At 35.2% G+C, this 288,358-nt stretch overlaps 16 protein-coding genes, 1 long non-coding RNA gene, 1 other non-coding gene and 2 pseudogenes across 27 annotated transcripts; 11 read left to right on the top strand and 9 right to left on the bottom strand.

The window, feature by feature from the left end:
- The first annotated feature begins 7,601 nt into the window (after window positions 1-7,601).
- On the top strand, window positions 7,602-10,984 carry LOC142620629 (uncharacterized). The gene is made up of 2 exons (XM_075793969.1): window positions 7,602-7,608; window positions 7,716-10,984. The coding sequence occupies exons 1-2, from the start codon at window positions 7,602-7,604 to the stop codon at window positions 10,982-10,984; spliced, it is 3,276 nt and encodes a 1,091-aa protein (XP_075650084.1).
- Window positions 10,985-23,346: 12,362 nt separating this feature from the next.
- LOC142618618 (hypothetical protein At1g04090-like) lies at window positions 23,347-27,789 on the bottom strand. Its single transcript, XM_075791563.1, has 2 exons — window positions 27,395-27,789; window positions 23,347-25,273 (listed from the first exon to the last, which is right to left on the bottom strand). The coding sequence occupies exons 1-2, from the start codon at window positions 27,600-27,602 to the stop codon at window positions 23,667-23,669; spliced, it is 1,815 nt and encodes a 604-aa protein (XP_075647678.1). The 5' UTR covers window positions 27,603-27,789; the 3' UTR covers window positions 23,347-23,666.
- Window positions 27,790-41,158: 13,369 nt separating this feature from the next.
- Window positions 41,159-44,113, top strand: LOC142619526 (uncharacterized). The gene is made up of 4 exons (XM_075792655.1): window positions 41,159-41,401; window positions 42,134-43,037; window positions 43,418-43,590; window positions 43,710-44,113. The coding sequence occupies exons 2-4, from the start codon at window positions 42,189-42,191 to the stop codon at window positions 43,834-43,836; spliced, it is 1,149 nt and encodes a 382-aa protein (XP_075648770.1). The 5' UTR covers window positions 41,159-41,401; window positions 42,134-42,188; the 3' UTR covers window positions 43,837-44,113.
- Window positions 44,114-44,763: 650 nt separating this feature from the next.
- On the bottom strand, window positions 44,764-55,831 carry LOC142619524 (nuclear transport factor 2). 2 transcript variants are annotated; one of them, XM_075792653.1, is made up of 9 exons: window positions 55,480-55,831; window positions 55,227-55,361; window positions 49,362-49,674; window positions 48,441-48,724; window positions 47,633-47,819; window positions 46,983-47,104; window positions 46,840-46,905; window positions 46,275-46,356; window positions 44,764-45,373 (listed from the first exon to the last, which is right to left on the bottom strand). In XM_075792653.1, the coding sequence occupies exons 1-9, from the start codon at window positions 55,516-55,518 to the stop codon at window positions 45,228-45,230; spliced, it is 1,374 nt and encodes a 457-aa protein (XP_075648768.1). In that variant the 5' UTR covers window positions 55,519-55,831; the 3' UTR covers window positions 44,764-45,227. The 2 variants fall into 2 exon arrangements, with proteins under 2 accessions (XP_075648768.1, XP_075648769.1); XM_075792654.1 differs by having other exon boundaries at window positions 46,281-46,356; window positions 55,480-55,829.
- A 1,569-nt stretch (window positions 55,832-57,400) lies between these two features.
- Window positions 57,401-73,427, bottom strand: LOC142619523 (pre-mRNA-processing factor 39-1). Of its 4 annotated transcripts, none has more exons than XM_075792649.1 (14): window positions 73,313-73,427; window positions 70,210-70,729; window positions 68,404-68,513; window positions 65,116-65,345; window positions 64,319-64,486; window positions 63,336-63,705; window positions 62,698-62,841; window positions 61,759-61,911; window positions 61,559-61,675; window positions 60,975-61,055; window positions 60,726-60,875; window positions 59,522-59,821; window positions 58,756-58,872; window positions 57,401-57,942 (listed from the first exon to the last, which is right to left on the bottom strand). In XM_075792649.1, the coding sequence occupies exons 2-14, from the start codon at window positions 70,685-70,687 to the stop codon at window positions 57,805-57,807; spliced, it is 2,556 nt and encodes an 851-aa protein (XP_075648764.1). In that variant the 5' UTR covers window positions 70,688-70,729; window positions 73,313-73,427; the 3' UTR covers window positions 57,401-57,804. The 4 variants fall into 4 exon arrangements, with proteins under 4 accessions (XP_075648764.1, XP_075648766.1, XP_075648765.1 ...); XM_075792651.1 differs by having other exon boundaries at window positions 57,401-57,939; XM_075792650.1 differs by having other exon boundaries at window positions 58,756-58,869.
- An 8,316-nt stretch (window positions 73,428-81,743) lies between these two features.
- LOC142621340 (uncharacterized) lies at window positions 81,744-85,205 on the bottom strand. The gene is made up of 5 exons (XM_075794659.1): window positions 85,086-85,205; window positions 84,639-84,752; window positions 83,736-83,831; window positions 83,070-83,162; window positions 81,744-82,223 (listed from the first exon to the last, which is right to left on the bottom strand). Coding segments are annotated over exons 1-5 (564 nt in total). The 5' UTR covers window positions 85,087-85,205; the 3' UTR covers window positions 81,744-81,963.
- A 12,551-nt stretch (window positions 85,206-97,756) lies between these two features.
- Window positions 97,757-99,848, bottom strand: LOC142619448 (plasmodesmata-located protein 1). Of its 3 annotated transcripts, none has more exons than XM_075792543.1 (3): window positions 98,938-99,848; window positions 98,137-98,288; window positions 97,757-98,045 (listed from the first exon to the last, which is right to left on the bottom strand). In XM_075792543.1, exons 1-2 carry the CDS (start codon window positions 99,698-99,700, stop codon window positions 98,155-98,157), a joined length of 897 nt encoding a protein of 298 aa, XP_075648658.1. In that variant the 5' UTR covers window positions 99,701-99,848; the 3' UTR covers window positions 97,757-98,045; window positions 98,137-98,154. The 3 variants fall into 3 exon arrangements, with proteins under 3 accessions (XP_075648658.1, XP_075648659.1, XP_075648660.1); XM_075792544.1 differs by having other exon boundaries at window positions 98,141-98,288; XM_075792545.1 differs by having other exon boundaries at window positions 98,172-98,288.
- On the top strand, window positions 98,956-174,745 carry LOC142619449 (large ribosomal subunit protein uL14x/uL14z/uL14y). The gene is made up of 5 exons (XM_075792546.1): window positions 98,956-98,964; window positions 172,725-172,763; window positions 172,873-173,157; window positions 174,219-174,260; window positions 174,449-174,745. The coding sequence occupies exons 2-5, from the start codon at window positions 172,751-172,753 to the stop codon at window positions 174,529-174,531; spliced, it is 423 nt and encodes a 140-aa protein (XP_075648661.1). The 5' UTR covers window positions 98,956-98,964; window positions 172,725-172,750; the 3' UTR covers window positions 174,532-174,745.
- Window positions 105,460-113,101, top strand: LOC142621077 (homeobox-leucine zipper protein ROC2-like). 2 transcript variants are annotated; one of them, XM_075794390.1, is made up of 9 exons: window positions 105,460-105,643; window positions 108,714-108,911; window positions 109,023-109,379; window positions 110,293-110,406; window positions 110,518-110,730; window positions 110,881-111,058; window positions 111,813-112,060; window positions 112,165-112,275; window positions 112,364-113,101. In XM_075794390.1, exons 2-9 carry the CDS (start codon window positions 108,855-108,857, stop codon window positions 112,688-112,690), a joined length of 1,605 nt encoding a protein of 534 aa, XP_075650505.1. In that variant the 5' UTR covers window positions 105,460-105,643; window positions 108,714-108,854; the 3' UTR covers window positions 112,691-113,101. The 2 variants fall into 2 exon arrangements, with proteins under 2 accessions (XP_075650505.1, XP_075650506.1); XM_075794391.1 differs by lacking the exon at window positions 105,460-105,643 and having other exon boundaries at window positions 108,720-108,911; window positions 112,364-112,707; window positions 112,801-113,027.
- Window positions 117,044-128,946, bottom strand: LOC142619817 (uncharacterized). The gene is made up of 3 exons (XR_012841580.1): window positions 128,745-128,946; window positions 117,358-117,476; window positions 117,044-117,244 (listed from the first exon to the last, which is right to left on the bottom strand). It is a non-coding gene; the product is annotated as an uncharacterized LOC142619817 (long non-coding RNA).
- LOC142619205 (putative inactive histone-lysine N-methyltransferase SUVR2) lies at window positions 133,813-149,272 on the top strand. 2 transcript variants are annotated; one of them, XM_075792276.1, is made up of 12 exons: window positions 133,813-133,998; window positions 134,588-134,642; window positions 136,375-136,609; window positions 136,705-136,740; window positions 136,840-137,377; window positions 140,898-141,136; window positions 141,341-142,171; window positions 142,390-142,652; window positions 144,078-144,144; window positions 144,257-144,307; window positions 144,925-145,021; window positions 148,736-149,272. In XM_075792276.1, the coding sequence occupies exons 3-12, from the start codon at window positions 136,427-136,429 to the stop codon at window positions 148,762-148,764; spliced, it is 2,334 nt and encodes a 777-aa protein (XP_075648391.1). In that variant the 5' UTR covers window positions 133,813-133,998; window positions 134,588-134,642; window positions 136,375-136,426; the 3' UTR covers window positions 148,765-149,272. The 2 variants fall into 2 exon arrangements, with proteins under 2 accessions (XP_075648391.1, XP_075648390.1); XM_075792275.1 differs by having other exon boundaries at window positions 140,898-142,171.
- On the bottom strand, window positions 151,109-154,359 carry LOC142619206 (uncharacterized). Its single transcript, XM_075792277.1, has 3 exons — window positions 153,404-154,359; window positions 152,773-153,022; window positions 151,109-151,562 (listed from the first exon to the last, which is right to left on the bottom strand). Exons 1-3 carry the CDS (start codon window positions 154,177-154,179, stop codon window positions 151,374-151,376), a joined length of 1,215 nt encoding a protein of 404 aa, XP_075648392.1. The 5' UTR covers window positions 154,180-154,359; the 3' UTR covers window positions 151,109-151,373.
- LOC142621422 (small nucleolar RNA snoR137) lies at window positions 173,330-173,477 on the top strand. The gene has a single exon (XR_012841801.1). It is a non-coding gene; the product is annotated as a small nucleolar RNA snoR137 (small nucleolar RNA).
- Window positions 174,746-180,251: 5,506 nt separating the features above from the next.
- On the top strand, window positions 180,252-190,861 carry LOC142618436 (uncharacterized). Its single transcript, XM_075791376.1, has 10 exons — window positions 180,252-180,571; window positions 181,305-181,403; window positions 181,492-181,961; window positions 183,131-183,332; window positions 185,757-185,927; window positions 186,865-186,965; window positions 187,741-187,809; window positions 187,917-187,957; window positions 189,359-189,458; window positions 189,537-190,861. Exons 1-9 carry the CDS (start codon window positions 180,404-180,406, stop codon window positions 189,439-189,441), a joined length of 1,404 nt encoding a protein of 467 aa, XP_075647491.1. The 5' UTR covers window positions 180,252-180,403; the 3' UTR covers window positions 189,442-189,458; window positions 189,537-190,861.
- A 2,769-nt stretch (window positions 190,862-193,630) lies between these two features.
- LOC142618878 (acid phosphatase 1-like) lies at window positions 193,631-196,883 on the top strand. Its single transcript, XM_075791916.1, has 3 exons — window positions 193,631-194,148; window positions 195,630-195,839; window positions 196,458-196,883. Exons 1-3 carry the CDS (start codon window positions 193,763-193,765, stop codon window positions 196,633-196,635), a joined length of 774 nt encoding a protein of 257 aa, XP_075648031.1. The 5' UTR covers window positions 193,631-193,762; the 3' UTR covers window positions 196,636-196,883.
- Window positions 196,884-222,308: 25,425 nt separating this feature from the next.
- Window positions 222,309-235,439, top strand: LOC142619546 (protein PHOSPHATE STARVATION RESPONSE 1-like). Of its 2 annotated transcripts, none has more exons than XM_075792674.1 (9): window positions 222,309-222,699; window positions 227,075-227,153; window positions 228,334-228,967; window positions 229,070-229,280; window positions 229,365-229,441; window positions 229,557-229,596; window positions 230,979-231,033; window positions 233,804-233,873; window positions 234,673-235,439. In XM_075792674.1, exons 3-9 carry the CDS (start codon window positions 228,341-228,343, stop codon window positions 235,033-235,035), a joined length of 1,443 nt encoding a protein of 480 aa, XP_075648789.1. In that variant the 5' UTR covers window positions 222,309-222,699; window positions 227,075-227,153; window positions 228,334-228,340; the 3' UTR covers window positions 235,036-235,439. The 2 variants fall into 2 exon arrangements, with proteins under 2 accessions (XP_075648789.1, XP_075648790.1); XM_075792675.1 differs by lacking the exon at window positions 234,673-235,439 and adding an exon at window positions 234,219-234,521.
- A 7,567-nt stretch (window positions 235,440-243,006) lies between these two features.
- Window positions 243,007-248,981, top strand: LOC142619611 (cellulose synthase A catalytic subunit 4 [UDP-forming]). The gene is made up of 12 exons (XM_075792768.1): window positions 243,007-243,119; window positions 243,220-243,418; window positions 243,529-243,644; window positions 244,267-244,324; window positions 244,423-244,573; window positions 245,117-245,729; window positions 245,833-245,970; window positions 246,122-246,247; window positions 246,341-246,553; window positions 246,670-247,179; window positions 247,447-247,797; window positions 248,163-248,981. The coding sequence occupies exons 1-12, from the start codon at window positions 243,039-243,041 to the stop codon at window positions 248,742-248,744; spliced, it is 3,138 nt and encodes a 1,045-aa protein (XP_075648883.1). The 5' UTR covers window positions 243,007-243,038; the 3' UTR covers window positions 248,745-248,981.
- A 17,203-nt stretch (window positions 248,982-266,184) lies between these two features.
- LOC142620628 (uncharacterized) lies at window positions 266,185-267,925 on the top strand. Its single transcript, XM_075793968.1, has 2 exons — window positions 266,185-266,266; window positions 266,808-267,925. The coding sequence occupies exons 1-2, from the start codon at window positions 266,185-266,187 to the stop codon at window positions 267,923-267,925; spliced, it is 1,200 nt and encodes a 399-aa protein (XP_075650083.1).
- Window positions 267,926-269,914: 1,989 nt separating this feature from the next.
- Window positions 269,915-273,365, bottom strand: LOC142620627 (uncharacterized; annotated as a pseudogene).
- Window positions 273,366-274,434: 1,069 nt separating this feature from the next.
- Window positions 274,435-278,638, bottom strand: LOC142619086 (uncharacterized; annotated as a pseudogene).
- Window positions 278,639-288,358: the final 9,720 nt, after the last annotated feature.

Below are 288,358 nucleotides of genomic sequence, written 5' to 3'. Positions count from 1 at the left end.
TGATTTGCATTGAGATTTTTCTTTTTATGATCTTTTGCTTCAAAACAAGCTATGAACCTGAAATGTATCCTAGTTCCATATATTCAAATGTACAAAGTATACTCAAAACACTAGTACACCATTACCAAACCAATTGATATGGGGTCCCCCTGTCGCAAGCCTCTCGTGGGGGTGATATGACCACGGGGCTCGCCATTGATCCTGACGAAATATGTGACAGAGGTAACACAAAGCATCATAAGGTTTACCCATTTAGTATGAAAACCCATTTTTAACATTATATCATGAAGGCAACCCCATTCGACTCTATCAAAAGCTTTACTCATATCAAGCTTTAAAGCCATCTCCCCAACCCGCCCCTTTCATTTTTTATTTAGGTGGTGCATAGTCTCGAAAGCTACTAAAACATTATCAGTAATAAGCCGGGTAGACATAAACGCACTTTGGTTTTCACTAATGATTTCAGGAAGGAAGTGTTTAAGCCTATTTGCAATAACTTTGGAAGCTAATCTGGAGATGACATTGCTTAGGCTTATGGGTCTATATTCTATTATCTTGCTGGGATTTTTCACCTTCGGGATGAGTACAATATGAGTGTCATTAAACTTAGGAGGCATGATTCCCGAATTTAAAAAATCAAGTATAGCTTTTGTAACACACTCACCCGACAGAGACCAAAAATGTTGGTAGAAGAGTGGTGGCATACCATCTGGGCCCGGAGATTTCTTTGGGTGCATTTGCTTCAGTGCTTTGTGTATCTCATCTGCTTGAAAAGGCTGACAAAGGTACTCATTCATTTGAGCAGTGACCACAGGTCGAATAGCTGCAGTTATTGGAGCAGTGTCTGTAGGACCGTTGAACCGAAAAATGGTGTTGAAGTAGTCTAGAACAACCCTTTCCACAGCTTGAGCATCCTCCTGCCATACCCTATTTGGGTCTGTAATGCCTCGGATGAGGTTGCTGTCCTTACGGTTTGAAGCTTTTTGGTGAAAAAAAGAGGTGTTTCGATCGCCGTCAGTGATCCACAAGTGCCTGGACCTCTGGTGCCACATTGTGTTTTCAGCATCAAGCCAGCAATTCAAAGCTTTGCGGGTCATTTCAATCTTTTCGTGGTTAGGGCGGGGATGTTGTTCTAGAGATTGTAGTTCCTTTTCCAACCTTGCAATCTGCCTTCCGACGTGCCCAAACTCAGTTTTATTCCATGCAGATAGCCGGGCTCTACAACTATCAAGGCAGTTGCTAATTGGGGCACCATTTGGATTGTATAGTCCTTCCATCCATGCTTCTTCCACTATTTCAGTACAACGTGGGTCACGAAGCCACATTGCTTCAAAGCGGAAAGGTGGTCGAGGACATTTGAGCCAAGTCTTAGAGGGTGGCAAATGTACGACAATCATGGAGTGGTCTGAGGTGGACATTGAAAGGTGTTGAACTGATGCTTCGGGGAATTTTGATTTCCATGTAGCGGTGGCAAGTGCCATGTGCAAGCGTATGCAAATGCGGCCCTCAGTAGGATGGTTCCGTGACCATGTGAATGGAGATCCATGGTAGCCCAGGTCCAAGAAACCACAGTGTGAGATTGCCATGCGGAAACGGTCCATTTGCCTAGCAGGTCGAAGGCGTCCTCCGGCCTTTTCCGCTTAACTGAGAATTTCATTGTAGTCACCCAAACACAGCCAAGGTAGAGTGTTCGATCGTCTAAGGGATTCAAGAAGAGTCCATGTCTCTTCGCGCTTGTTGGTATCGGGGTGGCCATAGAAACCAGTTAGCCTCCACGTTATACCTGTTATATCACAGACTATATGGGCATCAATAAACCAGCGTGAAAAATTTTTTACATAAACCTGAGTGCCGGGTTTCCATAAGAGTGCCAAGCCTCCACTTGAACCATCACTAGAGACTATCAATCCTTGGTTATATTCCCAATTTCGTTTTATGTTATTCAGCTATTCAGTAGAGAGTTTTGTCTCCATTAAGAAGACACAGATGGGAGCTTGTTTTTTCCATGCTCTCTTGAGAGCATTCACTGTACAGGGGTTCCCAAGCCCCCGACAGTTCCAGCTTAATATACTCATTGTGTTCGGCGGTGCTGCCAAGCAGCCACCGCCGATCCTAGGTTGTCTGCCATGAGTTTGCCCAGGGTACGTGCCTCCTCATTTAGCAGCTTTTGCTTTTTATCGTCAAAAGAGTCTTCCATGGGCACCTCCTCAGAGGATTTTCTTTTAAAGCCTGAACTTTGGTCGTAGGTCCCACTAGTGTCCATTATGTGTCGAGGTGGCCCAAGCCGACGCCAAGAACTTTGTTTTGGGCCCACAGGGTCAAGGTTTGTGGTTGTTATGGAGTTGTTGGAATTTTTGCGTGGTGCATGGATATCATGGTCAGTTATGGGAGGCATGGTGTCAGTCACGTGGGTCACTTTGGCTGCGTCGGTTTCCTTTTTGGTGGTGACTGATTTTGGGGGGCATGGTGATGGGGATGGTTGAGAATATGTGGCTGGGGTGTCGGCTAGCTGTATATGTGGGGTTGGTTGGTGGGAGTTTTGAAAAGAGTGCAAAGCATGGTCAGTTATGGGGAGGGTGGGAGTCACGTGAGGTACTATGGCATCACTGGTGTTCTTTATTGTGTTGGTTGACTTTGGGAGATATGGTGATGGAGGCGTTGGAGTATTTGTGGCTGGGATGGTGTCTAGCTGTGTAGGTAAAGTTTGTTTGTTTGAATTTTGAAAAGAGTTTAAAGCATGATCAATTTCCGTAATATGCGTACGGAAGAGAATTGGGTCAGAAAGAATTTCCTTATTTGTGGGCATGTTTTCGAGATACGTTGCTAAGATCACGGGGTCATTATTTTTGGAGAGAGAAGAAGGATTTTCTGGCAGGTTATGGGCTCTTTCCATCGCCGGTGAGGGGCAGTAGTGGGGGATGGTGTTGGGCGATGTGTGGACGGCGATGCCGTGGGCTGTGGAGTTTTGGTGTAGATGACCAAAGTTTATTGGGGGTTTGCCGTGGTGGCTCGCAACCATGGTCCATACTATTGGGACTCTTTCGTCAATGTCTCGCCGCTGTCCGTCCATAACCGGCAATCCTTCTCATCGTGATTCATGAGCCCACATCAGTAGCAAAAAACCGGCATGCGCTCATATTGGAACGAGACCCATAGAGGTCCAGTTGCACCCATGTCCACGAATCGACCACGGCAGAGGGGTTGTTCAATATTTAGCGCAACTCAGACCCGCACACAGCGACCGTGACATTTGCCGGTAGGCGAGGCGTCTACTTGTTCAACCTTGCCGAGCGAGCTTCCAATAATCTCAGCGTTTGCTCTATTCATGCGACTGAGTGGAAGGTTGTGGATTTGGACCCAAAAGGAGGCAGTGTCGAATTTTACGTCGTCCACGGACTCAGAATTGCCTGGTTTGTACAGTCCAATCAGATACTTATCGAAGGACCAAGGTCCCTGAGAAAGAATCTTTTTCGCGTCGGCCTCGTCGGAAAAAAGGATAAGAACAGTATTGGAAGTGAGGTCACGAACCTCAAAATTCTGTATAGATCGCCACATAGTCTTCAGTGTACGGGACAACGCTTCTATGTTGACACGGCGTTTTGTGAAGAGCTTGGCCACCAGTACTCTGTTATTGTTCTCCACTTCAGGGGCCAAGGGGAGTGTTTGAGTTTCACGTGTATTGAGGGAGAGGCGGGCCCACTTACCAGTGAGGTCATCCATTGTTACAGAGAAGCAGAGAGGCGTGTGAGAGGAAGAGGGGAGGGAGAGATAGTGATGAGAAGAGGTGCAAGGTCACTGGGTTTCACCGTCGTGGGAAAAAGGTGGCCTACGCTAAGATAGGCAACATGTTTTCACCACCGCTAGACTCACGCATGGGAGCCCACGAGGAAAAAAATCTTTCGTTAGACCAAAATAAATTAAATTGAAGAAGTTTTTATGTATTATTATCTTAATAAGTTATTTTTTACATTTTTTGTTTTTAAATTTAGATTACTTATATTTTAGCCCAAGAGGTAAGCCTAGCTAGTTGGCTTTAATATATATATATATATATATATATATATATTTATCATCACTATTACTATTAGTCATATCAAATTTTTTCATCTGCTACTTAACAATATGGACTATGTTAAAATAATTCCAAATGATCGGGAAATAAATTAACTTATTTGAAACGTTATAACTCATTTTAACACGGAAGGCAAACGTTAGAAACCAAAATATAAATTAAACCAAAATATTTGTAACTCCAAGACTGCCTTCAATCATAGAATGAATAAGTAGTAAAGCTGTAAAGGTCCATAATTTGAACCCCACCCATTGTTTTCTAGCCAAAAGTCGTATGAAAAATCGATAGGGCTTAGTTATGCGCCTTACCTTAGTGGGGCACCTATGCTGTTTTATTAGCAGAAAGCAAATTAAAGTTGAAAGATTAATAAGAGTTCCTTTGTCTATTCCTTTAAAGTTTCAACCTAAGTTGCGACATTACAAGTCTACCCTACATTTACGGAGACGACTTTTTTTTACGGAGACGACTTGACCTACAGTAAAGTCATGCACGTGAATTGGGTCAATGAATGTGCTCAAATTAGACGCTAAAGAAAAAGTTCACTTTTTTCTTTCTTGGAAGGATACATTTAGTTGCGGAGTTAATTCATGAACAAGGTGCCAATCCCGCTTGACACTTGTTTTCTTCGATTCTTCAGCACGTGGAAAAAAAAAAAAAAAAAAAAAAAGGAGTCTCATTGGCTTGACTAGGGTTTTTATTTATTTATTCATTTATTTTTTTATATAGGACACTGGCTTGGGTTAAAGTAGTGTTTTTGGTTTTTACTAATTCACAAGCTTTATATATGGATTTTGTCACTGTAAATTAAGTTTTCCTGTTACATTTTCTTTAGTTTAGGCCGTGGATCTACTGGTGCAACTGGATATGGAAAACTGGTTATGGTGCTTAATTATACCAAGTCCCATTCTCTATCTATTAATAAATGTGAGATATAAGACTCAAAAGAAAAGAAAAACGGACAACTAGGTTAAGCCTAGCTCAAATTGGAATAGTATTAGCTTGACTGTAAGTTCCCAGGTTGCTTCTAAGTATTGGTAGCTGTGTTTACAGCTTTCTTATTTTGTTTTGTTTTGGCTTTTTTGTCAATTTTTTTTACAACTAGTTTATAAATCCTCATACTTAACCCCACCAAACCCACCCCACGGGCTCAGAGTAGTGAGTATTAGGAAGATAAATACATTGGGGAGCTTCCTTAAATAATTAATATAACATATAAAGACACACTTTAACCTAATAGACATTCATATAACATATAGAGACACAATTTAACCCAAAAGGTTTAAGCTCGGCCAATGGATATATGCTCAATTATGTTATATTAACTACTCATTCTTCTTATTATTATTCAATGTAGGACTTCACCAACACATGTATACCCCGCAATCTTCCCCTCACGTGTGAGTTTCTACCTCTCAGCGGGCTTCAAGACCTCTCCATGGATCATGAACAAGTCCTACTCACTCCCCTTTGCCTAATGGGCTTTTTCCTTCACTAGGGCATCATTCATGGGCTTCCATATGTCAACCTCTCACATCTTTTATCCTCCATAGAAACCTCGCACCTCATCATTGTCTAGCACCATTGGCAATATTACTCCTTTTTTGGCATTTTCTAAGTTCATTTTTGTGGGCTTTTATGGGCTTACTTGTTGCAATATATAGTCCCCGCTCCAACTACAAAAAAGACCCACCCTGCTCTATTTGTGAAAGGGTTTCAAGTATACACACCCCATTCCCGCTACAACTGCAGAAGGTTTGCCCCCACATCACCATGGCCTCTAATACCACTTGTTGGGGAAATAAACACCTTAGGGAACTTCTTTGAATAATTAAGATAACATATAGAAACACACTTTAACCCAAAAGGCTTAAGCCCAATGGATATGTGCTCAATTATGTTTATTAACTACTCATTCTTCTCATCATAATTCAATGAGAGACTTTACTTACACATGTATACCCAATAGTGAGCCCATGGAAATCCCCCTAGGCCAGCTTTCTTGTTTTTCAGATATAAATACTATATTTTACATCCTTCGGACATTAATTAGTTTAAGTCTCCATTATACATATATATAGCTTCAACACTGCACATGGGAAATTTCTGTTCATTTTTTCTTCCTAAGTAACTTCTTCCTTTGAGATAGATTTGATGCTACGATGATGAAGATTGTGTTTTAAAATAAAGGAAACGTATCAACTCGTTTATCAGAGTCAGCCTTGAAATTTAATTAGCATTGCTTTTAGAAGGTAAATAATAGCTAAACAAATTAAAGTTTGAAAAAAAATATATAATCATATGCTTTTTAAAAATGAACATAAAATACTATATATTGTGGTTATATATATATATATACACACACACACACACACATTAATAGGTAAAGTTGGGAGAAAATCTGATTAGATTTCAAATTGAATTCTAATTGTTGTCTAATTTTGCGCCTCGTGTCCTATCTATATATTTTTTTTTAATTTATAGGTGAGATAATGTTGTACAAAAAATGAAAAGCCTAATATTAATAAACCATAAAAAAGAACCCCAATAAAAAAGAGTAAACTCATGTATATATCTAAAAAATAAAATAAGATAAAATAATAAAGAAGAAAGAAAGAGTAAAACTTATGTATATATCTATGACTTAAACAAGGTATAATTTGAATCCATATATGTGTAATTGTGTTGTCTTTAATTGTACTATGCATATGCACAGATTATACATTTGATATTATAATTATAGGTGGATTCCAATTAACTCAACCGCTAAAATTTTTTGTTGTTAAATCAAAGATTTATTAAGTATGAAAATCGGTTTGTACCAAAGTATTAATATGGGGTGAATATTATTAATATCTTAACATAATAATAAAGAACAATTATTATGGGGTGAATATTATAAGTTGAATATAATAATAATAATAATAATAAATAGTCTAACATTGATGTGGATCTCTTTGATCTTTACAAGATGAAATCCATGAGGTAAATTTAATTAGAATTATTCAATCTATTAGTGAAAAGATGTGGGTGTATTACGCAGTGTTAGTGTGTGCAAATGGGTTTTGCCTAACAAAAAAGCTCATGAGTATAAGTTACATGCATTGTTAAAGTCTTTTGATGTGAAATGAGTAAGATTGGAAATCCTATCAAACAAAAGGAAAGCCGATCCCTATTGAGTATTGACAGAGGGTGCACGGCGGATGCCGCGTCAATTAATGTTGTATGCTAAGAGAAATCTCGCATGCTACTAGTTGGGTCCACCAAATCCTATTTGTTACCCACTTTTTCTTTTTTCCTTTTTTTGGTAAAGGATAAGGTACTGAATATCACTGCATAAGAGCTGCCCACGGTCTATAAAAGCCCTGCGCAATCATTTCCTTGCTAACCAAGCACTCGTAAACATAGAACATACAAAACACTATGGGACTAGCATTATCTTACTGCATGTTCTTGAGCTCAATTTTCCTCTTCTCACTTTTTCATCTCAGTTCTGAGTCTTCATCTTCTATTCGCCCATTGTGCCACACTGATGAGAGGTCTGCCTTGTTGCAATTCAAGGAAAGCTTTATTGCCAACCCCTCCACCTGTTTGGTTCCTTATGCTTATGCTTATCCTTATAAGGTAGCATAATGGACGCTTCAAGGAGAGAATAACAGTTGTTGCTCATGGGAAGGGGTTGACTGCAATGAGGGCAGTGGTCACGTGATTGGCCTTAACCTCAGCAACAGTTGCCTCTATGGTTCCATCAACTCTAGCAGCAGCCTTTTCCGCCTTGTTCACCTTCAAGTGCTTGACCTCAACTACAATCGCTTCAATTACTCTCACATACCATCTACTATAGGAAATCTTTCCATGCTAACACATCTCAACCTCTTTTATTCCTTCTTTGTTGGTCAAATTCCATCAGAAATTTCACTACTAAACAAGTTGTCTATCCTCGATTTGTCTTATAATTATTTTTCTTACTATTCACCTTTGCCAGGTTTGGAACTCAAAAGACCCAATCTAAAAAGCCTGATTCAAAATCTAACCAACCTAGAGAAACTTCATCTCTATATGGTAGACATATCTTGTCCCGTTCCAAATCAGCTGGCAAATATGACCTCCTTAACTTCTCGTGCTCTCGGTTATTGTGGGTTGGTTGGGGAATTTCCAATAGGCATTTTGCAACTACCTAACCTACAATTTCTTGAGTTATCTAGTAACTCGGATCTTGTAGGTTATTTTCCTGAGTCACATTTGAGCAGTCACCTTAAGTATTTGCGCATGGGGAGAACAAGATTTTCTGGTGAGATACCTGCCTCAATTGGAAACCTTGTTTCCTTGGAATATTTGGATTTCACATATTGTAACCTCTCAGGGTTGGTTCCCCCTTCACTAGGTAACCTTTCCATGCTCACTTATCTAGACCTTTCAGGAAATCATTTTAAGGGGCAATTACCTTCTTCCTTCTCAAACCTCACCAAATTGAATTCTCTTATTCTCATTTCTTGTGGATTGATTGGGGAATTTCCAATAGGCATTCTGCAGCTACCAAACCTACAATTTCTTGAGTTATTCAATAACTCAGATCTTGTAGGTTATTTTCCTGAGTCGTATTTGAGCAGTCACCTTAAGTATTTGGGCGTTAGGAGAACAAGATTTTCTGGTGAGATACCTGCCTCTATTGGAAACCTTGTTTCCTTGGAATATTTGGATTTCACAGATTGTATCCTGTCAGGGTTGGTTCCCCTTTCACTAGGTAACCTTTCCATGCTCACTTATCTAGACCTTTCAGGAAATCATTTTAAGGGGCAATTACCTTCTTCCTTCTCAAACCTCACCAAACTGAATTCTCATATTCTCATTTCTTGTGGATTGATTGGGGAATTTCCAATAGGCATTCTGCAGCTACCAAACCTACAAGTTCTTGAGTTATTCAATAACTCAGATCTTGTAGGTTATTTTCCTGAGTCGCATTTGAGCAGTCACCTTAAGTATTTGGGCGTTGGGAGCACAAGATTTCCTGGTGAGATACCTGCCTCTATTGGAAACCTTGTTTCCTTGGAATATTTGGATTTCACAAATTGTAACCTGTCAGGGTTGGTTCCCCGTTCACTAGATAATATTTCCATGCTCACTAATCTATACCTTACAGGAAATCATTTTTTGGGACAATTGCCTTTTTCCTTCTTAAACCTCACCAAACTGACTCATCTTGAAATTTTATCTTTTAACATGAGCAGTTCAAGCTGGTCTTGGCTCAGTGAGCTCAACAAAATTACTTATTTGTTCCTTAGGGGAAACAATTTGACAGGAGACATCCCACACTTTCTTGCCAATTTCACCCAACTTACCTATTTGGAATTGAGCTCTAATTTGTTCACTGGTAGCATGCCTTTTTGGGTTATGAATTTAACCAAATTAAATAATCTAGATCTTTCAGAGAATTTGTTGCAAGGTTCTATTCCAAGCTCTATCTCTCAACTTGAAAATCTTCAATATCTTGATTTTTTTTCAAATATTTTGAGTGGCATAGTGGAGCTAGACATGTTACTTGGGTTGAAAAAATTATCCGCACTATGTGTTTCATTCAACAAGTTATCATTTCTACTCCCCAAAATAAGTTCCAATGCTACCCTTCAAAAGTTCATCACCCTGGGGTTGGCTTCATGCAATCTTACTGAGTTCCCAGACTTCTTAAAAAATCAAGATAGACTACAATATTTAGACCTAGCCTTCAATAATATTCATGGCCAAATACCCCAATGGTTTTGGAAAACAAGTACAAAAACAATAGAGTACTTGGATCTCTCTCACAACTTTCTAACCAACTCAAACCCAAGTCATTGTGTTCTCCCTTGGCTTCGTTTACTCGTTTTAAACATTAGCTCAAATAAACTCCAAGGATCACTCCCAATTCTACCATCCTCCATCTCCTTCTATTCAATCTCAATGAATGAGCTTTCAGGAGAAATCCCACCATTGATTTGCAATTTGAATTTCCTTGAAGTTCTTGATTTGTCAGAGAACAACTTAAGTGGCAAAGTTCCAAAATGTTTCGAAAACTTCAGCAATTCTCTCATGATATTGAACTTGAGAAGAAACAACTTGCATGGCACAATTCCTCACACATGGACAAGTGGGAATAAAATAAGGATGATTAACTTGGGTGAAAACAAGTTGAGTGGGCAAGTACCAAAATCAATAGTCAACTGTGCAATGCTAGAGATTCTTGATCTTGGAAACAATCTGATCAATGATACTTTCCCCTTTTGGTTTGGAAACCTACCAAAGTTGAAGGTTCTCATTCTGCGCTCTAATGGATTCCATGGTGTGATAATGAGTCCAGAATTCAATCTTGCATTTCCTAAGTTACGTGTCTTTGACGTTTCTTGCAATAGTCTTACCGGTACTTTGCCTTCCGAATTCTTCCAAACTTGGAATGCCATGAAAATTGATGGAAAAGGCCACTTATCTTACATGCAAGTGCAGACACGTAGTTTTGCTAGGGGATTTCCTGATCATTATGACTATTCAATGACAGTGACAAATAAGGGCTTGACAATGAACTATTACAAAATTATAGAAGTCTACACAATCATAGATTTCTCAAAATATAGATTTGAGGGAGAGATTCCAGAATCCATTGCAACTCTCAAAGGGCTTCATACGCTAAATTTATCCAACAACATATTCACTGGTCATATACCATCATCCATGGGAAACTTAGTGCAACTTGAGTCAATGGATCTTTCTCAAAACAAGCTTTCAGGAGAAATCCCTCAACAACTAACACAACTCACTTTCCTTGCATCATTCAACGTGTCTTACAAATTATTCACTGGATCTATACCACAAGGAAACCAATTTAACACATTTCCAACTAGTTCCTTTGAAGGGAATTCAGGTTGTGTGGAAGCCCATTATTGAGAAAATGTGAATGATCATTGCCTTCAACCTCCAATGAGAATCAAGGCTATGGATCTTCAATTGAAATTGATTGGAAATATGTTGTGATTGGGTATGGAAGCGGTTTCTTAGTTGGAATTGTTATTGGCCACATAATGACCACTAAGAAACCTGATTGGTTTAGGAACACTTTTGGAACAAGACAATATAGAAGGCAAAGACAAATGAGGAGGGGATACCGGAACTAAAATTTCTATGTTTGCTTCTCGCACTACTATATTTTGTTTTTCTTTTTTTATTTTATGTTTTTTTCTCATTTGTGTAAGTGGGATGGGCTGGGGCATGAGGCAAAAGGAAGTACTATTAAATACTAATTGGATGTTAAAAAAATAATAATAAAAAAACCTCAAGTGATTAAGTACTATTATATATGAATAAGACACCCAAATGCTCCTTAATATATTGTACGATGGTAGTCTATTTATTGTTGATCAGACCATTGTGTCTCAATGACTATGCAATGGACCAAGCTTACCATATTGCAATTTGCAACAACTATTCACAAAATAATATACAAAGATGAATAATGTGAGCCCCTCAACCTATGCAACAAACCTTCTCAAATGGCCGTTTTCGGTCTCCCCATGTGACCAATTAGGGTTACGTTTTGCCAACTATGAGACCATCCTAGATAGAGAATAAAAGTCGCCATTAGGTATAGATCCTGGAACAACTCTTGACCCCTAGAAAAATGTCTAATTTTATCAATTTAAGAGTCTGAAATTAGGGTACATACTTAGGAAGGTGCTAGGCACCCGAGTCCATTCAATCAAATGGATAAACTGTTGGGGTTTATGCCCTAAAATCCAATTTATTGGCATGTTATAAATAATTAAATTATTTAATCATATGAGACTATTTATTAATGAACTAATGTGACATTATCTTAGTCTATGAGATGCATAATATGTGATTTATGTGAAAAGTCACAAAAGATATAAATCACAAGTTCTTTGTAAACTCAGAATTTTAGTTCGTAGTCGGTGATGAAATTAGGCATTTCATCTGCGAAGACTATAACATATCAACTAAAATGATTTGTCTTGATCATGGAAGTGGAGACTTCTAGTTGGTATGTTGATATGTTTTAAGAGTTAAGACATATTGAACTAGACCACTGTGAGTTTATTATTCTCCTAACGACTGTCAAATGAATAATAAGTTCACGACTTCTATTTACATCAACTCTAAATCCTGAGAGAATAATGGACCTGATCATGAGATGTAGGTTGCTTTGATATATCAGGAGTGAGATCTAAAGTCACGATCAAAATCTCAATATGTTGGGCAACCACATTTAGTGTTGATGAAACATCTATTCTCAAGATGGAATTCATAGTCTCTTAACGGAGACACAAAATATTCCTTTGAGATAAGTTTAATGGGTTTGGCTAAAATATTCCTGTAGTAAAGAGTTACTAAAGTATTTATTTATGGAATTGGATTTCATAAGTATATGATGAATAACTTAAAGGATTAAATCGGGTACTCAAGGATTAATAAGTAGTAATCTTCAAAGTGGCAGTCTACATTCATGACTTTGTATTACTACGAATATTTTATGAAAGGGTTGCATGTACAATAAAGTCTTGGGATATAATTTATAGATAAGGCCTAGAGTGAAACTATATTTATATAGTGGTATTAAATTTAGTTAATGGTAACTTTGAACTTGTCAAGAGTTGACAAAAAAGCGCCCAATGTCCATTGGAGCTAGTATCTTATTGGTCCCTTTTAATCCTACTCCAAGCCACACACAAGAGCCCAATTGGAATAGGCTAAACGGCTAGCCCAATTAGATAATCAGTTATATATAAGGAGAGAAACATACAGAATTTTAAAAAGGTTTTCATAAGTCTTTTTCATAAGTGTTTTCATACAATGAATAAAATGGTTTGTATGTGAGTGTTGGACACTCTCCTATTCTCTCCTTGAAAATTGATTGAGAGACCACACATCTTGGGCATTAAGTGGAATTGGAGTGAAGATTAAAAGTGTTCCCAAGTGCTTCTGATCTTCGGTTTTGAATTTCACCGCACCAAGGTACGCTTTCTTGTTCTTAAATTCTGAAACTTACATAGTACATGTTATCAATTGCGAATGAAGTAGATCCGTTTTTTTTTTTCCGCTGCTCATGTTTTGTATGAGATATAAATACGTATTTTCCGTGTTTTTTCCAACAATAACCCCCATTTTGTACCTCCTAAATATATTCTAGTAAGGTTTCTCTATAGTTGGATCTATTTTAAGCATGCAAATTAGACAAAGATCAAAGCAACATGCATGGACATAATCAAAACATACATGATGGGTGGGAATCCTGTCTATAGGATTTAGCCTAAGCATTTGCTTCTAACATATCTTATATAGAGAGAAATAATTACATCCTCATTAGAGTAAAAAGAAAACAAAGATTTTAGGGTTTTTGTGAATCACTATTGTGGGTTCAACTTCCTAGACACGGGATTGCTGCCAAGGAGTACACCTTTGCCAAATGGACAATAGGCAAAGAGTTGGGAGTCAGCACTTGCTATAGGTATAGGAACCAACTTTAACCTCTTACAAAGGTCTACATACCAAATATTAGGTTTAAAGTTAAGGAACGTCTTGAGAAGGTGTTACAACAACTAATAAACGAGCTACACAAGCTACTAGATATTATGAAAACTGCCCATAAAAGAGCAGAGAGATCGGGGGCTTGTAAGTGGTATACGGAGGAGGTGAAAGGGACTTTTAAATTCTCACGAACTTCTCCCCATGCCAATGCCCTTAACCTGATCCAGGTATCCTTGGATTATTCCAGCCTTTCACCGATAGAAGATTTATCATCACGATGATAAGGTTGACACTTTAGTCCATATTTATTTGTTATTATTTTCTTTGGCTAAATTCATTTTAGTGGCCAAAGGGATTAGTAATTTGACTTTTAAATCTATAGTGATTGTGGTTCAAGATCAACGGTAACAAATCGAGTGAGAAAAGACCCAATTGAAAGGAAGCCCCAGGTGGAAGTACAAGATCCGAAAGAGTTCAAGAATAAAAACCTCAGATCTATCCTCATTTTCTCTTCATTTAATTTCAATTCTCATTCGCTTGCTTTCGTTCTCAATAATTCAAAAAAATAGTCAACCAAATTCATTTGGCCCATGGCAAACCTCTATTAGTATTTCTGCTAGACTATATTTAGATAGGAATTTAATTATTAAAAGAGTCCTAAATCCAAATCATGCATTTATCTCATTATTTAAAATGACATATGATAGGCTAAAAATGTATTGACCCCTTATGATAAATTAACCAATTAATTAGTCAAGTTAATTAATTAATTCAATTAACATGCAATACGCATGATAGCACAAACAAATCACTAACTAAGTTAAATGCAATGGAAAATAAAGTTGACAAGGTGATTTGTTTACAAATGGGGAAAACCTCCAAGGCAAAAATCCCACCGGATGATTTTAAGGTCACCACTCTTGAGAATCTACTATTATCATAACAAACGGTTACAAGTAAAGGAATCCCGATACCTTATACCAACTTACAATTGAACCCTTACCCCAATCCACAATTGGACTTAGTGACAATCTCTCATTTTCAATGCATGGCTCCCAATACGTGACTAATCAATCGATACACGGATCTAAGTACATGACTAACCACCAACTTGAGAAGGATTTTAGCTGTAAAGTTCTTCAGTTCTTCAACACGATGAAGATCACGAAGCTCCTCGATTACAAAACCTTACAGCGTACTGTTTTTGGGAAGTTCTACTCAGGATTTGAGGGTTCAAGTGTTGCAGCAAGTGCATGCTAGTCCTTTAGGAGGTCATTATGGCTATTTGAAGTCCTTCCAAAGGCTCAAGAAGGATTATTTACTATGAGGGACTTAAAGCAGTTTGTTAGGGAGTGTGATGCTTGCCAAAGGTTGAAGAGTGATACCTGCTTCCCTGCTAGTTTGTTGCAACCCTTGGCTGTTCCTGATAGGCCTTAGCTAGACATTAGTATGTATTTTGTGGAAGGATTACCCAAGTCTCAACAGAAGTCAGTGGTTTTTGTGGTGGTGGACAGGGTCACTAAGTATGTCCATTTCATTCCATTGGCTCACCCTTACACTGCTGCTAAAGTTGCTCATTTGTTCATGCAGTTTGTATTCAAGTTACATGGTATGCCTTCTACAATTGTTAGTGACAGGGATCCAGTGTTTACTTCCAAATTCTAGTCTGAATTGATGAAATTGCAAGGGACTAATCTAGCTATGTCGTCTTCATATCACCCTCAATTTGATGGGCAGACTGAAGTGGTGAATAAGAGTCTAGAGCACTATCTGAGGGCCTTCACTACTGACAGACCTCACTCTTGGGTGGATTGGCTACCCTTAGCTGAGTTTTGGTTCAATACTAACTTCCACACTTCCATTAAGCTCACTCCATTTGAGGCATTTTATGGCTATCCCTCTCCTAAGGTTGTGAATATGTTCCAGGATTACAAGGGTGGCAGCTATTGATTCATACTTGCAGGATAGGCAGCAGCTCTTTTCATTGCTTAAGCACAATTTGAATACTGCTCAAGAGAGAATGAAGTGGTTTGCTGACAAAACGAGAGTGGACAAGTCCTTTAAGGTGAGGAATTGGGTTTATCTTAGGCTTCAACCATACAAGCAATCCTCAGTTCAGTCTAGGAAGTTTGGGAAACTTGCTCCTCGCTTTTATGGGCCATTCCAGGTTGTGCAGAAGGTGGGAGAGGTTTCTTATAAGCTTGATCTACCTGCAGAGTCACAAATCCACCATGTGTTTCATGTATCCAATCTTAAGGCTAAATTGGGTGCTCATGTGGTTCCTAGACCTGCCTTGCCTATTGTGAATGAAGATCAGATCCTTGCCCCTGAGCTTGTGATTGTTTTGGACTCTAGAACTCATCAATTAAGGAGAAGGCTCATCACTCTGGTTTAGGTGCAATGGCAGGGTGAGAGTAAGGAAGATGCTACCTAGGAGAGTTTATTTGAATTGCAATAGAAGTTTCCACACCTTGTGGGCAAGGTGCTTTGAAGGAGAGGGCATTGTTAGGAGGGTCTAATGGTATGTGTGCGTGTGATGCTGATGGGCAGTGCGTGTGGTGTTGATAAGGCATCCATGAGTTGCTACATGGGGTGGTGCTGCAGGGTGTGCTTAGGCTGCTGATGTGGGGGGGCGTAAACTGCTGATAGGGCATTTGTGCACAATTGATGAGGAGTGCGTATGCCAATGCAGCCTAGGTGTGTATATAACTATGCTTTAGATAATGATTGTATTGATTAGCTGGCATTGTATACATTGTATACTTGTATTGTAGGTTAGATACACATGTATTACTTGTAGTGGTGAAGTGTTTACCTCATGCTTATGTGGCATATGTGTGTTAGTGGATGTAGTTAGTTAGTTAGAGAGAATGGCTATCAAGGTAGTTACACAGCTAGCATTCAGTTAGTTACTGAGGCTATTAGACTAGAGAAATGGGAAGGAAAGTGTATGAACTGTTTTTTTGTTAATTCCATAATTCCTTTCTCTGTTCCTTCTAATTCTCTCTCTGTTCTTCCCTGTCCCTGTTCTTGGAGGTTGGTTGTCCTCGAATTCAATTATCAAAATTTCCCAATTCCTAGCAGAGTTTTTGAGTTGTGCACTATAAAGCCCAAAATAAACAAGTAAACCAATCATGTCTTAATTTTATTACTTTTTACCCTAAAAAAAAAAATTTAAATTGGTTTGGGTCACAGGTTAGCTAAGTCGGATTGGGTTGTTGAATCCCAACCCGTTTTTCCAAGTCTATGTACGCTTATTGTCTCATAAACTCAGTTTTTAGGATTCTTTCATATTTATTTAGATTCACATATCTTTTAACTTATTCAAACGACTCTTTATCTAAAACAAAATAAAACGCAACAAATTAATATTAAACAAATCAAGATCTATTTCACCTGCATAAATTCTAAAATTTACTCAAGATTAATAAAAAACAAAATAGAGCATGTTCATAATTATCCAATCCGAAGGAAGAGTCATAGGGAAGACTTATATCGTTTGAAGATCACAAACTTGCTATTCTTGAACCGTCCCCCAATGCCTACACAACATGAATAGATTGAGATTGCAAAGGGAAACTAAAGCATGCAATAGAACTTGGATGATAAAAAAATAACCAAAATTAAACTTTCAAACTAAAGGAATGGCTTAACAAGAAGCTCCATCTCTTTTTCACTCGAAAGCTTTCTTAAGCACTTGATTGCTCTCGATTTTGAGTGTTTCATATTAAGGACTCTTATCAATAGACAAGGCAACTAGTGAGAGTAAAGAAATTTTTAGAAGCTTTCATACTTACTATTGGTTTATGATAATGAATCTATTCAACAACATATTGTAAAACACAGATTTATACTTACATGTCTGACATTGGTTAGTGTGTGTATATATACATATATATAATTAATTAAAATATTAAAAAAAAAACAAAAAAACACAAACAAAAAAGGGAAAACAAAAGAAAGAAGACTTATCTCAAAGCAAAGAAGAAACTCTTGAAGTTCGATTGGTCCCCTCGCTCTTTGAGCAGTTATTCTCTCAAACAGAGCATAATCATGTCAGGGAACTTTTAGAATTAAATATCAACAACCTCACAAAATGACAAAAATAAAACTTTCAAACTAAAGGAATGGTTTAAAAAGAAGCTCCATCTCTTTTTCACTCAAAAGCTCTCTTGAGCACTCAATTGCTCTTTTTTTTTTTTTAAGTGTTTGACACTGTTAGGAATCCAGTGGTTCCTAACGGAGATGAATAGGAATTATAAGAGAATTGATGAAAATTGTAGGAAAATTGACTTAATTCGAGGTAGTCACCATCCATAGAGAAAGAGAGATTAAGAGAGAGAGGGAGAGAGAGATGCACTAATGCACTAAGCAATTAGTTTATTCATCCATGATGGAAATGTGACTACAAGTAGGTATTTATAGAACAATAAAACTATTCTATTGGCCCACATGACCTTATCTTAATGGTCCTATTATTCCCCATGTGCATTAATAATTCTAACATGTGCTAAATGTGATTCACATGCTTAGAATTGTAACTAACTAACTAACTAAATCTACAACAGTTATTATCAATGTACTTATAGCATTCCTAACACGTACTAATGAAAATGACCTACTCTTATCAGTAGACAAGGCAATAACTAGTGAGAGTAAAGAGATTTTTAGAAACTCCATACTATTGGAAATAGTAAGCCAACAGGTGCCTCTTGTCTTTCCATAAATTTTTGTGCCTATTATCGTTCCATCAGGAGTGGTGGCAGCAAGTGAAGCTCAAGGGGTTCAAATAAATCCCCTAAGCTGGCATAAAAAAAACAAGAATTATGTATAGTAATTTTAAAATAATTTATTTTGATAATTTAAAATAAAATTTTGAACCCTCAAACCAAAATATTTTTAATGCTCAATTGAAATTAGCTTAAATATGATCCTCTTGACAATATTTTAACTTTTTTAAATAGGAAATGTTACACTAAAAAGCAATTAAACAATTAGACATGGCTGATTCTAAAAAATAAAAAATAAAAAAATAAAATAGACAAGGGGCATGGGACAAAGGAATGATTGAGTGAAGATAAATACAAATATTAACACACACAAAAAATCTCAATATAATTATAAAGACCAATAGTTGTCAAAGTTGTGTTGAATTGGTAAGTAAAATAATTGTAATGAGTAAAGACATAAACTAATAGATAAAAGCATTTAAGCAATAATATTTAAAGTTCACTTATAACAACAATAATTAATATGTTTATTGTATTTAGAAACAATAGATAATTTCTAAAATTTAATCTTAGCAACAGAAATTAATATGTTTATTGTATTAATAAACAATATATCAAATAAACTTATAGTTTATCTTTTGTTCTCTTTCTAGCACTATAGACAAATTTGTAATAAAAAAATCACATAAATTGCAAAATTTATCTCTTACTCAAGATTCATCTTCTTAGTTCTTACTAACCCCCCTAGAAAAAAATCCTAGAGCTACGTTCCATAACATTTATGTCTTCCACATTCTAGAATTTTCTATTATAAATTGAAAAGTCATTAGAGTAAAGACAACTCCTGTAATTTCACTTAGTTGGAAACTCTATAAAAAGGAGGTAAAGATATGGTGTGAATGTAATGCAAAAATTTACTTGAGTGTAACTTAAATCTCACCTCATAAATTCATGTTAATTGGTTATTTTTATTATCTAATTCATAAACTCATGATTTGTATATTTTAAAATTAAAAATACTTGAAATTTATTTTTTTTAATGATAAATGTTGTTGATCTCCTGTCATCTTGATGTTGCTACTAGTTTTGAAACTGAATTATGGGCTCTTAAAGAGATGGATTAACTCTGTGTTTAAGGATTCTGTAGTTTCTAGGATTTCGGATTTTGCAATAATTTCATAACGTTAGCCTCTTGTTAAACTTATAATCATGCGATCTTACTGCATGACCATCATGTGTTTTGCCCAGTCATAAATCAAGTAATAATAACTAAGTGGTGAGGAATTTGCTTGAGCAGTGTCGAGCATTGTTTAAATTTTTTTTTTTTTTTTTAGTCTAACTTTTCTTGTTTTATTATTAGCTTCTCTAAATTTGATTGTGATCTTCTTATTTAGGCAATCCGAAGAATTGGTTGTGTTTGTGTAACTCGATTCTGATGGACTTAATGGTCAAGGACTTGTACTTGTTAGCATGACTGTATGAGTCTACAATATTCTACATATACACCTTGATGAAAGATCCTCCTCTTTGCACCATGGTTTCCAATCACAATAGGTTTACATCAAAGTTTAACTTTAAAGTTTACGCCATAAGGGAATTGAATCATAGGGTTTCCTCAACAACAACGACGACGACGACAACAAGAAGAAAAAACCCATAAAATTATCAATCCACATAGGCTTAATAACAAATATAATTCAATAGAATTATGGGCTATTCGACGTGGGCTAACCGTGGTATGGAAATTGGGCTATAGGAAAATCATCTTAGCATCTGACACTGAATTATGTGTGATGTTAGTATGTCTTACTAGCTATGTAAATTATGTGTGATGTTATAATTTTTTTTTTTTTAAGAAATAATGCTTGCTTAATTAGTTCGAATATAATAAATAAATAAAAATTTAAGTCTATCCTACCTAGGTGATGCTTGAGAATTTAAGAAAACAAGGATTAATCCATTGTCTTTTATATATCTATAAGATAAATTATAAATTACACTCCTAAAGTTTAGAGTTGTTTGAATTTTACTCCCTAACGTTTCAAAATTTTAATTTTACATCCTGAAGTTTCATTCCGTTAACAATTTATTTACAGTAAGTTTTTGCCATTAAGTGACACATGTGCATGCTGATATATTTTATTTTTGTCAAATCAGCGCTAAACAGTACTGTTTTAGTGAAGACCAAGAGCAGACTTGGCATTATCCAAACAATACCGTTTTGCCCAATGTTAAAACACAAAACTCCAATCCTAAACAACACCATTTCAGCCAAATTCTAAAATCAAAATAACTTGTATCAGCAACTTCCAAATTGCAGAGCAGGAAATCGATGTGAATCCATCCTCCTGAAAACTACCGGCTCATCATGAACCCATTAGCCAGGCAGCAGCCAAGGCCACAACCACTGATATGGAGAGCAACGTTAGAAAAGCCTGAAGAAGGAAGATTATGGAAAGAGGATAGACTGTTTAATAATGACTTTAAAAAAAATTAGATCTAATCAGTAAAATTGATTAAATAATTAAAGAAAAGTGAACACCGAATGAAGAACTGCTCCACTAGAATGAATACAGCTTCAATTTCACCTCATTCTTTTCACCACTTGGTCCACTTCCACTTCCAATTTTCTAATCCATAATAATAATAATAATAAAATATCACAATTAATTTTACAAAACAAAAACACGATATATACAGTAATTGGGAGTGGTAGGCTTAGGCTAGCATACCATTAAATCCATCCAACAGTGTTTTGGTTTTGTGAATTTGAATTCTATTACAGCACTTGCAAATTAGCGCTGTTAGTTTGGATTGATGGATAGATAAAGATAAACGGTCATATCCCTGATCCTCTTTCCATAATCTTCCATCTCCGAGCTTCTCTATTGTTGCTCGCCATATTTGTGGCCATTTTTGGGCTAGCTGATGGGTTCACGTCATGATGAGCCGGTAGTTTTCAGGCGGATGGGTTCACAAATGATTTTGATTTTAGAATTTGGCTGAAACGGTATAGTTTAGGATTTGAGTTTTGTGTTTTTACACTGCAAAACGGTACTGTTTGGATAGTGCTAGGTCTGCTCTTGGTCTCCACTAAAACGGTACTGTTCGTTAATGATTTGGCAAGAATAAAACATGGGAGCATGCATATGTCTCGCTTAATGGCAAAAACTAATCATGAGGTGTAAATTGCTAATAGAACCAAACTTCAGGGTATAAAATCAAATTTCTAAAACGTCGGATATAAAATCTAAACAGCACAAAACTTCAGGTGTGTAATTTGCACTTTACCTTATCTATATTATGTTTTGTCTTATGCATTTAGTACTTTTTTTGGTATTTAAAAAGATCATGTGATTTTTTTTTTTTTTTTTTTTTTGAGAAACAAGAGGTGATGTGATTTGGTTGCATTGGCATTGGCATGAGACTTTTGATGAAGTGGTATGGTTACGATTTAATTGTTAATTGTTAAATGTATGATGAAGGAAATAATTTCTCTATTTTAGCCAACAAATCACTTTTTTCACTTTTACCTGCATTTGGATTTCACTTTTTCCGCCAACATTTAGCTTATTTTGTGTAGGAGCCCACATCACTATTTGTTTTTTTTTTTTTTTTTTTTTTTTGGGCTCTTTGATTTAAGGCTGCCCATGTTTAGAGCATCTCCACCAACTTAACCATATTTTACTATTGCGAGAGTAAATAATTACTTTTTCATTTTCTCTACATACTTTTATAAATTTACTTTCTAACAAACTCTCTATCATTTTCCTATCCTATTTAAATATTATTTCTTCATTTTTTTAATATTTTTTATTTATTCTCATCAACTATATTGATAAAAGATAGAAAGAAGTGGAGAGAGGAAAGAGAAAATATTAGTTTTTTAGTTCATCTTTATGAATTTTCAAGCCAAAATTTTTTTTTTACTCATCTATAGTAACCTTCGGATAAAGAGTGATCGTAGATGAACAAAAAAAAATTTCCTAATTTGCAGATACTGCTAGACCTGGTTTCTAAGGCTTCACTCTATACTTTGCCTATGATTTTGATTTTAGCTCTTTTATTGGAGATGCTCTTAGCTCTCTTTTTTATTTTTGCTTTTTTGTTCAGGTCCCAAGCCAATTATGTCATCGAACGATAATATTTTTGTTTCTTGCTTAATATATCTTTATATCTCCTTTAAAATAAATTATAATACTTTTAGCCCCCAAAAAAAAAACAATCAACTTGTTTTATTTAGCTTTTAGCTTTTATCTATAATACTCTCAACAAAAAAGCTAAATAAGTAGTTTCAAAATGACACTTTAATTGCTCACTTTCAAAACACACCCTACATGTTATTCTCTATTTTACAATATTTCTCTTTAAATCAATCTATTTTCAACGCACATAGTAACAAGCCACCAACCCAGCTCATATCAAACCTCGACCCCAAGCCGCAGCCACAAACCACTATCTCGCACTGACTCAGCAAATCGCCCTACTATAACTAACTTCTTAATTTTTTTATTAGCATATTTGTGGAGGAGACTCAATTCAACAAGATTCAAATATAATTAAGGATGAGGTTGAGCAAAATTGAGAAATGTCAATCAAGCAAATTTGTAATGAAGTGTAATTAAAAAGATCTTTGTTCTTCTTCATTCTCATTGTAGTTGTTTAGCCAATAGAACTACTTTCAGTTGCACCACTCATACACACGGATCTTCTTATGTTACATTTATGTTTGCAATTTGTTGAAGTTGAGTTAGATGCACAAGTAGTGGTTTCATTGATCTCTAACACAACTGAAACCAGTGGTGGGATCTCTACTCTTGTTGAAGATTGCAGGTGATGCTGCTCTAGTTAGGAGGGGAGTGAATTTGCAACAGGATTTTGTGGTTTTTGATCATCCCCCTGTGATGCTAGGCCTTCTAGCTCCTACTTTCTATAAACGAACTCTAGTTTAATATATATATAAGATTCATAGAGCGAAAATTATAAGCACAAAGAATCTTTAATGTTCAAAATTCAAATACTTGGAAGAAAATACGCTTTTCATATTCAAAAATGTACTAAATTGATTAAACATACTTTCCGTACTATATTTGTAAAAATTTTAAAAAATAATAATAATCAAAATTTAACTTAACATTGATATTCCTATCGCGCTCTTTTGCTTAAATTGGAGGACTTAGCAAGCCTATCTAAACACATAATACAAGAACGACAAATATACATAAGAGTTACAACAAGACCAGCCCTCAAACAATATTCATTATTCACTATGCGTGTATATTTTTTATATCAACATAACCCTGCAGGAGACGTGGGACAACAATCCATCAACCTGGCTGTGTGACAAATTTGGCTGACTAGCTTCTTTCATCTCCCACCCAATTGTTCTTCTCCTTGGGCCCAGTAGGACCTTCCTCTCCAGATAACTCAATAGGTAACTTATCAAATATATTCTCTACTGAATATCTGAGCATCACAGGCAAAAAATTAATTAGCTTATCCAGCTCAGTTCTTGAATCGTACACAATAGTTGGACCCCATTCTCTCATAAACTGCAACCAAAAAGGCTCTGTAATAACCTCATCTCCAAGATACTCTGCTGCAACAAGTTCATAATGGATGCTTGAATCCACATACAAATTACTCCGAGCACAATCATTCCTCACTCCAATCCCAAGCTTTGCAGACCCCTGGAGATACATCCCGGGATGAGGGTAACTTGCATGTCCACTCTTTGATGAGTAAACAACAGCTTTATTTCCCTCTATGTACTCTAAGTCATAAGCTTCCACCCATTGACCACCACTATGCTGTGAAAAATATATACCCCAAAGCTCACCGGTGAAGTTGCATATACGAAGTGTGTAATGCTCCCAATCACCCACATGCTGCCCAATCTTGCTAAGAGCAATATTCAATAATCCAACTTTCAGTGTGGCAGGGCCATTGAAGGGGCAGAAAACCCACATTGCAATGTCAGTAAAAGTACCACCTAGAGCTGGCTTCGCATGAACAAAAAGTTTTGCACTTTCTAAGTTCCCATGTTTGACAATCTCTCCGCGATCATCACTCGGCAAGTCAATCCAAAATTCCCCATCATTCGTTCCCCCACTTGGCAAATTTGAGCCATTTGCATCAATATCCTCACCATATAGAATGCCAGCTTTGAACAATTGTGCTCCATTCTTGAAAAACCATGCAACAGAAGATGGCAAGAAGATCTCTTCAGGATGAAAGAAAACAGCGGGTCCATAGTGGTGGATAAGTGCATGAATCTGATCAAGATTTGGCATTGCAGGTAGGGTAGGATTTAAATTCTTCAAGCATGCAATAGGCATATCTTCTCCAGGAATCCAGTAGCTACTGCAGAAATATGTCCCCACAGGAACTCCTTTCCCCAGCATGCCCCGGTGATGGGGTCTAGTACTCCAAACTCGGAACGGCAAGTTTGGAGATTTGAACCCGACATCAAGTATGAGGCGGTAAATTTCACATTCATCTGTTAGGTCACTTCTGACACATCTCACTTCATCCAATTCAGGCTTCTCTGGCTTGTTGGTAACCAAATAGCCCAGGGGCTTGTAACCCTCAGGTGGTTGAGGCAGCCAAATATAACCACAGTCACCATACTTTTCATCACCCCCATCATTAGGACTCCACACTAATGTATAATCAAGAGGCACTTGAAGAGCTGGAGGCTTAATAGGGTCACAAGTATGAAGATTTTCTGGTGAATAAATAGGTACTTCCCTAGCCACAAGAACAAAACCTCGTAAAGGCAGGTTGTTAGGTTGGCAATAGTGACCAAGGCAATAGAATCCATCTGGTATTCCCACTGGTTTGTAAAACGTAACACCTTTCTTCTTGTCTTGTGATAGGTTGTAGCCCCAAATGAACTCGAACTTTGTGATCTTGATAACTTGTGTTTCTCCAAGACTTATTCTTCCAGAAGCAAAACTTTCACCTGAGAAGGCAATCATACAATTAAGTAATTTATATGAAGAAGCTGAATTCTCATTCTACAAAGAGGAAAAAAATGCATAATAACCTTTAGACGTGAAATCAATATATATGTGTCTGTGTGTGTGTGTGTGTGAAACATTGCCTATAAAGCACAATAGATACAAAAGAGACCCCCCTGTCCTAGCATGACGTTTTTCCCCCTTCTTTGGAGTCACTTTAACATGAGAAGTACAAAAGAAAATATAGTACAATACAAGCAGAAAGAATAGTCATTAAACCATTAATTTTAAATACTGGAGCTCTGAGGTTAGAAATCTATACACAGGAAAATGCAAAACCAAGATTATCTAGATTCTTAAAAAGTCACCCGTCTCTACAAGCTTTGACAAACCAAAAACACCCTCCAAGGAACTTTAAACAGAACTTAAAATGGAAAAATATAAGAGTACTTTAAAAAAAAAAAAAATTTAAATATATATATATATATGAGCACACTAAATAAACTTGACTTTACATCTATGAAGCACGGGTGCGGCGTTTGGGCCGCCGCACCCGGGTCGGACGCGGCCGGACGCGGCGACGCGCAGGCGACGCCGCTGCCTGCGCGTCCGTGCCGCGTCCGGCAATAAAAAATCAATTTTTTCGGCGCGATTCGCGCCGATTCGCGCCGATACGGCGCCGATTCGGGCCGACGCGTGCGAAATTGGGCCGATTCGCGCCGATTCGGCCCGAATCGGTCCGTATCGGTTGAAATCGGTCCGGCCGATACCGGCCGATACAGGCGAAATCGGCCGATATTGGCCGAAATCTGCCGATATCGGCCGAAATATGCCGATACCGGCCGAAATTCAAAAAAAAAAAAAACAACAACAGGTGCTTATGGCTGAAAAAAAAAAAAAAAAAAAAAAAAGAAGAGGTGCAAACGCACCGTTTGGAAAAAAAACCAAGACCCAACCCTCTCCCTCTTCATTTTTCTTAAGCCTCTCTCCCACTCTCTACCTTCACTCTTGAACTAGGCTCTCTCCTATTCTCTCTATTCTAGTTATTATTTACCATTGTTCTTAAATTTGGTATATATTTATATAATGTAAAAAATGTATGTTTAGCAATATATTAAAAATATAAATAAAAATATTTTTAATAATTTTTTAATCGCCGCACCCCGCCGCACCCGCACCCTACTTTTTCAAAAATTGCCGAGTCCCGCACCCGCTCCCGCACCCGCACCCGAATCCCGAAACGCACCCGTGCTTCATAGCTTTACATGACCTCTATCAGAAGTAATAATCATATTACCAAGTTGTCCCTGCTAAGAATTTAGAATCACCCGCTGTTCCAAAAGTACAAATTGTAAGAGCAGAAGGAATTTATCACTACTTTCACACCCTTGGTCTTGTCATCTCATTTCATAGAAGCATACAACTAATCGGATGCTCAACTTTGCATATCTTTCCACAAAGTACACACTTCAACAGCAACAATTGAAGTCACAATAATGGTAGTCTATGTGCGTAGAATATTGAGCAAATCAAATGGCATTTACTTTCTTGTTTCTTTTCCCTCACAACAAAGTAGCCTACCGACAAAACAATACGAACCACCTTACCAAAGAAAAGGAATACAGACAGCTGGAAATTGAACAATGAATAAGGGCCCCTTTAGCACAAATGTAATATTTTTGTCATAGTAAGGAGAAAGGTAAAGCTACACAATCAATCTCAAATTGAAACAATCATTAAACTGTCCACTAGAAATCAAAGAAATTTGACATATTTGATAAGTTCAAGCTCTTTTTGCAGTACAAATCTGATTGACCACACAAATAACACACTAACATTGACAAAAACAAAAACAACAATAACCAGAACAAACAAACATAACAAAAAAAAAGCACTTTAACCAATAATCCATCCCTACAAGCCATAATTCAACAATTCAGAAACACCCATTAACCAGAAAAACAAAATCTCAATCCAAACACTATCTTCAGCAACAAAACCCACATACCCATCAAACAAAAATACATAATTTACAAAAGAAAACCAAAAAAAAATTCAGAACCCACATTTTATATTGAGAAAACAAACAAACAAATAAATAAATAAAATTCAAAAGCCTTTACCTTCAGGCCATTGAGGAATGGGAGCTGGCAGTGAATAGGGTTGGGGCTGAAAAGGCTGAGAGAAATCGGCGGGTGTGTTCCAATAAAAGCATTTGCACCCAAACATAATCGCAAAAAGCTCTCTCACATACAATAAAATGGCTTTCAAAGCTTTGATCTTCGAGGCGTCTAAAACAGAGAATATATTTGTTTTGAACCTCCTCAGCATATCCCAAAAACTCCTACGAGATTGGAGGGTTCACGTAGTATGACCCTCTTACACAATTATCTGGTTTTTGATAGTGATAGAGAGAGCGCAATCTCTGTTGTCTGTGTTGAAACTCAGACTATTTTGAGGGTGGTGGAGTAGTATTTGTCGAAAGGGGTAGACATGGAAATGGAATGGAACATTTGGAAAGAAAAGGTTGGTTTTTTAAGGTAACTGAATTCAAAAATATATATTTATTAAAAAAAAATGTCCTATTTGTGGGTGGTGGGTCCCTATGCAATTTTTAATGTATTTATATATAAATGGCCATGTGGGTGCAGCAATCAAATGGGTTGGGTAGCCTTTTTTCATGCTTTTGTCAGTAAGTGGCCAAGGCTCGGAGGGACATGGAGAGCAGGGCCCCTCGAGTTTGAAATTTTAGTTCATGTTGTCTACCCAAAAATAAAAGCTTCAGAGATATTTTCATCCAAGCCTAAACATAAGGTTTGACAAAAGTATTTATATATATTTTTAGAGTAATGCAACATTTATAATATTTTTTACAATAAAAATTTTATATGACAGGTTGTTATTAGTTGTTATTGTTAGGTAATCTGTAGTGGGCTTAAATTAGAATCAGTAATAACTTGGCACTTAGAATTTGTTAAAATTGTTGTAAAAAAGTTATGGAGGTAGAAGATCTCATTGTTTTAATCATGTCACTTTTTTAATGAGTCATGTGACTTATTTAAATAATACACACAGATAACCTTACTAATCATCATGTTATATTGTTATGGATTAATTGGAGGAGATAGTTTCAAATTGATCCAAATCTAAAATTTGTCCATCCTTTTCGGGATAAATTTGTAGCCAGTAACCACAACACTGACTAAAAAAATTAACATGGTCATGGTTACATATTTTAAAAATCTAACCGGTGAATTACATGTTTTTTATGTTCTTAACACACATATCAAATTTCATATCAATCGGATATTATTTACTATTTGATCCATAAACTTGTTTTTTATGCATAATCTTAGACTACAAAATTTTGAAATTTAAACATTTGATTGATTGCATAGTTATTAATCTTTGATCTTCTGTAAATTTTGCAAACAAGGAGGATATAAAAAGAAAATATGAACCAATAGTCATATTTGAAGGAAAAATTCTGGTTTTGCATCTCATGCAAAACACACAGCGGAAGCGACGAACTAGGATCTATTTCATTCATGATTGATAACGTGCACAATGTAAATTTCAGAATTTAAGAACAAGATGGCGTACCTTAGTGTGGGGAAATTCAAAACAAAGATTAGAAGCACTTGGGAACACTTTTAATCTTCACTCCAATTCCACTTTACGCCCAAGATGTGTGGTCTCTCAATCAGTTTTTCAAAGGGAGAATGAAAGTGTGTCTCACACTCTCTCACACACGTTCCTTTTTCTTTTCTAAACTCTTCTAATAAAAATTCTACTATGTTTCTCCTTTATAACTAAGCGATTATCTAATTGGGTTGGCTATTGGGCCTTTCAATTGAGGCTTAGTGTGTGGCTTGGAGTGGGACCAAAAGGGACCGATAAGACACTAGCTCCAATGGCACTGGGCTTTTCCGTCAACTCTTGACAAGTCAAAGTTACCATTAATTATATTTAATACCACTATATAAATATAATTGCACTCTAGGCCTTATTAATAAATTATATCCCAAAACTTTATTATACACGTAACCCCTTCATAAAATATTCGTAGTAACACAAAGTCATAAATGTAGGCTGCACTTTGTAAATTGCTACATCTTATCCTTGAGTACCCGGTTTAATTCTTTAAAGTTATTCATTATATATTTATGAAATCCAATTTCATAAATATATACTTTAGTAATTTCTTACTAAAGTGGTTAGGCCTAACTCTCGAATAAATCCTTGAACCATTAAACTTATCTCAAGGAATATTTTATATCTCTATCAGAGGACTATGAATTCCATCTTGAGAATATATGTTCCATCAACACTAAATATGGCTGCAACATACTGAGGTTTTGACCGTTATTTCGAATCTCCATACGATATATCAAGCAACCCTGCACTTCATGATCAGTCCGTATTCTCTCGGGATTAAGAGTTCATGCAAATAGAAGTCGTGAGATTTATTATTCATTTAACGGTCGTTAGAAGAATAATAAATCTAAGCAATCTGTTGATATGTTTTAACTCTTAAAACATATCAACATATCAACTAGAAGCTTCCACTTTCCATGATCAAGACAAATCATCTTAGTTGACACGTTATAGTCTTCGTAGATGAAATGCCCAATTTCATCACCGACTACGAACTATTAATTACATTACAAAGAACTTGTGATTTACATCTTCTGTGACTTTTCACATAAATCACATACAATGCATCTCATGGACTATATGATAATGTCCCATATTCACGTAACCACTATTTTAGATAATAATAAAATAACTTTATCAAATACAATATTAAGTCATACATCATGTCATACATAATGTCATACATAATATCATACATAGCATCATATAATAGGATTTAAGGGCACTAATCCTAACAATCTCCCACTTGCCCTAAAGACTATTGTGCATTAATCTAACTCCCATTCCCTCCAAATGTGACTCGAAAGTCCTTTGAGGTAAGGCTTTGGTAAAAGGATCTGCTAGATTATTTGCACTTTCAATCTTTGCTACCACAACATCTCCACGAGCAACAATATCTCGAATGATGTGGTACTTCCTCTCAATGTGCTTTCCTTTCTTGTGATTTCTTGGATCTTTGGATTGTGCAACCGCTCCACTATTGTCGCAAAACAATGTGATGGGAACTTGCTCCATTCTCACTACACCAAGATCGAAAGGAATTTCTTAAGCCCAAACGGCCTCCTTCTTTCACAAGCAGCACCATACTCGGCTTCCATGGTGGAGTCCGCAATACAAGATTGCTTGACACTCCTCCAACATATGGCTCCACCTCCCAAGGTGAAAACACATCTGAAGTGGATTTTCTCGAAATCTAGATGCGGCGAAAGTCGAATCGGAATAGCCAATGGGAATCAAATCCTCACTATGGTAAACAAGCATATAATCTCTCGTTCTCCTAAGATACTTGAGAATATGCTTTACGAAACTGCCAATGTTTTGGTCCTGGATTTGATTGATATCGGTAACCAGCATACCAACTGAATAACAAATATCTGGTCTAGTACAAAGCATGGCATACATAAGACTTCCCACTGCAGAAGCATAAGGAACTTGTCTCATCATATTTTCTTCCTCTTGAGTCTTAGGCCTTTGGTCATCAGACAGAGGAACTCCATGTCTAAAAGGAAGCAATCCTTTCTTGGAGTTTTGCATGCTAAACCGTTCTAAAATCTTATCTATATATCCAGCTTGTGATAAGCCTAACATCTTATTCTTGCGATCTCGCCAAAGCTTGACCCCTAGAATAAAGTTAGCCTCACCCAAGTCCTTCATATCAAATTGGCTTGACAACCAAACTTTAAGCGATGACATTACCCCTACATCATTCCCAAATGAGTAGAATATCATCAACATAAAGCACTAGGAACATTACTACTTTGTCTCGATGTCTTTTGTACACACATGGTTCATCAAGATTTTGTTCAAAACCAAATGACTTGATTGCTTGATCAAATCTGATGTTCCATGACCTAGATGCTTGTTTAAGTCCATAAATGGACCTATTCAACTTGCATACCATATGCTCTTGGTTCTTTGCTATGAAACCTTCGGTTGCAACATGTATATTTCTTCTTCAAGATTGCCATTAAGAAATGCGGTCTTGACATCCATTTGCCAAATCTCATAATCATAATGAGCAGCAATGGATAAGAGAATTACGATAGATTTAAGCATGGCTACTGGCGAAAAAGTTTCATCATAATCAATACCTTCTTTTTGTGTATACCCTTTCGCCACTAGTCTTGCTTTAAAGGTTTCAACCTTTCCATCTATCCCTCTCTTTCTCTTGTAAACCCATTTGCAACCAACAGGTTTAATGCCGTTAGGCGCCTTTTACAAGATCCCATACATGATTTGAATTCATAGAATCCAATTCAGATTTCATAGCTTGGACCCAATGATGTGCATCTATATCATTCATTGCTTCATCATAAGTGTAAGGATCCGATTCAACCTCTTTCGAGATAGCCTCATAAGTTTCTCCCAAACCTATGAATCTTATAGGAGGCCGAACAATTCTCCCACTACGACGCGGCACTTTTGTGTACTAGACATCTCATAAGTAGTATCTTGTGGTGTATCTAATACGGCTACATCATCCCTAGTCTCCTCCATTGGTGGTTCCACTTCCGGTTCATTCCTTTATGCCAAGACAACTCTACGTCTAGGAGTAAAATTATTCATATAGTCATTTTCCAAGAATTTGGCATTTGTGCTAACAAACACTTTATTATCCTTATGACTATAAAATAAACCTCCAGCATTTCCTTTTGGATACCCTACAAAAAATACCACTTCGTATTTTTAGACTAACTTGTCGACTTTCCTTTCAACACATGTCTTGGACAACCCCAAATGTGGAGATGTCTCATACTAGGCTTACGCCCATTCCACAACTCTACAGGTGTTTTAGGAATAGACTTCGAAGGGACTAAATTCGGAAGATACATTGCAAGTATTAAGGCATATTCCCAAAAAGAAATTGGTAGAGTCGAATAACTCAACATGGACCTAACCATATCTAAAAGAGTCCTATTCCTTCTTTCTGCTACACCATTTTGTTGTGGAGTTCAGGTGCGGTCAACTGGGATATAATCCCATTTTCGAGTCAAGTAATCCTTAAAATCACCAAGAAGGTATTCGCCACCTCGATCGAATCGAATGGCCTTTATGTGCTTACCCAATTGATTTTCAACTTCAGCCTTAAACTCTTTGAACTTTTCAAAGGCTTCGGACTAGGGTTTCATTAGGTACACATAACCAAATCTAGAGTAGTCATCGGTAAAAGTAATGAAATACTCATAGCCACCTCTTGCTTGGATTGACATAGGACCACGTACATCGAATGTACTAGTTCTAGCAAATCTAGTGCTCTTCTACCTTTTTGCATTAAAAGGTCGTTTGGTCATCTTTCCTTCCAAACAAGATTCACAATGGAAAACCATCAAAGTCCATGGGCTGTAAAAGTCCATCTTTGATTAGTCTTTGAATCCTACTTGAATTAATATGACCTAAACGCAAGTGCCATAGATATGCATCACTAGTAGAAGGAAACTTTCTCTTTAATGATTTCACATGAGAGTTACTATCTAATTTCAATTGTATAATTCATGCTTATCGGGAGTTAAAATATAAAGACCATCCACAATATTGCCAGGAACGATAAACACTTTATCCTTCTTTATTACAACATTGTCTTTCGGGATAACACAATATCCACATTTACCTAAGTAAGTTGCAGAAATTAAATTCCTACGAACATTAGGTACATATAAACGATCTTCTAATATTAAAACTCTAGACTTAAAACACAAATTAAACACTCCAACAGCTTCAACCGGAATCTTGCTCCCATCGGCCAAAGTAAGAAATAGTTCTCCCTCATTCAACTTTCGAGTCTCCTGGAACCCCTGCAAAGAATTCCAGATATGATTAGTACACACTGAATCCACACACCGAGTCTGTTGGATTCTGTACCAAACATATTTCAAGAAGAAATGAACTTTTCATACCTTTATTCTTGGCGGCCTTGAATGTTGGACAATTCCTCTTCCAATGTCCTTTCTCACCACAATGGAAACACTTTCCTTTGGTTTTCTTTCCTTTGTTGGCAACCCCTAAGGCAATTTGTTTACCATCTTTCTTAGTGAAGTCTTTCTTCTTCTTCTTACCCTTGCCTTTCGACTTAGGTTGAGAAGTAGAAGCTTCACCCACATTAGCTTCAACACTAGAAGTACCAAGAATGCCTTCCGCCGCCACTAACTCATTCATTAATTCGGACAAAGAATAAATCTTTTTGTTCATATTATAATTAGTCTGAATTCCTTGAATGATTCTAGTAGTGATTTGGAGTATCATATCCACTTGGGATTCTCCATCAATGTCGGCACCTAAAATTTCTAATGTGTTCAGATTAGCAATCATCCTAAGACAATGCTCCCTCACGAACTTCCTTGCGGCCATTTTGGTATTATAAATTTGCCTCATGGTTTCTTGCCTTGCGAACGGCCTTGCTCACCAAACATCTCCTTCGGACTATGCATTATGTCGAAGCAAGTTTTACATCCCTGCATTTGATGCCGTAGAACATTTGAGATAGATGCTAGGATGTAGCACTTGGCCATCTCATTAGATTTCTGCCAACGATCATATGTTGTTTTCCTCGAAGGAGCATCTAATGAAGGAAAGTTAGGACATGGTTGAGTAAGCACATACTTGTGCTCTTCGGCCGGTAAGAACAATGTCCAAATTTCTTTTCCGGTCAACATAGTTGGATCCAGAGTCAGTTTGTTTTGGTTAAGAATAGAAACAAGTGGGCTAAATGATGCCATGACAAAATCGAAAATAATAAACATGAATATAATAATTAAATTGGACATTATCAATTTTGCATAAAAACATATAATATGGAACCTTAATAAAACCATAAAATAATATATGCAACGACAACCCAATCTCATATTCAATGTCCCTCAGCATAGAGTGAACATAAAATATTATGATTGATTGAGAACTATTCTCATTATTAGCACTATCATGATAACTCTTATCAAATACTAATAATATGCCGTTTTATATTTAGCCTCTAAGTAATAATAGTAAGAACTCAGCATAGAGGATACTAAAATACTTAGTCTAGTGTATACCATTGTCTAGAATCATGTGTAACCACATCTCATCCCTTTAACAGGCTTATTTTTTAGTACCATGATAAAACACCCTCCGCATGGAATGCAAAGCTCGAAGCTAAGACAAGGTGTTTATCAAACCACTATAAACCAAGAAATTCAATCTTGTAGGGCTATGAAATAAATACTCTCCGCATGGAATGCTAAGCTCGAGGCAAAGACAAAGTATATGTTTCACACTACTGAGCGACGATGGAGGCCGTGAGATCCAACCCTTGAATCTCTCTCCCACTAGATATTTTAAAATAAAGGTTTTTAAGATCAAGAACTATAATAATGCTAGACACGTTAAAAAAAAAAATAATCCTAATCTCATTAGGAATAAATTTCATAACCCTAGCATTAATATATATAAATATATAACGTAATAAAAATCTTTATTATATATAAAAATTTATATTATATTATATATATAATATAATATACAAATTAATATATATAATATATAATTATTACTTTATATATATATATATATTAAAACTTACTGATGGTGGACCCTTACGTTAATGCATGCAAAATGACCAAAACAACTATTATATATATATATAATATAACTGACTCTTACTTTAATGCATGCAAGTGGACCAAATCAACTATTATACATATAAAAGTTGCTGATGGTCAGAACGTACGAATAAGGATTCAATTTTCCAAATGTAAGTTTATATGCGGATTCAATTTTCCAAATGTAGGCAATCCGTACCGCTTGGAAGTTAACATCTTTAAAACCGCTATTCAAAAACCGCTATTCAAATTGTTTAACCCGTACCAATTGGAAGACACAGCACAAAAAACAATCTTACTTGCATCCGTGCACTCTTAGAACAATATATCACATATATTTATCAATGCACACAAGATTTATGGAACAATGTTTTTATGCAGAAATATGAAAACGCAAAGATAACAGTTTTCTTAAAATTCTAAAATTAAATCACACGCTATCATATTCATGATATGAAAAACCTGGTACTGATACCAATTGAAGGAAAAAATATGGTTTTGCATCTCATGCAAAACACACAGAGGAAGCGACGAACTAGGATCTAATTCATTCATGATTGATAACGTGCGCGAATGTAAATTTCAGAATTTAAGAACAAGATGCGTCTAGTGGTGGGGAAATTCAAAACAAAGATTAGAAGCACTTGGGAACACTTTTAATCTTCACTCCAATTCCCACTTTACGCCCAGATGTGTGGTCTCTCAATCGTTTTTCAAAGGGAGAATGAAAGTGTGTCTCGCACTCTCTCACACACCGTTCCTTTTTCTTTTCTAAACTCTTCTAATAAAAATTCTGTATGTTTCTCCCTTTATAACTAACTGATTATCTAATTGGGTTGGCCTATTGGGCCTTTCCAATTGGGCTTTAGTGTGTGGCTTGGAGTGGGGACCAAAAGGGGGATAAGACATAGCTCCAATGGGCCTTGGGCTTTTCCGTCAACTCTTGACAAGTCCAAAGTTACCATTAATTATATTTAATACCACTATATAAATATAATTGCACTCTAGGCCTTATTAATAAATTATATCCCAAAACTTTATTATACACGTAACCCCTTCATAAAATATTCGTAGTAACACAAAGTCATAAATGTAGGCTAGCTTTGTAAATTACTACATCTTATCCTTGAGTACCCGGTTTAATTCTTTAAAGTTATTCATTATATATTTATGAAATCCAATTTCATAAATATATACTTTAGTAATTTCTTACTAAAGTGGTTAGGCCTAACTCTCTGAATAACTGAAACCATTAAACTTATCTCAAGGGAATATTTTATATCTACATCAAGAAGCATGAATTCCATCTTGAGAATATATGTTCCATCAACGCTAAATATGTCTGCCCAACATGCTGAGGTTTTGGCCAGATTATTTCGAATCTACACTACGTATATCAAAGCAACCTACACTTCATGATCAGTCCATTATTCTCTCGGGATTAAGAGTTCATGCAAATAGAAGTCGTGAGATTTATTATTCATTTGAAGGTCGTTAGAAGAATAATAAATCTCACAAGGCATCTTGTTCAATATGTTTTAACTCTTAAAACATATCAACATATCAACTAGAAGCTTCCACTTCCATGATCAAGACAAATCATCTTAGTTGACACGTTATAGTCTTCGTAGATGAAATGCCCAATTTCATCACCGACTACGAACTATTAATTCTGAGTTTACAGAAGACATGATTTACGTATCTTCTGTGACTTTTCACATAAATCACATACAATGCATCTCATGGACTATATGATAATGTCCCATATTCACGTAACCACTATTTTAGATAATAATAAAATAACTTTATCAAATACAATATTAAGTCATACATCATGTCATACATAATGTCATACATAATATCATACATAGCATCATATAATAGGATTTAAGGGCACTAATCCTAACAATATTCACATCCAATAAAAAAATATTCAATAGAGTAGTACTTAAACTTTGTCATTCTTTTTGGGTACTAAATAAATACTAGCCAAACTACGTCAAATTAATATTGTTTTTCAAATTAAAAATGGGAAAGAAACCAAAATAAAATGAGAAGTTCTTCTTTCACCTTCATCTTTCAACTTCATTTTTACAATAAATTACCAAAAGAAAAATAGTACCTCTCAATCATTTTCAAAATAATGTGTTACCTATCTTTCTTTTTTTTTGATGGGATGTGTTACCTATCTTAAAAGAGGCTTACATGCACCTTAAAATTCAACAATTCATTGTCTAACATCGCAGGGTTTACCTTCTTATTTAAATTTTTTTCCAAATTATTAAATTTTTTTCCCCTAAAGAGGGGATACTTATATAAACAATCAAAAATTAGTAGAAAATTAATTTGTGAAAGTAGAAAAACAGAGGAGCTGATAGCAAAGAGAGGAGTGGCTAGGAGTAGGGAGAACTAAAGAGAAAAGAGGGATGTAGGGTTTATAAGTCAAAGGAAAATAAAAACCAAGTTGGTCTCCAATGGACTGAAGCCCAACGGCTACTGAAACCCAACAAAAACTTTTTATTTTTTGGATTCTTCAATGCAAAGAGTAACCGACTTCATGGCATCTTGAAGTAATGGATCTTCCTTATCATCATACTTTGCTTTCGAAAGGAAAAGCCTTTTCATGGTGGAGCATAGCCGCCCAGGCAAAGAAGCTGGTACTGCGGATGCATGAAAAGAACCACTCTTGGTAGGGGTGTGCGCGATTCAGTCGGCTCGGTTTTTTCTCAAATTTGTTACCAAACCAATAGGGATCGGTTTTGTAATAATTAAAAATGATGCATACCAATTAGGGTCGGTTTTTTGACCTATAGCGGTGCAGTTTGATTGGCTCAGTTTAATCGGTTTGGTTGGTTTGAAACATTAAAAATTCTATTTTTTTTTATAAAAAAATTTGTTCAACCTATAAAAAAATCTATTCAACAGAAACTTTATAAAAAAAATATGTTCACCCAAATAGTAATGATCCAAATTGGCTCACATGAACAATTTGTACACCCCAAACCTGTGCAAAAATCTGTACAAAAAATCTATGCAAACAGTAATGATCCAAATTGGCTCACATAAACAATCTGTGCAAAAACCTATTCACTCAAAACCTACAATAATGATCCAAATTTCATCATTTAATTCACATAAACAATCTGGGCAAATTTTTTTACACAACAAACCGTCCAAATAGTAACAATGTAACACTCCAAAGTCTAAAGACTCCAAACAAGTGCTGAAAAACAAGGGGGCCTAAAGTAAGTTACTTAAGACATATTAAAGTAAGTTAGTTATAACCCTAAGACATATTAATTTATTAGAGATAGTAAGACATATTAGATTATAGCATTTTTTATTTTTTATTTTAATATTTTTTGGGGGGGCTAAGCATTAGACTATATATAATATAATAGCCTTTCCACTATTAACGTCTTATATAAAAATCACCACCTTAACTTAATCAAACCAACTTCATAAAAAAAATTCATAAAACCCAATTAAGATAATCATTCATGCTTTCCCAAACAAATGAAAAGGAAAAAACGCGAAGACAAAACCCAATTCAACAGGAATACTTTAACATCCACTTGTTTAAAATTATAGCAACCCCCACCAGAAATACAAAGTAATTTGCAGTTTTTATATCGGAGAGAGGGTTGCTGGTGGCTTATCGTTGGTTTGCCGTGACTGGTGAGCAAGCGTCTACTAGCTACTGCAGAGGCCAGCGGAGCCGAGCGGCAACAGCTAGAGCTCAAGCAAGGCTTCACTGCGTCAGGTGAGAGGCGAGAGCGAGAGAGAGAGTTAAAGGGCTCTGAGAGACAAAAGAATGAATTTATACTAGGATAGAATCTGAAAACCTAGCATAAAACGGCATCGTTTTGCTTTTTTTTTTTTTTTTTAATAACGCCCATACGACGACGTTTTATTAAAAAAAATTAAAATGAGAACTTGTAAAACGACGCCATATCCAAACTTGGGGAGAAGTGGAGAACGATATACTGGTTTCGATTCGGTTCGGTTCGGCATGTATCGGTTTCGGATTTCCAGCTCTGGTGATTGCACCACACCGGCATCGAAACTCCCTTCGCGCTCTGATCATCGGCATTGGCTTTGTCGATCGGTTGCAGTGGCAGTGTAGGACGATCGACGCCGGTCAGTTGGATCGGTGCTGGTGACTTTCTGCTCACCCATGTTGGTGAGAAGAGTTTGCATTTTTCTTGCAAAAGTTTTTGAGAAAAAAGAGAAGTTTCACCATAATAGAGCAAATGATAGTGGCATGCTACTCTGCAATATTTTCACTACACAACAATTATCAAGTGATAAGCTAAATTTGTTTATTGCTTTTGTGAAAGGAAAATGAAAATGTTAAACCTACAAATTATTTTACAAACTCCTGATGTATTGAGTGGTTATTGGTAATTAAGAAATTGATGTTATTAATGAACCAAGATGAGAACTAATAAGAATTTGTCACAAATGTTATAAAATAGTTTATGATCATAGCTCTTTATTATCAGATTAAGACACAAATCAGTTTTTGGTATAGTCGGGGATAGAACTCCAGATCTTTTATACAATCATCAGAGACTTTACCAGCTGAGCTAACTGGAACTCACATCTCAAGATATCATTTAATATGACATATTAGCATAAAATGATCTATCTAGAAACGAAAGTGTTTGAAACAAACTTATTCACACCAACGTGATCTATCTAGAAGCATTGCGAAAGGTTAAAATAAAGTCTAAAATGTAAAATCATGTGATTCCTTGGCATTGGAGAACAAAAAATACCATCAGTAAAGAAATTAAATACTAAATGATAAAATTATTAGCGTAACATACAAATTATTTTAGTAGTTTTGACAAGACACCATAGTCACCACCTTTTCTATAATTTCTGAAGATGCTAAAATTAGTCGTCAGTCAATAACCTCATCTACTAACTGGACGAGGCAATGATTCTTACAAAAAAGAAGGAAAATACAACGGAGTGACGTCAGCCAAAAATCCTCCGACGATTCTATCAGAAAGCTTCTTGGTGTAGTTTTTGTACGCTGAGAGGATAAAGGAAACGATTGTAGTTATTTTAGTGTGCGTACCTTTCTCTTGGCTTAGAGCACTTGCAGCAGTGGAGCTAAATAGCTATATAGCTATTTTAGCTCTACCAAAACATCAAAAAGAAGCATGCAGATAGATGTGCACTGTTCATGAGAGCTAAAAAAAAATTAATTTTTTATTTTGCGTTCACGTTACTTTTTATTGTGGTGTTTTTATTGTAGTGAGATGTATTATTTTATGGTAGTAGATATATTATTTTATTGTGATGTTTATATTATTTTATTGTGTTGAAAGCTAAAATAGATTCACTGCTGCAGCATGTATGTAGGTAAAATAGATAAAATAACTTTTGGTATAGTTAAATTACTAAATTTTTAGCTATTCATGGTAATTAATTAACTCAGAATTGCTTTTCTGACAGTTATAGTCCATCGAAGCCATTTACTTCTTTGTAATATATACAGTTATGCCGAAATCCTCTACGACTATAAAAGCTAAGCCATCTCGTAATTGTACTCTGATTATATAATATATTATAAATCTAACTTAAAACACTATAAGTATATATATATTCTAATAAATATTACTATTTATTCAAAAAAAAAATTGAATTACGCCGTTAATTCCTTTGGCGGCACTTAGAACTAAATATCCTGCTAGTCAAATTACTTCTTCTTTCTTTTCTTTTTTTAACTCATCTCAAGTATGGTGCTAGGAGAAAACGTGTGAGCTACAATGATTATAGGATAGACATTATCGAATCTGTCCTTATTCACTCCCACCGTCTCACACACACACAAATACAAATATAAAAACTCTAAACAATTGTGAAGATTAGTCCAATCTTACCTCAACACTTGCCACCGGTACGATTCTCAAAGAACATGCACCAAAACCAAACAAGCAACATATGCTCAGATTTTTAAACGTGTCTAGAAGAGAAGGACTCAGGGTCAAACTGTCAAAGTCTTATGGAGCGTGGTCCCACGCGCCACAGCTTTGTATGCAGATACAGGCTGTTAAGGTCCTTATAGTATGGTCTCCCTCGTGGACCTTTTATTAAAGAAAGAAAACAAAACTGATATTTTTCTCTTTGCCTAGCTTCATTGCTCTTTCTCCACCATTCAAATCTCTATCTCCTGAATTTTCTTGAGGACCAAACAAAAGTTAACGTGTGATGTTGGAAGCATCACATTGCCTTCCTTTCTCTTTATATATAAATATATAAAGGGCCCTGTAAAGGACTCATTGGTTCAGTTTCTAAAATCTATGTTCTTTTCTTGTCCACTTTTTTGGTCATTGGAAGTACTCTGAGATCATTGCTTTACTCTCTTACTACGTCTCAAAAGAGGTACGTTTTCTTTCTGTTTCAGCCTCCTTTCCATTTTTCCTGCAATTTTTGGAGCTTGTTATGATATGAGATATGCACTCTGCTTCTCCAACTATGTTACAAGAATAATGTTACATCGATAAACTACTATTTAATTCGTGAATTGTGTTCCTTTCCTCTCCTTCACGATGCCATACTTCATCGAGGATGACTCTCTATATGCTATTGTTCTTTTCTTTTCCTTCAAGAATTGTTTTCCTGTGTTCTCTTTGGACTGATGTGTTCTTATTGTAATTTAAGAACTGTTTTAATTGTGTGTGTGGTTCACGTAAGCTTAATTGATAATTGTTAAGAATCTAAATTAATAGTAAAGAGTAAAAATTATTGTCAAATTAGGAATAATCATGTTTTTTTAATAATAAAGAGTAATCATCATTATAAAATGAATATTTTAAATTCAAATCCTATTATAATTAATGCATATACATATACTAATACAATTTAGTACTATTTTAAGGTAAACAGTTGGTGGTACCATGTAATTTTAATGTGATATTAGTTAAAACCAAATACATAAAATGGCACTCGTATCCTTGTGAACACTTATTTATTATTGAAAAAAAGGGCAAATTTATTAATTGCTCTTGCTAAATTAATAAGATAACTATACTAATCATTCTATTCCTTTTGCCTTGTCCCCATTTACGTTTTCCTTTATGACAGTCTCAACCTCTTCTTTTCTTCTCTCCACAGGTCTTAATATCCAAGAAAAAAGCCTACCACTAAAGCTTTATATTGACAAAGAAAAATGCTGCTAAGAAGCTCTTCAACACCAGTTCTTGGATCCCTCCTGCCATCCTTCTCAGACAGTCCCAGCCACAACAACTGCAATCACCATGAAACCAATACCGTCATCATCAAGCACCCACCACCTACAATTCACCAAAACCACAACAAGTTCGCACTCCACCAAACTGGCTCTCTCAACCTCTCCTCATTCTCATGCAACTCCTCTCCAATCTCTCCCTCCATTGCTGACCTCGACCGGAACAAAGGCTTTCAAAGAGCTCAGTCTGATGGGAACTTGGAAGGACTAGCCTATGTTTCTGGCAGCACCAAAGAAGACCAATACATTGAAACAAACCTACACAAGAAGTTTTCAGTGAGACCCAAGTGCACCATGTTGCAAACTATACAATCTTTCTCATTTTATAATTCGAAAGGTGAATATGAAGATGAAGAAGATGAAGAAAAGAGTGATATAGAGGATGATGATGAAGAAGAGAGGATCATGGCTATGAGAGCACAAACTCTAAGTTTGGAGATCAAAACGAACAGCATGATTTTGACTGAAGAGGTGAATGTTAAGGATCAAATTTGGAATACGGGTTTTGGAGATGAAAAGGAGCTTCTTGATCAAGGGATGTTTCTTGCAAGAGGGATTGGCATTTGTGATGCCAGTGGTGGTGGCGGTAATGGTGGTCGAGGACGTCGTTGTGGCGGTGGAGATTTCAACTCAGGAGAGGACAACCAAGGTGGCGGTGGAGATTTCAACGGAGAGGACAACCAAGGAGTTGAAGAGTATTATAAGAGGATGGTGAAGAAAAATCCTGGCAACCCTTTGTTTCTGAGAAATTATGCTAAATTTTTGTACAAGGTTAGTTTTGTTCTCTCTTTATTTACCCATTAGTTTCTTTTCTTGTTGATTAAAACCGATGCTAAGATTTGTGCTTTTCTTAAATCACACCAATATAGTTACTCTGATGAAATTTTTGTCATAATGATTTAACATTTTGCTTCCATTGGACATACTGCTTTTCTTGACATTTGTAATGATAAGGCATATCAATATATAAGACATATTGCAATGATGGACAACTAGATACTGAAGAAGCAATTATCATATCACAAGCTAGAAGAACCTTTTTAGAAGCTAAAGCTAAATTTTGACAAGGGAATGACAAAATTTATAAACGATACTCTGCTTCACTGGGGCATTGTTACTTGTTAGCAATGCTTAACACATTATTTTGACAGTCAAAGGGGGACCTTCAGTGCGCCGAAGAGTACTACTCTCGTGCTATCCTAGCAGATCCAAAGGATGGTGAAATTTTATCACAGTATGCTAAGCTAATATGGGAGCTACATCATGACCAAGACAGGGCTTTAAGCTACTTTGAACGAGCAGTTCAAGCTTCTCCTGAAGATAGGTATGTGTACTCCATTGAATACAAAAATTTACATACTTCAGGATGCTATTTTAATTTTCTAGTGCAAGTACTTGGTATGCACTATGCCACACTGTATAATCTGTGATTCTTGGTTTCAGCCACGTTCAAGCAGCATATGCTAGCTTCCTCTGGGATACAGAGGAATATGAAGAATGTGACGTGCCAAAAGATGTTGAAGCCATGCCATCACATTTTCATGGAGCCGTGGCTTCTGCGAGTGCTTAAATTGTGGATCAAAGCACGTGGACTGATAAAGCATCAAGACGTTGAAGCCATATCATTGGTTGACAGGAGGAGATGGGTTTTCCAGGATGATCTTGCCAGTGGCTTGTATATCAAATGAAGGTGTTGGGTAGCTATAGTTGGAACACGATGCAAACTATACGGTGCTAATGTTTAGCCATGCCAATGTTTTGCCCCAAAAACACTTATCAGGAAGGAAACTACCAAATGAACGAAAAATACAATGAATATAAATATTATCCAGAATTCTTCGTTGTCATGATTTAAAGTTTATGCATGAACAAAAAAATCTAAATAATACCTGGGTTACTTTCTCCATTATATCATCTTCTGGAAAACAAAAGATAGAGGTCCCTCACCACAAACAAGGTTTCTCTCCAAACTTATTTGAAGAGAAATCCTTCAAACTCTTCATATATATTTTTATTAAGTTTGAATTTTAAAAATATAACCATTAAATTGCATATTCATTATATTCTTTACATGCATATCAAATTTCATTCAAATCAAATGTTATTTACAACGCATTCGATAAACTTATACTTTATACATAATTTTAGATCACAAAAACTTGAAATTTAAATATTTAATTGATAACATAACAATTGATCTTTGATATTTTTGAAATTTTGCAAGCATAAAAACATATAATAAGAACATGCAATGAAAAAGTTAGATTTTTCAAATTCACTCACTATAAAGATATATAATGAGTTCGAAAATTCTCTCCAAACTAGTTTAGGGAAAAACCTTTTTCCCTTGCCAATGTCCCATACGAGCAGAAGCAGCAGCTTCTTTTTGGGAATTCCTGGACAACGACTTGGAGCACAAAATTCTTGAATTTAAGGTCAATCATGGAACCAACCAAAATTGCTGTACCAGCTGATTAGAAGATCATGACAATCAACAAGAGGAAACAAGATTGATATCAGATTGTTCACTCTTATAAACAACAAAGATGATATTTTGATATAAGAGAATCTAGAAGGGTAAAGTATGATTTCTAAGATCAGAAAGTCAATCATTAAGCACTTGTTTTCCTGAAAGCATGGGACATATAATGCCAAAAAAATTCCCACTTGAATTGCATGATAAAACCCAATCAAGGGGAAAAACAACATAGCTATTCCCACACAAGAAACAACACAAGCAAGTCTCTCACCACTGCCATTCATGTAAAATTGCACACCTCAAAAAAGTACAACATATTTTCCTGAAACCATCAGAAGGAAAATGTTTTCTCGGCAAAACTTATGAGCCTAAATAGCTCAAATCACCCATCAGATCAGACTAGTAGCTTTGACCCACGGATAGTTCTGCCCTCAGAAAACTTCTGCCCATCATTAGATGCTTATCGCCTAAGGCTTTTCATCTCATCGTGAACCACGCTGATAAAAATCATTGCCTCTTATTCTGTTGTCACCACCATCCAGATAGCTTCCCCTGCCCAGACTCCGTGAACCAAAACGCCCCCTTGGAGCCTCTGTTTGGTAACTGCCTCTTCCTCTTCCCCCCCGTCCTGGTTATGGCAATTCAAAATAGATGTTAATATACACAAATTCAACGTCATTTCAATTACACTACAACAAAACAGACGAATAACAATTGGCTACTCCAAGAACACCATGCCACAAGGAAAATGACTGCTATAAAAGCACGAAAGTTGAATTAGCTTCAACCATATGTAAGATCTAATTTGGCCCATAAATTTCTTAAGTATCAATGAATCCTGGACATCAACTGTAAGGAAAATAATTTATTACAGTAAGAATTTGATCCTAGTAGACTAGTAGACAGCAGATATTGCCTATTCTGGAATGAGGTGTTTGTTACTAAGATAACCATGACTTGTTATCATTGCTACCACATTGCAGAAGCTAATAACCACTACTTCATCACCATTGTGTCAAAAATGCCAATGTACCGCCATAAAAATTTCCATGTCCCTCTCCTTTCTAGTCTCTTGGTTTTTGGAACACTTATTTTGTACAAAAATATTTTCGCGCATCATGTAACAACTATATATAAAAATATAATCCGTCTTTTCTATGAAAAATAATTCTGACAGTTGCTCTTTATATTCCAAAAAGATTTTTTTGGTAAGAATCCGTGTGGCCCATATAGTCTAATCGGTTAAGAATCCAAAGCCAACCCCAAAAAAATTTGGGAATAAAGCACATTTATCCTTATTATTCAAAAGATTTTATTTTATATAAGTTGATTTATTTTAAAGATATAATTTCAGCCAAACTGACATAAAAGCAGTTTGCAATTCAACATTTGAAACTACATAAAGCATGAGATCAAAGAACAAATAATCCATAAGAAATACATTTGTTGGAGTACAATTTTTAAGACATCTCCAACTACGCCTGATTTTTTGATAATACGAATTAGAGGAATAGATAAAAGGCACATACTTCCACCTCGAGAAATGCCACTGCTGTTTGGTCTCCTTTCCTCAATGTAGACTTGCCTTCCAGCCAACTGTATCGGAGATGCCTACAAAGAGAAACAAATTTAGGCCCAGATAGCAGTATTTTATAGAATTGACATTTAAAATATAATTCATTGCAAAATTTTTAAAATACAAATCATTGCAAAATTTCAATAGATTATTGAAGATAAAAAAATTACAACACATAAGACAGGCTGGTTCTTTCAGGCACTATAAAATATAAAGAAAAAATGGAATAAAATATTACAACTTTCAGGTAATAATAATCAAAATCCCAATTTACTGTTCTATTCACATTGCATGGAAATAATAATAATAACAAATTCTGCAAGTATTAAAAACCTAATTTATTTAGTTTTCCATAAGCTTCAATAGATAAGATGCCTGATATGCATCCATGTTATATTTAAGTTGTAACACAAAATATCAATAAAATATTACCAAATACTTTGGATATTCACTACAATACCTTGAAGACTTTTTCAAATATATTTAAAGATTAAAAAAAGAGAGAGAGAAATACAAACCTTGAGTGCATTTTGAACACCAATAAGGTCCTCGAACTCAACAAAGGCATAGCAAACTCCAACTTCCTGTATAAATCAATTGCTATTTTAGCTGCTCACAAGGTCACATACAACGAAGTCACTATCAAGAAAGAAAATCCCACCTTGCGTAACCTAATAAAGACACCATCAGGTATAATTTTGCCAAAGTCCTTGAATTCCTGCTCAATTTCTTCTTCAGTAATCGTAGGAGGCAAGTTTCTCACGTAAACAGATTTTGGTTCATCTGGAAGGAAGATGAAGAATCAACTTAATGCTTCAGAAATGAAAATGCTCAAACATATCAACTTATTTACATGAGATAACCTTCCAAGTCTGAAATTCAAGTACAAGTGTACTCTCATAAATGGAATCCTCAAAATTTCACGTGAAATATTGGCACATCACACAACAACTATTGGAATTTGAACCAATCAAATGGTCCCCAAATAACATATATATAACTTTTTTATAAGTAAATTATTATTTGGACAGGAGGACCCAGCCCATATGTCCAACTAAATATTACTTAAACAAATATTTTTTTTTTTGATAAATCAATAGTTGGGGGTGATGGGAGTTGAACACTAGATGTCTCTATTGGGAATACTAGGAGATGCCAATTGAGCTAATTAAATGATACATTGTAGAATGCAATAACAGGGGAAGGACAAACACTACAGAGTACAGAGCCCAAGACCAGCAATAAAGTTAATGCTATAATGTCATCAAAAAATAAATGATAAATTTTAATAACATGTATCAAGAACTAGACCTTCTTCCATTGTCAGACCCTCCTCCACTGCCTCTGCCGCATATTCAGGCACATATGACAATGCAGAGTTTGACTGCTGAGCAGCAGGCTGTGGTGTATGATTCCACTCTGAAGCAGTAGGGAAACTTCTGTTTAAAGATGGCTGGCCGGCTGCTGATGATGCAGGCTGCCCTCTAGAAACTCGCAGCTAGCAAGTTCCAACCATTAAAAACGCAACACGTAATATATAAGTTAATTAAACCGACAGAAACTAATAAATTCCAAATTTCGATTAATGATGGATCTGGTTTTAGTAAAGGTATATATATACAAAAACACATACACACACAAACAAACAAAATACCTACAAACAAAATACATATCAATATGGGTTCCACTCCTCCCATGCACAAATCTGAATCAATGGAAAACACCCAATTCTTCTCGTGTTAACTCCCATGCATGGTCCCATTGATGCTTTTTATTTATTTTAAATTTGCATATATCTTCTCCAACCCCAGTTTCTCTCTGACACAGATGCTTTTTACTAATGAATCCATCCCCAATTGATTAATGAACAAAATGTCTTTTGATCATGTCAGGTATATGAAGAACATTCAAACATGTGCAAACCAAACTCGCATAAACCTTCAATAAAGGAAAAGTAGCAAATCCAAAGGCACGTGCAGGAAACAAACACATCCTGAGACATAATGGCAAAACAACAATTCAGCAGTACATTTGAAATAGAAAACAGAGTGGCACAGGTGTAAACCACCACCCACCATCCACCACACACACACTCCAGAGTAACAAAACAGGTACATACAATAGAAGCATAAGTTTTCTTCAGTGGCTCTCCCACAGGCTCCTCCACAGCTACAGCTGGGGCTTCATGCACAGTGTTTACCACACTTTGAAGTGAAGCAGATGTCTCCTCTGCAGGAGTTTCATCCACCACAATTTCAGTTTCATGATCCTCTTGCAGCTGTTGCTCTGGGAGACTATATTGATGTTGTTGCTCTGGGAGACTATACTTATCAACTGGATCTTCTTCTATATGGATTGAATCAACATAATCCCGGGCCTCTTCCTCCAAAACATAGTCAGAAACTGCAATACCACTGGGTTAAAATAATCCCCCAAAAAAATAGACATGGAAAAAAATAAATACAAAAATGCAACATTTCTCCTACTAAACAATCTAGAACAGCCACAAGTTGATGATTTCAGGGAAAAAGGAACAAGAAAATTACTCCAAGTTTATAAACAACTTTATTTTTTCAACCAAGAATTTATGAAAATATCTACGTTACATGACAAGAAGGAAATAAATGCACACAGTTCACCAAATAAACTATGCTTCCCCAACTAGCAATATTACTGATGACTTGATAATGCACCTTAAATAAGTAAAGGCAAAAAGAATCATGATGGTATAAATAACCCCAACACTTACATGGGACCAAACACAAATTGATCCTTTTTCGTTCACAATAACTGTGACATGCCAAGTCAATTTCCATAGTCTAAGACTGGGAAAAGTTTGGATGAGTTCAAACACCCAAGAATAGGAAACTAGAAACTTGTTGGCTAATTTAAATGGACATCTACACTGTACAATGAGTCCAATACGCATATAATTGTTTAAACTCATTGTAGAGCAATGCAAATTGCATATGAAACCTACTGGGCTCAAATTTCATATATCTAGTAATTAACAATTCTTATAGCAAAGCAGCTGCATTACCTGGCGGCTCTGGAAGAGGGCTAGAAGCATTCAGTTGTGTATCAAACTGGCGTTCTGATGGAATAGGTGCTTGATGTTGATAGATAATTTCATCATCTTCATTGAACTGGAAAATATCATTAAGAACAAAGTAACCTTTCTCTTGAGGAGCAAGAAAAAAGGTCTGAACAAATTTCCTCCGTCCACTAAATTCCCTTGCTCTAACCAATCCTGAAACCATTACCAGAACACCTCGATTCCAAGAATCAATGGAATTTAATGTCTTGACCTCAATTGAAGTGAAACTCAATGACATGATAAGCGTATGAATTTCCTGCAGAGGGGGGAAAATTATAAATTAACATGAAAAAGAAACAAAAAATAAAATAAAATAAGAAATGTATCAAGTCACAATGCAAAAACAGTTGGCAACAGAAAAATTTAAGGAAAGTCTGATTGCATCTGAAAAGATCAACCACCAAAATATATTATAGATCATATTTTCACTAGATATAGAATAATCCAAGAAAATTGCAATTTGGTGACATGTAGATTAAAAACAACTGATGAGCATTTCATATCTTTTGCTGATGACACCATTTTATTTTGTGATGCTTCTTGGGAACACTTGCTATACGTCAAAAGATGGATCTGATTTGTTTTGAAGCTGTCGGTAGCATGGATGCATTAGCAAGTATTATTTGTCACAGAGTGGATAGTTTAACAACAAAATATTTGGGAATGCCTTTGGGTGCTCCGTTGAAGGAAACTTCAATTGGAATCCCATTTTGGAAAAGATGGAATGGAAACTCTCTGGTTGGAAGATACTTTACTTATCAAAGGAAGGTAGACTCACTTGGTTGAAGAGTACTCTGTCAATTCTTCCAAGATAATACTTAACTCTTTTGACCATCTTGAAATCTGTGGCAGATAAACTTGAAATAATTAAGAGGAATTTGTTGTGGGGGACTTCAGAGGAGGAGTTTAAATGCTCCTTGGTGGCAACTGGCAAGATAAGGTTTGTTCACTTATTGAGGTTGGTGGCTTGGGGGACAGGAGGATTGTGTGTTTTAATCAAGCATTACTAGGGAAATGGTTATGGAGGTTTGGGCATGAAGCATGTCATTTATGGCAACAAATATTGGGAAGACAATATGGGGGCCCAAGTACCAAAGTAGGGGGCTCATGGGGTGTGGATTATTGTGTAGTATAAGAGCAGGGCCAGGATATAATGACCTCGCCTCGATTTTGTAAATATTTTCTGCTTTGAATCCTAGACCCTCAAGGTTTTGTTCTCCTCCCAAAGCACACAGCAGTGGGAGAAAAAGCCTCTAAACATTGAAGAGAGATCACCCCTTATAAGCACATCTGGGATAGATTCTCTTTCCATGTGGCTTTTGAAGTTGGAGTGGGTAATCGTATTCAATTTTGGCATGATCAGTAAGCTGGGGATATTCCTCTTAAACTTCTTTACCCTATTCTCTTTGCGTGCTCAGCAGATAAGGAAGCTTTTATATCTAATGGTTTGGATCCCTATGTGGTGTGGGGATTGCACCCTTCAAGAGGCCCTCCCGGAACTTTATAGCTTTAGACATAATAAGGAGTCCTCCATAGCAGAAGTCATGCATTTTCCTAACCAATGCTGCATTGGGACATACAATTTTCTAGAGCTATACAAGATTGGGAGTTGCAACCTTTGACTGCTTTTATCAACCTTATATATTCAATGCCACTTAAGGTGAGGGATATCACATCACAAACTTTGTTGGAAGTCAGCACAAAGTAAGGGTTTTAAGGTGTGTGAGTACCATTTCACCCTTTCCTCAACTCCTGGCATTCTTTTTCTGTGGAAGCCTGTGTGGCACTCAAAGATCCCTCCTAGGGTAGCTTTCTTTTCTTGGACTGCATCCTTAGGAAAGATTTTGACTATTGACAACTTATGGAATAGAGGTGATACAGCTGTGGATTGGCACTTTATGTGCAAAAGGAGTGGAGAGTCGGTAGAATATCTTTTACTTCGTTGTCCCATAGCTTTTGAGCTATGGACAATGGTGTGGAATTTCTTTGGTCTCTATGGGTTATGCCACAGAGCGTCACTGATTTATTCTCAACTTGGCAAGGTCCTTTTGGTAAACATTGAAATATAGTTTTCTGGAGGGTTGGTGTCTTTGGCAGGAACGGAATGTGAGATGCTCTGAGGGAAATGAACAGTCTATCCACAAGATTAAATCTCTTCTTCTTCACTCTTTTCTGGATTGGAGTATTGCCTTTAATCTTTTCCCTATTCAAATTTTTTAGATTTTTACACCTTTGTAATTTGAGAGATTGATGTATTGTGACTCAAGTACACCACCAGTGTACCTGGAATTTCTCTTTTTTGATTAATAAACTTTTGTTACTTATAATAATAAGGTGGATGGGGATAATAGGAGTTGGAACTTGAGGTTTCATAGAGATTTTCAAGATTGGGAACTTGAGGCAGCCTTCTCTTTTCTTCATCATATTTATTCTCTCGGGGGATGTGTTTCCGATTGGGGTCCATTGGATCATGCCAGGGTCTGTTGCAAGCTTATTGTTTGGTTGGAGGAATTGGTTCGGGAAGCATGGCTCTGATGTTTGGAGTTTGGTAGTTGATACTGGGTTGTTTGATGTGAACTGTTTGAAAGGAGCGGAACTGTAGTTTGTTTGAGGACACTAAAGTCTCTTAGGATCAATTAAAAAGAGTGTGTCACCGCACTGCTTTTGATTGGTCCAGATTTTGGCGTTCAACTAATTTCTTACCCATTCTTGAGTTTCTAGCTTCGCTTAGACTATCCATAATACTTTTGTATTTTGTATTTTTGCTCCTTTGTGTTCATCATCATGAACTCAAAAGTTCTTCTCTCTAATTAATAAAAGTGCATTACTTACCTATCAAAACAATATAAAGAAGAGAGGAGACAAGGGGCATCAGGCCAATCAAGAAGTTCCACTTTGCACCTCTTGTCACACCAAATAACTGTACCAAAGAACAGATACACAACAAAGATTGGGAAATGTAGCATAATGAAGGGGTTGACTAATTAGGGGAATCCTCAGAAAATAGGTTGTACAATTTTTATCAAGTATAAAGTAGCAATTTGTATCAAGAATAATGTAGCAATTTGGGAAAATACATGCAAAGACAACCTTCCTCTTAAATCTGATAATTTTGAGAAAATGGAATACAATGATGAACTGCAATGTATAGATAAATTTCCTAAGAATGAGACAAGATTTTAAGGTTATATCATCCACAAGTTTCCTAGTCGAATTTCGGACTATATTGTGGGACATGAGGGTGAGATACAAGAAAATGAGCTTACAAGGTCCTGGTTTGATTTATTTATCCTCATTCCCCTAAAATGATTATTTCACAATCACAATTTTTTTTAAGTAACTTAATTGTTCAAGGAAAGTGGTTCTGGCAAATACCTCAAAGCTGGGTTGTATGAAGTAATCTCATTTCTGGAAACTAAAATCCCCAAAAGATGGGCATTCCAAAATAAGCACTTTCTTACCAATTATAATCATAGTTGTCAAAACATGAATGTGAATCGATTTTTTTTTCTATATCATGTATCGTAAGATACACAAACACCTAATGAAATTTATAAAAATAAAGATAAATTTATAGATATACATATAAAAATATACATTCACTATAAATTTAAAATATATTCAACTAATGACTAAATTAATTATTACTCAAGTTAAATATTTAATAAAGCAAACTAAATAAATCAAATTAACATGCGTTTGTAACATATAAATTCATTTTTTATTAAACTCAAAAGTGGCATGAGCCAAAATAATAATTTATTTTCATCATATTTATCATCGTACCTAATCAACTCCATCTAAGTTAATGTTAACATGTTATCATAATTTCATTATTTTGCGAAATTATTGTGCATTTACCTATCAAAAAGAAAAGGAATATCACGCATTTTTTAACAGCTGAGACATTTCATAAACCACACCTTTGATTTTGGTAATGTTTGAATCAGGAATGAATTGATTAGGATTGAATAAATTTATTTAGAATGATTCCAACGTTAATTATGAAAACTTATTCTAGCATGAACGTCAAAGAACTTCAGTAATGTTTCCCAATCTGTACACTTAGGGTCTGTTTGAATACCACTTATTTTGCTGAAACTGAAAACTTATTGCTGAAAGTATTGTAAATAAAGGTAAAAATTAGTTGAAATAGTACAGTGGGACCTATAAATAATGCCAAAAAGTGCAATGAGACCCATGAATAGTAACAAAAATAAGTTGAATAGTGAAATAATTTATAATTTTAATCCACATCCAAACACACACTTAATCATAAAAGTATTTCTCTCTCCCCCATCTAGATTGCACTGTTTGACACATTTGTTTTCAAAATTAAACTACTTGGATGTATTAGCCACATAATTCAAACCTACAGTACCACCCAACTTTTTTTTAAATAAGTTTTCGCTTAAGGGAAGGGGGAAAAGGAGATTCGAATTAGTGACCTCAGTTTAATGAGGAGTAATCCACAACCAACTGGGCTACCCCTTGGGGTATAGAATTCCACTCGACTTATACAAGAACTGAAGAGAATGAATTGACCTGTAGTACTATAGTTTATGTAAATTAATGAACGCTAAGAACTTCTTGGTGAAAATCTTGCTTCAAATGCAATGATTGGGGGATGTCATTTACTTCCAATGTTGATTTGTTGGACCTAATGAGAGTCCATGAGTGATTCTTTAAGGGATCTTGCATTTGAGCAATCCTTCATTCTAATAATTATTCTCTTAATTATCAAAAAGAAGAAAAAAAAAGCGAAGATTCTCAAGTGCCTTTTGTGCCCATTAATGCTACATGTCATCTCAAAACCATCCCACCCAAAAAAAATAATATCAACATAGCCTTTCTGATCAAAAGAAGTGTCGAAAAGTCAAGATGTAAATATGTCATTTTGTGCTCCTCTCCAGAACCACATGCCAATTTTTAATTATACACATGAACAAGAAAAAAAAATCTGGAATTAAAACAGTCTATGTAAAGCCAAATAGAAGAGAAATCTATGATTTGCACAGATCTTCTACCACCAAAAATTTGGCACTTCTGAACATGACACTCATATCAACCCATTTCAGGCTTGTTTGGATGCAGATAAAAAGAATACACCCTAAATACCAAAACAAGTGTAGAAATTACAGGAGTGTAAATTGTTCTTATCAATATTCCAAAAACTTATAACATTTGTTATATGTATTAACTTTTTTTCCAACCATGGATCTCAGGCATGTAAACCAATACGTCTGATTTTGTAAATTCTAAAAGATAATCCTAGTGACCTTGTCCACAACCATAGAAGAAAGCCCATCAAGTTATCTTGTCTAGTAGTAGAAATTGTTATCGGTGACCCTGAATCCCTCCCCCACATTCACATCACATGATTATGCAATACAAAAAGAATCTAAATTAACCACCACACAACAAAAGTAGAAAAAGAAATACGCACCAACTTTTTACCATAAAAAGAAAATCAGAATATCAACCTACCAGCCCATAACATGATTAATCACAGCTATAAGCATTTATTTACCTTCCTTTTTTTTCATTCATTTTGATTCAATCCTAATTAAAACCAAGAATCCAAGCTTCATAGTAATGATTCCATTAAAAACACATACAAACACAAACCCAAGTGAGAATACTTTTACCAAGTCCGATTTACACATTTCCTCAAACAAAATGAAAAAAATAAAAATAAAAACCCACAAGAATCAATCAAACCACAACTAGAATGCACAGAAATAAAATCGAGCATGCAAAGAAGGAACGTATATATTATAGTAAATAGTTAGAGAAAGATTAGTTTACTAGGATTTCAGAGGCTTTCTGGGTAGAATCTCCATCGATCCGAACCATGATGCTGTCAGCGGAGTAGAACTGGTGAACAAGTTCAGGCTGTTGCTTAAGAATCTGATAGTACTGTGTCACAAAGTACGACCCCACCTGTATATACATGTAATACACAAAAACCATTAAAATGCACACAACCTTAAACAAAAACAAGACACACACAACCACATATAAATATATATATATATATATATATATATAATATAAACACCTGAGCTGCAGTGACAGGGCCTTGATATGAAGAGGCCATTTTCCACAGTCACTTTGTAGATTACAAACCCTAATCTACAAACAACTAGGGTTTTGGATGAAACTGTAGCTTTTTTTTTTTGTGAGCCCAAGAAAACACAGTTCAAAGAAATAACCAGTGCGTGGAGATTTTTTTCAGATAATATAAAATAAAGAAGATTAAATTATGTTAGAGAGAGAGAGAGAGGTTTTAGAGAGAGAAAGATGAGCGAAAAAGAGAAATGAGAAGACTTGTTTGGATTGAAGATAGATCTGCCAAGAGGAAGAGAGAGAGAGAAAGAGAGCTTTGTCTGTCTGCTAAACTGGTTTGCTTTGTCTGCCTTTTTGTTTCGCTGCTTTTATACTATGTTGCCGGGGAATACAATAGGAAACCACAGCCGTCGGATTAGGATAGTGGCACTCTTTAGAAAGACCTGCCCAAATCACGACCGTCCAAATACATAATCAAAGAAAGATGGCATCAACGGCTGTGACTTTTCTTAAAAGAAGAAAAAAACAAATGGGTATCATTTTTTTTTTTTTTTTCTTGGGGATATGAGATAATAGAATAAACGGCTGAGATTTGATCTTGAAGGTGGTCAAGTAAGGCACAGCATGCCGGTACTTAAACTAGGATGTTTTTTGGCGAAGTGGCTAGCGGGAATTGGTGGGCAAGATTTTGTTCTGACTTTAGAAGTTGAAATCAGGAAACTGTGGTGTGTGCTTTACCAAATACAAGTAGAAATCTCTTCTTCTTTTTTTGCATTGGCAGAGTAACTGAGACTGAGACTGAGACACATACATTGTTTTTGCTAAGCAGAGAAGGGAATGAGAGAAAAGTCCACTTTGGTGTCTTGATTTGGACAAGAGAGTACTAGAGAGTGACAATTTGCATATAATAAATATTAAAAAACAAAAAAAAGTAAAATTTTGGTTCAAAAGTGTATTAATATATATTATATTAAAAAAAATATTAACAAGCACCGTAATTAGTCATTGTTAAGTGTAAAAAAAAAAACAAGAAAATTCAAAAAAAAAAAAAAAACACCAAATAGTACCTACAAAACTGAATAAATGACATAAACGGCAACAACAACAAAAAAAAAAAAGACATCTTGTATATGGGTATCAAAAAGGGAAATGTCAAATGAAGTTTACATTGTAAATATGATGGGGTGCTATTCATCACTCATCCTTGGACTTAATGGAGACAGCAAATTATTCACAAGAGTAGCAATTGTCCAGAGAGTGCATGCTCAGGTGCTATTCAGAGCACTGGTTGATTTTGCTATTAAAAGAATTAATTAAGATAAGAATAACGAATGACACTGCCTGCCAATTTGGGGCGTCATATTTGCAGAGTCCGGAAATGGATAATGTCAACATCTTCATCACCTTTTTTTGTTTCTCAACTTAACTAATTTTATGCCACAAGTTCAGTATTTTTTTTTACCTCCTTTTTTATCAGATAAGTTAAAGATTTTTTTTCTTTTTTTGGGAAACAAATTTACTACTTATTTAAATGTATATAAAATAGTGGCCTTGTTATTGTTGAATTTGTCGGATATTTTCGTCACATTTTAGGTACAAAAATTTAAGTCACATTGTACGTAGAAAAATGAGTTTGCCATCATTTTTAGAGCATTGAAATTCTCTAAACACAAACTTAGCGTCTTAGGTTAAGGCAGTGTGTAGACAAACCGTGGCGGTCGATCAACTTGGCTCCTGTGACAGCCTAACAGGGAATGTCTAGGTTAAGAGAGCTTAAAAGAAATGCGCGGTCCAGCCATCAGAGCCATCAGAGCTACTATAGGCTCATAGGAGTACCATTTATAGCAGTCATAAACTCAAACTTTCTGTCTATTCATTGCAACGAGAAAGAGCAGAACCCAGGCTGGCCAAAATTATATAACATGGGTTTAGGCTCAACCCATAGCTAATTGGCTTGTACATATTATTAGGTGTTATGTTCAAATAGCAAACGTGATAACTTTCAAGCCCAACTAATTTTGACAATCTCTACAATAGGGCCATTTATAGACCCAACGTGGAAAATTGCACAACACATGCACAAAAATTCTACTAAAATACATGAAAATATCGAAAAAAAATAAACTTAGTAAAACCTAAAATTACAATTGCCGGTATCACAACTAAAACAGAGTCTCCTCTCCCCTCTTCTAGCTAGCTACACCATACCCATGTCTAAAAAACCCGAGGTACGGGTCAGGTCTGTATAAATAGAGACCAAGAAGTTAAAAAGAATAGATTACACATGGCAAAACAGTGCATTAATTGTCTCGCCAAATCAGTAGTAACTCCCATAATAGCCCTGAGGAACTGAAGCAGGTTGCTGGGGTTGCACTTGGGCCTGGGCTTGGGCTTGGGCTGGGGCCATTGCCACAGCTGCCGTAGGTTGCGCATAACTTTGTTGTGGGAAGGCCTGCTAAAATTATAAACAAGGTTTATCAGCTCTAGATATAAGTTATAACAGGGCACTCAAAGAAAAACACTTTTCATAGTCCCAAAAAGTGCATAACCATACTAGGAGTTCTAAAGTACACAAAGGCTTTACAGTCTATGTATTAACATACTGCAAACTACATACAGAGGTCATGCAATTCACGAGTACGAAGATATCAATCATTTTAAAAACTGAAGTCCCTTTGTCAAATGCATAAAAAAATAACAAAATAAAAAAAACACAAATAAATCAGGCCATGTGTTTATGTGGTACCACATAAATCTAACTGAAATGTGCTGAAGTTTTCGGTCTTCTTTCTTTCCTTTCTTGATTTTCTAAGTGTAATAGAGGTAAAAAGAATCCTGGAAAACAACAAGTATACAAGACAATTTTAAATAGTTATGCTGCCCTCAACAATGGTAAAATGAACCAACCAACAAAATAGTGGTTGCCACCATTAGGCGGCTACAGATTGTAGGCAAAAACCAGTCCGAAGGATAAACCCCAATTGTACTTTTATGGGCAACAATAGACTCCATATTTTTCTTGAATAGGAGTTCTTAAAAAAAAAAATACAAAAAACAGTTCCAGCATGCCTAGTATAAACTGTTAAATTACTGATTATTCCAAAAGCTTAAGCTATTAAAATATAGTAAATTTAATCATTTAACCACACAATTCTAACAAAAAACCATTCCAAAGGGAGGGGGGGGGGGGAACAAATGTTTTTTAGAAAAAAAGTCAAAATTCAAAACAAAACCAATTCCAATATAATATCAAATGTTTTTTAGGTACCTGGGCTGGATATGTTGTAGGATAAGCCCCATAAGCAGCAGTTTGTGGCACTGACGTTGGCATTTGAGGATTTGTGTAATTGCTTCCATAACCACTATATGCACTGTATGCAGCCTGCTGCAATATTTAAAGGCTCATTTTTAGCAGTAATAAATGTAGGTCTTTCAAGAAGATTTAGACTAGCTGAAACAAACTTGCATATGCACATGCAAACCCACACAGAATTTTGGAGAACTACTAAACAATATTACCAAATTTAATCTAGAATCAGGAAGCAATTCTCACAATTGTAAATTATCTCGGGTTATCCTGAAAGAACTAATTCCACAGTTCACATAGCAGTCTCTGGTACATTAAGACATTCTGAACTACCAAAAATCTTGATGCACTCAGGACATTGAAACAACAGTTTAACACAATGGCTATTTTTTATCAAAGACGACATCAATTCTTTAAGATATTTGAGTACAATGGCGATGAGTTTACAGGAGTTTTAATACGGTATTGCACTGCCTAGAAAAGCACAAAGGAAATAACATCTTTTCCTGATCTAAATACACTGCCCACTTCATATATTGGTTAGCAAACCTCGTAACCAACAAAACCCATCAATGAGAAAACCAGAACTAACCATGAAATAGAAATCCTTGTAATGTTAGGACACTAACAAACTATTAAAATACTTTACTCAGCGGGACCCATGATAAACAAGTATAAAGCATACAAATACATGCAAATAAGATATTATTAAGAAATAACAATCTACCTGTTGTGTATAGCCAGGGGCCCACTGTTGTCCCTGTGCTTGTGTAACTGGTGGCCAAGTTTGAGGCTGTACACCATAACCAGCTGTCCACTGGTTTTGTGCACTTGGATATGCCCCCATCAAGGACTGTGCAGGTGAAGGAACAGAATAGGACTTAGCTATCTTGGCTTTATCTGATGCTAGATAATCCTCTGCGTGGCGCTTTTTCAGTTCTGAGGTGCTCCTATGGGGTAAGAAAAGCTTGGCATGCCGATCCTCAGCCTTCTTGATAGATTGTACATCTCCAAAGACATTCAGAAACTGAAAATTCCATTTGAGCACATGAGATTTTGGAACCAAATATCATTCTTAGAACTGAGCATCTGCTATGTTTAAAGATATTCAACTTAGATGCATACTAATTCCTAAACTGCACATTTATATTGAAATATGACAATAATAAGCAATATATGGATAAATTCCATTACAAGAAGAAGAAGACAATTACTCAACAGAACAAGATAATGTGATGGACTGAAAATCGGAGAGGCTTATGCCAGAAGAAGACACAATACCATTCAACCCAAACCCAACCTACTACCCAATCAATAACTCAGTATGCAAGGAAAAAATAAGATCTCCCCCATCAAAAGTTAAATAGAAATAAAAGATTCAACAAAAACGTAGAACTGCTTGTCGAAATTCCAGACAACTGGAAAAGAATTTTTGTAGCTTCAAACAAGGAAAAAAACTGCTTCAAAAATAAATATTAAAAAACCTTCAACAACAACAACAAAAAAAATGCATTTCAAGCTTTTGTTTTGCTCATAGCAACTGTCAAATCTTAATCTTACAAATTCTCAAACAGGATTTGCACCATTATTAGCAAAGAGTTTTCAGTGGTTAATTCAAAGATACTTCTTGAATCTTCATTTTTTTTACCAAGATTGGTAAGTTACAATGCAACCAATGGGCCTGCAATCAATAACTTCACCCTCAATTCTATTCCTTTTAGGGAGAAGAGGTGCCATTAGAGCTAGAGCTTAATTCAACCTCCCCTTTGCCGTTCAAGTTTAAGTTTCTTATAAGAAAAAAGGATGCTGAAAATTTACCAATCAAGATCTTCAATGGCAAAACAAACAAAATCCCCTTTTCCTGTTTTCAACTCAACAAGTCATGTCTATGAATCAATAAACTACATTTGTCTTACTGCTAACCAATATACCTCCAAAAAAATGCAAGAGAGCTCTTCCCTATCAGCCGCGCTAGCAACATTGGGGCTCTCCAGGTCAGGAACTATGAACTTAACAACCAATGAATCTAAATAATCAATTTGCTTTGGTAGGGACTGAATTGCCTCAAAATGTATTAAAGCCTGCAAGCATCATGGAAGAACATATTAGAAAAGAGAACATTATTGAGATATTATTTAAAAAACAAAATGCGGCTGCAAGGATATATACAAGAGAGAGACCTCAAGAAGTGGTTTTGACAACTGCACATGCTCAAGGGCTTGGACTAGAATTTCCCTAGCTTTCTCTGCATTACCAGAAACCTACCAATATATTTGAAAGAAACAAGTGACATCAGCTATAACATATAGATTTCAACATAAAATCTATGACCAAAAATATACTTCAACAAAGAACTAAGGGGAGAAATGAAAGGATGAATATAAAAATTGGTTTCTGGGGACTAAGAAATTTAGTTCATTAGAACTCCATGTTATAAGAAAACATGTCTGTCTTGTTTTCATGTATAATATGGCAAAGTGAATGAACAATCAAAATCTAAATAGGCAAAAACAATATAAATAAGATTAGTTGAATTGAAAGACTAAAATATCTAGTCCATGTAATTTCATACTAAAGTTGAAACCCCAAAAAATATCTTTTGATTAAACTTTTAAAATTTTAAGCAGTAAGACAGGAATAAAAATAAAACATAACAAAAAAAGATGAGAAAAAGGGATGTATATCATAGTTAACCATTAATCAAAGCATTATATCTGTAAGCTAACACAACACAAACATGCAAGATCATGTTGCCCAAACCTACCATGTATACAAACCGAGAATATTGTGCATACAGCATTGGTAATGTTTGTGAATGTTCTTTTCCTTTTTCAATGGCAATTGCCTGCTCATACAAGGAGTAGGCATCTTCAAGATTTCCCTGCAATAAAAAAAAGTAATTAGGAAAAGAGTACATAATTATCAGAAATTTGAACCTTAAACAGCTTTTGCAGACCAACACACCAGCCGATGTTCCATATTTGCATGCCTAATAATTGCTTCAATGAGTCCAGGTGAGATTTCAGTATGTACAAGTTGATAGGCACCTCGAGCACCAGGAATATCCCCATTTTGCTCTTTAAACCGAGCAGCAAAAAGGTGAATCTCGGCTTGTCTCTGTTACATATTTGGTGACAAACAAATAAATCATGGATAAGGAAATTAAATATAAAAAAAAAAGGAATAAGACAATAATGGTAATTGTTATATCACATGGCTCAACACTTGCATCAGAAGATCAGAATGCATGCCAATGTAAGATTCATTTGAGAATAACATTAACAACTCAAAATATCATGTTTTAAATACTAAAATGAGCAGAAAAAACCAGGGAAACAAATAAAAAGATAGGATCATTTCTTGAAGGGCTAAAAACAGTATCTGATTAAAAGGGAAATCCAACCTATAATCCATTCATTAAAATAACAAATAAGGGAAAAAGAACACAGAAGGATAAAAAGTGGCAGAAGGGAAAAGTGATGGGAGGGGGAATCCCCTTTTTGGAAGGAGGTAGAAAGGGAGAGGGGTAGGTTTAACCCATCTAGGAACACCAAATCCAATTTACCCAAAAGAGGTTGATTGGAGGAGGAAGTTGGTTTCTTAACAAAAAATTTGAAACATATTTTCCACCATTTTTTAAACCATTTAAAGAATGGCATTACACTAGATTTTAATATCAATACTCTCTTTCCCTCCCTACTAATAACAACAAGGGGGAGCTGGGAAGTAAATTCCATACTTCTCACTCTTATCATCAAGGCTTCTCAGAAAAAGGATGATAATAGAGGACAGCCATAAAAATCTCATGTCCCATCAATTATATTCAGGCCTGCTGCTGCCCTTTACCTCTTTATTTCTAGGCTAACTTCCCAATGAAAAATATTCATATCAGGAATTTCCTACCTTGACAAAGACTTGGGTTGCACGAGCAAGCGCGTTATTTGAGAGATCCAAACTTCCACTAGCTTCCATGCATAAAATATAGCGTATCCAGTACTCAGGATAATTGGCACATGCGATCAGGCATCTTTCATATAACTTGACCACCTGATTCACATTTTTAAAAGAAATGGCATCACCTCATACAATCATATTCACCTTAAATTAATTAAAAAGGTAATACAAATCACAAAGGAGAAGGAGATATGCATAAGAAATACTCCGTTAGCGGAACAGAGAGGCCCCTCAAATACGAAAGGAGGGACCCTCCTTGCCTGACAGACAGATGGTTAGGAAGATAAGAAGACACCTGCATGCATAACATTGGAACTTTAAAACAGATATAATTTACTAACACATCATCAACCTGGAACGTCCACTGACAAATGAGGGTTTGAAGTACTTAGCCTTAAAGAAACCAAATCGAAGGTCCATGCTTAGTCTCAGTTCAATTTCCCGTTTAAAAAGTTGCTTCATCCAACGGTTTAGCCAATAAAGAATATGGGGCAGCAGATATTACTTAACTGTGAGTCAAAGTGTAACAAGGAGGGCAACTAAAAACTACAAACCAGAGAAACTGAAAAGAAGCAAACTCAAAATACCTTGTTAAAGTCACCTTCCCTTTCCATAAAATCCAAATAGGCATGCCAATTTTCAAGCTCTGCAACATTGAGGGGCCGCACATGAAAGTAGGGCCTCCTAATAGCTGTTTCAAAACCAATGATCTTAGAATCGAACTCTTTAGCTTTCCTATACATCTCTTCTCTAATGGCGATATACTTCTGCAACTCCTCTGCTTCTGTTAAGCCAGCACTTACAGGTTTAGGAGATTGTTCCACTGCATCAGGATGAACCTCTCCCTCATTTAACTGGACACTAGCCTCCGAAGGTGCACTTGCTGCTGCTGCTGCTGCAGCCTCCTCAGCAGTCCTTAATTCAGACAAAGGCCGACTTCCAGCTAACTCCTTGAAGCTGTAGCACCATTGGCACAAGGGACGTAAATAAAACTTCAAAGGGGAAATTACTTATTAAAAAAATAAAACTTCAAAAAGGAATCTATTATCCAAACAACAGAGAAGAGGAGCACTAAACCATATGTCAATAAATAAGGCATGCAGAAGCACAAAGAGATATTGCAATATATGACCAGGGACACAAATTTCACAGCAACTAAAAACAAATTTGAAATCTTGAGGAAAACAGGGACTCTTTGAAGCAGTTCAAAATTAAAGCATATAAGCTGAAGATCAAAACCAGTGAAGTACAAATTATAGTCACAAATCCAAGGATATCAAGTTTGGCACCAAAATGTTCTTTCAAAAGCGAATAAAAATAAGCTAAATTCTCGTAGAACACAATTAGGGAGAGAGAAAGACACTGATCTCTCCAACCACAAAAAGATTTCCAAACCCCACTACAGACACATTCAGCCACCCAAATATTCTCCAATGCAATACTGGACAAAAGCAAGACATTTGTGGGAAACATAGAGCAGGAAACATAGAGCAAACTTGAGAAACTCAAGCCCAAAACAAAAGACTGAAAGGTAAACAAATAAACATATGGGCAATGTACAAGGAATTACCTGTTAAAATACCGATCCAATTGTTGATTTGGATACTCCAAAATCCTGGTGTAAATCAAAGCAAGGCGGCCCCACTCCTGCTGCAAGTATTCGTATTCAATATATTTATCCCAAAGGGTGAAAGACAGATAATCCGTTCCAACATAAGCTAATCCTCGCTCAAAAAGCCTGAAATACCATAAAAATAGAAGGTTTTGTTATCCTTTATGTATAAACATCAACTCAGGTAATGCAAGAATATCCACTAATGGGTGACTGGCACTAATGTCATGGAGAAGAAACAATTCACTGTTAACAGCATATCACTTCCAAACGCTGCATTTACCTTCCTCAAAAAAAACCATACTATGTCCGTGAAATGGAGCAGTGATAGAGGCCATCTTAGCCCTTAAACTGACGAGATCTTCCCAGCAGCAATTTGCATATTGATGCACCTCAGAGTGTCAAAGTTAAAGATAGCTAAAATTCAAAGATAACTACATGACTATGACACAGGCTTTGGGAAAAAAAGGGGTATAATGAGGCAAAGAAATTGAATAAGATCCTAACAAATTTCAAACAACTACCCCATATAGTAGCATCAAATCAAGGGTTTGCACATCAGAAAAAAGAAATAATAATTTTTCTGAAGTGCATCCCATCAAACCGTTCGCCATAAATGTGAAGAACCACTGTAGCAGGCATATGGAAATAATGTTAGCAACAAGAAATCACTATAGCCTTGTGACTGAGGGAACCATGCAATCATGACCTCCCAACACTGTCTAACAAAAAGGAGCTAAATCAACATCCATTACCTTCGGATGGTGTCCGGATCTTGATATGCGCCAATGGCAAATATGCAATAATGCAACCAAATGTCCACCGAATAGGTCACTCCTTGAACCGCCCGTTCATAAACTTCCACAACTTTATCAATAGAGCCTAGATGAGCCTCATGGTCAGCATACTTTTTCCAATAACCATAACACAAAGGAAATTCTGCCAAAAAAGCATCATAAACTTTTCGGATTTTCAATATGTTCTCCTGCATGAGGGGCATAGACGAATCATTAGTTTCACTAGGGCCAGCTTTTCAAAGTGTAGTGACAAAAAAATAGAAAATAGATATTAACACCAGTTACATAATCAAAGGGTAGGAATGTAGAAAGCAAACATATGAGAAGCCATGTCTCTATACCATCCACAAGGCACCTATACAGTTCCATAATTATTGCCACCACTATATTACTTATTTTTATTTATTTTCTGTTGTTTTCTTTTTGATAATTCACTTGTTACAACAAGTGAGGCGAGGGGGGATTCAAACCTCGGTTCTCCTCATCAAGGAGACTAGGCAATGCCATTGAGCTACAAGGCTCTTGGCATTATTTTTTATCTTCTTAGTTGTACTTTGCCTATTTGGTTTGGGTCAACGATCTATAATACTCTAGGAGTAATTTTAGTTCCTTGTGGATTAAGGTTTTTGAGTACCATATAAAGGCATAGATGGCATATGGTTATTTTTTATTGGTAAGTTACACATGCACCTAATGGATGTTGAAACCCTAACATCACCCTCCACCTAGAACTTATAAGCAAGGGAGGAGGTGTCAGTTGAGCTAGCACTCATTGGCAGATAAATGGCTTTTATCAACTTTGAATAAAATTTCTAAGTTCTTCAGAGGCTAATCACCATTAAAGTGATTATTTGGAAGCCCAACCCCCTCAAAGCAATCATTCACAAAAGCAAATCCAAGTTTTGCAAGATTGAAACAATTTCAAATAAGACTGGCAGGGCAGCAACTTATCCATAGTCTCCCCAATAAAAATCACTCAACCTCCCCTTTGCAAGCATAATAAAGTTACTACAGCATAACCTGATTCTTATGATCTTGTATATAAAAGCTATTTTCTTTTTCTTTTTTTCTATCAAATGTATTTTTCCTTTATTTTATTTTATAAGTAAAAAAAAATTGATAAGTATGTATTTTTCCTTTATCCCATTCATAGTTTTGCTTGTATAATCATAGGCAAGAGGGGGGGTGCCCCCGAACTCCCTAAAATGTATCTAATTGATCTTTAAGGTTGTCTACTTTCCTATACATGCCCCCCAAACACCCCCCACCACCACCACCAACCAATGGAAAACAAAATGGGAAAATCAAAACACAGGAAGTGTCTTGCATTCAACCTAATTTGTGGGGCTTGCACTTTATATTCTAAGTTATGTATTAAAATCATAATACAGAACATATATAAGAACATATATGAAAATCCCAGCGTTTTGCGTTTTGGCCTTTTTTTTTTTTTTTAGAAGCGTGTTTCAAATTTCCAATGAATCCCGTGCACTGTTCATAGGACCCACAAACCTCTTTTTTCAGCAAAACTTTCATTAAAAATGAGACCCAAAGCACTATTCACACATTTAAAAATTATTTTGCTACAATGTTTTCAGTTTTTAGAAAAATAAACAGTATCCAAACAGACCCTAAGACTTTAGTTTCTTTAAATATATTGAAATTAATAGATTCTTTAAATATTTTTGATAATCAAAAACTGTGTATTTAATGAGTGGATTTTTTTATTGTGAATTTTGTTACCAATAAAAGCTTTCTTTCAGTTACTTACAACAAGTGAGGGGCAATTTAAACCTATGTGATTGTTTATTGTAAATTATGATGTCATATTACTATATATACACATTTTCCTACAACTTAGAAAATGGAAATGAAATATGCTTTAAAATATAAATGCTTAGTCAACCTTACTTTTACAAATTTACTAAACCTAACCCAAATCCTGGCTCCACCACTTGTGCTAGATCCTATGGATTTGTATTTTTTAAAGCTATCATTTATAATTAAAAAAAATTGGTAAGTTGTAAAAAATTATTAGTAAAAGAAGAAACCCCAGTAAATGGGGTGCTTAACAGTTTCTATTCTTGAGAATTAAAAATACAATTAATCAAGAAACACTAAAAAAATTAGTTTGGACTATGATGGAACTTGTCACAAACTTATAGCTTTTATCTGCAAAAGTGTCATTCCCTTTCACATGCCATGTAAATGGAGAGAGATCAATGAAACAATTATTATATGACATATATATTACAAAGATTTGTCATTGGGAGGTAGACAAATTAATATGGGTCCCTTCTAAAACTCAAGGTTTCCAAGTGAAAAGACATTACAAGTTTTTGAGAGGACGAGGAATTAATTTTCCTTGGAGAGCATTTGGAATGCTAGTGTGGCTTCTTCGGAATCAAGGGATAATTATTATGGACTGGTGCTTTATGAGTAAATGACAAGGAGAGAGTGCGGTTCATCTCTTCCTTCAGTGGTGTAGTGGCTCAAGAACTAAGGTCATTGGTTTTTTGCTTGTTTGGTGTTTCTTGGATAATGCCTTACTTCGTGATGGAGCTTCTCTCATGTTTGAAAGGACACTTTGCTAAGAGAAGTAATGGGAAGATTTGGAAAAAAGCTCCTGTATGCTTGATGTGGTATCGTTAGAGGGAAAGAAGTGATCGTTGCTTTGAAGGGAAAAAATAAAACTTGATTAATTTATAGTTCTTATTTTTGAAGACCCTTAAGGACTGGGCTTCAACCTCTACCACATTTTTAACTATGGACTTTCTAGGTTTCTTGGATTCATTGAACTTTCATTAGTCATCTTTGTATTTGTTTGTACATGTCTTTGGGGGGGGGGGGGGGGGCAAAACAGAGGGGGGACAAAACGTAATAACATACAAGTACATTAATATACAAGGGTGTTTCAGAAAGTAATAATTTACATAACTACATGCATATATATATACACACACACACAAAGATGCATGTACATGACATAATGTGTATCTCAGGTGACATGTTATTAGATACGTAGATTAATCAACAAGAAGAAGTACATGTATCATGTCAGACAGATTCAACATGTGCCTTTCAAATTGCACAACATCTTGCAAAACTAACATGTAAATTTGACAAGAACATGCTGATTTGTTGATAAGCTTCCTCACAGTAAAATAAAAAATATAAAAAAGCAAACGGAGGATGCCAAAATTAACGGAATAATTCATCATACGTTTGAAATTAATGCTGAAATACCTGAGCCACCTTCTCAGTCTCTTCAATCAGGGAAGTCCAAGCATTAAAATCTAATGAATTAGCCCTCACAATGTTCCACAGTCTATCTTCTTCAGCAGACATAGCCGGTACTACAAATAAAAAGGAAAAGGATTTGAAACAATCAAGATGTTATTCACCTAGACCTGCTTATAGAAGTGTGCAACAATAAGAAGAATAAAACTAGCAAAGGGAAGGGACACATCAAAAAGAGCGTCAGATGTCAAAACATTGACAGATGGGAGTGGAGTACAAAATTTTCAACATGTTTATGTATTAGTCCAATTTGTGTATTTGAGGTAAATAGTAAGTATTTAGGGGTTGTTTGGATTGAGTGGAAACTGAGTTATATAACTCAGTTTCCATCACCCAAAAAACGAGGGACCCACAAAAAAAAGTTTGTTTGGGAAAATTTTTTAGTGTTGTTTCCATCACTCAAAACTCAAAAAAATGAGTTTTGACTGATGAAAACTGAAAACAATAATATCTAGGAAATCTTCAGTACATAGTAAATTAGAGCAAAGGGAAGGGACGCATCAAAAATTACATATGGGAGTGGTACAAAATTACATAGTAAGTCCCAAACACGCACTATATTATCTCCAAAAAATTTCATGTTCCTTACAATTCAAGCACTTAAAATACTTCCCCTAATATATCTAACCCCAAAGGATAGCACAATCAGATAAAGACTGCTTCATGAAGAGGAGTGACTAGTTTGAATCTCTCATTCCTCCTCCCATTAGGGCCAATCTTGTCCAAAAAAGAATCTACAATCTCTCTTTATTTGTGCTTCTTAAGTATCTATGAACAGTGAATTAACAATTAAGAATGTCATGTACCAGCTTTTCAAGTATGAAATATATATATAGATACCAAATTAAGAATGCCATATACAAATGCAAATCAACACCTATGATGCTATACAACCAACACTTGGATTATACTGAATTTAAACCTATGGTCCACTACAACCAACACCTGGATTTATATATATATATATATATATATATATATATATATATATTACCGACTAATAATATTAAATATGAATAAAAGCTTGGACAAAAGAGTCAAACAATCAAAGTGCTTCTCATTGGCAGATGCACAAAAACAGGCTGAAAATAACCCTATCAAAGAGGATAATTTCCACTTTCATGTAATCCAGCTTGATATGCAATTAAAGATAAAAAAGATCATTGAGAGGATATCAGATGGAATTCTTATGAACTTTTTCAAGATAAACATAGCTGGTGCACAAAGCTCCCACTTTTACAAGGCTTGGACAGGCCAATGATAGTAAGCCTTAACCCAAATTCTTTTTAGAGGGTTTATTGTTTTTATTTTTATTTTTTTAACAAAAAACTAAACCAACCTGAGCTGTTCCCAATTATGAACGTACGTGTATGTACGAATGTATAAATATCTTAGGCGGTTACTGAATAAAGGTTTCAACTCTATGTAGACCTGCCTGCATTAGCTAATTTAGAACTAACAAGGAAAAGATTAAATTAAATAAAGTGCCTCTGTCCATTGAAAAAGAAAATGCTATTTCAATTAAATAAGATTTTATAAATAGTTTCTATGAATTTGCAGGAATCAGTTTCCTCTAGCAAATCAACAACCCTTTACTGATTCTCAAATTATGTACCGAGTATTATGTGCTCATGAGTTAACATGAAGATAACGCTATGCAATATACAATCTTAAAACACCCAAATAAAAAAATCACAACCTCCTTGCCCATATCATATTAAGATAACAAAAATTGCAGAGAAAAAAACATACCAAAACCATCAAACTGTTGCTCATCAGCAACTCTCCCCACATTCTCTGAAGCAGTTCCATTCTCCACTGCCAGATATCCAGCTTCAACAACACTTCCATTCACAGAAGAATTATTACCAGCTGATTGTGAAAGCTCTGTTGCTGCATTTTCCAGACCAGTAGCTTTCTCACTAGTATTAGCAACTCCAACATCGGGTTTAGTCTCAAATGTTGTATCGACTTGAGCTTCTTGCATGACCAGATTAGGTTCCGTACTGTTTATATTCCCATCTCCTGAATCAGATCCACCAGGAACAGTAGAATTTGCATCAGCTGGGGCAGCAGAAGCAGCAAAACCTCCAGTAGCCTCAGAGGGGGAAGCACCAGTGTCAGGAGCAACATTTGAGCTGGCCTCAACATAGCCCATGGAAGTTTGGCTCCCAGATGTATAACCCATCACTGCAGATGTTTCAGATAGTACTGTTTCACTGTCTCCCATACTCGATGAACAGATTATTATTCGGTGGTACAAGCTTCAAGACTTCAAAAAGAAAGAAACAATACAATTATAAATTATTGAAAAAATAAGGAAAATTATGCATGACATCAGAGCAATACACATTCTAATGCACCCCTAATGCATGTTGTTGCTTCAATTCTTTACAAACAAAACAATTTCTGTGACAATCCAAAAAAATATTTGCCAACCACTAAACAAATTCAAAAAGATTGATTTAGCAAAGTATGAGAAGGATGTTGGGGGAGGCGGGCAGGCGATGGGCAAACATGTTTGGTTTATGTAATATGTAAAGTGGCAAACCAAACAAAGTAGCTCAAGGTGGAGTTCTTAAGTCACTTTTTCAAACCCGTTTGCTAAGCCAAGAGAACCAAGCTTGAGCTAGAATTTTAGGCTTGTTCAAAAAACAAGCAGAGCCCAAGAAATGTTTTGCGCATTTTGAAGAGCATGCAGGTACAATAGACTATTATAAAACAAGTGACTTAGGTGAAAAAAAATTGAAAACATCATTATATAGGGTGGTGAATTAAAAGTATTAAACTGCTGAAACTATCACCCACTAATATTCTTGATAAATGTTATTCTTAATTTCAAAGGAAAGGCGGCCTATGAAGCACGGGTGCGTTTCAGGATTCAGGTGCTGGTGCGGGAGCGGGTGTGGGACTCGGCAATTTTTGAAAAAGTAGGGTGCGGGTGCGGCGGAATGCGGCGATTAAAAAATTATTAAAAATATTTTTATTTATATATTTAATATATTGCTAAACATACTTTTTTCATATTATATAAATATATACCAAATTTAAGAGCAATAGTAAATAATAACTAGAATATAGAGAATGGGAGAGAGCCTAGCTGAAGAGTGAAGGCAGAGAGGCGCAAGAAAAATGAAGAGGGAGAGGGCTGGGTCTTGGTTTTTTTCCAAACGGTGCGTTTGCACACTTTTTTTTTTTTTTCCGGCCAAGTTAAATGGTTACGTACCTTTAGTTTTTTTTTTGAATTTCAGCCGGTATCGGTTTGTGCCCGATACGGACCGATTCGGGCCGAATCGGCCCGATTTCGCTTGCGTCGGCCTAAATCGGCGCCGTATCGGCGCGAATTGCGCCGAAAAAATTATTTTTTTAATGCCCCACGCGGCACGGATTCGCAGGCAGCGGCGTCGCCTGCGCGTCCCCGCGTCGGACGCGGGTGCGGCGGCCCAAAGGCCGCACCCGTGCTTCCCAGAAGGCGGCCAAGTATAAAACAGTGAATGAAAGCAATGGTTGTTGGTAGAAAATGAACATGGGCATGTTTATTATTGCCATTTTTCACTGTCTGATTTAAAGCTCAAGTATTATTGTAAAGTGGGAAGCCAAGCAACTTAGCCTGACAGTATTGAGTGTTCTATAATTTTCTTCACACTAGGACAACTCTGTCGACATATAAGGGATATATGAGGACAATGACCCATTAAATCTAAGTAACAATGGTGTGGTAGCATCAAAGGGACCAAAGGAGGTGGCAGTGGTAACACATTTAAAACGTAAAACTAGTAATCCACTGGTTGCCATGGGTGTGGTAAGAATCACTCATAGTGAAATTGACTAATTGTAGTGGCATTTGTTCACATTAAAGAGAAGCAAAGCAGTGTTAGTGGCAGCAGCAACAACCAAGCAGAGGTAAAGGAGCAGTGGTAGGGATGGTGTTATCGCTTCAGACAGTTCATAAAGTTTTTTTTTTTTTCTTTTTAATTAATAAAATTCACGCACATGAGGCCGACCCCAAAAATTTTCGGACTAAGGCTTCGTTGTTGTTGTAAAATACACATGTACCCAATGAGTTTTGAACCCATGACCTCACCCTCCACCTTGCACTTAAAAAGAGAGGAGGTGCCAGTTGAGCAAGAGCTCATTGGCATCACACAGTCTACTTTTAAGTTCTCAGAAATTTTAAATTATAGTTACAATTTATTCTAATTCAATCTAGCAGGCTCAGACACTTCATTTGGGGTTCCATACCCGTGTCGTAATCATATAATCTTGTTGTAACCCCCATGTCATGTTATAATTTTTCAAAAATTTCTCACGTCATACAACATGACACCCGTTTCCGTATCCATGTCCTTGCTTCCTAGAATTCAATTTTTTTGCAAATATGGTGTACTAAACAAGACCCATTTAACAGTGAAATCTGCTTTCTAATCTACCTTAAACTAGAGCAAAAACCTAACCTAACGAAAGTCTAGCCCAAATAAATAACCCAACCATCGAAAAGTCATGTGCTTGCTTGTTCTTCAGCATTTCACGCACAGAAACTACTAAACCTCTTCCAAGTTCAAAATCAGTCTAATTAACAAAGCCAAAGCAATAATTACAATCTCAAATTACAACTGAAAAATTACTCAAAAGCGTGAATACTGTGAACTAAAACCCCAACAACAAATTGTACCAAACAAAAACCAAAGCAACACAAAACTAGCACCAACAGGAAAACCCAATAAGAACAAGTGGTTCAGATCCATACACAGAATCAGAGAACTAGGTTTTCAGCTTTCACAGAGATAATCGAAAAACCATGAAGCTATCTAGGGTTTCGAAAATGCGAGACACTGAAACGAAAGTACGTGCGTACCTGAGGAAACAGAAAAACGGCGTCGTATTTCGGAGAGTTCGTGGGTGGGATTTGGGTTTGTAGGAGGTTTTGTAAATAGTTAGTGTGTGTGTATTTGCAGTAGTAGCGGATGTGGATGGAAGATTTTTATATCCGTGGGGGGCGTTGGGTTTGGTTATTGGATCTGGGCCGTTCGTTTCACTGTTCACTTTACTCGTGGCATTGTGTGTGACTCCATTCGTGGCTTATGGCTGTTGCTACAGCACTTGACATGTGACTCAATATGATAAATTTTGGCTTAAAAAAAAATTAGCATTGTAATATATTTTCAAAATTTAACCTTAGGATCTTACTTATTTCAAATTTCGTATCAATCGAATATTATTAACTATTCAATCCATAAATTTATTTTTTATGCATAGTTGTAGATCACAAAAACATTAAATTTAAACATTTGATTGATTACATAGTTATTAATCTTTGGTCTTCTAAAAATTTTACAAGTATAGAGGATATAAGAAAAAAATGTAATTTAAATATGAATTTTCAAAATTCGTATCTAATAAAAAGATATTAATAAGTTGAGTTAAACTTTGTCCATATAAAATACAAATTTTTCTTTTTAACACTTGGTAGGATTTGAAATTTATGATGTTCCCTACATGATGAACCAAAAGCTTCTTTTTAAAGCATACAAGATTCAAATTCATGCATTTTATTTTATGACAAATAATTTTATCAGTTGAGTTAACCATGAGCTATAACGCACAATTTATAGTAATAATTTGTTGTATTGTTGTGAAATTGTTATTTCTACAATATTACTCTTTTTTACTTATGTCGCTTTTGGAGTTGGGTGAATTTTGGTGAAGTCTAGCATTAACACTATGATTGTATATTTTATTCTAGTAGATTTGACAAACCTAGACTTGCTTCCAAGGAAAAGTATCAAGGGTGATGGACTTTTGGACTTTTAATCTTTCCTACTCTTATCATTTTAAACAACAAGCAACGAACATTCATTTCATGAGTACCAAACACTAGACTTTTATTTATATTTATTATAAAAAAATGATAGAGTTTACAACCCTTAAGAATACATAATTTTGACTATAGTGAGCAATGTTATTAAACCCGGTCCAGCCCAGCGAGTTGGACCGATAACCTAATGACCCGACGCATAGATCAAGCCAAGTGATCTATTGGATCGAAATAGTGCATAACTTGGTCAAAACCAATGTAACCCAGTGGGTTTTAAGCAACCCATGTGACCCAGGTGGATTTTATTAACCCGACTGAGTTTGTGAATTGTGTAAAATTACCTTAATTAATAGGTCTACTTTATTGACTATTTTATTATTTAAATGTGTGATAATATAGTAATTTAAACAAGAGTTTGAGATTTTCCTTTTTATTTATTTAATATACATAATTTTAAAACAAGTAACAATATTTTATTTAGCAAAGACTTTGTTACAATCTTATGACATTCGTTTATCTTCCTTGTGAATTTCATAGAATTTCTAATGATATTGCTTATAAAACATTGATTTTTTGAATTATAATAGAAAATTTAATTTAGGCATATACCTCTTTTTTTATATTCAGATTATGATTTTTCAAACTTAATTTTATATATATTTAATTTAAAAAAAAAATTGTTTGATCCTATGGTTCGACCAATAACCCACTGGTTGAACCAGTGACTCAGCTCATAGACCGAGTCAACGTTTAGTCCGGGTTTAATAACTATGATAATGAGTACCAAACACACACACACACACAAAAAAGCATATCTGTCATGGTATTTTCCTCATTTTTTTTTTCATTAAAAGTATACAAATCATCATGTTATACTATGTTTTCGAACATTTTTTTTTTAAGAGAGTTTCAACCTATGACGTTCGCTCCTAATAATAACTCTTTATTATCAGATCAAGAAACCAATCAATTTTTGGTGTAGGCAAGGATTGAACCCCAGATCTCTTATACAACCATCAGAGACTTTACCAGCTGAGCTAACTGGAACCTACTATATTTTCGAACATTGGTAAACTCAATTATTGACGTATAGAAAGTATGAGAATTTGTTTAGGAGTACCCAATAGAAAAATACGATAATGGTTAATTAGAAGCATTAAAGAGACATGCATTATAGTTTATTTCACACGTTGGGGTCAGCTTATATTGTGGATAATATATATTCTGAAGTTTTTTCCAATAAAAAAAACACGGTTTATTTTCCAATTTTTTTTTCAAAAACAATGGCATTTAAGATTATGTTATAAAAGTTAGACTAAATTGACCGGTCATACTAGGTCAACCATGAATCCACCACCAATTTGGATTTAGGGCATGTTTGGATTGAGGAGGGAGGAGGAGTGGAGGGGAGCGATGTAAAGTTAGCTGAAAATAAACTAATTTTAGACAAATTCTACTATGCTCTACTCTCTCTTCTTCCTCCTCAATCCAAACGGACCATTAAACCTTATAAAACTGAAAAATATAAACAAAAAAATGGCTTAAAAAATGTTTAAACTACGGTGAGACTAATTAGTCCAACACTCGCATGAAAAATTATTCCAACTATCCATCTCGTTGTTGATTTCACTAATCCTTGATAGATATGACCTGCCAAATCCGGGGCCAACCCTAAACATTTTAGGGCCTAAGGTGACAATTAAAATAGAGTCTTTCTATATTTATGTATTAATCAAATTAATATTTATTTAATATTTTTAAATTATAACCTATTTTTATTGCATTTTGAGATGCAAATTGACTAATTAAATTTTTGTATTCAAGTACTTCTAAGTTTTAACATCTCATTTTCAATCGATAATATAACTAATTCACTTAATCTTTTTTGGGACATTGTCGATTATAGATATGATTTTATTAATTTTAATTTTGAAAAACTTATTTTCGCAGAAGCAACTGTAACAGGTATTTTTAGTAAAATTCTATAAGCAATGCATGTATTTGGAAATGAATCTAACATTTTTATATAATTTGGTATGTCAACTGTTCAAATCTTATCTCCATTAAACTAATTGTTTTATCTGCTATATATAAGAAATAATCAATTCTAAAAGATTCTCAACAAATCATGTTGTCTCATAATGAGCATTATGGGTGAAATTGTTCATTTGAGACTCAATTAATTTTTCTTCCTTATTTCTTTAAATTTTGTTCATATCCAGATGCATATTTCTAGTAGACATTTATAATTTAACTATATTTACAAATAAATAAAACACTATCTATAATATATTTATAATAACTGGAATAAAAAATGATTTTCAAGTATAGAGCAATAGAACCTGATATATAAAAAGTACTAATATAGCTTTACCGAAAAATGATAAGTATCTAGCAATCTCAACTTGCATAAATAAAGACATATTTATTATATTATTCAACGAATTAACACTAATAGAAATTATATATATTTATTCTAATTTACAACCTATGTTTTAAAAACTAGACTGGACCGATCGATCTGACCTGTTGAACCGAGAACCAGAGGCCAGTCTAGTTTGAGAAAATGCCTAAAACCGGTCAAAAACTGGTAAAAATCGGGAACCAAAGGCAAATTTGGTTTTGCCTCCGGTTCGGTTTTTAAAACCATAGTTACAACTTACATGTTTTTGTTTTTTGGATTGAATTTCTTTTTATTTTATTTTTTGCTTGCTTTATGCGACAATAGTATATATACTATAGTACTACTATTCTACTAATACACAGTAAAAGTTAAACGGATCCAATGACAAAACATAATATAAAAAAACTAAAAACGCAAGATTTAAAAATTAAAGTAAAAAACACCAAAACTTCACAAGCCCATAAGTAAAGTAAGCTCACAGCACAACCACAACCCACAAAAGTCTACCACGATGAAACAAAAATAAAAAGCACGCATGAAGATTCACAGTGCACTGAGGAAAACTGAAAAATCAGATTTTAAAGAGGGAAAGAGTGAAACAAATTATACCTCAGGCCAGGTCCTTGGTGAGATCCAAGGAGAGAGAGAGAGAGAGAAAGAGAGAGCAATGGTGGGTAAATTTTAGGGATTTGAGATTTTTTATTTTTGATTGTTTTGTGTGTAATATTTTTAGACTGGATTTGTATTTTATCTAGTTGAATTTTGGTTTGTCAAGAGGTTAATGATGTTATTTTTGGGATAATTGATTTTGTTTAAACCATATAATTTTCTTCTTTGTTCTTTGGTCAAAACGATGTAGTAGTATTTTTGGGGTTTCATTGGAAATCAAAATTTTTTTTCCTGCTACCCCCTTCTTTTCCAAAATTTTGGCGCCCCCTTCCACTTGGGACCTTAGGCAATGGTCTAATTGGTCTAGTGGAAGGACCAACCCCCAAATCTAGGGGTGTGCATTCAATCCACCAATCTGCCAAAATCAACCTAACCCAACCCAACTCGCTGGGTTGGGTCGATTTTTAGGGGTGAGTGGATTGGGTTAGGTTATGAAATTTTTTTTAATAGTGGGTTGAATTGGGTCATGACAATCACAATCCGCCTAACCTGACCCGACTCACCTATATATTTAAAATTTTAATTATATATATAACTATATTGTATATTTAATAATTTTTTACCCTATTCACCTTTTTCTATATAAAACTCAATTACTTCGCAAACTCTAACAATCTTATTTCTCTCTCTACCGCCTCCCATTCCCACTCTCTCACTCCACTCTTATTTGTTTATAACTAAGTTGGGATACTAGTTCATTTATATTTTGTTTATCAACTCAGTTAGATATATTTGTTTATAATTGAGTTAGAATACTAGTTTATGTATATTTTGTTTATCAACTCAGGTGGCAAGTAAGATATATTTTTTTGCTCAATTTAATAATAATAGTAATATTAATAAAAATTGTTCAACCCATGGGTTTAACCCCACTCAACCCGATCCATGTGGATTGGGTTGGTTAGGTTGGATTTTTTTTACCCACCGTGGTGGGTTGGGTCAAAAAATTCCCTTAACCCGATCCAACCCAACCTAACTCAACCCATGCACACTCCTACCCAAATCTTTCACTAGCAACATTCGAGTATGTCATGAAGGAGATAGTGGCGACAAATGCGTTGTTGAGCACCAATGCACGCCTTCAAATCTCTCTCTCTCTCTCTCTCTCTCTCTCTCTCTCTCTCTCTCTCTCTCTCTCTCTCTCTCTCTCTCTCATTTATGTAATGTTGTTGTCACATTACTCCCTATGTTGAATTTTATTCCAAATCTATTTATAGACTCATACAAAGTAACATTTGTTTTGTACCAGCTCAAATATTGGGGTCGTGTTAAGGTATTATGAGCAAAAACTATGTTTTAGCACAAAAATGAATTTAAGTTGAGTTGTAAACAAGTTTTGGTTTTTCTTTCCTCCCTAAAATCAAAGCTAATCATGTACATTCCAAAATTTATTGGATCATTTCTAAAAAAATTATTTTTATCTTGAGAATAATTAGGAGATTGGCATATGAAATAATTTAATTATTGTTTTTTTTTTCTTTCTATAAACCTTTTTTATTGGGTATTGAGGTGACACGAATTACCTAGTTCTTATATTTATTTTATGAAGAGTATTTGTCACGACCTAAGAAAGTGCTTGTCACATTTGCACCTATACCTCAAAAGAATTAGTCGTGTTACAATTAGGGCTCCCATAATTAATTATATAATCTAGTTCAACCCAGTAAACAATATGATGTGAGATTAAACACGCACCTGCACAACAAAGTTGTCCAATTCACAAGGGGAGCTTGATGCATTTGGGGGCTTAAAAGAAAATTGAGTATCTTGTTTTAGATGCAAAATTACTACTAATTAACATGAACCACATATAATTTTTTCTTATTTTAGAAATTTTATAGACACAACAAATTTGGCAATACTTTCCATACTTGTTGATGTGGCAAATTGATAGTGATAAGTAAAAGAGTGATGTTAATAGTGAACCTATATGAGAATTAGTAAAAGTTTGCTAACTCAACTATTGTGAAAAATGTTATGATTTTTTTTTGTGTATTGCTCTCTTTTCTTTTCTTTTTTGAAAAGTGCAACATTCACAATATTTTTCACAACAAATGCTAGGTATTAAGTTACTTCTTGTTTTCTATTTGAACCCACCACTATAATTATTTTTTGCCATCATTAACAAGTTATAAAAACCTGCTACTTAGGATTTATTATAAAAGTATTGTAGAAAATATTGTAGACGTAACATTTCTCTATTTTTTTTGTTTTGTTTTTTTTTTCATTTGATAAAAAATTATTATTTTATTTATTGGTAATAAATAGGAATGGCAACAGGTTGGGTTTGGAGAGGGTTTTTGGATACCCGAACCTAACCCGCGGGTCTTCCCCGTTAAACGGGTCTTTTTTTTAGCCCCAAACCCGGCCCGTCGGGCTTTAAAAAAAAAAATCCCTTTCAAACACATATTCACAAACATAGATTCACAAATTCACAAACACAAACTCAAATTTGAGAGAGGACATGAACCAAAAAAAAAAAAAACCCAAAAACATTGTTCCACAAAGGCTCTATCTCCGATCTCGGACTCCTACTCGGCATCTCTCTATCTTAGACCACCGAGATCTCTGACGATCGGCAATGCTTGGTTGTGGCTGGGCTTGTCGGTGAGGTGCTTGAGTGCTGGGCTTATCAGTGGACACTAGAGTCGCTTGAGTGCTACGGCGCTAGTGAGATTGTGAGTGAGTGTGCAAGAGTGGTGCGCTGAAGTGTGGTGACTGAGGCGTGAAGGGTTGAGGGTGTGAGGTAAGGGGCTGAGGACTGATGGGAATGAGAGGCGGCTGTGACTTAGGGACTTAGGGTTTGCAAATTACAAGGATATATATATATATATATATATATATATATATATATATATATATATATATATATATATATATATAAGGGGGGGTTTAAGTAATTTCACATACCGAGTATTATCCGGGCTGAGTTTCGGATTTTTTATGAAATCCGGACCCGACCTAGACCCGTTTCGGGTTTTTAAAAAAAAATCCATACCCAACCCTATTCTTTATCGGGCTGGGTAAAATCCGGCCCATTAGGCTTGAGCTGGGCCGAATATTTGCGGGTCAGATTTAAATTGCCATCCCTAGTAATAAATAACTATATTGATTAAAAATTGGGGGCCTTTTTTTAACTTTGAGCCTTAAGCGACCGAATCAGCTGCATCTAGCATTCAACCGGCATTGTCAATCCAATCAACATAATCTAGGGCATCACAATCCCCTTCATTTAAGTTTCCTACTATTTTGCTATGGCTTACATTATGCAATAGTGCCATTGAGCCACATGGGTAAACGCTAGTCACATTTATGTTATATCCCAAAAGAACTAGTCAAGTTACCATCAAGACTCCTTATAATCAACTATATAGTATAGTTTGACCTAATAAACACCTAATATGAGATTTGGCACATGCACATACAACATACCTATCCAATCTAATAAGTATAACTCAAGGTATCATATTATATGGATTTATAAATATACAAACACATTAGAATCAAAATATTCCATTCCAATGACCGATGTGAAGCAACCCTAGCCTTAAAAAGGGATGGTAAAGTTCTTGCTTTTTACTAATGTTTTTCATTTTAAAAAAATTGTAATTTATTATATATTACTATTTTCTATTTGCCTAATTTAGTTATTTTTATTTTAATTAATTTATATCATTATGGTTTGATCTCCAATAAATTTCAAGTCTAACCTCAAAACCTTGAACAATTTCATTTTCTAGTTTTTTTTTTTAAAAAAAATTGGTATGGTCTTTAAAGTATCGATTAAGATTTTAGCATAGAGGGATCATGTTAGGAATGATTGCTAAATATATAAGAATTTGGGGCTATTTCAAAATTAGGAAAACTCTGGATGCCACTTTTATATTTTGCTAAAACTCGTTTATAAATGTATGAATTTGGAGATTCCCAATATTGTGGTACCATCCTTGCTTAGAGGAATTAACAACTATTAAAGATAGACAATTTTTTTTTTTGGTTTTTCACAGTGTTCCTCAAAGTTTTCAACCAGAGATTAATCACTGTTCGCGCCAGGTGGGCCCACAAAGGGATAAAGCGCTGGCTCAAGAAATTTTCTTCAAAATGCAGGTAGCAAGACTCGAATTAGGGATTACACCCAGTCGAGCCTAGTACAAACACCTTGAGACAGAAAGCCCAACCAACTCGGCCAACCCCCTGGGTTACAGACAAACAATTCATTATATATAAAAAAATGATAGATAATTTATAATTACAACAATATGCATGGTGAGTACTGAGTACTTCGAGTTTGAGAGAGAGAGAGAGAGAGAGATTTGGCCCTTTTTTTAAGGTATATTGCTCTGTCGTGTATGACTATATGTATCTTGGAAAATAAATTATAAGCAATCGAGAAAAATAGGATTCAAGGTGCGAGTACAATTCAAAAAGAAGTTTCTCAATACTTATATGTTCTCAAAAGCCTTATAGGGTTACTTATACATTACACATGAAAAGTTGAAGACCCAACATCATGAAGGGAACAACTAACAAGCCATTTGGCCTATTCAAAACATGAACTTTAAAATGCATAATACAAAAAGCAAAAGTACAAGCATAATGCAATGCATTTGGTAGAAATTTATTTTGCATTGAGGCTTGATTTTCCTTCTCTATTACGGGGCTTCTGTTTTTGGACTACAGGTTCATGAAGTTTCCTTTGCTTAGGACCACTCTTGTCATCTGATACTCCACGGGAGACTTTTTTGGTGTTTAGAGGCCTTGCTGCCTTAACCTGATTATGCACAGCCTTAGTTTGGGCTTGCATCTTCTTTTTTATACTATAATCCGAAGATCTTTTTTCCATTAATTTGTTCCGACTTCCAATCATCCCATCGTTGTCTTCAAAAAGGGAAAAAAAGAAAAAGCATACTATCAAATTTGGCATGAAAAAAGCTATAAATGAAAGTGATATGGTTTATTGTGATTAGTGCAATATAGAGTCATGGACCAAGGTGAAACTGATGTTGCCATATCAATTGTTCAGGAAATTTTGTGTAAATGTTATATATGTAGCATTACCCTTCTTATATTAGACATTTATATGCATGTTCAAAAGCTCCAAAAAAAAAAACTCAAATTTGCTTCTTCTTCTTTTTTTTTTTTTTGGGGTAGAAAACTCAATTTTGCATTATACATTATTAGCTTCGTTAAAAACATGATGATGAAGTTAATATTAAAATCAATCAAATAAAAGGGAGGATATAAGATATAGGAAGCATTTAAAAAAAAAAAAAATACAAGATAGAGATTCTACTCTAGCCTAATTTAATTATATATGTATGAAACTTACTCCTAGTGACTTGAACCCTATCCCTTGCACCCCACACATACAAGTTAGCACTTATACTTGTAAAATGATCATCGCATCAAAGGTGTGCAGTAGTATATAAAAAACAAATTTTAACTAGCAAAAAAAAAATGGGAAAGGTTTGGGTAAGTTTTAAACTTTAAATTTTATACTAGATCTCTTATATACAAAGTTTTATAATTTTATGAGGTTACTGTTTTATTAATTTAGCCTTCTTTTTTGCTGAATTACTATTTTAGCCTTAGTTATATATATTTTTTTCTATTGGATAGACAATCTCTTATAAGATTATTTGATCATTCAAAACATGACACCAACATTTTAGAATCCATGCACAACCTATACTCATGCAAATGCAATAAAACAAATCTGATTACCCGGACTGGATAGGATAGCTCGTGGGCGTGGAACTGAATTAGCTCTATTCTGTTCGCCACTCTTATCAACTTGTTTGTCGTTCTTCCCTGTTCCTGAGAAGTAATTTATTTATATGACAAATTAAATAGGGTAATATCTATATGACAAAGTTTAACTATAAAATTAGTTGCAGCTTAAAACTACAACTTTGCTCAATAAAATAAACATTACTTTATATTTTGAAAATCTAACGGTTAAATTGCATATTTTTTATGCTCTTAATTCATATGTCAAATTTTGTATCAATTTGATATTATTTACTATATGATCTATAAGTTTATATTTTATGCATAATTTTAAATTGCAAAAACTTGCAATTTAAACAATTTATTGATGACATAACTATTGATCTTTAATTTTCTAAAAAGTTTGCAAGTATAGAGGACATAAAAAGAAGATATAATCTAATAGTGAATTTGTGAAAATTCACATCCAATAAAAATATATTGAGTAATTTGTGAAAATTCACAACAATTTTGAAGCTAAACTTTGTCCATATATATATATATATATATATGCATGAAACACACATTACCTACTCCTCTCTTTTTATTAAGGTATCTAGAAAAGAAACTGAAAACAACAATCAATTGTAAAAAAAAAAAATTACAGACTGAAAACTTTACCTTCGGACATAGAAATCAATTGTGCTGGGAAGTTTGGGACACGAGCCTTTGTGACTCCAGCAATAGATGAAGGGGAATCAATCCGATTCTCCTTTGCTGCAAAAATATAATTTGATCAAGGATTAAATTACTATGTGACCAATTTAAGCTTCATTGCCTGTAGCTATGACAATATTCTTATAAGCATTTTATTGTGTGTGTGTTTTATTTTTAAATTCAATATATAGTTGAGGGAAGAGGGATTTAAATTGGGAATATCTCATTTAAACATAAAATAATATAAAATAAACAATATTTTTATTTAAACACTAGAATGTGCCAAACCAATTGAGAATAATAATTAAGTGATAAAATACCATATCCTATTCCCTTAAATTTTTGAGACAATTAATTGATAATAATTTTATCATATTACATTAAAATGAAATTATCAATTTCAATATTATACCGTGTTTTTTCAAGAACAATTTGTATCATCAAACCTTTTAAACCAAACAAAAATTATTACTTCTTTTTCCTTTTTGGATTAGTGGAAAAGCTTGGCCAATCAAAGATATATATATATATATATATATATATATATATATATATTTTGCATATCCTTCCAATAAATATTTTATTCATATAAATTATAGGTATATCCTGTAATCCTATTCAAAATGAATATGTCTAGATTTTCCGTCACACAATAAATATAAATTCTCTGGAAATAGATAGGCAGACAAAAAGCTCAATTGTATGTCCAATAAAAAATGAATCCATGACATTCGTATCAATACTTACAATATTAACATAAATAATAAGTACATAGTCTTGTAATTATGTGACATCACTAGCTCTTCTTTATAAAAAGAGATTAAACCCCATCTTCAGTATTAGAACTGTCAAATACATAATATATACCTTGTATGGACAGGGAATCCATAAGACTTAAAAACAGCATTGATCCACTATCATGATTTCTGGGAGGAAACTGATCATCTTGTTCATTTATCCTCACCTTCATAGTTGGATACACTTCAAAATCCAAAAGCAAATTACTTGTGAAGGTTAGACACCAAAAGACAAAAAGCTATAGACAAAAAATAAATCCCGAAAATGCAAAGAACAGAAACCCACATGCAAATATTCACTTTGGGGTCATATATTACACTTCAAAATCAAAAGGCAACGATAGGTAATGGAAGATTAATTTTCATAAGACAGAATGAGACTTTTGTATTCGAATTCTAAAATCAACTAGTAATTAAATAAACATATTATTAATTGTAAGAGAGAAGAAGATAGATATAAGTATAGAACAAACGCTAATAATGGAAGAAGCATAGATAGGTATAAGATGGAGCTCACTTGTGTTTGTGTGGTTTCTTCTTGAAACAAAATACAAATGAACAACGAATTAGATGCACGTATATATGTATGTATAGTTGAGGAACAGAGTTAAAGAGTTGAACCGAAGCAACGACCGCGTGGGACTGAAAAGTGCCATGCTTTGGCATTTTCCATTTCTTGACTTGAAAACCAAGAAGACAGGATTCTCTAGCTGAAACTTGTCAGTGAGGGCCCCTTTGGATGTTGGATCTCTACCGTTGATGAATGATATAATAAAAGATGGTTTGATTTAAGAGACCAGTAAAGGATTTTAAACATCTTTGTTTAGATTAATTTTCATGAAACCTATGCAGTAAATCTGACAGTAATGTTTTTCCGGTGGTTAAATTTAACCAAAGACTTAGGTTATGTTTGGTAACAATTTTTGTTTTTTATTTTGAAAAACTTTTTTGTGGGAATATAAAGAAAAGAAAAACAATTTTCTTATATTTTTGAAATAAAACAAGTGTTTGGTTAGTTAAAATTAAAAAAATAATTTTTTGAAAAAAAAAAAGAAAATATTAAAATATGCTGTTACTAGGATTTGAACTCTAATACTAACTCATTAAATGAGGCAGATTCATTAAATCAAATACATGTATTCATTAGAAAACTTGAAACTGAAAACAGCTTTTTGCATGTTTTCAGTTTCCTTCACAAATTAAGTTTTGAAAACAGTTTTTTGTTTTTGTCTATTTTGATATGCCAAACAAGTTTTTTAGTTTCAAAAATAGAAAATTATTTTTGAAAACAAAAAATATGGAGAAAAAATAATTACCAAACATACTCTTACCTTCTTCTTTTTTTTAAAGTGTTACTAGTTCTAATTTTAACCCATCATTTAAATCATTTTTTTGCTTGTCACTTTAGATTTATTGTAAAAATATTGTATACCGGTGGTTGAATTTAACCAAAAACTTACCATTTTTTTAAAGTGTTACTAGTTCTAATTTTAACCCATCATTTAAATCATTTTTTTGCTTGTCACTTTAGATTTATTGTAAAAATATTATATACTGGTGGTTGAATTTAACCAAAAACTTACCATTTTTTTAAAGTGTTACTAGTTCTAATTTGAGCCCATCATCGAATCATTTTTTTTCTTGTCACTTAAGATTTATTGTGAAAATGTTGTATATATAGTATTTTCATTTTATTTATGAATAGCCAAACACTTTAGTTGGCCCCTGTTTCTTTCTTTTTTCTTGAACTTTTTTTTTTTAACTCAATAGTTACAACAAATGGGAAAGAATATGAACCATGAATGTCTCTGTATGGATCAAAAATCGAGAACCCTGGTTAATGGATTGGACTTTTATTCGAAACAATAAATTTGTAAAAGATGGATTTTTGGACCAACAGTTGAGTTTGAACAAAGTTTCAATGTAGAGAATTGAAAAGGCACAAAACAAGCCAAATTTATATAAGATGTGATAATTTCTTATTTATTATGCCTTTCTCGTAATGTCCAAGGAACGTTTGTTCTAAGATGGGAATACAAGACAAAGCTCTACTCAATAATACAAAGAGTCTCTCTCTCTCTCTCATATTAGATCCTTGCACATAAAGGATCTTTTCCTATTTATAGCACTAGTGCTTCAATCCTTAATGTCCACCTGTAGAGTGGATGATCTCTCAAGCAAGATACTTGTCCCATCTTTTTTCTCCTCTCATTTTGAGGTTGTGCTAAGCAGGTAACAGGCTATTGAGACACTGTTTATGTGTCATTCAGTCATTAATGCGGCATGATTGGTTTGTGCAGTGCATTTAATGTGGAGAGGATGGTGACTTCTTTAGGAGGTTTCTTCCAACTCTTGTTTGGATTAGTTACTGTTATTTTCCTTCGCCAATATCCTTGGCATAGTTCAACAGTTCTCCGTCCTCATCAGTTCATTCTTTTCTTGGTTCCTTTCTCAGAACAATTCCTTCTTCAAACTATTTGAGCCCGGTACTCCATATGAATAATTAGTTGGGCCTTCTGAGACTCCAGCCTATGTCCAACCTTCTTACCTCACCTTGGCCCACACAAATTCCATTGAAAATATCAAGAGGTCCCAACGAATTGAGCTATAAGGCTCATGACCATCATCGCTTACATAGTTTTTAATTATTAAAAATAACCATTTTTGGCCTAATAAAAGGAAATGTACCAAAAACATTTTTCCTTTTTTATTTCATGATCCCTTAGTTGGAAAAATGAAGTCAGCTTTCTTTTTTAATTTGTTCTCACTTTTTATCTAATAATACATAAGCAGGATGTCATTGATTGGATTTTTGATTTGGAGGTTTATTTTAATTGTTAGAAGATTCATAAAGAAGAAAAAACAATATATTTGTCTAATAAGTTAAAGTGCTCGTTTGGATAATGCTGAAACTGCGTTTGCATTTGATTTTTTTTAGAAGCGTGTTTTTGTGACTTTTATGCTTTTCCAGTGGGTCACGTTCATTATTCATGGGACCCATAAACCTCTTTTTTTAACAAAATTTTCGTTAAAAATGAGTCCCACAACATTATTCACACATTTAAAAATTATTTTGCTACATTGTTTTCAGTTTTCAGCAAAATAAGCAGTATCCAAATACACTCAAAGAGTAATGCAATCAAAGAGCAGGATGACATGAAAATAATTGATTTTTCAAAACTTTATATGAAAAAGAAAAAAGTAATTGATTTTTTTATATTTATCATAGTAATGATATTAAAACTTTCATAAAATAATTCATTAACAAATACTTTAAGTACATCCGTCATCCGTTAATCAGATCTAAAATTATTTCATAGTTATTTATGTTAAAAACAAGAAGTAACAGCTAGTTTAGTTATAATGCTCTTCACCACAATTGATAAAGTTTAAGTACACTAAATTGATAATTCAAAAAAATTTAGACTATATTTAATTTATATAAATTTTTAGTTTTTTATAATATAATTTAAGTGCATTTATTATTTAACTGAGTTAGTTTTCCTTATGCAACCCAAAAAAAAAAAAAAAAAAAAAAAAAAAAAACTAGTGAGTTTTAAGTTTTTCCCAAAGCGTGTTGGACTCGGAGAAGGGCTCTACGCCTCTTCCCCTTATAAACCCAAAACCCTCCCGAGGCTTGAGTTGTATTCCGTGCCTTCTTCATCCATCAACTCGATCTTTTCAAGTTTCCATGGCTTCCCAACCACGAAAAGGCGGAGTCTCCTTGCGAGAGAGTCGAGTCCCCATGAAGAACAAACCCAACGTCGACAGCAGCATAATCTCGAAGCTGAGAGAGTCCACCATCGTCTCCATGGTGTCGTCGCGAGGCAGAGAGGTCGCCACCGACGCCGTGCTCGTAACGAAGAAGCTCATGAAAAGCACTGGCAAGGCGGCGTGGATCGCCGGAACCACCATCCTCATCCTCGTCGTGCCTCTCTTGATCGTGACAGACCGCGAACAACGGCTCAACGAACTCCAACTCCAGGAAGCTAGCCTCCTTGGCGTCCCACACCCATGAGAGCTCTTATTCTTCAAGGATTCTGTAGTTTCTAGGATTTCGGATTTTACAATAAGTTCATAAGTTAGCCTCTCGTTAAACTTATAATCATGCGACCTTACTGCATGACCATGTGTTTTGCCTAGTTATAAATCAAGTAATAATAAGTTATGTTTGGTACGATAGTCTAAACAACAAATTTTTATCATTTAAATAATATTATATATATTTTTATTTATATGTATTTTTACAAAATAACAATAACATTATTAAAAATCTCTTACTAAATAGACCTTAAATATGTAGGAGTTTGCTAGAGTACCTGAGCATTGTTTTTTTTTTTTTTGGTTCAGTTCAAACTTTTCTTTGTCTTATTGGCTTCTCTAAATTTGATTGTGATCTTCTTATTTAGGGAATTTGAAGAATTGGTTGCGGTTGTGTAACACGGTTCTGATGGCCTTAATGGTGAAGGACTTGTTAGTATGAGTGAATGAGTCTACTACGTACATATATACTTTGATGATAGATCCTCCTCCTTGCACCATGGTTTCCAAACTTTCCAATCACAATATATAGGTTTACATCAAAGCTTTTTGTGTGTGTGTGTGTGGAAATTACATCAAAGTTTACGCCATAAGGGAATTGAATTATAGGGTTCCTCAAAAAAAAAAAAAAAAAAATCAACAGGATTATGGGCTATTCGACGTGGGCTAACCATGGTCTAGAAATTGGGCCATATGAATATCATCTCAGAATCAGACACCGAATTGGCAATAAAATTACAAACTAAAAGGGAGGATCCTGCCGGGTCTCTCTACTCTAGTTTATGATTGTAGGGTTCTCCTGTGGATGGTGAGGCTAGCAAAGAAGGGCAGGGAGCCTGGGACAAAAACCTTGGCTATATATATATATATATATATATATATATATGACTTTAAGCGCATTGGGACTATGCTAGTATGCCCTACTAGCTATATAAATTATGTGTGATATTATGATTGTTTTTTAAAAGAAACAATGCTTGCTTAGTTTTAATATAATAAATAAATAAATAAAACTTTTAAGTCTATTTTACTTATGTGATGCTTGAAAATTTAAATTCAAGGAAACAAGGATTGTTAATTGTTAGTCCATTGTCTTTTATTTATCTATATTTTTTTTATGCATTTAGTATTTTTTTTTTTAGTATTTAAAATTGGTTGCATTGGCATTGGCATTGGCATGATACTTTTAATGAAGTGGGATGGTTACCATTTAATTGTTAAATGCATGATGAAGGGATGAGATTCCAAGGTTAATGAAAAAGAGCTATTATAATAGCATTCATATCTGGTTGGGAATAATTTCTCTATCAAGTCACTTTTTACACTTTGGCGTGCATTTGGATTCCACTTCTCTGACCAGTATTTGGCTTATTTTGTGAAATAATTCTTACGTATTTTCGAAGCGCAGAAAATGATGTTTTTTTCTCTCACATTTATAGTAAGGTCTATCATGAATGTAAGAAGAGGAAACATAATTTCTTTGTACTACGAGACTATCTAAGAATTTTTTTATTTTATTTTGTGTACTGTTTGCAGAGCCTGCCACATCACTATTTTTTTTTCTTTGATTTAAACCAATTCATGTTTAGAGCAGCTCCAACAGCTTAGCCATATTTTAGTACTGCTTGGAGAGTAAAAAATTACTTTCGCCATGTCTACATACTTTTTTAAATTCAATTTCCAATGGACTCTCTAATATCTATCATTTTTCTATCTCATTTATATACTATTTCTTCATTCCTTTGTAAATATCTTTTATTCATTCCTATCAACTATATTGATAAAAGATACTAAGAAGTGGAGAGAGGAAAGAGAAAATATTAGGGTATGTTTGGTAACTGTTTTTTTTTTTTTTCTGTTTCTAAAAACAATTTCTAATTTTAAGACTAAAAAAATTGTTTGACAACTCAAAATGGATAGAAAACAAAAATTGTTCTCAAAACTTAATTTGTGAATGAAACTGAAAACATGCAAAAGATTATTTTCAGTTTCTAATTTTCAAAAGTCAATGAAAACATGTATTTAATTTAATGAATTTATCTCATTTGATGAGTTAGCATTAGAGTTCAAATTCTAATAACAACATATTTTGGTATTTTGTATTTTTTTTCTTCAAAAAATTATTTTTTTAATTTCAACTAACCAAACATGTTTTTTATTTCAAAAATATAAGAAAATTGTTTTTTTTTTTTTTATATTCTCAAAAACAAATTTTTGAAAATAGAAAATAAAAACTATTACCAAACATAACCTTAGTTTTTTAATTCATCTTTACAAATTTTTTAAGCCAACAAATTGTTCTGCTCATCTACAGTAACTTCCAGATAAAGAGAGTGACTGTAGACGAGAAAAAACAATTTTCCTAATTTGCAAATACTGCTGGACCTGGTTTTTAAGGTTTCACTCTCTAATTTGCCTATGATTTTGGTTTTAGCTCTTTTATTGAAGATGCTCTTAGCTCTTTTTTTTTTTGTGTCGTTTTATTCGGGTCCCAAGCCAATTAAGTCATTGAATGGTAATATTTTTGTTTCTTGCTTAATATATCTTTATATCTCTTTTAACTTTTTGTCTATGATGCTTTCGGCAAAAAAAAAAAAAAAAAAAAAACTTGTTTTATTTAGGTTTTAGCTTTTATCTAGAGTACTTTTAACAAAAAACTAAATAAGTGATACTCAAATGATACTTTAATTGCTCACTTCCAAAACATGTTATTATCTATTTTGCAATATGTCATATTGAAATACTATTTTCTACACACAGCAACAAGCCACCAACCCATCTCATATCAAACCTCGACCCCAAGCGGTCGCCACAAACGATCATCTCGCTCTGACTCTCATCATACTATAACTAACTTCTTAATTTTTAATTAGCATATTTATGGAGGAGACTCGATTTAACAAGATTCAAATGTAATTAAGGATGAGATTTCTCAAAAATAAAAAAATAAAAACCTAAGGATGAAGATGGGCAAAATTGAGATGTCAATATAATTAGCAAATTTGTAATGAAGTGTAATTAAAAAATCATTGATATTCTTCATGCTCATGGTGGTTGTTTAGCCAATAGAACTCCTTTCAGCTGCACCACTCATAAACACGGATCTTCTTATAAAAGAAGGTTGACGTTTAGATAGTCTTTTTTTGAGCCCTCTAACATTGTTTTAAATCCACTTGAGGTTGATGCAAAGGGCGTGATTTGTCCACACTATTTTTCTAACGATGTCAATTTAGTTAGTGTTAATTGTTCCTTCGAGGGAAAGGGAAAAAAGATATGGAAAATTGAGTGGGTGAAGGAAACTAGGGACAAAAACAACATTGACACTAGTGCATTATATTACTATGTTAGCATAAAAAGAAAAGGCACCAGTGCATTAAGCAAGGTTTTATGGCTTGTGAGTTGTGAATGGTGGCGGCCCACTATGTCCTAACATATTCGATGCTTTGACCTATCCAACAATATTATGACACATCCAACTACACACTTGATTTTATAACACGTTTAAGTGTCGCCTTATGATTGGTGCACTTAAATTTTTTTTTTTCTAGCAAGTACCCATAGTGCTCCCATGTGCAAATGCTGAAATCCGATCACAAGTTGATACCCAAAAATGTTATGAAATTAGATGTGAGCTTAGGTTTGTCTGCAAGATTTGCTTCCTTCATAAAAAATTATAGAACCACAACTAATTGCACAACTATTTTCACAATTATCCAGTGTGATTAATTGTGAGTGATGAAAAAAGAAAAAGAGTGATCCGTGTGAGAGTGATAGGTAACAATAATCTAATAAAACAACTCCAGGAAGCTAGCCTCCTCGGCGTCCCACACCCACACCCATGAGAGAGAGAGATAGAGAGAGAGAGCTCTTATTCTTCAAGGATTCTGTAGCTCCTAGGATCTTGGATTTTACAATAATTTCGTAAGTTAGCCTCTCGTTAAACTTATAATCATGCGATCTTACTGCATGACCATGTTTTGCCCAGTTATATATTAAGTAATAATACAAGTGTTTGGTACTATTTTTTTTAAATAAAATTTTTTAGTGTTTAAACAATATTATATGTATTTTTACGTATTTTTTATTGACACGGATTTCTATAAAACAATAATCTACAAAACAACAATACGTTATTAGAAATCTCTTACTAAATAGACCTTAAATAAGTTGGGAGGAATTTGTTATAGCAGTTGAGCATTGTTTAATTTTTTTTTTTTGGTTCAGTTCAAACTTTTCTTTGTCTTATTGGCTTCTCTAAATTCGATTGTGATCTTCTTATTTAGGCAATTTGAAGAATTGGTTGTGGTTGTGTAACACGATTCTGATGGCCTCAATTGTGAAGGACTTGTTAGTATGAGTGTATGAGTCTACTACGTACATATATACCTTGATGATAGATCCTCACCCTTTTTTCTTTTTTTGCAGGAATAGATCCTCACACTTGCACCATGGTTTCCAAACTTTCCAATCACAATATATAGGTAATAGGCTTACATCAAAGTTTTTTTTTTTGTTGAGGAAATTACATGAAAGTTTACGCCATAAGGGAATTGAATTATAGGGTTCCTCAACAAAAAAAAAATCAACAGGATTATGGGCTATTCGACGTGGGCTAACCATGGTATAGAAATTGGGCCATATGAATATCATCTTAGAATCAGACACTGAATTAGCAATAAAATTACAAACTAAAAGGGAGGATCCTGCTAGGTCTCTCTACTCTAGTTTATGATTGTAGGGTTCTCCTGTGAATGGTGAGGCTAGCAAAGAAGGGCAGGGAGCCAGGGACATAAACCTCGGCTTAATATATATATATATATATACAGGAATGGTGAGGCTAGCAAAGAAGGGCAGGGAGCCAGGGACATAAACCTCGGCTTAATATATATATATATATATATATATATATATATATGTATGTATGTATGTATGTATGCATGCATGACTTTTAGGGCATTGGGTTATGCTAATATGCCCTACTAGCTATGTAAATTAAGTGTGATATTATAATTGTTTTTTAAAAGAAAAAATGCTTGCTTAGTTTTAATATAATAAATAAATAAATAAAACTTTAAGTCTATTTTACTTATGTGATGCTTGAAAATTTAAATTCAAGGAAACAAGAATTGTAAATTTTTAGTCCATTGTCTTTTTTTTATCTTTATTATGTTTTTTTTAATGCATTTAGTATTTTTTTTAGTATTTAAAATTGGTTGCATTGGCATTGGCATTGGCATGATACTTTTAATGAAGTGGGATGGTTACCATTTAATTGTTGAATGCATGATGAAGGGATGAGATTCTAATGTTAACGAAAAAGAGCTATAATAATAGCATTCATATATGGTAGGGAATAATTTCTCTATCAAGTCACTTTTTACACTTTGGCGTGCATTTGGATTCCACTTCTCTGACCAGTATTTGGCTTATTTTGTGGAGTAATTCTTAAGTATTTTCAGAGCACAGAAAATGACGCTTCTTTCTCTCACATTTATAATAGGGTTTATCGTGAATGTGAGAAGAGGAAACACAATTTCTTCATACTACGAGAATATTTAAGAATTTTTTATTTTGTGTAATGTTTGCAGAGCCTACCACATCACTATTTGTTTTGTTTTTCTTTGATTTAAGCTAATTCATGTTTAGAGTAGCTCCAACAGCTTATCCATATTTTAGTACTGGTTGGAGAGTAAAAATTTACTTTCGCCTTGTCTACATACTTTTTTAAAAACAATTTTCAATAGACTCTCTAATATCTATCATTTTTCTATATTATTTAAATATTATTTCTTTATTTCTTTTTAAATCTTTTTTATTCATTCTCATCAACTATATTGATAAAAGATACTAAGAAGTGGAGAGAGGAAAGAAAAAAATATTAGTTTTTTAATTCATCTTTACACAAATTTTAAGCCAACAAATTGTTCTGCTCATCTACAGTAACTTCCAGATAAAGAGAGTGACTATAGATGAGCAAAAACAATTTTCCTAATTTGCCTATGATTTTGGTTTAGCTCTTTTATAGAAGATGCTCTTAGCTCTTCATTTTTTTTTTTTTTTTTGGCCTTTTTATTCGGGTCCCAAGCCAATTAAGTCATTGAACGGTAATATTTTTGTTTCTTGCTTAATACTATTTTCTACACACATAGCAACAAACCACCAACCCATCTCATATCAAACCTCGACCCCACGTGGTCGCCACAAACCACCATCTCACTTTGACTCTCGTCATACTATGAGTGGGTTTGGATTGGGCTGAAACGCCCAGCGTTTGCTTTTCAGCCCCTTCCTTCTTCTTATTTTTATTTTTATTTTTCCTTCTCTGGGATGCGCACCGTTCACTGTTCATTAGTTATGAACAGTGATTTTAGGCCAATGAACAGTGATTTTTACACATTAAAAAATTATTTTGCTACAGTGTTTTCCAGTTTTCAGTTTTCAGTTTTAGCTGTATCCAAACAGACCCTATAACTGAATTCTTAATTTTTAATTAGCATATTTATGGAGGAGACTCAATTCAACAAGATTCAAATGTAATTATGGATGAGATTTCTCAAAAAAAAAAAACAAAAAAACCTAAGGATGAGGATGGGCAAAATTGAGATGTCAATATAATTAGCAAATTGTAATGGAAGTGTAATTAAAAAATCATTGTTCTTCTTCATGCTCATGGTAGTTGTTTAGCCAATAGAACTCCTCTAACATTGTTTTAAATCCACTTGAGGTTGATGCAAAGGGTGTGATTTGTCCACACTATTTTTCTAACGATGTCAATTTAGTTAGTGGTAATTGTTCCTTCGAGGGAAAGTGAAAAAAGATTTGGAAAATTGAGTGGGTGAAGGAAACTAGGGACAAAAACAATATTGACACTAGTGCATTATATTACAATGTTAGCATAAAAAGAAAAGGCACCAGTGCATTAAGCAAGGCTTTATGGCTTGTGAGTTGTAAATGGTGGTGGCCCATTATGTTCTAACATATTTGATGCTTTGAGCTATCCAATAATGTTAGGACACATTCAACTACACACTTGATTTTATAACACGTTTAAGTGTCACCGTATGATTGGCACACTTAATTTTTTTTTTCAGCAAGTACCCATAGTGCTCTCATGTGTAAATGCTGAAATCCAATCACAAGTTGACACCCAAAAATGTTATGAAATTAGATGTGAGCTTAGGTTTGTTTGTAGGATTTGCTTCTTCCTTCATCAAAAATTATAGAACCACAACCAATTGCACATCTATATTCACAACTATCCGATGTGATTAATTGTGAGTGATGAAAAAAGAAAAAGAGTGATCCGTGTGAGAGTGATAGGTAACAATAATCTAATACATAAAATAGTTGTGAAATTGAAGGTGGAATTGTTTGTGGTCTTAGAATAACTCTTACTTTGTGACTTTAGCCACCGTGTGAACATATTTTTTCTTGATTATGACTTTCTAGAATGCAATCCATGCACATCATATTCATATGAGCTACCCATTACATAAAACCACGTCTGCATGACCACGGGTAGAGAGCCAAGAGCCCAAGGCTCTGGCCTTAAAAGAAAAAGGGGAAAAAAAAGACACCTTAAAACATCAAGTACGTAATATAATTTAATCATAAAGTAATAAAAAAATTGTAAGTACTTATTGTAGCCAATGTGCAAACAAAGTGGTTCTAAAGTAGTAGTGATTAAGATGTTTTCTTGTTCTTGTTTTGAAAAAAATGCAAAATATCTCGATGATTGATACAAAGTTGTTCTTTAATGGGAGAAGAAAGAAGATGGCCGTTTCATCACGAAACTGTCTATTTTCTACTTCTCAAAATGTTACCCTGATAACACACGAGAAAAAATAACATAAAGAGATTTATCTTATGGCCCATTTCTCATTGCTTAATTGTGAAGAAATGAATGAGGTAACAATCTTGATGAGAACATCTGACTCTCCAATCAAAAAATGCCAACCAAGAATGGGAAAGACATGAATATTTAATGTTTTTATATATCTGGCAGATATTTTAGTTGAACACACAAGAAAATTCTTAAAATATTTTGCGGAACTTCGGCTTTGGGCTCAAAATTGACTATATTGATCTTAATGGATAAGGTCACACATGAAACCATGGACCCCAAATCTACATGACAGGCAACCAGTACTTGGATACAAAATCCTAAAAGAAGAAAAAATAAAATCAGAAATAAAGGAGCAAGCAATGTGTGCTGGAATGTGTGGAGTGGTTAGTCACTAAAAAAATCATGACTTTCTTAGTGAAAGCTGCTCCATTCTATGGTTAATCACCAAGCAATGTGTGCTGGAAATTGGAATGCGTGGCGCCCAAAGGAACAAACAAACCACTCAGAAAATACTAAAATTACTATTTATTTTATTTTATAATAAATAATAATAAAGTGGCCTAACAATAAATATGATTACTATCAATCAGATCAATAACATAATGGTTGTATAAGATATTTGAGGTTCAATCCCCGTCTATACCAAAAACTGATTAGTGTCTTAGTCTGATGATGAAGTGCTATCATCATAAGCGGACGCCATAAATTAAAACTGTCTTAAAAAAATACATAACGGTAATAGATACATATCTGAATTACTTTTTGATTGATATTATATCAAATCAACACCTTAATAAAATATATATATATATATATATATATATATATATATATGAATTAGTTGTTTTATGTTTAAAAGTCGGTCCAACATTTTTCTATACTTAGCTAGAATTAAACAAGAATAGAAACAATTTAACAGAAACAAAAAGAATTAAACAAGTATCCAATATGTTTCGTTTAGCAAAAAAAAAAAAAAAAAAAGTATCCAATATGTTTCTTTTTGCAGGCTCAAATATAAAAATATTAGAAATTCACTAGTTATTTCGGAACTTCCAAAACAGTGGCTCTACTTACCAGAAGCCTGCAGCCAAAATACATGCACAAGAAGTAATTCTTTAGTTTTTTTTTTTTTGATAAATTTGATAGTTACAAGGGAAAGAATTTAAATCCTAAACGTCTCATTTTGAAACAATAGAAGACGCTAGTTAAGCAAAATACTCTGATTCAAAAGTTTGAAGTTTCATTATGAGGTTATACATGCATAGTTGACTAGTTGAGAGGTAACTAAAACTGCAAGCAGGGAAGTAAATATTGTTATTCACCTTTACTATGGCTATAAATCTTTGTACATCATAAAGAAAATGCAAGTCCGAAACTAAAGTTAGTAATATGTATATGCAATGTGGGGGACAGATATCTTTTCTCTTCACTTCACATTCCCCAAAACTCTCTCTAACTTTACTTTCTCTCCTCTCATATCATATCATGTCAAAACTAAAGCTAACGTCAAAAAAATTAGACCCACCACCCGGTCCACCCTTCTTATAAAGCATTGCAAACTTCAACAACCCTTCTCATCTCCTCAACGATCTGCACAAATGGGCATAATTCTCAATTATTTGGTAATATGCATACTGTGATAAGATATAAAGCTTAAAAAGATTTAGGAATGCTAACATACATACTAGCAATCAAACTCTCAGCCTCCATGCTTACCACCTTTTCTCTTCAACACCGACTTAAGACACATCAAACAAACAATAACAAAGCCAAAGGCCGCCAAACCTCCAACTGCAATGGCTATTGTCTTCTGTGTGTGTTGTTTTCCAGTTCCTACACAAACCAAACGTCACATGTACAATAGGCTTGGCTCTATATGCAACAACCATACGAGTGATTGGGACCCACCTATCCCAATCACTCATAAAGACCAATTTCTCTCTCTTTCCACATATAATCAATTGGTTTTTAATTTTTACAATTAAAAAAAAAAAAAAAAACACCCAGGCCCTCCCTTAAATCATGTTTGCCCATATTTTATGCACCCTGCACCCCTTCGAAGACGTGGAGGACCCCTTGTCACTCATTAGATGATTGTTAAGACTTAAAGAGTATGAGCAATGACATACACAATGTTGTTCATAATTTTCACTAGATTCATCACTAATATTATTTTTATCATTCAACAATTACATTATTATTTTTATTATTCACATTTAATTTTTTTCATTCACCAATTACAATAGCTAATATGAAGCCATTATTAAATAAATTGTGACAATAGGTCCATCACAAATAAAAGTTTTGTGTAATTGGACCTATTGTATTAGTATTTATGCAATTGAATCAATTCTTTAAAAAAAAACAGGTGGGTTTTATTTTGTTCAGCGTCTCTCTCTCTCTCTGAAGTGACTTTTCTGGATTCCAAACTGGGCATAAAACATGAATTTATGATATCAAATATGTGTATCTCTAACTTTACCTGATGATGAATCTACGCGGGGGACACCATATGGATAATAGCTATAGCTAATATAGCACTTGTGGAGATACTCTTGTCCAGAGATAGAGTCACCACAATCAGCTTTGACTCTCTCCAAAGCTGTCTTCACACAATCCCCACAATCATCACTGCCCAAATCACCCTCACACTGCCCCAACACATATACTGACTCATAGCTCCCTGTGTAAAACAAACCCCCATCACCACTACCACCACTCTTAACCCCACTCTCCACCATACCAAACGCTGTGTCCCTCTTCTGCTCAAACCCTGATTGACTTGCTTGAGTTGATCCACACGTCTTGTACAACAACTCAGTATTAGGCACTTGTTTGAACCCAACAACCTCATAACGCAAGTAACATCCACTGAGTTGGATTCTAGCTGCTACAGCTTTGCCACAGAGCTTGTCAGCCCTACTTATGATTGTGTTCACACAGCTGTAGCAGTTAGGGAGAGTGAGGTCCCCTCTGCATTGATACAGACCCATCATGGCATTTTGGCCGTCACCACTGGTGGTTGTGTAGAAAGTTTTCTGTGAAGCTTGTGAAACTAGAGAAGACAATAGGGTTTTGAGGTTTTGTGAGTAAATTGGGTCTGGGAAATTTTGTTTAGCACAGCCCTTGTACACCAAGTTTGTGTCATCTGCAGCAATTATGACATTGGGGAAGAACAAAAAAATTGTGATAAATGAAAGCAGAGAAAGATAAAAGAGAAAGAAAGGTTTTTTGTGCAAACCCATTTGGAAAAGTTCGAAACTTGTTTCTAAACCATGGGTGCTTAATTTGTGAAAGGGTTTAGAATAGGAGCTTCCAGAGATGGGTTTTGGTTGAAATCAAGCAAAGAGCAATTCAAAGTTTTTGCAATATAGAGAGGTTGTGGGGACTTGGTTGTCCTTCCTTGGTGGGGTTTGGAAACTTTTTGGGGAGGTTTTGTTTGGGTAGTTTTTCTCTTTTCAGTGCCTTTAAATGTTTTGTTTGCTAGCTCCAACTTAGCAGTTGCATTAATATTAATTGGGAGAAGATCATTCATGATATTTGATGAGTAGTTAAAGAAATAATTATTTTATTGTCAATATATTGAAAGTAAGAAAATTTAGAGTTTAAAATGTTAACTATACTCTGTACTCTATACTCAGATTATGATAGTGTGTGTTTGTTGATAAAGGGAGTATGATCTGATTTTATTCTGTTGCAGAGTTGGACCAAGAAGTACAGGGAGTGTTTTGACCAAGAATTCAAAGGTGGGTCTGAATGGTTTCAAGGGTTGGGTACTGTCTTGCTGTCCAATTAACCTCTTTTCACAATTTTTTATTATTATTTTATTTGTTTTCACAACTTTGTTGAGAAGCTGCAGGGCAGCAAAACAGTAAAAGTAAGCTCAAAATTATAAATTGAGAAAAAATTTGCAGACACTCGTTTTTTTTTTTTTTTTTTTTTTGACATATGCAGACACTCGTATTAATTAAAGGGAAATGTTAACCAGCACCGCATGGTCCTGGTTAACGTTTCCTCTTTTGTGTTTAACTTAAAAAAATAAAATAAAAATTGTCAAAAAAATTATTAAAAGAGATAAAAAAATTACTAAAAATTAAAAAATTGTCAAAAATTAAAAAAGTTACACAATAAATTATTTAAAATGTGTTGTTAACGGGCACCGTAAAATGCCCGTTAACACAATCCTTAATTAAAAGTTGAATAATTTGGGACATTGAAATGAAAGCTTTCTGAAATCTTCTCCTCCCCCAGGTAAAATCCTGAAAAGTGACAGCCATCCTTGCATGGGCAAGTCTGAACGGATTGAAAAAAAGAGAACTTGTTAATTATTAAAAATATAAACAATTTTTTTTTAAAGTAACTTTCCAATCACCTAGCTTTGTTTTCTTATAGCAACCAATCATACCAATGCCAGCAATGAAAACAAATAAAGTGTTTCTTAAGATGGGTAGACAAAGGCCTTAGTCATTAAGTGGTACTGGTCATTGGGAAATCTGGGTTTGGAACTTTGAATCCCTCTCTATAAGCACTTTCTTTTTTATACACTTTTTAATAAGTGGGAGAAAAGCAGCCAGAAATGTTAATAACAAGTCACTGACAAAAACAGAAATCTCTTTAAAATGGGGTAAAGCATAAAAAGTGATATGGTGGTGATCTTGAGTCTTGACAGTCAATTATTTTGTGGTTGCCATGTAGAATTGGGTGATAAAGGGAATAATAATGCTCCCAATAATGCGACTCGTATCACAGGTTCAACTTGTCCTAAAACAAAAAGCTCTTAAAAGATTTTTTTTTTTTTTTCTTCTTCTTTTGGTGGGAGGGGGAGGAGGGTCATTTGCATAAGAGTCATAATTCATTAGTTTTATATGTAAATTAATTGTACATTTGGCATTAATAAAATTTTGAGCAGTTTAGGAAATGTTTTCATTCTAATCTCTTACACTCTTTCAAACCAAGAATCACAATTTGAAATTAGGCGAAAAACCCATTTTAGTCCTTACATTTTCACGCGATTCCCATTTTGGTCCCTAACTTTTTTTTCTACTGATTTTAGTTCTTATTCTGGAAAATGCGTCTTGTTTTTGTTCCTGACGTTACATCAGAGACAAAAATTGCACAGCTGGCAAATGGAATAAATTAAAAATATTAAAATAATACCCACAAATGCCACATCATTTTTTTAAAACAAAAAATTAATTTATAAATTTTAACAAAATGGAAAAATGAAAGAATTGAAATAAAAATAAAAACCAAAAAAGTAAGAAAATTCAAAAACCCACAACAAGAACAAGAACAAGAACAAACCCAGAAAACCCAAAGAATACAAACCCAGAAAATTAAACTCTGAGCACCCAAAATTTTCAAAACCCAAAGAATACAAACCTAGAAAATTAACACAAACCCATAAATTTTTATTTTTATTTATCTCTCTCTCTCTCTCTCTCTCTCTCTCTCTCTCTCTCTCTCTCTCTCTCTCTCTCTCTCTCTCTCTCTCTCTCTCTCTCTCTCATCGATACCTAAATTGATGTTCCAGAGCTTAGCCACGTCATTTACGACGATGAGATCGAAATCGAAGTAGATGATTCGGCGAACAGCGGAAGGAACCAGATCCGCTAGGTAGATCCGAGCGTAGTTGAGAGGTTGATCGAGAGCACGTAGAATGGAGTAGGAGATCTTGCCTTTGACTAAGTTGGAGTCGAAGAGGTAGAGGTGGAAACTTAGGTATGGAAATGTTGAAGTGATGATGTGGCGGAGGTTGTTGTTATGGTTGTATAGGCGAGAGGTGATGAAGTGGAAGACGATGTTTTCCAGACAGGAGGCATGTTTGAGGACGGAGAATACTCCAGCGACGGAGCCACGTAGGTAGGTCTTGTCTAGCGTCATTGCGATGTGGATCATCGACGGGTTGTCCAGCAAGGGAGGCCTCCGACGAATATAGCGATGGCAGTGAGAAAGAGTAGTAGATGAAAGAGCAGCGACATGGTTGAATTTGATGATAAAGAAGTGTGTTAGATCTGTGTGTTTAGAATTTAGCTACCGTTTTTTTTTTTCTTATTTTCTTACTTTTGTGTTCTTCAATCAGATTAACAAATAATTGAATGAGATCAAACGATTCTAAAATCCATTAGATGTTTTTGGGTTTTGAATTTTCTGGGTTTTTGTTTTTGTTCTTGTTCTTCTTCTGGGTTTTGGATTTTCTTACTTTTTTGGGTTTTTATATTTATTTCAGTTTTTTCCTTTTTTTTATTTAGTTAAAAATTATAAATTAATTTTTTATTTTTAAAAAATGACATGGCATTTGTGGGCATTATTTTAATATTTTAAATTTATTCTGTTTGTTAGCTTTGCAATTTTCGTCTCTAATGTAGCGTCAGGGATAAAAATGAGACGCGTTTTCCAAGATAGGAACTAAAATCGATGGAAAAAAAGTTAGAGATTAAAGTGGGAATCGCATAAAAATGTAGAGACGAAAATGAGTTTTTTGCCTTGAAATTATTACATTTTACTGTGTAGTCTATATTTGTCTGGTTGGGAACAACTTATCTAGCTTTTTACTGAAAACTTTTTATTGAAAATATGTTAATGTATACTTATACCTTGATAAAATTTTAAAAAGTGAGAAAATGCCAAAAAAAGTAAAGTTTAAAAAGGTTGTACATAAAAGTTAAGAGCTAAAAGTTAAGTTTATAAGTTGATGCCAAACAGCTAGCTCATAGAAGCATTCAGGTTTGCTCTTTGCTGAACTTGTAGTCTATGTTCAGAGATTTCCCTGGTGCAACAAAATTTCTGGTTAAATTGTGGCTTCCCTGGTCCACTAATTGATTTCTCCAAACCAAATCTTACAGATTGGTTATATAGACGTTCGTGTTGTAACTCCACATTCCCGAAACCCTCTTTCTCTTGGAGTACTTTGTTCACTTTTGTCATTTGAATCTTTGGTTAAAGCATATAACAATTTTGATTTCCAGCAGCTTAATCCCAATCCTCCGCTTCATTTATTAGAGGTTAAGAATGGAGCACTTGAATACTGCCTTGTCATTTCACCAAAGCGCTTGGGTCTACTAGGGGTGTAACAGGAGTCAGTTGGGTCAAGTAAGTTGTGATTGGTTTAAAGTTCAAACTCAACACTGATACAGAGCAAATTTAGGATTTTTTGTTTGGGGGCTAAATTGGGGTACTAATATATTAGATTAGAGTTAAAACAAACTATCGCACGCATATGTAAACACACCTGTATAAATTTTAATATTTTAATACTAGAGTATGTCATCATTTATACAAAAATATGAACTTTAACATATGTATATTCAAGAGATAATTTTGTAGGATAATTTATCATATTTTAAACTCCAATGAATATATAAAAGTTATCTAGTTTGATTGATATTAGACATGTACAGAAAATGAAATTGAGAAAACAAAAACTACATTGTTTCTATAACTACTAGACCATTGACGAATTCTATTTTTTAAGAGCATTATTGACTAACTCAAATATTTAGGGAGTTAACTCTTATTTTTGTAGTTAAATCTTAAAAGTTTTTAATAACTATACATAAAATTAAAAAAAAAAAAATTGCTATAGCTCCACCACTGCTCCAATGAATCCTCCATGAGCAACCCAGGCAGACGGCTAAGGGAGCATCATCAAGAACCATTGTGGCAAATTGATGAGCCATTGGTACCAGCATCCTAGCTAAACTATGGGCATTAGGGATGGGATCTCACTTTGTTTACAATTACTAGTACAACTTTGTTACTCAGAAGTAGAATTGTATGCTAAATTAGTTATGGGATTTCTTACTCAAAATCCTAGCCACTCAGGCTCCTTTCCAACATTTATTGATGTTTGCAGGGTTCTCCTCAAATAGGTTTCCTCAAACAAGGGTGAAGCATTGCTTTGGCTAGGAGGGCAGCGAAGTAACTAGAAGATTTTGTTCTTTTTCACTTTCGTCCTATTGATGTTTTGTCGTTTATATTTTTTAAATCAGGATGCCATGGTAATGGCCTAATGGGCACGCAAGATAGGCTAATATATGCAAGAGTAATGCTAGGGAACAGGACCCAACCCTACTCATACCCCAAATTCACACTCTAGTAACGTGTTAACTTCGAATTAGAATTCAACACTTTTATATGAGTCTATTACATTTATTTAAAAAATACCAAAATCCAATTAAGAGTTGACATATAAATATAGCGTGAATTTGGGTGTGAAAAATGGTGTGTCTCTAACATTACTCTATTACTATACAATTGTCTTTTTGTATTTTTAACGATGATTTTCTTTTTGGTATTGACGGTAATTGAACCCAAGCGTTGGAATTGAAAAAGTCTTTGGCTAATCCCCAACAGGTATTTTTGCCCAAGGGGTCTCATGCTCATTGGCTAATCTCCAGCACAATTGAGTTGGATGCATTGAGTGTTGTACATCCCAACAAGCAGATAGAACACATATACCGTAAAGCCAACCGGTATGCTGATGCGTCGAACTCTAGTACTTCTTTTGCTGTATTATGAAACCACATGGGAAAAGCCTTTTGACATTTTACAAAACTTCTATATATTGTAACAGACTTGTTAGTTTTAGGTTTATTTTTTTTTGGTTAAACCACCCGGTACCTAGAACCACAGGGGCTCCGACTAAATCCGAATTCGAGCCGGGTAGGACCACAAGGGCGGCAAAGCTCTCCCAACCGAGTTTTAACGCAGCTGCATGCCCAAGGCTCGAACACGAGACCTTGGTTAAGCTAGGACAACCCCTTACCAGTTGACCAACGCGCTCGGTGGTTAGTTTCAGGTTTATGCTATTATATATTGTTTACCTAATATAAAATCAAAATTTCAATTTTCCCTTTCCCTAGGCATTCAGCCAAAAAATAAAAATAAAAATCCCCTCCTCCTAGGCTATGTATATATATTAGAGAACACATCACGTGAGTATCACGTGAAACCCAGTAGTCCCAAAACTATATATATAGGCGAGGAGTGGAGAAGGAGAAACGTAAGTAAGAAGAAGAAAACTGAAAGGGCACTCGGCGGGAAGTAAAACCCACTCTCTACTCTCTACTCTTTACTACAATCAGAAGAAGATAAACAGACCAAACCCCATTTCTCTCCAAAAACCCATTTCACTCTCACTTTAGACACTGTTTGTTTTGTCAGAAAATCTCAGATTGAGCAGTTCAGTGAGTACGCAATTTTCTTTTATACCTCTTCTATATCTTCTTTTTATTTTTTTTATTTTTTTTTTTTACAAATTTCCATATATCTCTGTGTATTTCTATATTGTTCACTTTTTTCTTTGAAATTAATTGTACCCACTTCTTTGCAGTAGTTTCTGATCGAGTTCTTGCATCTCTGAATTTTTGTTTGTATTCAAGATAGACTCTAGTCAATGCTTTAGTTTGATTTTTAGGTTAGGGTTTTCATACTGGGCCTTCTTGTTCTCAATTTATGCTTTAATTCTTTTTTTTTTCCAAGAATTCTGGTTCTACTCCTTGCTTTAAGTATCAGTATTAGGTTTGATTTTAATTTTAATTTTAATAAAAAAAAATCCCAATGTTTATCAAAACTGCTACTATGCCTTGCTTTGAGTATTGGGTTAGATTTTTTTATTTTGTTAATTTGTTTTTCTATGATTAAACTTTGTTGGTTTATTTTGCTCTCAAGGAATTGGGGCAATGGATGTTAATAAATTACTTGTCATGAAAACAACTTCTCCTGATTAATGGGTTAGGGACTTAGGGTGTAAACAAGGGTTTTAATTCTAAGAAAAGATTCTTGAAGATTTGTGTTTCCTAAACGTGCGTGCGTGTTTTGAGTGTTTGCACGCATGTTTATGTCTCTTTGCACAAATTTATTTTAATTTTTGTGAATTAGTTTCAATTGTTGATGATTTACTGTGAAGCAAATGCTTTGTAGTTAGGAAATATTTGAATACCCTAACCATGGGATGCAACCTTGGAATTATGGACACAGACACAACGATACAAGCAATTTCTAAAAAATTGTAACATGACACGGTGGGTATGACACTAGCACGACACAGGTAGAACACCCCAAATGAAGTGTCTATGCTTCCTAGGATGCAACACAATTAAGGACAACCCTTCTTAGAAGTGAAGAAGATCTTTCTCTGCTTTCCGGTTTGCAATAAAGCTCACTTTGATGTTCTGTTCTTGGATTCAACACCTCTCAATTTAAAATTTTCCGCTTTTTCTCTTTTTGCATTGTTTCTCCATAATATTGAAGAAATCTGCACGGACATTTAGTTTGAAGTGCTATACTAATTGGTATAATAAGTTAATTTTCCTGTTTGGTGTAGCTGCCTATATTTACAAATTATTTTTCTTTATACCATAAGAAGAAATTGAATGGTTTGAGGTAATTTAGACTCCCTAACAATGAAAAATATATTTTTATCTTGACCAAAGCTCATACCAATGTTTCCTTTTACATATTTCAAGAAGTATCATATGGGCTTCCGTTATTTACTTCCCACAGCCCACATTGCCAGTGTCATAAACCACAAAATTACATATCATTATTATCATGATTTTTAGTGCAAATTACATTGATATCATTTCATAAAGCATCATTGAATGTTTATAAGGTTGTTCTATTTAGATCTTTCTCAATTTGGAATGAGATTACAGTTTAGTGTAAAAATTGTTTTCCATCCATGTATCAAGTCCGTACCTTGTAGTTTTAAAGTGACCCTGTTCTTTTTTCGTACTGCTCTACCAGAAAATTTTGGCCCATCTATGCCCCCTAAGTTTTCAATTCATAAAAGCTTACTTCAAGGAAGTAGTTAAATGCAACATTTGGTGGTGGAGATCTAATAATCTATGATGGAAGCAGAAGGGTACAATAAGTGCTCAATTGGAAATTTCCTTCTTTATATGAATGGCGGGTACATTCATCAACAGGTGTAAGCTGTTTACAATTTGATGGAACTTATAATATGCATAAGCTGAATGGAAAATACATACATCTCCAGGCCCTAGAAGTCAGGATAAGTTTTAGGTAGATTGTATTGAGATCCAAACTCTCTCCAATCATTTGAATACTATTCACAGGAAATTTTTCTTTCCCAAAATGATCAAAATAATTAACACTGCCCCCAAAGTAATTCAAAACAGAGGGTGAGAGGGTCAATTATTGAAAGTTGGGAATAGCAATTCTTCTTCTTCTTCTTCTTCTTCTTCTTCTTCTTCTTCTTCAATGACATCTACCCCCAAATGATAAAAAATAATTAACACTACCCCCAAAATAATTCAAAAAAGAGGGTGGGGTGTCAATTATTTTTATCACTTGGACGTGGAGTGTCATTACTTGAAAGTTGGGTATATCAAGTTTAATTTCACTATACCCTCAGGTGTATCAGTGTAACTTTCCCTTATCATTTTTGCTCAAGATTGACAAAAATCTGGTGAGATCTACCATTCTTTAGCTATGATAGGAAGGATAACAGTTTTATTTTTCTCTCCTATCATTGTATCTGTATATTCTTTTTCCATCACATGAATGGTTCAGCTTAATTTCAATGCATTAACCATAATGATACTGTTGTTGCAATATAAGATAGTGAATTGTGATTTTCTTCCATTAAGCTTAATTTTCTCAATGCTACAAATTGAGTTCCATAAAGAAAAATCTCAATGCTTCACATGTCCTGTATCAAACAACAGTTGCTCCTATAAGTAATTTGCGGCATTGTGTTTGAGTTTTCCAAAGCCTAGACTTTAATCACCTGGTTAATCCAACCAAATTTCAGATTGATGTTCCTCAAAAAGTAACCAAATCCTTGTATGGTTTACATATTAGAGGACTATAAACACAATGCTTGTGTTGATTCTTCTATTATAAGAATCAACATTACAACTGCTACAGATCTGATCTCTAAGAAATTGGTCTTTGATTGGGTTTGAGGTAGTACCATCACTAACATATTACTTGGTTGTTGAATTAGGTGTTCTGAAAGATGAATTACTTTTCTTTTCTTTTTTGACAAAGAAAGATGAATTACCTTCATTTATTTGTTTTGGTAGCTCTTGCTGTGGAGTTGCATATACTCTATCATAAGACAAAGAATTAATTCCAAGATAGATGGACCAAAAGTTAGGGTCTATGCAGACCTCAATTGCCAATATAGGAACTTTTACTTTCATAGTTTTATTATTAATAGTTATAATAAAAAGTAGCTTTTATGATTAATGTGGTATTATAGCTAATTATTATATTCATTGTTTACAGTTCATTGTTGACAAAGAGCTGCAGGGGGATCAAAGTTCGGGGGAGGAGGTTGAGTCAGAAAACTGGTTACACAAGACATATTTTTCAGAGCATGAAAAATTTAATAGTCGAAGCCATAATTACAGGAAACTACATACTAGAATGGAAGATTCTGACCAATGCTCCGGAACTAAGGCTGCAGACAACACCAGAGAACTAGTCTGAGCAAACCACATTTAACTTTTCTTTTTAATTACAGCCCATTTGTCTAGCTTACTGTGCTTGGTATGCCATAGTAATAGTAACATGTAAGTTCTACTTATGTGCCAGGATCTTGGACTATCTTCCCTTGACATTTCTTCAGAGCCTGCTAAACTTCCTACATCTAAGCTTCTGCATCCAGTTCAAGCACCCATGGCTAATCATACGGACAGTAATTCTGTGGAGAGTAAGTTCCTAAAACTGCAAGAGGCAAATAACATCTCCAAGGCAGCTTACAAGGAAATCATGGCTATGGCTTTAGAAGCAAACACTTGGGTTGTTGGTACTCCAGCATTAGGTGCAATTGAGGAATTCCAACAGATGTTTAAGACTTTGCCTCCACCCGGAATGAGAGTCGAATGTTCGGTTGAGACTGCAATTGTTCCAATTGCCCCTGAGAACTTGATTTCTGTCTTGATGGATGTGGTGAGATTTCCTAACACTAGCATTGAAATACTTGGAGCTGGACTTTTGTCATGAATGTTCTTGTTATTTTTTTCTGACTTGCATACTTTTTTTTAGGCCTCTTAGCCATGCTAGAGACATCCTTAGAAATCTGAACTAGCAAATTCTGTGTTGGTCTATCCAATGCACCATCTTTATGTTTTAAAAAGATAGTTTTACTGAAGAAAGAAAGGGTTAAGGATCACTTATATTTCTTGTCTGTAATGCATGGTTTCTAGACACTCAACAGCTTGTTGATGAGAGGTACTGCAGATGGAAAGCAAATAATGAACTGTTATATCTTTGTTTTTGTGTGATTGATGGACATGGCCATCTGCATTTAAGGAACTGCATGAATTATGCTGGTAAAGGTGATCAGGCAATCAGAAAGGGAAATTAAAGAGGGTCTGTATTATCTGCAGTATAAGATACTCTAATAAGTGGCCTCTTAATTCAGATGCAGTATGTCAGTCAAATCTTACATAATTGAGTAAAATAGAAAAACCATAACTGAGTTTTGTACTGCTATGGTGAGGTCTAGCTTGTAACTTGCACTGTTCATATATGACCTGAATTATTACTGCCTATAGCATGGCAGAATGGGATAACCTATTATTCTACCTGTTTATGATTTATCCAAGGAAGAGTCTACTCAATGTTTTCAAAGTTCCTATGAAGTTTAACTCCTAATAGACTGAAAAGATTATCCCAATGAAATGATCTGTGAAATTCTCAATATACTACATGAAAGCATATATGAGCATGTACTGCCATTTTACTTTATATTTGGTTAGGGAGAATGAACATGCGCTAAAGGATTGAATTTGTTCATCTTTCTTCTTTTCCCCCTATATATGTTTCATTTTTGCTGCCTTTTTTTTTTCCCTATTTTAAGGATAGATGGGGTTCAACTTTGTCCCGCATTGCCCATTTTGGATCTAGCCATTTGCCAACTGGTGTTTTGCAGCAGTTGAGTCGTGCTGATGAAACAATCACGAAGATAGTAATGGTAAGATTTTGGGGGTTCTCATTTGGAGATTACCATGCTTGATCAACTTTTCGTTTCCTTACCTGTTATAGGTCAATTATACCCTACTAGTACTAATTATCCTTTTTGTAGGTGAATGCCGAATTTCAATTGCCCACACCACTCGTGCCAACAAGGAAATTCTGTTTCCTGAGATGCCTAAGAAAGATCGTGGAAGATATATGGGCCATTGTTGATGTATCAAATGATTATTTCCACCATGGACCGTCAGATTCTAAATTGGAAGTAAAGTGTCAGCGAAGGCCATCTGGGGTGATAATCAGGAGGCATGACGAGTACTCTGAGGTTAGTGTAAAGGCAAACGATCCACAAAAAATTATGTTTATTAAAAACTTCATTTAAGAGGATATAGAAGGATTCTTATTACTGCATTGATTATTTTTAATATTCTAAATGATTTGTTTTCTCAAATTCTGGGTCTCTATCCTAGTGCAGGTTATATGGCTTGAGAATGTGGAAGTGAATGAGCACCAAGTCCAAGAAAATATATACTCATCAATAGTTAACTCGAACCTTGCATTCTGTGCAAAGCGCTGTGTTAGGACATTGTTGCAGAAGTTAAAGCGAAATAATAGTAGATTTCTCAATCTTAGGATGCCAGTGGACCAGCAAGGTATGACATTTATAATTTATCCATCCATAACCTTTACATGTTAGTGCCATATTTAATAACTAGCCGAGGATAGTGTAAGTAGTAAAATTGGTTATGCTATCCAATAATGGCGTCACCAATATAACTTGTATGCTGATTTTTTAAAACCTATCCACTCATGACTCAAGATACGTTTGGAGATTAATGCCTTTCTACAGGCCAAATCCACCCAATCCATTCAATGGGATGGTGTCCTTTGCTGTGCCAATTCTCATTATGCATGAGAAACCTGACTTTCCCACAAGTTTTAGTTTTATGTGAGTGAAATGATTAAATCTAATGATATGCACATCTGGTCATATGTTTCCTCTTACTGTTAATGTAATGTTCATTGTCATTTCAATCAAAACTTTGAGCTTTTTAACTCACTGTTCATTTTTTACTGGCAGTTTTGGTTTAAAAGTTAAATAACTACAGAGGTGATTATGTGATGAAAGTTATGGAATTCCCATACCATGGCTGTGATGTTTACTTTTTTTTTTCCCCTATGTCGTCTTCATTTACAACATAAAAGCTAGAGCTTGGAATCGTCATTATAAAAGTTAGTATCATAAATGATTCTCAAATTTTGTGAGGTTGATAAATGTTTGAAGGTCAATATATCTAATGCATGTTGAGATACTATATAACAGGGTTGGATGCTTTTTTATGTTCCACAAATTTTATGATTTAACGAGAACATGAAGAACTTATAATATTATTGTGAGTTTTGCAGCTCGTGCATATCTGCTGAATTTAACCGAGTATATGGAGAAGAATTTTTTGGAATGCATTAATGAGGCTCCTAACAGAAGGAAATGGGATATTCTATCTGATGGAGAAGTAAGGGTTTTGAAGGATGTGACCATGAATCATGTTGAAACACAGGGCTCAAGTAATTACATCGCCTTGACTAGCTTCCGTATTCAAGCAAAACCATTCTTGGTTGTTCAATTTCTTCTCAAAAATAATATCAAATTACAGGTTGACTGCTGTCAAAACAACTCTGCCAAGTTACTCTGTTAGTGTGTCAATTTGCTAATCTATCAACATAGACTGCTTAGTGCTTACATATTGGTTTGTTGCAGTGGCCAAGCCTTCTGGAAGAGCCTGAAGAAGTGATTAAGCTTGCCTCAGAAGATTACAATAACTGCATCACGTTACATAAGAATGTAGATTTACACAATGATTTCACAAAGGTGATAATTGTTCATGTGATTTCACTGATTTACTTGTCGGTGGGTGCATGATCTTTTGCTTATATGAAATGTTGTTTTGATGTGACAGAATCATGACTATTTGTTACAAGAGGCTTCATGGGATGAATTTTGTTACTTCATCATATCATCACCAATGACCCAAGCAGCTACTGATGCACTTTTTGTTGGAGGATGTATATATGATCACTTAAAGCCTTCAGGGTTTGCCATATTGCCTGATGGATCTGCGGGCCTACAATCTGATTCATGCTTAGTAACCATTGCCATGCAACAAGAGCTTGCTGTCCTGGAATCTGGTCAAGCCATTCAATCCATGAACTTTATCATCAATGACATCGTTGAAGAGATTTATGAAGCAATGCCTACTAGACTGCTATCGAGTAGAATCACTTAATGCTTTAGATACACTACGTAAGAGATTAGTTGAAATCAAAATTACTTTGGTCATGACTCGACTGAATCTTTTTTACCGTCTTGCAATTCACATGTACCATCAAATTGCAGGGTCTCAATTACTGATGGTCTTGCTATTACGTGGTCATTTTCTTGTGAAAATATAGGAGTACTCATATTGTGATCAAGGGGGAGAAGCATCAAGTTAAAATTTGAAATTGACTAATCTTGGAAGCTATAATGGTTCTTGTATAGTCTACGATTTGTTCTGTGCACGCTTCCAAAACCTCATTTGTTCAGCATAGAATTTCAATTCATTAGACATGAAGTTTGTATGATACTGGCTATTCAGTTTTGACATGATTGACATGTTACTATGAATCTTATAGAGGATCGAAATTTAGTTCCCAGTTATCCATGTACCTGCGGCTTGCGATTAAGAAGATTAAACAGGAATTGACATCTAATAGGTTTTTTATTTTATGTCACACCTCCATGGAGTCGAACCCGTATTCTTCCCATTGGGGAAAGGCGGAAAAGTATCATCTGAATCAAACGGTTCAGTACATTTGAGAGTTACCTGTGGCCTTTAGCTGCCTCTCTAGTAGGGGAGTAACTTCTGAAAACTTTAGTTTTATTGAATTATGGGGCAAATTCAATGACTATTGTACTTCATAGAGGTTATGTAAGGTACAAAATGCAGCAGCTTGCATGGGACCTTTGAAAAAGAGAGAAAAAGAACTATTCATGTAGTTAAATATTTTGCAGCTATTTTTCTTGGTGACTGTCGTTTACTTTGGCTGCCTTCCTTTACAAAGAAGAATGTATTCCAAATTTTAAACCAAATTAGTCATGAAAATGAAGAGCGGTTGCAGGTCATTGTTTGCCCTTTGGGACGGTAACCTATTATAATTAGCGAGGTCGGCCCAAGCCCCAGGTTGAAAACAACGTCAAATTGTGATTTGCATAATGTCCAATTCATACTTTCATAGCGAGTGCCATAAGGCCCATAACTTAAAATGGAGTAACGTTGTAATGAGTACTGACAATAGTGAATGGTTTGCATCTAAGAGAAGGATTGGCAGTTTTGGCAAGAGTGAATGGTTTGTTTGCATCTTCTTTCTTCTTCTTCTTTTTTAATTATTATTTTTTGTATGAGAATAAACGAAAGCTGCATTTAGAGGTTCAAACATGATGGTTTACATTGTGGGTAAAAACTATGGATACTCCTTAAGTCGTACACTCGTCCCTTCTTGGCTGCGCAACAGAAGCTAACTTATATGAGCACCAAAAAATTACAATTTGATCTAATTCATACTGGAGAGAACTCATAGTCATAGGTGTGTCACTCAGCTAGCACCATTTCACATCGTCCATGAGTAGACTCCCAATGCAGAACTTAAAGAGTAAGACAGGGGAATCAACCTCGAGCATAATCTGGCTGGCGAAGACCAAGTTCTTTAGCGTATTAATTGTAAGGCTCTCTCACCATAGCCACACTTGTATAGCATCTCCACCCTAATGGGGCGGAGGCACACATCATGCCCCCCCCCCCCCCCCCCAAGCTTTTGAAACCCCTATATAATACTATATAAAAACAAGCTGGTCCTGACAAATGTATCAGTTGGCCCCTCTAAAAAAATTCACATATCTAGTCTAATGTTAGTTTTAGTGGTTTCCCCTTTGAAATATGTTCTAGTTGTATTATCAATCTGAGGCAATTATCTCTCAAAACTACATAGAATGACACACTAGCACAAGTGATAAAAAATATTTGATACCATAAGTATGTCTCAATTTTATTGGCTGACAATTGGATGTATCCAAAGCACGGAACTATTAGGATTAAAGAAGATATATAGAAGTAATGAAAATAGTTAGCTAAGTGGGGTTGTCTAGCAAATTATTGCATATAAAATTACTAAAACAAAGTAAAAGTATTAGTTATCTTTCAGTCATTAGCCTTTAGTTCAACAATTGACTAGAGCAATTGTCATGTGTTTATTTTGTTGTGGGTCTTATGCATCATACAATGTTAATTTCTTTATAGCATTCATTTTGAAATATGACAATTTTTAAAATTACAATATTTTAGTTTCTTAAGCGAATTTCACCCAACAAAACACATTGTACTCAAAACAATACACACACACACACACACACACACAAAGTTGTCCAAATGCTATTTTTTTTTAAGTAAACAAAAGTGTATTATGTTTGTGCATGTTCAAATGTGAAAGTCGCTAAAAGTTTATTGTTTAATTGTTTTGCTTAAACTACTGATTTTTTTTTTTTTGGTGGCATTCTTAATCTTTAAGTTTCATTTCCTTATTTCTTTTAACTCTATCTATCCCACACATACATAGACATAAATATATGAGTTATGACTAATGTACAAGCATGTAATTCCACCCCCAAGTTAAAAATTTTGGCTACGCCCCTAAAGTCCTCCATAAATATAATCTTCTCACAAACTAAACTAGTATTGCCACTGCCACCACATCACCGTTAGAGCCACAAATTAACACCACCTGCTCTGCCTTTCAATCATAGACCCCCTTAATTATTAGCAACAGATCCTGAAGAATATCTTAGGGTGAGGAATTGAAGCTTTACACTATATTTTTTTCAACCAACTCCGAGAATAAGAGATTCAGATTCAGTGACCTTTAACAGATCGGACCCAACAGAACAGGCATCCCATACTTCACGACCAGAAGGGCAACTACACAGTACACACTACTTTCTCCATAGTCGCATGTGTAAAAAGGAAATCTCTTTTTTTTTTTCGGTGATTAAACAAGACTGTTTTTGTTACCAAGACCCCTTGACATTCTCGCCACACAAACCTTTTTTTTATAGCACATTTATCAATTTTAGTATCTGTTTGGATACTGCTCATTTTGCTGAAACTGAAAACTTATTGCTAAAAGTACTGTATATAAAGGTAAAAATTAGTTGAAATAGAACAATAGGATCCATAAATAGTACCAAAGAGTGTAGTGGGGTCCATGAACAGTAGCAAAAATAAGCTAAATAATGAAATAATTTTCAATTTTAAGTGGTATCTAAACGGAGGCTTAGTTAACTCAATAACTCAACTAGGAAATTTTTTTACCGTAACACAACCCATACTTGTCTTTTTATATGTTATGCATTTCTTTTAGAATAGTGATAGTCACACATTCCTTGTTACATATTCACAATACAAACACTGCCACATGATTGAAATGGTTTTTCTAAAACACGATCTCAAAAGAGAATGTGTATGTGGTGTGTGATAAGATTTTTACATTATTATGTCTTCAAACAAATCCCCTAAAAAGAATCCAAAAAAAAAAAAGAATTGGTCAATTGCCTGGCACATTATAAAAGTTGTACTAATGACTCCCTAAAAAAAGTTTTTAACAAATGCATTCTCTCAAGTAATTAGTTCCATTGGATTTTTTTCCCCTTCTATTCACTTATGATTTAGGAGTAGTAAAACGTTTGATTTTTAAATATATAACATATAGAACAGAACTGTATAAATCATTTTTATTTACTTAAGAGTGTGTTTGTTTGAAGGTGAAATAAGGTGGATGAAAATTTTTGGAGAGAAGATGGGAAGAAAAACTTTTTAAAATATGTCTGGTTAGGTGGAAAATAAATAGTGAGGTCTAGATGTTTTCTCTCCAGCTTACCAAAATGTTTTCTCTCCAAAATAGAGAGAAAACTGAATGGAGATAAAAAAAATTTCTTAATTGACAAAAATGCCCATATGCATGTGCACATGGGCTTCTTCAAGTTGCTTTTATTTTTTATTTTTATCTTCTTCCCTGGTTAGTAACACGTTGCCCCTTTTTTCTTTGTTTTGTTTTTTGTGTTGTGTTTTGTTTTTTTGTTTTTTTTTTCCTTCTGGGCAACGTTGCCTTTTCTCTTTTTTTATTTTGTTTTTCTTCTTCTGGGCAGTAATGTTGCTTTTTTTTCTATTCTTTTTTTTTTTCTTTTGATTTTCTAGGGTCTAGGCATGATTTTTTGTTTTTTAACTAGAAGTGATTTTTTTTGGGACATGATTTGTATTTTTTTAATAAATTTGAGTGATTGCTTTTTGTGGTTATTTGTCACTTTTTTGTTTTAATTGGGCATCATTCTTTAACAAAGGTATATGAGTAAATTTATTCAAACTCATTTTTTCATCCCTCCACTTTTACACTTTCAACTAAATAAAAAGGAAAGAAAATGAAATCTTTTCTATTTTTCCACTTTTCCATCCTCTCACCATTTTCTATCCTCCCATTTTTCCATTCTTCCAACCAAACGGACCTTAAGTTGTCATTTGCTTGTCAATATTTATTTGAGACTCAAAAATTAAGTTTACTATACTATATCAATACTTTTATGGATGATAGTTTTCGAAGAAAGAATATAAGGGATTTAACCAAAAATAAATAAAATAAGTTACATGTCTATATTTATAGCATTTGTCTATATTTCCAACTTACCATAGAATGGAGTCGTATCTGATGATGAAAAGATCTGTTGAATGTAGAGTGGTCTTATTTTCCTTGGCCACCTAACAATGACATACTAAAGTTACAAATTCTTTCATTCTAGTTTATGAATAATACATTGAATTTCATGTATATAATGAAATTTAAACTAGTTTTTTAGAGTTCAAAGATGTACCAAATACATGTAGTCATCCTATCCCCATGACATCATTACATTGTTGAGTCCACATCCCTCAGTGTAAACTCCATATTATTGTAAGTAGGATTGTAGTGGTCTAAATTTTCCTTGAAATACTGTGGTTAGAATGTAACATTAGGTCAAATGTTTGAACTTTGATCCACCAAAGACTAGAATGTTTCATAAATTTTTAGTCAAATGCTTTGTAACCATGTATCTTTTGAGTTTGGTTCCTTTGTTGTGCAATGCATTTTATGAAATTTTGGCTGCAACCTTACTAGCTAGGGATATGCTCAGTGAGATTCTTCGTAAACTGAACCTTCTTTTCTTTGATTTTATTTATTACTTGTAAAACCAAGTGATGTGATTATTGCTTTGTTTTTGTGATAAATGTTGGCATCCATCGATGCTGAAACATGCACACATGTATTGCCTAATATCGCAGTTAATTAACAGCAAGTTCCCTTCAATCAAGCACCTCCCCTTGTGGTTAATATTTAAGTTTAAGATTCAATTGGGGTTTCTGTACAGATGATCATGTGATCACATTTCTTGCTTATAGGGAAAAAAAAAATTTGTCAAAGAGTTTTTGTGCTTAAGTGAGTCATGGTTTTCAATACTTCCCACGACTTGAAACTCATTCTAGCATATGAGAATTTAGCCAATGTTACATTGGCTTCTGGTGGACCTGAAGATTTTAAGAGCATCATGGATGTAATTAAAGCTGCATCAGGTAAAGCTTAGTAACATTTTGAGATTTCTATCAAATAACAACCGATAAGGAATATGTGACCATTACAAAGGGCAAAAGGAACATTATGAATTTATGATGGTAGGTGATGGTATCGATCATACAATCTTCTTAATACGTATTATCTACATTTGGTAGTTAACGAGTACTAACACATTTTTGAAAAATAAGGTACCAATTTTTTTTTTTTAAAATAATTGATGATGCCAAAAATCGTCAATGAGCCACACGGTCCTCCCGTGCTCCCGATAGAAGACCTGCACAACACAAAAGCTGAAGACCTTAAGAGGAGTACCGGTGTGGTACCGGCCAAATACCCTCTGACGGTCAAGTTAGAGAAAATCTATTATTCGCAACTCTAAAGTGCTAGAGCTAAGGTGAATTATGCGTACCTTGTTTTGTGAGGGTTTTGGGGTATTTATAGTAGCGTAAGGCTGAAATTCATGCCTTGGTCAAGAAGTTCTTTCCTTCTAGGAGAGTAACTCATGGATTTTGCGTATCTCTTAGAGTTCTTTACCTTATAAGAGTCTTCTTAATTAGGGTTAGGCGTGTAGCGTAAGAACTCTCCTTATACACGTATGCGTGGAGTTATGGATGGAGGTTTTATTGACCTCTTCAGCTTATTCCCGTCAGCCTACAGCATCGTCCCTTTTCAGGGTCGTCAGCTTATAATTAAAGTGGTCAGCTTTGTTATGAAGCTATAGACTTCGAGATGCAATCCCTTGCGACAAGCAAGCCTAACGACATCATTGGGCTCGACGCCAGACTCATCGGAGATTCATGTATCCCCTTCAGCTTACTAGCTTCAGCTTGTTGTCGTCAGCTTACTAGCTTCAGCTTACTACCTTTAGCTTACTGTCGTCACCTTACTCTCTTCAGCTTACTGTCGTCACCTTACTCTCCTCAGCTTACTGTCGTCACCTTACTCTCTTCAGCTTACTACCTTCAGCTTACTGTCTTCAGCTTACTGTCGTCAACTTACTGTCGTTAGCTTACTACCTTCAGCTTACTACCTTTAGCTTACTACATTTAGCTTACTGTCTTCAGCTTACTGTCGTCAGCTTACTTTCTTCAGTTTACTGTCATCAGCTTACTCCCTTCAGCTTACTCCCTTCAGCTTACTCTCTTCAGCTTACTACCTTCAGCTTACTACTTTCAGCTTACTGTTGTAAGCTTATTGTGCCCAAGATGCAGCTGTCAGGCATGAGGTGAAGCTGTAGACTTTGCAAGAAGCTGGTTTCATATGAGTGAAGCTGACGGCCTCATTATATCCATCGCTCTTTGTTTTGTCATGGGCTAATTACAAAATTATCCTTATCAGCTGCCCCCTACTCCATGGCCTCGTTAGCTTTAGCTGACAGGTTGTGGAGTTAACATCATCGAAAGGTCATTCATGCGTGGTGCCTCGAGCTGCCTTCTTTAAATGCTAAAACATGTGGCACGGACTGATTGGTTCCGTGTTTGGACGAGCATGTCGCTTCGTCTTCCGTGCCCTCTTTGCCCATATACATCTCACTTCCTCTCTCATTTCCAACTTTTCATCCTTTGCTGATTTCAAGAGAGAGAGACCGTCACCTTTTGAATTTATTACGTTCGTCACTCTTAGTTATATGTGTTGCTTTATATTTGATGTTTATGTCTTTCCCCTGCACTTTTATGCCATGGTACTTAGTGAAATAAGGCGAAGCCATCTACTTAGGTTATCCTTAGGCTCGTCTTTTCGACTGTTTTCAACCCGTTATTTTGGGTACTAGTCATGGATCCGTCAGCTTACGGATAACGACGTCAGCTTTCTTTTAGTTGAGTACCTGTCCACTTTATGGTTTTATTCATTTTTGTGGGCTTTGTAATGAACTCGTCCACTTAGTGGATGTTATATTGAACCCGTCAACTATTGTGGACTTTAGCAAACTCATCCATTTTTGGATTTAATGATAAGGCCGTCCATTTTGTGGACTTGGTGACAAATTCGTCCACTTTGTGGACCTTAGCAGTAGACTCGTCCAGTTTATGGACTTAACAATAAGGTCGTCCACTTTGTGGACTTTGTGATAAACATGTCCACTTTGTGGACTTAGTAATAAGTCCGTCCACTTTGTGGACGTAGCTGTCGACTCGTCCACTCTGTGGACTTAGTAATAAATCCGTCCACTCTGTGGACTTAGTAATAAATCCATCCACTTTGTGGACTTAGTAATAAGTCCGTCCACTTTGTGGACGTAGCTGTAGACTCGTCCACTCTGTGGACTTAGTAATAAATCCGTCCACTTTGTGGACGTAGTTGTCGACTCGTCCACTCTGTGGACTTAGTAATAAATCCGTCCACTTTGTAGACGTAGCTGTAGACTCGTCCACTTTGTGGACTTAGTAATAAGTCCGTCCACTTTGTGGACGTAGCTGTATACTCATCCACTCTGTGGACTTAGTAATAAGTCCGTCCACTTTGTGGACGTAGCTGTAGACTCCTCCACTTTGTGGACTTAATAATAAGTATGTCCACTTTGTGGACGTAGCTGTAAACTCGTCCACTATGTGGACTTAGTAATAAATCCGTCCACTTTGTGGACGTAGCTCTCGACTCATCCACTCTGTGGACTTAGTAATAAATCCATCCACTTTGTGGACGTCGCTGTCGACTCGTCCACTTTGTGGACTTAGTAATAAATCCGTCCACTTTGTGGACGTAGCTGTACACTCGTCCACTTTGTGGACTGAGTAATAAGTCCGTCCACTTTGTGGACGTAGCTGTCGATTCGTCCACTCAGTGGACTTAGTAATAAATCCGTCCACAAACTCTGTGGGCTTAGTAATAAGTCCATCCACTTTGTGGACGTAGCTATAGACTCGTCCACTCTGTGGACTTAGTAATAGACTTGTCCACTTTGTGGACTTAATAATAAGTTCGTCCACTTTGTGGACTTAGCGGTAGACTCGTCCACTTAACAAATACACCAGTCGTTTATGAATAAACTCCTCTTATTATGATGAATGCATATATAAGTAGAAAATTGTTCCAAAAAGAATAAACTTCAGCCCTTTGGGCTTAAATGTATTGTAGTCAAAAGTAAATTAAGATAAACGACTAAAAGAAATGAACTGGGAATGAGGAGTAGAGTTCTTCATGCTGTCTTCTACTAGTAGTACTTCCTGAGATGCTCAACATCCCATGGGTGGCGCAGCTTCTACCCGTTAAGTGTCTCTAAGTGGTAGGTGCCCTTCCCTAGCCATGACGTTATTCTGTAGGGTCCTTCCTAGTTTGGGCCGAGCTTTCTTTGTGCGGGGTTTCTGGCGGCACCCATCACTTTCCTCAAGACAAGGTCTCCAACTTTAAAGTCCCGGTGTTTGACTCGGGAGTTGTCAAGAAGTATATCTTCGAGTCTTTCAACGAGCTCCGTTATTGTTCGATGTTCTATGCTTATGGCCTGGAGGTGGTCATTCTTTTCCATCATGGCTACGTAGCACTTACGTGCAGCCACTTGATCTCCTCACAATTCCTCTACTCCATAGTCAATAGGGAATTTGATCATCAAATGATAGGTTGAGGTTATAGCCTTCCACGAATTGAGGGTAGGCCGTCCTATGATGGCGTTGTAAGCGGAAGAGCAATCGACCACGAGGAATGTTACATTCTTAGTGATCTGCTGGGGGTAGTCGCCTACGATTATAGCCAAAGTGACGACTCCAATGGGGAATACCCTCGTCCCTCTAAAGCCAACGAGCGGAGCGTTAATTGGAACTAGCTGCTCCCTACCAATCCCCATTTGCTGGAGTGTGGGATAGTAGAGGATGTCAGCCGAGCTGCCGTTGTCAATCAGAACCCGGTGCATGTTATAGTCTCCTGCTTGTATGCTAACGACGAGTGCATCGTCATGTGGGTGGTGAAGATGTCGTGCATCTTCTTCTGAGAATCCGATGAGGGGGTTATCGATCCATGCCATCTTGGGTACGAAACTCGTCAGCTAGACGTTCTGAACCATCTTGAGGTAAGTTTTACGGACCTTTTTCGATGACCCAACTATCACGGTGCCTCCTACGATCATTCTTATATCTCCTATGGGCGGTTTGGGGCGCTCGTTCTCCCATCGAGGAGCCTGTTCGTGTTGTGGGTCCGTTTTTTCCTTACTGATGAACCTTTGTAGCCCTCCTTGCCTAATAAGAGCTTTTATTTTTTGCTTCAAGTCATAGCAGTCAGCTGTGTCGTGGCCGTGGTCATGATGAAAACGGCAATATTTGTCCATTGACCTCTTGTTAGGATCCCCTTTCAGCTTGCCGGGAAAATTCAGGGCTCCTTCATCCTTGATTTGCATCAACACTTGGTCAATTGGGGCAGTCAGCGGGGTGAAGCTTGTGAATTTTCTCGCGGGTGATTTGGAGCGTTGGTCCTCTTGTCGTTCTCTAATTCTAGCCATCTTGTTCCCTCTGTCTGATCTTGCATCTTCCTGTCTTTCCCTTTTTTTGGGCTTTTCTTCTCGGGCCAGTAATGCATCTTCCGCGTTCATGTACTTGGTCGCCCTGTAAAGCACATCTGACATGGTCTTCGGGTCGTTCTTATATAGGGAAAATACAAACTTACCGTTCCGCAGCCCATTGGTGAAAGTCGCCACGAGTATCTTGTCGTCTGCTTCATCGATCGAGAGGGCCTCCTTGTTAAAGTGAGTTATGTAAGACCTCAGCGTCTCGTCTTCTCCCAGCTTAATGTTCATCAGGCATGCGATAGATTTCTTATTCCTGTGCCCCCCCGATGAAGTGCGAGGCAATTGGGTGCTTAACTCTTTGAAGGTACCAATGGAGTTGGGTGTCAGCCTACTGAACCAGATCCTTGCGAGTCCCTTCAGCGTGGTAAGGAAGACTCTACACATGATCGCGTCTGGCACCCCTTGAAGGTGCATCCGGGTCTTGAAAGACTCCAAGTGATCTAAGGGATCCTTGGACTCGTCGTAGCTTTCTACCTGCGGCATGCGAAACTTTTGTGGAAGGGGGAATGAACTAACGGACTCTATGAATGGCGAGTCGATTCGCTGGACCAGGTCATCAAGATCGCTGGACACCCGTCCTCTGAGGGCGTTCATCATGCAGTTCATCTCCTCCTTCATTATCTACATCTTAGTGACTATGTGAGGTGGGACGGTATCAGTGACAGATGGTCGGTTCGTGTCCTGTCGTTCCAGCCTGCTTAGGGCGTTGCTACCTTCTGACCCTTCCTGGTTCCTTCTCTCCTCGCTAGTTCCTTCTTGATCTTCCTCCTAGGTGTTAGCGCTCGTGTTCCTTTGGCGCAATTGTTCTTCCAAATCCTGGTTCTGTTTGATGAGGCGTTCCATAGCGGCGGCCAGAGTTTGGACTTGTCTCTCGAGCGCCGTCGTGCGTGGTTTATCTCCTTGAACGTTGTTGGTGGTCGTCATCGAGCGAGTACCATGCAACTCTTTGTCCGGGAAGCGATATCACGGCTTTACAAGTCGTTAAAGTTCCCACAGACAGCGCCAACTGATGATGCCGAAAATCGTCAGTGAGCCACACGGTCCTCTCGTGCTCTCGATAGAAGACCTGTACAACACAAAAGCTGAAGAACTTAAGAGGAGTACCGGTGTGGTACCGGCCAAATACCCTCTGACGGTCAAGTTAGAGAAAATCTCTTATTTGCAACTCTAAAGTGCTAGAGCTGAAGTAAATTATGCGTACCTTACTTTGTGAGGGTTTTGGGGTATTTATAGTAGCGTAGGGTCGAAATTCATGCCTTGGTCAAGAAGTTCTTTCCTTCTAGGAGAGTAACTTGTGGATTTTGCGTATCTCTTAGAGTTTTTCCTTATCGGAGTCTTCTTAATTAGGGTTAGGCGTGTAGCGCAAGAACTCTCCTTATACACGAATGCGTGGAGATCAAGTAAAGTTATGGATAGAGATTTAATTAACCTCTTCAGCTTATTCCCGTCAGCCTACAGCATCGTCCCTTTTCAGGGTCGTCAGCTTATAATTAAAGTCATCAGCTCTGTTATGAAGCTATAGACTACGAGATGCAGTCCCTCGCGACAAGCCAGCCCAACAGAATCATTAGGCTCGACGCCAGACTTATCGGAGATTCATGTATCCCCTTCAGCTTACTAGCTTCAGCTTGCTGTCGTCAGCTTACTAGCTTCAGCTTACTACCTTCAGCTTACTACCTTCAGCTTACTGTCGTCAGCTTACTGTCGTCAGCTTACTCTCTTCAGCTTACTGTCGTCAGCTTATTACCTTCAGCTTACTACCTTCAGCTTACTGTCTTCAGCTTACTGTCTTCAGCTTACTCTCTTCAGCTTACTGTTTTCAGCTTACTCTCTTCAGCTTACTACTTTCAGCTTACTACCTTCAGCTTACTTTTTTCAGCTTACTGTCGTCAGCTTACTGTCGTCAGCTTACTTTCTTCAGCTTACTACCTTCAGCTTACTGTCTTCAACTTACTCTCTTTAGCTTACTACCTTTAGCTTACTACTTTCAGTTTACTGTCGTAAGCTTATTGTGCCCAAGATGCAGCAGTCAGGCATGAGGTGAAGCTGTAGACTTTGCAAGAAGGTGGTTTCATATGAGTGAAGCTGACGACCTTATTATATCCATCGCTCTTTGTTTTGTCATGGGCTAGTTACAAAATTATCCTTATCAGCTGGAAATGAATGACCACCTCTAGGCCATAAGCATAGAACGTCGAACAATAATGGAGCCCGTTGAAAGACTCGAAGATATACTTCTTGACAACTGCCGAGTCAAACATCGGGACTTCAAAGTTGGAGACCTCATCTTGAGGAAAGTGATAGGCGCCGCCAGAGACCCCGCACAAGGAAAGCTCGACCCAAACTAGGAAGGACCCTACAGAATAACGTCATGGCTAGGGGAGGGCACCTACCACTTAGAGACACTTAATGCGCAGAAGCTGCGCCACCCATGGGATGCCGAGCATCTGAGGAAGTACTACCAATAGAAGACAGCATGAAGAACGCTACTCCTCATTCCTAGTTCATTTCTTTTAGTCGTTTATCTTAGTTTACTTTTGACTACAATACATTTAAAGCTCAAAGGGCTGAAGTTTATTCTTTTTGGAACAATTTTCTACTTATATATGCATTCATCATAATAAGGAGTTTATTTAGAAACGACTGGTGTATTTATTAAGTGGACGAGTCTACCGCTAAGTCCACAAAGTGGATGACCTTATTATTAAGTCCACAAAGTGGACAAGTCTATTACTAAGTCCACAGAGTGGACGAGGCTACAGCTATGTCCACAAAGTGGACGGACTTATTACTAAGTCCACAAAGTGGACGAGTATACAGTTACGTCCACAAACTAGACAGATTTATTACTAAGTCCACAGAGTGGACGAGTCGATAGCTACATCCACAAAGTGGACGGATTTATTACTTAGTCCACAGAGTGAACGAGTCTACAGCTACGTCTACAAAGTGGACGGACTTATTACTAAGTCCACAAAGTGGACGAGACTACAGCTACGTCCACAAAGTGGACGGATTTATTACTAAGTCCACAGTGGACGAGTCGACGACGACGTCCACAAAGTGGACGGATTTATTACTAAGTCCACAGAGTGGACGAGTTGAGAGCTACGTCCACAAAGTGGACGGATTTATTACTAAGTCCACAGAGTGGACGAGTCTACAACTACGTCCACAAAGTGGACAGACTTATTACTAAATCCACATAGTGGAGAAGTCTACAGCTACGTCCACAAAGTGGACGGATTTATTACTAAGTCCACAGAGTGGACGAGTCTACAGCTATGTCCACAAAGTGGACGGACTTATTACTAAATCCACATAGTGGAGGAGTCTACAGCTACGTCCACAAAATGGACGGATTTATTACTAAGTCCACAGAGTGGATAAGTATACAGCTACGTCCACAAAGTGGACGGACTTATTACTAAGTCCACAAAGTGGACGAGTCTACAGCTACGTCCACAAAGTGGACGGATTTATTACTAAGTCCACAAAGTGGACGAGTCTACAGCTACGTCCACAAAGTGGATGGATTTATTACTAAGTCCACAGAGTGGACGAGTCTAAAGTGGACGGATTTATTGCTAAGTCCACAGAGTGGACGAGTCGACAGCTACGTCCACAAAGTGGACGGACTTATTACTAAGTCCACAAAGTGGACGATTCTACAGCTACGTCCACAAAGTGGACATATTTATTAATAAGTCCATAGAGTGGACGAGTCTACAGTTACGTCCACAAAGTGGACGGACTTATTACTAAGTCCACGAAGTGGACGAGTCAACAGCTACGTCCACAAAGTGGACGAATTTATTACTAAGTCCACAGAGTGGACGAGTCGAGAGCTACATCCACAAAGTGGACAGATTTATTACTAAGTCCACAGAGTGGACAAGTCTACAGCTACATCCACAATGTGGACGGACTTAGTAATGGATTTATTACTAAGTCCACAGAGTGGACGAATTTATTACTAAATCCACAGAGTGGACGAGAATACAGCTACGTCCACAAGGTGGACGGACTTATTACTAAGTCCACAAAGTGGACAAGTCTACAGCTACGTCCACAAAGTGGACTGATTTATTACTAAGTCCACAGAGTGGATGAATCAACAACTATATTCACAAAGTGGACGAATTTATTACTAAGTCCACAAAGTTGACATGTTTATCACAAAGTCCACAAAGTGGAGGACCTTATTGTTAAGTCCATAAAGTGGACGAGTCTACTGCTAAGGTCCACAAAGTGTACAAATTTGTCACCAAGTCCACAAAATAGACGGCCTTATCATTAAATCAAAAAATGGATGAGTTTGCTAAAGTTCACAAAAGTTGACGGGTTCAGTATAACGTCCACTAAGTGGACGAGTTCATTACAAAACCCACAAAAATGAATAAAACCATAAAGTGGACAAGTACTTAACTAAAAGAAAGCTGACGTCGTTATTCTTAAGCTGACAGATCCATGACTAGTACCCAAAATAACGGGTTGAAAACAGTCGAAAAGACGAGCCTAAGGATAACCTAAGTAGATGGCTTCGCCTTATTTCACTAAGCACCATGGCATAAAAGTGCAAGGGAAAGACATATACATCAAATATAAAGCAACACATATAACTAAGAGTGACGAACGTAATAAATTCGAAAGGTGACGGTCTTTCTCTCTCAAAATCAACAAAGGATGAAAAGTTGGAAATGAGAGAGGAAGTGAGATGTATATGGGCAAAGAGGGCACGGAAGACGAAGCGATATGCTCGTCCAAACACGGAACCAATCAGTCCGTGCCATGTGTTTTAGCATTTAAAGAAGGCGGCTCGAGGCACCACCCGTGAATGACCTTTCGACGATGTTAACTCCACAACCCGTCAGCTAAAGCTGACAAGGCCATGGAGTTGGGGCAGCTGATAAGGATAATTTTTTAATTAGCCCATGACGAAACAAAGAGCGATGGATATAATAAGGTTGTCAGCTTCACTCATATGAACTACTATAAATACCCCAAAACCCTCACAAAGCAAGGTACGCATAATTCATCTCAGCTCTAGCACTTTAGAGTTGCGAATAAGAGATTTTCTCTAACTTAACCGTCAGAAGGTATTTGGCCGGTACCACACTGATACTCTTCTTAAGGTCTTCAGCTTTTGTGTTGTGCAGGTCTTCTATCGGGAGCACGGCAGGACCATGTAAATCACTGACGATTTTTGGCATCATTAATAATTAAATGGAGTTATACAAAATTATCTATGATCTAGACATACTAAATGATGAGCATAATAAATTATAGCTCAAATCATTCATTCTAACTTTAGAATTAAATCCTCAAAGTTAGGCATGTCCCATACTGTTCTCTGTTTTATTCCAGCAGCATATGCCTCATTTGTAAAATACAAATGGGCCATCTAAACACATCCAATTCTCATGAAATTTTACAGAGCAACACCTCTGGATGTTTAGTAAAAACCGTATCCATTTAGGAGTTAAAGCATAAAACCAGGATTTACTAAAAATCTTACAAGACAACATGTTCAAATCTATCCTGACAGAATTTCATGCAACTTAGAAATTACACCATTATTTTTATATTGATCCAAATGCTGTGAGACCACTTCCATTACAACCATATATGTCTTAAAATTCATAAGAACTACTCCTAGCATCCTAATTCATTGTATAAAATTTAATACATAATTTACCATGTATAAACACAGAATCTGTCACAGTGACAGCTTTGAAAAGTTTTTCTTGTAAAATTATAACATGATTGCAAATAGTCTTATTATCATATGGGGATTTTTATACACTCATTAGAAATGTTACAAAACACTTATATATAGTCATTTAACCATTTATAGCAAAATTACATACAACAAAAATTCCAGCAGTAACATCAAAAGTACTCATCCTAATTTTTCTTACTTCCTTAATCATATACAATCATCAATTAGTAAAAACCCTAGTCTACCATCAACAAATCAGTTTCAAAGCTTCTTAAAACACTAAATATATATAGACTTAAAAGTTCATGATTTCCTAATCTTATAAACCACAAATTTCAGCTTCTAACAATCATATTAGAAAACATATAAGTGAAACTAAAGCATGTCATTCCACCATTAAAATACCCATAATAAGATGAGGTTTTTATTTACTTACCCACAACTTTGAAGCTGAAATCTTGAGGCTTATCTTTTAATTTCTTCCTTAGAGTTAAATTTATTGTTTCGGTGAGATAGGGAGAGCTATTGGTGAGAAGTAGGGGATGCCATGTGAGAACAAGAGAAGAAGAAGGAGATAAGACCAAAGAAAGAAGATGAGCTGAAAAAAGAGTAAAGAAAGAAGAACAAAGTCTTCTGGTACAGCCAAGAAAAGACAAGGGAAATGTCTTGGGTGGGGCACGTGTGATGATAAGGGAAAGAAAAGGTTGACTCACTTTTCAACTTTTGGTATTAACACTTTTCACCCTCCATAATTTTATATTCTAGAAAGGCCAAAACTATAAAATAACTTTGCATATTAACCCTTACCTTAAACACTTAATTAAACATCAACAACTATATATCTAATAACTTAACCACTTAAAATAGTTTTGTACATACTTAATATATATTTATAATACAAATAGCCATTCACTTAATTATAATCTTTACAAATTTTATTCAAAGGTATTATAAAATAATATGTTTGTTAAATACTCTTATATTAATTTTAGAAAGTAAGGGATTCAAATAATAATTAACCATTTAAACACATACGTTAATTATAAAATTGGGTCGGGGTGTTACACTTGTCAATTAAATGAGTTAACGTGTCGAGTTGGGTCAACCTGTTTAATAAATAGGCCATGTTCGGATTGAGGATTCCTAACAAGTTTACTAAACAGGTCGGGTTTGGGTCAACTCATTTAGCCGAATACTCATGGCTTGACACGACATGAACTCAACCTGTGAACACGAATTGCCACCCCATATATATATTGTAAGGACACGTTTTGGTGCCACAGCCTAAATGATATAGACAATGGTCCAAAGAGCCCAAAACAATGAATTTGTTAGAGTGAGCGTGATATTGAACATTCAATGAGTTAGACGATGACCTAATTAATGTCAGAACAAACAATTCAAACAGTTTAGAGAAGGAAAAAGGTTCATCGGTTTAGTCCGAGGAAGGTATGTTCTTATATATATGTTTTTCTTGGACTTATACAAATGTTCAAGTTCTTCCTTACACAGTGTTATTTTTTCTCTTTCAATCTCAGATGCCCCTTCTTGTCATGGGGTTCTTCCCTTTTATATGTCTTTCTCTTCTTTCATCCCAGCCTTCCATGTGGAAATTAGATTACTAATCTTCTTGATACTTGTCCCATCTGCACCTTCCTAAAATCTCTGTGGGTAGCAGTAAGGCTGGAAACTACTGTTCAAGTATCACTTCTACGTTAATGCGGTCAGGAGGTTAGATACAGAGTATTCAATGCGGTGGTAGCAGCTTTATGCCCAGATCTTTCTCATCTCTATGGTGACTCACCTCTCATTAAAGCTTATCCTCCCAAGTATGGTTGCCCACTGCTTATGGCTTGATGATTGGTCAGACTTCAAAACTCTAATATACCATCTGAGGAGAAGTATCTCCTCGGACAACATCACTTGTTTACTGTGACTTGACCTCTTCTTTGATTTAACAGTCTACTTGTGTTTGTTAACATTTATCTGTCCTCGAGTGAGGCCCACGACCCAATATCCTTATATGGGCCCTTCACCCCCCCTCACACACACACGCGCGTACACACACACACACATATATATTATAGATTCTAATATAGAAAAAAAATGTATATCCTTAATTTCTCTATTAAAAATTTCTAAATTTATATATATATATATATATATATATATATATAATATAATATAATGAGATAATTTGACTTTTGACCTCTTAATATTGGGTTATTTAAATTTGGGAGGCTTTTAAACTCTATTCTCTATATTTAAAACCTCTATTAGAACTTTTCATATCATATTTCCTTTAAATGGTAGAATAGATAATTCCATAGTTTTATGTACAAATACAATATCAAGGACAAAGTTTAGTTACAAATTTGGTTAATTTCCACTAAAAATATTAACATTGTTATATACTTTAAAAATATAATTGTTGAATTGTGTGTGTGTTTTTTTTATGTTCTTGACACAAATGTCAAATTTCGTGCCAATTGAATTTTATTTACTTTTCAATCAATAAACTTATTGGTTATGCATTGTTTTAAACTAAAACTTGAAATTTAAACATTCGATTAATGACTTAGCTATTAATCTTTAATCTTCAAATTTTTTGCAAGCGTGAGATAATAAAAAGAAAATATAATCCAATGATGGATTTAAAACTCACATCTAATAAAAGACATTGGCTACAACAAAATTTGTAACTAAACTTTGTCTCAATATAAATAGTTACTTATAATTACTATAAGGACACATATTGCTTGGATAGCCCAAAGGTGAAAATGACTAAGGTTCAAAGAGCCCAAAACAATGAATTTGTAGAGAGTGAGCTAGAAACTGAACTCCAAGGTGTTGAGCAGTAATCACAGTAGGCTAAATGATAACTGAAAGAGTGAATAAACAGTTTAATGCAAAGAAAATCCTCTTTGGCAAAGTTTGAGGATGGTAGTTCTTTCATATTTCTCTCAGACTTAAACACTATTATAGTTTCTATGTATACATCGATTTTTTCTCTCTAGATTATCCGATCCCCCTCTGTAGTGGGGTTTCTCTCCTTTATATTCCCTTATTTTACTTCATCTTAGTCCTCCACGTGTAGATCAAATTGTTAGTGTTGATCCATCTCCCACCAACACATTCCTGAAGTCTTTGTAGGTAGCTGTAAGGCTACATGGTTCTGCTCAGGTATCACCTTTACATTAATGTGGTCAGAGAGTTAGCTGCAAAGCATTCAATGCAGTGGTAATAGCTTTCTCTTAGATATTTCCCAACTTTCCTTTATCTTATTCCCTTCTAATGCTTATCATTGCCAGCATGATCGTTTGGTGTGTTGTTCTTAATGAAAAGTCGGACTTTTGATCCCTACTCTGCTTAGCTGAGGAGGTATTTCTCATCGGACTATGCTCCTAATCCTTTATGATTAGACTTCTTTCATAACTTACTAATTTGTACATCCTCGTCAATATCCACCTGTCCTCGGACGACTTAATATCCTCAAACACGGACTACGACCCAATATCCTTTATTGGACCCTTTATCCCTACAATTACCATAATTAATTCTTTAAAAATTATAATTATTAAATTTCATATTTAAACTAAAAATAATAGAGAGAGAAAAATTATTTCATTAAGTGAAACTCGACAATTTTATCTTCGGGCTCACTAAAATTCAATCCTCCAAAATGGTGATAAAATTTGGGGGGGGGGGGGGTGGGGAGAAGGGGACTGAAGGAGTTGCCAATCTACCTTCAATCCTCCCCATGTTCCATTTTAAGTTACACTTTTGGCTTTATTATTTTTACCTCAATATTGGTTTTTATTTTTCTTATAAGATAAGAAAGAGAATTATCTACTAGAGATATGAGAGAAAATATATACAATTTACATTTTTTGTCCTCTCATTTTTATTTTCAACCGAATAAAAGAGTTTTTTACACTCTACTTTTGCACCCTTCTAACCAAACAAAATGAGGGAAAACTAATATTTTTTCTATTATCTTACTTTTCCATCTCTAACCAAACGACCCTTAACTAAACTATGTCTAAAGAAAGTTATTATAAGTTTTGGGGCCAATAGTCAAAAGTCTTGTATTTCAATTGGCATATCTAATGTTCAAATCTTTTCACTATTAGAGCACGCACATCAATGAGTGTATAATAGAAAAATTTTGCTCAAAAACTACCCACATTAGTCCATCTACAACACTATATATTTACATTTTTGTTACAGTAACTGTGTATACACAACTACTATACCTTTGTATTTTAATTTCTTAGTATTTTTTCTCTCACCTCTCCCATTAGATTCTCTCTCTCTTCTCTGAATCTACTCCTTCTATATCTCCTCTTGATTAAAAGCAACATGCTCAGCAAATTCATCAAATCCATCCTAAATTCAGGCCCTAAACTCATTAAACACATATATAAGTCCATATGAATCGTCAAATCCAGATTGCGAAGAAGAAGAAGCAGAGCAACAACGAAAAAGAAGAAGTAGAGCAACGTTTATGACTGAGACAGATGTGAGAGGCGAGAGAGGTTTGGGATGAGAGGAGAGAGAGACTAAATGAAAATAATAATAAAAAAGAATAAAATTTAGTATATAATAGTTAATCTAATATGAGTGTTTTGAAAAGTAATTACGTAAAATAGAAAAAATGAGTTTTTATGTTAAAATAGACTTTTTTTTTTTTTGCACAAACTAATACAAATGTTCTTACTTATTGAGTTATCAAAAGTTTCAAAGGCCGATAATTTTACCGAGAACAATAGTTTTAAGAAGTTTTTTTTCTTAATTATTGACATATGTCGCTTTTATTTAGCATTTGTCTCTCAAAAACGTTCCACATTTGGAATTGTAAAAGTAAAGAATGGTAAAAAAAATAACATTGTGTTATAGTAGTAAGAGGCTACTGTAGCAAGATTGTAATCTTAAGTATTATTATTTTATTGTGTTTCTAAATTTTTATTAATAAAAAGAAGAGAGATGATTTTGTGTTGTATATTTTATTGTGTAGATATATATTATTTTAATGTGTTGTATAAGAAAAATAAGAGTTAGGATGTTGAACGTGTTGTAAAATTATATGATATAATAAATAAAGTAGTTATTGTGAGGTAAAATGAAATTTTTTGAAAAAACCGATGGAATGCTCTAAATATTCATTAAAAAAAAATAAAACGAAAAGTAATAATATATACCCTTAAAGAAGGACATGTAACGGTTCTCAACAGGATTCCCGAAGGGACTGTTCCCCCGCACTCACTCGAAGCCCGTCAACTCTAATTCCGATGGACCACTCTCGCACAACGAGCGTGCAGATAACGCGCCTCCATGCAACACGGACAATCCGAAATTTTCAAAAAATTGAACCATCATTAACCCGCTCTTCCTCCAACATCTCCTATCAGTGCTCAACACTCGCTTCCTAGGCGCGTGAAAAAACATTCTGATTCTCCCCCTGGACTCAATTAAAATAAAATAATCTCCCAATGGGGCTCCTCAGCTTGAGTCCTCGAGTGTGAGTGTGAGTGTGTGTGTGTATGACTCTGTAGTCTCTCTATTTTCTCACTTTCGCTCGCTCGCTCGCTCTCTCCAAAATCAAAAAAATTTCCTCTTTTCTGGTGCCCTAATGTCACTGCACAACAAAAACCCTTTTCAGAAACTCTCACTCTCTCCCTAAAATGCTGGTAAACTTTTTTTGCTTCCAAAATATTTCACATTTTTTTTCAATTTCTTTCACACAAGAAATTTAAGGTTTTCTAATTTTTTTTTTCTTTCCAAAAATGCTTCCAATTTTTTTTGAATTTTGAAAATGTGTGTTGTTTGTTTCCGTACAATTTGGTTCTTTCTAGGTTTTCCTTGCATCTTTAGCTGTTTTTGCTTTTTTTGTTTGAAAACGTTTGTGTTTGTTTCCATACAATCGGTCTTGTTTGGTCCTTTTTCAAGGTTTTCTTGCTGACTGCATTTCTGTCTCTGTTTGGTTGCTGAGAAAATGTACCCAAAGAACACAAATTTGTTACACTTGTTGTTTCTAAAGCTTCATTGTCTCTCTCTCTCTCTCTCTCTCTCTCTCTCTGTGGGTTTTAGGGTAATTTTTTTTTTTTTGGTGGTGAAAACGTTTGTGTTTATTTCCGTACGATCATGTTGTTTGGTTGCTGAGAAAATGTTCCAAATGAAAACAAAATTGTTACTCTAGTTTTCGTTATTTTTTCACAAGAATGTATTACACTTGTTGTTTTTAAGCGTAATTAATTTTTTTCTCTTTGTGGGTTTTAGGGTAATTTTCAGGTGGTGATGGCTTGAGATCAAACTTGGAGAGGATTTGGGTTTGGTAAGAATATTCTTAATTTGATATAGTTCTTTTTGCATGTTACTCTTTTTGAGTGTGTTTGTGTGAATAATCTTCCAAAAGCGATGTTTGTTAATTTATTACCCCAAATTAAGTGCTTTTTGCACCTTTGTAATCGTGATTTTATGAATTACGTACCCACATTAAGCTAACTTTTTAGTTAATTAATTTTATGGTGAGGTTTAGAAGCTGTGATAATGATCAACCATCATCTTTTTTTTTTTTTTTTTTTTTTTGTGGCTAAAATATTGTTTTCGTTCCTGAAGTTTGAATGAATTTTGTTTTTTGTCCCAAAATTTAAAAGGTCTGTTTCTCGTTCTTAAACTATTGAAAATGTTTCACTCTCTGTCTTAAAACTATAAAAAGTATATTTTTTTTGTTGCTATTTTTGCCCCTAAATTATTGAAAAAGGCTCTTTACAAAGTTTAGGGATGGAAAAAGAAAACTTTATGCCAACTTTAGGGACAAAAAAAATATTTTAGCTTTTTTTATTTGTTTATTTATTAGTATTATAATTCAATTGTTTTAAAAGTTGGGGAGGGGGGGAATCGAGCCTTGGTTTTTCCCATACAGGAGACCAAGCAATGCCACAGAGGTACAAGGCTCTTGGCTGATAAGAGCAATCATCATGGATCAAATGCCGTAGGTTTCAGATGTATTGTATCTATTAAAAAAGAAGTAGGTCAATTTTGATTTAGTTTTGGAGATTGGGTGTGCTATTTCAACTTAAAGAGAAGCTGAATGGGAGAGAATTGTGTTGTCAGTTGAAGGTGTGAGATAAAGAAGTATTGTATGTTATGGATTGTGTTTCAAGTATTTATTTCTAATTTTAAATGTGAAATTAGTAGTGTTTTCTTCCTTTCTTTAGTTAGCTAATGCAACTAATTTCTAGTGAATTAAGCGGGAGTTTTATAGTTGCTGTGGAGTATGAAAGTGATGAAAGGTCATATATGCAGAAAGACTTTGAAGTGATACGAAATTCATATTCATCAAGTTTGGAATAGTCAAATCTCTCTGTTGCGTGGTGGTTTCCTTAAAAGCATTGGGAAATGACAAGTGCACCGTGTACATGCAGCATTTATTTGCTGTGAACAAATTGAGAAATACACATTGATGTTCGGTTTTTGTTACCTTGGAAAGCCATTGCAAAACAAACTAAGAAATATAAATTGATATTTTGCTAAGACAGACCCCAATCAACTATAAATTGATATTTGGTGTTTTCCAACTTGAAAAGATATTTTTCCTGAGTTGATATCTGGTGATTGATCCCATTTTAAGAATGTTATCTTGACGCTTTTTTGATAAGTAAGAATGTTATCTTTGGCTGGAACATGTAGAATGGGAAAATAAGATGATTTTTAATAAATACCATTTTTGGGTCTTGACATGTCTCAAGGATGATACAATTTAGGGTCAATATTAAATCTTCTTCTCTAAAGGGGCAAAATATACCATATTTTCTTTCAGTTGGTACTCTTTCCTTTTTTGTGTGTGTGTTGTATTCTTTTTTCTCTATGGTTATTTCCTTGTGTCACTTTCAGTATCTTGATAAGTGTTTAAAACAGAGTTTCTGTTTTCTTCTCCATTATAGCAATTTAATTTAACTTTTACCAATAGCCCAAAAAAAAAAAAAAAACTTTTGAATAATTTTTGGACTTGTTTTTAGGATGCTTTTTCCCCCCCCCATACTCATATACTTTGGAAAATTTAGGTGTATTTGGCATTTGTCTATCTCTGGTATAATAGCTGGTGGATGATCATCAATGGCACCAAATCCAAAAGTTGCAGCAGCCTTTCGTGCTATGAAGGATATTGGTGTTAAAGAAGATAAAGTTAAACCAGTATTAAAAAAACTTCTAAAATTGTATGATAAAAACTGGCAACTTATTGAAGAAGAAAATTATAGAGTTCTTGCAGATGCTGTATTTGAAGAGGATGAAAATGAGGTACAATTCTCACTTAGAATTTAGTTGGATCTGTTTTAACCTTATTTTCCTTTCTCTCACATGTATGCTTATCTAACATTGATCCTATCAATCAGGCTGTGGAGAAGAGGAAGATATGTAACGATGCTGATGTATGTAACGAATTTTTATTCCTTGCAATGATGTTTTTTTTGGGTTGTCTACTCATTTTTTTGCTCATATCTGCTAACCTGCCTACTTCCCTTTAACAGGAGGATGATTTGGAGGAAGAAACTCAGGTGCATGATGAACCTGAACGTCCTCTAAAGAGGTTGCGCTTAAGAAGCCAAAGTCAGGTTTCACCTCCAGTGAATGCCAGCAACCATAGTGCGGGTACAAGTTCGTTAAAAAGGCCTAAAGTGGAGGAGGATGAACTACCCAAAACTTGTTTGCAGCAGCAGCCTCAACCAATCTCACCCCGTCAACCAATCTCACCCCGTCAACCAATCTCGCCCCATCAACCAATCTCACCTCATCATCAACCAATCTCACCACAACGTGGTATTATTAACAAGGGCAAGCAACCTCTCATACCTCAAGTTGCTTCTCTAGGGAAAAGACCTATGTCTGAGAGAGCATCTCATGCTGTGCGCATTAAAGAGCCAACTGTCGAGCCTGGCATTGTTCTTTTGCCCAAGCAGAAGGTTCCTGATATTCATGCATTGATAACGCCAAAAGATGAGCCCTTTACTGATGATACATATAATGATGTGTCACGCTATGAGGTTCCTATTGCAGTGATCCATCCAGGTGCATCTCCATTCCCCTCGATGAATATTTCTTGTTTTTTTCTTGCCATTTTGTTAGAATGAGTATGACATCTCAGTGGCAATGTTTTTAACTGTGAGAATATATAATGACATTGTGTCTTATCTTATGCATCCCTATAGATAGTTGGAAACTGGAGCTGTAAATTTGATGACATTATAGATTGGTGTTATATACTTAATGGCTTAGTTGCATTACAGCGAGCCTACAATGAGTAGCCTCAAATTGAATGCTTTGATTCCACTGCAGCAATTTTTTCCATAGATGTGTGGCTAATGTGATTAGACGCATGAACACATTAATGCAGTAAATTTGTATGAGCTATATATGCAAACTTTCTAGCCATATCTTGAGTTTGCATTTATATAAGCTTATAAGCTTTCTTAAAGCCTCGATATTATGCCTAGCTACAACTGCACTTTTACACTATTTTTTAAGCCAAATAAGCCAATGAACAATTTAGCTATGCCAAACGGACTTGCCAAAGTTATTGAAAAAGTGGGGAAAATGGGATAGTTCTTTATATATATTCAAATTACCATAATTAAGACTTAACAGAGGCAGCTGCATATGTCATTTGTGTTCGTTGATTTTGATGCATATATGCATGCTCTTTTCTCTTTGTTTGGTTGTTGTTGTTGTTCCCTCCCCCATAGGCTAACGTAGCTTATGTGTATTGAATCTTATGATACATTTTAGTGTTTGGACTATTTTAAACTTGAGGGTCCGTTTGGATACAGCTGAAAACTGAAAATACTGTAGCAAAATAATTTTTAAATGTGTGAATAGTACAGCGGGTCCCATTTTAAATATAAAAAACTGAAAAGTGCTGGCACTGTTCATGAACAGTACAGCACAGTGATAAATAGTGCTCTTGTCGCACGTTGAAACCTGTGCAGGAAGAAAAAAAAAAGAAAAAGAAAAGTGGCTGGAAACGCTGAACGCTAGACGCGTTCAGCTATCCAAACCAAGCCTGAATGTATCCATTATTTGTATCATGTTTTCTTTCTAGTGTCTATATGTTCAAATGTTCTTTGAACATAAGGAGATTAGATATTAGTATTACAATAAGCTATGGCTCAACTGGCACTTCTTTCACGTATAATAGTGGTATGGAGGGTGAGATTGTGGGTTCAAGACCCATAAAAAAATTGTTTAGCTCAAATGGCACCTCCTCCTCTTATAAGAGCAAGGTGGAGTGTGAGATAAGATTTATGGATACCACTGGGTTTAATTACTATTTACTTAATACCTTGGTTGAGTTGCACTCATATCTCAACTTGAGGTTCTCAGCAAGGTATTGATCCTCCCATAATGAGTTTCTACTTGGTTTATATAGATAGTTTTTATGATTATATGTATCTGTTTGTGTATTTAATTGATAGTAGGCTCTGCTTTCATCATCCACAGTTTTGAACATATTGTTTAGTAGGTTCCACTTCCATCATCCACACTTCCTGAAAATTTTGTTTTACAAAATCAGAGGGCTTAGCCTGCCGATATTGATTTGTGACAACTCTGGGCGACTTCTTCCGAAGTTTCGCTTGTAGGTTTTTTGGGTCTGTTTATGTGCGAATTTGATTGACATAACATGAATTAGGCGTGAAGTTTGTTACAGAATAAAACACAACTTTACCTAAGAAGATAGTGACAGAAAACTTCACCCCCTCTGCCCCTTTCCCACGTTCTGCATGATTTATTTTTATCCTTTTGTTCCTGGATCTTCATTAAACCCCTCATGAGTGGTCTATATTGGTGACATCTCATTTCTGAAAAAGATACTTAAGTTGATGGGATCTTACTTTAAGCTGTTCATAATTTCTTATTATCCTTTATGTTTTGTTGCAACCTTCGCTATTTTATTGTTACATTTCAAAAATTAAATTCAAGAAGCTTTATGTTATTTTTTATTCAATACTGCTACCTTATTTTTTCCATTATTATTGGTCACTCTTCTCCATTAAGATAGTTTTCTACCCTGTAGATTTGGGCTACACAAGCTTCTACAACTAGAATTAGAGAAGCCTGCCATTATCGATTTGTGACAATACTCAGCCACTTCTACCAAAGTTTGGTTTTTAGTGTTTTTTGGTCTGTATGTGTGAATTTGTTTGGCGTATCATGAATTAGGCATGAAGTTTGATACAGAATCAAACACATGATTTCAGCCTAAGAAGATAGTGATAGCAAAATCCACCCTCCCCCTTCCCATGTTTCTGCGTGATCTATATTTCTCTTTTTGTTCCTAAGGCCTTCATTAAAAACCCCTTATGAGTGGTCTATATTGGTGACATCTTATACTGAAAAAGGAAATTACGTTTATGGGATCTGACTTTAAGCTGTTCATCATTTCTTATTAAAATTTTATGTTTTGTGGCAACTTTTGCTATTTTATTGTACATTTTAAAAAAATTTGATGGAAAGCTTTTTGTCATTTTTTATTCAGTATACAAACTTATTTTTCTCAATTATTATTGGTCAACCTTCTCTATTTGGATAGTTTATTACCCTGTAGGTCTGGGCCACTTGAGCTTCTACAACTAAGTTAATCTGATTTGATTAATGGGCTTTACATATGGTGGTGACATAATGATTTTTGGACAAACATGCATGCATGCTTTCATTCTATGTATAAAAAGTGACAATATTGGTCTAGTTAGGTAATCAAAGTGATGCTGCAACCATAGCATGCATGGTTAGATAATAAATATCCCATTTGGAAGGTTATGATTAAGTGAAACCTAAAAATAAGTGCCTATGGAGCTAAATGGGTTATGAGTATTTTATTTTACGTTTTTTTGGTTATTCTAGAGTCAAGGATACTTTAGTACTTTTGAAATTATTAGCTATGGGCCATGGTTGTGGGCCTTGGATTTTATTTATTAATATTTTTGGGTCTTTATGTGTGGGCTTAGTTTACTGGTCGAAGTAGAAGTCTTGATTGCTATTAGGAGAAGTTAAGATTTAGGGGGCTATACGAGTGTCTTATTTTATTCGAATAAGAAGTTGATCAATAAAGTATGGTTTTTTGAGTATTAAGACAAGTAGGACTTATTTTATTTTTTCTCCCTTTTTTTTTCTCTTCTTGATGTACTGTTCATGTGCACTATTCACATGTACTGTTCATGTTCTCTATACACACATACTGTTTACAGACCATGTAGGAATTCAATTTTTCAGTTTCTTCTTACTTTTGTTTAACCCTAAATCACATATATGTTTTTCCCCATGAAATCCTTCTTTTATGTAATTAACCCTAGATCCATAAATCCTCTTTAACCTTAACCCACCACAAGCATACTAGACAAAGTCTTATTAGATTTATCATGCTTTGGTTTGCTTCTAATGGTTGGATCAATAATAATCTGGGTAATATGAACTGTGTATGAGACATGTAAATGACTGCTAAGCATTGAAATAAAAGGCTTGGTGCTGTTGGATGTATTCTGTTGGATATTAAAAGTGCAATTCATACTCTACTAACAGGTTGTTTTTCTTACAGATCCATCGAGCAAGGTAGGTGCTTCAGTTGGGAATGATACAGTTGAAAAACATGGTGGTCCAGAAATTCCAGCATCCCACTGCTTAAATGAAGGAAATTCTAGCGTCCCAGGTAAGGTGGGTTCTTCAGTTGATGGTATTCTAGCTACATCCAGTGAGAGGGAAACCAACTGCAAGCTTTCAACCGTCCCGGAGGAATCTCCTGCTAATTTGGAGATTGGCTCCTCGCCCACAGGAGAGGTAAAAATTTCTCTGAGCTGCAACTCCACTCTTGGAAGACCAGATTTCCATTTGCCTAGTCGAGATGAGGTTATAAAACTGATGGAGGATAAATGTTTGCGGACATATAAAATCATTGACCCAAATTTTTCTGTCGTGAATCTGTTGAACGATATGTGTGCGTGCTTCTTGCAATTGGCAACTGATTCCACTGATGAATCGCAGGAAGGATCACTAAATATAATTCCAACTCTGGATGTATTGAAGAAATCTTCTGTGCGGGATTCTTTGGGGATTGGAGGCAATGAACAAAGTTTGTGCACTCCATCTTTTACTCCAAATGGATCAGCCAATGTTCAATGCTCTGCTGCAGTGTCTCCCCCAAGAGTTGCATCATCTTCGAATGGACCTGGTAGCAACATACAAGCCAGTAAGAAGATTAATGTGAATGGTGGTGCTGAAAGTGAAAGTGAAAAGGAATCTGAAAACCATGAATTAACAAATTCGTGTAGTTTGGTGGTTGTCCCACAATTTCAAATAACTCCTAGTGATGTAAGGTCTATCTATGATGCTAATGACCTAACAAAAGGAGAAGAAAGGGTCAAAATTTCATGGGTCAATGAAATCAACAATGACTGTCTACCAGCCTTTATGTATATACCTCAAAACCTTGTTTTCGAGAATGCTCATGTCAACTTCACACTCTCTCATATCAGAGATGAGGATTGTTGTATGGCTTGTTTGGGTGATTGCCTTTCCTTATCCACACCTTGTCCCTGTGCAAATGAAACTGGAGGCCAGTTTGCATACACAAAAGAAGGCCTTCTTAGGGAAGAATTCTTGGAAGAGTGCATCTCCATGACTCGTGACCCGCAAAGACAACAGCACTTGTATTGTAGAGAATGCCCAATTCGAAGACTGAGGAATGATGACTGTTTAGAACCATGCAAAGGTCACTTAAGGAGGAAATTTATCAATGAATGCTGGAGCAAATGTGGCTGCAGTAGAAACTGTGGAAATCGAGTGGTTCAGCGTGGCATTACATGCAAGTTGCAGGTGGAGAATTGTGGCTTAGTTTTTCCACTAGAATTTGAAGTTACACTGTTATTTTTCTATGCTAATGTAATAATCATTTGTATTTGTATGATCTTTGTGTAGATATGTGTATCTCATTATTCTTAATCTTTGCTCTTGGAATGCCCTATAATTGCTCATGGAATACCACCTCATTCTTTAATATGCAGCTTCCATGATTATTTCTTTCTGTATTTCAGGTGTTTTGCACTTCTGAAGGTAAAGGGTGGGGTCTCCGAACACTACAGGACCTTCCAAAAGGTGCATTTGTGTGTGAGTATGTCGGAGAAATACTAACCAACACTGAGTTGTTTGAGAGGAACACTGAGAGTAAGAAAAGTGGGAAACATACCTACTCAGTGCTATTAGATGCAGACTGGGGTTCAGGGGTTCTAAAGAATGAAGAAGCTCTCTGTTTGGATGCAACATATTTTGGCAATGTTGCTAGATTCATTAACCATAGGTATATGCTTAAACCTCAACCACACTGTGGCCTCTCTCTATCTATTTGTCTATATTCTGTTTATTTTTTTGTTAATACTAAACTTTACATACTTCATTTAATTAGTTCAGTGAAGGTGCTGCTATGAATGTACCCATGAATTTGGAACCTGGCTTGTCCGTACTTGTTTTGAAATATTAAATAAGAATCCTTATTTATTATTTTTGTGGTACTCTATTATTCACAATCAGAAAAGATGCAGTAGACAAGCTCCCTTCTCCCATCAGAAGAGCATGAATATTGAATTTTTTTATTTAAATGAATTAGAATTCCTCAAATACTTATTTCCTTGCACCAAGATATTGCCAGAACTTTCTGTAGATAAAATGCAATATGATATATATATATATATATATATATATATTTATAGTGTTCAGCACTTAATGATAATTTATATTAATATACCGGATATTATAGTATGGCATAATAAAAGCAGTCTGTGCTGATGCACTGGTAACACAGAAGAGGACCTGGCTGTCCCCTGGAAAAGTGAGTGGACCTGAGAGTTTTTGAGGGTGTCTCCTGAGTTCTAGGATTCTTACATTAAGAAGACTATTTGACCATGACATAGAGCTGACAGTTGAAGATTTCCATCTGAAAATGGCTCTGTTTGAACCATCACAGGAAGCATAGTAGCTGAAGGGACTAATTAAAATGCTCCTTCTTTCCTCCCTAGGCAGCATAGTGAAATCTTGTGCAGTAGACATATTAATGATCAATGGATAGCAGAATTTTTTTTTTTTGATTGAATGATGTACGACCTGATGCAAGGCAGCATATGAGAAGACTGCATGCTATCCTGTCCACTTTTTGTGTGTGTGTGTGTGTGAGTGAACTATCTTGTCTACTTTATTAAAATAAATTAATAGTTATCCTTTCTAGAGCTGTTAACTTGTTGGCAAGGGTGGTCACTAATTCAGCATATAGAAATTTGGAGGGTGGTTCCCCACTTTTTAATGAGGTGTCTTTAGACATAAAGGAATGCTCGCTGCTTTGAGGGGGATATGAGAGGACTATTCTGGATCTGAAACTGTTTTTCAAATCTTTGTATGAGTGGATGCTAGCTATAGGCGAATCTCCCTTTTCCGCTCTTAAATTTTCTTGATCATTGTACTTTAAGAACTTTATTTTAATGTACAAATAGTATACTCTGTGTCCTTGGCTATGAGTTTTTATTTAATAAACATTGTTACTTATCAAAAATAAATAAATACTGTTACTTGTCAGAAAATATTCTTATTTATCCAAAAAAAAGAATTCATGCTATCTTTTTGAAATTGATGGTGGCAAATTGTGGCTTGTTCCTTTACTAGCTAGAAAAATGTTTTACCAGGTTATAAAATTCATTTTCAGAATATCTGATCATTTTGTTCTCCGTTTCACTAGGTGTTGGGATGCAAACTTGATTGAGATCCCTGTTAAAGTGGAGACCCCAGATCTTACCTACTACCATGTATGGAATCTCTGAACTTTTATTTGCATCTAATGTGATGCCCTTGCTTGGCGATAGGAGACTCAATTTTGTATTGTAGCAAGTCTAATGGAGTATTTTTTTTCTTGTGTAGCTTGCTTTCTTCACAACAAGAATGGTTGCTGCATTGGAAGAGCTCACTTGGGTGAGTAGGTTTTTGATCAATACAATATTGCTCATGTCTACATGATATGCTTTTACTTATTAAAAAATATAACACGACTTGGTTTAGATTTTTATAGCACATGCTCTTTTATATTGCCACTAAATGAAGGACATCGGCATAGTATTTCAGTTTTAAGAGCTCATGGTTGAAATAAAATTATGTTTCATGCATGTACAAGATGTGTCATAGCACATACATTGCCACCAAATGGACATTGACATAGTATCTTGGTTTTAAGAGCTCACAATTGAAACAAAATTATGTTTTATGTATGGTATGAGATGTGTTTTTTCATGTTCCTCTTACTGTTTGGGTTTAGGTTAGAAAAGCAACCTAACAATGTCTACAAGCCTTTGACTTTTTATGTTTTGGTGCATGTGCTTGCATACATTAGTTTGACATTCAGTCATGCAACATGGTCCAGGTTTTCTCTTTGGATATGTAGCTTCAGTGGTATTGTTCTATCTGGTGATTTGAACTAATTTCATACTAGTATAAATAATAAACCAACCTTGAGCTTATCTTATGTATGCAATAAATCCATGGGTAATCCTTATTTGCCCTCTATTAAGTTGCTATACACGATGTGTCTGCAGGATTATAGCATTTACCTTGACGACGACGGTCAACCTGTCAAAGCATTCCAATGCCTATGTGGTAGCAAGCACTGCATTAACATGAAGCGTTCAATTAGTAAGCATATTTCATCAATTTTCTGATACAAGCTGTTTGTTTATCCTTCTTTTTGGAAACATCTACTTATTGACAGTTGTTTTTTTCTTCTTAATGATTTCACACACTTGTAGTAGCTTTAGTTCATTGCTTGTGATTCTAAGATACTCTGTATGTTTCTGCAATGTTATTATATCCAATAGTGTTGCCTTTTATTTTTCTTAAGCGTTTGCTAGGATTTACAATGAAGTATTGGATGTTAAGCCTCAGAAATAACCTAGCCAAAAAAAATAAAGTTAGTTTCAGTGATTCACTAAATAGCATTTGTGTTGATTAGGATCTTGGTTGAGAATCACTGATTAAAAAATAAAAAAGGATCTTGGTTGAGAGTCAGTACTCCCCAACATATATATGCCTTTATTATTAAATTATTATTGGATAGGAAATGTGGAAGCTATGGTTTTAGTCAGAGAGAGAATGGTGAACCTCGTTTGCTCTTGTGCAGTGCTTTTTTTTTTTTTTTCTTTTTTTTAACTCTCTGTCTCTCTCTGTCTCTCTCTCTCTCTCTCATGATGGGTTTTAAGTTTGTTTCTTTTTAAGAAAATATAACCATTTTATTTTTGGATTGCAAAGGGTGAAGAGGGCTAGTATTTTCTTGTGAAATGCGTATGCGTATTCTGAATATAAATTCTACCATATTGAGTTCTACCATAGATACTGTTGGCACATTATGGTTTTGGCCCTTATAGAGTATTCTTATAAGTAGCTTACTACTCTGGAAAATGTGATTGGTGGTCTTTTGGCTTCAATGTTCAGTGTTTTTTTTTTTCACCTATCACCAAAAAAAAAAGTGTTTATTTTTCCCTATACTTTTTCAGCTCCTTTCGTCCATTTCCTTTTTAAATTTCCCTTTACTATGCCCGTGCAATGCATGGGTTCATAAAACAACCCTGAATGTGACATCATTAGTAGTCCACCGGCGACCACACGATACTGTTTGACTGAGCTTGGAGATTGTGGGCAACAGTTCTTTGATCTCATGGGAGTTTTTTTTGGCATGCTCAAAGTGATTTGAAACTTTGAAGGGTCATCTGGTATCAAAGCCCATACATCTAGGCTTGTGTGTAGTTGAGGAGTTGTATTCCTAGTCTGCATGTTCAAACAGCCAAAGCCACATCCAAGCAGGTCCTGGTTGGCCCAAATTAGTGTAAGACAGCCCAGGTCCTTGATTCAATTATTTGCTGAAACTTTATTTTAGTGAGCCATAGTAATATTAGAGACAACCCACATTTGATGGTCTTTTAGACCCATATATTTTCTCTAATTGGTTACATGCAACGGACTAATTCTTTGAACAAATAGGTTTATCAGATAATAAGAAGGTTGGGTTTGCCACAATGAAGCTCATAGGTACAGCTAAAAATACAGGTACGGAATTAAGAACCTTCTACAACTGGACAAGTCTACCAAAATAGATTGGTAAAAAATGAAAGGGAAACTTAAAAGAGATATATCTCTATCCCAATACTATCAAAAGAAATATCTACCATAATCTCATTCGGATGAATTTCTAGATTGAATAAACAATCTATGCAAGGGAGAACAAACAGTTAGTAGCACAATTTGAAGAAGACTACTGCTTGTGTAGATTCTAGTTCCAATTCTCAGTCTGCCATGAAGCAAACCTTAGAAAATATAGCAAAAAGCCTTTCAAGACTTGTCTGCATGGTTTGAACAAATTAATACCCAACTCACGTCATTGGAATTGCTAAGAATGACCAATAGAAATGAAGGCGAAGCTTCCCACACGAGAGACAATAATGTTGAGCTGCCAAAAGATAGTGATAGGAGGTGCACATGTTGTGAAAAATGAGTTTGATCGACCCTCCTTGGTGCATAAAGTGGAAAAACTTGATACAATCATGTTTTTTGTGAATCAAGATAAGATCCTCACTAATTGATTTTATTATTTTGGATGAATTTAATGATATGGTGGAACAGAAAGCTTCTTTGTTCTTAATGCTGCCAAAAGTGTTTCAAGAGGAGTTATCCTTCAGCACTTAAACACTCGAGAACAAATTTTGAGAAAACTAGAAGCGAATGATGCTGGAAGCACAAAGACAGCTTTACTTCAATACATTTTTATATGACTTTAGATGTCAATTGTATTTTTATTGGTCTAGTGGATTTTAAAAAGGTCTTGTTAGTTAATAAAGTTATTAGTATTTGTTATATTCCCAAGAGTCAAGGGTATTTTTGTAATTCAATAACTAAGCTTTCCTAAGTCAATTAGAATTAGGGTTTAGTTCTAATAATCTATATAAGCACCCTATTGTTCTCCAATGGGAGATAGTTAAACAGTTTGCTTGAGTGATAAAACTTATTTTGGTTCTTCTTTGATAGCTTGGTACTGATTACTAGGTTTTGTTTTCTCTTGTTTGGTGTCAATCCAAAGCAATTCTAAAAGCTTCATCATCTTTAAAAAAATTCTCAATTTTTGCAGTTTGGTCATTTTGGAAGGAGAGAGACTTCAGAATTGGAAGTTATCACTTATATATTACACCCTTATATATTTTGTGAAGGAGAGACTACCAAATAGACATCAGAAATTAGGTTATTTATAATTGTTTCACATGTCATTGTTGATAATGGGAGCATCGTAGCTGGGAGATTGATTCCAAAGTTGCCTTTGGTTGGCAGTTACCAGTAAGACATTGACTAGACTTCAGATTTTGGAAGTTAGGACTTATATATTACATGCTTATATATTATAAGGAGACACTGCCAAATAGATGTCAGATAAAACTAAGTTAGTTATAAGTGTTCCACATGTCATTGTTGATAGTGGGAGCAACATAGCAGGGAGATTAATTCCAAAGTTGCCTTTGGTTGGTAGTCATTGACCAAGAAAAAATGAATGTTGCAGAATAGATTTGAGACAATCACTTATTACTCAAAATTTTCTTTTCCTCTGCCCTTTAGCCAGATTTTAAATGGATTTTAGTTTTGTTAATCTGCCAAGCTCTATGCAGGTTAGTGTATGGATTGGTGTATATTGTCTCTAGTGTCAAAGGTTTCATTCTCCAAAAATTCTCCCTTTTGCAGTATGCTCTTATTACATGGGGAGAACCAGGAGTGCCATAGCTCATGATTTAAATTTGGTATCCTTAGTGCTCTCCCAAAAATTAGGCAACCCTTTTTCATACTAAACATTAACGCATGGACCTGCTTATCATGTTATACTGCAAGTTATTAATTAGCAGGTAATTTTTTAATTAGGAAATTGCATGCATGCCCAATCTGTTTTTGAGTCCATGACGTCTCTCCATTTTGTTATTATGGAAAGAGGAAGTGGCATTTAGTTAGTGCTCATTGAATTGCAAAATTGAAATAAATGTCATTACTATTTTATAAAAAAATTCTTATGTTGAGAGTATATAATGTGCTTTCAAGGATGGGCACCAAATAGGGTTTTGGGCATTCTTGACAATGTGGATGATTAGTGGGGATCCATATGATCATTATTTGTGTATTTTTTAAGAATGCGATATTATTTAATAATAAAAAATAGAGTATGAAACACTATATAGAGTTATAATAAAGTGCAATAAGGAAAGCTATCAAAATTTCTTAAATGGTTTTATCAAATATGGCCAATATATGCTTTGATTCATGATTATCCTTGTTACTGTTGCTCCTGCTGTTGCTAATGATCATGTTCACATCTTCACACAGGAACTAGATCTACATCAATTGCAAGATAAACAGTGGGGATGCTCTATCTGCTATCTTTTTTGTTGCTGTAATTGCCTTCTGCCCCGTAGAAGAAATAATGATGAAGCAGATTTTAGTGAACTGAATTGCTCCCCTCTGACTATGCTGTCTAGTGGCTGAGTATCAGGGTGCTGGTTACCTCGTTTTGTTGAACATGGGGGTTAAATGTAAAGCCTTACATTTAACCCCAACTGTTTTGTAGATAGAGGTGGTCCACAGGGTTGTCAGCCATCTAGGCAAACAATCTTGCTGCTAGTGCTAACTCCCAGGCTATTGCACTGCTGAAACGATAGGGCTTTATAATTTTTGTCTGGTTGCTGCTTTGGATGGGTTAGAAATATTTTGGATTTGTTCCATGATCCTTGTATAATGTGGTGCAAAATATGGAAAGAGGGGGGGAAATGTTGCATTGTTGCCTGCGTTCGTTTCATTATGCTCTAGCCTTTGACATGATGTTTGATTTATGCCAATCTCTAAAGCTGATTTCGGTGGCTGATATTTTATTTATGATTTACCTTTTTCCTTATTACAAAAGGACTAAACGTGTCCTATATTACAAAATGGGCATCTACTAAATTTACCACTTATAAACAGATGTCTATATTACAAAAAGACTTACCTAAATTTTTGATTGTACATTTACCTGGAAATAGCTATATTAACTGGCTGTTCTGAAGAACCAAAGTGTTCTTTAACTTCAATGGCTCTTCCGAAGAACCAAAGTGTTCTCTAAATTCAATGAGGTGGTGCAACACGTGATAGATGAGGAGCATAATTTGGATCTCTTTGAATCGTGTTCTGGACTATTTGGTATAGAAGGAATCAAATTAGGCTCAAGCATTCAGTTTATCCGATTTCTCAAATGCTACTGCAAGCTTCTCAAGCTCTCCAAGACTTCCTTCATGCTCTCCCTCCTTCTGCTCAGCCATCAGTAACTTCTCCTCTTGGGGTCAGATGGATCCCTCCACCGGCTTCCTCCTTAAAAATAAATTTTGATGGTACTCTGTTCAAGGACATTAATGCTGCAGGTCTGGGGGTGGTTGTTTGTGATCATTGGGGCAGGTTCTGGCCTTGATGGCAGAAAATGTTCGCCTTGCCCCATCCTCAGATGATGTCGAAGCAATGGCTGCTGCCAAAGCTGTATCTTTCGCCTTTGAGTTAGGACTGTATCAGTTATCATTGAGGGAGATTATGAAATTATCATCAAAGCTTTGAGTGAAGATGAATCATTTACTACCTTTGGACACTTAATTTCTACTGCAAAATCGTCTATGGATGCCTTTTGTTCTATCTCTTTCACATACTCGCAGATCAGACAATTTTATAGCTCATACCTAGCAAAACATTTGAGGCATGTTAGTGATTTTTTGGTGTGAATGGAAGACATTACTCCACATCTTGTTGATATACTTTTAGCTGATTTTGGCTGATTTCTTTCTAATAAAAGTTTGTGATTTTTCTTAAACAAAGCTACGAAGTATATAAACCTTTTGATACAAAAATAGTCCTAGATTAATTGATTGGAAGGGTCTCAAAACAAATGGCTCGTAAATGATCTAACATAAGATCGAGGTAGAGATCCAAGCCATATGGCCCTTCAATCTCCAGAAAAAAAAAATCTGCACTTTTTGGATAATAGGGTTCATAAATGGATAAATGATTTTCCTCATCAATAAAACGAATGGAAAAAATTTGTAAGACTGAGTTTTTTAATCTCCAGAAATATCATTGAACAAGAAGATGAAGCTGAAAGTAGTAGGTTCTACAAAAGAACCTACTGGCTATTGCTATGAAAAATGTACAAATTCCTATAATCATGGATTCTTGGGAAACCACACAAAAGGTGCCATTACTATTATGTTGTTACCTTGATGTGCCTTATCCATCGTTTTGGAGCAACTTTGTCTACTTGCTTAGAATCAGTGAATCACAAACATTGGCGACATGCATAAAAAATGCTATTCTTTTCTTCTTTTAATTATAGAGTAATCTTAGGAATACTATAAATTTTATTACATAAGACTTAAAAACTGATGCTTTATTAATCATATAAAGCAATCTTCATTTATTATGTTGTTTAAGTCCACCTATCATATTTATTATCATATTTACTGTCAATTTGGAGTAGATTCAGCATTTTCCTTTATTATGTTAGTAACTTGTATTACACACAAAAGCAAGACGAGCACTTAGATCTGAAGTCCCAGCAATATCCAGTGGAATAGGGAATGGAGGCTAATATCCCCCATTAATTGTGACCAATCAGACAATCTCGCAGAGAAGTAGCACTGCCGCAAAGGAGAAACTTTAGACAAGCTACGTTAACAATGCTACTATATGCAAAAGAGGATATGCTTTATTAAAATTATATGGTTTTGAGTATTTTGACATGTACAAAAAATGAGGGTTTGAAAAATGAAGGCTACATGGCTGTTGTAGTATGATTTGGCGATGGAAAGAATGAAGGTGATACAAGAAATTACGTATAACTTACTCCATACCAACAATATTGTGTATAACTTACTGAATATCAACAACATTGTAATGAACTCTGTCCGAACTCAGAACTAGCTTCTACGAAACTTGAACCTATTTATATTTATTGAACCTGGACATACTTACTCTCTGTCGATGACAATGATTCTCTGTTATGAGGCCTGGAGAAGGCCTCATGCTCACAACCTGAAGGCATGACAGGTTGAATGCTGCCTGGATTCAGAGGAAAAAGTGTTTTGTAGTAACCATCCATAATTGCTGTAAAGTTGCAAGTTGCTGCAACCTTAGGAATCTGACAGGAAATAGACATGCACCACTTAGCATACGGCAGAATTAAGTCATTAAATTCTAAGAGATAACATACTTTTAACAAATTTTTGGTAGCTTGTATAAACAATGAACTCTCTGTCCTAAAAAAACAAACGCTCTCACATGACTATGCAAAAACTAGCGTTTGCAAATACGGTAGCTGTGCCAGGCTTAGTGAGCAATCAAAGCAATACAAAGTTACAAACCAGATCATAAATAAAAATTAATATATATATATATATATGCAGATACATATGTAAAAAGAATGCTGTTTACAAGCAAATGACAACTTTGTCTGCAACAAAAGGGATAAATAATGCATGATTTGGTAAAGCATGAATGCCCCTAGTGTGTAAATTTCTACTTGATTTGTCCATCATTGTGTTGTGAACTGAGAAATAAAAGATAGTGTAGTCAATTCGAGATGACTAATATCCTAATCATGAGAGAGGATACAGACATTTTTTGATTAATTTTTTGCTTGCTTCAATAATAATTCCTGCGTACATAAATACTAGCGAGGAGATAAACTTCGTCACAACCAAGTCCTAAAACATAGGATCCAACTCCTACTTAAATTTAAATACAAATTGAAATTAAATCTTAATCCTCATCCTAATCTACTGCATAATTTTATTAGAATTCTATTCAAATTCAAACTTCTTCAACTACTTTAGAATTATTTGCCATTTGGCCTAGGGAAACAACACATTGATACTGAAAGTAGATTGCCATTTTTAGATGGTATGTTAAAGAAATTGTTTACAATAGTCTATAACTATATTGACACGAAATGTTTCACAACTATTGAGGTGGCATGTTATGTTTGGTGCATAACAAAAATGATGTCAATAACGAGTACATGCAAAAGTGATACTGTACTTGTACTAATCACAACTTGCTGCTTTAAGAAATTGTGTTCCTAACATTTATTCTTTTACCATATCACCTCTCCACCTCATAGTTTCCAGTAGTTGTTATTCCAGTTTCCAAAGCTCTAGGAATCCTCATTTGTCACCAACTTCTAAGCGCGCGCACACGAAAGTTTTTAAAGAAAGATTCACATTTTTTACCCATCACAGTACCCAATTAGTCCAAGGATTCCATACTATCGAACCACAACAGAGTACAATAGCTCTCATTAGCAATATCAACTAACAAGCAAGCAGGCACTGAGAAAAAGTGAAGAGTACCTGGTAAAGGTCACGCATATAGGCATGAAGATTGGAATACTCAAGTAGCTTCTTCTTGGTGCACTTGAACAGAACGTTATACACAAGATCGAACCGAATCAAAGTGGTAAACAGGCATATATCTGCAAGGGTGAGTGTACCTCCACATAAGTAGCGAGACCTACCCAAGTGATCATCTAACATGTCCAATGTACAGAACAGTTCACTCACTGCTGTATCATATGCCCCTTGGCTTTGAGCAAATCCACATCTGCCAAAATGCAATACCAATATCATGACATTCATATACAAGAGCACTTAAACATCTCATAAGATTCATTCTATTCCTACCACTTTTTTGCTCAATAGGATAGGAATTCAACATATGGGGTTGTTCCATGATGTTTACAAAACAAAAGTACTAGTTGAGCTCACTGCACATATTCCTAGTACACATTATGTGTCAGTGGCATGCAAGAAGTTCAAAGAATAATCAGAACACAATATTTTTACACAATTCACAGTTATTGAAGTGGTCGACTGTGAGCAGTGAAAAAAAAAAAGTGATGGGTCCATGTAAAAGGCAATATTAAATTACAAATAAAGCCAACATGACCCAAATAATCTAAGATGAATAAAACAAAAAAGTTACCTATAAACTCCATTGTTTACATTGGGATAAATTACACGATTCCACTCCTCGATCCTTCCCTTCAATTCCAATGGTGAGAGGTCCAAACCCGGATTACTTGCCAACCCGTTTAATCCAGAATTGAACAATTCAATAATATCATAACTCTCATTGCACACAACTTCCTTGTTCTGCACATCCCAAAGCATTGGCACTGTGGTCCTTCCATTGTACCCACCTCTCCTAAGCCCATAAACCTCTTTCAAATTTTTGCACCCATTTGCATTATCCTTACCCGGGATAAGGGTATCCTTGTCCAGGCCAGGGATTGAACTAGACTTAAATTCCCAGGAGCCGTCTAGGCCTGGAGAGGCTATTGAGACAGGAATGGTTTCTTCGAGGCCTTTAAGGTTTCGGACTATGAGGGTCCTGTGGGCCCATGGGCAAGGTAGGCCCACGTAGAGGTGAAGGTTTTGGCGGGAAAACTGGGTAGTTGCCACGTGGCGAAATTTGGAGGTGGGTCTAGAGTAACTGCCGGAGGGGTCGGAGGGGGCGAGCTGGGACATCATGAGCTGCCACGTGGAGTGCCAGGCTGTACGGACGGTGGAGATTAAGAGGCCAGGAGGGAGAGATGGGCCCCAGAGGAGTTTTGGGAGGGAGGTGAGAAGGGAAGAAGGGTTTGGGGGTTTTGGGGTTTGGTTGTTGTTGAGGGACATTCTAGGGCTGACGTGGCGTGGGGTTGTGTGTGTTGGTGGAATAATGGGGAGGTGGGAGATGAGGAGGAAAGAGTTGGGCATGTTTTGAATTTTGATGGATTGATATGATATGGGACTTGTTGAGGATTCTTCTTCACTTTTGCTGCTTTGTCATCTTAGTTGCAGTGGAGTGACTAGTGTTGTTTGGTTGATGACTTGCTGCAACATATTGGAAAAGAAAACAGTGGCAGTTAGTGAGTAGTGAGGATTTTGGTCATTCTCATTTCCGACAGCACCTTTTATATATATATATATATATATATATATATATATATATATATAAATTTTTTCTTAATGTAAAATAGAAAAAAAAAAAAAAAGTATTTCTTAGAGGTGACAGTTTTTACAATAGTTGAAAATTTGTGAACGGTCAAGATTTCAACCATATTTTACAATTGTTGAATGATATTTCTTTATATAAATTTGTGAATTGTTCATAGGGGTGATAATTTTTCCCGTCATGGTTGATCCGCCCCTCCCCGCTTCGCTTCATGTGGGATTTTCCCACCCTGCAAAAGTGATGGGTGGGGATGAGACGAGATTTTAGACCCGCACCACGGGACGGGGTAGGGCGAGAATAGGTTTACACTTTTTAGACCCACCCCGCCCTGTCCCGCCCCGCTCCGCGTTAATAAGGATTAAGTTGTAATTTTTTCACACTTTAAAATCCTATTATTTAAACAAAAATATCATCAACATATTGTATTCTACGTAACGTGATTCTACCTCTCTTTTCTCTCAAGCAAAGTTGGAAATAAGGTACTAATTTTAACCTTTTTTTTTTGTCTTTTCATTCATGATTCATATATCTGTTTCAACTTACTTTTCATCATTAATATAATATGAGATTTTTGTTGTGACATTGTCTTGTTAAACATTTAGATAATATTATTTAATTTTTGCTAAAAATTAGTTTGATTTGATAGGATAAATTTATTTATAATTTCAAGTATATTTTTAATATTGAAACATGTTATTTTATTTGAAAAAATGGTAATAGTTATAGGGAAAATTAACAAGAAATAAAGTTTTACGGTGTGGGGTGGGGCTTCGCGGTGCCTTAAGGGGCGGGGATGGGACAATAAATTTTTCCTGTCATGCGGGGCGGGGCAAGGCGGGGCGGGGACGGGACAAGAAAAATCTATACGGGGCGGGGGCAAAGATCCCATCCTTCGGCCCCACCCCGCCCCATTGTCATCCCTAATTGTTCATGTTAAATCAAAACGAAGTTCTATTTTTTGGATAGTCATTGTGAGGCGTTTAATATACTTCTCACACGTAACTGAGTTTTTGAGTTCAAGATTTATGGTTCAAGACTTTGTTCTACCATATTAACTCAGGGGCCCTTAGGAAGATATAAATAGTCATGCTACTTAGTGAGCGTTTGGATTGCGTCTTTAGCCCTGCGTTTTTGGCTTTTTTTTTTTTTTTTTGAACCAGCGCTTGGTGCACTGTTCATGGGACATGAACAGTGCATCAAGGCATATGAACAATGTTTTTTAGTGTGAACAGTAACCATAAATTATTTTTTTTATTATTTTCAGTTTTCAGCAAAATAAGCAGTATCCAAACACACCCTTAGTTTTATAAACACTTCTATAATAATAAGTAAAAAGATTCACTCACACACACATTACCATAGTGTCACAAATGCACACATGCGCCATCACATGTCGCCAAGTCAAAACTCTTGAAGGAATTGGGGGCAAGTGGGTCATGTGTCGGAGGGATCAAAATCTGATGTCCACAATATTTTTCATTTTTATTACTATTTGCCTCTCTCTCTCTCTCTCTCACACACACACACATTGGGTTGCGGTGGTTTGGCAAGTCAATTGTAAAGACCAGACTACTGCATCATCGTAAAGCACCGCAAGAACAAAAGCCTAACTTGTTTGAGCATCACAACTCGTGCATCGATCTTGAAAACCACTGTGCCTCACGACATCATGCTTGCTTACTCCCAAGTGCAGGAGATTGTAGCAATATAATTATCAAAGTACCAAGGTCGAACCACAAGAAGCAATGTAAATTTAAAGACAATATAATTAAATAACAATTTGGGTAAAGAAGAAAATTAATTTTTTTTGGTGACTGTTAACAAGAATAATAATAAAAACTTATTTAAATCAATAATGTAAATACTAAGACATCGAGGTGTTACCCTATATCGATATGAAATTCTTTGTGATCTAAGAAAATATATATTTCATAATTGATTGTTCTTATACAATTAAAAACTTATGATTCGGTTGAACTGAGACAATTCAAGAACGCATGATAACCTCAATTAATAATGCGGTTAGAAAAGTTTTCAGAAAAACCCATTCACTTTAAAACCTGATTTATATTTGAAACTATTAGAAATTCATCTAAACAATAAGAAAAACATTATTGAACTTATTGAAAGTATGGAAGAACTAATACATCAAAAGAAATCTAATTGAATAATCAAATATGTTGTTGATAAAATCTTAGAAAGAATCACATTAAATTTTCATACCGTATAGAAGAAACATAACCCCTAGCCCTAGCAAAGAGTTTAGGCTACCATTAAAGAAAGGAAAATACAAGTTTTCTCTGCCTAAAATTCGTTCTCACTGCCTTCCTTCAAAACCCTAATGTCTAAGTGTCCAAATAAAATAAAACTTTTACTATTTTAATTTCCGTCCAAGTTTACAGCAATAACTTGTGAGTTAATTTCGGAGTTCAAAACTTAAGAATTTAGAAAAACTCAAAACTGGGAAATTGTATATATTTAAGTCACGGTTCCAACGCATCTAATCTTGTGTCAATTGGATTTTTGAGGAGAGAGATACGCCCAAAATACTAATCGGTGCTCAGATCAGATTTTTCCTTTTCAGATTCTATCTCTTTGATTTCTTTCCTTATTTGAAGCTTCCAATCATGGTAGATGATCCAAGCACTCCAGCTGCACATCCTTAGACATTTAAGCATGGTCCTTCAACTCTACTTAATTCTAGTTTGGCCTCCATTCTCTCACAAATTCCTGTAAACTCATCTTTTTTACATGATTTCCTGAAAGTAGAAAATTACACACAATGAATAACATCTTATTCAAGAAATTATTTAAAGATAAAGAATAGGGACTAATGCAAATCATGACTTAATTATACAAATTAAGCATAGTAATAAGGAGATAACGCCCATATAAATATATAACAAGTATACATTTTAAGGCATCATCACATCATTCTCTCTCTCTCTCTCTCTCTAAAAAACCTAATGGTAGCAATTCGTGTTCACGGGTAGTGTTCGTGTTGTGTCGAGCCATGAGTACTTTGCTATATGGGTTGACCCAAACCCAACCTTTTTAGTAATGAGAGAGACGGCACCCCCGACCCCATTTTTATGGGTGTTGGGCCAAACCTACGTGAATGGGTGGAGTCGTGTTATTGCCTCTTAAAATGGAGGTTCGGCTAATTATATTTTCTCCCTTAGATTAAGAATTTTACAATGGAGTAGCCACTTATTTAATTATTGGAATTAATAAGAAAACCAAAATTGAAAAATTACTCATTTTATTAATTTGAAATTAAATTTACACTGATCATAGGAAATTACATGGCTTTGATCCTAGATACATTCTAAGATAAAATATATGGCTTTGTTTCCTAGTTACAATCTATAAATTGAAAATTACAAGGATAAACATTGATCTGTCAACCCTTGATCTAAGCTCGAAAGCTATGTTATTACAAGGAGGGAAGGTGTTAGGCACCCATCTTGCCCAGTGAAACCGGTCTTCTAGACTTTGGTGGCCAACATTCATATCACATCATCCAATATGTTATCAATCAATTTGCATGTTGAATTTAAAGTGTGTGCATGCGATAAACCCTAATTCCGTTCATTGAGCATTTCATTTGGATTGAAAAATAAATTCTAGTGAATGTGTGTGGATGGTGATATCCTAGATTCAAGAATTTTAAAGAATAATTAAACAAACATGTCATATTTTTTTTTATGTGGATTTAAAATTAAAACTAGTGCTATGCATGGACATGTGATGTACAACCAAAAACATGTGAAGAAAATATAAGAACAATTAAGAACATTCAAACATATTCAAGGGAATTTAAGTAAGTACTATTATGCTTTAATCTTAAATTCTCATCATGGCAACATAAAAAACCAGTTAGGGAAGGGGATTATATCTTTATGCAAGATTCATACGGAGGAGGAGGAGACTCTTGGTAGAGATCCTAAGTGTGGAGGAAAGGAAAGGGAGAGTGAGTTTCACTCAATACCTTGAATTTCAGGAAAACCAAGATATGACAAGACTACTCAACTTCACTAGAACTCAAGAGAGGAGAAGAGAGGGGGTTTTGTGTGCTTTGGAATGGAGGAGAAATGAGATTTATGTAGTAGTGGTAGAGAAAATATAAATGGAAGGTCATTTAATGAGGGTTGACAAAGAATCATGAACCTAGACCTTATTTTAGCCTTTGGGAAAATCATGTGCATTAAATGTAGAGATTGGTGGGAGTAAGGAGCAAGCAAAATTCGATTTTTCGGTAGCTACTGTAACAGCTTGTAGAGCCAAATTCAAAAAATCATATCTTACTTAATTATGATCGGAATTGTCTTGTTCTTGTGCTCAAATTAAAGCCTTAGATGTCTTATTTCCAAGAAAATTAACCTCATTCACATATTCAAAATATTCTGAGAGATCTCAACGAAATGGTGAGCAAAGGTCATTTGCTAGAAAATAATTTCAACACAATTAACATTAATAGGTCACAGATTAGCTTTCAATTAACATTAATAGGCACCAATCACTCCCATTTCAGACTTAATTAGTTCCAAATTTACCCTAATTAAAAGATAATTGCACAAATTACTCGTTGAATAATTAATGTTTGACTATCTAATTAATAAGGTGTGTACAACCTTACCATAAAATGTAGTCTTAGCCAATCAAATTATGACACGTCATTAATCTCAAATTGATTATAATTATAACTAATTGGAATCAATTGTTCATAGTCACATATAGTCGGACTCAATTTGTGATAGTGCATCTCGGCCATTAAAACTTAATTTGATGATAACTTTCAATCTGAATTTTCGATTAGGGCTTATGACCAATTGATTTGATCGTTTACAACATCAAGATCATTTTGGTGAAATGAGATTAAGGATCTAATGGCCACAATTAAGAGGCCTATTTTCAAGACGAAATTACCCTTTTACCCTCCATGTGAGGTTAAATGTGAGTTGCAAAATGGGGTGTCAACAAGTAAACGTGTCAAGAATCCTTAACCCTAACCCTACCCGTTTATTAAACAGGTCGACCCAACACGATACATTTAACCCGTTTAATTAATAAGTCATGTAAAAGTCAACACAAATTACTCGTTTAATAATCTGTTTGATTAATAGGTCATACATGACCTAAATAACTTATTATCAATTTTTATATATCTAAAATTAAAATACAATTACAACCATAAATATAGTTGATGGGAATCAACTAAGGTTAAATCATCCATGACCTATACACATCCAAAGGACTTCAGCAGGAGAAAAGTCCAATAATGACAATATACATAAATAATATTCGATATCTTGGCTGGAGGAAAATCCTCCATGGACGACCATATTGATGGACAACCAAATTGAACTTAGTAAATCCTACACGAAATTCTCCACAAATTTCACATAGGATCCGTTTGGATACTACTGATTTTGCTGAAAACTAAAAACTGAAAAGTACTATAGCAAAACTCGAGTACTATAGCTCAGCTGAAATTATAAAAGGGCTGTGTTTTTACTGTAGCTCAGCTAAAAACACTTTTTTTTCCTTCTATTCACTCCTTACCCACTCTAGCTAACGCATGTGTCTTCAAGAAGAGAGTTCCACACCCACCAGAGAAATCCACGAGGAAGACCTACATCGGTCCGACGACGGCGAGGAGCTCAGAAGAGAAATCCAGGAGGAACGTGACCCAGTCTGACACCGGCGAAGACAACCCAATCCTTCCATAAACCCATTTCACCATCTTCCCCAATTTCACTCCTCTCCCACCCATGACAGTACTCCTTGAAACTTCAAGTTGAATTTGCCTGAGCTCAAAAACCAGAGGCAAAACGCACAGCGAAACCCACTTCCCTAAGGTGAGTGTTCTCAAATTTGTTTTCACTATTTTTTATCTTGTTTTTTTTGAATTTCAATTCTTGTTAATGGGTTTCTTTTCATTTGCTGGAATTTACTTCATTTGATTTGATAGAGTGCAAGTTTAGTCCTTTCTATTCATTTGCTAGAATTTCAGTTCTTGTTAATGGGTTCATTTGATTTCTTTTTACAAAGTTTTGATCTTTAGGCCACGTTTTGATTGACTGAATTGGTAATAGTCAGTCAGTCAGCAATAGTAAATTGGATGTTGCTAATTAAGATTTGTTAGTGCTTGGTGTCTATAAAATTTTGTTGGGGTTGTTTGGTTTTTTCTTGCTTTGTGATTCTTGGTATATTGGCATTGTGATTTTTTGTGTGTGATTGTTCATTAGGGGTGAGTTGAGATGGAGGAGCGATATGAGCCATTGAAGGACCTTGGTGTTGGGAATTTTGGGGTGGCAAGGCTGGTGAGAGGGCTTACCAATGGAGCCCTCATAAGCATTTTTTTCCCCTTGCTAAATCTCACATTGGAGGATTGTTCAGAAAGCAAGAAAGATTGTTCTTGATAGCAAATACTAGAAATCTAATTTCACCATTAAAGGAAACTAATAATAGTCTATGACTTTATGTTCATATTAAGGGAAGTAGGTGAGTTTTTGTTTTATGTCTAGTAATTGTTATTCTTAGTGGAGAAAATTTGACAACGTGATTTGTCTAATGAATTTTTGTGGCTTGTTCTTTGTTTAGTCAAAGGATTGACCATATTAAATAAGAAGTAATCTGTCTTTTATTATTGCAGAGAAAAATATGTAATTTATATTACAAACTTTATGCTAGTTTATATCCGAAGCAAAATATGATTGTAAGAACAAAACTTTAGTTATTACTCTTTCTTTATGGTTTTACATGTCACATTCATCTGTGATTGTGTAACCACTTTGATATTCTAAACTTTCCTCCTTTCTTTATTTCACTATTTTCAAAAGGAAAGAATAAAATACTATCAAAATCTTATATGGATCATAATGCTTCTAGTAATTGATGCTTTAAATATGAAGACGGTAACTTATATCTTCCTGATTATATTCTAATTAAAATTGAACAAGTTTGAAAAGTTAGATGAAAGCTTACCCCCTTCTTTCCACTTTTCAAGCTAGTTATCATATCATGTTCCAGTTCCAACCCTATATATCATATTGATTTTTACATTCTAGGTCTCAAAGAATCAGATGCTATTATTGGCATGACATGAGCAATAGCATTAAGAAGAGGTTCCTCCATTAAACTTCAACTACCTACCTTGATCATGAAATCTTCATGATCCTCAAGCCAAATAGGTTGACTTTGTGAAAGTTATTAAGATTCTTTTTTTTTTACTGGTCTGAAAAGCAATAGAGAGTAATTCCCTTCTTTAGTAGTTGATGAGATCCTCAATTAATAAGTTTTTACCATGGTTGGATCATTGTTAAAGGTTTGTACAGTATGGAAAAATTGCTAAATCTTCATGAGAGTTGTGCTTTTGCTAAATCTCTCATCAGTGGATTGTACAGAGAGCAAAAAGGATGGATCTCGACAGCAAATACTAGAAACATAATTGAATTGCTAGAGTTAAATCAGTACCTTTTAATGTTGATAATCATATTAAAAGAATAAGGGACGTGTTTTTTTGTTTGGTCCAATACTTGTTATTCTTTTGGAGAATTTTTTCAATGGGATTAATTTTAAAACAAATTTTGAGTGCCTTGATTTTGTTTAATCAAAGGATCAACTATATATCAAGTAAGAAGTACTTGGAATTTATTATCCCAAACAAAAAAAAAATTAATCTTCTTTATGAAATATCTACTAGCTTATATCTGAAGCAAAATATAATTGTAGGAATTTGACTTCAGTAATTTTATTTACTTTCTTGAATGGCTTACATTTCACATTTTATTTACTATTGTGTAACTGCTTTTGTAGTTTCTGAGAATTTTAGTATTTCAATGATATCTAATTTATAGCTTGTGTGGTTTGGTCATTTGTGGGTCCAAGCCAACGTAATATCTACTGTTAGTTCCTACGAATGTTGGAAACGAGTAATTATCTCTCCAGTTCTGATGGTCATTTCTGTGATGTTGAGAATTGCATCATTAGGACGTCCCTGAAACTTCATACATTTGGTAGGAGGTTTTATAGTTGTCGCTATTGGTCACTAGTAAGTACCATATCCAAGTATTGGCAACATATTTGTGTTGTGCATTAAAGAACCAATTTGTTGTATTCATGTTTATGTGTTGTATTGTATTGTGCGGGATGATGACCGTGCATGCAAGTTCTTCAAGTGGTTAGACACTAGCATTTTTTGTAAGCGTGGCGTAACAACAGTACCTATAGTTATAGCCAAATTCAAGTGATTGGAGCATGTGATAGAAGTTGCCAATAAAGAGTTGAAGCAAGCACACGCCCTGACAGCCGCAACATTAGAAAGGGAGCGAGTTGCAAAACGAAAGGCTGAAAGAGCCAAGACTGCACGCATGATTTCTGTAGAGAAAGCAAAGAAGTTAACAATAGAAAGGGAGCGAGTTGCAAAACAAAATGTTGAAAGAGCCAAGGCTGCACGCATGATTTCTGTAGAGAAAGCAAAGAAGTTAACAATAGCTCTAGTAGTCTCCTGGGTCATGTTTCTAGTATTGCTTATCTTGTTTACTAAGTTTGGGGGAAGTCAAAATCAGGAAGATGTGTTTGCCATAATGGGATGTGTATGTATGTAGTTGTACTATTGCAAGTAATAATTTATGATATGTATGTAATTGTACTTCTTAAAACAATATAGAGACGTTTGATGGAGATAATGTTAATGACCAAGTTGATAGAAATTGTAAGTTCTGTTGTTGTATATGTGTGTCTACACACACACACACACACACACATATATATATTATTTATCTATTTACACTTTGCTAGCAATTGATAGTTAGGGTTCTTGGTGTCTTTAAAACAAATTGAGGATAGATTTTGTTTTCTTCATTTTTTTTTTTTAATTCCTGGCAGATTATTGTTGCAATCTTAAAATCCATTTGGCTTATCTCTTGTTCAGATAAGATTGGACTCTATTGAGAAGTCCCCTATAAGCTTGAAATCCACTGTTGCAATACTAATGAGTTTCACATGTAACAATATATACAAAATGAACGCCATCAAAGGTATTACAATCAAGTTTTGTGAGCTATCAGTTCTGTTTACCAACAAAAAATCACCATAAAACAAAATGGTATTACATTGAAGTTTGTGAACCATCAGTTATGGTCTCCACATATTGATGCTGTGATATTATTCTGAACCTCTTTCATCTCAGCGGAGTCCAAGTAAGAGACCACATGTGTCACACCATTGTAATGACCTTACTCACTAATTCCATATGTGCCCCGTGCAGAATGCCCACGTTCAACGTCATTGTTTTCATGTGCTCTAATAAAATTGTGAAGAACCATTATAGCAACAATGATGCGATTCTTAGTGCATATATGAAAGGCTGGCATACTTTTAAAAAAATTTCATCTATTCTTATAAACTCCAAAAGTTCATTCTATGACCGTACGAAGTGAGGAATTGAGATAATTAAATTTCTCTTTTGGATGATGTAGCACTTCACCTTACTGAAAATTGGGGATGTGGTATCTCTCTCCCTTATATGGTGCAAGGAACCCTATCTTCATAGGGTACCCTGAATCAACAAGATAATACTTTTCCGCAAACGAACACGTTTATTACATTAGCATTTTCAGTACATAATACATACTTTAATACTGAAATTAAACTGCATATTTACAAACTAGCTGGAGGTTTTGGGAAATTGTCACTCTCATTATTGAGACAATTTAAAAAGATTCTTGTGTCATGCGCTGACCCTTTCCATCCAACACACGCGAATATGAATTTCATGTCTAAATCACATGTGCACATGTGCACATGTAGTTTACTGTTGTGATCCCTTTCCTTCCTCTATATGGGTGTTGCTCCTCAACTGGTAAGACCACGGGGACGTGAACGCCATCAATCGCACCAATGCAACCCTAACCATTGCCATAAAAATACCATGTGAAATAAAATACGTGATATGTGCATAAAGATAATTTGAATAAAATCAAGTTAAGATGCCGAATTCACAAAGTACCTTAAAATGTGGCCAATATTAATCTGAACTGCGAATATGTGATGGCACTTTACGAAATGTAAGATCAGCAAGCTTGATAATGTCTACTACCATAACAGTGGCTAACAATGTAACTATCGTGGCCATGTGTTGATGCACTGTCTCACCCGAATGCTGAAATCTATCATGCACCATTTTGTTACTCATGGCATTACCAGGTATCACTAATGTCATTGCCACTGATTCCACCAAGCAAACTCTTTTAGTACCGTCATATCCATACTGAGTGAGCAATATATTACACAATTGTCGAAACACATGGCTTGACATTCTAAACGCATTGCGACATTTGTTCTTATTTCCATTTAATTATACTGTACACATTCATACCCTGTCTGTATATTTGTATGCATTGGTACTTTGGTCATATAGGTCTCCACGTAAGCTACGACACTTACACACCCAGCTATATATGCTGCGAGTACAATGTCGTCGCTTATCTCAAAGTTTGCATTCCTGCATATGTTACCGACTTTAATTGCATGTAACAAATAGTATATTCACATCTAGAGGGCAAAGTATAGAAGTTGATCGATGCTGGGAATCAAATGAGTCATTTAGCAAATCCATCCTTTTGTTAGCTGGGAACTAGTGCATTCAACTTTTACATGCACAAATGAAGTCTGAGTCAGTCCAACTTATAGAGTTTAGACCAACCAGGATTATTTAGGAGACTTTAACTGGACTGAGTCAAGTTGAACAACCTTAGACCTCACTTGACTTATAATTTCAAGGAAATGATCATTAGTAGTTAAGAACTTAAAAAAATTAAAAGGTTCAGGACTATACATAAATATAAATATTTCTTCATTATAACCATAGTTGGATAGTCAAAACTATTTTTGGGAAACCTCACATTAACAAATATTGCTTACCTTAAGCTTCCTGCAAAACCAACAACTGAGTTCTCCAAAAGTCATTGGGTGAAGCCTATGAGGTTGAATTCAAAGGTACTTTAACATACATGACAGCGCATTGTAATATTAACTACTACCATGAAATAGTGTGCTAGTAAGTAAGGCACCCTAGTCACCTAGTGTTGATTTTTCTGCTATAAATGAGAATCAAGTTATACTGTAATTCTCATGGTCCTAATTACATTATGAAAATAGTTCCTCCAATTTTCCTTTAATCCCTATTCCTTTAACAAACCCAAACAACTAATTGAACTCTAAAATTCACCACTATAAGTCTAGGTTTCACAATTCCATCTCAAGACTTCTTAAAACCAAGCCCTCTACATCAAAATTTAACCAATTTAACTTTAAGAGAAATTGCAAAACCAGCCCAAGGCTAGCTGGTTAGTGCTTAAACAGCCAATCAACTTTGACCCTTGAAATGTTATACTCCCCTTGCACTAATATACTTGATAAAGTGGAATCTTGAACCAAATATGTTTGTGTGTAGAGAACCTTCTGCTGATACATATTCAATTGACAAGTCCAATCAGCCAATCAACATTAGGCACTGTAGTTGATTACACAATGACAATTTCAAATTAACCACACCTTCTCATCTTAAGTATACAAGATTAGTGCATGCATTCTGTATTAGAGTAAATTAAATATGTAACACCACGTGTGTGTGGGGGGGGGCAGTTAGAATAGCATAATATATAATGCACAAATGAACTAGTCACCTCACAGAGCTGTTGTAGGGTAAATGGAGGACCTTCAACAAAGCCAAGAAGAGTTGCATCACAGATAAACATAATTTGAATTGGAATTCATGACTACGCTTTACAATCAAAGCATGTTTAACAAATCTTGCAAAGTCCAACTTCAAAAGTAGCCTATGCCTAAGAACATGTTGTGTGGCCTAACACTTGATCAAGTAGCTATAAGGTTAACAAAAGTGATCACTTATTGAAGGACAAGGAAGGATCAATGGGGGGATCACTCTCATACTAAATAACACAATGCTTTTGGATAGCAATTGGAAACTGAAGCCTCCCTACAAATTTTTCATTTTTGTTTGGAAAGTGGAAACTTCTACATCGTTTTCATGGTTAAGGAAGAGTGAACTTGTATGGAGGGACCCTTGAGGCTTGAGAACTGGTAAAAATCCAATCACAATCCTTTCTTTCCAGCTTAGAACATTGGTTGGTTAGCCCAAACAAGGGCAACCTAGGAGTAGACTACAAAAACAGAATTATACAATTATTCTGACCACTCTATGGGTTATATGGCTCTACAGGAACCAAGTTGTGCACGGGGTACATAAGTTTTATTACTGATCAAATATTTGGTTTGCAGGTAGACGTGGTACTTTTCAACATATGCTAAAATTCAATTTGGCCTACAGATATGAACTGAAGAAGAGTTTAATAGATTCACACGTTCTCATCATTTGGGAAAAAGAAAGCTTGTGGAGTAGAATCGACTTTGTTAGCCACAACAAAGTCAGCCACAACAAGAAACTTTTCTGTTGGATGCAAAGGTCTTCAACCTTCTAATAACAAAAAGGTAGCAACATTGCTGGCAATGCTATGGGCACTGAATTGGGGCTAGGATATGGGATTTGGTAGGTGATTATGGAAGGTGAGGACAACTCCTTGATCCAACAGATTTCTTGATTGGCCCTGTTTTAATTCTTATGGTATAGTTGTGGATGATATCAAGGAGTGCAGTAGGGGCTTTAAGAAGTATTTCTTTTACTAAAGTCAGTAAATCTTGTAATAAAGCTACAATAGAATGTTGGCTGTTGTATCTTTAGGTATGGGGGGTTCTAATGCCCACCCATTATCCAAACCATTGTAAACACTGATATTAAACTATTAAGAAATAAACAAATATTTGTTGCTTTTATTAGTATAAAAAAAAACAGCAGCACATCTACATGAGAAAACTGCTCAATGGTTTTGGCTTTGTGAAATGCCTTCTAAAAGCAGTTTGGCTTCACCCAGCAAGTTGAATTCCAGGTAAACTAAGGTTCTATAACCAGGTCTCTTACAAATTCTACCAAAATGACAATTTATGGTTTCACAATGCAAAACAAGTTCACACCTCTCTCTCTCTCTCTCCGTGAGAGCACACCAACACCCACACCCCCCCCCCCCAAATAAAAGACTGAATTTCATGAGGCTTAGGTCAGAGGCAAGCACTTTCCAATTTGAATGCAGAGGAAATAGAAAGCATTACCCTGAAAACTATGCACAGAAAGCTAGTGTCCTACATCAAGCCAAGCTTAATTAGGATTGGACTGAAGTTAAATGCATCTTCCACCAACCAATCCAAGCACAAACAACATAGTATTTGGTTTTGCTGCTTAGCCCATTTTTAACTGAGCCAAGCCTGAAATTATGTTATCAGAATCCATTCCAGCAAGTCACTACTTTATTCCACTTTCATTATGATTAGATGATTATTGTATGTTTTATCACAAAATCTTGTTTTAATAGAAGGCAGTTCTGCTTTAGAAAATACAGAATCAATGCATATAGCAATTATCAAAAAACAGTTTTGAATATTATCATGATCAACATTTTTAAGACAAAAATCAGTTTAGAAACCCTGTACATTGCTACATTAGCAGTTAACTCATCATAAAACCAATTGGGCTTTTCACAATTAAAAGACCAAACCATTACTAGAAAAAAATTTAGAAATTAAATCAACAAAATCCCCAAATTATATAATAAACCACATCAGACCAGAAAAAAAAAAAAAAAACAATAAAGCAAAGCAAATAAAAAAATAAAAAAGAAAAGACAGAACTTATAGATGATAATTATAAACAGTAGATGACATTTGACAAACCTAGATGATAATTAATTATAGATGACAATTATAGACACTAGCAGAAGAAAAAGGAACAGGTAAGCATATATTAGATTAGGTAGTAACCATTGTCTTACATACACACTCATGGTAAGCATATAGTTTGTGCCCATAAAAAAAAACAAAAAAAAAAAGAGTGCAACAAGTACATAAAGAAATAATTAATGCTTAAGAAATTATATTTGTCTAAAGAGTGCAACAGGTACAACACCAAGCCTAAAGCAACCCGAGCTGTAGGCAAGCCCCTTTCCTATAGAGCAAAATGCCATTGAGGGTTCATGGTGTACAGCATCTCTAGCCACTTCAGCTGGACCTCCTTCTTCTTAACATTAGCTACAAACATGTTCCTATCGTCTGGGTTATTCATGAACAAGCAAGTACTGAACATATGAAGGCGATCACCCGCTTGCACCCCAGGAAGACTTAACACCATGTCCATAATTGCTTGCATCTCAGTAGTTGCCGTGAAAGCAAATGGTGTACAAGTACTTACATTTCTACTTTCAACAATAACATCTGAGATACTCTTCAAAGAGTCAGTAAACTCTTACACAACTAAGCGCTTTTTTCTTGGTTTCTTGCAAATTCCCCTGAAAAGGTGGACATCGCTTGCTAAGCCTTTCCCCTTATTTATTGCCGGTGTTTCCCTTGACAATGATGGGCCTTCAACCTCCATTGGGTCAACATTCACAGAGGGTTGACATTGGGGGTCAACAAATTCTTTGTTGTCAACGGAGTCCCCAGACCCTTCGGTGCATTCCTTTGGTATTTCACCGCTCATGCAGAATGCATTTTTCCCCGTTGCACAAGTGCCTTCAAACATGATTTCCATGGACTGAACATTAGGCAAAGGTTTGTTTTTAAAGGTTAATGCCTTAGGACATGCCTACATGTGGACAACCAGTAGTTAGAACACAATATAGTTGTAGACAGTTGGGTTTTTCACAATTATGTAAAGTGAACTAACCTGAACCTTTTAGGTCCACCACTCATCACTGGCCTCAAGGATTCCAATTACAAGATCAAAACCCAACCTAGTCTCACGGTCAAAACACTTCTTCCAATTCTTTCATTGTTTTCTCAAATGATCCCATTTGTTTTTGAACTGCATGTGAGTCACTACTTTTCCCATTTCACCCAATTGCTCAATCATTGCATCAACCCCCTTCCCTTCTCAAAAATCCTCCATGCCTCTTGCCATCTAGGACTTGAGCAGCACACAAATCACAAAAAGTTTTTAGTTCCTTAAGTTCTTTCCACCCAGTTCTCGCTTCATTACCAGCGTCCTTCGATTTTCTTTTACCCATTTTTGCTACAACTTCCTTCTATACTCATTGAGGCATTTCAACAAACAATTCGTATGCATATCATAATCGGTTACGCATGCCCACATGAAAAATGCAAAGTAAACTCACAATTAGAGTAGATTTTAGGTTACAGATATCATTAGCTTGCACCTTTGAACTGGTGTTGAAAGGAACATATTTAAAGTAGATTTTAGGTTCCAATGTTACCAGACAACATATGGCAAGTCAAATATTTATATACCAGTACTACTTCCTGAAGGGAAAATACCCCACATAGTGAACTGAACATTCAACCCCACGTGCTCAGGGTAATGTTTACTCTGTGAATACATAGAAAAAGTAGAATCCAAGGTAGAAGTTGTTTCTACAACCAGACATCAACAAAAAAGCCAATAAAATCACTAAAGGATACTCAAATAAATTTTTCAACCCCTTGTTCTCAAAATGGAAGTTTGTCTTCCAAAAAAAAAAATAATAAAAATAAAAATCTTGCTCCCTAACCTACCAACTTTCCCAATGTGGGGAGAATCAGGAGAGTACTAAAGTTAAACCTTGGCAAAAGCTTTGGACAGACATTGAAAATAGACAATGACTTAGTCAGTCTTGTTCATATCTCTGAAAACACATTCAATTGTTAAAGGTTGATAAGCAATGGGGATAATGTTCGGGAAACCCTGATCTTAATTGACAAGGGAAACCCTAATTCAAATTGACTTGTGAAATATTACTAATTGAACTACAAAATACCAATGATTTTAGGAAATTAAATAAAAATACTATTGTCCGGAAGAGAAACACACAAAAATTACACGAATGAGAGATAAACCCACATACTAGTGTCACGGAAAACACAAAAAGCACACACAAACGTTGAACACAAAACCATAGATTGAAGCCTCATGGTAAACAATATAACCACACACCAACAGATCAAAAAGTATGAAAAGTTAGACACAACTTACTCGTGAATCCAAAGACCCACAGTGGCAGCAATGACGTCCCAAGCAGAGAGAAGGTGAGCTCAAGTGAAGGAAGAATAGAGGGGTTCGTTTGTTCCGCGTAATGGGTTTGCTCTGTTTCCTTTGTTTTGATGGGTTATTGGTTGGTGGGCAGGTGCAATTCATTGAAAAAGAAGAAGACGGAGCATTGGAGAAAATTGAAGACATCTCTACCATGGTAGTTGAGAGGAAGAAAGGGTAGAATGTGAAAATAGACGTTGGAGAGAACGCACTGTTTTGTGTTTCTGCTTCATGGGTTAGAGTTTTGTGAACAGTAGATTGTACAATGCAACGTGTTTCCTTTTATATATATGTGATGCTGAAGTCCATGATCAGTACACGTAGACGCACAACGTTTATTAATGAAACGGTGTGTTTTCACTTTCATCCAGTGTTTTCAGCTTTCCTTTCATGTGTTTATTTTGTGCCATTGTAGCACTGGGTCCCACGCCTATTAGAACGCAAACTCCCAAATGCTGTGTAAATGCCAGATCCAAATGCTACCATAATCAAACCACGACGTATTGCTCCAAAAACGTGGAGGGGACCCTTATATTTCGCTCCACGTTTCCCATTCTCTCCATTAACTGCCCACATCACCCACGATGGTGGTGGATCCAAACAAGTAAACTCACTTCTAACTCTCTATAAAAGGGGCAAGTCCCATCCACCCAAGGTAAGTTTTGGCAATTAAGAGTTTCTCATTCATGTGTTTTAGAGAGAAAACTGACTTAACCGTCAGAGGGTTCTTGGCCGGATAACACCGGTCAACCTTGAGATTCCTTTCTTTCTTTTCAAATCCTAAAGCCATTACTATAGTTTGAAGTATTCTAGCCTACTGATTTCTTTGCATTCATCAATAGTAATAAACATATAATTACAATAAAAAATTAAGCAATAATAACAAAATTTAGTTGTGTCGGGTTCACGGATCGTGTCAAATTTTGCCACCCCTAAAAAAATCTCTCAATCAAATCTAGGTTTTTTCGTCTTTGGTGTTCAATTTGGTTGATGTGGGGTATTAGGTTGTTTTGGTTCTTTCTCAAAAAAAAAAAAAAAAACGGTTGTTTTGGTTGATTTGGCGTTGCTGCCATGTATGGGGAATGAGTTGTATTATGTTATAGTTTTTTTTTAATCTTTTTTTTTTTATTAAATAAGCCATTGTGAGTTGGCTATGGCCTATGAGTGGAAAACAAAAATTCAAAAGTATTGTCAAAATTTTTTGGAAGGTTAGAAAACACTAAAAACTGTTTTTGGTAACAATTTCTCAAAATACCTAAAAAAAATACAAAATTGAAAGCATATAATGCCAAATAGGCTCTTAACTTTATGCCAATAAAGAGTTTGTACCTTAACACTTTGTTTAGTAGGAGGAATGAAATGAAATGAATAATTTTATAATATTTATTCTATTTCTTGTTTGGGAGTTTTGATGAAGGAAATAAAAATACCATTAATTTGTTTGGGAGTTTAAGTGGGAGTGAATAAATTAAATAAGATGGAATACTCATTCTTCTATTTTTCCCTTTAAAACCTAAAATTTTCATTTCTCTCAAATTTGGGAAGAATTAGAAAGAATTAAATTTTCATTAAAAGTAAAGCTCCCAAAATACCATTATACATGCAGCATTTAAAAAAAAAAAAGGGTATAATACTAATGTTGTTATAAAAATTATTTCGTTCATTCAATGTAACTCCTAAACAAAATTACTCACATTTCATTTATTTATTTTATAATATCTAAACAAAATCCTGATGATAGTTCTTTATCATCAGACCAAGATACCAATCAGTTTTTAGTGTAGGTGGGGATTGAATCCCAGATATCTTATATAACCATCAGAAATTTTACCAATTGAGCTAACTAAAACTCACATTTCCATCACTCATATATGTTCTATTTTTATTCCGATTCTTTTAATTCCTTTGCAACCTAATAATTTTATTCCTTTATGAACTCCCTAATAAAAGACCATGTTTTGCCAATTTGCAAAAGTAAATAAATAAATAGTTTTTTCATTTTAAAAAAAAAAAGTGCGTGTGGTTTTTGTGTCGAACAGGTTAGATCACATATCCAAACACCCTCGCTAAGCCAACCTAAACCCTAGTAGCCGTCAGACACCCCTCTCCCATATATAACCACCATATTCTCCCAAAACACACACACACACAGAAAGAGACACAGGCGATCAACCATGTCAAAGCGAGGTAACAATCATCTCACTCTTCTCATTTCTGATTTCCCATCACTTTCTCACCAACCAAACACCATTCCTTTTTTTCTCCAATCTAAAACCCGTATGAAAAATCAATGCAGGTAGGGGAGGATCGGCTGGGAACAAGTTCAGGATGTCACTGGGTCTTCCTGTGGCAGCAACTGTGAACTGCGCAGACAACACGGGTGCTAAGAATCTCTACATCATATCCGTCAAAGGGATCAAAGGTAGGCTCAATCGCTTGCCTTCAGCTTGCGTTGGTGACATGGTCATGGCCACTGTCAAGAAAGGCAAGCCTGATTTGCGTAAGAAGGTTCTTCCTGCTGTCATTGTTCGCCAGCGCAAACCTTGGCGCCGAAAGGACGGTGTTTTCATGTACTTCGAAGGTATTAATGAAATCATGTTTGGTTTTTGCTGTCAGTTTTTTTTTGTTGTTGATAGATACCCAATTGGTCAAATCGTTTTTTGGTGGAGGCGGGATCGAACCCGGGTTTCTTATTTGACTAGAAGAGACTTTACAAGTTAAACTAACTGGAACCATGATTGGTTTTTATTGTTGTTGCTTCTAGCTTTGTTAAAATGAGTGGCCAAATAAATTGTTGGTCATTTATTGTTTGTTAGAAGCATAAATTGATAGTTTTGTGCCAGTATTTAACAGCATGATGTTCATCTCTTTGCATTGTGTTACCTGTCTTCTGGTAAATCTGATTTCTAATTGAAGGTCTCTACGGCCTTGATTTTAGAGTGTTTATTTTTTATTTTCATCCACTTTGTGAGATCTAGACTTTTTGAATTCCACAACAGGTGTTCAGATATTGTTGCAATCAGGGGAAAAAAAGTAATTCTAAATTCTATAGAGCTTCATTTGGCCCATTATCTACAAATGGGGGTTTAACAATAAGTCTAGGGACGCTCCCAATTTCACACTCAACTATGTGTTATGTGTTAAGTTGTGAAGCAGGGATTGAAATTGTGTCCGTATCATTGTTGTTAAGGTAAATAAAATAGAGCTAGGCCAATGACCATTAGGTCGATCGGCAATCTTGATAAGTAGATCAAATACAAAAAAAATGGATGTTCCAACAACTGTATGGCTTGAGTTGGATTCGAAACATGTATTTCTGATGCAGGATTCAACGGTGAGCGATTGTATGATTCAGGTTTCAGTGCTACATTTTTAATGTGGCCCTGCATTTCTGTATTGCCAAGCCGGGGAAATTTAAAATATTGCCTGGAAAACTTGATAAGGATCATAATGGGTTCTTAATCTACTAATATTGATCTATGTTAGGCTAGGTTTTGTTGGTTGCTATTGTTGATTACTCTTAGAAGGGCCTTTGCTATGGACATTTCTCTTTTACTTCAGTTCGTACATACTAAATCCATATTTGTGTACTTTTTACACACGAACATTCAGTTACTGAGTTTTACTTTGCTGTTCTTACAGATAATGCTGGTGTCATTGTGAACCCCAAGGGAGAAATGAAAGGTATTACCATCTCTGATATGTGATTATATACATGTTGTATTCTGAAGTGCTGTTTGCAAACCATTAAATTATTCATTCAATATTTCAGAAACATAAGATTCATACAGCTTTCTCTCACTTCTTGTAGTTCTAGTTTTTGTTATCATTTTATGGAGCAATTGGTTAATTGGTGGTTGTGGTTATTGTAGGTTCTGCTATCACCGGTCCAATTGGGAAAGAATGTGCTGATCTGTGGCCGAGAATTGCCAGTGCTGCCAATGCTATTGTCTAAAAGTGAATTCTGTGCTCTTTGTGCTTGTAGGATTCTAATTTGGTATTTGGGAGTTTTGCCTAGCTTATATAATCATTTCCTTGTTTTTAGGACACATGTGATGAGATTATTTATCTTTTCTCATAAAGAGAGCTGTTAGTGTTATTGCGCTATTCTATTTATGCAAATTTTTCATGGTGGTGCTAATTTAATTATATCATTTGCCTTTAGTTAAGCAAGTTGCGAATACCATATTCTTTTTATTGTGCTGGACAGAAGCAGCTGTTTTTGCCTCATGGTTTGACTAACTAAGCTGCGAATGGCTTCAGTTGTATGGATGTGGTTAAGGAAGGTCATTCAGAGTGTCTTCAATACCCGATTTATATTCTCGTCAACATGGCCAATTGTGGGGCGGATTTGTTTTATAGTCTCATAATGCATCCAGACCTATTTTATATCCTTTTAACGCATGAAGTTTGGAAGAGTAGCATGGATGTTCTCTCAATTCAAATTTAGATTCGAAATCTCCTCCCTCCTTGGACAAAGGAGGGGGGAATTACATTAAAATTTTTAATGGAAATGGTTTGTAATTGTCAGTTAAATTGTAATGAATCTCCAAAAACCATCTTTCGTTAATAATTTATGGTGGAACTGTTGATTCGAATTGAAAGAACGTCCGGTTGAATCTCCGAACCGTCTTCGTTAATCATTTATGGCCTGTTTGGATGTTTAAAAAAGGAGGGGAAGTAGAGTAGATGGAAGGGGAGTAATTCAATTACCTTGTTTGGGAGTTTTTTAAAGAAGGAGGGAGAGGGGTTTGAAGGGGTTTCAACTACCTCCAACCCCCTTATTTTTAATTCCCCCAAATTGGAGAGATTCGGAGGGAGAGTAGAGCACATAAAATTATTGATAAAGCAAATTACCTAATTTACCCTTATTATATTTATAAAATTACAATGTTAAAAACAAGGGGAATGGCTAATTACTCCCTTCCTCCTTACTAATTATAAAAACATCCAAACAAGGTGGAGGGTAATCATTCTCCTCTACTCTCCTCTCCACTACTCCCCTCTACTCTCCTCCCTCTCTAAACTCCCAAACAAGTCATTAAATTGTAATGAATCTCCAAACCATCTTCGGTAATCATTTGTGTGGGTTTGACCTTGGGGGTGGTGGTGGCTGTGGTAGTGGGTGTGGGTGGTGGTGGTAGCGGGTTGGGTTTTGTATTGGGTTAGAGAGAGAGAGAGAGAGAGGAGATTGAGAATAAAAAAGATTTAAAAAATAATAAAGAGATAATATTTTAATAAAGTGGGAAAAATATATATATAACTTTTGATGTTGATTATATTATATAATTAGGTATTAAAATAGATAAAACAGTGTTTTGAATTGTTAAAAATTATATTTTTTAGCATTTTTTATGTGAATGCTCTTAGAGCATTCACATTGGGTCTTGTAAATCCATATGTTGGTAATATTTAGCATTAGAACTCTAAAGCCTCTCATTACCCAATCTTGCGAAATCTTACAATTGTAAAAAAAATTGTAATTGTGTTACAGTGCCATTGTAGCACAATTGTAAACTAAAATCAGGGGCGTAGCTAGGAATTTTTATATGGGGGGGCCGATTTGAAGTATTGATATAAAAAACATAAATCACAAGTCTATTGAATATGAAATTTTAATTTTGATATATCTTAAATATTAATGAATATACAAGGTAGTAACGTAAACATTAATGAACCTGTTGAAATGAATGCATCTGGTCCGTGATGACCTATTGGTTTCTTACTAAAAAGGTAGCAAGGTAGACAATATATCGCATCAATTGAAGATGAGTATTCCAACTAATCCCTATGTGAATGTGATTCAAACCGTGAAGGTTGAAATCGATGACAATGAGTATCATCGTTGTATGGATAGTCTATATTTTTAGGTTGATATGGATCTTCTTTGAGATAAGCTCGTCGAATTTCATCTTGTTTGTTGATAGGGAATTCACATATTTGTTTACGTGATCCTAGATCACGATCTAGCTCTTTAGATTGAATTCTTGAACATTTAGAGGGGTGTTCACCAGGCATTGAAGTATCAACATTTATTTCTACAGCCACAGGTGTCCTAATTTCTGAATTGCTACAATCTTTTTTCTTAAAGAATGCATCAATTGTTTTTCGTTTGCTCATAATTCTTTTAGCTTTAAGAATATGACTCAAAAATTAACCTCAAAAGAACTTTAAAAAATAAAATTTTAATTAGAAATTTTTACTTAGTTATATAGATGTTATTTATACTCAAGAAAAAACAAAATTTTCACTATAATTTAAACAGTCAACCCATTTTTAATACGACTTTAATTTATAATAACTCCTCAAACAAAAACAAAAATTAAACACACAAGTATTGTTACACACCATAAACCAAACAATTTAACAACACCGACAGCCACATCACATGATATTTAACTAATCAAAAATAAGTAATGAATCAAAACAATTTTATCTTAGAAAATTTGTCTTCACAAAGTGCAAAGATGGGTGTGAGCTGTGTGGCAATGCCTACTGCCTCTGCCTACAACTTTAGATCTTCCCTTCAAGACTCAACACAAACAATCTCCCCATGTCTTCAATCATGTATTTCTCTAAAAATATATGAAAATATAAAGAGCATGTGAATATTTAGGTGTAGATAGTTGAGAAAATCAAAAAAAGATACTAAAAATGGATGAATGTCTAATACTTAAGAAAAAGAAGAAAACTCACCATGCAATCACCAAGTTTCAAATCTTAAATTTGACAATGAAATATGTTGGGTGATTTGTTTTAGAAAGCAAGAAGAAATAAAAAATTGGTCAGGATTTTTTTTTTTCAAGACTGTAAGGATGAGGACTGATGCTGAGTATTGAGGGCTGGTACTCTGGTAGGTAGAGGAATGAGAAGTGTATTAAAAAAAAAAGAAAAAAAGAAAAAGAAGTCAAGGGAATGGGATTCGGTGGGGCGGGTTTTTTTTTTTTTTTTTGACCAAAATGATAGAAGTGGGGTACTAGGGTGGGTTTTTTCTTTTTGTTGTTAGTGTTTGTACTATTTAAAGGTAAGTGGGTTGTGGGCAGTTTTTTGTATTATTTGGAGTACATCAGGCTAAAACTAAAGCTGGGCTGACTGCTGAGAAGAGTGGAGATATTGTGGATATGGTGGGGGGGCCAGATGTTAAATATTGGGGGGCCCAATTATTTTTTATAGCTACTCTAATGGATTTTTTTTTTTTTGCAGGGGCCACGGCCCCCCCTAAGCCACTACGTGGCTCCGCCCCTGACTAAAATATATTATTTAAATCCCTTTTCACCTTTTATTTTCTCTCTCATTTAAGTCATTTCTCTTTCTCTCTCTCACAGTCACAGAGCTCATCTCTCCTCTCTCCGTTGAGCCGTTCTCTCCCCATGCCTCTCACTACCAATGACCCTTTCTCTCCGATGGCACTGCTAATGACCTTTTCTAGGCGAGATCATCGTGGTCAAGGGGCTAAGGATTGCTAATTTGATTTTGGTAGGTTTGCTTGGTGGGTTTGGGGCTGAGGATTGTGGTGGATCGGTGTGGTGGGCCGTGGGTTTTTGGCTGTGAAGATCGGTGAGTTCTTGTGGGTTTCAGGCGATGGAGATCGATGCGTTCTTGTGGGTTTCTGACGATGGAGATTAGTTGGGTTTTTAGGTTTCTACATTGGTGCATTCTAGTGGGTTTTTGATGGTGGAGATCAGTGTGGGTTTCTAGATCGACAAGTTGTTGTGTGGGTTTCTAGGTTGGTGGTTGTGTGTGTGGGTTTTAGTGGTTGGCATGGACTATTGTGGTTGTGGTGGTGGTTGCTGGCCGGTGGCCGGTGATTTGCTAGGATATGAGTGGCAATGGTAGTGATGTTGTGGTTGCCGGTTGCTTAGAGGAAGAGAGGAAGATGAAGAATAAGAGAAATAATAAAAAAAAGAATAAAAAAGAATATTTAAATAAAGTTGCAAAATAAAAAAAAAGTTTGGGATGTTGTGTGTGATGTAAAATGGTATGATATAAATGATAAGTAGCTTTTGAAATTGAAAAATGATTTTTTTTTTTTTTTTTTACAAACCGGATGTGAATGCTCTAAGTGGTTCAATTCTTGTCATTGATTTATGTGCAAGTTTTAGGTGAAACTCAAAGTTCAATCATTGATTTTTAGTTTTTCTTAAGTTTATTATTGTCCTAAATAAGAGATATGGAGTTTTGAATTGAAACAATTTTCATACATTTGAAATTTTAATTAACAAAATTAAATTGAAATTTTTTTTCATAAATTTGAAATTTTAATTAACAAAATTAAAAATTTGGAACTACAAAATTTGGGCATTTTTATATAATTTTCAAATAAAATTCAAACATGGGCATTCTCATTGTATGTACAAGGGCTTATAATTATAGCCAAATCTAAAGCTATTTGTCTTTTTACAAACACCTAACTTATCTCCTAGGTAAACAAAGACCATATATAAGTGATTAGTGGCTTCACGTAAGGCTATTGAAGGGGGATTGTTTTGGTCGAGGAACGAGAAGAAGTGATTTGGGAGAATAAAATCAGATACCTTTTTTCTTTTTGGGTTGGAAAATGATGTTAGAAGTTGTGTTGTTTAAATTTTAAAGAGTTTAGAGATGGTAAAAATTTTCCGTCTTGCTCCACTGAGCACATTATTTTTTGGCCCTAATAAAGAGAAGACAGGTTGAGACGAGATTTGTGCGTCCCGACTCGTCTCATTTGGCCTCGCCACGAGTGTGTATATATATATATATATATATATATATATAAAATGTTATTTACACATAGTTTAATGTGTTTTTATTTTATTTTATATATCCTGTTTATAATTAAAATTTTAAAATACGTATTATATTATCATATTCTAAATATATATATATATATAATGTTATTTACACATAGTTTAATGTGTTTTTTTTTTTATATATCCTGTTTATAATTAAAATTTTAAAATACGTATTATATTATCATATTCTAAACACTTTTTTTGAAAACTTTCTTATCCCCACCTCTCCCTTATATCTATCTCATTAGTGACAAAACCACCTAATAAGAATGACAAAATACCTTGTATTATGCCTCACCTTAACTTGCTTTGCTTAGGTTTTTTCTGGCCCAAAACTAGGATGGGGTAGGATGAGACACTCATGATTCAATTCTCACATTGTATTATTATTCCTGTTTAATGTTATTTATTATCAAATCTTAAATGAAGGAGTAAGTTGATTCATTTTGTTAAAGTTAGAGACAAAAATGATGAAAACTAAATGTCGACTAATTTGACAATCGAAATAAGAATAAAGGGATTAAATTGAATTTTAGCCAAAAAGAAGAAGAGGAAGAAACTATTGATATTCGTGAGACTTTTAGTTAAGATAAAAATAAGTAACAATTTTTCTCTTAACTATCAAGTAAAATATTATCATTAGACACACCATCTTAAAAAATGTTATAAAATTTGCTGTGAGATTAGGAGCCTGTTTGCTAGATTTGTTTAAACTCATATTTTCAATTTTTAAACAGTATTACGCATATTTTTATACACTTTTTTCACCTGCAATATTATATTTTCACACATATTTTAAAATAATAAAACACATGGAACAAACACCCTAAACTTTTTGAAAGTTATAACTTCTAATTTTTATTTTTATTTATTTATTTTTTTGCGTGAGCGGGAAAACCAGGAAGGCCACCAAAGAAAGAAACTGATGAATTTCCTGTTTATTATGAATTCTCTCTTTTACTTGAAAATAAATTCTCTTTCTCGACTCCTTTGCTTTACTTTCCAAGGGAGTTTTCTTTCGCGGTGAAAGTGATTTCCCAGTCGGCAAAGAGAAAGATGGGGTGGGTGCACCCTGATATAAGCTTGGAGGAAATGGTGAAACTGACAAAAGGGTTTGTAGATATACTGATTCTAGCATCTGGGTATCAGTCTTCTGGTCGTATTGCTCACTGGGATGCCCAAAACATCAAGAAAGTCTTCCACTGGGGCCTCTTCTTTGAAAATGTCAGTAACCTCTCTCTCTCTCTCTCTAATGGTGCGTGGTTTTGGGGTTTATGTTATTGGATTATTGGGTTCATGGGATATTGTTAAGATTCTCTTAAGTATTGAAATGATTTTGTTCCTAGCACATATTGATTTTGTAGGAAAATGTAATCCACATCGTTTTTGTTCTTTTGTTGAGCCAATTTCTATGGTTCTACATAATGATTGTTGTCTCATTTTTTCAAAATTTAACTTTTGGCAAGATGTTAACTGACTCCTTATTTTATTTAGATTTGTATTTGTGCTGTTCTATGGATTTTCCACAAGTCCTTTGAAGATTAAAAAAAAGGATACCCTTTTACTTGTGACTTTCTCCAAGAAAGTTTGCAGCAAAGATTTCAATCAGTTGATGATAATTGATTTATTATTCAGAAGTCTCATCTGTATATCATGCCCCTTTTGATTTTTGAAACCCTTTTTGTTTTGTTAATGGGATACCTTAATCGATTGCTGTTTTTCAGGGTACATTTTGTTTGTTGTGTTGGTCATGGGGTCGAATGCTGTTTTTCGCAAACAAATGTGTTCACATTTGTTATATCTTTGCAATTGAACTTTATATTTGGTTTTGCTTTTTATACAAGGATATGAGTCAGTTCTTTGTTTTTATCTGGCTTTGCATAATTACTGTTTTTTTTTCCCTAGAAATAATGTTTAGGTGTACTTAACAATCCAAAAAAAAAAAAAAAATGTCTAGGTGTTCAGCCGTTTGAGTGGCTCAGATGCTTACCAAGACTCGGTGGAGGAACTTGATGCAGCTCTATCTGAAATGACTTCTGATGCGTCTTTCCCTCAGGTTGTGGATAGTGTTTTGTGTATGCACCTTGATTTTAAAATTAATTATTACTTCTAATAAATTCTACTTGATTGCTTTGTTATATAAGGGTCTTGCACATTTATCATCTGCTATTCTTGCTAAGGCGCGTGGATATGTATTAGAACATCTTATCCATACTTTACCTTTGAGGGTTGCACATCTCAGAGAGTTTCTGACTGCAGTTATTGAGATGGAGCTTGATGAGCTATTAGAAACGGAGCATGATTGCCTAAATGCATATCTGAAGAAATTGACGCTGCAGAATAGGTCACTTATTTCAGTTCCAGATAAGAAGGATTTTTTGAAGGATTCAGTTATTTCATCTCAGGAAATGGCTCCAATTAAGAAGAATGAAAAAAGCATTGCCGATGATCTTACAAAGTATGCTCTGCAAGAGATTTTGAAGAGGAAGTGTGCAGTGTCTTGCATATCAGCAGTTGAGACAGGCTTAGATATTATTTTGAACACCATCAGACATAATAGTGAGTCTGACAATAAGTTACTCAATGAACAACTAAAGCATGAAAAAGCTCCAATGTAAGTTGTATCTTTGCTATTTATAACTAAGGAATGAAAAAGCTCTAACATAGTAAACATTTTGTTGTTGCTGCTGCTATGAAGTCTACAATACGTCATAAAATTTTATGTGGTTCAGGTGCCTAGTTACTTATTAATCAATGTGATTATTGCAAGTGTCAATTCATTAAACAAAGAGTCAATTTTCTGTTCTGCATCAAATAAATTCTTAAATAACCACTTTAAAGAAAGATTTTGCTTTGCTGTATCTTCATCCCCCCATTCTCCCCCCCCCCCCTGCCCCCCCTCCCTCCTTTTCTTCTTGAGGTTTTCATAGATGAGGATTTTTGATTGGTGTTTAATATGTTGGCAGTTGATCTGGTTGTAACAAATGTTTACTTATGTATTGGATCTTGGTTTAGCAGGGCAGTACCCTATGCATAATCAGAAGTTTCTGGACTGAGTCATTAAAAAATAAATGTTCAGATATAGCTACTGTTTCATTTTCTATTCATGGACATATTGAATGTAGATCATGCTGATTCTCATTAATATCACTGAATGTTGGCTATGGGTGCTATTTTCTAGGCATAAAAGGTGATAAAATCTACGCTTCTACTGTTGCCACCATCATCTGTCCTGAGAAATTAAATTTCATTGTTTACTTGTTTCATGGTTTTGGCATCATAAGACCTAGTTTTCCTCAATGATAGATACTAATAGCATAGTTGATGCTGAACTCAGAGATGTTATATGTTTGTTTCCATTATATTTTCCATTTTCTGAGAATACTAATACCCTTGATTCACTTGGGGGCTCATTGACCTGCCATTTTAGCAAATTTGACTCAGAGTTGTGTTTATATTCATTTTTGAGAAAAAACAATAACTACCGAATATAACCAGACATGATGACATATAATGCAACCTTAATGCGGCATTATTCTTTTAGACAATGGTTTAGAGACTACAAAAGAAATTGGCTCTTTCAGTTCTGATGATTAGTATAACGGCCAATTCTATTTCAGACTAATGTGAGTTTTATTTTATTTTTCTGGTGTGCTAACCAACTTGTCTACTGGTATGCAGTTTGTTGAATTTTTTTTCATGAAAATTGAACTCGAATGAGGATAAAGTTCAGGATTAATTGTTGCTTGGTCTGAATGAATGTATTTGGCCTTTTCCCCCCAGGAATGTAGAACCATTGCTGGAGTTTATCACATGGAATCACTGGAAATCAAGAAATCTCTCATATTTTCTTGATAAGAGAACTGTTAGATTAGTCTCTGGTGCCAGCTTGATATTTTCTGCTCCTAAGGTTCAGTGGATACAAGTTTTTCAGGGACTGAATATTTCAGCCAAAAGCAGTGATAATGATTCTAGTGAAACAATTGTAAGTTGGTTAATTTCAAGGAATAAATTACAGTAACATATTTGCCATAGTTTAATGAATGTTTGTTAAAAGGTTTATTTTTTGTCTTCATATTGTTTGCAACTTTCCATGATTTTTTTTATAGGTAATAAAAGTATCTTATTAAAATAGAAATGAAAATTCAATAAAGAATCTAAGGGGTACACAGGTCACATGCCCTTAGTTCAAATAAAATTACACAAACAACTTCTATAAAGTAATGGAGGTTAGAAGGTCTATTTGGCTCTACAGATGTCCAGTGAACAAGTGAAGTTACAAATTGCAAGTGAATCTTAGGGTTAGAGGCTACTTTTGTCTTAAAAAATCCTCCTATTATGCTCCCTCAAATCGAACCTCAATTAACCTCTTAGAATCGCATTCCATAGTCCATACCCTATGTCTGAATGATTTTGGTTGCCGTCACCATCCTTGTAACATTTCTTACACGGTCATAGGCATGACCCAAGTTACTCCAAAAGATTGTAAGATGAAGTTCCATAATCCCATTGCCAGAGGACAATGTCACAACAAATAATCTACAGTTTCTTCACTATTTTCACACAAATCATTGATTCTCCAACATCATGCCCACACAAAAAAAAGTAACCATACTCGGGATTTAAACCTGCCAAATAGCTTTCCAGATGAAATCCAAGCAGCCTGTCTCTCAACACCTTGTAAAAAGACCTGACACTAAAGCATCTGTAGACTCCTTACCTAGGCTCCAAAGCATTCTATCCTCCTCATCTGTATGAATCCATATTGAGTGAAAATGCCGCCCAAGCACAAGCACATGAACAAGCACATGGACATATATGTATGCTTGATATGTAGATGCACCAGAGAGCACAATGGACTTCTCAATTTATTGCATGGCTGAGGAAAGAAAGAATTTAGAAATGATTCTAAAATTGCTAATCATTGACACCAATTAGCTCTAGCTCAAATGGTATCTCCTCTCCTTGTAAGAGTAAGGTGCAGGGTGAGGTTGTGGGTTCAAAATCCACTGGGTACGTTTGTAACTTACTAATATAAAACAAAGAAGAAAAAAATTGAAGTATGGGTAATTGTGGTGCTTGTCTTTTGAGGATCCTATACCTCTACGGCTCTACCAGTCTCATTTTTGCTTGCACAATCATACTTCTATTTATTACTAGCAGTCATGTAAAATTGCTCACAGATGCATCTAGGTACAATTGGCCCCTATATTGGCTTTCAAGGCTACACAATTAGGTACCTTAGGGTGCATGCGCTTTGAGCTTCCTATAAGACATGAAAAAGTTACCATTCTACAGGTTCTCATCCATTATGTATTAGTGATCAAAGTAGTCAGCTACAGTACAAACTATCTTCATTTAGGTTTATTAGGAATGAGAAAATTAAATTCTCTGTCTCTGTCTCTGTCTCGCTCTCACCTTTATTTGATGCTAATCTATAATGCTGTGATGGATTCTGTGATGTATGAGCTAGTAGAGAGAGCAAAAGTGTTTAAACTTTAAATGCTTACCTTCCTATTAGAAAAGTATGGAACCCTATTTTTGAAGTGTTGCTCCTGGCCTAAGTTATGGGAATCAAGCCATATCTTGAAATTTTATGTTTCAATTTCAGTGCATTGGAATGGAAAACATTTTCGTTTGACATAATCACATAATAAACTACAAAGTTTACATTAGTTTCAAATAAAATCCTGAAATTTTAATTGCATCAATGTTTACCCTGTAGTTTAAAATTATTTCAATTAGACCCTTAGCAAGTCTTTGCCCTTGTTAACTAGAAGGGGGGGAAAAAAACCCAGGTAATACTTGAGATGTATCTGGGCAATAAAATTTTTTCATGTGAATGTTAAGCAGTGTTTTGATGTAAGAAAAACCGCGAATTGATGGATCTCCATTATACTATGTGTATTTGTTAGGATCTTTTACGCAGGAGTACATTGTTTTATGATCTTCTTTGGTGTCAAAGGACACCTATGATCTACATGGAAGTAATTTTAGTCCTAAATAGGGCCCTGGGTATTTTCTGGGTTTCTTTTACTTTTAGTTACTGCAACTAAGGGTTCAAAGTGTAATATTTTTGAAACTATGGGGTAAACATTGTTGTAATTGAAAATTTAGAATTAATTCTGCAGCTAAGGTCAATCTGTGGGGTTTTTCATCTATGTACCCCTTGCTTAAGATATCAAACCTTTCTCTTAGATGTGAACTGAGTTTGACTAATTAAAATTTTTTTTGGTTCATTCTGGGACTGCTACTCTGCTTGGCCAAGCTTAATTTTGGTCATATATGGTTTTATATGAACGGTTTTTTTCAAGACTTATTAAATGGATTGAACCTTCAAGAGTATATTTTTCAGAAAAGTGATTTCCTTATTATGTGTATACTTTTTTTTTTTTTTTTTTTGAACCAGGAGCTCTTGTTACTTGGATGCATTGCAAGCAGATGGAATTGTCTAATTGAACATTTCATGCATGTTTCGTATTATTCCCTTACTATCTCAGAGCAATATCATGAGTTGTGCAATTTAGTTTTTGGAAGATCTCAAAGTCTTAATTCTACAGATGAAACAATGATATCAAAGGTAACTGTTATACTTAAATCTAAGTCTGAAAATTGAAATTCAAAAAAATGAAGCACATGCCTGTGTAGTTTGCTGATTCTTATTGACAGTGTTTCCGGGAATGTATTTGCATATATTGATAAATCTAATCTTGTTGTGGCATTTTACATTTACTACTACCTTCAGTTCATTTTCTTTATAAGAGGCCTTCTATATGAAGGTTGGGCCTTACTTGGCATATTCTTCCTTCTTCTCTCAACTTTAAGTTTGATCTGAGAAAATATGCTGAACGAGACTGATGAATCCTTTCATTTCTCTGCTAATTTTCCACCTTACCAAATATTACAACCATCAAGATTTTTTCTTTGACATAGCATACTCATTTCAAGGGATGTCCCTTGTTTTTTCTACTTTTGTGTTGTGTGTGCGTACGCTCATGTCTTTTGGATAGAAATGATATTTATTGGCTATATTTTGGTCCTTTAATTTGACGTGAAAATTGTTCCATTTAAAAAATAGCCCGTGAGTTGTGTCTTTCTTTCCTACTAGATTAATGTAATATCTCAAATTGTGTTGATTTTTTGGACAGTGATGGTGTTATTGGCTGTGTACTAGGTTGATTTGGATTGTGATTAGGCCTTTTTGGGGTATAGCATAAGTGTGGCTGACGCTTTTGTTGGGTCATTATAATTAAACTCTTTAACAGTTGAAAGTTATTTGAGGGAAATGTTGGCATTTCTAAATGCAGATCATCATGATTTGCATCCTGCACTAATTTCAATATGAAATCATTTGAGTCAATTTGTACTTTGTTCTTCTCTTCTTGCTAGTCAATGCTAATAATCATCCAGCTTCAAGGTCAACTTTTTTCTTTGCTTATGTTTACTCTTACTGTTTTAGCAGTCCAAAGGAGGCCACTGTTTGACTGTTTATTGTTGATTTTGGCGTTTTAAACCAGGAAAGTAGCATTCTTGAGTATCTGACTGGAGTGCTGGGTGGTCAACTACATCAACTATGGAAATTATCCCCTGCCCTTGCAGCAGCTGCAATTCCATCCTGGTATTCCAATGATTGTTCTTTGTAATTAATGTATGAAAGATGAAATTTGTATCAGTTCATTTTATTTTCACAGGGATTGGATTGAAACAAGATAGATTTCAAACAAGTATGGAGATGCGTTAAAATAATTTATACTAAGGACCTAAAATTTAATGCATGGTTAATCACAATTTCAATCCTAAATTTTTGGTTGCATTTGTAATGTCCACCCAAAACTATAAAATTTTACATGAAGCATCTGAATGTGAGATTAGTTTGCATTTTTCACCTCATTGTCCAAATAAATGTCTAATTTAACAGATGAGTGGGTTGTTATCCATCTTAAACTACAAAAATTCTACAATCAATATGTTGGTCAGTGATATGTTACATAAGACACTAATTTAGATGGTGGGTGAACCCTGCAAATTAATTGAAAATTGGGATGTTGATTGCAAAAACAGTTTAAAGTGTACATCGTAAGTGCCCTCATATTTTAGGGGAAATAGGCGGGTGGGGTCAGTTGTCCATAGGTTTTATTGGCTAGAGGCAAGTCCAAAGGGCTCCTCTTTAGAAAAGTTCTCTATGTTATAAAAAAAAAAAGTTTAGCGGAAATAGTTGCAATTGATTGTTGGGTAATTGTAGTGGCGTCTCCATATTTGACTAGTTCTGTTTCCATGGGATTTAGATGCCTTTTTCAAAACCAGCTTTGGAAACTTATGTTAAAACATTATTATTATTATTTTTTTCAGTTAACTTTCTTTTTTTTGCATCATATGATGGCAAAACTTTGCAGGTCACCATTTTTAAGGTTGTATTTGAGCGAAATTGAGACTCAATTCAAAGGAAAATTTTCAATGACAAGGTTTTGTATTTGTTTCTTCTTTTCCCTCGTAATGTGTTTCCACATATTTGATACATGTGAAACAATACTTTTGTTTACAAATCAGTGCAAATTATTCTGTTATGTAGATGCTGCAATTGTTCTAAAGATACGGTGGAACACAAGGACTGTGAGTATACTCAATCAATAACACCCACCTTTTCTTTTTTCCACCGCTTCTGTTTGGTACATACAGAGAAATCTGGGCATCCTCTGTAGATTTATCTAGTGACGTAGAACAATGAGATTTGATACCAAAATTTCATGCAGGACAAAACCAAAACTGATGCAATAAAGGAATTGAATAACATAAATAAGGAAAAATAACCTAGGAATTAGCACCTAGGCTTGCTTGGAATTGGCACCAAACAAGGGAAAATAAAACATAGGAATCAACATCTAGGGTTGGCTGAACTCAGCATCAGACTATTGGAAAAGTTTCAATGGAAATTTTATTGAACAAGAAAACTATAAACTTTTTCCATTGGAGTACACTAGCGTGCTTACGTAGACTACCATGACTTAACTCTAATTCTAACTGACTTAGGAAATCCCAATTGCTGAATTACAAATATAACCTCTGCTTTAGGAAATAAAATAAAATACTAATAACCTAATTTATTAAAATGACCTAACATAAAATCCAATTGACTTCCAAATTAAATATAGCTATTTTAATATAAATATGTCATCGTGCTTCATGCATCACTTAGTTTAGGATTCTGTGATTAGTATCTATAAATTGAACACCTCAGCATGTGATTTAATGCAAGGATATTGTGAAATAACCAGTAGATTTATCTTAAGATCGGTAGGCTATTCAGTATTCACACACACACACACATTTTTTGGACACACACACGTATATATATGGCCATTGACCTTGTGATAAATACAACAAGTGGACTCGATGAGACACTTTGTGCTCGTGGACACTTTTTCCAATTGATACATGGACACTTCTGTTGTTTGATAGTTACTTTGCCTGCACATCTTTTGCTACATATAAGAAACTTAAGTTTGAAATAGAGTCACAACATCGTAACTTTTAATAACATTTTTCTCATTCTGCCGTGTACTTGAACGAGTTGAACCTTGCCCAGTGAACTAGTGGAAATTGTCTGAATAGACCCTGGATGCTAGCTCATGTGCCCATGCAGAGAAAATAATGCATCTCTAATATTTTCGTACTCATTATTATTCGCATAAGTTTTCTATTCACTACACCATATGCTTTGGTGGTATAATTTATAAAAAGGTTGTAGCTAGTGTACAATACTTCTATTTTTGCGGGGTCTGGAAGAGGTGATTGGTAGGCAGCTTTACCCTCAATTGTTTTTGGAGAGGCTGATACCTAGACTCAAATCCACAATCCGTGGCTTTTGGTGCAAGACACTTGTTATCGCACTAAGGCCCGACATTTTTTGGTAGTATAATTTATAAATGACTATAGTCCATGTTCAAGTTTCAGATCAAAAAGCATAATTTATTGCTAAAAATATACAAGAAATTAAATTTCATTTCTTCTCAGGTGAACTTGCTGAGAGAATTTGGTGCCTCTACATCTTTCATGTACTGGGCCCTCATCTAAAGCATGATGCCAGTAGTGCTTGATAGTTGGCTAGATTACTGTAAGAACCTGTATTTTGTTTTTGAGTACTCTTTCTCGGGCCTTTTTGCTAATATTTTTTAATGCAAATTATTTGCAGTGCTCAAAATGTCCATATGGAGATGAGATGACTTTCCTTTGGAGGATACAGATCAACAAAAGGAAATTTTTTTTTTTTAAATTTTTGAGAATTAAAAAAAAAAAAGGTCGTGTTTGTCTGTTGTGCATGTATGTGTGAAAAATCAGTTCTATTTTATGCCTAACATTTCTTGTTCTGTATCTACTATCCTTAGATAAGATCTGTATATATTTCTTATTAATTTTTTTTATTCATTTTAATACATCAGTTATCACTCTCTTCCCACGTTTTTCCTTTTACTTTGCATATTTTGTGGGCCTTCTTAATAAAAAAAGCATGACCAAACTTGCCATGCAAAAAGCCATAAAGTTAAAAAAAGAAAAACTGATGTGTTTGAGCAGGCTGTTTCGCAGGTCATTTAGATATGGACGGTGTGATGATTTACGTGAGGAAGACCTCATCCTACTGCTTTTTCTTTCTTTAGTGACTCTTCTGGGGAAAGTTTACCGTATCTTTGAGTAAAATAGAAGAAAAGATCACAAAAAACAAATAGTGCCAACTTTTTGAGAGGCTATCTATTCAAAAAAGTGCTCAATCACCACCACTGATGCTACATCACTAAAGCCAAGTCTTCAACACTCTCTCTCTAAGCTAGGGCCGTCTCTGACTGGGGAAAAGCTAAGTTGGATGGATAGATGATGATAAAGGTTCCTTTCTCTAATGGAATGGTGACATGTATGATGCAATGCTTGCTAATAAAAGTTGACACTTACAAGTTGGAAGTGTAATCTTTATGTTTTCTCTGGAGTATAAGACTCTTCATTACCTCTAGTTCTAGCAATACAAGCCCTCATTGAAATTGGTGGGAATTTGGAGCTAAAATGAAAATATCCACAATGTGTAGCTTCAGGAGGATGCAGTTCTGGAAGTTGAGTAAGAGAATTGCAAGTGCTGGGTCTGGATTCACACTTTTGAGTGACAAAAGAAGATCACCATTGGATTGTTGCCATGGATCATATGTGTTGAGGCAGTTGGTTTGGAAGTTCAAGTCACAGTGGAAGCAAGCTTTGAATCAGCAAAGGAGCAGTGCACAGTACAGCTATGATCTTCACAGCTATTCTCTGAACTTTGATGATGGTTCGCCTCATGGTTTCAGATGACCCTTCTTTTTTCCTTTTCATTAAGTAATAGATTACAAGCAATAAACTGTTCCAAGCTTTAAAAAAAAAAAAAAAAAAATTGTTTCAGAGGCCATTTGAGGCATATATTGTACACAATGTTTGATTGAAGATATTGGAATAATATGTGAATAAATGAATTCTTGAAGTTATGCAAGTTTGTTATCATGGCAGATTGTTAAACACCAACCTGTATCTTTTATAGCACCAGGTAAATTCTTTCATAAATTTTGAAGTGCTCTAATTTATTCATGGAATTTTTCTTTATTTCTTCTTTAAGTTTTAAAGAAGGCAAAGAAAAAAAAACACAGGATTTTTTGACAGTCTTCAAAATTTGCCCATTGTAGTTCTCCTTTGAAATGGGTGCATACTTTCTTTCTTAAGTTTTCAATTTATTTTATTTCCAATTGTCATTTTATTTTTCCGATCACAAATTATTTGCAACTTCGCTGGCAAGAATGTCTTTGTCCTACTTTTAAAAGAACTCTTCTGCACTTCTAAGCCACAGCTTTGTAATAAACATCCTAAATTCTTTCCCAAGTGACAATTTCGTCTGTGCTGAATTGTGAATAAAATTTCCAAGTTGCAAATCTATTACTACACAGAGAGAGAGAGAGACAGAGCATAGTGTTACCTCTTTGATGGTTGAATTTAGTGTCAAGTTTCTGATATTCCAATTAAGATACCTTACCTATTTGTTGGCTGCTGGGTTATCCATATGCATGTTCTTTTTATTAAAAGATATCAATCTTCCTTTCCCTTTTTTCTTTTTTTAGGGGATGGAAAAAGAGATTATCCATAAGAGAAAGAACAATCTTTCTTCAGCCTCACTCTTAAAAAAGAGAGAGAGTATCTTATTCTTTTTATGCGACATGGGCTAAACGGATCATGGAACAAATCGTTGAAAATCGCATAGACTAATGGACTCTTGAAGCAAGATTTCTCAGTTCATCTGAGTGAGACTTCTAATAAGAGACTTTGGATTGTTTTTGTAAGAAATTTAAATATTCACATCATTAGGCTGGAATGGAAGTTGCTTTTATTTTTTGTTAGGTAAGTCCGGTGTTTCTTGAAAAATCTAGGTTTTCTTATATGCTAGATTTTATTAATTTGAACATTCTCATTTTTTTGTGTGGTAATAATAAGGTTTTTTTTTTTTTTTTTAAATTTTTTCAAAAACTATTGTTTAACAAAAACAGTGATTCTTGGGATTTTAGATTATTCCTAGGAATAATGTTTCTCAAGGATTAAAGCTAACATTTTCGGTCATGATTTTTTTGGGTTGGTGCGGTTGTTAATCTTCTCTCTTTACAAAAGAAGAGAAGAATAAATAAAAGAAAAAACAAATATCATTCAATTCGAGATGAGTTTCATGGTTGGCATCTTTACTCCTACAAGTGTCTTTTCCTTTTGGGGTCCTCCACGATCCATAGGCATATCTTTTTTTCTTTTGAGAGTCATAGGCATATCTTTCTTGTCGACCAAATGATGACTGCAATAATGCAACCCACTAGTAACAATTGTGGATTTGAAATTGACCCAAAACCATATTCATACCTGACTCCTAATGTCTGTTCCTCAAAAAAAAAAAAAAAAACCTGACTCCTAATGTGACAAAAATATCCCTCTAGTCATAAATGACAGTGGGAAAACTTGTACGCTGTAGAAGCCTTGACCTAACTACGTAGAATTATGTATAACCAAAAAAAAAAAAATAGTGTGTATTTAAATACCGCTTATTTTGCTGAAAATTTAATGCTAAAAATAATAAAAAATTAATTTCTAAATTACTGCTCATATAATAAAACATTGTTCACTTGCCTTAATGCATTATTCATGGGACATGAACAGTGCAAGAGGCGTTGGTAAAAAAAAAAAGGTGCGAAGTGTCAGACACCAAACGCCACCGCTAACCAAATGGGGCTTTAGTTTAATTTAGAAGTAAAACCAAAATTAATTTTGTTTGTTTGTTTGATTTAGATTTCTTCATGTATTTAATTATTCTCTCAACTGTTACAAGGAGAAATCATTCGGAGCTAGCCCTGAAATGGGGCAAAAGATTATGAATTTAAGATCTCATGAATATAATGAGCTATTAGGAACCACTTAGCTAACTCTTGGTGTTGTTTTTGTTTTTTATAACATATAATTTAGGCATTTAAATATTGATATTGGACTCTTCTCAACAGCTAGAGTGACTGTTCATCCATGGCAAGATTCTTCATTGGTCCCCTCTCTCTATGGGCCAATCCGCCAATCCTTAAAACCTTTGCTTGTAATTGATGCATGGCTTGTATCAGTTTCCATTATAGGCCAAAATCAACGTTGAGGGCCCTCCTTTGCTTGTAATCCTTAAACCCCTTTGCTTGTTATTAACATTTAGTGTTGAAGGACTTCCACGTGAAGCCCACAATGACTCCTTAAACCGAACAGCTTATAGTCTTAGATCGAACATCAAAGTCAATAGGCATGCTATTGCTAATAACTTGATAAGAACACCCGAATCTACGCACAATTTCCCGACTTGTTAACATATGCAATTCTCAATGATCGAAAAAAAATAGTGAATTTAAAAAAATAGGAGCGGGTAAAAAGTATCTACCACTTATAATTGCACACATTAACATATTGTGAAATTGATCGTGTAATTGAGTGGCATTCTTGCTTGTTAGTTACACTTTCCACCAGAAAAAAAATTGAAAAACAAAATAAAATAAAAGAGTAAACCCAAGTGTGGAGACTGTACAAAGATGACAATATGAGTTTGCCTTTTGTCATGGCACATAAAAAGTATAGATCCAAACAAAAATTAGACATAAGCACATGGGTAACAAGACAACAATTACGAGTTGTGAAGCATGAATTTGCCTTTTGTCTGTTAGTCCATTAAGTATTTCATTTAATAAATTAGTTTACTACGACTCCAATGCAATCAATTACCCGTGATTTTCGAAAACAGGCCATGGCACCATGTCCCACTCATGATCTGACCCTTTTTATCATTAACCCTCATACACTCTCCAATAGTTGCATCAATTTCCTCCTCTCCCTCTGCCTTGTTTTGTGAGAATGCAAATGGGAAAATTCCTAGGATTCTTACTACTCTCCTCAACCCTATTCATTGGCTTAGTGGCTGCAGATTGGAACATTTTGAACCATAAAAGAAAAAATGGGGTCGGATCTAGCTTGAAGAATTACTGTGAGAGTTGGAGGATCAATGTTGAGCTAAATAACATAAGGGGGTTTGAAGTTGTACCCCAAGAATGTGTGGAGTACATCCAGAAATATATGACATCTTCACAATATAAAGCTGACTCTGAGAGGGCAATTGAAGAGGTCACGCTCTACCTAACCAGTTGTTGCAGTTTGAATGGTGATGGTAAAGATGCATGGATTTTTGATGTTGATGATACTCTTTTGTCTACGGTGCCTTACTTCAAGAAACATGGTTTCGGGTAAGTCCAAACTCATCTCATATTATCTTGTAATGGTACATTTTGATAGATCATATGGGAAACTTTTATGATTATTGTGTTTTTAATTGGGACTCTCCAAGTAAGTGCATTGACAAATTAAGGTATGTTAATTTCAAATCTAGGAAGTATCAGATCGGACAGTTTACCTTAAATAGAAATGCTTTTCTAATAAACTGTGTAATCTTTAAATAGATATGGTGTTCTAAGAAATTGTACCCTTTTTTATGCATTGCTATTATCTTGGCTCTGTTTTCTAAAATGAGGATGAAACGAGTCTAAGCAATATCCTGACATAACAAAATTCACAATATATATATATTTTTACGATTGTTAAGGTAAAAGATTATGATTTATGTATGATAAAGTGGTGTTACACTAATTAAAATCTATCACCTCAATAAATAGCGAAAAAGTAGTGAAATTTATTATGTTTGAACAATTTTTTTGTGCTATTTTGTTACAATGTAGCGAATTTTATTTATTTATTTACAGAGACGGAACTATTCAAGGGCATAGGGGGGCCATTGCCCCCCCTCCCAACCTTTGGAAAAAAAAATATTAGTATGTGTATTAACAAAAAGAGTTTTTATTCTGGATGTTAAATTTATATTCTTGGCCCCTCTCCCCAAAAAGTTTACAAATTGACCCAAGAAATCCAACAAATAGATAACAAGCAAAATCTATAGAAAAAATGCATGTATACAGGTAATAAGAAAAATCTTTGGACAAATCATAAATCCGATCTAAGCAAAAACAATAACAACAAATTAATTACAAATCCTAGCAAAAAAAATCACAAAAATCTAATAACCTTTACCCAATTTCTCCCTCTCACTTGAGAGCTTTATGCCCCTCTTAAATGACTCTACCCTCATAGGCTCATAGCCATAGAGACAACTCCTATGCTACATATTGATCGCTTTATCCACACATTAGTTAGACTTTGAAAATATTAAGACGTGCCAATTGACTTGCAAAACTCTTGATTATAAAATCCTATTATTAAAATTTTTCCAAATGAAAAAATACAAATAATAATTAATAAATTAATGCTAATATTGCAACTTTGTCAACCTCTAGTATTGATATACTAAATTTTTTAAATCTAAGAACAGAGAACTTTGGCCCCCCTAAGTTGGAATCTTGGTTCCGTCCCTGTTTATTTATTTATTTTGTATTTGATTCATTTGTGAGGAATGATCCCCCCTAATTTAGGGCTGCATATTTATTTGACTGACTCGAACAAAATTGGGCTTAATTTTTATTTTCTAATTAAGGTCCATTCAAAAGTGTTAGACTAAAGTGCTCAAATAAATTAATTTCACAATTTGTTGAAGTAACACCTCATGAGAAGTAAAACTTGCCACCTAAGCTAGTTGTGAATGCTCGTTTTACCAGTTGTGAATACATTTGTATATTTTAGTTTTTTAATTGATTTGGTGTTATAAAACTCAAATTAGGGGAAAGAAGTTGAATGCAACCTCTTTGGAAGCATGGATGAGAGAGAGTAAGGCACCAGCTCTTGAGCACACACTCAAGCTCTTCCATGAGATCAAAGACAGAGGGCTTAAGATCTTTTTGATTTCTTCAAGAAAGGAAACTCTTAGGTCTTTCACGGTTGATAACCTCATCAAGGTTGGGTACCATGGATGGACAAGTCTTATGCTAAGGTATGTTCATCCTCTACAATGTTTGTAATTTCTTCTTAAATTTTCTCTCCCCTTCGTTGCTTCCACATGAACAATATAATTAACACACATTTTGTACATGATTTTTGTTTTCTGTTTAATAATGCTTTACTGAACCAAATTTTATGGTAACTTAAAAAGTTCTCCGTATCAAGAAGATGTTAAGAGATTCACAGTGTTAGTCACATACAACCTAAATCATAATTGTTCTGAAATAAGGGCAATATTTTACAGTGATATATAACTGTATGCTACATTATTTTATTAGAGAACTTTTCCATTGAATATTAATCCATTATAAAAAAAAAAGCCTGGTCGACATCTTTAATAAATATTATAAACTGAAGATTAAAAAAAAAAATTGCCATTTTGAATATTTTTTTTTAAAATTCATTAGTTATAACAATAGAGAAAGGGAGATCTGGACTCGGGATATCTCAATTGGAAGCATGAGAAAGTATCAATTTAGTTATAATTCTCTTGGCAAATTTTTTTCCATTCTACCTTAAGAACAAAGCAAAAAAAAAGGGTTAGAATAAAATTAGTCGATAAAAGCCAGACTGTATCCTAAAAAAGCATATCTACCAACTATAAATACAGGGGTCTTGAAGATGAAGTACTGGAAGTGCAAAGGTACAAATCAAAAGAAAGGCAACATTTGATTAATGAAGGGTACCGCATTTGGGGAATTATCGGAGACCAGTGGAGCAGTTTTGAGGGGCCTCCGAGTGCAAAAAGAACATTCAAACTACCCAATTCCATTTACTATCTAGCGTAGAAGTCTCAAGCTCATCATGTTCATTCAAGTACAAGCTATTGTTGTTCTTCCAGATTGTCTCTTATAGAATAAATTTCTTTACCCCATATATGCTGCACCTTCCTCCTTGTTCAAGGCTAGGAATATATATGAAACATTTACTTTGGTAATGCAATGTTGTGGATGTTGTGGCTCCAACTTAAGCTTTAAAATTTCACTATGAACACCTTTTGAACAACAAATGATAGTCATGCTTTTTCTTAGTCTAATTTTCTCTGATTTCTAATGCATCACAAACGTCCTATCATAAAAAGGTCAAATTTCATTGTAAATACTTATTAACGAAGGCATGAGAGCATTGAAAGTCATCGTAGTTACTCTTGTTGCTAAAAGATCTTTTGCGACCATGCCTTCACAAATATTCAATTACCGAGGCAATGATCCCAACTTGGCGATCTAACATGAAATCTACAGGTTGGGTTGGGTTGAGTTGGGTTGTGTTAGTTGGGATCATTGCCTCGTTAATTGATCCATGCACAAATTTAAACCTAATTCAACTTGATCCATGCACAAATTTAATGCAATACATTAAAAGTTAATTTTGCAGTGCTTGTGATTAATTTTTTAATGTAAATTTTAGTTTAACATAAAATTTTATTAATAGAAGAAATTATTTTAAATTCACTTCACGAAAAAGTAGGTCACACATGATTAAGTTTTAATAAAAGATTTAGTTTAGAATAAAATTCAATAAAATAAAAATATTTTAGAATGAAAAATGCTAAAATTACTACTACTTTTATTACATAAAACTTACAAACTGATGTGACAATGAATACGATTGGTGGGTTTTAACCACCTATTAAATGTAGGGTCCAATTAAGGAGTGTCGAAGTGCATTTGCTAAGGTTGAGTTTTTTTATTGCAATCATCAACTTTTTTTAGGGAGTTGCACAACATTCAGTTCAAAAAATATTTGTTAATTTGCTTTTGTTACTTTCCAGTACAATGAGACCCACTTGTTTTTTCCTTAATGAGTGCAATTGAGTACCCATTAACATGTTCTACAAATGAATGTTTGATTTTTCTTTTAGTTTATTTTTGGAGATTGATAATTGTAAGATTTAAACTATATAGTTGTGTTGGTCCTTTTTGGACAGCACCCAAACCCAAGTAGAAAGAAGGACCCTGGGCCCTTTACTTGTTGTTTTGAGAGATTGGACTTGGTTCACCACAGCTAAATGAGCTGATTACGAACCAGATGGTGCACAAAACAAGAATCCTACGACACATGCATGCTAACAAACGAGAAATATATGCATTGAACAACAAGAAATAGCAAAGGGGTAAAGTGGTAAAGAAAGACGCAAAATAAAGACGTTAAGGGTCCTTAAGACAATGTGAAATATTCCATTACTTTCTTAATTGTGTAATACGTTATGCTCACTAGGATATGTTACAAGGTCCAAATAAGTTCAAAAATCATAGACTTAGATGGCTCTTCAGGCCTCTAAGACTTGTAAAGTTTAAATCCCTTTGAATCCATGTGTGCTCTCTAGTGGCTGTTCGAGGATATCGGGCAGTATTTCCCTCTTTTTTTTTTTTTTGAATTTTAACAGAGTTTTCTTAATGATTCTACTCTAATTCACTGTTGCTGAATGCCCTTCACTGTTGGCTGCTCCCCCTTTTTATAGTGTCATCCTAGGATTTCCGGGGTACCACTAATTCCCCTAATTTGCTCCCTTGGGTACTAGAACCAATGTTGTGCCAGCAACATTGGTGGCTGGTCCCTTCCTCATTTCTCATAATTTTCTTCTTTTGGTGTTTCTTCCCTAAAAGTCTCTCCTTGTCTTTCTGTTCTGGGATGTCCTTAGAGAGCTGACTTTTGGTCCTTCTTCCTTCAAGGCTTCTAAACCTCACCTTTTTAGATTCAGCTCTCGAATGCCTTTCCCTTTGTCATTTTTCCCAAGTAAGCTGATTCCTTCCTACCAGGTTGAAAGTTTCCCAGCCACTTCCCTTCACGGTTCTTCTTTCTGGGTTTCCCGAGGTATCAGCCCCTTGTTCATGAATCGTTGGTTCCCAAGCCTTCTGATTCCTTTCTGCATCATTGGGTGGCTGATAGGGACATGTCTATTTTCGTTCCTTATGTTTCTTGGCGCTCCTTTTGAGCTGTCTTAATCCAACCCTGGCTTTGTTGCACGTCCCGAGGATCCCAAGCTTCTGGTAGTTCCCAAGTATCTTAGCCCAGTTCTTACCACTGGGCTCCCTAGCGATTTTCTGACCTTGGCGGGCTAGGCTTTTCTTCTTCCCTTCGTTTCATGAGCTCTAAGGCTTACCCATTCGTGGCTTTGGGTTCCTCCTTGAAACCCTTAATGAATTTGGGTCTACCGTCTTTTTTTTCTTTATTGCGAGCTCAAGTATTTTTTTTTATGGAGTTTAATTCTCTGTGCCCTTTTTGGGCCTTGGCGCAATATTGTGACTTTTTAGACCTCAACAATAGTATATATATAATTTTTTTTTTGTTTTTCTTTTAGTTCAATGGATATTTGTTAATTTACTTTTGTTACTTTCCAATATAGTGAGACCTGGTTGTTTTGTTTTGTTTTTTTTTTTTAAAATGAGTGCAATTGAGCACCGTTAACATGTTCCATAAATGAATGTTTGATTTTTCTTTTAGTTTATTTTTGGAGATTAATAATTGTAAGCTTTGGAATATATAAACTATTTCGTTATTATATTGTTCTTCTCTCTTCTGTGACGCAAGAAGAAAGACACAACCCAAATATCCTAAAAACAACATAACAATTAACAACCCCAATCTTTACCCACAAATAAAGAAATGAAACGTACCATTGAGAAAATCTTGTTCTTGGTGCCTTCTTGGAGATTGATTTAGGTGTTTTAGTCCCTTCTTTATAATAGTTGTTCTTATCACATTAATTTTACTTAATGATGTTGAAAATCGTCAGCGAGTAGAATAGTCCTCACGTGCCGTTGGTAACCTGTGTAACACAAATAAAAAGAAAGCCTTGCAGAGAGTACCGGTGTGGTACCGGCCAAAGACCCTCTGAAGGTCAAGTTAGAAAAAAGAATTTTCTATCACTCTAGAGTGCCAGAGCTAAGGTATTATTATACGTACCTTGATTTGTGAGGGTTTTGAGTTTTTATAGTAGTGTAGAGTCGACCTTGATTTCTTGGTGGGGAGGGTATTTCCTTGTAGGGAAGATCCTCATTAATGCTCGTATTTCGAGGGATCCTTTCCTTGTAGGGCTTCCTCTGATTGTGGTTGTGCGTAGAATGCGAGGTTTTTTCATATTAGGATTCTTGGAGGCCACTTAGTCCATGTAGGTGCCACGTGGTCCGTCCGCCTTAAGGAATTCGCCTGTTTCTCTGTCTTTCGTTCAAGACATGACTCCGTCTGCTAGTCCTTTGACTTGTTGGGCTGCCCAGACCATCTCTCTTGGTATCGCCGTTGCTTATTATTAACTTTGCAAATTGGATCCGTCTAATTTGGGATTTATCCCTATCAAATATCCCCTCACTCCATGGATTCGTTGCCAGGTATTCTAGATGGACATGTGGGGTGACGGTTTCACCTAGTTCTAGGGAGGCGTGCCTTGATTGACATGGTGGTTGAGGGCCATAAATGCTTAGGGGCACGTGGCAATTTTCTAGTAGTTGGTTACTTGGATCAAAGCATCACTTTGTCTTTTGCGCCGTTTTCGCTATATATATATATATATATATATATATATATATATATATATATATATATATATATATATGTCCTTTCCCCTTCATTTTTACTTTTTGCAACCATTTCTTAATGTTAGAGCGCTACTGTCGTTTGCTGGGATCTGTCAGTCCGTCACCTCAGTGCATCCGTTTACTACATTTTTTCCGTCCCTTTTTTGCATCATATACCTGTAAGTGCTCTCCTTTCTATATCCATGCATTTTCTACTTTCTTTTTTAAGTATTATATGCTCGTTGAGTATATAAAACTGTAGAATCTTAGGAGTTTATCCGTCGCTTGTAGGTGTAATAATGTCTAGTGAAGCGTCAAGTGAACAATCGTGTATCCGAGAAGGAGGAGGCTACGATGATGTGTACCCGTTAGGTGAAGGCGACCCCGATGCCTCTTCTCTTGAAAGGGTTCCGTTTGCCATCTCGCCTTTCGAGGAGGAGGATGAGGATTCGGATGTGGACAAGTCAGAGAGTGATACAAGTGGAGATTTAGATGGCGAGGAGAATGTTGAATCTCCTATTAGCTTTGTTGTTGGCCCTGATGGCCTTAGGAAGTTCGATCTCCCACCTTTGTGGACGGTTAATGATTTTAACTCTACCATTCAAAAAAGTCACTTCAATACCTTGCGTGAGAGGTATTAGATTCCCGTCGACATCCCCATCCATCTACCCCTCAAGTTTGAAAATCGCTATTACTATGGTGTTGAGGACATCGGAATGTATGAGCAAATGTTCAAGGCAGGATTCAGACTACTTTTGAGTGCTCTCCACCATCGCTTACTCCAATACCTAGGTCTAGCCGTCACCCAGATTGCTCCAAATGCTTGGAGGATTTTCCTTGGTGTGGAGGTGTTGTATCGGGTTTTGAGTAAAGGGCAACGACACCTAATCGTGGAGGAGTTCTTCCACTGTTACTATCCTAGTGAGATCGTTAAGTCCAAGGGTATCTATAGCTTTCTGCCAAGGAAGCCGGTGCTCAGGCTAGTGTACGAAACCCTCGACTTTAACTGAAACTGGAAGAATCGGTATTTTTTCATCCAGGGAGACAACTGAGTGTGTCACCTTGATGAACGGGAGGAAATGCCCTTGGTTGATAGAACTTGGGGTATATTGCCCCTGTCTGCCAGGCGTCCGTTCATTTATTTAGTTTGTCTATTTATTTTGCCATTTTGCATTTTGTCTGTCTTACTATGTTAATCTAACTGTCTCTTGTTGCAACTTAGGGCCGTTCAGAGGTTGATCTTGAACAATGGAGCTTCTTAGAGAAGATTTTTGACATCTCGTTGGAAGAAAGGACATGGTAGAAGCTTGTCACCTTAGATACCTTGCATTGGTATTGTGAGGGTCTTAATCCTACGAATGCTGACCGTCGTTATGACGCACAAGCACGCCAACGTGAGTCCATCGCTTGTTCCTTTCTTTAATTACTTTTGTAACTTTTGTCTAACTTTTTCTTTCTGTCCCCTTTGGTGTAGAAATGGAAGACGACAAGAGAAGAGCTTATATCTGCCAGCAAGTCGCCGTGCTGGCGAAGAAGAAATAAGAGGAGGCCGCACCCTCTACTGGCGGGACGGGCCTACTTTAAAGAGAAAGACGACGGACAATGTTGACCATCTTGAAAAAAAGTCCAAATTGTTTATCACCACAATTATCATGGAAATGCCTCCAGCCATTAAGCTGCCCCATGCCCCTCGTCATGGGATTGGGAAAGGCTTGATGACGTCCAAAGGTCCCGTCATTGAGCAGTGCCCTCCTTCTCCGTGAAGACTCGCGATATGCTCTTGGGCACTCTCGTCCATCATTAGGGATGAGGATTATGAGGACCTGGGCAATCATGTAACGGAGGCCATGGGGGAAACCAACCTCTTTAGTTTGGCTCAGGTGTGTAACCGTCTATTTTTCCTTTCCATCCTCTTTCCCTTTGTCTCTTACTTACACCTATCTCTAACCTTGTATTTCACTTTCGCAGGGGGTTCTGATGATAAATGGGCTAATAGACCGTTGCATGGCCCGTGAAAAGCTGGTGGACCGTCTAAAGGAGAGGGCCAAGACCGCGAAGATAGAGCGTAATAAACTTAAAGCCTTGTGGGAGGTCCAGGTCAAAAAACTTGACATCACGGGGAAGACCTTGGGGGAGATGGAGAATCGGGCCGAGGCGCTAAAGAAGGTGCTCAAAGACAAGGAGGGGGAGATCTCTTCTTTGAGGGAGAAGGTCCACAGGCTAAAGAGGACAGGAAGACGGAGTTTCGCAACTGAAACTCCGACGGATTCCTTGCCGAGCTTGGCGGCTGCTATGCTGATAGTTTTAACGAGTGCCTCCGTTAGGTTAAGTCTCTTTTTCTTGACTTGGACATGTCTCGGGTCTCTTTGGATGACGTGGCCTAGACCCCAGCCAGATTCGTTGAGTCCGAAGGCAATGACGTGTTTTTTGAAGCTGACCCCACTCCCGACGCTCAGGGTGACGGAGGAGCCATTCCCCAGGATGTACAAGTTAAATCCGTTGGTGATGAGACCCATCCAACTGATGAGGCCAAGGCAGCTGATAAAGTAGTGGATGAGGAGGCCCCTATTGACCAGCCCTAGACTTTTGTAGTTTTTTTTTTTGAAATTATTTTGAGAACAATGATTGTGTAATATTAACATTGCCCACATGTTTTTTGGGTTTTTAAATTACAAGTTTATTTGCTTTCGTTCTATCTGAAAGATATTGCAACTTTCATCCGTTGGCTTGAATGTTTTGGACCATTCTTTTAGTTTTTAATACAGGAGTGATCCATTTGATTTATAAGCGTGACTTAGTAGATTCTTAGGATGACCATAGTCTGTCCATATTGAGGGCTAGACCATTCAGATAATTGTGGTCCGTTCACTTTCGTGTTTTAATAACTAATTTTGAATTATTATATTCTTCAAGGTACCCATGCGTCTGTCCACTTGATGACATATATAATTTCTAGGGCATTTTTTGGAATGCCTCCGTTCACTTAAGGACTTGAGATAAACCCCAAAGGCATCCTTTGAGATGCATCCGTCCATGTGAGGACTTGAATAAATTTTATGTCATCCTTTTGGGATGCATCCGTCCAGTTAAGGACTTTAACAAATTACAAGGCACCCATTGGATGTACCCGTCCACTCATGGACTTATACAAATTTTAAGGCATCCTTAGGGATCACCCGTCCACTTATGGACTTGTATAAATTTTAAAGCATTCTTGAGGATCACCCATCCACTCAGGGACTTTTAAAATTGCAAGGCACCCATTGGATGTACCTATCTACTAAGGAATTAAAAATAAATATTAAGGTATCTCTTGGAATGCATCCGTCCACTTATGGACGTATATCCATCCACTTATGGACTTGTATGAATTTTATGGCATATCTTTTAATGCATTCATCCAGTTAAGGACTTAGTCGTAGACGCGGCTTTGTAGAGATGTGTATACACATGACATATCTGAATAACTTCTCTTATTATGATAAATACGTGCATCAGCCAAAAATTGTTCTTGAAGAAATGAAAAGCTGCCTTTTGGGCTTAAAAGGTACTGTAGGTAATAATAAAAAACTAGAAAGGAATAAACTGTAAATGAGGATTGGTCTATATGCCATCGTCTACTGGTAGTATTTCTTTAGGTGCTTGGTGTTTCATGGATGATGCAACTTCTGTTCGTCGAGTGTCTCCAGGTGATAAGTGCCTTTCCTCTACCATGAAGCGATTCTGTAGGGTCCTTCCTAATTAAGTCCTAGCTTTCCCTAAGATGGATTCCTTGTGGCGCACGTCACATTTCTCAGGACGAGGTCTCCAACTTGGAAGTCCCTGTGCCTGACTCTGGAATTGTAGTGCTTGGCCATAAGGTCCTGGTATCGTGCTAACCTTTGTTCAGTTGTTGCTCTGACCTCGTCTACTAGGTCCAGTTGTAGGTGCATAGCTTTGTCGTTTCTACTTTGTTCGTGATTCTCCATCCTGTAGCTTGTGAGTTTGACCTCAGCAGGGATGACGGCCTTACTTCTCTATGTTAGCCGGAAAGGAATTTCCCCTGATGGTGTCCTTGTCGTCGTCTTGTATGCCCATAGTACACTTGGCAACTCGTCTGACCATATGCCCTTTGCCACCTTGAGCCGAGTCTTGATGATTTTGAGCAAGGATCGGTTCGTGACCTCAACTTGTCCGTTTGCCTGAGGGTGGGCAGGTGAAGAGTAGTGATTCTTGATCCCTAGCTGTGGGCAAAAATCCCTAAATGACCCGTTGTCGAACTGCTTCCCATTGTCTGAAACTGATACCCTAGGGATCCCGTACCTATAGATGATGTTTCTCCAAACGAAGCTTTATATGTTTTTCTCCGTGATGGTAGTAAGTGCTTCAGCTTCCACCCGTTTGGTAAAGTAATCTATACCGACTACTAAGAATTTAGCTGCCTTACTGTCGTCGGGAGTGGGCCCATGATATCTAACCCCTATTGAGTAAAAGGCCACGGAGCTGTAATCGGAGTGAACTCTTTTGTTGGCTTTCTAATGACATTGCCAAACCTCTGACATTTGTTTTAAGCTTTGATGTAGGCTTGAGCATTCTTTTGCATGGTAAGCCAATAGTATCCTGCCCGAATCAGCTTGTGCACTAGTGACCGTGACCCCTAATGGTTCCCATATATCCCTTCGTGAACTTCCCTCATGACATAATTTGCTTCCTTGGGGCTCAGGCATCTTAGGTATGGTTGGGAGAAGCCTCTCTTATACAAGACGTCCTTTATTAAGATGAATCGTGTTGCCTGAACCTTCAGCTTCCTTGTGGCCTCCTTACCGTCGGACAGTTTGCTGTCTTTCAAGTGTGAAACAATTGGTGTGGTCTAGTTACTGTTCGAGCTTATTTCCTACACATTGACACTCTCTATTAAAGGCGAAAGTTGAACAAAAGAAAGTACCTCACTGAGGACCAGCATGTGTTCTGCTAACTCGGCCTTGGCAAGACGGTCAGCTTACTCGTTCTCTTCCCTTGAGATTTGAATGAACTTGGCCTGAAGGTTGGCTATTTGTCTCTTAACTTGCTCCAGGTATTTCTTCATCCGTTCAATTTTGCATTCGTAGTCACCGTTCACCTGACTTGTGGCCTCTACTGCTTTGGTGAGGTCTAGACCTACCACAAGCTTCGTACTTTACCTCATTGTTGGTCGTAGGGAAATCGAGATGAACCATGCACTTGATCTTTTCCCCTTCTAGAGAGTGGAGTACTATACTTGCTCCCTCAGCCTGCCTGTTGGATGACTTGTCTGTATGGATACTCTATTGAAGATGCTTTTCTGCCCCTTGGCCTTCCATAGTGGTGAACTTAGCAATGAAGTCAACAACTAGTTGTCCCTTTATGGCAGTGTGCAGGTGGAATTGTATGTCAAATTTGCTTAACTCGATCGCCCATTGTGCCATTCGTCCAGCAGCTTTAGGGTTACTCATTGCTTTTCGTATGGGCTTGTCTGTCAGAAAAACTATAGTGTAGGCTTGGAAATATGGTTTAAGCTTGCGAGCTGCGGTCACCAAGGCAAAGGCTAGCTTCTTCATCGGGGGCTACTTCTCCTCCGCGCCTCAGAGTGCTCGACTAGTGTAATATACGAGCTTCTGCACCCTATCTTCTTCTCTGACTAAGGCTGCACTGGCGGCAGCTGGGGAGCTGGCTAGGTAAAGAAATAACTCTTCCCCCGGCTTGGATGGACTTAGCAGTGGTGGAGAAGAGAGGTATGCTTTTAAGTCCTCGAATGCATGTTGACACTCGACCGTCCACTCAAAGGACTTCTTCAACGTGTGAAAGAAAGGCAGGCATTTGTCCGTTACCCTTGACACGAACCTGTTCAGTGCTGCTACCTTGCAGTTGAGGCTTTGCACTTCCTTTATGTTCTTGGGTGGTGCCATTTCCATTATGGCCCAGATCTTGTCTGGGTTGACTTCAATGCCTCTCTAAGACACCATGAACCCTAGGAATTTTTCAGCCATTACCCAAAATGCGCATTTGCTAGGATTGAGCTTCATGTTATAAAAGCGGAGGGTATCGAAGGTCTCCTTGAGGTCGTCCAAATGGTCGTCTTCCCGTCAAATTTTTACTAGCATGTCGTCTACGTCGACCTGGACATTCCTCCCAATCTGATGCACAAACATTTTGTTCATGAGCCTCTGATATGTTGGGCCTGTGTTCTTGAGGCCAAATGACATCACTTTGTAATAAAAAAAGCCTTGGCTGGTGACGAATGAGGTCTTCTCCTCATCAGCCTCATCTAGCTTGATTTGGTTGTAACTAGAAAAAGTGTCATCCATGAAGCTTAGCAATTGGTGTCTTGCTGTTGAATCTACTAGGATGTCGACCCGTGGGAGTGGGTAGCTGTCTTTGGGGCATGCTTTGTTTAAGTCCGTGAAGTCTACACACATCCTCTACTTTTCGTTGGCCTTCTTGACCATTACTACATTGGCCAGCCAGTCGGGGTAGTACACCTCCCTGATGAATTCTGCATCCTGCAATTTGTGGACTTCTTCCGCTATAGCCTTGTCTCGCTCCTGAGCAAACACCTACTTCTTTTGTCGGATAAGGGGAAATGAGGGTGACACATTCAACCTTTGAGCCATGATTGAAGGGTTGATCCCAAGCATGTTGTGGCTCCAGGAAAAGACATCTTAGTTCTCTCTTAGGAATGTCGTATTCGCTTGGCGAATGAGAGGACTAGCAAGGGTGCCGATCCTGGTCGTCCACTCAAGTCTGGAGTTATTGAGAAGTATCACTTCCAACCCCTCAACGGGCTCTGCAACTGTTCGTTTCTCTTCTATGCTCATAGCCTGTAATTGGTCGTCCATCTCCAACATTACTATGTAGCACTCACGTGTTGCCACTTGGTCTTCACGCACTTCTCTTACTCCATACTCTGTTGGCAATTTGATTATCAAGTGATAGGTTGAATTCACGGCTTTCCACGAATTGAGGGTAGGACGGCCCAGTACAGCATTGTAAGCGAACGAACAATCCACGACAAGGAATGTGACATCCTTTGTAATCTGTTGAGGGTAATCACCGACCATCACGGGTAATGTAACCGCACCGATGAGGTATATTTTCATTCCTTTGAACCTGACGAGCAGTGCATTGGTGGGTACGATCCATTCTCTTTTAATCCTCATCTGCTGGAATGTCAGGTAATAGAGGATATCAGCAGAGCTCCCATTATCAATCAGGACCCAGTGAGTGTTGTAATCCCCTACTCGTATGCTAACAACAAGTACATCGTCGTGGGGGTGGTGGAGTCGTTGAGCATCTTCCTCTGAGAACCCAACTATGGGGTTGCTAACCTGTGCCATCTTTGGAATGAAACTTGTCAGCTGGACGTTTTGAACCATCCTAAAAGAGGTCTTGCGGGCTTTCCTAGGCGAGCCAGATGTTGCGGTACCCCCTACAACCATTCTTATGTCCCCTAGAGGTGGCTTGGGGCGCTTGCCTTCCCTTTTACCTGCCTGCTTTTGCTGTGGGTCCGTCCTTTCTTTGCTGACAAACCTTTGCAGTTTTCCCTGTCTGATGAGGGCCTCAATTTGTTGCTTCAAGTCATAGCATTCAGATGTGTAGTGACTGTGATCGCGATGAAAACGACAAATACTTGTCTCTAGATCTCTTGCTTGGATCCCCTTTTAACTTGCCCGGCCATGTTAAGGTTGTATCATTCTTGATCTGCATCAGGACCTGATCGATTGGAGTAGTCAGCGGAGTAAACTTTGAAAACCTTCCAGTGGGTGGCTTGGATCACTTGTCCTCTCGTCGGTCTCCTGTTCTAAAGGCCTTCTGTCCTCTCTCTTGTTGCGTATCTTCATGTCTGTCCCTTTTCTTGGGCTTCTCCTCTCGAGCCATTAGTGCATCTTTCGTGTTTATGTACTTAGTAGCTCGATAAAGCACATCTGGCATAGTCTTTAGGTTGTTTTTGTATAAAGAGAACAAAAACTTTCCCTCCCGTAATCCATTGGGTCATGAGCTTCGTCTATCGAAAAGGCTTTTTTGTTGAAGCGGGTTATGTAAGACCTCAGTGGCTCGTCCTCCCGTTGCTTGATGCTCATCAGGCATGCTATGGATTTCTTATACCTATGCCCCTTGATAAAGTGCGAAGAGAACTGTGTGCTTAATTCCTTGAAGGTGCTGATGGAGTTAGGCGTCAATCTACTAAACCATACTCTTGCAGATCCTTTTAGCGTAGTTGGAAATACTCTGCATATGATCTCGTCTAGGACCCTTTGCAAGTGCATGAGGGTCTTGAATGATTCCAAGTGATCCAAGGGATCCTTAGACCTGTCGTAGGGCTCTATCTGTGGCATCCGGAACTTTGTGGGGAGGGGGAAGGAAATGACGGGGTGCTATGAAAGGTGAATCCATCCTGCGGACCATCTTGTCGAGGTCATTCGATACCCGTCCCTTGAGGGCGTTCATCATGAAGTCCATGTGTGGCGGCGCGGTATCTGTGACAGATGGTCTACTCAAGGCGTTGTTGCCTTCTGGTCCCTCTCTCTTCCTGGTGTGTTGAAGATTATCACCCTCCTGCTCTTTTTCCTGGTTTCGGGGCTTAACATCCCTCTGGCGCAACTGCTCTTCTAGATTGTGGTTTCGCTTAGTAAGGCGTTCCATAGCCACGGCCAAAGTCTGCACCTGTCTCTCGAGGACAATGGAGCGTGGTTCATTCTCTTGATTGTTGGTTGTTGCCATCGAGCCTTTGAGTACCATACAACTCTTTGTCTGGGAAGTGGCAATATGGCTATTGAATTTCCCACAGACGGCACCAACTGATGATGTTGAAAATCGTCAGTTAGCCGAATACACGTGCCTTTGGTAACCTGCATAATACAAATAAAAAGAAAGCCTTGCAAAGAGTACTGGTGTGGTACCGGCCAAAGACCCTTCGAAGGTCAAGTTAGAAAATAGAATTTTCTATCACCTCAGAGTGTCAGAGCTAGGGTATTATTATACGTACCTTGATTTATGAGGGTTTTGGGGTTTTTATAGTAGTGTAGAGTCGACATTGATTTCTTGGTGGGGAGGGTATTTCCTTGTAGGGAAGATTCTCACTATTGCTTGTATTTCGAGGGATCCTTTCCTTGTAGGGTTTCCTCTGATTGTGGTTGTGCATAGAATGTAAGGTTTTTCCATATTAGGATTCTTGGAGGCCACTTAGTCCACGTAGGTGCCACGTGGTTGTCACTCGTTTCCGTAGCGCCCGTCCACATTAAAGGGTCTGTCCGCCTTAAGGAGTCCGTTTGTTTCTCTGTCTTCCGTTCAAGACATGACTCCGTCTGCTGATCCTTTAACTTTTTGGGCTGCCTAGACCGTCTCTCTTGGTATCACCGTCGCTTATTATTAACTTTGCAAATTGAATCCGTCTAATTTGGGATTTAAGTATCTAACCCTATCATCACTGTTTCTAGAGATGTACGGTATGCTACTACAAGATCATCTTCAACTCAAAATAAAAGGTAGGAAATAATGTAATTAAAAACTGGTTACAAAAATGGATCAGATTTGAAAAAAGGAAAATAAAAAAAGAAGAAGCTGTCATCATCATCATAAGTGGACCACCAACATCGCATTCTCCTAAAGAACGAGCCCAATGAATAAATATAACTCATAATGCCCAATAAAGAAAAAAAAGAAAAAGAAAAGAGAAACTACTTCAAAAATAGTAAACAAAATTTTCCTGCATTTTCTTCGCATCAAAGAATTACCAATGTGCTACAGCGGATTTTGTGTTATACTTATCACCATTATTGTATTTATCTACTTGTTAAAACCACAATTTTTTTGGTGGGGGCCACAACCTTTTATAAAAATTCAAAATAACTCACACGAGAAGGTAGTAATTCATTTGTACCAATTGATCAAAGTTTGAATTAGAAAATTCTATTTATTTTCAGATAAACTGCAAAATTCTATATTTAATTATTCATAGACTAGGCACAAGTGCACAACATTGGCTTGATACATTTTAAGCATAATACAATGACTTTAACCGAAACTTTTTATTTTTTATTTTCATATTTAAACTTAGGATTGAGGACCTGAGGACTTTAAATTAAACTAACCAAATATATGTGACTGTCCATGCCTTAAAGAAACCCCAAAAATTAGTAGAAAGGACCAAAAGCAAAAGCGAGAAAAACAAGTGGCTATTTCGAGAGTAGGCCGGGTCGGCTAGGCCCAATGTTAACATGTTTTGTTTGTCTAGTCAATTTAGTCATTTTCTTGCAAGTGAACTTGCTTTATCCCCTACCACCATAATATTATAGTTAGATTGAATAATTTTTTTTAATATATCTAATTGCGATTGTTCTTAATTACACCTGTGCATATGCGGGAACTATGAATGAATATATTATAATACGTTGTTGATCATTAAAACAAATTTATCCATTGATAAACAAATGCTTAAAGAGTGAGTGTTTAAAGTGAATCACAAGAAACATGCTTTTATAAATATGAGAATTTATTTGGAAAAAAAAAGTCTAATGCACACTCTGCATGATATTAGGATTTCGATCTCCATTTGAAATAAATTCATTTCATACTTCAAATTAATATTAAAAATCTTAAGTTATATCAAATACCCAACCAAATCATTTAAAATTTTAAATTATGTGACCCTAAAATTGAAGAAATAAAATGTTAACACTTTAAAATAGATTCTTAAAATGAAAATAATCATGTTCCCTTTACGTGACAATCTTAAATCGAAGTAATAAAATAAAATATTAACCATTAAACCTTACTTCCCACCGACTGCCAACTTATTGAAGTGGAACTCCATGGTGTGTTGCAATCGGCTACCGATCATTTCCAAACTCGTTGTAGTAATGAGATATGTAGGGTCGATGGGCCCAAGAATATGTGTTGGGTTAGCTTAAGAGTATTTGTTGGGCTAAAGGCCCACTCCGAGGACACTGAATGGTCAGAGGATGTGAGAATATCAACCCACGAAGCAATACTAATAGGTAAAGAAGTGATATCTGATCAGGTATATCCAAGAAGGTGGTCCGAGGAAGAGTATGTCCTCACCTATGTAAAGCCGAGGTAGGAGAAGGGTTGGTTAACGTCCACAGACAATATTCTAGAAGATCCTATAGGTAAGGGCAAGTATGGTAGATATAGAAGATAAGAAGAAGGGCAGTGAAAATATCTAAGATAAAATTGTTACCACCGCCATCGCATTGAATGCATTGCAATTGCTTCTCTGGCCGCATTAATGGAGAAGTGATGCATGAGCATCAGAGTTCAGCCTTACAGCTGCCTCCAAAGATTTCAGGAGAGGTGGATGGGACAAGTATCCAAATAAAAAATTTGATCCATACGTGGAAGAGGGGGAGAAGAAGGTGGATGATATAAAAGGAAATGAGAACGCTCAGAAAGTGAGAGAGGAGAAAACAGAGAAAAAACAAACATTGTACACATCATCATCCATAGTTGTAATCTATCGTTGAAAGGGATAATACAATTCATCCTCGGCTTGTGTTCGAGGACAAATTCTGTCATATAAACAGTTCCTTGTGTGTGACGTTGTAATTGAGCCCATCTTTTTTGTTATTTAACATCACTAGAACCTAGATTTCAAGCTCACTCTCTCCAAATTTCATTGTATTGGGCTTTTTGGGCTTATCCCCTTCTCATTGTTGGGTTTGGGTACAAATTGTGACTTTACAAGATATTTTGGGTTATTCTCATCTATTTTTTATGGGACAAAGTTCATGTAACAAACTTCAATCTTAAAAACCCAAATAAAAAAGAAAAAAGGAAAAAGGGGAAGGGCTAATCGGATTGAACCTAATCCTCTCATATTGAAAGTTCAAGATATGATGCAATTTGGAAAGAACATTTATTCGGACTTAACCTAACCAATTGTCCAGCCAGATGAGAGTGTGGTTTTGTCATATGAAAAGTCCGTTTCTATGCAACTTAGATTGTAGACGCTGTTCTCTAATCCAACATATACATGCATCAATTCGTGTGGGTATATACCATATATGGCGTCCTACATGATTCCAAAGCTATTGCCATCTCCTTTTAATAAGAATCAGAATCGAACTCTATTTTACCCTTTAAGAAAATATTTCAACGGCCGTACCGTTCAAAAAGTCAGTTGAGATTGCCATATAAGAATCTGAGGTTTTAGGATAACTCTTTCCCATTGTTGATGTGCTAATTTGTGAGGTGATATGTGTACACACAAATTTTGTAATGATAAATCACATGGCGAAATAGAGTAACAAATAATCAATTTATATTGATTTATATGAAAGCAAGCACAATTATTTGGGCCAAAAATAGGCTTTTGCCCTTTCTTTTTAAAAAATCTAGCAAAATGTCCCACATCTGAAACTAATTAGGGAAATGTCATTGTTTTGAAACTCGATTTTCTAAAAATTGAGTTCCAATTGTAAAACTCGATTTTCGGAATATCGAGTTATAGCGAATGTGGACTTAGAAATATTTTTTTTTTGGAACTCGAGTTCCATGAACTTGAGTACCATGTGAAATACTCGAGTTCATGGAACTCGAGTTCTACGTGAATTTTTTCAAGGAACTCGAGTACTTCACATGGTACTCGAGTTCACGGAACTCAAGTACTTTACATGGTACTCGAGTTCATGGAACTCGAGTACCAAATTTTTTTTTTAATTATTCAGTTTGCTATAACTCAATTGTCCAAAAATTGAGTTTTAAATTGAAACTTGATTTCTAGAAAATCGAGTTTCAAAATAAGGACATTTTTCTAATTAGTTTAAGATATGAAGCATTTTGCTGAAAAGTTTTGGCGAAAGGGGTAAATGCCCATTTTCTCCCAATTATTTGTATGACTCTTTATAATGAAAGAATATAATAAACTCTTTTGATTCGATTTCCACAGTACTTTTCGATCCAAATGACTATGAAAATTGATCTTGAATCATGCTTTGATGTCTCCAAGTTGGATGTGCGATTGGATGTATTTGATTTGAGGTTGAGGGGCTATTGGCTTGATCTTGAGCTAAATCAAATGGAAGTTGAAGGAAAATCCTTACGTTGATTTGAAGAAGTAAGAATGAACCTTGATTTTTGAAGGAGCAAGAGTGCTCTTATTGGACTTAGAGGTGACTCTCTATTTTGACAGTAGGCCAGTAGGGTTTTCTCTCTAAGTTTTTGTAATTTTTCTCATATGAGAAGCCTGTATTTATAAGCAACTCAATGGTCTTTAATTTTGAATTTTCTCTCAGCATTTATTGAGAGTTAATTACAAATTTTGATTCTGAAGGAGCAACAGTTCTCTTTTTGGACTTAGAGGCAGCTCTCTATTTTGGCAAAGTGTCAGTAGAGTTTTCTCTCTAAGTTTCTGTCATTTTTCTTATATGAGAAATCTCTATTTATAGGAGACTCAATGACCCTTAATTAGGAATTTTCCCTCAACATTTACTAAGAGTTAATTACAAATTTTGAATTTAATTTTGGTCTTGCATTTAATAAGAACATTCCACTTGCATCATTTCCTCTGACCACATGACTTTCTTTATTTGAAGTTGCCATGTGGCATGGAAACATGTAATTTTATGCGAGTCGTGGTAATTCAAAGATTTGACACGTGGCTTGATTTCATTTGCTGATTGTGCATTGTTAACGCATTATCAATTGAAAATTAATTTGATCACAAATATTTGATCATGATCAATCGAAAGGTTGTGAATACACCATAAAATTTTGATGTCTAGAATATGCATCATCATCGAATACCTATTTCTATTGTTAAATAATCATCATTACAATATACAAAACGTGCCTTAAAAGACTGAGAAAAGAAAAGAAAAGAAAAAGGTAAGAAGAAAAGGAGTTATGGGTTAATTGTCATACTAAATTTTTTTAATATGACGTTATTATTGAGCTTTTTGTAGAGAAAGAAAATTTATGACCTATCACAAGCTGCCACATTACATCACTAAGTCCACACGGTACTGTCAATTACAAAGTGCTACATACTACTAGTGGGTTCCATTGCCAATATTTAGAAACCAACATAAATTTGCCAAGTATCACTGAAACAAAAGCATAAAAAACATGCAAAAGCCAATCACATGTTGACACATGTTGGCAATGACACAAGCAAGCCAATTGAATGTTGACTTGTGTCATCTTGAAAATTAAGACATTTTGGCCAATCAAATGATGTTGTGTCTTGGAGAAAAAGTATTAAAACTCCTCCATTCAAATTGACATATGACACCAATCAAATTCCACCATGTGTTGTTGCTAAATTAGTAATGCTCCTAAGGGCTCTTTGAGAGGGACATGCTCGGTCTCCCTACTCGAGTTGGATCGACGAGCAGGATGAGGGGGCAGCATGTGGAGGCAGCATGTGGAGGCACCATGCTCCACATGATGCTCCAAGGCCATGGTGGAGTAGGGCTATGGTAGGCAGAGTTGGTTTTGATGATGGGCAGTAGCAGGTGGTGCTGATCCTATTTGGTGGTGCATGGTAATGGTAGCTTGTTGTGTGGTTGCTTGTGTGTGGGCTTGGTGGCTTAGTGTAAGGCAGGGCTGGGCTACTATGATGATTAGATGTTGTGTGCAAAGCATTCGGCTAGTGGGTGCAGGCTGATGCATGGACAAATACTAGTGGGCTGGTGGCAGTTACTTGGTGTGCTGCATATAGACATGCTGTGTGGGTTGTATTGTTGATAGGGGAAGAATTGGGCATGGGCCAAGCCTCTCAAAATGTGGGAAACATGCTGTGTGGGCTGCAGTGTGATGGGAAGAAGCCTTATGATTTGCTGAGACATGAGCTGTGAATGTGCTGATGTGCATGAGCAATTATTGGGCAGTTACCAAGCCGTTTCTAGCTTTCCTGATGATCAGACCTGCTGTGTAGGGGTTGAAAACGTGGAGAGCAGACCAAGACAACATCAGTTGAAGGTGTCCTAAGTCAGACCACAAGTCAGACCACAAGTGGCAGAATGTCCAAGACTCAGGCAGTTGAAGGTGTCCTAAGTCAGACCACAAGTGGCAGAATGTTCAAGACTCAGGCAATTCCTAGGCAGTAACTACCATAGTAGTTATTTCTGTGTATATGACCCTAAGTCTATTGGGAGTGTCAACAGCAGAGTGTATTTTGCCCTATAGAAAATTCTGTGTATGTCTCTAGGCTTGTAAATGGTTTCCTTTGTACTTGAGATTGAGTAATAAAGATTGGGGGTGGATTCCCTGTAAACATAGTGTGTGCTGTGTGTGTGTAAGTCCCTATATATTTTGTTCTAAGTGTTCTTGCAGTGTGTGTGTGGTGTTGGCTAAGACTAAGTCAGAGACTTAAGGCTATCACAGGCAGAAAATTGAGTGAAAAAAAAAAACCCTGTGACAATTTATGGCCCTAAGTCCCTGACTGATGTGAATATAGCTTGCTGGTAAAGGAGGCATTTTATTCGTTAGATCTAGAATAATTATAGGTTGTGCATTGATTCATTTATCCTCATGTTGATCAATATTTATACTAGGTTTGCTAGCATTTAAGTTTAATTAAAAATGTGAACTCTTTGTGCAGTTTGTATGATAAGATATTCAAGCCCAGCAAGTTGCTTCCAAATGCTGATTTTCACTTGTTCAAAGCTGGAATTGAACCTAAATGGGATGATCCTAAGTGTGCTGCAGGAGGAAAGTGGTCCATCACTAGCAGCAAAAAGGCTAACCTTGATACCATGTGGCGTTTGTTCTTGGCGTGTAAATTCATTTTTTTAATATTTTAATAAAAAAAGTGTCACATCAGTTAAAAAGATGCTCTGTCATTGTTCCGATAGCTACACAGACAATAACACTAACACAAATAAATAGAAAGACTAACCGCGTTATTTTTTTAAACAAAAAAGACCAATAATGCCCACTTGAAACTTGAGAGACTAATTACACTTATGAGGTAAACTTTAGAGACCAATAGTATAGTTTTTCCTTCCATTAAAAAGCCCAATACTTTCTTTTGAAAAGCCTTTAGAGTGTATTTTCTCATAAAACCATTTTTCCAAATAAAATGGGTCTTTTCTCAAAAATGGTTTTGAAATGGTGCTTGACCTATGGCTTAAATTAATTAAGCCCATGGCCTATCAATAAGCCAACAAGCCCATGGATGATATAAAATGTTTGAATGGTTTGAGATGATCATTGACCACCATAGTCTAGATAAGTTGATTCATTAGGCAGGTTAGGTGCCTAAGACATTCCCAATTCTGTAATTTAGCCTCCAAACTTTGATCAAAGGTTAATAGATTAGACTTATCCTTATAATTTTCTCATTTTAGAATGTAAGTTGTAACTAGAAATCAAAGCATTGTATTTTGTTTTAAATTATATTAAGGACCAAATCAATGTAATTTTTAGTTATTTTCAAGAGATGTACAATTTTCAATTCATCAATAAAAGTGATGTATCTTTTCAATTTAGTTTCTTATTTTCTCTATTAAAATAAGTGGTGACTTCATAGTAAAACTATCTAGGAGGGAAAATAACAACAGTAAGATCCTCTCCACTATTTCTTGAGAGGCAACCAACATGGCTTTCACCCCATTTGCGTTGGGGCCTGAGGGGTGTGGTCTCTCACATACTTGCAACCTTTTCCTTTTATGTTTTGAATAAGAAATCTTATTTCTATTTTATGAGAGTGTGATGTTGTTCAATTTTGTAACGAAAATTGTAGTGTAGCTAAGGTTGTTGTTCCACCGAGAAAAGGGAAACAAGAACACGTTAAAGCACTAATAATATATAGAAAAATATGATTGAAACTTAGGAAAAAGAATTTGGTAAAATTAAACAATTAAAATCACTAGGGCATTAGGGTTTGTCAACCAATATTGTTAAGCATCCACTTTCAATCCAATTTAGTACACAATTGGGTAAGTAAACACATAAATTATGTGATTGGAAGATTTAGAAATAAGCTTTATTAATAAAACTCTCTTTGGTTGATAATATTCATTAATTGCTCCAACAATTTAGTCTAGAAAATAAAAACTTTGCTAGAAAAGCCCAAGAACATTGCATGCCCTAGAGACAATAATGTGGCAAAAGTAGTATCTAACAAGATTACCACGTTTTGCTAGAGAGAATATAAAACCCTATTCTAACAATAAGAATATTCAAGGATAGACTTATGAAGAATTAGAAATTAAATATCAATCTAAAAAAACAATTATAAAAAGAGAACAATTGATTTCAAAAATCAAAACGTGAAAAACATGCTTGGATTAAATAGTGGTCAGCTTACAATATTGGGGATTCACCCCTAACCCTAGCTTAGGTTCTTAAGCTTTCATAGAAAATAAAAAATATAAAAAAAATGATGAAAATTAAGGTTTCCAGTTGCCAAAAATATGGCTGTCCTTGTATCCCTTTAATATTTATAATATTCAAAACCCTAAAATACATGCTCCCTAAAAAGGAAAATATAAAATGTCAATTCACTTTTTTCAACCGTGTGTCAACTTCCAGATCAATTTTGGCCTTGAAAATAGCAGATTTTGAAGTTTTGGTAAACTAAAAAATTTTAGATCATCGAGTCCTATTTCCATAGCCGCAAGAATAAAGTCAATTTGATATTAGGGTAAAAAGATATGACCAAAATACCAAAACTGGTCAGAATATTTTCATGTCAAGATGTTTTCCATCTTTGGCTCAAACGAATTTCACATATTCGTCCTAAAAAATAGTTGCATATTATTTCATATATTTTTATTGAAACCCACTAATAACATACATGTTATTAAAAATTAACACCATACATTTAAATGAATTTTTTTAAAATGTTTTACTTTTCCCATAATTTTTATCTCATTATCAAATAAATTTTATTGTCGTGTATTTTTCTTTCCTTTACATTAAGAACGATACTATAAATATTTTAATACTAAAATTTTATATATCGTAGTATTTTAAAGAAAATAATATATATTATAGTTAAAAGAGATTTTAATAAAGCAAAGGCATAGTCTCAAATTTTATATAATAATATTTTGAGTGTTATATAAATAATGTTAATATATTGAAATATTTGTGTAAACCTTTTATGTAATATTATTCACCCAAATAATATAAATAAAATTTTATTCATTGTGTCACTAATAATATCTTATTTATTTATTTATTTATTTATTATATAGATAGTTTTAACTTATGATGCTTACTCCTGATGAACCCAATCGATTTTTAATGTAGGTAGAGATTGAACCCAACCTATGGTGTCTGCTCTTTTATTTACAGACAAAGACACTCATCGATTTTTGGTGTAGGTAGAGATTGAACCCTATATATTTTATTTAAACATTAGAGACTTTACCAGTTAAGTTAACTAGAATCCACCACTAATAATGTCTATTAATTTGTAATGATTGTAAGTAGAAACCACAATTGTTTTTTTCTTGATTATGGTTACGTTTTTGTTAACTTTTTAGTTCTACCAAATATGTAAAACAACAATACTTTTGAGTTTTCATGCATCACAATAATAATAATACTAATTTACAGAAAAAAAAATCTTTTAAAAAGAGAGTGAATGCACAAGTCTATTACTGATTATACAAAAAATCAACTGGTGTCTTGACTGGATAATGAAGAACAATTATTTTGGATTAAACATTATACCTTTTTTTTTTGAGAAAAAGGTAAGCGATATTTTATTAAAAGCTAAAAAAAAAAAAAAAAAACTAAGACAAATCCGATTGGAATACAATATCCAAATCACTGGGTAAATCCTCTACCCAAACATCAGTATCTGTAACTAAAGTTGCTTGTCTAGCAAGGCTATGAGCCAAGCAATTCCTATCACGTTGAACATGTTGAAACTGACATCGTCGCAAAAAACTACCCAACCTCTTAGTCTCCTCAATAATATGACCAAAGAGAGTAAAGCAACGATCCGAATCCTATAAAGCCTATATGGCACGAAGACAATCACATTTAATCTGCACATCAAAGATGTTGGAAAATTTAGACCCCAGTTGATAGAATTAACAAGTTTTTAACCCAAGTTGTTAATTAGGTTTATTATGAATAAAACTTGTTAAAACAAACAAACATCAATATCATGTCAAAATCATATGCAGCGGAAAAGTAAATAAGATAAGATATGATGACCTAGGAAAACCAATGAAACCAACTAGTTTCACAGTAAAAAAACTGGGGAGAAACTTTCTCGAAAAGCAATCCACTATTGTAAAGAGAAGTTTCAGATCTAGTACAAAACTTTTGTCTCTAGACTCTACAATCCTCGTAGATGAACTCACAGCAGAAACCTTCTACCGCTTCAGAACCTCTGAACTCTTCAAGATATGAATGCCACCCTTTGATGCATGGATCCCAGTACGTGACTAACTTCTTTGCACGAATCCCAGTACGTGACTCACTCACCAACTTGAGGAAGAAGAATGTTGACTGCAAAGTTCTTCACTTCATCAACAATGAAGATTAAGAAGCACTTGGTTACAAAACTTTAAGGCGCAAAGACGCAGTAGCTTCTTTAAGAGAGAATAAGGCTTCGGTCACCTTTTGCATATGTTCTCCTTGTATTCTCATATGTGACGGCCTCTAAAATAAGCCTTATATATGTCTAGGGTTATGAGAAAAGAAACCTTACACAAATACAAAAGCATGGGCCGAAAATCAGATCTGAAAATTCTGATTTTCGTAACCTTGATAGATACCTCGATAGATAGCAGGTGTCGAGCCTCATTAAACCTTGATAGATACCTATTTGTCGAGGAGCTGTCGAGCTATTTGTCCACAAGTGTCCGCAAGTGTCGAGCTATCTGTCCAGCTTTAGTGAACACCTTTTCTTCACTTGTTTCTTGGTCCAATCTTCATGGCTTTAATACTAGACTTGAACAACATGTTCTTTGAAGTATTAAACACATCCTAGATTTACCCAGATACAAGAAAATTGTGTTTTGTTAAAGGATTAGCCAACTACATAAAATATGTCCTTAACAAAAGGTACTTAGCTCCCTAGCAAACTCAACAGCCCTTTTCCCTGCCAAAGCCTCTGCCATTTCCATCGATTACACCAATGCCACGTTCTGACTCAAAGCAGCCAAGACATTGCCTTCACAATCCCTACATACAACCCCTATCCCCACTCAGTTTGTACCTTCCAAGATAGCAGAATCAAAATTAATTTTGTAACACTCAGCTAAAGGAGGAGACCACCGAATTGCAGGAGGATGAACATGGACCAGCTTCTCCTTAAAGTGGATATCCCAGTACTCTTGAACCAAATCCTTAGCTCTATCGCCAACCTCATGGAGTTGCCATGTTCGTTGACATTCCCTAACTTGATTCCGTCATTCCCACAAACACCAAGCAATCATATCAAACAAGGCACACGAAAAACCTGACCCAACAGAGAACAATGTCTCCAAAATCTCCAAAAAAGACCTGCATTCTTTTGAGTTAAGAAAAGAAAATCTGAAACAAACAACCACACTGCCCGAGCCTGATCACAGAGCCATAAGACACGCATGAGGGATTCCGACTAATCATTACAGCCATCACAGGTATCCTCTAGAGGGAGATGCCGATGCTTCAAGTTCTGCTTTGTAGGAAAAGAGTCTCTCGCCGCTCTCCACAAGAAGTGGTGCACCTTGTTTGGAACTTTAAGCTTCCAAATCTTCTTCCAAATGCTATTTGAGGACATCGGAGAAGAAGAACTTGGCAAGGCAGAATTTTCAGCTTCCATAAGCATCCGATATGCACTCCGCACACTATAACTCCCAGATGGAGATAATGGCCAAATCAAGACATCCTCTTCCTCAGCCTCTCCCACATATATACCCCCCACCTTCTCGGCTTCCTAGGGTAAAAAATAGCTAGCCAACTTACTTGGGTCCCAAGTCCTTGAGTTTGGATAAAACAAGTCACATACCCGAATCACATTAGAACCGGCTCTAGGAGACACAATCTTACTACAACCCGGATCAGGCAGCCATTGATGATCCTATATATTGATTGCTTTGCCATTCCCAATCCTTCAAATTGCTCCCTTATGAATTACCTCCCAAGCCTGCAAAATACTTTTCCATGCATAAGAACTTTTCAGATGTACAGGTGCGTCAAGGACACTACCATTAGGAAAATATTTGGCACTAAAAACCTTATACACAAGAGTATTTTTGTTATGAATAAAGCGCCTAACTTGCTTAGCCAACATAGCATTATTAAAATTTTGAAGGTCCCTGAATGCATACCACCAATTGATTTGGAAGAGCAAAGAGAATTCCACTTCACCCAATGAATCTTCTTTGTGGCACCATTACCCCACCAAAACTTCCGTATCATTGCTTTAATATCCTTACATAAACCCACCGGTAATTGAAAAACACTCATGGAATAAACTTGGATAGATTGGACCACCGCTTTGATCATGACCTCCTTGCCTGCCTGAGATAGAAGCTTCTCCTTCCAACTTTGCATTCGAGCCTAAATTATCTCTTTAATTTGAGTAAAGCAAGCCGTCCTATTGTGGCCAACAAAAGAAGGTAGCCCCAAATATTTTTCATAGTGACGAATAGCTGGAACCTGCAATGCCACTTTGATAGCCTCCTGAGTTGGCACATGTATTTTTGCTAAAAAAGAGAGTCATTTTCTCCTTATTGATCATTTGACCTGAAGCCATCCTATATTACACAAGTAACTCTTGAATTTGATGACTTTCCTCCAAGGTAGGTCTACATCCGTCTAGAAAAGAAAAATTCTATGTCTACATGAAGGGCCTTGGAAAGTCCACAATGTCACATCTTGACATGTGTCCGGCCAAAATTCCCATGGACCATGTTTATTGTGTGAGAAGCAAAGACCCAAAAAAAAAAGCCGAAGAAGAGAAAAATGCGATGTACAATTTGACCCCTCAATGCCCTCATTAGCTTTATAAGCAAATGAGAGAACATTTTTCTAATCATATGGTGCAAACGGCAACTCCCAAGCCCCACGAGCACCCCATCAGATATTTTCATCGCCCACCAATCACAAACCTCCAAATGTAGGACCCACACCAACACTATTCCTTGGCACTATTCACACGCGCTGTAATGGCGCGTGATCCATACACTGTTCCCTTATATTGTAGAGGCGAGTGGCCAATAGGCCCCAAAGAGACAGACAGAGAGAGAGCGCTAAGCGCACTCGTCACCGTTCACTTCTTCTTTTCGAGCACGCCGGTGATGGAACTTAAAAACACCCGCCTGTCACTACAGCACTATCTCCATCGCGCTTTGCAAAAAATTTCTTCATTTTCGATTCGATTCTGAGACTCTCGCTATCAATCTTTCCGAGCTATCTATGAATTTTTTGGTATGAATTCGATATACCCATTTGATCATTTTGTTCAAGTTATGCATTTTTTTGGGGTTAAATTTGAATTTTATGTTGGTGGGTACTGTATAATTTGGGATACCCATTTGGAGGTTATTTCCAATTTGGTGTGTATATATATATATATTACAATCTGTGGGGTGCAAATTGAATTGGGTTCTCTCTCTTTAGTCTTTTCCATGTATATTTGATGTTGTTTTGGTTTTTTGATACATGTAATGGCGTATTAGCTCTATAATTTTGATGCATATGCGTTGGTTTGTTATGTGGGGATTGATTTGCTTGTGGGGCAGTGTCTATTTTTTTTTGTGAATTTCAGGTTTTTGGTGGAATTGGGTGTATTGGTGATATGTGATTCTTGGAGCCAGTTACCACTTATTTTGTTGGTTTTTCTTTTGGTTGGTTTACATATCTATGGTAGCTTATGATAGAGCTAAGGGTGGCCCTGTTAAAAGTAAGTGGTGAAAACTTTGTGAATGATTAAGTTGAGGGATTGGCTGGATAAGGTGGAATGTTTGACTAGATGTTATGTTTGGCCAACCTGAAATTTGTGAATTGGGGTGGGGTGGCCAGCCTGGATAGTGCTTTACCTATATATATATATTGACTGGCTAGTGCTTTAATGATGATCTATAATATGAAGTTTTGGTCATATATGTTTAGGAAGTGTGATATCACATCATTGTCTTTTGCTCATGGATTAGTGTTAGTGAATAGGATGTAATAGCATGTTACAGCTTTACTAGTGTTGCCAGTCTTGAGATTTTTACGAGAACCATTTCATGTAAAGCCAGCTTTAATGGCTTTGCTTGGTGTTCTATACAAAGCTGATTCTGGTAATGGCATTGGTATTATACTGTTGCAGCGCTAGAATCATTGATACTGTTCCTCATTCAATACAAGGAAATCACTTCATTTTTTTCCCCCTTTTAGATAATCCAAATAAATCAATATGTGTAATTTCAAGGATCAATGGAGTAGTCCTAAGTATTCTTTGTTCAGGCAAAGGTGGTATTGTCCTCGAGATAGGTATTAGTTAGTGCAGACATTGATTTTGTGGCAGAATTAGCACTTTGCAAGACTTGCCAAATGAGGTAGCTGCTGTTCTCTACAATTTTCCATCAAGAAGTTTTATAATGACAATTCCTATTTTATCCTCTATTTTCTTATTTGTAGGTCTTGGGAGATTTGAGTAAGATGATAATGATTATTGAATATATAGTGCTGTGATGGTTGTTTGATGCATTGTCATGATTGTTCTAATTTTCTGATCCTGGGTTTGGCTGTTTTAACAGTGGTTAAAACCTCCATGGTTAATGTACAGTATTATGACAGTTGACCTTTATTCTTGTCGTATTATGTGCAAGGTACATTTATTAAAGAAGTCATGAAAATATTTTGAACTTCAATTTGTTCAATGCGTTATATTAACTTATTCCCACCTGTTTGTCACCATATCGGGGTGATTCTTTTGCTTTTCCTCCAAGAAATGGAGGAGTTCGTGGATAATGCTTCCTTGTGATAAATGTTCGAGACTAATGATGAAGGTAAATGTTACCTTCTAGGTGGAAGAAGATTTTATTTGACTATTTTGCATTTTTCAAGGCCTAAGGCCTTGGTGAATATAAAATGTGATCCTTCATTGGAGTAAGCAAAACTGGTTGTGCCAAGGTTAAGGCAACTCCATATGGATTATTTATTAATACCCTAGATATCATAGTTTGGCATGCTTGGGTTCCTTATATTAGGGCATGGTTGATTCGGGATCAATGTCTTATTAAATGTCCCGCATCCTGAGCTTTTCATTAGGCTATTATCTGTTTGAGAAAAACTTGAATGCAACCTTCATTACTCTCATTCCAAAAAACTGCAGTAGTAGAAGTTAGGGGTTTTTTGGCCTATTAATCTTGTTGGGGGTTTATAAAACAATTGCTAAAGTTTTGGCTGCCCAACTACGCACGGTCATTGGAGATATAATTACAGCTTCAAGAATGCTTTTGTTCTAAATAGGCAGATTTTCGACGCTGTACTTAGTGCTAATGAATGCCTTGATGGTAGATTGAAGACTGGTCTGCCAGGGTTACTTTGTAAACTAGATGTTGAGAAGGCTTATGACCATGTAAATTGGGGCTTTCTTCTAAATTTGCTAGAGCGTAGTGATTTCTCTAATAAGTGGAGGAGATGGATTTTCTTTTGTCTATCTATTGTTCGTTTTTCTATTCTTATTAATGGTTCTCCATGTGGTTTTTTTGAGAGCTCCAGAGAATGAGACAAGGCGATCCTTTGTCTCCTTTGTTATTTGTTTTGGTCATGGAAGCTCTTGGAAGAATATTGGATAAAGCTGTCTATGAAAGTCGCATGTTAGGTTTTCGTGTGGGTGATTTAGAGGGAAGATCTTTGGTGGTGTCTCATCTCCTTTTTGCTGATGACACTCTAATTTTTTGTGATGCTGACCTTGATCAGATTTTGATTCTCTGTATGGTGCTTATTTGGTTTGAGACCGTTATGGGTCTAAAAATAAATCTGGATAAGTTAGAATTGGCACATGTGGGAGTGGTTCATAATATTGAGTTATTGTTGAATGTCCGTGGCTGTAAGCAAGGTACTCTCCTAATGAAATATTTGGGCTTCTTTTGAGTGCAAAATTCAAGGATAAGACAATATGGAACCCGATTCTAGAGAAGGTGGAAAGGAGATTAGCGCGATGAAAATCTTCGTACTTATCCAAGGGAGGTAGAGTCAATTTAATTAAAAGTAATCTATCAAATTTACCTACTCATTTTCTCTCTATATTTCCTATCCTTGCTTCTGTGGCTAACTGAATTTCAAAACTTCAATGGAATTTTCTTATGGGTGGTCTAGGGGATGAACCCTAGAGGTGAAATATGGGTGTGTATGGGGTGGCTGGTGTACTGGTTCAGTTTCTGGTCCCTATGGTGTTAGTTTGTGGGAAAATATTATCTGAGGATGGCCTTCTTTGTCTCGTTATATTCTATATGAAATTGGTGATGGTCGAGGGTGAAGTTTTGGCGAAATTGATGGTGTGGGGAGACACCTCTTGCTGCTAGTTATCCAGAATTATTTAGAATTTTCCAAGATAAGGAGACAAGTGTGGTTGAGCTTATGAAGTTGCCTAATGTGGTCCTTCATTGGGATGTAAGTTTTGTTAGGGTTGTTAATGATTGGGAATTGGAGGTTGTGTCAAGCTTCATGGATACCATATGTGTTTTTCTGTAAGGGGGATTGGGGAGGATGAAATGAGTTGGAAACTAGATAGAAATAAGGGGTTTATGGTTAGTGCTTATTATTGTCTTTTAGTGGGCTCTAATGATTTTAGTTTCCCTTGGAAAAGCACTTGGAAGTAGAAGATCCGTTCTTGAGTGGCTTTTTTTGTCTGGAATGTTGCTTTGGGGAAATGTCTGACGATTGACAATTTAAGAAAAAGGAAGGTTTGGATTTTGGATTGGTGTTATTTGTGCAAGTGTAATGGTGAATCGGTTGACCTTTATTTACTTCATTGTCCAGTGGATTTCTGGTTTATGGTTTTGGGTTTATTTGGAGTAACTTGAGTTATGCCAATCAATTGTGGGGCTCCTTGCTTGTTAGCAAGGTCAGTTTGGTTGTCATCGAAATGGTCATCTATGGATGATTGTTCCCCATTGTTTGATGTGGTGTCTTTGGAGGGAAATAAATAGTAGATGTTTTGAAAATAATGAGAGATCCATATCAAACCTCAAGTTAATTTTCTTTTGAACCCTATTAGATTGGTTGTCTGCATTATGAAACCAATCATTCTTTTCTTCTCTTGATTTATGTTATTTTTGTACTTGATTTGTTGACCCCTTTACACTCCCTATGTACTAGGGTGTCCCCTTTTTTATATCAATAAATTTTATTACTTAACAAAAAATATATGAAGGATCATCAAGCATGCTTGGTGAAGTGACTAAAGTCTGTCCTAGAATATTCATGAGTGCCAGAATCTGATCTAGAGTTTAAACTTCAAAGTTCAAACCAAACACATTTGTTCATGTGAGATGATGAGGTGTATGATAATTAATTTTTCTTTCCACTCATAGTTTCATGGGAGCTGATCTCATTATATTGTTTATGTACGTATCTCTGTATATTTTCATGTATGTACATATGTATATTGTTTATGTATGTATCTCTGTATATTTTTATGTACGTACATATGTATTTATATAATCTTGGGGTTGAATGTGAATTATTTGATTGTGCCTTATTTAGGTTTCATGGAAAGCTTCTCATCTTCTTCTCCACCAAGAAATACTTGTTACAGCATGCTTCCATTTGGTTAGAAGCTTACGTTAATGTTGTACTCTGTTTGCAGATGTAAAACTTGATGTCATTTTCATTGGTGTGGATATCAAGAACAAGCAACCAGGGTGGTTTCTGTAGCTTTTCAGTTGGTGAGTATTAATAGCGTAATAGGGTGGACAGCCCGTACTAAGTTAATGGTGGAAAGGTTAACTAGTATAATATGTAAAAGTTGAAGCTTAGAGAAATTGTAGCCCTAGCATTCTTAGATTTGCTCATTTTATGCCACATGACTAGGCTAATAATACACCATTGTGCTAGCTTAATTAATAATACAGTTATTTAAATAATAAATACTAACACCAAACTAAAAGAAAATCATATATGTATTAATTGTAATATTCCACTACCAACATAATCTAAAACAAAGTTTAACAAAAAACAACAGAAATTAATATCTACTATGACTTATATAAATTAAAAAAAAAAAAATGAGAGACCTGAAAATCAGAAGAGACTAAAACCCAATAAACAACCTATACTGAAGGAAATTTTGTTAGAAATTCCATATGAAATCACTGCAAATTGTAGTAAACCACCCAAATTGGAGATATATCCAAGTGTCAAATTTATTAATAGGTGTGTGTAATTTTATAGAATTCAAAAGCATCTTACATTTTTAATTGATTTCATGGAATTTTACACCCTTAACAACTGAAAAATATGTAAGGTGCTTGTTTTGAGTTTGATTCACATTTTAGGGCTAGCATTTTTTTTTTGCAAAACACATCAACAAATTCAACAATAGAGAAAAGAAACAACTTTAATTGGATATGACGTATTATAGAAATGGACTATACTGATTCAGATTATGTATATAAACAATTGATAGTCACTGTGAAAGTTCAACAACAGTATTTAGATTTTGTGAACAAGAGACAACAACATGTATGTTTTGTTTATATAGTTTGCAAGTGAATAAAGCCTGAAGAGGGAGAGAGAGAGAGAGAGTTTTAGATGCGTCCTCATTCTTAAACTCAATACTTATTTGCAATTTATATTGTTAATTTGTACTAGGTACAATTTATGTTGTTATAAAACTAAAGAAATTTACAAGTCAATTTAATACAATAAAATATATGAAAACTTGATCAATGAAATTAACTAATCTTTTTCTACATTTTTTATATATAAAAAGTAATTACAATGAAAATTCAATTAAATATAACCAAATTCTTGCCAGTAAAAGAAAAATAAATAAATGTACGGAAGCAAAGTGTGGTTATAGGCTAGTTGAGTTAATAACTGACACTCTTTCTTTTCTGATTTAAGGAAAAAGATGGAGGCACGCCCTGCCTTATCCTTTCAAAGGCCAGGTGCAAAGCAGCTTAGTAGCATGGGGATGTCTGGAGCACTGTCTTCATCTTTACCAGTACTTCCAACCCCTTTGGAAGAAACATATCCCAAATTACCAGACTCTCAACAGGTTTCCATGGAAAGAGAACTTGTAACAAGACCTCTCAATCATGCAAGTCATTTATCCTCCAACAGTAGCGTAGTTGGTCACATGTTTTCATCATCCTCAGGATTTTCAACAGATCTTCATTACTCATCTCTTTCACCCCATGAAAAGCATTCAAGACACAGTCCTTTTATTTCTCAGTCCTCAACTAATGTGGCATCTTTGCCAATAACACATTCTTCGGGATCTCTCCAATCTACAGCATCACATTATGCCAAAGAAAACAGTGCTTCCTGGCAAACTGATTCACTTTCAAGTTTTCTTGATTTTCCTGTAAATAACCCTATCGAGAATAGTCAGGTAGAAAGCAGTAGTTGTAATGCTGTCCTAGCATCTGAGGAATTTACTAAATGGGCTGACCAGCTAATCGCCGATGACGATGCTTTAGCTTCTAATTGGAATGAGCTTCTTGGTGACACCAGTGTTACAGATTTGGAACCAAAGGTTTGGTCCTTGTAAGATGTCGTGATTAATATTAGTCCATTAGTAAAAATGGGTAGCTTTTAGTATGATTAATTATGAAACATTTTGGGTTTGTTTCTTTAGATGGTATTCCCAGTGTCCAAATCATCTCCAAATTTTCAAGCACACCAGTCCCAAGTTCCTCTGCAGCTTCCTGCTACTTCTGAAGAAATTCGCACTGTTGCTAACCCCACTTCCTTGGCAAATAGTGCCCCAGCCAAGCCACGCATGCGTTGGACACCAGAACTTCATGAAGCCTTTGTGGAGGCTGTCAATCTCCTTGGGGGTAGTGAACGTATGTAACTCTCATGTCTAAACTGTGGTCTTTTCCTTAAAGTATGAAAGTTTCTCATCAATTTATTTATTGCTCATTTTACAGGCGCTACTCCAAAGGGTGTGCTGAAGCTCATGAAAGTTGAAGGGTTGACTATCTATCATGTGAAAAGCCATTTGCAGGTATTTATGCTTGACTTCTTTTAACTTTAGATTAGCTTTCTACTGAAATACTGTGTGAGCATGCATTTGCGTGTGTTTTTACTTTTAACTGGAGATCTTGCTTCATGAACTGCAGAAATATAGGACAGCCAGATACAGGCCAGAGTCGTCAGAAGGTATATAATAAGTTCCCGTGTGTCTGTGTGCATGAGTGCCTATGTGTGGCATGCGTGTGTACAGGCACACTCTATGCATGCATCTGTTCTGTTTTTGGATATATTTGTTTGCCTTCTTTACTCCTTGCTCTATCAAATCCTTTCTATTCGAATGTTTTCCTTTGCTGGGAAGAACAGGGGTGAGATGATAACTTCAATATACTAGCTCCTTTCTGATTGAATGTTTTCTTTTGCTGGGGAGAAGGTGGCTGGGATGTTTAAGTACGCATTTTGGCCTCCCAATTAACTCTAAATCAAATTTCATCTCCTTCTTTTATAAGTGTAAGGTGGAGCGTGAGGTCTTGGTTTCAAGACCTACTGAGTGCATGTTACCTTACCAGTGATACTAGTAGTAAAAAAAAGTATGCATTTTGCCCTCTGTTTATGTTTTCATGGAAATTTATGGCCTGTTTGGTTAACTCATCACTCATAATTCATATCTCATATCCCATATCTCATAACTCAATTTTTAGTTTTTGAAAACTCCTAAAAGTTGTTTTCAGTTTTCATCACTCTAACTCACTTTTTTGAGTAATGAGTCATGAGATTTGAGATAAACAATTGAACCAAACAAGCATCTTTAAGGTGGAGCCCACGAAATTTGATAATTGAGTGATGAAAAGTGAAAATTGAGTGATGAGAATTCCTAAACCAAACACCCCCTTAAGATTCTAAACTAAAGGTTGGAAATGTTTTAGGAAGAGGCTTTTTAAAATTTTTTTTTACCTGAATGTCTGAGTTATGTCATTGGTGCTTCTGCATGTTGTGAAAGAAAACACAGACAGAAAGTATTGTAATTTTTGACAGAATTGGTCATCCCAAATATGCAATGGGACTTATTTTTTAACATCTGGAGAATTATAAATTTGTAATTAGCATTTTAGCAGAATATTGTGTACTTTAGCTCTAGATGGTGTGGGCTTAAGAACCATTCCCAAAATCTTATGTCATTCTCTTTGTAGTTTGTTATGTTCAGTTACCATCAAATGAACAAGTCTTACTCATTTCTTAACTCAACCCAACTAATTCTGAAATCCCAATTAAATAGGGCCAGTGTCTTAATTGTTTCCCCCACTCACATTGAAATGTTTCTCACTCCATTTTATTTTTTGTGTGGAAGTAACACGTATTGACTTCTGTCAATGAAGGCAGTGTCTTTGATTAAAACAAGCAGCTATAAATATCTTCTTACTAATCCTTTCTGGCTTTGTTGGTTTTCCCTAGCTTTGGCTTATGCTAGTTTATTGCAGATGTTTTTGGCACAGAGATGATGACTTGTTTTACTATTTACATATTAGATGTATAGGATTTAATATAATGGCTTGTTAAATTTCAATATGCAGGATCATCAGATAAAAAATTGACTCCAATTGAAGAAATGTCTCTTGACTTGAAAACGTAAGTCAATTTATTAAAACCTGGAAATTCTATTTTATCATGTGGTATGTTACCTTTATTCTTGGGCTTGGAGGATTGCATAATCTAGTCTAGTTTGAGAAACTTATTGCAACATGTAATTACACCCTGGATTGCTATATACTACTTACCATGTTTCCAGATGAGTGGGTATAAAGTAGAAGGATACCGTGGCTGTTAATAAGAATTTTGCAATTAGATGAGACATCAATGGTATTACTTGGAAATTCTCATTTTTTATAGGATTTTTTAAGTAATAAAAACTTCTTTTAGATAGGGTTTATTAATTATTATTATCAAGTAATAAAAACTTCTATTAAAAGATAACATAAAGTATACCTCCTTTTTTTTAGGAAATGGTGAAATTCAAAATATTTTAGGCTGCAAACCTTTAAGACATCTAAGGCTCTGCTAATAGTAAACATTGACCTAGAACCCTAAGATGATGGATCTAGAAATTGACAATGATCAAATGTAGTTATACTGTTCATATTACTAATGAAAAGTATTTATTTAAAGAGCACAAAAAAAGAGGGTGCAACTGTAGTAAATGGGAACTATACCAAAGAGCCAAAAAGAAAGAAAACACAAGAAAAGACGAGGTACAAGAGTTTTATAGAGATTTAAGAAGAATTTCAATTGTACTGAAAAAATCTAGGTTGCACGGACACGCCATTTTTGGCAACGTGTCCGTGTCCGACACGTGTCGGACACCGGAACCGGTGCGATTCGCCGGACTCTGGTGTCCGAGCAGTATCTTTTTTTTTTTTTTCTTCGCTTCTCCAACACGGCGCCGACGCGGCTCCGACACGCCAGCAGTGAAAAAAGAAAAAAGAAAAAAGGAAAATCACAGATTTTGACAGATGGACTTACCAATACCGTTGATTTCATGATATACCCTAAAACAAAGTCTGAGAAGTGAGAACTCATTAGCCCGAAACCCACCTCCCAAGCTCTCACCCACCCTCCCTCTGACCTCTGCCCGTTGTGCCGCTGCCCTCTGTCCCTCGCCGGAGCTAGATCGGGCCGATCGGCGAGCTCCATTGACGTCGCTCCGTCCTTGTCCCTTCCGATCTCTCTCTCTCTCTCTCTCTCTCGGCATGGACATCTCAGGTCCGACCTCTTGGCTTAAGCTTCTTTTTTTTTTTTTTTTTTTTTTTTTTTTTTTTTTTTTTTTCGATATTTGTTGGCCATTTGGTTGGGTGAATGGGACGGGTTGCTTGTATTTAACTTATAACGCTTTTTCTTTTTTTTAATCCCACTCTCACGGTCACTGTGTGACCATGAGAGTGGGATATATATTATATAATGTTGTTACATTAATATTATGTGCTATATAATGTAATGTTGTTACATTAATATTATGTGGCATATAATATAATTTTTTTTTTTTTTAATCCCACTCTCATGGTCACTTTTATGTTTCTAGTTTGATGTTGAATGTAGTCTATTTAAACTTTTGGTTTGTACTCTAAACATTATATGTATATTGTTGTATTACTTTGGGTGTTAATTTGCTTATTTGTAGTTCTTACATAATTTAATTTTAGACATAAACGAATTTTATGTCTAAAAATGTTAAAAAATATGCCTAAATATAAAATTTAATTAATTATTTAATTGCCGTGTCCATGCCGTGTCATGTCCTTGTTTTTCAAAAATTGCCGTATCGCCGTGTCCGTGCAACATAGGAAAAAATGTCCCTTCCCTCAAAAATGTGCCTAGTCCTTTCTTTCCAAAGAGTCCACATTAAGCACAAAGGGATTGACCTTCAAATTTCTTCACTAGTATGCTTTCCAAAATACCCCTTCCAACATGATCGATGATCCACTACTGAGCCTTTTGATCCCAACTTCCCCAAAGAGGCTTAGCCCTACTGTCCACATCTCTAGAGCCATTGAACAATGAAGAAACACATACAACACCAATCCATCAGAAATATGTCATGTCTCCATAAATTATCAGTTAGAATTTTCTCCAAGCTGTGATCCAAGTGAAGAATGCAATCCCCAGGCGGAGCTTTTACCCTCCATATGCTTCTCTAAGGTCATTCCTTGATTGCAATACCTTGTAATAGCCTTTGACCCGAAAACCCTTTGTTTTTGAAGGAAGCCAAACCATTCTATCTACTCCATCCTGTCTGAGTCTGATAGAATATAAATCCTTCAAGAAATTATCCAATGATTCAACTTTCCAATCTTGAATTACTCTTAGGAATGAAAGATACCAATGAATACTTTCATTAGCCCTCTCCATGTAATCTATCACTCTTGTTGCACGTCTGTCTGTCTCTAGCAATCAGAGGTAGTTTTTATACCAATTCATGTTATGCTTTAAGTTCTGTCATCAATAAGTTTTCATAAATTTTCTTCAGTAATTCTACTTTGTGGTTAGGGTAAGATTGCATGTTCAAGTACACTAGCCAGCTGTAGCACTTTTTCAGACTGAAGTCAGCCATAGCTGAACTTGCTTGTAACTTCTACTGCAACTTTAGCCCCTTGAACGTGTTCTGAGCAGTCACTATTGGCAATCATTCATGATTGTTCTCTCCTGCCAATTAACCTTAAAAAAGTTGGTTGATCAAACTATGTAAACGAGTGAAACAGCCTTACAAAAAAGGATTAAAAAAATCCACAAAAGTGGCTTTTTGAGCCAGACAGATGGGTATGGGCTACCATGATGGGTTAAGATCTGTTAAATTATTATGCTCAATTTATTTTGATCTCTGAACTATGTTCTGTTTGGATAACAGGGGTATGGAGATTACTGAAGCTCTGCGAATGCAGATGGAAGTTCAGAAAAGGCTGCACGAACAGCTTGAGGTATGAAATATTTCCTGAGAAAAGGATTTCAATTTATATTGGAAATCTGTTTCCTGTTTAGGTCAGCTTTACTTTGCCTTTGCAGCCATCTATGACAGTGTGAAAAAAGTGACATGGTACGAGAGATCTTCTTATGCCCCTGTTTAGCACTTTTGGCATTGCTCAACATGGGTTGGAGCATGTGACCTTTAAATATAAAATATATTTTTTCTTTTATCTAAGTGGTCTCTTTTCTACTAAATTATACAGATATTACACCTCATTGTTGTTTTCTAATATACTTAATTCCTGGTTTTCTCTATCTGTAGTTTGTGGTGTAATATTATATCTCTAACTTTTGAGCAGATTCAAAGAAATCTACAATTGCGAGTAGAAGAACAAAGAAGGTATCTGGGGTTAGTGTGGACACTAGGTAATCTGTGTATCGGGGGTATATTAGATTGCTGGGACTTGTTGGCACTGGGAAACACTAATCTAACGGACCTGGGAAAAGTTGCTGCTGCATTGTTTGTTTAGAAATTAGGTCTCTTTGCAACATTTAGTTTGCAATTTTACTGGCCACTGCTATAATTTTGGTTGCTGGATTGCTTTTGCTCATTGAATTAAGGGTGAAAGCATAAGGTGTTCTTGTGAACATTCATAACTACAAATATATCAGGTTGTGCTGAGCATGTGTGGACAGATGTATCTCAGCTGTAGTCCCCTCCCCCACCTTTTATTATTATTTTCTTCCTTATATTGCTGGTTTGCTGTATCTGTAGTTTCTGGTTTAATATTGGTCTCTCTAACTCCTGAGCAGATTCAAAGGAATCTACAATTGCGAATAGAAGAACAGGGACGGTATCTCCAAAAGATGTTTGAGAAGCAATGCAAGTCTGGTGTTGACAAGCTGAAGACATCAGCAACCACTTCGGAGAACCCCTCAACTCCGTCATTGGATACAGTCCAAGAGTCCCCTGCCAAAAGTGAACTGGATGCCTCTCAGGTAGACCATGGTAAAACAGGAACTGATCCAGTCAATGCCAACACTGCATTGGAAGAAAGTTCACAGGAGCTGGGTGGAAAGCATAAGGTATCCGAAGCCAACGATCCAGAGAACTCCGAGCCAGATGCTTGTGAGTCTGGTTCCCAACCCTCAAAGCGTCCAAGAACAGATGAGTAAATTACATTGTCTGCCAAATCTGCATTGGACTGACAAGGCCATTGTGATTATTGGAAGATTTCATTGTTTGAGTGAGAAGCATAGCTGACCGATGGATAGAGCTTTGGACTGGGATCTCTCTTGTCTTTCTATTATCATATATTCTCAAGGATGATTAGCGTTTGAAGTTAAGTTTTGATCATAATGTTCTTCAACCTTCTTAATTGCACTCTTTGAGTTAAGCGAGGATGAGGATGCATAAAGAATTGTTGAGAGAACCCCTGCTAATTATGCCTTTATAGGACTCTATTTGTAGTAAAAAGACATTATCCTTAATTTTAAGCTATCAACAATCATGTTACTGCCAAACAATATATATCTCATGATTTATACCACAAAGCTCGGTGGTGTGTTCATTTTGACCAGTCAATCATTCAAGGCTTTCTTATTTTAAGAAGATGTAGTTTTTGCTTAATCAACATAAGATGTGGGTTCAGATATGCAAGCATGGATGTCATACAAACCATTTATGTGGCGATTGGTACGGGGTAATGTTTTAGGATTCCCAAGAATGTTTAAAGATTCCCATGTTTGGTTACAAATCACGCTAAGGAATCAGATGCCAGGGGAATGTGGATTCCCCTCTCAGTAGGAATGTGGATTCCCTTTAAAACAGGTGGGAATCCAGATTCCCAAGCTTAAAGGAAATTGTATTTTTTATAAATTGACAATTTTAACCCTTTTTTCATTATCATTTAAGCAATTAAGATCAAATATAAAACAAATTATTATGGATTAAATTCTTTTAAAATTATTATTATGGATTAAATTCTTTTAAAATTATTATTAAGAATAAAAGCATTTGAGAATTTATATAGTTATTTTTGTATTGTACCTGTCATTTTGAAATGTTTAGACTATAATTTTAATGAATTTTTCATAATTAATAATTTATATTTGGTTTTTCATTATTTATTTAGATGAAATTTTTTTTTTAAGGACTTGATAATTCACATTTAAATCTAAGGATAGAATAGGAAAAATAAATAATTCATTTAAGATTCCTGGGAATAAACCAAACATTATCATCTCACATTCCTAGGAATATTAAAATATTCCCAATGAAACCAAACACAGGAATAGCTACATTCTTAGGAATGTGATTCCTAGGAATCACATTCCTAAGAATCTGGATGACGAGAGTAATGTGGATTCCCCGTACCAAACGCCACATTAGTCTATAAGCAGGTGGTTGTGTAATTAGGGTTGACAAATCGACTAAATTGGTTAAGGCACCGGCCACTTAAAAGATAGAAAATGATCGACCAACCTATTTCAGCATACAATATATGTAGCTTCAAAGAGACATTTTTTTAGTGTTGAACAAGTTTAGAGGGTGTAATTTATTTGTTTTTGGGTTGAGAAAAAGAGGGTGTCAGGCTTCTCATTGACTCGTTGGCATTTCACTATCATGATAAGAACTGCATTAGTAAAAAATGTGGAATGGTTGCACTCAGTACAAATCTAATGAAACAGACGAATATTTAAAGTGGTTTCCAAATGGAGAACGGGCGCCTCACATGAGTGACATGAATTAAGAAGCTTAAATGCATTACTGTAAAAAAAATAAATAAAAAGATGCATTATGGTCTCTGAATCATTGTAGTTCTGTCTGGTCTCATACTGGAATGGATGGAATCCAGTGGTTATGGATTGGTGTTAGGGATATTAGAAATTTTATTACATAGAACTTACAAATTAACATGTTATCGGTTTGAGAAATTATACAGTCCTCTAGTAGAGCACGTCACTTGTTCATCATTCTACCAAAAGACTTTCACTTGTTAAATTGCTGAATCAATATTTGAATTTTTTTCTAACTTAACAATTTTAAACAAGTGTGAGTTTTTTAGTGGAATAGTGGATTACATCACTTGTCCACCATATGGACCTTATAATTTCTCCATCAATTCAAACATTCATTTATTACGTGGTTGAAGCTTACAAATCATATTTATTGTCATATTAGTTTTTTAGTTTTTTGAAGTGAAATTTGTAGTATTTTTAGCATTTTCTACTTTTAGATTTTGGTTGAATTGAAATCTAAAGTTAGATCTCATGAAGATCTTGGATTAGTGGGTTTCACCCCGTAATATACTCTTTTTTATGCCTACGTTTTTATACCTTCGAATCATGTGTATATGTACTACGGTCATAAATATTATATTTTTCTTGATGTCTCACATTTTAATTTTTTGAACCTGCTCATAACTTGTAGAAAGAAGATTTATTTTATTTTTTCAAACAAAACATTGTACGTACGAGGTATGATCTAAATATTGTTTACAGGATACTTGGTATACTCGATTAATGTCAATGGAATAAATTTGATATTCTTGCACCTCTCTAACTTTTTTAGGCTGTCAAAGGAAAAGAAAGAAAATGCTTAAACTTCCAGTGGATGGGTTGCCTCCATTTGAAATATGAGTGTGCTAATCCCAACTCCATGACCTGATTTCTCTACACTAGCGTCTGCAAAAATGCTTTAATAGATTTGTGAGATTGGAAGGGGAATCAGTAGGCCTAAGCTGTTTCAGCGAATGAAAGTGCTCTCCTTCAAGGGAATAAGATAAGGTGCATTGCTTAGTTGAAGCACTTTCCTACAGGAAGGAACTTGTTGATAATTAGTTGCTCTACACTACAGTAATAAGAAGTACTCTTTCTTAGTTGAATTTCCTCCAAATATATGACACTACATATAATAGCTTTTTGAGTAGCAGAGGAGGATATCATTATAAAATGGACTCTTCCATGTGGCTTTGAATATACTCTCACCCATATCAAATCAACTATTCTTCACCTCTTTGTTCGAAGGACAGTTATTTTGCTCCAATGTAAATGTTATATAGGGCTCCAAAAAAATAAAATAAAATAAAATAGAGCTCTCTAATGAAAATTGGAGATTATTTTGGTCACCCAAACGTACACAAAATGAAGTTTTGTTGTGGTTTTCATGGTTGTTGATAGGTTCTTGTCCGATGATGTTAATGTTTCTCTTACTTTCTTCTTTGCTTTTAATTTCAGTTCTTGTCAAGATGCATATATAATTTTTAATTTTAAAAAGAAACCTTCTGGAAATATCAAATCTGGGTTGGTTCAGATAAGGCATCAAATTCAGATAAGATGAGTTCAGATTCGACTTCTTTGATTATATGTCAAATTGGGTACGAGTTAGAATTGAAATGGTTTGCAAAACTTATAACTGTTACTCTATCATTGATTGTCATGGTTAGGTCAAATCTAGTATAACTTGTATTTTTTTTTTTACAAAATTTATGTACAGTATCTTAGATGCTGTTCTTTAAGTTCTTCTTTTAAGATTCTATCATGTGATCATTTAACTAAAAAAATATACTTTCATCTTATGAGAAAAAAGTCACATGATAAAATCTTAAAAGGAGAATTTAAAGAACCGCATTTAAGTGCTATACCTAAGTCTTGTCATTTCTTTTTTCACATACAAAAAATTTAAATACACAATAAAAAAGAAGAGCATATATTTTGTTGTCTTCGATTCAATACAAACAAGAGAACAAAGAAACGAAAACACTAAAAAATAAAAATAAATAATACATAAATTTTTAAGTTTGTACTTAGTTTATTAGTATAATATTTTCACAAAAGAATAAATGAAAAACCGGATGTTGTAGATCAAATATTAACCTTAGATGCAGTTGTTGTAATATATAAAACATTAAATAAAGTTATAAGAGTAATAATCAATATTTCAAATTTTATCTGAAAAGGCAATCATGGTAGGATTATGGATATGTTACGTAGAACAGTATTTGTTTAGTCCAAGTAATTTCTCTAGAGATAATTAAGGCTATAGACATACTACAAATCTTTTATTAAAAATATGTGATATTTAATTTTTTTAATAGTCAATTCTCATAATGATTTTTAGTGGTTTTTATGTAATAAAATGACTAAGAAAACATTGATTTAAAAGTCGAAAGTAAATAAAACAAACAAGTAATTGAGGCTTCTTGCTACAGTTTAATTTGTTTGCATAAATTTATTTCTTTTTGTTGGAAAAGTTAAGGAATATATAAATATATAAATAAATAAGAAAAGTAAGGTATGAGTAGAAACAAACAAATAAATTATGGGTGCTTTGGATGAAAAAATCACCTCCATAGTCAGTGCTTAATGCAACGATATTTTGAAGGTTGATTAGGGATTGAAAGATTTACGACTGCTAAGTAGGGCTGTAAATGAATTAAGCCGATTATGAACAACTCGGGCTTGACTTAATAAAATGTTTGTTTATAAATAAGCCAAATTTGAACCTTAGTTTTAGGCTCATTTAATAAACAAGCTAAGCCTAAGTAAAAAAAATTGTTTATGAACAAACTCGTGAGCTATTAGCCTTAATGTAAAATAATTCAAATATAGGCTTATTTATAAGTTTATCTGTGTTAACTAAGTATACTCATTACACATCAATCAATCAATATATATATAAAAGCAGAGACCTCATTTTGTGAGTGTCTAAGCTTTTGCCAAGTGGCACTTCCTATGAAGTTTCTTTACAATCATCCAACCCTCCCATTAATTGACTGAGTTTACACCATAACTCTTTCTCTTCTTCATGTCTTTTAGTATACCAAATGTTTCAATATTTTTTTAATAAAAAGGGATACTAATAACTAATGAGATTGAGATAGATAATCTTCTAGCATTTCTGTTGCCTAAATTACACAAATCCATATCTTTTATTTACTAATATCATTATTATTTTATTTTATTCTATGGGAATCCTTTTTATTTTATGGTGATGAATTTACATACAAACATCTCATAAACAAAGTCTCCCTACTCTGTTAGTCTTTTTTTTTTTTTTTGGTTGGTACGGCAAGTTTTTACGTTAGTTATATAAAAAGTTTCTGCCTTTATGATTGTGTAGATGCATTAATCACAGCTTGCCTCCAAAATGACATTTTGGTTTTTGCCTTTTTGTTTTCAGATTATGTACATTATCAATATTCTGCTATAATGATTAATGTAGGATTTTCTAAACCTTTGACTCCCCAACCTCTCTCTCACGCTTTGCCTTCCCTTCTCAACTTGGACTATATGCCTCCATTCTGTTTCTTTCTCTCTTAAAAAAACTTTCTTCCTCTTCAAAAAAAAAAAACCTTTAACAGTTAAATTTTCTAAACTACTGCTGCTCTCAAATTTTATTTCCATACAATTTTTTAAAACACCAGGCCAATGGAAGAAACCTATTGCTCTTGTGATTTTTTTGTTGTAGCCAGTGACTATCCATTGCACATTAAGTAGCCTTGACATGTATGAGTTCAAGCTATCTTTTGTTACTTTCAAAAATTCATTTCTTCACTTAAAATCGGTAGGGTTAAGATCGTGAGATTCTATGTTTTGTTATTTTCTTTTATAGGTTGTGTTATTGTGTATATCGATTTCAAAAGATGCTTGAAGTCTAGAACTGAGAAGTCAATAATTGTTATTTAGTGTAAAAGTCTCATTGTCATTGTCCTTTCAAGATTGTTTAATTTTAGCATATGACTTGAGTAGACTGGTCTTTTCAAAATAAACAAAAGCTAAACCTGTTGTAAATCATAAATTGGATTATAGGGATCAAGCAGTTGTCATCTAGGGTGGAGGGTTTTTTTTTTTTTTTTTTTTTAAATAAAAAATATTAGATAGAAATTCTACTCTAGCCAAATCTAAGTGTATATGCGTGTGAAGCTCTCTCTTGGAGACTTGAACTCTAGCCCTTACTCCCCATACCCCATAAGCACTTATACTTGTGGAGTGACCATTACACCAAGGGTGTGCGGTAGTAGGGTGAAGGGGATTTAGTCAATGGCAATTGAATTTGCAAAGGAAAAACAACACGATTATTCAATCCGCATTCTTTAGACTCCAAAGCTTCTTTCTAGAGTAAGTCTCTTGATATTTCAATAAAGAAATATAGAGACTTTTTTCCTACAATAAATTGAGTTTTGGGTTAATGGTTTTTTTTTTTTTTTTTTTTTTGAGTTTTGGTTTAATGATGATTGTATAATGATCTATATGTTGTGTGTGCTTTCTTTTCTATGAATTTCAATAATGTATAAATTGATGATTTTAGCATTTGGTTCATTAGGTTTTTTTTTTTTTTTAAAAAATTCTAAATTTCATCTTTATTTCATTATTTTGTTTAGCTTTTGTTACTTCTTATAATGAACTCATTACTAACAAAGTTCTATGACAATTATGGTATAATATATGTACAACATTCTCCGAATTTATCTTACATGAAACATTGTGGTATTATTCGTGCATCGCACGGACAACTCACTAGTAACTTAATAATGACATGACCAACATAGAACCATTACTCATTATCTTTATTTTTTTTCCTTCCCTCTAAACTAACCAAAAACCAGTTTAGATTATAGTTACATTTAAAAATAAATTAAATGGGCCACATATGATTCTTCTCCATCAGTCATCTAAAGTAAAGTTATGAAACATATTAGTATTTACTCATTCATAATAATTACAAACAAGTATTTTTCTAGTTCACCATCTAATTAAAGTGAATGTATAAATTGTATTTTGAATAATTTTTAAGGCTATAGATGAAGAACGATGAATGAATGAATTTAATTATATAAATTTTTAATTTGAATAATGTGTAATCCAAAGTAGGACTAGACGAATGATAAAATAATTATACTATTTTTCTTCTTCTTAATTTTAGAGATTTAAGCATTTAATAATGTAATTTTTTTTTTTTTAGATTTCAAGCTCAAAAGCTTGACCTGACCTCGACTTTGAGCTTAATATTAAGTTGAGCTTGGCTTGGCTAATTAATTAAGCCAAGCCAAGCCAAGCCAAGCTTAAGTTTTTTGGTTTTTCTATGAGCTCAAGTTCAAACCTTATTTTTAGGCTTGTCACAAGCTCAAACCAAGCTTGAACTTTTGACTTTTCTTAACATGCCAAGCTTGAACATGCACAACTCGACAAACCTCGGCTCGTTTACAACCCTATTACTGACCGAGAGTATGAGACCGATGAGGTGAATGAATTGTGCATGGTGTTGATGAAGGATTAGCCTTCACCAGATTTAGATAAAGAAGAAAATTGAGAAGGGTGAAGAGGTGAAAAAAGTGAGAATTTAGAGAGTGAAATATTAGAAAGTCTAAACTTGTGAAACAAACAACCCAGACTGAAATAAGAAAATCAGATTTTTTTTTCATAAAAACATGTCGACTCAACTTGACCTGCCCTATTCTCAAGTCGGGTTCGAGTTAAACAGTTTTTTTTTACAAGTCTAAAAAATACTTCCATAGACTTTTTAATCCTCCAATTTTGGGCAATTTAACTGGTCTAGGTCTAATTTTACAAGATCTACACGCTCTTTCTTAGATGCAAAAGCAAACACTTTGCTTTATTGAAAATGTAAATATAAATTTCTCAAAAATTATATATATATATATTTCTATAAATACATGATATTTGAACCAAAGTCATCGATTTTATAACTAATGTAAGCATATTAATTAGTTATTTTTGGTGTAAGCACATATATATCCATACTGTATTTTTTTTCATATTATTTACGGAATCTTTTTTTTTTTTTTTTCAAGTTGAAGCTAGGCCATAATGTGGAAGGGGGTTGGTGAGACATGCAAGGTGTGCATATATATTTATAATAGTATACAGTTGTTGGTTTGTGTCGGAAGAGGTTAGCGTCAGCCTTAAACGCCTTTGAATCCAAGCTAGCTATGCAGCATATACATATTTGACACCGCAAGCAAACCAAACTATCCCCTCCTACCTATCGCTCGCTAACGTCCCTAATACTCAAACATACGACTTCCCAACTCACAGTTGGTAGAGCAACACTACTTTCGAACTCAACAGTACTTGCACCCAATAGCTTTTATAATACCTCCTTCCACCTCCTCTCTTCTCACTCGCTCTCATTACTCTCTTTCCTTTTGCTTGCCATGGCCTCCAACACCATGGCTGGTGGCTTGGTTACTGGTTCTAACACCCGAAATGAAGTCAATGTATTGCATGGTGACGAGGTATCTCCTTCTTTTTATCTCTTCTAAAACTCGTGTTAAAGTTACTCTTAAAAGTTTTAGCTGTTAGGAAACAGTGTAACAATTCACTTTTATATGGCAGCAACGGCCTCCAACTCGTCAGTCTGTGTCAAAAGTTTGTCGAGTTTGTGGTGACGAGATTGGATACAAGGAAGATGGTACGTTGTTTGTGGCGTGTCATGTGTGTGGATTCCCGGTTTGTCGTCCTTGTTACGACTATGAAAGAAGTGAAGGGAACCAGTGCTGTCCTCAGTGCAACACTCGCTATAAGCGTCAAAAGGGTTAGCTTATCATGCTCTAATTTAGTCTCATTTTTTTTATTATTATAAACATCATGTTTTCAATGAGAATGGGACTCATTACATAATGTTTTCTGGTTTTCTCTCTCTAGGATGTCCTAGAGTTGCTGGAGACGAGGAAAACTTTGATGCAGATGATTCTGATGATGAATTTCAGATTAAGAGTCGCCCTGATGACTCGGATAAGCAACATGCCATTAACCATTCGGTAATTTCATATAAATTTCAAGCTATATACCAATTCATATTGTGGGATAAATAAGATTTATAGTTGTCTTAGAAATAGAGAGCCTATAAGTTGGGCCAATGTGATGATCTGTAGCTATTTTCCATGCTGCAGAAGATAGGCCAAAAGCTGGTGTTTTCCACTCTAATATTTAAAACCTTTCAATACATCAATTATCTATTTAAACTGGTAATACATAGGTATAGTTACTTGGATTCCTCAATTGATTTCAACAAATAAAGAAAAAATAATTTTTTTCTTTTCAAGAATAATTAAAATCAATCACGTGGTTTATTGGTTAATACAACAATATTATTGAATTCAATTGGAAAACCTAAACTACAATATTGTACCTAAATTTTACCTTTAACTATAACACAACGAAAAAAGACAGAAAAAAATAATATTGGCTAACAAATTATATATGCGGGCTTTCATGGCTCAACAACCAAGTTTCTTTCTCTTTAAAATAGATCTCAAAGATTAAAAAAAAAATGTGCTAAAATTAAGTCATTTATGGTCCATTTTCATCATACATTCAAAAATAAGAGTGAACTCAAACAGTACGGAAGGACTCTTAAGGTCAAGGTGATGAATTTTGCAGGAAAATGGGGACTATAATCATCCGCAGTGGCATCCTACTGGTTCGTTCGCTGGAAGTGGTAGGTGATCTTTCAACATGTTTCAGTTTTTCATTTTCAAGGGATTAATTTGTTTCTTGTATTTATTGATTGATCTATATTTTTTGGATGGGGCACAGTTACTGGAAAGGATTTTGAAGGCGATAGGGAGGCCTACACTAGCGCAGAATGGAAAGAGAGAGTAGAGAAGTGGAAAGTTAGGCAAGAAAAGAAAGGCTTAGTAAGCAAAGATGATGGAAATAATGATCAAGGAGAAGATGATGACTACCTGTAAGTGGTTTATGTTTTCTCCTCAATTTTGTTGGCCTTCAATTCTAAGACACCACATCTTAAAAATATGCTAGCCATTCCATTTTTTTAACCTCTCCAATCGTGCTATGCACACAATAACCTGCTAAATCATATTTGAACAACTGACACAAATGTTTTCCTTTGCCTTGAAGAAAAAATTATTGTTATTTAAGTTGGTTTACCCTCCACAGCAATTTCTACTCATCCCACAATGAAATGCTTATTTTACAAAATATATTATTGAGAAATTTATATTTTGAAGTATGATGGTTACTATAAATTTTATTGTATAAAATTGAAAAAATTAATGTGCCAACTTTTGAACATATTACTCAAAGGTAATTCATGGATCTTTTTATTATCTTGTTGGTGTGACACCTATCACATTTATTACCAACAAGTTTTCAAGCATTTATTTGTGGTAAAATTGTAAGTACTTCTAATGTTTTTCTGTTTGGAACTATGCACCAACTTAAACACTTTCGTTTATCAACAAAAATTTAAAACGCTGTCCTTTTACAGTTTGGCTGAAGCCAGGCAACCATTGTGGCGAAAAATTCCAATCTCCTCAAGCAAAATCAATCCATATCGCATAGTCATTGTCATCCGGCTTGTGGTTCTTGCTTTTTTTCTCCGCTTTCGAATTTTAACTCCAGCATATGATGCTTATCCCTTATGGCTCATCTCAGTAATTTGCGAGGTATGGTTTGCATTCTCTTGGATACTTGATCAATTCCCTAAATGGTTCCCCATCACCCGGGAAACATACTTGGACCGCCTGTCCTTGAGGTTTGAGCGTGAGGGAGAACCAAACAAATTAGCCCCAGTTGATTTCTATGTCAGTACTGTTGACCCCCTCAAGGAACCACCAATCATAACAGCAAACACAGTTCTTTCCATCTTGGCTGTCGATTACCCTGTCGATAAAGTGAGCTGCTATGTATCAGATGATGGTGCATCCATGCTACTTTTCGATTCACTAGCAGAAACTGCTGAGTTTGCAAGAAGATGGGTTCCATTTTGCAAGAAGTATAGCATTGAGCCCAGGGCCCCTGAGTTCTACTTCAGTCAGAAGATTGACTACTTGAAAGATAAGGTTCTGCCCACTTTCGTGAAGGATCGCAGAGCCATGAAAGTAAGCAAACAGATCAAAAACAAATATTTCTCTGCATAAACTTTTTTCAACAGCTCCCCAACAACCAAATGAGGCCTAAGTGAATGCTTGTGATGTATTGCAGAGAGAGTATGAAGAGTTCAAAGTAAGGATTAATGCATTGGTGTCAAAGGCTACAAAGAAACCAGAAGAAGGATGGGTGATGCAGGATGGTACCCCATGGCCTGGGAACAACACTCGTGATCATCCCGGCATGCTTCAGGTTTTCCACCCTCCCAACTCTGTTTTTATCAGATGAACTATATGTTTTCATATGTGACTCTTTTTAAGTCCTAATTGACTTTTAGCTTCTGTCTGGATTTTGGGTTGAGTTGCTGTTAAAAATGCTTGTGGAAATGCTACTTTCTTTGCAGGTATATCTTGGAAGTGAGGGTGCACTAGATGTGGAAGGTAAGGAGTTACCACGGCTAGTGTATGTTTCGCGTGAGAAACGTCCTGGCTATCAACACCACAAGAAAGCTGGTGCCATGAATGCTCTGGTGAGTATATCTTGAAATTCAAACAATTTTAAACTGAGTCCAATTGGGATAACTACTAATTTTATAACTTGGCTCCCCAAAAATTATCTATAGGTTCGAGTTTCTGCAGTGCTTACCAATGCACCTTTCATGTTGAATCTGGATTGTGATCACTACATCAACAATAGCAAGGCTGTAAGGGAAGCCATGTGCTTCTTAATGGATCCCCAACTGGGAAAGAAACTATGTTATGTCCAGTTTCCTCAAAGATTCGATGGTATTGATCGTCATGATAGATATGCCAATCGCAATATTGTGTTCTTCGATGTAAGTAATACAAATTATAAAGATTTTGTCATATCAAAATTGATTATCATTACTAATCTGCATCAAAATTTGTGCAAATGACTCAGACTAATGCTTTCAATGTTATTTGGTTACAGATCAACATGAAAGGCCTAGATGGCATTCAAGGCCCGGTATATGTTGGCACTGGATGTGTCTTCAACAGGCAGGCATTGTACGGCTATGATCCTCCAGCATCTGAGAAGCGGCCAAAGATGACATGTGACTGCTTGCCTTCATGGTGCTGCTGCTGTTGTTCTGGTTCAAGGAAGAAGTCAAAGAAGAAAGGTGAAAGAAGCCTGCTTGGGGGACTCTACACCAAGAAGAAGAAAATGGGAGGGAAGAGCTATGTGAGGAAAGGGTCTGGATCTATGTTTGATCTTGAAGAGATTGAAGAAGGGCTTGAAGGCTATGATGAGTTGGAGAAATCATCACTCATGTCTCAAAAGAACTTTGAGAAAAGGTTTGGACAATCACCAGTTTTTATTGCTTCCACTCTTATGGAAAATGGTGGCCTTCCTGAAGGGACTAATCAAGCATCACTTGTTAAGGAGGCCATTCATGTTATCAGTTGTGGGTATGAAGAGAAAACTGAATGGGGCAAAGAGGTGAGTGGCTCCTAAATCCCCTATATTTGGATTCAAAGGTTCTTAATAAATTTAACTCCCCTCAATTTACCCTTTCTATTTTTAACCACCCAAATATACCAGAGAAGTGCCAAAAGAATTTGGACAATTTTCTAGAATTTCATCGTTATGGTATCTGGTTTAACAAATAGTAAGATTGGTAAACCAGAAATTTGAAATTAATTGCATGATCAAAAAGAACTACATGACTTGTAAGATTACACACAATGACAAATTTTCCTATTACAGATTGGGTGGATATATGGTTCGGTCACAGAAGATATTTTGACAGGCTTCAAAATGCACTGCAGAGGATGGAAATCAGTATACTGCATGCCAAAGAGACCTGCATTCAAGGGATCAGCTCCAATAAATCTATCAGATCGTTTACACCAAGTTCTTCGATGGGCTCTTGGCTCTGTTGAAATTTTCCTTAGTCGCCATTGCCCACTATGGTATGCTTATGGAGGAAAGTTGAAATGGCTAGAAAGGCTGGCTTACACTAACACCATTGTTTACCCATTCACTTCCATTCCTCTACTTGCATACTGCACCATTCCAGCTGTCTGTCTTCTTACTGGAAAATTCATCATTCCCACGGTAAGCATGCTAAAATTTGTTTCAGCAATGACAATTATGAAGGAATGATTTCTGGGCATTTTGAGCATAACAAGCAATATGCTTATCAATCACCTTGATCCATAAAAAACTACTTGGCCTTTAATTTTTTTGTGGACAATGTTAGAAGAAATATTTGAATGGGTGAATCTAGAGATTGAAGAAAAGTATCTTCTACCTATTAAATATGCTGTTAGTTAAACTGGAACACTGAAATAGGCCGTTGGAATTTATTCCCCCCATATTGGATGTCATTAAAAAAAGTTGCACACTAACATATACCAATTCTGATGCCAAATATTTTAGCCACAGAAGCTCTAATCAGATTCTTATTATTTGATCTGCAGCTGACCAATCTTGCTAGCGTATGGTTCTTGGCTCTTTTCCTGTCCATCATTTTCACCGGTGTGCTTGAGCTCAGATGGAGCGGAGTTAGCATTGAGGACTGGTGGCGTAACGAGCAATTCTGGGTGATTGGTGGAGTGTCAGCTCACCTTTTTGCCGTATTCCAAGGCCTCCTCAAGGTCCTTGCTGGAGTTGACACCAACTTCACCGTGACATCAAAGCAAGCTGATGATGATGATTTTGGGGAGCTCTACCTCTTCAAGTGGACCACCCTTCTAATCATACCAACCACTCTTATAATCATTAACATGGTGGGAGTCGTGGCTGGAATTTCAGATGCTATTAACAATGGCTATGGCTCATGGGGTCCATTATTTGGGAAGCTATTTTTTGCCTTCTGGGTCATTGTTCATCTTTATCCTTTCCTCAAAGGTTTGATGGGAAGGCAAAACAGGACTCCTACCATAGTGGTCCTTTGGTCCGTACTTCTTGCATCAATTTTCTCACTGGTTTGGGTTCGAATTGATCCTTTCCTGCCTAAGCAAACCGGCCCTATCCTTAAACAATGTGGGGTGGATTGCTAAACAGTCTTTTGGTCACCTTTGCCTTCAATCGTTCTCATTATAGGTTTCTGGCTTTATGACACCTTTCGATTGTTTGTTTGTTCAAATATTCAAATGCTTCCAAGCATAGTGTGATGTGTATAGTCATGAGAGAGAGAGAGATTTTGATGCTAAATGCCAAAGGAGGGCTACTTGCAATATGTACAATTGAAAACTATATACGAAACACTGAGAAATTACATATATGTTCTAGTGTTACTTTCGTGCATTGCATCTAACAATGTCTTCTGGTTATAAACTACCCTATAATCCCCAAGACCGTGCATGCCATGTACCTATATATATAGGGCATAACTTTGGTATAATACTTATTTAACATGAGGATTTTTTAAATTCAAATAACATGTTCACAATGCTCTTAGATTAGAGTTTATCACCTGAGACACATTCACTATGTTTTAATTTTAATCATTTTACTCCATGTCTGCATGCTTAGAATAGGGTGAATGCTTAGAATAGGGTTTTCACCATGCCTATCATCTTGTTTTCAGATCTCTTATTCAATCATCAAAGACTTTACCAGTTGAGTTAATTAGAACCCACATATGAGTGCTTGTTTTAACACATGTGATTGGATGCTATAACTGTTATTCAATGATGTGAGAATTGTCACCAAAGTCTAGAAGACTGGTTTAACTAGGGAGGGTAGGTGTCTAACACATTCCCATCTTGTAACCTAGTCTCCAAACTTAGATTAAGGATTAGTAGATTATACTTTACTTTGTACTTTTCAATCTCTAGATTGTAATTAAGAAAAAAAATCATATACTTTTCTTAGATTGTATCTAAAACCAAAGCCATGTAATTTTTTGGTTATTTTCATAAGATGTACAATTTCAGTTCATGAATAAAGAGAAGTATTATTTTCAATTTTAGTTTATTATTGTCTCTATTAAAACAAGTGACGACTCCTTTGTAAACCTCACAGGCATTTTGGGGATTTCATTTGTAATGACCCACATTTATGCTAGCCATATTTGTGCTATATTCCAAAAGGACCAGTCTAGTTACATTTGACACTCCTCGTAATCACTTAGATACCCAAGATCCACCTAATAAACACCCAATGCTGGACTCAACCCACACCTACAACACAACACAACACATACTCATACAATCCAATCTAATCACATCCACAAAATTTGGGGTGTTACAATCTCGCCCATTTAAATTCTTGTGTCCTCATTGAGCCCACATTGTGCTGCTGTGCCTCTGAGCCACATGACACTATTAGGTTGCCACATGACATTATTTGGGGTACTAATGCCTTAAAATCCTATTGTATGACATTACCTATTAAAGAATAAAAGTTGTTATATTTTCTAAGATTATATTAACATGAATATTTGGACATAATTTTATAAGTCCATGAGATGCATAGTGTGTGATTTAAGCATGGAGATATAATTTGTATGCCGAAAATCAATATCAAACTTCCTTGTAAACTCAAAATTGTAGTTTATAAAGGTGATGAAATTGAGTTTTTCATTTAGGAAGACTATAACATATCAGCTAAGATGATTTATCTTAGTCATGAAAGTAGAGACTTTTAGTTGATGTGTTGGTCCGTCTTAAATGTGTAAGACTCATAGAACTAGATAGCTATGAGATTTATTATTTTATTAACAACTACCATATGTATAATTAATCTCACGACTTCTATTTTTATAAACTCTTAATCTTGAGAGGATTGTAAACCTAATCATGAAATGTAGCTTATTTTAATATATCAGGAGTAAGATCCTAATATAACGGTAAAATCTAAATCTTTCCACTTGTTTAAAAACATGGGGGACAATAATTCACTTATTATCCATAGACCAATCCTTGAGGATGCCTAAAGCCGCAATAAAGCCCTCCTATCAAATCTAACACAACTAAATTTCAAGAATCTTGTTCTACCCATGAAACCCTAACTTTAGTTTAAAAGCCCCTATTCAGCAACTAAAGAGTTACATCATTTTGAGGTCTTGGGGTGAAAATAATGGCATTAAAGAGTCTTCACCATTTTCCTTACCATTGCTATCAAATCTCCTTCTTGTTGTATATGAAAATAATTTCAAACATAATGTATTGTGTATATTCTTCCACCCTTTGTTGTTTAGCACCTTGATTTCCCTCTTGTAATGCACCACTAGCCGAATGTTAGAATTTTGGTCTTCACTCTTTCAATTTAATCATATTTTAAAGAACCCGAGAGGAGTTTTAGGCTAATTTTACCTAGTTTTTGGCCATTTCAAAAATTTCCTCGACAATAGTCACCCAGTGGTGATTTGTATCAAGAAGTTTTATTTATTTTTTTTTATACCTCAAAAATGAGATAATATCATATAATAAATTTTAAAAAAAATACATCACACCATCCAAAGGTCATGCATTCAAACTTGTTTGGCCTTTGTAGACACCTCATTTGTACCCCTTACGACTTGAGCCCCCATTCTCTAATGATGATATCACTAGATGGGTTTAGGACTGATCTAGGCTTAGCCAAGGGAACTCTTTAGTTGATGGATTTTTTTTGGGAGAATTTTTTTTTACATAGACCCTAAGCATAAGTACGCAACCTCGAGCATGTGTACTCATATACTTAAGTCATGTGTATGCAGCCTCGAGCATGCATATGCATTAAAGTTATGTAAGGAAAGTTTTTAATGGAAAATGCAATGGAGCTAATTCCATATCGCATGGTAAAAGCCCTTCCTCTTCTCTCTAAACACTATAAAAGGGTTTCATGTTGCCCTGTTCCCAAAATACACAGAATCTACTCCAAAAAAGTGATTCATAAGAAACTTTTTACTTCAAAAAGCATCATAAACTAAAGTTTCTTAGGTGAGACCTATTTCAAGTCTATGCCTTCTAGTTAAGCTTACTAACCTTCTGGTTTTTGTCTTGATAGATTGACCGAGGGGAGTGGTTAAAATTATTGCTCCAGGAGCTCTTGCGTTTAAGGCAAGGGTCTAATCTAATCTCTTTCATATTATTTTTTTCGTTTTTTATTTTGATTGCTTTGATAATCTTCTATGTAGTGTAGGTTTATTGTTGTATAATTAGAAGCATGCCAAGAGTAGAATAGATGTAGTTTCTGTGCTGTCTACTGTGTGTTTTTGGGTAGGGATAAGTACACATGCTTCTACATGTGCACACATGTTCAAACCAGAAACCTTGAATTGTTTGCTCTTTGATTTTTTTTTTTAATTAGCTTTTATGCATGTTTAGGTCCTGTATAGTTTAGTTTAAGTTTATTAAGTTCAGTATGTAGTAGTTTAATATATTTTACATGCTTTTATGCATTAGATTAGAAATTATGGTTTATATGTTCTTGAATGCTTGGATGACCACATGAACATGCATTTGAATATGGTCATGCATTGATGCATAGATGTTGAGGTGTTGTGATATAGTGAGGTAAGTCATACATTATAATATGATTATACATGCCTGTTTGATGATGAACACAATTAACACGATGTGCTTAATGAACTTTGACCACAATGTCATGGCAACAAGTGACTCACTTAGTTATAATTTGTATACTCACTATTTTGATTTTTTATGGAAATTCAGAACATTGATAAAATGAATGTAATGACAAGTAGGTGATTTGTATATGGACACATTGATGAATGTGTAGTGGACATGGGTGGAATCAATAGCACGTTACAGTTTGACAATTTGGTCTTTGAGGGAAATTGGTATGAGTGAGGGTCTATTAAATTTGATCATTTTGCTGAAGTAAGGTTTGTTTAAAACATATTTTATTTATTTACCTTACTGTAAATAAGTTTTTGTAAATAATGATTTTAACCTATTAAACCTTACTTTATTTTTTATTTTTTATTTTTTTGGTTTTATCCTTTTCTAATGGCAACTAACTAGACATCACTTTTAGGAATTAAGGATGCATGTAGCTAGTACAAAAGGGTGCACCTAAAAATTCAAAAGAAGTAAAATATGATAAAATCTTATCACATGAAGAAAAAGCGGAAATCTAACATTGTGTTGGCATGTCCCTCCATTATTATTGGGTTATAAATATTGAATCTAAAAAAAAAAATGATATATTTGTAGAAATAGAGATTTGGAAAAAAAAAAAAAACTTTTAAAAATAGTTCAATATTTTAGGAGAACAAATTATCTTTAATAAATTTTAGAGAGAATAAATTATGGATAATATCATATCAATATATATATATAAAAGCAGAGACCTCATGTGAGAGTGCATGAGGTTTTGCCATGTGGCACTCTATATGAGTTCTTTGCAATCCTCTTTATTATGAAATGATGTTTTCCAACCTCAAAAATTAGAACAATGCAGCTTTTATGTTTAGCACTTATTGCTTCATCAAAAATCAATTCACTTCTTACTCTCTCCTAACTCTTCACTTCTTTCCATCAAAAAAAAAAAAAAAAGACTCTTCACTTTTTCCGTACAAAAAAAATACTCACTTCCCCGTTCAAATTTAAATGCACGCTATGGATAAACACCTGGCAAAGTGAGACCAAGCTTTGCACCATTACACCTTTACAATAATATTATACTTTCCAAGTAATTTCCGTTGAGATCAAACCCATCTTAAATTTTTTAAATTTCATTCATTCTCTTTCTTAACTCTTCAGTTCTTTCTACGTCTCTTAAGCACTTGGCGAAGTGAGACCAAGCTTTGCACTATTACACCTTTACAATAATATTATACTTTTCAAGTAATTTCCGTTGAGATCAAACCCATCTTAATTTTTTTAAATTTCATTCATTCTCTTTCTTAACTCTTTAGTTCTTTCTATGTCTCTTAAGTCTTAACTCTTCACTTCTTCTAGCAAAAACAAAAACAAAAAACTCTTTCACTTCCCCTTTCAATTAAGCGCACACTATTGTACCTATTTCTTTTGAAAATTATATATTGATGGATCAACAATTCCTCTTTGAGTTCATGGACAAAAGCTCCTTTCTTAGTGTTTGTAAATAAAAAAATATTGCCAACTCTCTCTCTTTGTTTCTTTCTTTCAATTTTTTTTTTCAAAATTTTATTTGGGATATTGAGTTTGCGGTTTGCAATGTTTAAGGGAAGATAGACTCGGATAGATTGAAACTTCAACTTTACCCTGTTTTGGTCGGGGACTAAAGTCACTAAACCTACGGAGAAAAAGCCACTAGCCCCTAATTTATCAAACCTTTCTTTAGTATCTAAGAGGTACAAAATACTAATACTCAATTTGTTCATTCTTTGTTGTTGTTTGGTAATGGGTTTTTGATAATCGAACTAGATGGTGGTTTGTTTATTTTCATTTGAACTATTTACTGGTTGAGATTTCTATTGAGCCATACTATTTTGTAATTTATGATTTGGCTTTTGGTGAGTGATTAAATATGTTACATGAGGGTGTGATTAAGAAAATTAGTTGAATTGGGTAATACTTAGACCCTAAGGCAAAGACAGGTTGAGTAAATAATTTGGTTTTGTTGGGCAGGTAGAAAGATCAATGAGGAAGAAGCCTAATCAATAAATCAAGCTCCTCCAAGCCACATGTAGTCGGAGCACAAACACATGTATCTCTATGGATTGGGTCACATTCAAAGCGCCAATGGAGGCAAAACTTTTGTGGGATTTGAAGTACAAAGAGCCCAAGACTAATCATATATTTTATTTTGAATCCATAGTATTTGATAAAATGCTTGACAGAAAATTTATAATTTTTATTTGATTGTATGATGTAGCAACCTATATAATTGACATGAGTAAAACAAATTAAATTAGCTACGGGTAAGAAAGAAGTTATTATTTTTAGGTGAATAATTTTCTTTTACCTATTGAGGGGTTAAGTATAATTTGGTAGCAAAGTTTTAAAATAATCTCCACAATCTACACATATTCTATGTCCTCCTAAATGATAGAAACTCAATTGTAAAAAATAAGAACAAAGAAAGAAACAATAGAACCCCAAAGGTACAAATTAAGAACTAAGTGGGCAGAAAAAATTATGTGGTGTCTCCATTATTTGAAGGTTAGCCTAGAATCTATATAAACTCAAAATGGTATTAAAAAATTGTTAAATATATTATACTGGTACACGTTTGTTAATTTTTTTTATTTTTTTATTTATATAGAAGATAGACTTTCTACTCTAGCATAATCTAAGTGTATATGTGTGTGAAGGTCCTTCCTGGAGACTTGAATCCCAACCCTTACCCCCCACACCTCATAAGCACTTATACTTGTGGAGTACTATTGCACCAAAGGTGTGCGGTAGTTTAAAAATTGTTAAATATGTTGAATCATGTCTACCTCAACCATCATTGAAAATACTTGCTTTATATATTTATTTATAGGTCAAGTATCATGTACGGCTGTTCGCAAGAGCCTTGACAATATCGAAGCGTGTTTGTTGCTTTGCTTAGACATGAATCACTATGCAACCTTAGCACTGCTATAGTTAAAATATTATTGAAGATGCTTCATAGGGTCAACGCCTTAGTTAGACATTTCGTATAACAAGGTTCAAGGAGTTTGATATGCATAATGTATGCTTGCAATTAATTGGTTTACAATCAACTGATGGTAGACAACAAAATAAACCTACATGCTCTGAAGTTTCTACTATAATATATCTAATATTTTCCAAAAACAAATTTACATAAAACATTACAACAGTATCCGTGCATCGCACGGGAAACTTACTAGTTAAAAATAATTACATATTCTCACGCATCGCGTGGGACTGTGACTAGTCTATATCTATATATTACTAAAAGTTGGAGCGTAGTATTTAATGTTGCTACGCTCACGTTAAGCCACATCAACATTTTTTGTTTCTAATTTTTCTTTTATATTTTTTTAAACATTTTCTCATTGAAGGTGACTTAGAAACTCTATTATTTAAAAATTAAAATATCTTTTAACTATTATTTTTATTATTAATTTCCCAAAACTCTCTCTCCCTTTTACCTTTTCATTTATATCTATATCTATATATTTATATATTACTAAAAGTTGAAGCGTAGCATTTAATGTTACTACGCTAACGTTGAGCCACGTCAGCAACCATGTCATTATCAATTTTTTTCCAATTTTTTATACAATTTTTCATACATTTAAAGTGAATTATAAATCAAATATATTACAATCAAAATATAATATTTGTCTTATTTTTAACTATTCCTATTTATTATTAAATTTTCAATTCCATTTTAACTTTTCATATACCCACTACTCTCTACCTTAACTTTCTTCAACCTTTCTCATTCCATTTTAACTTTTCGTATCCCCACTACTCATAATATCACTATTATTCTATCCTTTTATCTTCCTTTATTTTTGACTTTTCTTATTCTTATCCTCATGCTATAAAATTGTCATTCTCTCTCTTATTCCATGCATAATTTTCTATTTTTTCACACACAAAAGACTATCTCTCTCTAGTTTTTGGTATATATATATATATATATATATATATATATATATATATATATATATATATATTTTTTTTTTTTTTTTATATTTTATTTTAGTGTAACAGGTTGACCATCAAAACATACTAATACAGTACTAGAAGCTCCACCAAATGCATTTCAGAAATTAGTTTTAGACTGCCGAAAGTTAGTCAATTTGCTAAAATTGGAATTGACGTGTAATTAGGGTTGTAAACGAGCCGAGTTTTGTCGAGCAGTGAATGTTCAAACTCGGCTCAACAACAAAAGTAGAATGTTCAAGCTTGGCTTGAACTTGATACGAGCCTAAAAATAATGTTCAAGCTTGAGCTTGTTATAAAGTATAAAAGTTTGAACTCGGCTTGGTTTGGCTTGATTCATTAGTCAAGCCAAGCTCGAGCTCAATATCAAGCCCAAACTCAAGCTCAATATCATGCTTTTGAGCTTCAGATCCAAAACAAGTATATTATCAAGCCTGTATCAAGTCTCTCATAAATTAGCCCAAACTCAACTAGTTTTGTTACTTTTATATCGAGTCTTGGTGTTCATGAGTTTGTTCATGAACAATATTTTTTACTCGGGCTCAACTCGTTTATTAAACAAGCCTAAAACTAAAGCTTAAGCTTGGCTTGTTTATAAACAAACAAACCTGAACGAGCTTTTTATCGAGCTAAGCTCGATCTGTATATGAACAACTTGGTTCATTTATAGCCCTACGTGTAATCCAGCTTGACCTTTTAGTGAAGGGGCAAAGAGAGACTTCATGAAAGACACATTTTGGCATGTATCCCATACATTAGAGCAGAAGTTATTTGCTGCTTGGCTAGATTGGGACAAATTTGTTGGCTAAGGTGTAGAACCAGTTGTAAATAGCTCAACTGAAAATGGACCGCATCTCTACGAACCATGATAACAAAGAATTGAAACACATCATAATTCATACATCTTTTGGGTTGATACAATTTAGTTCTGTGTTTTATGTTGTTATCTTTTTTATTCTCATTGATTGTTGAATGCTATATTATTACATTATAAAGATATTACATAAAAATATAATATTATTTTATTACATAGCATAACTAAAATAATTTGGTGTTTATTGCTATACATTTCATTTTTACTATTTTTCTTCACATCTTATTTTATTCAACGTTTCAATTTAGCAACATCCTCCATATCATTAAATTATTTATATTTTGTCTCATTTTTTTGAAATTAAACATACAATATTTTATTTAAATTCAATAAATAAAAATTGTTTTTATAAAGTCTTCCCATGAAATGTTACAATGCATCAATGGAAAAATGAAATACTAAACAAATTCCAATTTAGAAACACTCAATTAAAAAAAAATAGAATAAAAACTTTTCTTATAAAGTATATCATAAAACGTTACAATGCATCAATAGAAAAATATAACACAAAACATATTCTATTTTAGAAACACTAAATTTATAATAATATCAAACCAAAGATATCATAAAATGAACTAATAGTTATGGATATATTGACTTCATTGAAGTAAAATGGAATGAAAAAATAAATAAAAATAAATGTTACAATGCATATTTAGTACATTAGAATTATCATCAAATTTGGGAAAACAATAGGATGTTAACGAAGAGAGAAAGATAGAGATTAGTAAAAGAAATCAAATGTCAATTAAATAAATTAATTAGTAACTGTTAATTGGAAAATAAAGAGGCTGGCAGCTAGAGGAGTAAAAAATTAATTAAAGATGACCTTACGAATGTCATTAAAAACTTTACAATGCAATTAAATAAATTGTTAAGTATTCTTAATTAAATTATATAATCAACAATTAAATATAATCATACAAAATTTAAATTTAAACTTAAAACTAATCAAACTCTAATCTAGAAAACCAAATTTATTATCAAAACTAAAAGGAAGACGTTCTTCAATAATAATAGAAATATATAAGAAATAAAGATGGAAAATTTCAAAATCCTTGTTTTGCCTTTTAATTTAACATTAGTTATAAATAATAAAATAAAATAAAAAATCCTTAAACGCTTATATTCTTCACACACACCACGACTTTTAAAAATCTAATGAAAGGTTCTAAGTTTTTAACTCTCATTTAATGCCTCTATTATGAAAATCACCAACCAGTAAAATATGATAATAGTGAGAAACGTAACAAATTGGATCATGAAAAACTAATTAGCCACTATTATTACGGAATGAGAAATGATATGTTTACAACATTTTCACAACATTTTTACAACAAATCTTAAGTGGTAAGTTGTTACTAGTTGTTATTATTGGGGCAAAAAATTAATCTTAGTGTTAGGTTCAAATTTGAACTAATAACAACTAACCACCTATGGTTTCTTGTGAAAATGTTATGGACGTAGCATCTCTCTTATGTAATAGATGTCTTTTTTTAATGCATCTAAGGAAATGAAATGTATAGAGTTTACTTATGTAAAGATTAACGTTAAAAAAATATGTAACATTTTTTTTGAAAAAAAAAAGGTATATGTAAGGTCTTTATTAACTTAAAAGACAATGAAAAACCTTCAACACATCCCAGGTTCAAGTTCCTGTGGGAATTGTAATTGCAATTTCTGGTAAGTCCCAGAAAACAATAGAGCTTGGGGTGTGTGTGGGGTTGGGGTCTCTGAGGTTTAGTTTGAGCTGGGTGTACCCATTGGCTTACTCAAATGTATCGTGGGCCGTAAGACATTGACTACCACATGCAAGTTCCCTTTTTTCGTTTCTAAAAAAAAAAAAAAAAAAAAGACAATGAAAAACCAATTTTTAATAACTACAATTGTCTCTACTCTATAAATCACACACAACACTATATTTAATATCCTAAACAATAGAGTTAGGCCTTTTTGGATATATATCACTGTTAATTTCTTTAAGACCTTCCCCACTCTCACCGTGTGTATATTAAAAATACTTAGTATTCTCAACAACAAAAAATTCCTAAACAACTTATAAATTACAACCCAAATAAATCACACAATTACACAATCAAAGCATGAACAAGTAATATGAATTACCTTCTGAATTACTACTTGGAGTTTTCACAATTATTGAAAGAGAATCGCCAAATTTAATTTTTAGAAAACATCAAGACAAGGTATAAGGATTTTAATTTTTTAAACTTCCATAGAAAAAAAAAATATTACCCACATTATTTCAACCCTTATGTAAAAGAAGGTTTACATGTAGCATGCAAAACGTGTTTAATTGACTTAGAGATGTAAAAAATAGTCAACCGACTATGGTAGAATTAAGGTTTTAAAACTTAAATAAAATAATTCTACAATAACAAAAAATTATTTTGCGATTAATATGATTATGAAATACATTACTTTTCATTAAATTAGTTCAAATTACAAAATAATAATAATAATAATAATGAGACCACCCTTAAAAAATAATCACGCGTAACGCCCGGGTCTGCGACTAGTATATCTAAAAGGTAAAGCTTAGCATTTATTGTTACAAAGTCTGTATTCTTAGGTTGACAACCATAAAAAAATTGTAACCTTTTAGAACTTAGTTCTATCAAAAAATAATTCATCTAGGGTTTTGTCTAAAAATAATCAGTTAAAAAAGACAAATGAAAATTAGCATAGTTGAAGATTCAAGAAATCAGAATTTTTTTTTTCCAAAAGTGCAAATAAGTTTCACTTATCTCAACAGATCAAGATGCACATCTCAACTGATCGAGATTCATGCAAATTTCATATATAATTTTTTCTCTCAACCATTTTATCTAGGGTTTTAATGAAACTTAAGGATATTTAAATAAAAACCCTTGAGCACGTTTTTATACATTCGAGAGGGGAGTGTTCTGTACACAAATCTGGAGTTTTTTCATATCCTTTTGGAGCTACAGCTAGAGAATTTGTATAAACAATAGATCCGTTTATTAAAAAAAGTTACTGCATCTAATCAACCACGATTGCTGATATATATCCTTGAGTGAAGATCTCAAAATCACAAGTAGAAGAGTCAGTGAAATCAGAGTTGTGTGTGGTTAAGTGAGTAAGTGCTACATGCAGTAGCAATAGATTTAGGGGTACTTCTATTTAGGTTCAATAGAAGTATTACTATTAACACTTTTATTTTTATTATATATTATTATTATTAGGCAATACACTTTTGGTCCCTACATTTTGGGCCGATTCTTGATTTGGTCCCTAAATTGATTTCGCTCCTAGGTCAGTCCCTGATTTCAAAAAGTCGTTTCTATTTTGGACCCTGTTGTCAACCCAATAACATAAAAATCCAAGGTGACAAACAGAATGCACTATGTGCACAATAAATGTTAACATGGTTAATAAAATAAATAAATAAAAAATTGATTTGGAATTTTTAAATGCCACGTCAACATTTAAATTGCCACATTAACATATAAATTAATAAAAAAAATTATAATTTCTTGAATTTAATTTAAACTGGAAAAATTAAAAACAAAAAAGATTTTAAAATTTGATAAAAAAAATTTATAACAATTTTCTAAATTTGTTTTAGTCAACCAACGTAACATCACAAAAATTAAAATTTCCAATTTTCAGACCAAAAAAAGGAAAAAAAAGTCAACCTAATACTCTACTAAATAAAAAATCTATAATAAAAACAAAAAACCAAACCCACGAACCGAGGATTTTTTTTATATAACTATAAAAGACAAACAATTTTGTTAGTTAGCAACGTTAGGAAACTATTTAGAAAAGTAACAAGTCAAGTCTAATGAACTCGATTTCACTGTAGCAAATCGAGTTTAAGAGACTTGATTTCTTGTTCACCATCTTCTTCCTTCTTCTTTTTTCCCAGCCAATTTATAAAAAATTGTACGTTCAACGAATCAGGATTTAGTAATTTTCTTTAACACTTTCTTAGCAACCAAACAACAGAGAAGCCGAAAATCTTAGTAGATCATATTCGAAAATGAGGAACAGTAAAACACCTTTTCTTGGGAGGAGGTGCGCTAGGGTTATGAGAACTGGCGCTCTGAGAGGGGGAGGGAGGAGAAGGACCTAGAGCGAGAGAGAGAGCATAAGTGAGAGATGGAGTGCGAGCGAGAGAGAGAGTTAGAGCCGGAGTAGGACTGGGAGCGAAAGGATGAGCCCGACACGGACCCTGAAGGTGGCAGTCGGTGGCCTCTTCGGCTTGGCTTTGCCATGGTGCTAATTGGGGGCTTGGAAGAAGGGAGTGGGACAGCAGATGGATAGAGAAAAAAAAAAAAGAACGAAGGAAGAAGATGGTGAACAGGAAATCGAGTCTTAAAGACTCGAGTTCCACGGGGATCTTTTGGTCCACCTCAGCTTTGCTAGCACACAAAAATCGAGTCTCTTAAGCGCGATTTGCTACAGTGAAATCGAGTCCGTTAGACTCGAGTTGTTACTTTCTTAAATAGTTTCCAAACGTTGCTAACTAACAAAATTGTTTGGCTTTTATAGTTATTTATATATAAAATAAAAAATAAAAAAAAACCACGAACCGAACCCAAATATATTTCTCTTCCCCTTAAGTTCTCTCACTTTCCGTTTCTCTCTTTGATCTACTCCACTCTAAACCCTCTACTCCAAACTGAGAGACCCATGGCAAAAGACACCAAGCTCCAAACCTAGACACCCATGGCCAAATAAAACAAAAATCTCTCTTCGATTTACCTAGAAATCCACCTTGTTCTTCCTGATCGAGTTCATGAATTCCTTGGGGGTTCTCTTCACATTGTCGTGCACGTTGTAGCCTCGAAGTAGATCAGCACATGCATCGCCTCCATCACACGGGACTAGTGTCATTGTGTCGAAGCTCTGTTGCCAGCTTGAGGCATGTGGGTCATGGATCGGGTCTGGTAAAAGGTTACGAAATTGAAGGAGATGATGGTTTTTTTGTGTGTTTGGTTGCTAAGAGAGTGGGGAAAAGAACCATTAAGATCACTCTCTCTATGACCTAGGTTTATTGTTCCATGTGGGTGTTGATTTGTTTTAAATTTCTAGGTTTGGTTTTTCATTTGGGTTTGATGATTTTCTAGGTTGGGGGTTTCAGTGTTTGATGATTTTTCTAGGTTGGAGGTTTAATGATTTTTCTAGGTTGGAGGTTTTAGGGTTTGATGATTTTTCTGGGTTGGTTTTTTCATGTGGGTTTGATGATTTTTTGATGTTGGAGGTTTCGGTGGAGGAGAGGGATTTTGTATGAATTTTTGCATGTTTATTTGTTAAGAAAGTACAAGAAAAGAGAAGAAAATCTTAAATTATTTTAATTTTTTGGGCAACCCGAAGAATATGTTACCTTTTGATCTTTCGAAAATAATAAAAAGAAAATAATTCAAAATTTGTTGTTGTTGTTGTTTTTTTTTTTAATAATATTATTAAATTATTTATTTAATTATATTAATGTTTATTTTTATTTTTTTTAATTTTTTGACTTGGCTTTTTTTTAGTAATTTATATGCTGATGTGACATTTTAAATGCTGACATGATATTTAAAAAATTCCAATTAAATTTTTTTAATATTATCTTATTAGCCATGTCAGCATTTACTATGCACACAGTGCATTCTATTTATCACTTTAGATTTTTCTATTACTGGGTTAATGGCGGGAACCAAAATAAAAATAGTTGTCTGGAATTAAGGATTGACCTAGGATCAACTCAAAAATCGGTTCAAATTATAGGGACCAAATGGGTATTTTTGTCTTCTTATTATCAAAGATGGCCGCCATAAGAGCAACCCCATTAGTATGTCTAAAAGATTCTGTCTATTTTACACAAGAAACTTACTTTTTCTATTTTACACCATCACTTTTACAAAACACTCACATCAGTTTAAATATTATACACACATTTTTATTAAAATAATATTTTTTTCTCACTTTTTTTTATTATTATTTCCGACCTACTCCCACCTAACCCATAAAGTATCTGCCTCTCACTTTCCCTTCTCTCATCCCTCAAAGTCTCTACATCTTTTTTTTTTTGACAGTTGAAAAGCTACAAGGAAGAAAGAAGCAGATGATGATGAAGATGAAAATGATTGAAACATAAGGAAATCCCTCATCTCTCTCCTTAATTCTCAGATCCCTTAAGTCTCTGCCACCATTGGGTTTGTATTTGATTTTGATTTTGGGTTTGGATTTGGGTTATGGGTTTTCAGTTAATGGTTTAATTTTGAGTTGATTTTTTGTGGATTTTGGGTTTGATTTTGAGTTGATATTGTTTTGGGTTGATTTTGAGTTGGGTTTGGGATGGGTTGTCCAATGGAGTTTGAGTTGATTTTAAGTTGTTTTGTGTTGATTTTGAGTTATTTTTGGTTTGATTTTGTTGATTTTATGTTTGGATTATCAAATTTGAAATGGGTTGTGGTTGTAGATCGATGATAGTTGGGTGGTGTTGTGTTTGTATTTGGTTGATAGTTTCTTGACCGGTGTTGTTCTGTAACAGAGGAGCAAGAATACGAGGGAGAATAGAAAGTCTTGAGTTCGTTTCTGAGGAAAAAGAGAGAGAAAAAAGGGAGCCAAATTGAAAAATTATTAAAATATCAAATACACGAGCTACAGTAATCGTGCACATATGCACGGTTACTGTAGCAATTGTGTATAAATACACAATTTTATACTTACTGATGTAAGTTTTTTTTGGCCAAAATGTGTAAAATGAATGAATTTTTGTATTTTAGAAGACTATGCACCCGCTGATGTGGGTGCTCTAACATAATCCTAGTCTTTGGCTCCTAGTAAACCCTAAAAAAAAAGAGCAAATCACAATTTACTCACCTGTGGTTTGGTCAAAATTTAAGTTGCCTACCTGTAGTTTGAAATTTGACATTTTACCCACCTGAGGTTAGCTCAGTTAGATTTCTATAACCCACCTCTGTTAAAAACAAAGCTAAATATGTAATTTTGCTCCACTTTTATGTCTCTCTTCTCCAAAAACACAATAAACATAAAAATATAAGATTATATAAGATCAAAAACTATCCATTGGAACACTTTTATCATGGAATTTCAAACCACAGGTAGATAACTTAAATTTTGGTTAAACCTCAAGTAGGTAAAGTGTCAAATTTTAAACCACAGGTAGACAGCTTAAATTTTAGCTAAACCACAGGTGGGTAAGTTGTAATTTGCCGAAATAATAATAATAATAATAATAATAATAATAATAACTAGTCGCAAACTCGTGCTATGCACGAGAATCTACCTATTTGTGAGGTAAACTAGAATAATTTTATAAAAAAATTAAGAAACTACATTCTTGCATGATTTGTTCTTGTATAACATTAATTTATGTTACAATTTGATGAAGAAGTTATTGCTTGAACGTGCAATGAATTATAAAAATTTTGTCAGACAATTTCAGATATTGCAAAAAATAACTCAAAATCCAGATATTGCAAAAAATAACTCAAAATCCAGATATTAATACTTCTGAAAGATAAAAAAATATTAAAAAATCAAATGATTCACTGTTTAGAAATTATTGAAACAAAACAAAATATATATGACTAAACAATGAAGAAATATAAGAGAAAGATGGGTTACATTCGATATAATAATTTAAATTATCGCAAACTTTTTTTTTCTTGTAAAAAATGCTTAAAGAGAGTTTGTGGTTCATATACGAAAATTACTTTTTAAAAAATACAAGAAAAACCATAAGATAATTTTTTTCAACAAAATAAAGGAGAAGAAAATAATATAAAAAGAGCTCATACTTCTACTCCGCTTAAAAAAAAAATATTGGGGTTTGCTTTGCTTTTATGGTGTTCATGATTAATCTTGCAAATTTGGAAATAAATTATCAATGTTTGAGTTTAAGTTGAACTTGTTAGAAAGATAGAGTTTCACTCCTTCTTAAGTTTGGATTGAGCAAAAATAATTTTATTTAAATATTGTGTAGTATATATATATATATAGATTACATGCAATGCTCAAAATTTTCCATTTCCACCAAGTTCATATATGCTATCTTTATCTGTATTTTTTATTTATTTATTTTTGGTTGTGCAATGTACACTCTAGTTAACACATCTCCAATACAAAGCTACAAAAATTCACATACGAACACTTTTGATATGGCATTCAGATACAAATAGTGGACTAAATATTGCTAAAATAATCCTAATGAGTTTAATAACAAACTAACCATGAGCATTTTTTTCTATCCCTAGGAAGTGACAGCAAATTTTGGCACCGTTTCCAAAACAGAAATAAAAAAATGCTTCACAGATCAAGCACACGAGACAGCTTCTGGATTCGGTTCAATAGGAAGTCCCATTGCTTGATAGTTGCTTGGTAAAGAGCGTTCTTTGCATCTGGACGATTAGTCTCAAGAACTCCAGCAACTTTATCAATCTTGCAATGAAGCTTCCCAGCTGCAATAAAACGCGAGATCTCCAGATCAATGAACTCCACAGTTCAGAAGAAAATACTTAAACTTGTCCATTTTCTATTCTTTTCCTGCAGTTTCTTATCTACCAAACAAAAATTAAAACAAAAGGGTCTCAAAGTGCAGAATACCTTCCAACGCTCCCACCGATTCCAACTCACAAATTCAGGCACTAACTCAGTCCTAAACCGTTCCAACTCACCCCGCCCTTTGCTGACCCCTTCCTTAGCTCGCCCCACAAACTCACCCACCTTCACATTGGCATCTTCCAAGCAAACCCAGTTTCCTTCTTCCCTGACTCGCCGAGTTTCGACCATAACCGCTCCGATCCACGCCGGACCGACCGAGTCAGACTCAGCCATGAAAACCCATCAGACCCATTTGGGTTTGCAGAAGCTAGAACACGAAAATTGGGTCTGTGGTGGGAATTTTTGGACCTGGGATTCTTAGGAAGCTTGAGAAGAATGAGAGTTGTGTGAGAGTGGAGCTGAAGAAAATAAAAGTGGATTTGGTTTGTATGGGACAATGGAGCTTCCATTGGTGGGTTTTGATTGAGGAATCTGTGGCCATGGGCTGGATGAGACCCACGGCAAATGGGGCGCCGTTTCTGGGTTGTAGAAGTTGGATGTGGGTGGTTTGTGGCAAATGGTGGTCTGAGGAAGGAGATCGACCTCTGTTCTGACTTCTGAGGAAGAAGATGACTGTTGGTTTGTGGGTATGGTGGGTTTTGATTGAGGAATCTGTGGGTCTTTATGCAATGCAATGCTTTGCTGTAGGCTTGCCGTGGGTCTGATCAAGGAGGAGCTGGTGGAGGAAGGCAGAGCATCGGGAGGCAGGGCATCGGGTTTAGAAAAATTTTATTTCGTTTTTTTTTTTAATATTATGCTGTCGAAAATTGTGGTAGCTTCAAAAAGCTTCGGTTTTATATATATATATATAAAATAATAATAAAAAAGTAAACCCTAAAAATTGGGATTACTTTTTGCTAATGCACAGAACAAAAATTCACAGACCCATGAATCATAGCTTTGTACTCGTACTACTCGCTGAAGAATTATTCAGATAACCAACCCATTCGTCTGAAGCAAACTCGGTGAGTCAATTATGGTTAGCTTTCACTCGTTCAGACAGCTACTATTGCTCAAACATAGGATGACCCAACTGGGTTTTCTTCAGCAAAATGCTTTCTTTATTGTGAAATCATATGTATCAACAGGTTTGTCTGAATCAAAACACCAACAACAGCAACAAGAAAAACATTCTTTTACAGTGTCTTACCTCATAAACTCTTGTGGGTTGTCCTCAAAATCTGCTCTTTTAGCATCACAGAAGGTACAATTGGGAAACCCAGATAGACCAGACTCAGTGCTTAGTCTTCTCAAAGAGCATGGGTTTACCAATACCCAAATCGCCAAACTTGTCAGAACGCACCCAATGTTGCTTTTATCTGATCCTGGGAAGACCCTTTTGCCCAAAATTGAGTTTTTCCTTTCTAAGGTAGGGGTTTCAAGCTCTGACCTCACTAGGATTCTCACTTGGATTCTCACTTCAAGTCCTTTACTATTGGTTAGGAGTTTAGAGAACCATCTTATCCCCTGCTATAATTTCCTCAAGAGTTTACTTGTGGTGGACGAGAAAGTTATTACTACTTTGAAGCGGTCACAGCTTTCTTTTCTATATGATGTAACCAATAATATGGTTCCAAATATTGCACTTTTGAGAGAATTTGGAGTACCTGAATCAGCCATCTCTTTTTTGGTGACTAATTTTCCGGGTATTGCGTTCATTAAACATGCCAGGTTTGTTAAGGCTGTCCATGAGGTTAAGGAAATGGGATTTGATCCTTCGAAATCGGTATTTGTCCTAGCAGTCCAGGTGATTTTGAAGATGAAGAAGCCAATGTGGGAATCTAAATTGGAAGTTTATAAGAGGTGGGGTTGGTCCAAGGATGTAGCTCTGTTAGCATTTAGAAGGTATCCAAATTGTGTGCTATTATCAGAAGAGAAGATCACAAAAACAATGGACTTCCTTGTACACAAAATGGGTTGCCCGTCTGCAGACATTGCTAAAAATCCTTCAGTTCTAGGTTTAAGCTTGGAGAAGAGGATTATCCCTAGGTTTTCAGTTGTTCAACTTTTGTTAGCCAAGGATTTGATCAAGAATAAGTTCTCCTCAGCAACCTTTTTACTACCTAGCGAGAAGTGCTTTTTGGAAAAGTTTGTGATTAAATTTCAGGCCAATTTTCCTCAATTGTTGGATGTGTATCAAGGTAAGATGGATCTTCTGGATGTAGGAATTCAATCGGAGAAGGTACGTGGGATGGAACAGTTATAACATTTTGACTTCCAATTTTAATGTCTTCAATAATTTAAAGTTGGTTTGCATTTTTTAATTGATTGTGATATCCAAAGGAAGAAATCTGAAATATCTAGCTGTGACATAGTTTGTCAATTCCAAAGTCACACACTCATCAATCCTTGTGTTCAACATATTCCCTTTCCTTGCCACCCCAAAAAAGAAGGATTTTGAAATAGGAGTCTCTCTGTTACAGAGGGGATGAGTAATTATGATGGCTTTGGTATTTGATTGTATCCTGTTTTAACTGTTATGGATCTCTCTCTTAGCTTGATCCCAAGATGATTATATCATATATCTGTTGCTTATGGCACTTGTCATGCGCTCAAGGCACAAAGTGCTATGCACCCAGTGAATTCACTATTATGCCAACCTACACAGTGTATTGTAAGAATTAATGGAGAATTTGGACAATTTTGAATTATCTTAACAAGTCATGTTCTAAGCCTCAAACTAAATAGAGAAATTGGTAGCATTCTTGAATTGAACTTCTGTAAATGGCTGGTGTTTCCTGCTGTATTGCTGCATATTTGACTTCAACCTTTTGTGCCCCAAATCCTGTGATTTTAATTTACTGTCTTTAAGTGCATTGTTAGTTTTGTTGATTCTGTCGGTGTAAAAATTTATGGGTGTGCGTTGCATGGATGTTTAGTGCTTAAGGTATGTAATGTGATCACAGACACGTCTCTCATAAGTCACAGGTTGACTTCTTCATTGCCACTGCCTGGAACTGTATTTCTACTTGGTGTTGGACCAAAAGAGAAACACTGCTGCTACAACATCTGCTGTTGTTGTGGTGTAGAAATCCTCTCCATTTGAATACGCTGGTACTGTGTTGTTAATTAATTAGAGGAATGCAAATTATTTAGGGATGTACCCAGACTAATCAAGAGAAGAAAACTGAGTATCTAATAAGTACATCTATTTAAGGTATTTTCTGGCAACTTCCCAAGTCATATGGATTTCTGTTCTTCTTTATCCTTGAACACCGCCTCACGAGCATTACAAGGTTCAGAAACCTTGAATACAGCCTAGGTGGATTGCCTTTTAATGAAGCTATGCATATTCGTTTACGATGTTTGTAAGTTTGGAGGTATATGAGAGGGGAATAGAAGATGTTTCAGTTTGAAGTTTGGAGGTAGAGTCCAGTAGAGTAGAAGGTATGAGATATGAGAAGCGTAGAGGAGAGGGGAGGGGAATTGTAACCAAGTATACCTCTCCTTATTCAGATGTTTTAAAAATTAAGAGGGAAATAGATCTCTCCCCTTGATTTGAATGTATTAAAAATTAAATGGGGAATAAATAGAAATGATAAGATATCACCAAACTAGTTTAAGAGAGAAAGCTTGTCCATTGTTCTTTGAGCCTTTTAGCCTGTCCCACCCACATGCCACAGCCATATTGGCTTGTTTCTGCCCAGTAACCTTGAGGTGTCCCATTCACAGCCATGTTGATTTGTGCATGCTTTTCAAGAAGCATCGTGGGAAGCTGGCTAAGTTTAACCAGAAGCCAAACAAATAATGAGATTGACTAGAGGGAAAATGGTTAGCAAGTCATCAACTTTCCAGGAAGGAAACATAAGGGGAAAAAGAAAAATCTGGCAGGTTATGGTAGGTGAAGTAGTGTATATAGTGAAAATTAGGTTCTTTACATGAAGAACTATGTATATGTATTTGTATACAATAAAAAAGATATCAAAACTATAAACAGGTATCTCAAATGACAAAAATATCTATATTAACTTCACTGGTGCTCAACCTGGGGTGACCCCTGCATATATTCAAAAGAAATGAAAGGAAAAAAAAAAAGAAAAAAAAAAGATTGTTTTTCTTGGGACATCAAGATCCAACATTCCCATTTACTAGTTACTGCATGGGATGGGACCAAAAATATTGTACAATACATACCAGGCCTGGCAATACCTTTGCCAAACACTAATCACTACTCAACTTCTGGTGCCAATTTGTACTATTTCTGAAGGCCTGAAAGCTTGCTAATGGTTATCATGTCTAATTGGTCAGATAGGCAAGCTTGGATTTTAGTTCTTGCGCCACAAAACGCATGTGGGTCTTGCCTCTGGAGAGTCACGCACACACGCTAAGGCTATTGTCACTAGAAACACCACCTCCTCTGCTATTTGGCCTGTAGGTGGTGGAAGTCCTTGGTCTAGCACATCCTTAATAGAATTTCTGCACTGTCTGAAATTGATGCCACTGTTCTCGATTTAAATGACAAGGAAGATAGGAGCTACCTTGGGTGCCTTCCCATTATAACCTCTAATGCTACCACTCTAAAGTTATAAACGTCACATTTATCTGTTAATTGCATTGTAAGCGCAAGTTCTGCACAATTATAAAACAAATTCAATATAATCTAATGAAACATTGTCACCAAAACATCTACCAAACTAATCAATGTTGACAAATTTACAAGAACACAATTATTTGGCAACAGGATATGAAAACAGTTACTAATATGGGAAGCCTTCTTTTCATTAAGGGAAACATTTTTAGGCTAGAATAATAATTTTGATTCTAGAAGTTAGATTGTTTGCTTACCTGGAGCCATGTAGCCATAAGAACCAGTAATTGTTGTCCAGTTTCTCTTATCTGGGTTCAACAATCTTGCAACGCCAAAGTCTTAGAGTCGTGGCTCAAACTCAGACTCCAGCAATAATTCACAGTTATGTCTCGGTGCACAATTGGTGGAAAGCAATCATGGTGCAAGTAAGCAACTGCATGAGCCACACCTTGCACAATTCTCACCCTTGTATCCCAGTTCAGCTCCACTTTCCCTTCCGACCTGTTGACAATGCTGCTCTGTAAACGGTTCCAAATCCACCTTTTCCAATGCAGTACTTCTCATTGAAGTCCTCAGTGGCCTTCACAAGATCCCCAAATGTGAATTTACCTTCTCTTTCCCATATCAATGACTCGGAGTTCCCATCAGTCTATCCAACTCGTCTGCTTTCTTCATCAAAGAATTTGGCTTTCCGGTAAAATATTATAAATACAGCAACAATAATTGCAAGCAATAAAAGGCCACAAACCGGAATGAGGACAGCAATTAGAAGTGTATTAGAATGCTTTTGCTTTGTGGAATGTGTGTAACAAGTACTTGGTCCTGCTGCATTTCCACACAGACCTGAGTTTCTGAGGTATGCATTTGCAGTTTCCTCTTCGAAAACTTTTCTAGTTGGGATTTGACCTGTTAACTTGTTATATGAAAAAAACTTCTACTTGTTGAAACTTGAAAGTGACCAAGCCACCTATTTCACTATTTTTTTTATTTTTTATTTTATATCATTATTTACACCATTTTTACTATTTATAATATATATCACTACATTTTATCTTTGAATGATGCTAGAGATATTACAAATTTTACTACTTCTGTTTTACAAATTGGCATGTCACCAATCACAAAAAATCATTTCAAACATTTATTCATTATATTTTTTAAGTAACACTAATCATATTTTTACGCTATTAGTTTGTAAATTTTTTAGTAGTTATGAATTGGTTGTTTTTGTTTATTTATTTTAAACATATGAAATATATTCATATTTGCTTACAATTGTTTATTTATTTTGTTATTATTGTTGATTAATGTTTTTTTAGATAAATTTCACTTTTAATACCGTCTTTTAATTTTGCCCCCTCTAGACTAAAATCCTAGCTCCGCCACTGCCCTGAGAGCTGGTTATGTGAAATGTTTGGACTTTCCAATGATGTAAGCTTTGCCAGGTTTGAAGGAATTGTACCTGAGAGTGCATTGCTGCTGAGGTCTAACAAGACGTTCAATGCAATTAAATTACCAAGTTCAGATGGTATTTCACCCAATAGGTTATTGTTGCTCAAGTCCAAGCTCAATAATCCCCCACAATTCCCAAGCTCTTTTGGTATGTTCCCAGTTAATCTGTTCTCAGACAAATCAAGTTCCTCAAGCTGAACCAAACTGCCTAGGCTCTGAGGAATCTCTCCTGTCAGAAGATTCTTGCTCAGATTGAGCTCAAACAAGCTTAGATTTCCCAATGCACTTGGAATTTGCCCAGACAATTCGTTTGAGTCAAGGATTAAAGAGTGCAATTGAGGCAACCTCCCAAGCTCACGTGGGATTTCACCCCAAAATTTTGTTTCTCCCCCATCTCTAAATTGGTTAGAGATCCACATTCTGCCCACTGCGGTGAGATAATGCCAATAAATTGATTGTCATTAAGAGAAATGAAATAAAGATTTGGATGAACCCCAAATGCATTTGTGATGTTCCATTGAAGTTGTTCCCATAAAATCGCACCCTCTCTAGTAGGGAACAATTTCTCAACCACTCAAGCAATGGCCCTATGAAGTTATTATTCATTGTGAAATTTTGAAGACTGAAGCCACTACACAATTCAGGTGGCAGTTCTCTAAAGAAGCTGTTGTTAGAAAATCTTACGCTGTTTAGAGAAGGACTACATTTCCCAAAGTTGCCCGGAATATTACAGGCCAATTCTACTCTAACCAGAAGCTGATCAGATTGAGATGTGCTGAATTTGATGAATATAACAAGTGAAAATTTTCCTACAATTTAAACATGGGTTTTATGCGACTTATTTCATGATAATCCATATATAGGTACCCCATATCAAGATGCTTAATTAGGGGTGTGATTTAATTAGATTGGAATTGGCTGTAGGGCTATAAATTAATGAATTAACCAAACCGTTTATGAACCTAGAAAAATCTTGTTTATGTTTGTTTGTTTAGTAAACAAGTTAAGCTCAATTCCAACATTAGGCTTGATTATCAAGCAAATCAAGCTCAAATATAATAATGTGTTCATGAACAAGCCGCTGAACATGAGGGCTTAAAGTAAATATATATAATACTATATATTTGCCTACTCGTGATTTAATACTTAATACTTTGCCCACTTGTATTTAGCTCCGTTTGATCTCTGCTACCGACCGTTGGCTTTTTCGTTAAAAAACAACTTTTACCATCAAAACATAACATAACACGAATTAAAAGTTAGTTTGAATTTTTTGAAAGAGCTTGCACTAATATTGACACTTAGACATAAAGATTACGGAAATAAGAAATTCGTTAAGAAAAACCCCATAAAGATTTCCTGATGACTCTACCAAATATATTTTTTTGTGTGCCCCTACATCTTGTAGATGGTTAGCAATAACTTGGATCATATCTGCCAATGGAGCATCAGGTTCAAAGCAAACCAGCTTGCCATTTTTTACCAAAAAAAGAAAAGAAAAAAGAACCAACTTGCCATTGTCACAAAGTGCATATATTTGATCATTAAAATGTGCAACATCCATGAATTTCAAATTCTCTGGATTGCCAACAACAACCCACTCACCTTCTACTCTTTTGTTCAAAGCAACTCTTAGTCTCACTCTAGTAAAAGCCAAACTATTCATAGGGCCAAAAATTGCGTTGACATGGAATGTTGACTCATCAGAAGGGTCCTTTAGAAGATTGAACTTGTGTACAAGGCAAAACCACTCTTAAATAACATAAATAATCCATTTGTAGGAAAAATTCGTAGATTTGTGAAGAGGTATAATGTTTTAATCATGATTTTACTATATATAAGAAAATAATAAGTTAATCAAGTAGTTTGATTTTACTATATATAAAAAAATAAGTTCCCATAAAAAATAATAATAATAGTAATAATAATAATAATAAGTTAATTAAATAGCTCACGAACAAGCATGAGCTCAGCTCGTGTTTAAAATAAAAAAATAAAAACATGAACTATTAATACTTGACTCGGCTCGGTTTGTTTACAGCCCTTTGTTCATTTTGTACATTTTGAATCTGTAAGATGTATCACTTATTTCAAATTTTCTATACATGAATGTGCTGAGTTTGGTGTTATTCTGCATGTACTAAGATAATAATTTAGATGATTGTAAATGCATGTTTTACAATCACATGTCATGCCTCTCGATAATGATAGCTATATAAAGAGCCATAAAGGTTTTGGTATTACATAAGGTTGCGATAGGGAAGTTCAAAACTGTCGTTTTTTTTTTTTTTTTTTTTTTTTTTTTTTTAAATTACAACGTAGTTGTAATTGTAGGTACACTAGGAAGTACCAACCAGTTACGTTGTAATTGTAGGTACACTAGGAAGTACCAACCAGTATGGTTTTCAAACTTTATTGGTAGCGACACTATCAACATGATTCTAACTCATAGGCCTCTCATTGAACGCTTTCCAACCGGCATTCATAGGAGCATACATACACTTGGTCAAAAGTCAACTTTGAGCAGCCAGAAAAGAAAAGGACAATAAGGATGTTGAGATCCTTTAGTTCATGTGCTTCGTAAGAAAATGCAGCAAAAAATAGAAAAATGGTTAGAAAACAAATAATGAGATTGACTAGAGGAAAAATGATTAGGAAGTTAAGTCATGAACTTTCCTGGAAGGAAGACAATGGAGAAAAAGAAAAAGGTTTTCTGGTATAAGTGAATTCAGGTTATGACATGTGAAGTATTGTATATAGTGAATCAGGTTATGTACAAGAAACACTATCTAAGAAGTATATATGTGAATGCATATATTAGGAATGAAGAGTGCCCTCACTAGTGCTCAATTTGTGGTCAGCCCCACATATTATTCAAAACTTCAAAAAAAATAAAAATAAAAATAAAAATAAAAAGGGCTTATGGTACTAGGGACCTCAAGGTACAACATTCCCATTTACTAGTTCCTACCTAGAAGCAAGAATGGGATTAAAAATCTTGAACAATTCATTCCAGGCCTGGCAGTACATCCATACACTAAGCTTTGTTTTCAATTTGTACTATTTCTGATGCCCTGTAAGCTTACTAATCGTTATATTGTCGAATTGGTCGGACAGGCAAGCTTGGATTTGAGCTGATAGTTTTTGTGCCACAAAACGCATGGTGGGTCGTGCCTCTGGAGTGTCACGCACACATGCTAAGGCTATGGTCACTACAAACACCACCTCCTCTGCTGTTTGGCCTGTGGGTGGTGGGAGTCTTTGGTCTAGAGCATCCTTTAAAAGAAATTCTGCAGTGTCTGAAACTGGTGTCGCTGCTCTTGACTTTAATGACAAGGAAGATAAGATCTCCCTAGGGTGCTTTCCCATCATAACTTCTAATGCTACCACTCCAAAGCTATAAACGTCACATTTATCTGTTAATCGCATTGAAAGCGCGAGCTCTGCACATTAATGAAAACAAAATTTCAATCCCATAACAAAACGTTGCCATCTAAAACATCTATGATACTAATCAAAGTTAACAAATGAAAGAAGAAATAAATACATTTGAAACTAATCAAAGTTAACAAGTGAACGAGGAAAGACATGCATTTGGCAAAAGGATGAAAAAAAAAAAACGCTTGCTAATAATATGAGAAGCCTTCTTTTCTTTTTGGGAACATGTAGAAGTTAGATTGTTAGCTTACCTGGAGCCATGTAGCCGTAAGACCCAGCAATTGTTGTCCAGTTACTCGTATCTGGGTTCAACAATCTTGCAACGCCAAAATCTGAGAGTCGTGGCTCGAACTCAGACTCCAGCAATATGTTGTTTACAGTTATGTCTCGGTGCACAATTGGTGGAGAGCAATCATGGTGCAAGTAAGCAACTGCATGAGCCACACCTTGCACAATTCTCACCCTTGTATCCCAGTTCAGCTCCGCTTTCCCTTCCAGCCCATACAATGCATTTCCCAAACTGCCTCTCTCTACATATTCATAAACCAAGTACATGTACCCCCTGATTGAACAGAACCCATAAAGCTTAACGATATTCCGGTGCCTAACTTCTGTCAACACACGAATCTCAGTCTCAAAACTCTGGCGATTAGCTGCTGGAATGTCAGTGGAGTCTGACATGTTGAGCCTTTTAACAGCAACAATTTGACCTGTTGGCAGTGCTGCTCTGTAAACGGTTCCAAATCCACCTTTTCCCACCCAGTACTTCTCATTGAAGTCCTCAGTGGCCTTCACAAGATCCCCAAATGTGAATTTACCTTCTCTTTCCCATATCAATGACTCAGAGTTCCCATCAGTCTCTCCAATTCTTCTGCTTTCTTCGTCATGGAATTTGGCTTTCCTGTAAAATATTATTAATACAGCAACAATAATTGCAAGCAATAAAAGGCCACAAACAGGAATGAGGACAGCAATTAGAACTGTATTCGAATGCTTTTTCTTTGTGGAATCTGTGTAACAAGTACTTCGTCCTGCTGCATTTCCACACAGACCTGAGTTTCCAATGTATGCATTTGCAGGTGCCTCTTCGAAAACTTTAGTAGTTGGGATTTGACCTGTTAACTTGTTATCAGAAAAATCAATAGAGGTGGAGATTAGACTAGCCATGCTGATAAATGATGCGGGGATTTCCCCTGAGAGCTGGTTATGTGAAATGTTAAGGCTCTCCAAACGTGTAAGCTTTGCAAGGTTTGAAGGAATCATTCCTGAGAGTGAATTGCTGCTGAGGTCTAACAAGACACTCAATGCAATTAAGTTACCAAGTTCAGACGGTATTTCACCAGATAGGCTATTGTTGCTCAAGTCCAAGCTCAATAATCTATCACAATTCTCAAGCTCTTTTGGTATGTTCCCAGTCAATTTGTTCTCCGACAAATCAAGTTCCTGAAGCTGGTCCAAACTTCCTAGATGCTGAGGAATCTCTCCTGTCAGATGATTCTTGCTCAGATTGAGCTTGTACAGGCTTAGATTTCCCAATTCACTTGGAATTTTCCCGGACAATTCATTCGAGTCCAGAATTAAAGAGTGCAATTGAGTCAAATTCACAAGCTCAGCTGGAATTTCACCTGAAATTCTGTTTCTTCCCATCTCTAAAGTGGTTAGAGATTCACATTTTGCCCACTGTGGTGAAATTTTGCCAATAAATTGATTGTCATTAAGAGAAATGAAATAAAGATTTGGATGAACCCCAAATGCATTTGTGATGTTGCCATTGAAGTTGTTCCCATCAAATCGCACTCTCTGTAGTAGCGAACAATTTCTCAAGCACTCAGGCAATGGCCCTGTGAAGTTGTTATTATTCACTGTGAAATTTTGAAGACTGAAGCCACTACACAATTCAGGTGGCAGTTCTCCAGAGAAGCTGTTGCTCGAAAAGCTAACAATGCTTAGAGAAGGACTAAATTTCCCAAAGTCACTAGGAATATTATCTGAAAAGTTATTGGTGTGAAGAGAGATGTTCTGTAAGTTTCTGAGGCGAGAGATGGTATTTGGCAATTCCCCGTATAGCTGGTTAGCGCTGAGATCAATACCTTGCAGTGAAGTCATATTTCCAATTGCTGGTGGGATTGTGCCAGTGAGATTGTTTAAGAAAAGTTGTAGGGACCGAAGGTTTGTGAGGTTCCACAGTGCTAGAGGAATTGGACCAGACAGGAGGTTGTTTGATAGGTCTAGTTTTTTCAAATCTTTCAAGTTACCAACCTCAGAGGGAATTGAACCTGTGAACGTATTATTGTACAGTAAAACAAGTACGAGCTTGGTCAACATGCCAATTTCCAGTGGAATTTTGCCAGTGAAAAGATTGTTCTGAAGCTGCAACGAGGTTAATTCTGTCCAATTGCTGAGAAAGTAAGGTGAGATCTCACCGGAAAGGTTATTTTCAGATAAACCCAAGTCGGTAACTTTGGTCAAGTTGGTTAAAGACAGAGGCACTTCCCCAGTGAGTGAATTGGAAGCCAGGGCCAAGTAGGTGAGTTTAGTACAAAAGCCTAGCTCAGAAGGAATTGTAGAATTCAAGGAATTCCATCTAACATCGAGATGCAAGAGCTCTGTCAACTGACCAATTGAAGAGGGAATTTTCCCTTCAAATGAATTGTTGTACAGTTGTACAATTTGAAGATTGGACATTGACCCAATATTTTCAGGAATTACACCACTGAACTTGTTTCGTCCTAGACGAAGATCTATGAGTTTGGAAAGCTTGGTAATGTTTGGGGACACTGGTCCCTGGAACAAATTGTCAGTTAGATTAAGGTACTCAAGCTTATCAAGATTGGTAAATACCATTTCTGGTACTGTTCCATTCAACTGATTCTGGGCCAAATCCAAGTAAGTCAAGTTTTGGCAATAAAGTATAAATCCTGGGAACCCAGAAGTGAGGGAATTATAACCAAAGCTAAGCCAGGTCAACAAAGGCATGCTCAAGAACTTAGACCAGTCAGGTGTTTCTAAGTAGTTTGATCCAAGGTCTAAGTGCCATACCTTTTGAAGATTTCTGAACTGATAGGGAATTGTACCAGTAAGAAAGTTGTTGTAGAAGCTTACGTACTGGAGCTTTGTTAACTGGCCTATCTCCGAAGGTATTGGTCCGCTGAGTAAGTTGTTGCTGAGGTCAAAGCGAGTGACATTAAGAAATGGAGTGAAGTTGAACTGGGCTAGTGTTCCATTGAGTTTGGCACCAGAGATGACTATTTCGGAGACTGTTCCGGTTGAGTCGCAGACCAAGCCGTTCCATTTGCAAAGGTTGGTAATGTTGGTAGAGGACCATGAACTGAGAAAAGAAGAAGGGAGGAGGCTGGTTTTCCATTTGATAAGAGCTCCTGCTTGTGTTGCAGGTGATGCTATGGTCTTTAGTGAAAGTAAGGAGAGCAAGAAAATGTGAAGGAGAAGAAGAGGAGACATCAGAATTTTTGCCATGCTTGGTTTTTATGTTTCACATGTCATGCCTCTTGATCTAGTTTACTTTTAATAGCAAAGAGAGGTGGAGATATTTCCAGTGGTGTTAAAGTGAAACTTTTGGCATCTCAGTCCACATGTTAGAAGTCCTTAAATTTCACGAATGAATGTTCAAATCCGATGGCTTAATAAGATTTATATATCTTTGTCTATTTTTCCTAGGAGGAGAAAAGGAGAGAATTGAAGATGGGATAAATTCACTTACAGGCCAATTTTACTCTAACCAGAAGCTGATCAGATTGGGATGGGCTGAATTTCATGGATGTATCAAAGTGTAAACTTTCCTACAATTTAAACATAGGTTGTATGTGACTTCTTTCGTGATGCATACCCAATTAAATCCATACCCACATACCCCATATCAAGATGCTTAATTAGGGGTGTGATTTAACCAGATGGGGTTGGCTGTTGTTCGTTTTGCATATTTTGAATATGTAACATGTATCGCTTATTTTAAATTTTCTGTATATGAATGTGCCGAGTTTGGGCTGCATATACTAATTAATGTAACTAGTAAGTTGTCCATGCGATGCACGGATAATTTTGTGATATTTTATGTAAAATAGTTTTGAATAATGTTGTACATAAATTATAAAGAAAAAGTAGACATAATTAGAGTAAAGAAACATATACATTTTGAGATATTAAAAATTGGTTTAGTAATTTCACTGCATATTTGTAGCCTTATTAAGGTAAGATTATTATTTTTTTAAATCATAAAAGCAAAAATAAATGCAAAAGAGTAACGGGACCATAAAAATCAACTAATTTGTGTTGTGTTCACATATTTCATACTATAAAATAAAAATATACCAAACTCTCTGGCTGTCTTCTACTCATCGATAGTGTGACATTAAGACATGGTGTGGGCAAGTGTGTATGCATGTGTCTTATAGATGATTTAAAATCAAACCATGGCAGAATATGACTTTACATTATGCACCAAATATTTTCTTTACTTATATACCCAAAACAAAAACTAACTAAGCAAATTACCTAAACCTAAATCATATTTAAGCCCCTAATTTAAAAAGAAAAAAAGATTACCTGTAGGGGTTTTTGTGTCTTGATGGTGGTGGGAGGCCAGTATAACGGAGGTGGTGACTTCTCAGATTCTTCTTTCTCTCTTTTTCAAATGTTTTGTTAGTCTCAGATCTTTTATTTTAGTAATATATAGAGAAATAATGCATTTTATTTAACAATCTACAACATTTTTATGTCTCTCTATCTTTCTCTAGAGTTTTATCTCTTTAGTTATTGCTATTAGTCCTTACTTAAAAAAAAAAAAAAAAAAACTAAAACAGTGGGTATGCTAAAAGACATGAAGAATAATGAAATATGTGGTGTAAGTTTAGGCAATTAATGAGATATTAATGAAATAACAGTAAAATAAGATAATGTGAATTTTTGGGTAAGAAAAAAGAAAAAAACTTTATGAAAGAGGTAAAAAAAGGCTAAATGCAAAATTAGAGTATCACGATCTCATGCCCTTTCGTATGAGGTCTCTAAGAGAGAAACATTTTGTAACAACTTTTATTCTACAATATTCCTCAAAAAAAAAAAAAAAAAACTAATTCTTTGAACTGAATAATTATAATGGTTATGTGTGTGTAATTTATAATTGTTATTTCACTGCATATTTATAGCCTTCTTTTTTTAATCATGAAACCAAAAATAAATGCAAAAGTGTAACGGGACCATGAAAATCAAATAATTTGTGTTGTGTTCACATATTTAATACTATGAAATAAAAGTATGTCTAGCTCTTTCACTGTCTTCCACTCATTGATAGTGCGACATTAAAATATAGTGTGGGCAAGTGTATATGCATGTGTCTTATAGATGATTTAAAATCATGATAAAATATGGCTTTACATTGCGTACCAAATATTCTTTCTACTTATATACCCAAAACAAAAACTATCCAACAAAACTACCCAAACCTAAATCATATTTAGTCCCCTAATTAAAAAAAAAAAAAAAAAAACCCGTAGGGGTTTCGGCATCTTGATGGTGGTGGGAGGCCAATATGACGGAGGCGATAGCCCCTCAGATTTTTCTTTCTCTTTCTTTCAAATGTTTTGTCAGTCTCAGGTCTTTTATAGTGAAACAATGCATTTTAATTAACAATCTACAATATTTTTGTGTCTCTCCAATGCCTTATCTGGTTAGTTATTACTATTAGTCCTTACTATTAGTCCTTAACTATTTTTTTTCTTTTTTTAAAAATATTAAAATGGTGGGTATGCTAAAAGACATAAAAAAGAAAAAATGTGTGATGTAGGCTTAGACAATTAATGAGAGACTAATGAGATAATAGTAAAATAAGTTAATGTAAACTTTTGGGTAACAGTAAAAAAAAACTTAATGAAAGAGGTAAAAAAATGCTAAATGCAAAATTAGAGCGTCACTTGGCAAGACCTTATGCACTCCCACATGAGATCTCTGCTTTTATATATATATATATATATATATATATATATATATATATATATATATATATATATATATATATATATATATATATATATTGATGATTATCCTTTATAACTCCTAATCACTAATCAACATGAGTCTCAAAAACATTGTGATAAGACTTTATCATACATAAAAAATAAGCATAGATTTTTATATCTTTACGTTTTTAAAAAAAAAAAAAAAAAAAAAAAAGGATATTGCTATTGTGTTCATCCTTATAAGGATTTAAGCATAGATTAAATTTTCATTATTTTAAAAAAAATTTCTTTGATTCCTTTATAATTTATATATTGTGTTGGTTTAAATGAATTCAATTTTCTCTTTTGCCAAAAGTTCGACTTATTTTAGGCAGAAGTTTCCTTAATTATTACTTGTATACAAAATTCCAAGATCATTAATTTGGAATAGGTCCCTTACTAACCTAACCAATTGGAATAAGATGAAACTTCTTCCCATTCATACTAAATGTTGTGCACACTCCAAATTTTTTATGCATCTCATAATGATATATTGTTCAACTTTTATACACTAAGCATTGACTATAAATCTTGTACATGGAACAAATAGAAATAAGAAATTAAGAATATGGTCCATTTTGGTTGGCCTTAGCTTGATTTGTCTAGACATCAATTTTCTTTTTTGCCAAAAGTTTGACTTATTTTAGGCAGAAGTTTCCTTGATTATTATTTGTATACAAAATTCCAAGATCATTTAATTGGAATAGGTCCCTTACTAACCTAACCAATTGGAATAGGATGAAATTTTTTCCCATCCACACTAAACGTTGTGTACACTCTAAATTTTTTCTGCATCTCATAATAATACGTTGTTGATAGGTGTCATCCAAGCCCAACACGATTGAGAGTTGTAATTGAGACTATAGACTAGAAGCTTTACTATTCAATACTATGCGAAAAAAATTAAACACTCATTTGATGTAATAGGAGACTATGAAATTTGACGCTGTATACACTGGGGTTTGTTCTTAATGTTGTGAAATTGCTGTAGGTACTAAAAATTCTAGTTTGATTAGTTGACAAATTATGTTTTTTAATCGTGAAAAGTCTAAAATGTAAAACTTTTATATTCCTACAATAAATGTTTTGAAGAGAAAATTGTTAGCCCTCACATCCCATTGGGACCCCCATATTTATACAAAGGAAAAATGGTCCAATATTCCTAAGTGTGACTTAGTTACATGAAATTTTTGTACAATTGTGCCTAGATTTCTTTTAAAAATTTAATTATAATTTTAAACTCTAATTTGGTGATTTTTATATGATTTTTGTGGTTTTATTTTGATTTAGTAAAGATATATTAGCCAAAAGAAATGAAGGTAGAGCTATTAAAGAAATCTGCACTTTCAGATTAGCAATTACAGATGGCTAATGCTACATTGTCATTTGTGGTTGTGATATGAATAAGCGATATGTTGTTTGGGCGACTGATTGAGCCAAAGTAATTAACCATATTAAAAGGGATTAACAACTTTTTCTTTCTCCTTTACCATTTGATGTATGTATATGTCTTTTTCACATATGCTCAAGTGAAGTACCTATTAGGATTTCCCTTAATTATGATAAACATATATATTCATTTTTTTTAAAAGGAAGTTATATATTTATTAAATGATATATATATATATATATATATATATATATATATATATATATATATATATATATATATATATATATATATATCGAGGGCCATGTAACTGAATTGGCACCTCCCCATACACAAATTGTCTGGGTTTTAAGGGAGAAAATGTTCAAATTGCGGGAGTCAGGGAAAAAAGGTTCAAATTGTGGGGTTGATAGCATATTGCAATTATTTCTAAATTAAAAAAAAAAAGATATAGAGATATATATTGTTTTCCTTGAGCTAAAGCAGTTGCGATGGAAGTGTGGAGTGGATGGTCTTTTGTTTTAGTCCTTGAGTATTTTGGATTGTTTCAAATGAGTAATGACTCCTCTTAGGCTCCCAAAAATTTTGGTTTATTGATTTTGCTATCTATAACTTTGATTCTTTTTTACCTAATAAAGTTTGAAATTTTCTGTAAGTGCATTTTTTCTTCAAGAAAATGAATAGAAATCTCCCTTCATGTTCATGCTCATGTTAATGTTCATATTTGTATCTTTTACAATACTCAATAAGTTGATTACTCATTTTGTGAATTATCAATTGTAGTTAAGAAAAAATGTATAAACACAATACTATTCAATTAAATTAATGTGAAAAATTAAATCTATTAGATTAAAAAAATGGACATGAAAATGAAAATTTCACAAAAAATTTCTTAAATAGAATTAAAATAATTTTTACTCAATATTGTTTATCGAGCAATCATGTACTAACTAACAACATTCCAATCATTACGTGATAATAGGATGATGAAATGGTTGTTCAGTTTATTTAAGAAATGTGATCTAGCTAATAGAAATTAAAAAAAAAAAAATACAATAACTTTCATGCGTAATCATGAATTATAGTCATGAATTATACCTTTACGTATATCTTACGCATTTTATGAGTTTTATTCTATATAAATGTATTTCATAAAATTAACAAAATTTATCATAAAAGCCTTCATTGTGTTTTTTAAATCACTACATAAAAATGAAAAAAGTTATTTTTTCCCAAAAAAATACTCTCTAGTCATAATATTTACCAAAAAAGATCATACAAAAAAAAATCGTGCAACACACAGGCCAATAACCAGTCTATATATATAATTAAAGCCAAAATTGAGAGAAAATCTAATTAGATTCTAAATTGAATTCCTATTGTTGTATAATTTTGCGCCATGTATCCAATTTAAAGTTTTTTTTTTTTTAAAACAAATTTTTAGCTTTTTGTTGCACATTTAACATAAAAAGTTACAAACATTTATCCAAGTGTACCACTTAATAAGGATTATTTTGGCACAATACCAAAAGTTTAGAAACAAAATTGACACGTTTAAAATGTTAAAAACCATTTTGATACATAGTACAAGTGTTAAAGACTAAAACGGTAATTAAACATATTTTTTTACATTTTTTATTTATTAAAGATTAAATTCTATTAAAATGTGGTTTAAAAGTCAAGTTTTACACCCTCCAGTCCTAACATGCTACATCATCTTATCACATATTAAAGAATAAGAACAACCACACTCAATCAATTATAATACTCATCTGAAAATTTAACCAAATTGGGAGTTTATTAAGATGTTATTAATTGTGGTATGATGTACAGAGTTTTAAGTAAAAAGTTGATGTGACATCTCTTATTGGATGGTGTAAAACATGAATTTTACACCCTATTCTTACCAAATTCAGACTCTTTTTATTAATATCCTCAAAACACTTTTTTTTTTTTTTTTTACTAGCTGAATTTGGAAACTAATATCCTATTTGGTAGTAAGAGAGATGAAAAGGAAAGGAGGGAGGAAAAAGTAAGGGAAGAGATAGGGAAGAAGAGAGACTTGTACATAGAGGGATTGCATTAAATAATTTCTTCAAAAGAAAGGTTTTCTTTGAAAAAATAATGGGACTGTCTGAAGGATTGTGCTAAGAAAATTTCTAGAATACAAATTTTTCTCAAAGTTTATGGGTTGTGAGAAAAGTATGAAACTTCATTAAAAAAGAAAAAAAGTATGAAATATTGACAAATCGGTTAAAACGCTTGGGACCATTACAGCACATATTAATATAGAAAAACTTAATGAAAGAGAAAAAAAAATGCTAAGTATAAAGTTAGAGTGTACTTGACAAGATCTCATATGATGTTTCTGTTTTTATATTTGTATAGGTGATTTAGATGATTGTAAATGTATGTGTGTGGCAATACCACGCGCATGTTTGACTATCACATCACATGTCATGCCTCTTGTTAACGATAAAAAGATTAGAGATATCACAAAAGCATTGAAAAGTCAGGTTGCGTGGAAAATAGTTAGAAAAAAATTAATGAGATTGACAATCACGTCACATGTCAATTGTCATGCGTCTTGTTAATGATCACATGTCAATAAAGGTTTTGGTATTACCTGGTCATTTCCGAGATATCACAAAAGCATTGAAAAGTCAGGTTGCGTAGAAAATGATAAGAAAACAATTAATGAGATTGACTAGAGAAAAAATTATTTGGAAGTTAGGTGATGAACTTTCCAGGAAGGAAACACAATGGAGAAAAAGAAAAAAGTTTTCTGGTACAAGCGAAAGGTTATGACATGTCAAGTATTGTATAAAGTAAATTGGATTATGTACCGGAAATACTCTCTTAGAATTATACTTGTGCATACAAATATCAGGAATAAAGATTGCCCTCTCTATACTCAATTAGTGTTCAGCTCCACGTCTATATCTATATCAATATATCATATGCTGTATATAATAATAAAAGTATTTTACTGCAATTAAGGTCATTGCAATATGTAGGAAAAAAAGCCCATTTCAAATCCTGCCACCAAGACACTTTTAAAGGTAAAAAAGCACGATCATTACATTGTTTCAAGGCCAATCATTACAACGTAAGATTAAAAAAATTAAAAACCCATAAAAACTCTGAAAAACGGTTTGAAAATTGAAAGTAAGTGAGAGCCAGTCCGTTAAAGTATTAAACTGAAAAAAGACAGGGAGAGAAAACGATAGAGAGAGATTCGGTTAGGCATAGAGAGTGGAGAGGGAGAAAAAATTGAGAAGATATTAGATCCCTATACCCTCCACTGGTATAGTCTCTGTCTTTTGGTTCTTTAAATTTGGGGTCAGATATGATTTAGGTCTGGCTATTTTGATTGGATTGGATTGCATTTAGGTGTTGGCTTATATTTAATTTTGAGTAAGGAATTTGGGTTAGATTGGTTTTTAATATCAGTTATCTGCGTTAGATTTGGTTTTTCTTTTGGATGTTTGGGTTCAATTCGTTTTGAGTATATGTCTTTGCTCTAAAGAGAAATCTCTGGGGATCTTCATGGATCGATTTGGTACTAGAGAACATGGATTTATGTTGCCAAAAAAATAAATCACTGTCATTTCATTTATGGTGTTTTTAATTTTCTATTGAAATATTTTCCCCTCTTTATATTTCCGTTTCTCATGTTTCTTTCTACCATTGTTGTCGAGTTTTTTCTTTCTAAAATTAAAGTTTTTCCTGGGTTATGATATAAAGGCCATGTAGTTCTCGTATCACAATGATTGGGTCAATTTTATTTTTAAATTGTATTTCGTTAGTAAACTTTGTAATGTTAGAGAATGAGGTTTGTCAGGTTTGATCAACAAGGCTAATAATGCAAACTTTGCATCTGAATAGGATTTCCATTTCTACTTTAATATGTCAAATATTTGGGTTTTGAGTCCCAATATCTATTTATTTCAATTTTTTGTTTAATGATGCACTCTACTTGTTTGTTAAAAGAATTTAGTCAATAAAATTTTCAGGAATTGTTGTTTCCTTTGAGGCATGAGATTATAGGAACTATTTTTGAAGTGCCCTTTGCTCTTTTGCTATGGAATTGTTGTTTAAAATTTTAATGCATTATCCTTTCTTATTTATCCATTAATATGAATTTAGTTTCTTGCTCTTTTCCTTTTGATGCATCTTAATTTGTGATAATATCTTGCTATCTAGGAGGGTTAGTCATGTTGTGCAAGTGTGTTCCACTAGATTCACCAAGTACTTTCTCATGTTTGTGGGATTTCAACTTTTTTTTTCAGTTCAGAATTTTAAAAATCATTCACTGGGTGAATTCCTAAATGTTGCTCGATGTCATTTTGTCTTTGTAAGGGCATCAAAAAAAAAAAAAAAAAAAAGAGGTACTTAAGAAGATTTTTGACATTGTGAGAAAGATAGAAAGAATTCAAGTAATTTCAAATGTAGTTAATTCACATTGACAGAATTAGAAATTTCTTTTTTATTCATTGCACCTTAGAACTTTCTCAAACTTCCATGATGCAGTAATTTGAATTATTATAATTTATGCATTTATTAAATTTGAATTTGGTGGTCAATCCTCTACAATTTAATTCTAATAAAGATATTATTTAGGCTGATTAGTGTTAGTATATGAGCATTTTTTAGGCGAAATGGGTTATCCAGTTTTAATTTTGCTCATCTTTGCCTTCTAAATTACAAATGTTGAATTATCAAGTCTGAATTGGTACTAATGTCTCTCTAAGGGTATTGACTAACTTTGACTGAACCTGTGATTTTATGTAGCACTTCAGAAACTTGAATAATTTCACACAAAGTATCACCAAAGTACAGACTTGTGATTTCATAGTACTTTGGAAAACTGTAGTATTATGCAACGTCCTAATTTTGCTATTTTAGGGGTCATTTTTCTTATTTTACAGTTTTACTTGGCACTCTGTTTTTTTAAAAGGTTAAAAGTGGTCCTTAAATGCATAGATAGTGTTGATACTATAGGATTAAAATGGGACAAACACAATGTGGAATGATTGCATAAGTCTTGGGGCTTTGGCAAAGTGATCCTCTTTTCTTTAAGCTTTTTTTTTTAATTTTTTAAATGCATATCTTTTAAATTATAACTTGGTGTTCTTTTATTATAATTTTTAAGAAATTTCAAAAAAATAAATTCCGTGCATTGATTGCTAAGGCACATGCCATTTTCTACCAAAAAATCTTATTTCATAGCGAATTATCAAGTCTGAATTGGTAGGAAATTTGACGCACATGTTAAGAATATACTGAATATGCAATCCAGGTGTTACATTTTCAAAATATGTAACTATGTTAATTTTTTAGTATAAGTTGTAGCCATTGGCTACAAGCAAGTTAGTAGCTAAACTTTATCCTTATTAATTGTATACTATAATGCAAGAAATCTACTTAAGGAAAATAGTTTGTTTCCCATTGCTTTAAGTTGTACATTTTGTTTGCGATTAAAGGTTAAGGTATCAACCAATACTTTGTAACTTCTTTAGAGTTTTGAAATTGAAGAGATGGAAGTAAATTAGAGAAGAAGACAACTATTGGATGTGGTGATTATGGATCTAACTATCGAAGTTACATTGGAAAATATATCTAATGTACAGATATAGTTGCATTCCTAACTTATTGTAGAGAAACTCGATACAAATTATATTTACTATGATTGATTGCACCGGTTTCTTTTAACTGCTCTTAATCACTATAATTGTTAGGAAACATTTTCCAAGACATTAGGTGTTACTGCCCTGTTTCTTAAATTCTTCTCACATGGATATCCCTACAATAAAACATGTA

Source organism: Castanea sativa, chromosome 12 (genome assembly GCF_040712315.1).
Source record: "Castanea sativa cultivar Marrone di Chiusa Pesio chromosome 12, ASM4071231v1".
Taxonomy (NCBI): domain Eukaryota; kingdom Viridiplantae; phylum Streptophyta; class Magnoliopsida; order Fagales; family Fagaceae; genus Castanea; species Castanea sativa.
The sequence above is the reverse complement of the archived record's forward strand: the minus strand, read 5'-3'. Positions and strand labels throughout refer to the sequence as shown.

Bases quoted from the DNA above. Each gene is read 5' to 3' on its own strand.
- LOC142619526 (XM_075792655.1), top strand. From the start codon at position 42,189: ATGCTGCTAAGAAGCTCTTCAACACCAGTTCTTGGATCCCTCCTGCCA. The intron at 43,038-43,417 runs GTTAGTTTTGTT...TTATTTTGACAG, and splicing joins ATGCTAAATTTTTGTACAAG to TCAAAGGGGGACCTTCAGTG. The intron at 43,591-43,709 runs GTATGTGTACTC...TCTTGGTTTCAG, and splicing joins CAAGCTTCTCCTGAAGATAG to CCACGTTCAAGCAGCATATG.
- LOC142618878 (XM_075791916.1), top strand. From the start codon at position 193,763: ATGCAAATGGGAAAATTCCTAGGATTCTTACTACTCTCCTCAACCCTA. The intron at 194,149-195,629 runs GTAAGTCCAAAC...AACTCAAATTAG, and splicing joins TTCAAGAAACATGGTTTCGG to GGGAAAGAAGTTGAATGCAA. The intron at 195,840-196,457 runs GTATGTTCATCC...CTATAAATACAG, and splicing joins TGGACAAGTCTTATGCTAAG to GGGTCTTGAAGATGAAGTAC.
- LOC142619546 (XM_075792674.1), top strand. From the start codon at position 228,341: ATGGAGGCACGCCCTGCCTTATCCTTTCAAAGGCCAGGTGCAAAGCAG. The intron at 229,281-229,364 runs GTATGTAACTCT...CTCATTTTACAG, and splicing joins TCTCCTTGGGGGTAGTGAAC to GCGCTACTCCAAAGGGTGTG. The intron at 233,874-234,672 runs GTATGAAATATT...ACTCCTGAGCAG, and splicing joins GGCTGCACGAACAGCTTGAG to ATTCAAAGGAATCTACAATT.
- LOC142621340 (XM_075794659.1), bottom strand. The intron at 83,832-84,638 runs GTATATATTATG...ATATTTTTGCAG, and splicing joins GGATTCCCTGTCCATACAAG to CAAAGGAGAATCGGATTGAT. The intron at 82,224-83,069 runs GTAATCAGATTT...CCCTTTTTGAAG, and splicing joins AGCTATCCTATCCAGTCCGG to ACAACGATGGGATGATTGGA.
- LOC142619611 (XM_075792768.1), top strand. From the start codon at position 243,039: ATGGCCTCCAACACCATGGCTGGTGGCTTGGTTACTGGTTCTAACACC. The intron at 246,554-246,669 runs GTAAGTAATACA...ATTTGGTTACAG, and splicing joins GCAATATTGTGTTCTTCGAT to ATCAACATGAAAGGCCTAGA. The intron at 247,798-248,162 runs GTAAGCATGCTA...TTTGATCTGCAG, and splicing joins GAAAATTCATCATTCCCACG to CTGACCAATCTTGCTAGCGT.
- LOC142621077 (XM_075794390.1), top strand. From the start codon at position 108,855: ATGGAAGATTCTGACCAATGCTCCGGAACTAAGGCTGCAGACAACACC. The intron at 111,059-111,812 runs GTATGACATTTA...TGAGTTTTGCAG, and splicing joins GATGCCAGTGGACCAGCAAG to CTCGTGCATATCTGCTGAAT. The intron at 112,276-112,363 runs GTGATAATTGTT...TTGATGTGACAG, and splicing joins TACACAATGATTTCACAAAG to AATCATGACTATTTGTTACA.
- LOC142619206 (XM_075792277.1), bottom strand. From the start codon at position 154,179: ATGCCCAACTCTTTCCTCCTCATCTCCCACCTCCCCATTATTCCACCA. The intron at 153,023-153,403 runs GTAACTTTTTTG...GCATTTTGGCAG, and splicing joins GTAAACAATGGAGTTTATAG to ATGTGGATTTGCTCAAAGCC. The intron at 151,563-152,772 runs GTACTCTTCACT...ATTTCCTGTCAG, and splicing joins ATATGCGTGACCTTTACCAG to ATTCCTAAGGTTGCAGCAAC.
- LOC142619448 (XM_075792543.1), bottom strand. From the start codon at position 99,700: ATGGGTTTGCACAAAAAACCTTTCTTTCTCTTTTATCTTTCTCTGCTT. The intron at 98,289-98,937 runs GTAAAGTTAGAG...TGGTTTGTGTAG, and splicing joins CCGCGTAGATTCATCATCAG to GAACTGGAAAACAACACACA.
- LOC142620628 (XM_075793968.1), top strand. From the start codon at position 266,185: ATGGGGCGCCGTTTCTGGGTTGTAGAAGTTGGATGTGGGTGGTTTGTG. The intron at 266,267-266,807 runs GTTCTGACTTCT...ATGTATCAACAG, and splicing joins GAGGAAGGAGATCGACCTCT to GTTTGTCTGAATCAAAACAC.
- LOC142619523 (XM_075792649.1), bottom strand. From the start codon at position 70,687: ATGGGAGACAGTGAAACAGTACTATCTGAAACATCTGCAGTGATGGGT. The intron at 61,056-61,558 runs GTAGGTTTGGGC...ATATATTGGTAG, and splicing joins ATTCTCGGTTTGTATACATG to GTTTCTGGTAATGCAGAGAA. The intron at 58,873-59,521 runs GTAGATTGTTAT...TAAATATTGCAG, and splicing joins CCCCTGGCTATACACAACAG to CAGGCTGCATACAGTGCATA.
- LOC142619205 (XM_075792275.1), top strand. From the start codon at position 136,427: ATGGCACCAAATCCAAAAGTTGCAGCAGCCTTTCGTGCTATGAAGGAT. The intron at 136,610-136,704 runs GTACAATTCTCA...CCTATCAATCAG, and splicing joins TTGAAGAGGATGAAAATGAG to GCTGTGGAGAAGAGGAAGAT. The intron at 145,022-148,735 runs GTAAGCATATTT...ATCTTCACACAG, and splicing joins TAACATGAAGCGTTCAATTA to GAACTAGATCTACATCAATT.
- LOC142619449 (XM_075792546.1), top strand. The intron at 173,158-174,218 runs GTATTAATGAAA...CTGTTCTTACAG, and splicing joins TGTTTTCATGTACTTCGAAG to ATAATGCTGGTGTCATTGTG. The intron at 174,261-174,448 runs GTATTACCATCT...TGGTTATTGTAG, and splicing joins CCCCAAGGGAGAAATGAAAG to GTTCTGCTATCACCGGTCCA.
- LOC142619524 (XM_075792653.1), bottom strand. From the start codon at position 55,518: ATGGCCTCTTCATATCAAGGCCCTGTCACTGCAGCTCAG. The intron at 55,362-55,479 runs GTGTTTATATTA...ATGTATATACAG, and splicing joins GCCCTGTCACTGCAGCTCAG to GTGGGGTCGTACTTTGTGAC. The intron at 47,105-47,632 runs GTCTAGTTCTTG...TCTTCCTTCCAG, and splicing joins GGGTCTGACAATGGAAGAAG to ATGAACCAAAATCTGTTTAC.
- LOC142618436 (XM_075791376.1), top strand. From the start codon at position 180,404: ATGGGGTGGGTGCACCCTGATATAAGCTTGGAGGAAATGGTGAAACTG. The intron at 181,962-183,130 runs GTAAGTTGTATC...TTTTCCCCCCAG, and splicing joins AAGCATGAAAAAGCTCCAAT to GAATGTAGAACCATTGCTGG. The intron at 183,333-185,756 runs GTAAGTTGGTTA...TTTTTGAACCAG, and splicing joins ATGATTCTAGTGAAACAATT to GAGCTCTTGTTACTTGGATG.
- LOC142618618 (XM_075791563.1), bottom strand. From the start codon at position 27,602: ATGCTGAGGAGGTTCAAAACAAATATATTCTCTGTTTTAGACGCCTCG. The intron at 25,274-27,394 runs GTAAAGGCTTTT...TTGCCTTCTCAG, and splicing joins CATTCCTCAATGGCCTGAAG to GTGAAAGTTTTGCTTCTGGA.